Source organism: Pantherophis guttatus, chromosome 4 (genome assembly GCF_059756535.1).
Source record: "Pantherophis guttatus breed Tessera chromosome 4, ASM5975653v1, whole genome shotgun sequence".
Lineage (NCBI taxonomy): Eukaryota > Metazoa > Chordata > Lepidosauria > Squamata > Colubridae > Pantherophis > Pantherophis guttatus.
In genome coordinates this window covers 52297861-52541214 of record NC_142066.1, presented here as the reverse complement: position 1 = coordinate 52541214, position 243354 = coordinate 52297861, and the positions used below count along the sequence as shown (strand labels likewise).

The 243354-nt window shown below is 40.1% G+C and overlaps 6 protein-coding genes and 1 long non-coding RNA gene across 21 annotated transcripts in view; 4 read left to right on the top strand and 3 right to left on the bottom strand.

Annotated features, from left to right (window-relative positions):
• Nucleotides 1–4054: 4054 nt before the first annotated feature.
• Nucleotides 4055–16788, bottom strand: LOC117664663 (gasdermin-D-like). Its single transcript, XM_034415816.2, has 10 exons — nt 16518–16788; nt 15887–16061; nt 14456–14633; nt 13129–13232; nt 12982–13019; nt 11910–11942; nt 11542–11678; nt 9066–9243; nt 7668–7741; nt 4055–5752 (listed from the first exon to the last, which is right to left on the bottom strand). The coding sequence occupies exons 1-10, from the start codon at nt 16726–16728 to the stop codon at nt 5519–5521; spliced, it is 1362 nt and encodes a 453-aa protein (XP_034271707.1). The 5' UTR covers nt 16729–16788; the 3' UTR covers nt 4055–5518.
• A 10423-nt stretch (nt 16789–27211) lies between these two features.
• LRRC3C (leucine rich repeat containing 3C) lies at nt 27212–89208 on the bottom strand. 6 transcript variants are annotated; one of them, XM_087892183.1, is made up of 6 exons: nt 89112–89208; nt 87215–87297; nt 47330–47435; nt 41039–41089; nt 37396–39318; nt 27212–31796 (listed from the first exon to the last, which is right to left on the bottom strand). In XM_087892183.1, the coding sequence occupies exon 6, from the start codon at nt 31691–31693 to the stop codon at nt 30911–30913; it is 783 nt and encodes a 260-aa protein (XP_087748309.1). In that variant the 5' UTR covers nt 31694–31796; nt 37396–39318; nt 41039–41089; nt 47330–47435; nt 87215–87297; nt 89112–89208; the 3' UTR covers nt 27212–30910. The 6 variants fall into 6 exon arrangements, with proteins under 6 accessions (XP_087748309.1, XP_087748308.1, XP_087748310.1 ...); XM_087892182.1 differs by having other exon boundaries at nt 37396–37519; XM_087892184.1 differs by lacking the exon at nt 37396–39318.
• A 23-nt stretch (nt 89209–89231) lies between these two features.
• ORMDL3 (ORMDL sphingolipid biosynthesis regulator 3) lies at nt 89232–132950 on the top strand. Of its 6 annotated transcripts, none has more exons than XM_087892185.1 (7): nt 89232–89422; nt 104209–104270; nt 107378–107435; nt 111870–112061; nt 117264–117415; nt 119270–119375; nt 125142–132950. In XM_087892185.1, exons 4-7 carry the CDS (start codon nt 111888–111890, stop codon nt 125205–125207), a joined length of 498 nt encoding a protein of 165 aa, XP_087748311.1. In that variant the 5' UTR covers nt 89232–89422; nt 104209–104270; nt 107378–107435; nt 111870–111887; the 3' UTR covers nt 125208–132950. The 6 variants fall into 6 exon arrangements, with proteins under 6 accessions (XP_087748311.1, XP_087748314.1, XP_087748315.1 ...); XM_087892188.1 differs by having other exon boundaries at nt 119270–119379; nt 121557–132950; XM_034415808.3 differs by having other exon boundaries at nt 89242–89474.
• Nucleotides 132951–147164: 14214 nt separating this feature from the next.
• Nucleotides 147165–184933, top strand: GSDMA (gasdermin A). Of its 5 annotated transcripts, none has more exons than XM_060691658.2 (13): nt 147181–147480; nt 153411–153629; nt 160013–160193; nt 160760–160925; nt 161034–161127; nt 164414–164452; nt 166188–166214; nt 166561–166593; nt 174681–174734; nt 174916–175058; nt 177299–177449; nt 180148–180221; nt 181324–184933. In XM_060691658.2, the coding sequence occupies exons 2-13, from the start codon at nt 153413–153415 to the stop codon at nt 181564–181566; spliced, it is 1422 nt and encodes a 473-aa protein (XP_060547641.1). In that variant the 5' UTR covers nt 147181–147480; nt 153411–153412; the 3' UTR covers nt 181567–184933. The 5 variants fall into 5 exon arrangements, with proteins under 5 accessions (XP_087748307.1, XP_060547641.1, XP_060547640.1 ...); XM_060691657.2 differs by having other exon boundaries at nt 153393–153629; XM_087892181.1 differs by lacking the exon at nt 174681–174734 and having other exon boundaries at nt 147165–147480; nt 153393–153629.
• Nucleotides 184934–192847: 7914 nt separating this feature from the next.
• On the top strand, nt 192848–201717 carry PSMD3 (proteasome 26S subunit, non-ATPase 3). Its single transcript, XM_034415801.3, has 12 exons — nt 192848–193063; nt 193801–193991; nt 194455–194592; nt 195192–195328; nt 195434–195624; nt 197655–197758; nt 197857–197971; nt 198685–198804; nt 199169–199272; nt 199537–199692; nt 200393–200443; nt 201246–201717. The coding sequence occupies exons 1-12, from the start codon at nt 192883–192885 to the stop codon at nt 201321–201323; spliced, it is 1566 nt and encodes a 521-aa protein (XP_034271692.1). The 5' UTR covers nt 192848–192882; the 3' UTR covers nt 201324–201717.
• A 25605-nt stretch (nt 201718–227322) lies between these two features.
• CSF3 (colony stimulating factor 3) lies at nt 227323–236096 on the top strand. The gene is made up of 4 exons (XM_034416568.3): nt 227323–227453; nt 230469–230576; nt 232329–232475; nt 233765–236096. The coding sequence occupies exons 1-4, from the start codon at nt 227331–227333 to the stop codon at nt 233921–233923; spliced, it is 537 nt and encodes a 178-aa protein (XP_034272459.2). The 5' UTR covers nt 227323–227330; the 3' UTR covers nt 233924–236096.
• A 5851-nt stretch (nt 236097–241947) lies between these two features.
• The window catches only part of LOC148114097 (uncharacterized), a 4587-nt gene continuing 3180 nt past the window's right edge, over nt 241948–243354 (bottom strand). The window contains exon 2 of the long non-coding RNA XR_015733827.1: nt 241948–243354. This exon is cut by the window's right edge and continues 1376 nt beyond it. This is a non-coding gene — a long non-coding RNA (uncharacterized LOC148114097).

Genomic DNA, 243354 nt, shown 5'->3' with positions numbered 1-243354 from the left:
AAATCTGCTGAAAAAGATTGTGAGTTTTCCAGCCTATCAAACTTTGCAATCGGGGCTCTAATAATCAAGAATAATCTTTGAAAAAAGAAGGAACACTATTGAATTTTATGTGCAAAAGTGTTAACTAAGAACACGCATTTGGGTAATTTAAATTTTAAAACCCTTTATTTGGAAAATTTGTCAAAGAATGGAAGGACTTCAAATTTAAAGGCATCTTTATTATCAGTTATACAATGTGGTAAAAAAATGCATAGAAAGATGCATATGCAACATCTTCCATATGAGATGTTGCAACTAAAAGTAGATTTGTACACACAGAGGGGTGGGGGGAGGGAGAGTGAGAGAGCGAGAGATTGTTACATAGATTTTAAAAATTAGAAGAAACTGCTGGTCGAAAATATTGGCTCACATGGTGGGCAGCCTTGTGAATTTGTTTAATAAAATAATTGTGTTTGTCACTGCTGCACGGAAAAGGAAGGGTGATGAGTTTCAACTGAGGTTTTAAATTTTGGCTTTTTATTATTGTTTGCTGCCCAGAATCGTTTTGTGTGAGCTAAGTGGCAATATAAATTTGTTTAATAAATAAAAATATAAAAATGAGTGGGCTTTTCATTGATTTTTGACTAATGTTAAATCTGGATTTTGTAAAATAGTATGTAGGTAGCATGGGAAGCACAGAGGAAAACCGTTCTGAAAGGAAAGGTTAAGGTCCAATATTGGGTAGGAAAGACAGAACATACCTGAATAGTCAATTTGAAGGCCAAGTGTGATGCCATCTTTTTGTGATTTTTTAAAATTGTATCTTCAGGCAAAAGTATTGCCTCTAGCAATATTCAGGATAGATGTTTAAATCTTTTTCCATATTTTTGGAAAATTCACTTAGGTCAGTTGAATTAGAATTAATCTACCTGAAAAAAATTGATCGACTGTCAGATAGAAGCAAAGAATTGGAATTCTCTGTATCTCTTTGCTAACATCCAGTTGATATGCAGATTATTACAGCTCATATCTGGATGTCTTAATTATGATTAAGGTATAATGTTCTATTCCCAAAAATGAGAATTTGGAATCATATATCAGCTGGTTGTTACTCTGGAAAAATACTTTGTATCAGTAACATTAATTATCCTGTATTAAAGTCTACAGAGACCACAAAGAGTTAGGGCCATCTACACATATCCTCACACCCACAGAAGACCCCATTAATGTGCTTCCCACCTTCTTTAAAATGAAAGCAAAGTATGTTTCCTTGAAGGACTACTGTCCTTACAGCATTTGTATTATTATACATAAGAATGAGACTGGTAAAGTCACTGCATACACACAAGAGCTTACTCTGCAGCTCCCCTTCCAAAGAAATCTCCTTTTGACTATGTGAAAGTCTAGCCACACCAAGGCCATTTTCCAATAAATCAGCAGAGTCCTCCTGGTTGAGTGATCAGGCCAAGCAGTTAATAGGAATCACATTTTCTTCTGCTCATCAGAGCAGCAATCAGTATTTTTCTTCTTGCCTAAACTTTGTCTCTGACATTTGACTGCCATAATACTTCCCAGTTGGTCTTCCATGAGATCATTATTTAGATAACCATTTGTCTGAAGTGGTGTAGAGTTTCCTGCCTAAGCAGGGGGTTGGACTAGAAGACTTCCAAGGTCCTTTCCAACTCTGTTATTCTAAATTGAAGTTTTATTAGTCCTTCCTGCCACACTCCATTTGGGCTTCTCTAAAATAAAGATATGGGAAGACACCATAATGAAAATAAATTGGGCAGCTCATAAATTCTAGAGAACTGAAAACTGAATCTGATTACTGTTGACCATCTTACTTCAAGGAGAGGGAGGGGAAGTGACTAAAACTGACAAATACAGCAAAATGGCAAACAGCTACAAATACTCGGGTTAAAATTTCTTCTTATTGTCTGGACACTCAGTAATAGATAAAAATCACATTTGATGTACAGATCACCATTTCAGAATACCATCGACACAGAACTGCACAAATATGTCTCCTTTTCTTAATACCTAAAATAATGGATATCTGCTCATTTCACTGTCCTCTTAGCATCAAATTGGGCAAATATGCCTCCTTTTTTCTGCTCTAATAATAGAAAAAGTTATTTGTTCTCTTCTATATTGGAAATCTGGAAAGAAGATTTCAAAAAATGAAGTAGGGTGTACTAAAGCAATTCAAGAACCAGAACGAAATAAAAATGGAGCCTGGATAGCTCTGCAGACTAAAGCACTGTAATTTAACACCAGCTGTCTGCAATTAAAGTAAGTTCGAATCTTGCCAGGCTCAATGTTGACTCAGCCTTCCATCCTTTCTAAGGTAGGTAAATTGAGGACCCAATTTGTGGGGGCAATAAGCTGACTTTATATAAAATATACAAAAGTATGAAGGCTATTGCTTAACGCACTGTAAGCCGCCCTGAGTCTCCGGAGAAGGGCGGCATATAAATCAATTTTTTTAAAAAAAATGGAAAGGAGGGAGAGAAAAAGTTGTGACAGATATTGCTAGTGATTGGAGGGATAGGGCATGCCTTCACCACTGCAAAACCACTCCACTGATTGTGTCTACAAGTACTAACTTCATTTCCAAGTAATGGCTGACAAAGTGTTACAGAATATAACTCTGAATTTAGACCAGCTTAACAGGGAGAAATACTTTTATAGCAGTATATGAATAGTTATTTATCTCACAATCATGAGAGATCAGGGCATGAAGTCTTTATAGTAAACTGCAAGTAGGGACAGAACTTTCCAAACAAGTGTAAAAGATAGTGGCAATGCTGCTGAAGCATCTTCTCAATCTGGAATGTGCTATTTTTTGTTTCCAAGTTTCATGCTGAGTCTGGAAGTCAAACAGATTGTAGCATTTTACTCTCAGTTGAACCTGTACTCATTACATAGGTCACTTGTGAGGCAGCTGCTGATCATCATCCAAAAAGAAGATGGGTAAAGTGTTCACCGCTAGTTTCAGATATTCAGACATTTGTGAAATCAAATGAATGCCTTGGTGATGCCTCAAGGGAAGGTCCTAGAACAGGGGTGGGTTCTACTTATCTTTACTACTGGTTTGCACCGTGGCCGCGTGTGCATGTGCTCTTCTGCGCAAGTGCAGAAGCGTTTTGATGACGTCGGGGTCGATGGGCAGAGCCTCCCACCGGTTTTACTACTTGTTCTATAGAACCGGTGTGAACCGGGGACAATCCACTACTGCCCTAAAACCTGTATCTTAGAATTGTAAGATTTAGGAATTCCTTCACTTCACAAATAATTCTAAGCTAGTGGTGAGATACCAGAAAAACACTTCTCAATGAAAAAAAAAATCGTTTTGGAATCTATTAATACATTTAAAGTAATATATTTTATTTGAACAGAATTTTCAATTAATGTTGTAATAATAAATTTCATACAATGCAAATGGCAACTTCATGTTGAACTCCTGGCTGATTCTTACAGAACCCTTTGGTTCCAGGAAACAGAATTTGAATACCACATTCAAATCTTTTGATGTTCAGACTAACCCATTGTGATTTAAGAATTCTAGTTGATAGCTTAGTGCTTTGTGTTGAAGTCATTATGGCTCTTCAAAAGCTATGGTTTGCAACAAACCATGATATATAATAAGAGGATGATCAATGAACCTAATATCTGATTATGGTCTGGTACCCTTTGAAACTGAGCTTTTATTGGATTTTTAAAAATTTAATAGTGTGCTAATTAGAAAATATATTGCTCTATCCTTTTATCTGAGGTTCATTAATATAGTAGATGAAGTCAGAAATAAATCTGGTTAGTTTGTACACCAAACACATCTGCTTTGCTGGACAATGGCAACTCCCAGTTATAGGATTTGGATGTCAATACCATTTGAGAAGTAAAATAATTTTATTTACTTTTCTCATCACAATCACCTCCTCCTATGATATATGAGAATCTGCTGAGTGAATATCACAAGCTTGTATCACATAAAATGAATGAAATGCCCAATCACAAAAGTGAACATTAGTGAAATGATGAACATTAGTGAAACCAAATACAATAGATTGAAGGATTTGTTTGTTTGCTTGTTTGTTTATTTGTTTATTCAATTTAAATACCTATCCATCTCACAAGACAGCAGTTCTGGGCAGCATACAACATTGCTAAAAATAGCTAATAAATACATTAAAATATAAAAACCAAACTAAAACAAAGAATAATAGATGAAGGGATGTTAAAAATAATGGAACCATCTCACTGCTCCATCTACCACTAGTGTCCTGGCCTGCTGGCATAACCTGGTCTTGAGGAGCCTCCAGAAACTCCATAGAGACAAGGTAAACCTCACTTCAGTGCAAAGAAGACTCCACAGTAGAAAGAAGAAGTTGCCACCCAAGCCCCCCCCCCCAAATTACTCCCTAAGTAATAGAACCTGTAATATACCCTTGGATCTTGTTAGCATGGACAGATAAAATCAGGAAGAGGCAGTCCCTTAAATAACCCTGTCCCATAACATGAAGGCACCTTGAATTGGACCTGAAAACAAACTGGTAACCAATGCAACTTGCAAAGCAGAGGTATAACATATGTATCACTAGAAACACACATAAGTGCTCACACTGTGTGTTTTACACCAGCCCAAAGTTTGCAAATACTTTTCAATGGTAGCCCTGTGTAAAGTGCATTGCATTAGTGTAACTGCGAAATGACTAGAGCATGTGTGGCCATGAGTAGGTCTTCTTGATCTAGGAACTGGAACAAGTGCTCCACAGTTATGAAGTTGTGCAAAGGCCCTCCTCACCCCACTAGCACATTGACATAGGGGATGGGATGCCTTAACAATCATAACAATCATGTCTCAAAGGTGCTTTTTTGAGCTTCAGAGCTTCTTGGATTCTCATTGAAATGTCTCAACAAAACATCTTTAAAAAAAAACAAACCAGAAAGTCCAGTTGCCTCTTGAAAAAGCACCTTTGGGACAACTATGATCTAGATGACTGAGAATCTTCATAGACATAACAATCATGAATTCTGGTTATTTGTAAATCTCATGGTTCAAAGGAAAAACAGAATTCCTTGTTTAAGTAACAAAACAACTTTCAATTATAGCTCAATCAACACATGAATAAATATTAATGTTTCTGTGCACTTACAAAAAAGAAATACAGAAATACACAGAGTTGTTCCTCAGTTTTTTCCAAGACTCTTGCAATAACCAAAATATAATTAATTTAAAATCTAACTTCAAACCTGGTCAAGCCCCTTGGCCTTACGGATACAACTCACATAGATTCAGCATAATATAGGAAAATTACTGAGAATTGTAGGCAATCAGGTGGGAAACTCCTCAGCAGCTAATATCCACAATTTCTTACTTCTCATTATTCTCCCATAAGAAATGGGAAATTTCAGTCTATCTAAAACCAAAGAGATGTTTTGAAACACTTTTTTGAAATATTAGTTTTAGTTTACAGTCTGGCTGACCTTTTGCAGTCACAAAAACATCGTCTTTTTAGAATCTGTTTTAGTTCCTCCTTCATCCACTTAGGATCTGCAGGGCATACAAGCTGGAGTACAGAGCAGCCAGTTCTGAGCAGGCATCATTATTCCACTGGCAAGTGATGGAATTTTCCCCAATTTCTAAATCCAGCCCGCAGATTTGCAGCATATCGAGGTTGAGATCAACTTCCTCCTCCATCAGGGAATGGGAAGGGAGAGTGAAAGTGCCACCTTCTTCACCAGAAATAATCCTTTCCAAAGTGAATTCCACCTTTTGAAGTGAAGCAGGAGAACAAATGAGAGAGAAAAGAAAAAGAGGGGATGGGAGACAGAGAAAATGAAAAGACCAATTTACAAATGCGAGTAACTGGCAAGTCAGAGATAGAGTCAATAGAAACTACAGCAATACTCATGAGATCTGCTCCTAGTTCTAAATTTTGGATTTAGGCAGCTCATTATCACCCATGCCAGTCATGATTATAGTCCAGGATTTCAACTCAGAAATGCTGAGACTGATGGAGACTTCCTGTTTTGGATCTCTCACACAGCAGCTTTTTCCAAATAAATATTTTTGATTGCAACTGACAACATAATGATACTTTAAAACATAATTTAAAAACAAAGGAGGCATAATCTAATTACTGAATGGGATTGCACTGTCCCAGACAAACCCAATATATAATCTGAGGGTTCTCCTGGATTTATAACTCCTACTCAAAGAATAGCTGGCAGTCATGGCTAGGAGAGCTTTTGCTCAACTTCATGCTGGGCAGTTATGCCCTCTCCTAGATAGGGAAGCTCTTCAGTCAGTCACTCACACCCTTGTCATCTCCCATTTGGACTGTTGCAATGCAATCTATATGGGGCTATCCTTGAAAAGTATCCAGAAGCTTGAACTGGTATATATTGTGGCCACATGGGCAATTTTGAATGACCCAAGGATGGCACATGTAACATCTCTGCTGTGCAAGCTACATTGGATGCTGAGTTGCTTCAGGTCCAATTCAAAGTGTTAGTTATAACCATTACAGCCCTACATGGTATGGGGCCAAGAACTGTCTTTGCCCCATTAGATCAATCCATCCCCTTGGGTCAGGCAGGGAAAGTATGTTGTGAGCCCCAACAGTTAAAGAATTTTGGTCCAAGAAGGAAACTTTCTCTGCCATTGCCCCTGCCCTGTCTGTCCTCCAGACATGAGGCAGGCTCCCAAGCCTCCTGGCCTCAGAAATATCTGGAAATGTGGCTCTGATGTCCTGCTCCGAACTCACAGAGGTGCCTGCAGCCATGAAACTAGTTAACATCTCCCCCTGCCTTTTTAACTTTTCCTCCTAATATGATATTTATGCAGAGTTTTATGTTTTCATATTTTATATCTACACATGCAATTTCTAAATTCAATGAATGAGTGAATGAATAAACAAATGAGTGAGTGAGTGATTAACCTACATTTCATGCTTCCTTTGAACTTGAGCTCAAATAGTCCTTCTTTAGTCCTCTTTGTCCCTGGTAGCTTATTTCACATAGCTTTGCATCTAATTATATTGAAGGAAGATCAGCTTCTTTCTTCTCCTGGCCTTCAAAACTGTCTCCCAGCTAACAACCCCAAGCCACTGCACAGAAACTTCAAGTCTTCCAACTTTCACCATCCAATCAGTCCTAAGTATAATATTCAAAGTCATTCCAGACATGGAGAATAACCTATAACTTGATCAGAACCTGCTACTTGGAATTCCATGCAACGAATTGGAGAAATTGGGGAAACCAGCTTCTTTTGCCTGCCAGTTTTTGCTTCTCCACCACAGCTGAATAACTTCCAGCCACATCTTTGACTCATTGCTCTCTCAGCAGGAGCTGTGGTCCTTAGAAGCACAATAAATGAAAACAATGTTCTGAAAAGGGATTCCGCCATACGGCAGAACAGTTTCTAGTGACCACAAGGCCACTAGGATGCCTAGTTCACAAATAGAGCATTTCTCTTTTCACTGAGAATCAATTTCTTCCAAGGAATTGGCACATCTCTGTCTAAATGCACTCTTTTATAAAACCTCAATGGAATTCTGAGGAAAATCAGATTTAGCTACTTGCTTTTTTAGGCGTGCATGTTTGGTATGAGTTTGAAAAAGCATTGTATATTACAGCAGGTTAGAAAAAGATTACAGCAAAAAATTAAGACAGTAAGAGCTCACCATCTCCATTGGTTTGGCCAGTTGTTTCTTTTCCAACATTTTCTGTAAGAGGGGCATCATCTCATAGTCTAATTCTATTAATACAAAAACAGAGACAGGTATCATTCATACCACGATGTTGTCACATGTGAAACTTATCTACACTCATTTTTCTTCTTCCTGATATATTTTCCCCCTTCCCCTCACAGTTTTTTGTTGCCTCCAGAATATAATTTTTTTCTCAAGGCCTCTTTTATTACTTCTTTGCTACTGATTGTAGTTTCTGTGCCTGCCTGCCTGCCTGACTCTATCCATCCATCCATCCATCCATCCATCCATCCATCCATCCATCCATCCATTCATCCACAGCATTGTCTTGAGACCCAATACAAATAGATAAGTGCCCAGCTTAAAAATTGTTGCTCATTTTATAAATATATTTAGCTAATGGCAGTGATTAAAAATGTGGCAAAGAAACAACACAACTCTTTGAAGCAGGCTGAAAAGATTTTGTTGAAATTCAGGCTTGGCAGATGCAATTTGGGGGAAGAAGAAAGTATGGCTAATTGTGTTTCTTCCATTTTTAATTTAATAGTTAAAAATCCCTTTCTTCCAGCTTCTGGACTTCTCATTTAAAAAACACAAATTCTACTGAATTACAGATTCAAGTTTATATATATATATATGTCTTCTCAAGTTTTCACGGGTGTGTGTATGTAAAAAGTTAAAATCTCGAGTGTTTTCCCACGTCATTAAAAGTCTGTTAGTTGAAATGCTTAAAATCCTGGCTAAAATCCCAGTTTAAGATCCTCCAAAATCCCAACAAAACACTTTGTAAGGACTTTTGAAACTCTGGCTAAAATCCTACCAACACTTTAAAAGTTTTCTTTTTGGCAACGTTTCGACAAGCTCTCTAACTTGTCATCATCGAGCCCCTACTTTCAGTTTAGAAGTTTAGAAAGTAGGGGCCCGATGATGACAAGTTAGAGAGCTTGTCGAAACGTTGCCAAAAAGAAAACTTTTAAAGTGTTGGTTAGGATAAAACAAATTACTATAAATTGTGCCTGAAGTGCTACAGAAGTGATACAGCAGCAACATTCAAATGTCTCCTCAAAACATGATTTATTTTTTTATGGAAATCATGTTTTAGAACGTTGGCAACTAGAATGTTTGCCTGTGCCTGCTGTACCCGTACTTCTTTTTTGGCCTAACTCTTACCACTTTCCCCAGGGTTCTCAACTTTTTCCCCACTTCAGTCACAATCTCTTTCTACAATAAATTCTGCTCATTGTGGAAGTTTGGGAATGAACTGCTAAATTCTGACCCAGGAAGGGGTACATTGGAAAAGATACCTTCCAAGCTTGAGAAGGCATAGAGTCCTATATAAGTACAAATTTCCAAACGATAAGTTTCTTGTACCATCTATAGAAGAGCAAAGGAAGTGCATTGGTCCCCAGAGATCTTGGTTTTCTCCTCTTTTAGTGTCCTGGAAAATCCCTAAATAGGATAGCAGCATTTCTACTGGAACGCGGAATTCCTCATTCAACGACTCCAACATGGAGCGATCAACATTGTCACCTGCCATGGAAAGCTCCAGCTGGTGGAAAAAAATGTATAGCAGTCAGTCAGGAAGAGGTGAAATAGAGAGTTGCTATATAATAAACACAGTATAGTTGCCCCCAAGTGATGTAGTGATTCAGATCTGACCTCAGCCATAAATGTTAGGGTTAGTTGATTTGGGGCCAGTTACTATGTCTTAGTTCAGTCCTGCTCATGAGGATGTTGTAGGAAAAGAATTAGAGGGATGGAAGTATACAATGTATATTGAGCTCCAAGACAAAAAAAAGGATATAAATCTAATAAAGAAATGAGTAAATTCACAAATTTTGAAAATAATTATTTCCTGCTATGTAGCAGTCAAGGGTTCTTGGAATATGCTTCTACATCTGGGTAGAAGTAGGCTTGGAGTAAACAGGCAAAAGATATGCACCTAAACAGGAAGTTGGAGCAAAAGGGTAGTAGTGGTGATAGAGTCTTGGACTAAATATTCAAGCAGAAGTTAATATGGACAGGATTCCACACATAATAATCTACAAAAGCAGCAAAAGAACTTGAGAAGACCTGAGATAATGGAATGGACTGTGCCACTTCAAACGGCACGAAGAGGGGTCCTGTCCTTCCCTGTGTAAAAATGGTCCTGCAAATTTAAAAAAAAAAAAGAGTAAAGGGAGAGTTTTTATCTACATCCTTTCTCCCTGTTTCACGATTAGTATTGATTTGCAGGATTTATTTATGTACCTGATTTTCCAATTCATAATTATATTGATGGAGTTATTATTTATTTAATCTGTCTGTTTATCTATCTATCTATCTATCTATCTATCTATCTATCTATCTATCATCTATCTATCTCATGTCAATAACACCCTAATCAATCAACTGTGGGTAGTAAGCAATATATATATATATATATAACAACAGCAACGCAGCTCACCAGCTCAAATCCCCCTGCAACTCAGACTAACCCGAGCACAACCAAGCCCCCACCCAAACAGAACACACCCTCATCCAATGAGAGCACGGCCAACCCCCCATCCAATCAGAGCACAGCCAAGCCCCCAACCAATCAGAACACAGCCAAGCTCCCACCCAATCAGTTCACACCCCCACTGGCAGTTAAAAGGAAGAAACAGCTGCGATCACACATTGCTCCCAGAAGCACGAAGCCGAAAACACCAGCCTGAAAATGACGAATGAGACTTCGTCGAAACATCGCCAAGACACTTCCAATTTTACGCGGGAGAAAATCTGAATAACCAAAGACCTACATACAAACACCCACGAAAACCTCAGAAAATATATATATATTATATATATTATATATATATACACACAATCTATAAATGAAAACCCAATCTTTTCATAAGAGAATAATTAAACATTCTTCCTCAGTTACCATCAATTCACTTAAAAAGGAGTTTTTAGGGTATTCCGAAAGGCCAAAAACAAAGGGGCCAGACCTCGCTCTGGGGCAATACGATCCACAATCTGGGTGAAAGTGTACTTTCTGGCTTGTGTTTAGCTTACTTTACATTAGTAACTGCAACTAGCAATAGACATAGACTTAGAATAACTTTATTGTCACTTTGAATGTACACTAATTGGGATACATTAAAATGAAATTTTGTTGCATACAGCTCTCAAGGGGTCTAGAAATTCATGAAAAAAATCTACTATTTGTAGAAAACTCTTTCTGACCTTAGAGAGAGGCTGATTTGTGTCTACAGAAGGATGTATTTTCAAAAAATATGTCTCCTACTCATACCCAAAAACAGTACAGACCACATACTTGCTTCAGATATGACCACATCATTCTGCTGCATGTGCAGCTCTTGGGATATTGGCCTCCTTGGGCAACATCCCAAAATATGTTAAGTATTGTCAGAGTATCATCCAGCCATCCTTAGTTGATGTAAAGCTCCTTCTCATTATTGTTATTTTAACCCAATGGCTGGATGAATGGAAGATGCTCATGGAGAAATGACCTAAATAGTTTTCCAAATGTGCTGGAACTATATTTCGCAGACTACCTGAGAATTGTGACACCTCTTCTCCCAGCACATCTGGAAGATATGTGATTTGGAGCAATCTGCTTGCAATATTAGGAAAGGGGTGGGAGGGATGACTTACATAAGGCAAAGAGATGGAGAACAAAGGGATAAGGGTGGAAAAATAGGAGGAGGAAGGATTATTACAAATATTTACCTGGTTGAGTTATTTATAATAATGATAAAGGCAAGGCACAAGTCTAATAAATAAATCCATATTTGCACAGGATGCTACAGTACAAGTGAAGAGCTCTAAGCCATCAAACAGCCAAAAAAAGGGAACATACCATGGACCGTACAGTGGAAACATTTCTGTTCTGCAGGAAAATCTCAAAGGATTCCAAAAGGTTCTTCTTCAAAGGCTGGGTCTGGTACAACAGTGGCTCATACGCTTCCTTAACCGCATCTTGCACTTGCTGGACAGCTAAAGATTATTAGCTTGGTTAAGATCATGAGCAGCATCATTTCAATTGAGTTTTTAGTTTTTTTAAAAAAACAGAACACTTTGTACAACTGCTGTGACCCATATTGTTGGGTCTCTGTGTATTATCTAATTGTCATGTCTGATGGAGAGACATTACTGATCTTATCACAGAGATCTGCACTATTGGGGAGACCAAACCTAAGAGTAAATCAAAATTCAGTCATAACTTGCCTGTGAGTGAAGATCCCAGTTCACTCTGGAATGCTAAAATGAAAAGAGGAAAATAAATATTAGATTGAAATTAAGCAGAAGAAGAAACTGAAGTATTCCTTCTTTGGAAGAGGTGAAGGAAGAGGAACATTAGGACACATTGTTTACTCAATGTTTATTGACCAAGAAACAAAAGATTAAAAATCTCCAAGCTTCAACCCATGTATGGAGAAGGTTGTCTCCATATTGCACAACATTTGGAAATTCAACAGAGACATATAAAATACTACTAGTTATTCTGTACAAAGAGACACAAATTAGTTGGAGAACCTGTGATTTTCCAAATGCTGGTAAACACAACTCCCAGAAATTCCTTATAGCATGGTCAATAATGGGAAATGCTAGGAATTATAGTTCAGCAACATTTGGGGAGCCATTAATGTCTCAAGAGGAAAGAGATAAAAATAAAATATAATATTCTATATAAAGTTCATCTCTTACATATTTGTGATGACACAGGTACAAACCTTTTGACATTACTTAACAGTTTCATTCATTAGGCTAGCTATAGAAACCTACTGTATGTGGAAGACTATAGTTTTCCTATTCTTCAAATACTCTTGCACATTGTCTCTTTTTAATTGGGGACTGCTGGGTAATTATGAAGCTGTAGTGTAGTGCCTTTGTGTGACTAAACGGGGCATTTTGTTGATATGGAAACCCAGACACCTTTCTGTCTCTTTCCTCCATAGCCAGACTTCATATACATGTCAATCCAATTAATTTAGCTATGGTTCATAGAATTAACCCAGTTTTCTAGGTTCACACAGGTCACTGAATTATAAGCCAATGGTGTTGGATGACTTCACATCATATATTGAGCTGCAAACTAATCAACTACATTGTAGTCTAGGATTTTTTGCAAACTTAACCTTTTACTCACAGTTAAAACTCATCTTGTGTGATATTTGGTTGACAGCTCTATCTTGTTTGTTTGTTTGTTTGTTTATTTGCTTAGATTGTTCCACAAACAATCATGCTTTTTCTAATTTTCATACACACATTTTTTTGAAAGCATAGATATTAAACATACCATCATAAGTGAGTGAGTGATCCAACATTGTTTGAAACCTCTGGTTGAGATAAACTATAGAAAAACAAAAATGCAAAGAAATTAGAAAGAACCTAAAGATGCCTGACCCTTAGTATGGCAAACCAATCAGTGAAACAATTTTTTCACTCACCGGGGTCTTCTTCACAGATTTGGAGTTTCTCAACTCCATATGCCATCACTGTACCAAAAGGAATTAGCATGGACTTATTTTTCATTGTCTTGTGCTGACCCTGGAGATTTGAGCACAGGATGTTAAGAATGTCTCACCATAGACCAAGTCACAGATTGTGAAGGAAGCAAGCAAGCTAGCAATCCATAGGCATTCTCATCATCTCACAGAAAATAGGCAGGGATGATTCCACACTCTAGTGATCAGTCATAAGTTGTCTAACTAGAAACATGTATCCCTAAGGTTACCAAATGGAGACAAAAGGGTTCTGCCAAAGATCATGGGAATGCATCCCAACCCATCTTATTTACAGCTATACCCAGTCAGGAACCCCTTTCATCTAAACATAAGTAATGAACACTACTCCTCTTCCAGCAGACCTCATTATATTCACTTTGGAATACAGTAAATGAAATAAATGTTCATTACATTTTCTTTATTCAGTGCATCTGCTTATGATGACATGTACTTTTCCAAAATCTCTCTTTCCTGCAAGCCCACTCTGTGCACACACATGAAAAATAAAGCTAACAATATACTGTTACACAAGTGTAGTAAACTTTCTGCAGTGAATTTTTATGCTTTCCCTTTGCCTATTCCTTACATTTCAGTCTGCCATAGTATTGATTGTGTTTAAGTGGCACAATGCTGCATATAGTACCAGGAGCCATTTTTGGTCTTTCAGCAGCATGTCAAGACCATGCTCCTAAAAGCAGAAGAGCCAATATCAAGTCATATGCTATTTTCCATGCATTAAACATTTTTCTTAGAAAAAATTTGCTCACGTGAAGCTTAATATTGATCTATATAGGAATAGGTTTTATATTGTTTTGCTTTGGCCACTGTGTGGAAATGGTTTGCTATAGCCTTTCACTGGATTTTTTTTTTTTTTTACTTTTTTTAGAGTCCTGGAAATTCCTGCTGCTCTCCTGTCCAGCTACTAATCTAGGCTTAATCTTCCTTAGCTTTTCAAGGTCAACCCATTTTAACTGTTACTGCTTATATAAACCATTTCCCCCCTAATCTCACATTTAAAATTAAATGATCAAATAAATTGATGGCAGTTATAGAGGCTCTGGGGCCGAGCTCATGTTTTGGTCAGAGAGGTTTAGTTTGTGCTTATTCCTATGAAAAAGATAAAATACTTGATCAGCAACCCCACTACTGTTGGTCGGCAATCAACTCCTCCTTAAGGAATGATATTGTGATGCTTTTAGCCATTAACCTGTTCATTTAAAAAGCAAGAAACAGCAAAAAGATAAAAGCCAAAAATGATAACCATACCTGGATTTTAAGTATGTTCACGGCAGAAACTTCCCCCTTCCCACCTGCCTGGACAGTCTCATCAATGAGAAAGGGCTCCGTTATCACCAAAACTTCTGTCACAATGTACAAATTGTGCATTTGATTGTGGAGTTTAGGGTAGTTTTGCTGGACAACGCTGAGAGAGAGATCCCTCTTCCTACAAACAAAATGCAAGATGGTCACGGCTGCAGTTCTTACAATGAAGTTAGAGTTCTGGAACCTCTCATGAAATTCCTGGAAACTTTATTCTATACTGGGCGAACCATCCAAGGCTTCAGAATGAAATCCTTCCACCTCGGCTGGGACTGGCCTCAAGCGTTTTACTATCTGCAGTAATGCGTATAGTGGATAAGAAAGTTCTCCTTTCTACAACAAACTTTCACATTTTAGATGATTCCCTAAAAGAAACAGCTTAAGCTCAGCTCCATGTTTAACTACCCTGTCCTCAATTCCTTCCATTTCCCAATTCTTTTACCTAAGAGGAATTGGCATTATTGGCCAGCAGAAACAGTTTTCAGCAGATTGAGATCAGTACAGAAGTGCTTGAAATGCCAGAAAGAAGGTGACTGGTAACAAAGATGGGATTCACATAATTTACCTATCAGTTTGCCCAGCACCAAAAATGTGAGAGTGCATCTGAACCGGTCCAAAATGGCTGAATACCACCTCTGACTGGGAAAGATGAGAGGTGAGAACCCTTTGCCTTAAGCAGAGTCAGAATATTAAAAAGGGACTCAGCTGTAAATTAGGATCAAAGCAATTTCTCTACCATTCCCTACCCTAAAGATAAAGCCTTATTGCCCTACATAACAGAATCCTTGCCTCCCCTCTCCCCCCATTTTCAACAAGCTGCATTATTAAGTCCTGGAAACTAGGATCTTAAATCTGAGAGAACTGGCAAAACTTCCCATTTTCTTTTCTGAATCTTCCCATCACCTAAGTCCACAGAGATACTGTGGGAAACTGCCTTGACTGATCTTCAGTGAGTTTCCTCTGTACAGTGAGGACTTTGATGTGTTTTTTAGAGAGGCTATTCAAATGAAAATCCAGATGATGAAGCCCTTTCGCAAGTTAGCATGAATGTTATACACCAGTACTTTTGCTTGAATGAGTCTCAAGAGATTTATAAGAGTTCCACCAGAGCACCATAACTACCACTCGTTTCATTGTGATCCATAAAGTCTCCAAATGCACTGCAGCAGATAGGTCAAAGCCATTTATTTATCCCTCTCTTCAGCTTTTAATAATACCAAAATTCAATTGCCCCTTTGTGCTTCATGGTTGGATTATGAATGTTTTTGAGACATTTGTTCATGTACAATTCTCAGGAAAGCAACCTAGTTAGTAATTAGGTCCTATTCTTCCATTCTTGTCACACCCTTGGGAAATAATAAGCAAAGCCATATTCACCACAGCTCTCCTGGGTCCACATAGGTTTTTCGGAGATGTACTGGAGAGGCATTCAAGCAAGCTACGGCCAATCCACCAACATCTACTTCTGTAGACTGTATCTTAAAGTTTAGCCGTCCTCCAGATTTGTGACATGTGTTAGCAGAAAACAAAAGTGGCTCAGAATGCTTCAGCTCTAAAAAAAATCGAAAGCAAGCAAAAGACAATGCTCAAAATACAGTCTAATTGTTTACCATGGTCAAACCCTTACACATTTTTCCTCTCTTTTGTATGCTGGGATTCCTTTCAAATAAGAAATAACCCCAATTCACTGAATTCATAAATAACACTGGTTCTGGCTTAGCAAGTTGCATGAATCTTGCCACTGTGAATGGTAAATCCAGGTTTATGTCTTAGCACAATGTTTGCATGTAGGATTACATCTGAATCAGGGAAATTACTGCAAAGGATTCATCTTCAGATCAAAAGAGGAACCTACACAGGCTGTATAATATCTGTGAGCCTGATGCACAATTTGGGTGTGGTTTCTGAGAGACCTTTATGTTTCTCCTTTGGTCCTAGGGCTCCCAAAAAACTGTCCAGGCAGAGTTTATCCAGAATGATCTCTATGAATTAATTTGAACAAGAATACCTATTTCCATTATTGCTTCTTCTTGGAGTACGTCTGTCAGTTTGAAAGAGATTGGGGAATACTTTCTACTGTTCCAAGGCCATCTAGATGGCTTTTTAGTCACCAAAGAGAGAAGTTGAAAGCCATCATTTTGTGCCAGGCTGCTCACAGGAATCAATTTTCCATCTGAATCCAGTTCTTGGGTAAGCTGTTTGGCCAGTTTTTTAAACATTTTTTTCCCACCAATGGACAAATGGGACAGAAATAGTATTGGCAGGAGATCTCAAACAACCTAAAAGAAGGGACAAAAGAAATCATCATCATCCTGAATCAATCCATAGCAGGATGAAGTCATCTTCATTGAGTAGATCATAATCTACCACTCTCATCTAGTACAAATTGATATTTTTTTTAACTACCCATTGTAAGGTGAAATCAGAAGAGTTAGCCCAAAGTCACTCAACTTACTTCTGATACATGCATACACACCCACACCTACAGACTCTCTCTCTCTCTCTCTCTCTCTCTCTCTCACACACACACACACACACACACACACACAAGCTTTCAAACCTGTCATATTACTAGCATTTAGGAGTAGAGGATTGCTTGGCAATTAAAAGAATGCACAGATGTGCATCACAGAATAAAGCTGTGAACAAGTCAATTCTAAAGGGGGAAAAACACACCTCTCCCCTTGGCTGTGGACAGATAGTGAAAACTCTAGTTTTATCAGGACAAACATAGGACATTTCATTTCCCCCACAGCTGCAAGCACTCTCTTCTTCAAGAAACTACCCTGACATGATCTCTCTGGCCATGGCTTGCCCTAACTATTGCATTTCTTGTAATATATTTTTTTGTTTCAGACTTTTCTAGCTGAAATCGACAAGAATCTACTGCTGAGAAAATTAATGGCATTAATCATTGTTAATCTGTAACTTCCATTCATTAAAATAAAAATAAACAAATATGTCTTATGCATTGTTATACAATCCATGGTTAAAGGTATCACAAAATTGCAGATTTAAGTTAAGTGAACTTCAAATTTTTAAATTTCCCTTTCCCATGATGTCTGACTGAAGCTATCCCAAAAGTGCTTTTTTCAAAAAGCAACTGGACTTTTCCTTGAAGATGTCCAGTTGCCTTCTGAATTAAAAAAAAAAAAGACTTTTGAGACCATCATGATCTAGATCTAGAGAATCTAGAATCCAGAGCAGGGGTGTCAAACTCAAAGTCCGCGGGCCAGATCCAGTCAACGGGGTGCTTAGATCTGTCCCACAAGGCCACCCTGAAAACAGGAAAGGTCCAGCCCTCAGTGCCTCTGCAGCAAAAATGGAGCTTGTGAGGGCTACGCGCAGCATTCCCAGGCTTCATTTTCAGCCGCGACAGCGTCCTGCAGCCCTCTGCCAGTGAAAACAAAGTTCCGTTTTCGCTGGCAGAGGGCTACAGGAGGCTGTTGCAGCCGAAAACAGGGCCCAGGAGCCCATTTTCGCTGGCAGAGTGCTCAGGCCACCACAGGCCCTGACACGAGTGATGGTGATGAGAATCTCCATAAACATATAACTGAAGCTATTTCAAGGGATTATGGGAAATTTTAAATGATAAGCATTTTTTATTTTAATTTTAAATGATAAGTGAACCGCTCCAAACTCAATTGCAGAAAATATGACTTCAGCAACAGAGTGGTCAATGCCTGGAATACACTACCTGACTCTGTGGTTTCATCCCAAACCCCTCAAAATTTTAACCTAAGACTGTTGACCTCACCCCATTCCTAAGAAGTCCATAAGGGGTGTGCATAAGAGCACCAGCGTGCCTACTGTCCCTGTCCTAATGTTTGTTTGTTTGTTTATTATTTATTTATTTATTTAACACATATTTATATGCCGCCCTTCTCCCAAGGGACTCAGGGCGGCAAACACAAGCTAAAAACATACAATGATAAAAGAAGAATCTAATTAAAACCAATTAAAATCAAAATAATAAATAATAAAACCCCAGAATCAGAACTCAGCCCATTTGTTGACATAGCCAAGTCTTTAAGCCACAACGGAAGGAGCGGAGATCAGGCGCCATCCGGAGCTCGGTGGGGAACTCATTCCAGAGGGTAGGAACACCCACAGAGAACGCCCTACCCCTGGACGTCGCCAGCCGACATTGTCTGGCCGACGGTACCCTAAGGAGAGCAGCCCTATGTGAGCGAACAGGACAGTGGGAGGCGGGCAGGAGATGGTCTGCAAGTACCCTGGACCTAAGCAATGTAGGGCTTTATAGGTGAGTACCTTGAAGTGGATCCTCTATTTGAATCTATTTTACGTATTCAATTCATGCTTATATTTATAGCAGATGGCTTTTGTGTTGCTTCCCAGAAGCCTACCGCCAGTAGTAAAATTTGCTGATTTGTGCTAACTAATCTGGGGGCTCATCAGATAAGAGCTTGTTTCAAATATAAAGCTGCTCTGAATGTCACCTTTGAGAGTGAAGAATTTACACCATAGAATTAAACTCATAAACCATTATTCACAATGACTCAGAGTTATTATTGCAACATAGTTGAAAGGTTATAGTTATGTCTCTATAGAAAATTCTGAGTTTTGATAGGTGTCACCAAATACACTCCCTGGATTCTTTGGTGTAAGATACAGTATTATAGCAAAATGTATACAATGAAAGATATGTTGTTATCCATATACTCTGGAAACTGGGCTTTAAAATCTCCATATAGTGCTCTATCTATCTACTGTCTGTCCGTCTAGCTATCTACTTACCTAACATCTATCGAATTGTAAGCCACCATTACTGTGTTTTTGCCAAGCTCTTGGAGATAATTAACCTCAATATTACTCTTAGATCATTTTTTGAGATTGTTCCTGTAATAGACCCATATTCAATATTACTAGGCTTTAAAAAAAAAATATTTTCCCATTGACCGGGAAACAGCAAGGCTATCTATCAAAGATAAATATGTCTTAGCTTTCGATTCAATTTTGTATGTAATATTTATTAAATATTTTATTCAAGCTATTTTATCTAATACCAAATTCAGATATATGTATAACTTGCCTTTGGGCCTTTTGGCCATAAATGAAATTGATTTGTTCAGTTTTCTTGTTAGCTTTCTGATCATCTGATGTTGGTTGTTATTGGACTGGTATTGCACAGAGGAGTTTCTAGGCTTTTGAAAGTTTCCCCAAGCTAAGTTCATCCCATTAATTCTCTAAAAATGGTTAAATTTCCTATCTTTGAGAAATAGGCAGGATATTTGAGGAAATGATTTAAAAATATTTCTTAATCAAATGCATTTCTTATCAATGTTTTAAAGGCAAGATGAAAAGCAAAGGAGCATCATTAATAATTAATAATTATTCAAATGTAATTAATCAAATATCAGTTCTAGTTAATAACAATAATTATAACTCATGTGGGTTGGAACTGGAATTAACCATGTTTAGAAGGAGATCCTTGAAATTAGTTCTACTGAAGGTGGTCATGATATCAAGAGATTATGACTAATGGAACCAACTTTTTTGACATTTGGCTATTCAAGATATGTAGTACTTTGATATATATAGGTATGATTATTCTTTAGCTAAAAATTATTTCTTTCCCAATTAATTGGTGGCTTCTAAAATCCAACCATTGTCACAAAGACAATATTTATATTCTTTCAGCTATTGCTGGATGATGCTATGAAGATGCTTATAAGTAACAAATGGAGAGATAGCAACTCCCATTAGGAATTATTTGAATACTTGTGCCAGTTTGAACTGGAGACAAAAGGAATCTTCCCTATATTCAAAGAGTTAGTCTTCATAGGTGTGCACAGGATTGTAGCCTCTTCTATTATCCTAGTCAATTTCAAAACAAGTTTTCCATTCATTTTCTTGGTATCAAAAACTAAAACTGAATTATTGTTTCAAACATCATTTGTGAAGAATTTACACCTGGTGGTGAAAACAAAAGTTTATGCTGATGAAAATAGCACATAAACAACTTCACAAATGATTACCACTTAATTTGTTTGGTGCAGAAGAAGTGGTTGTTGGAGATTTTTAAATTTACTCATTTTATGGTTGAAACTAGTCTCTTGTTTCCTTTTTTATTAATGCTTTGATGCTATTTTGAACATGTTCATAGAATTCTCCTTAAAGAACACACAGTCAATGCAGTAATATGCCACTGTATTACCACTCTGATTCAGCTACAACACGGGTGTCAATTTACAGAATCACGTTGCTGCCCCATGACATTTTTCAATGTTTTTTTCCCTTTGCGGGGCTGGGGTGGGCATGGTCTGCAGATGACGCTTCTGGCCCATGGGCCGCCAGTTTGACACCACTGTGCTATAAGATCACCAGAGGCTATTAAGAAACACAATGAAGCTAATTCCAGAAATAGGCAATATGCCCTGTGCAGCTTCCCTCTTATTAATAAATTCAAACATTTTCTTTATTGGATATTTTCACCAACAAGGATCATGTTTGTACTGTTGCCCAATATGTTCCCCCAAATGCTCCATGCTCTGCCTTTGCTTGAAATATGTCAGAGGCATATGCATCAAGGTTTACTTTGTGCAAATTGAATCAATTGTAGTTTATGGAAGAAGCCATGATTAACCTAATCATGTCTTAGAGCAATGTATCTTCTCAGTCACTCTTTTCAGTCTTAGATCATAGAGCGCACAGAAGCAACCTTCTTTGATGGCCTTTAAAGAATAATTGTTGACTTACCCAAACTCTGATGCCTTTAGGTTTCTTCTTAGATTTACCAGTGCTCTTTGTTTAACAGGAATAAATCTGATGTTGAATTTAGCAGAATCTGTGCAGGGTCAATCTTTCAGGTGCAACCACAGATTGAAATGAATTATGAAATGAAATGGTGGCCTCTTATTTTATGGTAAGAGGAGGAAGTTAAAGCTTCCGACACCCATAGTCAGTTTCTTCCCCTTTTCCTATGACTCACACAAAAGGCTAGTATTAATCTGTGCAGGAGATTACAAGAGAGGATGAATGTGGTTTAGTTATCTTAGGGTGAGGGAGTTCAAAAGTGCCAAGGTCCAAGCTGACCTTGAAATCACTCTCCTTGACCTAAACCTGATTTTCCCCAACAATCATGCCAACCAAATGGGCAGAGGATGAATCCTGCTGTGGTGACATTAAAAACTGCATAGGCTCAAAAAACTGAAATCCCTGTCATGTTTCCATCCAGCCATTGGCTGGACCACAACTTTATATGATCAAAAACTGATTTGTTTAGCTTTTACCTGAGGAATGATTGATGTGGTAACATCAATGAGTAGAAGGTGCAAGCCCAGTATTCTTGGCCCTTCAGGGTCATATTAATTTGGGGGATTAAATAAAATGGTCATATTAAAAAAAAGAGAGATTTACTCATCTTTCATTTTCTGGCTTATTAGAGGGAGGGGATGAAAATTGGTTCCTTGTGTAAATTGATAGCTTGCTGCCTGAGCTTGGTGACATATTTTTAAAAGGATACAGGGACCAGGGAAAGGGCCAAAGAAGTTGTAGATTATTATAGATCAGGGGTGTCAAACTTGCGGCCGATGGGCCAGATGCATCACATGTTGGCCACACCCACCCTCTGTTTAGCGAAGGGGGGGAAGCTCTGATATGTCACGTGACAATGTGATGCCGTGAGTTTGACACCTCTGTTATAGATTGTCAAGCATTCCCATCTCCAGGATATTCCATTCCATTCCCAGTTTCTGGATTTTCTAGTCCTTCCTCCCAAAGTCCCAAATGATGCTGAATTGTGGGTTGGTGATCTAAATTATCCAGATTTGCAAGGTGGAAATGAGAAAGAATTCTCTTCTTATACAGCCTGCCTTTTTTTCAATGCAGCAATTTAGGAGCCCTGCCGTACAGTACAATGTTTTCCATTTCTCGGTAGCCTTAATATATCTAATGGTGGTCCTTTTTCATAGTATTATTTCATAGTTTTTTATTGTACATCACCCAGAGTCACATTTTGTGAGGTAGGCAGCTTCATATAACTATGAAGAAGAAATAAATAAAAATGAAATAAATATGGGTGTAGCTATAGAGTGCTAAACAAATGAATGAGCACAATCCCAGACAAGAATCCGGCCCTTTCCATCTCTCCTTTATGAATTCCTAAAAGTGTGTGTGTGGGGGGGGGAATCCCCCTGCCTCAGTATGAAAATAACCTGTTTGGTACCCTGTTTTTCTTCTCCTTGGTTGTCTGTATTGTTTTCTATTTTTGTTCAGTGTAGCCTCAATAACCCCAGCCAACTTTGTAAAAGGCTTTTCCAAATTGTCAAAGAAATTGTGCAAAGATTGAAGTCTGCAGTGATGATTTGACTGGGTCACCCTCCTACAGGAAGGAATCGTGTAATTAAAAACAGGCTTTCCTGTCCATGATGAAACACTGCTTGTTTTGCAACTCTCACAACTGGCTTCCTGGGTTACTAGTCACACTTGTCAAACCCCAGGATTCATTATTTTTGAGAATTCTAGAGCATCTAATTAATGTGGAGTGCATGTTTATAATTGATTAATGTGTATTATTCCTTTAGGCATTTTCACCCCTTACAAAATCCACTGGATTGTGGATGGGCTATAAATATTTTATATCATAATAAAGTTGACACTTTATTCTTCAGCTAAAAAGGCTCCTATAACCAGCTAAACTACAGATAAGAAAAGTAAGGCAGTTCCTGTCCCCAGGCTTGAAGTCTAAACAATGACACAAAAAGATAACAGGGAAGAGATGGAAGGAAGAAAATCAGCAAACTTGTTGTATTAACAAAAGTTGCATACTTGTTTTATAGTGACAGCCATCAGGGTCAGTATTTTATCCTTAGAGAAACAGAGAACCTTGATGAAATGGCTGATATTGTCAAGAGAATGTCATGAAGAGGTGATTTCTTCTGTCTGATTGCTCTCCAGATGTGTAGATTAACACTCAGAATTCTCAGAAGTGACCATAGTGATTGGGGGATTCTGGGAGGTGAAGTGCAAATACCTGAAAGTTGGGCAATGTTGAGATACAGCATGATCCGAGGCAGGAATTGTTATGATTGGTCCTCTACTGGGGAGCCATTTGTCAAATGCAGTGTTGTTATGATTTTCTAATTTTTTAAAAAACACCCTTCATTGAACTTTTATTGTATTAAATAGAACCTCTCTTCAAAGCATTGCTGCCTGTTTCTGGGGAGGGGGGGGAAACCATTTTTTTCTGAAGGTATCTGCTGTCAGCATATTGTGAAACAGATCTTCTAAATCAGCCACAAATGCAGCCAGTATCTGGAATATACTACAATCAATGTATTAAAGAATCCTGCAACAGTCATTATAGAATAATTATAAAATAGGATATAAATATATCCCAGTATCCCAGCCAGTATTATAATGCAAAGATATTCTGAAAACAAGATCTATACAATTTAGTGGTCTGCTTAAACATAATCCTAAACCATAATTATTAATTTTGTGCATTGTGAAAACCACGTAGCACGTTATACATTTGGTTCATCATTTCATCCTTAGTGATAAGGCAGACTCCAATGCTGATTCCTTTTATGTACAGTATATGTACAACCCAGTATATGTACAATCTCTTATGTTGGTCTTCCATCAGCTATTAGCTCTTCCTAATATCTGTATTTTTAAGGGCTATTTTGCTCCCCCCCCCATTTTCTTGGTTTTATATTCTTTTGTACTTACTGTTTCAGGATTCTTTAGCAGTATAGACACATTAATTACAAGATCAATAGTTGTCTAGGAATCTAGCTTGAGACAACCCATCCTAGTTGCCTCCAAATATTTGAGCTAAAATCCTTTTACCTGCAGCCAGTATCTTGAAGGGATAAAGCTGGAGAGGGCTATTTAATGCCAAAACACTCAATATGAGCCTGTTTGACAGAAGAGAATTCCAGGCAGTGTAATTTGGGGACCATTGTTCTTTCCTAAGAATGTATGTACAGCGAATCCAATTTTATTTCTATAATTACTCCTTATAGAAGCAGGGATCGTAATTTCTACCTTAAGAATGGTAGCCTTTAAAAAATACTGGCAATTAATTCATCAAATGTCTGTATATAAAATGCATTTACATTCATGGCAGTTCAGAAATTGTATCTTTCCTAATAAACATTTATATTCTTGACAAAAAAGCTGGAGTAATTGTTTCTTGACTTCAGTTCAGTTACCCAATTATCCTTCATTTATGAGGAAATTATTATAATAGCTATTTCCAGTGATAAGCGTGTTCTCCAAAATTTTAGTGCCCAAGGATTTAAACCTAATATCTTTCAAAGCAGACCAATAGATAGATAGATACCTGTGGTTCCAGTTGACCTTAAATAACCCTTAAAACAATGGGTTAAAATAGAGTTGAATTTGCTGTGAGTCTGCACGGTTCAAATGAAAGATCATTGTGTAACAATTTGGTGCACAAATTTCTCCTATTGCAAAAGCCCAGTTCTTATAGAGTGCCAACTGATGTTTCCCCTCCTGTATTAGTCACTCATTCTTCAAAGAAGGGCTAAAGTTGATTTTTTTAATATATATATATATATATATATATATATATATATATATATATATATACACAGTATAATAAGTAGATAGAAAGAATACTGATGTTTTTGAATTTGGTGTTGGAGATGACTCTTGAGAATACCATGGAGACCCAAGAAAACAACCAAACAAATCAACCCTGAGTTGTCTATTGGGTCAACTCATAAACTCTTGACACAAATAATCAAATGATCCTACTTCAGACACAATATGCTGTCTGGAAAAGGCTTTAATGTTAGGGAAAATGGAGGGAAAGAGAACAAGATGACCAGCAGAAGGCAGATGGATACACCCTCATAAGACGTGAACTTAGTGACAGATCATCATGGCGAAAACAATGCACACAATCAATTAATAAAACAGTCAGGCAGGTCTCCTTCAGCTTTCAAAATATCAGTTTGGTTCCAGCCTCTTGGTCCAGGGGATACTTGCCTTCACATGATCCAGAAGATACTTGAATAACATTCCAAGAAGAGTTAGAGAAAGGAAGCGCAAAGATCTCCCACTGCTATAGCTACAGTGGGTTTTTAAAGACAAACTAATCCTGGAAGACACACCTTTGTTATCTCAAAAATATAGAAAACAAGTTCCATTCCTTTCCATGTCAGTTTGTTCTGGAAAATAATTATTTTTCAAACCCCTAAGAAATAAAACTGGATTGTGCAACCAGCTCCTGCCAAAGTAATAATTAAAATAAAGGTTTTTTTCTAGATCTTTACACATTTGTCCCATTTATTGCATTGATAGCAATACATTAATCTGATAGCCAAGACATAATATTGCTTTCCTGGGCCTGTTGCTCTCCAAATACGTTGAAATTACAGTTCCCAGATTTTGCACCGTGTTCACTGGGAATTCTGCAGGCTCATGCCCAAGAAATGAGGAAGAAGATGGTAACCTTATCACAAAGGCTCTGATATGACCTTGTTCTCCAATTCACAAATCCCCAAAGGCTTCTTTTATTCATTCAAGGATAAGATAGTATTACATATTCTTCACTGAAAGTAGGGTAGTAATATCTTGTTTCTAAGCCTTGAACACTATAAAAAGGAAGTCGGGGAGGCATTTAGTAAGTCAGAAGAATAAAAGTATCTTTGCTGCCCCACCAAGTGTTGAAATTCGGCTATAGTGTATTTTAATCCAAAAAGGGCTCAATAAAATAGTTACTCTTGCCTGACTACTTCTAAAATTGAGGACCTAATCAGTTGTGCATTTTTGCTAAGGCCCAGCTAAATACAAGGTATGATTTAGGGATTATTTTACCCTGATTCTCATTCCTGTGGTGATTATGAGGGGTCAGGGCCAAAATTATTCAGTTACAACTAGTTAACTGAAACCACCCATCTCCTAAACTTCTCAGAAGGAGGAGCACAAGGAAACAAGCTCCATGAATGAGTCCTGAACATCTCCAGAAAGAAGCTGAATTAGCAGGCATGTTCTATCCCAATCTTAAGGCAGCAACTCCAGAAAGAGGCTGTTGAAGATCTTTATTTTTTGTAGCAAGAAATTTTCTTGTCCAATGATATTAGGGTAATATCAAGTAGAATCTGAGTCTCTGTGTGGGATATTAGCAAAGGCAGTAGTTTTCCAAAATGCAACTGGTATTTCATATACATATGAAAGTATGATGATATATGTAGTAATTGAGTACAGTACAAGGCATATAACTTGTAACCATAGGAGAAATAGGAAGTGCCAAGAAGGCTATATATTTTAAGCTTCAGGTGTTGCTGTCATCTTATGTTATAGAGTGTTCTTTCATTTTTGTTGTGGAAAGTGTGCAACTTTACACCATTTTTCTTTCATTACTTAGCATTTTTAAAAAATGAATCTTTTCCTGTCTACCAGTTGTTTAGTGGAAACAAAGATCAAGATCTCTTTCCTCTCACCTGCCTCATCCATCATGTATTTTAGTTAATTTTCTAAACTGATTTTTGGGGGACTACTAATTTGAACAATTCATATTAACTTAAATCAGTTTCATAATGCCAATGCAAAAGTAGTCAATTTTCCTATTTATCAAATTAGTATGTGCTTCTCTTTGCAGAATTTTTTGGAAGCAATCAGAAGATCCATACCTTTCCAACAGCATGTTAGGTTCTCTGATTCAAAACTGAGTTAATTTTGTAGCAAAAACAGGAGACATTTATATTAATATTTAGTAGTATTTTTATTTGGTATGTGGTTATATCTAAATAAGTGCACTACAAAATCTATATCTATCCATCCATCCATCCATCATCTAACAATCTATTTTGCCCACTGCAGGAACCCACATATCTTGGTCCATCCCATCAGTTCAGCTGTGTGAAAACAAGGACCTCTTTCCAGAGACACAAGAACATCATGGCACCATCCAATATATCCTGCTTAATTATTGTTTATTTATCTTTTTTCATGGGAAAAGAAAATTAAATAAATAACATTGTTGGGGAAGGGAAAACAGGAAATATTTTGATTATTACATAACTTCTTTGTTTTCTCCCTTTTGTGCATGTGTAAAGGTTTTTCAGTGAGCATTCTGATTTCTCAAGATTTTCTTTGTGCGCAGCTCTTTGTAAACTACCAGCATCCCATTAGAGGAGTCCAACTGCATACTGGGAATGTAGAGAAGAGGTACTAAGTTTGAAAAGCTCAAGGCATAAGGCTGCTGATCAACGGAGAAAGAGAGCGTGTACATTCTTCTCATCCTGTGTTTCCTCAATACTTGGTCACAGTAGCAGGTCAGCTCTCATCTGGATCCTCACACAAACATTTGGTGACCAGTGCCCCTTCTGTTTGATGGTACACAACAGCAGCACAATCTCTTTCTTCCAATGAAGGCGTTTTGGCTTTTATTGGTAAGGAAACAGAAGACGGAACCTCTTGAAAATCAAGGGAAGAATTTTGTTACAAAGTAGGTAGAACTTGCAAAAAAAACCTTGTCCACCCACAAAAAGCTCTGCCCTGAAAAACCAGACCGTAAAGCTCTTGAGGAGGCAACCTCTCAATAAAGGGCACTTGAGAGTATGGCAGGTCGATGCAATCTCTACCTCTTACCCTCATGGGCCAGAGCAGAGTGTAAGATGGTCTAATAACCTGGCAGGGCAGAATTCCCTCAAATACAAACCAGGTAGGCACATGAGGAATACAGGTGGACCTCCAGGTCATAATGGCAGTTTTGAATGATATGCCACACAGATGGTTTCATTGCCTACAGCTCCATCTCCAATATTAAGAACCTCAATATCCAGATTAAGTAAAAACAGTCTCCAAGCACACTTCCCTAAAGTTCTCCACATTTGCTTCTTCCAGTATTTAGGGAAATCTTGACAAAGCAACCCTTGAAAATGGCACATTGGTATATATAAAGGTGGTGCAAAGTTGGGTAGCAGGAGACATCAGATTTGTTTACATTTTCTACTGACATTATGTCTTAGTTGGAGCCATTGCCAAGTGTTACATCTGGATAATTTTGTTTCCCTTAAAAAGAACCTACTTATGTGAGTAGCACAATGTGGGGATCTCAACCATGTCAATTCCTGTCACATTTCTGATAACTGGAGATATGGAGGGTATCACAGCTGAGATGTGAGAATATCTGGCTTACATTCATGAAGATAGGTAGGAAGAATAGACAGGCATCAAGGACCAGCCATACTGCTAGTGGCCCTATTTTAACAATGCTGACCACAGAGGATGAATTGTATTAAGAGTTCCAGTATGAGCCACAGTCCTGACAGGCACCAAGTACGTAAGACTGCATTTCTTAATATCCCCAATCCTGCTACATATTGAGACTGCTGGGGGTTATATCTGACACATCCGGAAAATGCTGGCTTGAGGAAAGCTGTTATAAAAACATTTTTTATCATTGCTCAAGTGTTGGATTCTTATTCACACAAGCAGACCCATTTCTAGGAGGGAAGAAATAACAAAATGCAAGATGTGAATGGCTCCCTCCCTCCTTTCCTCCATTTCACAGGTTCATATTTCTGGTTCTGACAAATGGAAAGGAAGCCATGCTCTTTTGGAATCCAGTTAAGTTATTCTCATATTTGATTCTAGAACTGTTTTTGTTTTTTAAAAAGGTATTGAAGAACATAACCCTCATTATTCTATTCTATACCTTACATATATTGTAGATGTATCCTCCAGTTCATGTTTGACTACTTATCCAAATATTTATATAAGTGATCCATAAGTCCATATTCATGAGTAGAAGTGAAGCATTCCAGCAAAATGGATATCCAGCTATTGCTACAGATTATATTTAAAAATTGACCCATTTTAAAAACTACTGACATGTGTTTGAATTTCCACTTTTTTTAAGTCCAGAAAATTTAGCCAAAGAAAGTGTGCAGTGTTCCCCTTGAGAAGAAAAAAAAAATGACAACTGCTATACATTTCTTGGTCATGTGACATATGTTGCTTATAGGTGCCCAGCTAAATAATGTTGGCTATTGGTTGATGATTTCTGTGTAATTATTATTTTCTAAGTTATTTCATCAGAATGAACAAAGCTCTCAACTGTTAGGCTTTTTGAAGTCCTCTATCACTAGTGTCACGATGCAACCATTTTGTAACGAGAAAGAAAATGAGTGAAAAGAATAATCACACCTTGATCAAGTGAAGTCACAGCATGGCAGATTTCATTTTCTTAGAACACAGACCTGCAGACAAGGTTGCTTACTTAGGACACGACTTCACCAAGCCATGTACTGGGCAAAGACGTTTTGAAGCAGGTGAAATCACATGCTGCCTCTTCCCCTACACACAAAGTAGCTATGTACATAACTTCAAAGATAGCTGACCTGGTTGCAGAAGCAAATACCTTGTCTGCAGCTTCTGCTGTTCCTGTTGTTCTCTGAATCAAGGTGGTTATGTTTTTTTTTTGTGCCCTTTTCTGAATTTTTGCTGCATCACTTCAATTGGGATTTTCCATTTTTAAATAGGCCCCATAAAGAATCTTACAAAAGCAGTAAAACTGGCAAGAAAGGCTTAAAGTATTCTTTGACCCTTCTTTCTGTCCCTCCCTCTATACTTAATATACTAATAGATTCCTGCAAATAAGAAAAGTATTTATTTTTTAAAAAAACAAATTGATATGAAGCATTGGAGAGGAAACTCAACAGTGGTTATCAACTGTGCGTTCAAAGAAAAGGATCAGTATTTGAATTTGGAATTATTTGCACATGAATAACAGGCTGGCATGTCTTCTAGTACTTAATTATTACTATTATTATTATTATTATTATTATTATTATTCTGCCTTCCCAAGACTTAGAATACTACCACTGTGTAGGGCAACTCCTAAAAGCCCAATAAAATTAGTGGGAATCAGGTTGGGGAAATTTGCTCTTGACTCCAGTAAGTTAGGGCTGCAGCAAAATCCTTATGACAACAAGAGGAAACAACAGAATCATCTCACTCCCAATTCTTGGCATCTCTAGAACATTATATGATGGGAACTTCCTCCTTGGAATAGTAAAAGTTGAGAGCTGGGAGGTTTTGCAAAGTCTGGGTGTGACGGTGCCTCCATTGCAGGACTGAGAAATAACTGATACATAACATGGCACTATTCCATACATTGAATTGTGCCAGTGAATTCAACCATGGCTATGATTTATGATTATTTGTGTTTTTTCATTGCTCAGGAATGAAAGTAAGAGAGGCCTTTTATATAAGCAAGGCCTTACCTCCTTAAGTCTTTTAAAATTTTCATTCTTTGTTTAATAACAGTCTCTTCAGCCATTGTGCATTCAAGCATCTAGTAGACATGATCCACCCGAAGTAGATGTAAAACCTATCTACTCCAATGGACAATAGTTTCCTGGGGATTTGTGAGGGTGAAAGGATTATTAATTTTGGTCACACTACAGTGCTAATTGTAGATGACTCTTCTGACTTCTTCTGCTTGCTGGGCAAGGACTTGAGATACTCTAAGTGTCGTCGGGCATCCTCTTGATTCTGCCGGACATAGTAGATTAAATATGAGATCACCATGGCGAACCAGCCGAACATGGTGACCAACATGGCGATGTCTGTGGTCTTTTTATAGATGTTGCAGAAATCTATGTCTCCAATCAACTGCAGAAAAGGCTTGCCAATGTGCTCTTTCCGTGCAGAGGCATCACACACAATCCCATCAGAGGTACCAGCAACCAGTTCTACTCTCTCAACGAGCTGTTGGAGTGTGCAGTCACAGAGCCAAGGATTGTTGGATAAGTTGGCTTTGGCTTTTAATGCACTGAAGACATCTTTATTGATTGACACTAGCTTGTTAGAAGACAAGTCCAGTGAATGCAGATTCTCTGACAAGCCCCTAAAGACTCCAACTTCCATGCGACTTATGACATTGTGGGACAAGTCTAGTTCTACTAGAAGTGGCAAATGTTGGAAGGCGTCATTGGGCAGGAAAGAAATCTTATTATAATCCAAGTATAACTTGTTGGTATCATTGGGTATATCTTTTGGGATAACTGTAAGTTGAGCTTTACTGCAGCGGAAAGTTTTGAAGCCATCTTCAGTGGAGGGGTAACACCCCTTGGGAAAAGTGGTGGCTGAGTGGAAACAAAAGGCCATCAGAACAAAACTCTGGAGGAGCAGCCACATGGCAACTGAGTGGTAGAGGAACCAATCCAGAAAAGGCATATTGGGGCACCAGGTAACTGTATATCCACTCTGTCATCTGTTCCTTCCAGTACTTTCTCTGTTTCTTAGGAAGTCTTGGAGAATATGACTTAGGGAGTGCTATCTGTGGAAGACAGAACAGGCGGGGGAAAGCTAGGTATGAACCAACACTTTAGAATTTCCACTATCCAAACAAAAGTATGTGGTCTGGGTATATTTTCTATATTAACGCAGGATTGATTCACATTGGGCAAAACTGAGGTGCAAGAGTGTATCTCATCAACTGGAGTCTGTCTCATTACATTCACACAAAGGCTAAGTCACCTTCCATAATTAATTGGGTAGTGGGAGCTGTGATCATGCATACTCATCCCATTCCATATGGCCATCTAATCAAGGTTTACCCAAGATTGAACTTGTTATGTGAACCCAGGCTGCCATTTTCTATTAGCAGAAGTTTTAACTATAATTTCAAATATGGGTTCACATTCTAAATTCTGCTAACCAGGGAGAGTTCAAACTAGGCTGTTCCTAGTTTGAAAGACACAGGAAGTTTTAGGGCCTTGATGGGGAAGGACTAAGGTCCTGTGGGACAGGACTAAGATAGTAAAGAGCACTGTCCCATTCATTGAATAGGATGACTTAGTTTAATGTGCACTCAGTAGGTAAGATGAATAAAATACATCTGCAAGTGCATGGGAGGCAACTCCATGTACTCATACTAATTTGCAGACAATTTATCTGTCTGTTACACTTTTGCAGCAAAACACACCCAAAGCAACTATAGATGCAGATATTAGCTACTATATATATATATATATATATATATACCTAATGAACATTTTCCAACTTAACTTGAGAGCCCCATATATGTATTAAGAAGGCTTCGCTGGATGACTTTGGGCCCGACACTTTCTCTCAGCCCAACCTACCTCACAGGATTGCTGTTGTGAGAAACAACAAGGGAAAGAACACGATGCATGCCAACTCCTGTTCAAAAGATGGGAGATGATAGAGGGAGGGAGGGAAGTTGAGCAGATAAGTAGATGACAGATACACAGATAGATAGAGATGAGACTATAATTCTATTAACAATGCCATATTATAAAAAACAAGCTTCTGGCAAGATCACCGACTACTAAATTCCACACCAGAGTATTGAATTCCACCACCTAGCAGATGATAAACCCTGTCCTGCTTGCAGATGAAACCTATATCAGTTCAGGTGACTAAACCAGGAATTGAGAACATGACGCGAAACAGCCATCAACTCTTTGTTCAGGCTATAGAGATCTCAATTCTTTTTTTACAGAAGAATTAGCTGGCTCGAAGAGAGCATAGTGTAGGCAGCCTGTTAGAACAGCCAAAGATTAACACAATGTAACTGCAACATAAATCCATTATGGTAATGACCAGGATGTAAAGCATTTCACATTCACTATAGTACAAAGATTTTCTCTATGACATCCAGAACATATTTTCTTGAGAAGCTTCAGTTATCCACTCTACTCTCCAACTGGGTACAAGGGATTGTTATCAGCACCCCACTGGGCATACTCATAAGTATCATTCTGAGAGGAAGCAGAAGACGTTTAACAGGTTGGAGAGAAATTAACTTGGAATTCTGAGAGCATTTTGTGAGCAGTTTTTTTTCAAAGATCTGTCATGGGTACACTTCACAAACAGGTTGCCATGATGAATCACATCCGTCACGAAACAGGAGGTTATATTTTTCACCATCATCTACAGAATGTTTATCCCTACAATTTAGCACCACCTTTTTTTCTGAGTAGGTGGCAGTTACCTATCACTTTTATTTTCTAAAAAAATCCATTCTTGGAAATAAAATGAGGTTGGAAGCTGCCACTTTGCTTTGCAACATGTCAGATTTCCATTTAACTTCTATTTAAGTAAAATGATATTTTTTAAAAAATTAGTTGCATGGGAGCCTGGTGAGGAAGATGTCTATAAGCACTATTTCTGGAGTAGGCTTTGTATTTAAAATTGACAGATCTGCTGAAAAGACACATCCTTTATTTGGGGAGCTCACAGATGATACGTTATATAAGAAAATAATGATTGGACCATTGCTTCTCAATATCTTCCTTGTCCTATTCCAATATATTTTAAACAAAGAAATAAGGGATAAAGCTCCCTCCCTCCAAGTAACACAATTCAACTATGTCTCAACAAGAAAGACTGTAGTTTGGAGGCTGTAGTTTCTTGGGAAAAAAAACCTGTAAGAGAGGCACATATAGGCTTGAAAAGTTTAGATGATCCATACCAAAATAAATTCTAAAAGTTTAAAAAAACAATCAGATGAGGTTGGGGTTGGGGTTGGGAAGGTAACCATTAGCAGAAAAAAGAAATTTGTTAAGAAGTAGACTCAGTTCCATTGGCATCAAATAAAGTGTTTGTGAAATATACCCAAGTAGCAGTTTCAACCTTTGTCCTGCACAGAAATGTCACTGCCTATCAAGTATCCAAGAGCATCTCTCTTGTCTGGATTAAGCTTTAATGTGTTTATTGTCTTTTGAGCTATTTTAAACACCAAGTATCAGTTCAGACATTGGAACAACTTTATTCGATTTCAGTGGGAAAGAGAAAAATAACTGGGTGTGTCTTTACCATATGAATGGCTTGCAAACTCTGCAAGTGATTTCATCTATATGTTAAATTGCCTGGAGATAAGATAGAACAGCAGAACCAACAGAGACAGGTGTTTGCCTTCCAGTTCTGAATATGAATCATTCACTAATATGTCCAAAACAATCTCCGACACACAACTGTAAATCAGATTGAAACATCTGTCACGTCAGCATCATTCTGAATTTTTTTTTTTGCAATTAGCAAGTAAATAAAATAAGTATAATAAGTAAATAAGTATAAGTATAATAAACAGAAAAATCACCATATCCATTTCAGAAGTTGTTTCCTCCCCTATTTAAAAAAAAAAGGATGGAAAGTAATATCTACTGATCCAACTTCATCCCAAATTGCCATAAATTTTAGCCTTGGAAAGGGAAGATTTAAAAGGGGGAAACTTGTATATCTGATTGAATTCTCTAATACAGTGGTACCTCCAGGATCATCATTAATTGGTTCCAGGAGGTGCAATGAATACCAAAAACAATGAGTACCAAACAAAATTTTCCCATAAGGATTAATGTAGTGAGTCACATGGCAGCCAACATAGGCAAGTTCTAGCTTGTGCATTGAGTACCAAACAAACGATGAGTACCTCAACAAAATGTTTGCATCAAAATGCATTGAGTACCAAATTTGATGCATTTCAAAGCAGTTGAGTACCAAAGTACCACTGTCCTTGTTGCAAATACCATGCTAAGCCATGCTTTATTATATAGTTAGTTGAATATGCCACATATTTTGGTTTATATTTTTATATCATATAAAGTATGAAAGTATAATTTATCAACTAAAATACAGGCAGTCCTTGATTTATGATCACAATTGAGCCCAAAATTTTGTTGCTAATTTGTTAAATTTTGCCCCATATTACTCTCCTGCCACATTTGTTAAGTGAATCACTTCAGTTGTTAAATTAATAACATAGTTGTTAAATGAATCTGGTTTCCCCTTTGACTTTGCTTGTCAGGAAGTCGCAAAAAGGGATCACATGACCCTGGGACACTGCAAACGTCATAAATATGAGTCAGTTGCCAAGTGTCTGAATTTTGGTTACATTACTATGAGGAGTGCTGCAGTAGTCGTAAGTAAGAAAAACAGTTATAAGTCATTTTTTTCAGAGGCTTTGTAAATTCGAACGGTCACTAAACAAACTATTAAAAGTTGAGGACTACCTTTGTTTGTTTCCATATAATACACTACACCCAAACCAAATAAATTAGATTTAAGGGTTAATGTTGCATATTTTCTTGGTAATCAGGAATCAGTGGCTAAAGCTCACTCTCAATGCGCCTCACTGAATATTAGCTTCTGCTTATATATTTTTACCTCTAAGGATGCTGAGAATATTTGTAACTTTTCTTCTAAAAAAGGAAGGAAGGAAAGAAAGTGTGTACAACATAGTCAGGAAGCAAAATGTTAACGCACATACTGTACTTTTTAAATGAATACTATGCAATCAGTGGAACAGCCTAGTGGCTTTCCCAGATGTACTCAGTGGATCTTTGCCCAGTCCAGAAGCCAGAGAGGGAGAGGTCCTATAGACTTTCAAAAAAATTATCTTACAGCAGAACTATAAAAGGTTAAGAGTCTAGAATTCCATCAAAGGAGCCAAGCAAAGTTGTTTGGGTCTTTCCTCCCTTTCATGAAAATGGAATTTTTGCCAAAAAGGCAATCCCATTAAATGATGAAAGAGATTCAGTTTTAGTCCTTATAAATGATGGATTGTTGTGCTTAAAAGCACCCAGAATGATGAGGAAATCCCTGTCTATGATAGACTGGCCAATTAACCACTCTGATTACCAAGGAGACTTGGAGCAAGCCCCTTTGAAATTAATATACATTAAGGGGCTTTAGGTCTAGGAAATTACGGCTTTCACACATAAACTATATTGTACTTCCTTGTTTTCAAGACAGTAGCTAAAGAGACCTTAGCCAGTCAGGGCAACCATTTGCAGCAGAGCTCTGATATAATTCAGGAACTAAAGCTACTGACAGAGTAAGGAAGTAAGTTGAGGCACAGACTTGTATCAAGAAAAGAGCACAGGAGCTGGACTTGAGCAGGGAGCTAAAGTGGCTGCCATTGTCAAAGGAGAAACTGAGAGTATTCTGTGGATCAGTGTTTCTCAGCTTCAGCAATCTTCACATGTGTGGATTTCATCTCCCAGAATTCCCAAGTCAGCACACTGCCTGGAGAATTCTGGGAGCTGAAATCCACACATCTAAAAATTGCTCAGGTTAAGAAACACTTCTGTGAATTCTACTCATTTTGATGGAAGACTATTAGCCAAATGAAAAATCTTCATTAAAATAATTTTTCTTCAGTTTTTGAAAGCAACATTTCAGCTATAATAGAAAGGGAGTGTGTTAGCCTGGCCCTTTACTTTTGGCTTGCATAAATAGGAACAGGAGAAAAACTTCTAGTAATTAAGCCTACCAGATTTGAGCTACTAAACTCCTGATGACCAACCCCTTGGCTGCCCTTTCGGGATCATCTGAATTTTTGCAGCTTGTTTTTGGTAGCCTTTTTTCTGATCAGCAGTGATGAGTCAAAATGTCTTCCAAGCCATCAGGTAATACTACTTAAATGAGACAGGTCAGATCTGAATTTGGCTCATTTTTAAAAACTTTTCAGAGCCTGGTGTGCCACAAGCTTTGGGAAGGCAGAAAATCAGCAAATTGCTTATATGTACTTATTCAAAGGTGAGCAACAAATAAGTAACGGTGTAGCTGCCAGATTTTAGGTTTTAATTTACATTTTGTAGAATCAGGTGAAGAGACATTCAAGTAAAATAGGTTTATTTTTCTGGGATTCAGGACAAACATAAGTGACTCTGGTATTTTGTCTCTCAGCAGCTGATATTATCTCTTTGAAGCCACTATTAAATGTATACATCCTCTAGTAATTTAATTCTAAACATTTAACTAGATTTATTTATAATGTTTATTGTAACAAATGGTATGCCACTACATTTCCTTAGTGGCTTCCCATATCAAAAGAATAAGATTAAGAGCAAAATGCAATGAGTACAATTATAATCCAATGTGCCATCATATTGGGGGTAGCATGATCTTACTCATTTCCAAATGCCTTCCTGAAGAGTCATGTTTTTACAGGTAGGAGGGGGTGATCCAGATATGCAGGGGTAAGCTGTCCCAAAGGAGGAAGGTCATCACTGAGAAGGCGGGAGCCCAGAATCCCTGAAGATAGCAGCAGTAGAGTCAGAACATATACAAATCTAGCAAGCATCCTATTTAAGCAATACAAAACTATGAAGACAGAGCACTATGTATGAAAATGGAAGAGCAGTAGGTAAAAAGAAGGGCAGGACTGTTTAAATAGCTACTGATGTCCTACTTGATGCCATCATGTGGAGTGTCCTCAGTAACACCTCTGTCATCTATTATAGGTGATAATGTCAATGATACCATGCCTCACTCCACTCTCTTCTTGAGGACACAGGGGAAGAAGCTAGTACCTTACACCTACTAAAGGCAGTAGGCACTTCCTAGTAGTAGATATACAGTAATTCTTTACTTTTCATCATGGGAAACCTCACTGTGCAAGCTAGGTTTATGGAAGGAAAAATTTTATTGCTTCATTCCTTTCTCTCAGAATTCTGCTTAAATTTCCTTCCACTGAGAGGAATAGGGTGAAGGAATGAGGAAGATGAATGTCTGTATACTGAGACATATCAGGACTTACCCCTCTGGAATATCCTCCGCATTATACACTCAGAGATTGGCCCTTCTCAGTCTGGGCCTCTAGGAATGATGAGTGCACCATAACATTTTGAAGACACCAAATCAGAAGTCTAAAAATTATGGGCACGAGGTAGAATAATCATTGGAGCCAAATAATTTCAACTGCTCATGAGTCTAAATCACATGAGATGAGCAGGATCCTGATGTTTACAGGACCATTTTTTTCTCATGTGAATCTGCTCAAATAATATGAGGCCAGTTTTTTTTTTTCAAAACTATAGTAGGTCTGACAGGCAAGGTCCTTTAAAGCTGGAATTTATGTGTAATTCTTTCGCAAGAAAGCTTTGTCTCCTACATTAATGTCCTTTCACTGTCAAACCTTGTCTCTTTGAAGCTTTTTCTAGGATTCCATCTAAGATACATCTGAATTGATGATTTAACAAAGTGATGACAGCAAAAGCCAACTGCATTCAGAAATAAATCCCACTGTTTCCCAATCAACTGCCTTCGAAATGTTATATGACTACGATCCTAAAATTCCCTAGCCAACATGGCTGTGTTAGTTGGGATTGTGGGAGCTGTAGTCCCAACAGATCTAAAGGATGCCAAGGAGGAGCAGGTTGATGCGAAGCATTGAAACCTAATTACTTCATTTGTACTATCCGGTGCCAGCCCTGGTATCTTTATGACTGTTGCCTTGGGAACTTTTTGAACAAGAGAGAGGCAATTAAAATGTTTTAGATAGACTGCATTGAACATTTAGAATTTCCCTAAGTTCTTACTCTCTGACCAGCTGTTTAATAAGCCCCTGAGCAGCAACATGAGCTTTGCTTAATGTATATAATATGTAAAACCTTATTTCTGTGAGTGTTGTCAAGAAGCTGACCCAGTACAAGGATGCTCTTTTTACAAGAAGTAGCCATTGTTCACAGCTCCAGAAGAGCCAATATGGAGAGCATCCATATCTCCTGGAGTGTTTGTCCTATGACATTTCCAGACTTCTAAAGACTGCAGCATGCACACCTCTGCCAATTTCTTTTGCTTGATTTGGGGTTTTTTAAAGCCTAACTTCAGAAGATATTGAATTGCAGATTTTGGTATAGTAGAACAAAATCATCTCTTACACACCCCCTTTTCTTTTTCTTTCTTTCTTTCTTTCTTTCTTTCTTTCTTTCTTTCTTTCTTTCTTTCTTTCTTTTTTTTTTTTGATGCTGCTGCTGTTGTGATGTCATTTTTCTTGGTGGACCTAATCTGCAGAAAGGAAGTCCTCTGCAATAAAATAAGGTCGTCTTTTTCTAAAAAAAAAAAAATCTAGTATAATATTGCTCTTAAACAGGATAGATGTACGAGTATTAGAATGACCCATCTTCTGGGAGAGCATGCTAATGCTGTAATGTATGTGCATATGTAGGGAGAAAGTCTGGCACACATACATTGGGGAAAATTTGAATCAGGTTTGCGCCATGTGATTTACAAATGCATCATTTCTCTTCAACCTTGCATCATGCGTGGGACTATCACCTCTACCTCCAGCATTATGGTTTGCAGAATGTGGATGATGGGAGATGTGATGGCTCCACACATCTAGGAAGGGAAAAATCATTAGAGAAGGCTATGCTGAGAATCAAATTTGAAGGGAAGAATGTTATGTTGTTATGTTTCGGTTTTTAACAATGGTGTAGCATTTCAGTACTTTATTCTTGCTATTCCATTTAGTCTATTTATTTTACAGGATTGGTGTGTCTGTGTATGTGTCTGTGTGTCTATATGTTCACATGCTCCTGATACTTTGATGAAGAGCTAGGAGGAATGGCTACAACTGACCACTCTCTAGCATGCTCCTATGAAATAGCTCACAAAGTAGTATCATTTTCTTCTTTTTAAATATAAGCAAAACTTGCCAGAATGTGGAAAAGCTATGTTAAACAAAAAAAACAGAGGGTGATTGAAAACTCTTAACCCACTGTGAAAAATCACTAACTTAAATCATGTTGCGACAATGATTTCCATCAGACCAAGTGCGAATGAAGGTGAAAATCAGCTTTCTCACGATCAAAATCAAAATCTTGATTTCCTTCCCCTGCCCGCCCTTCTTCAAATTAAGGTTAAAAAGCCATAATCTTTTATTTATAAAAATAAAAGATTTTTATATGGAAGGTAGCCACAAGAGGGCACCCGAGCAGCTTTCTCCCCAATAGAGACCCCGCGAGACACACAGGCACACACTCGCCGCTAGCTCAGTGTAGGAGATTCCCCAGCTTTAGTTGACAATAGCACAATACGCTACGTCGTTCCTAGAAGTTCAGATAAGGAAAGCATAGGGAGCAGGAGAACGAAAGGCGGAAACATGAAGCCTGTTTGGATCGGGCTCAGGATTCCGTTCCGCAGCTGGTTGCCTTACCTGGGTCCTGAAGGACGGTCGAAAAATCACACACCCCTTTCCCGCCCCCTCCGGAAAATTCAGGCACCGTGGCCCTTCGAAAGTCCTCCCCCTCGGAGCTTCCCACTCCTTTCTAAAGATCGCCGAGGCTGCGATCCTGAGCTGGCTGCACCAGCCACAAGGCCCACGGGGGAGGTTCCGTCTGAGTAGCCAGAGCTGTCTCGGATTGCGGCGTAACTCCATTGCCCCGCGATTACTCCTCTGCAGGATTCCCAGCGATCAAAGATGTGCAGCCCCGGTCACTGCGATTTTCCACGCATTTCCTCGGAAGTAAGCGGCTCCCAGGGAATAGTGTCCAAGGGGCTGGCTTGCTTCTGAGTAAATACCAGTTCAGGTGCTCGTCTGTCTAGGTGGGGGCTGGGGGAATGGAGGGGGGGGGAAAAGAGTTTGTCCTCAGATGCAACTTTCACCGATGCGGGAAAGTTGCACCAGCTCGTTCATACTGCAGCCTAGCGCCTCCGCCGCCTTTCTGAAACTGTCTCGGGCTTTCGGGAGCGCAAGCCCCCGGAGAGCCCCGTTTGCTCGGCTCATTCGTCTGTTCCACACGCGCGGGGCGGATGGAAGGTGGGACTCACCTGCTGTCGCCTTTTGCCTCCAGCCACCGGTTTTCTCGGTCCTCCGGAGACCTGCAGCCCAAGGGGCGAAGAAACAAGGCGAATGGGTGGAAGGGGCGTCTTCAGAATCCGCCACGCTCCCCGTCCAAGCAACAGGCATTGCGGCTTTTCTCCCTTTCCTCCCCCCACCCCTCCCGCCTTTCTCTTTTTTGTTATCCCTTGAATCCGCAGGCTTTGGAGCCTCCCGGAACGCGAAATCGGTGACCCCAGCCTTCCGCAAGGAGCCCCATCACGCCCGGGCAAGACGCGGGAAATTTGCCAAGTGATCACCGCCACGCGTGTCAAGGTTGGACTCGTTGTGCGAATGCCTGCGGGAGGCGGACGCTACCGGGTCCCCTCGGTCAGAATTTGGGCAGCTCAGGAGACATCGCGGCGGAGGGAGTGAGAAAGTCGCGGTTCCCGAGGGGTGGAAGGTAGATGTGTGCTGCTCAGTGGAAGAACCAGCTTGTGTATGTGTGTGTGTTTGCGTATGTGTGTGTGTGTGTGTGTGTGTACGCGCGCGCGCGCGCGCGCCCGTCCTCCCGCCACTGGGCGTTTGAGCGAGGGTGGGTTTCCCCGTTTCTCCGAGAACAACCCTCTCCTTTGGGGATTGAAAACCCCGCCTGGCACCAGAACCAGAGAGAGAGAGAGAGAGAGAGAGAGAGAGCCCGCCCCTATACACATAGAAACACAAGCGCACACATCGCCGCCTGCAACTGGAATTTTGCCCTTAGCTGGGAGAAAGCGTGCCAGCTGAAGAAGGAAGGGATGGTAAGAACAGAATGGGTAACCCAAGGCATCCGAAAGGCATAATCCTCAATTCGCGCGCGTGTTCCGTACCCGAACCCAGAATTTTCTTGGGTGGCTAAAGCGCTAACATTCCGCGGGACAAATGAACCTTTAGGCATTTTAGAACGAATGACATGTAATCAACCCCCCCAAATAAAAGCATCAAGTCAGCAAGCTCTAAAGCTGATGAACATCATTGCCCAATGTTCAGGCTGAATGTGAACCTGGAAATCCCAGGCTGGAGAAGAAGATTACTGTATCCCTGACATGCATTTTACAGAGAGGCGAAATACATTCAGTGTGTGGCAAGATATGTAGAGACAAGGAATGGGTAATGAAATGGAGAAAGAGGGTTATGTGAAAACTTTCTCTCTTTCTTGAAAGGCATGAGAGAGGGAGGGAGGGGGGAGAGGGGGGAGAGGGGGAGAGAGAGAGAGAGATGAGTCAATTGATGGGAGGCAGAGAGAAAGCAGAGCTATTCTAAACCAGCTCTTGTTGACTAAGGAGGAGCTTCCATGTTTGTTGTTGTTTGCCTAATTGAACCCTGCTTGCAATTGGTCCAACATTTATACAGAGGAGGAGAATTTGAGTCCGAATAGTCTATTCTTCTGTTGAAGAGTGTATGTACATATAACTGATAGTTATTAAAGATGGCAGGGCATGCAGAACCCAGCTTCTTAAGTATCCTGCTGTATTGGTGTTCCTGGTTATAAGTTTCTGGTCCTCAAAGGTATATTTGAAAACGTGAGAAAATATGGAATCGGTATCAGTTACAAAAGCAAGCAGATGGGCTAAAATGGATGGCCTTCTTAAAGTTTGGTCTTCTTAAAAATAACTACACATATACCAAGAAACAGTATGAAGCACAAGAAAATCACATAGAGTTTTTGTATGTTGTAAGCCACCACCTGAGGTGGTGAGGATCTCTATTTGCCACCCCCTGAAGTGAGGTTATTTCCCAGCAAAAGGCATTAAAATCAAGACCAAGTTTATGTCTTTTTAAGGACCACCCAAAAGGACACAGAATAATACGCAAGCTTTCCAGTTCTCTAAAGATCATCAGCAGACAAAATGAAAAATGAAACAAAACCCAGGAAATATGAAGGAAATAAGAAACCTGAGACACTAGGCCAGGGGTCGGCAACCTTAAACACTCAAAGAGCCATTTGGACCCATTTCCCACAGAAAAGAAAACACCGGGAGCCACAAAACCTTTCCCGTGCCCGACTATTTTCTGAACAGCCACAGAACTAGCATATGTAGTTGAATTAAATGTTCTGTTTTCTTCTCAAACTTTTCTTGGATTTATCCATGGTTGGCCTCAACTATCTGACTGATTGTACTATATTGTATTATAATAAATTTCAATTAAAAAATTTTTTTAAAAAAGAAAGAAAGAGCCACATGCGGCTCCAGAGCCGCAGGTTGCTGACCCCTGCACTAGGCCTAGCCTATGAGCCATCTATAAGTCAAGGTCAGTCTCAAAATGGTGGTTCTGATCTTAATGCATATACCTAGATATCACCAAGCAATAGATTTTGTGCTGTCTCCCTCTTCTCACAGCCTAAAATGGTTATAACTGCTGGGATGGACGGAGACTTCATAGCAACTGATAAAATCCATTTCAATACAAAACTCTGCACCTTCCAACTCCTTATTTAATTTAATTTAATTAATCATATTTCTATGCCGCCCAACTCCCAAGGGACTCTGGGTGGCTTACAATAGAACATTTTTTATGCAGAAAATGTAATGAATGATCACATTTGTATAGTCGTCACCATTTTGCCTGATAGTTGCACTGAATTTCACAATACAGAATCAGTGGACACATAAGACATAAATATGAATTGCATTAAGTTCAAAAGGATCAGAGGTAGAAGACTGCATTAAGAAATGGGGCCAGGCACTCCCTTCTTTATCCTCGCTCTCCTGCCACCAGAAACGTCCTTAATTTGCAATTCACATAAATCCAGACGACTTTTCTGAGGGGCAGGCATGAAAGCAATAGGCAAGAAACTAGTGGTGGAATCTGAACCGGTTTACTACCGGTTCGCTGGCTGCACACGCGCAATGCACACCATGCACCAAATGTGAGATGTACACGCGCAGTGCACACCATGCACCAAATGTGAGATGCACGCGCGCAGTGCACGCCAAAAGAAGGCATGTGGTAAGTAGAACAGCGCATGAGTGGGGGGTGATCAGCTGTGGCGCGCAATCTTTTTTTTTACTTTTAAAAGCATTGTTTTTAAAAGTAAAAAAAAAAGCCTCTGACGATTGCGCTGCTTAGCTGGGATCGTCAGAGGCTTTTTTTTACCTTTTAAAAGCATTTTTTCTACAACCTCTTCAGCCAAAGAGGTTGTAAAAAAAATGCTTCTATAAGGCTCTGACGATCCCAGATGAGTTGCCTGATCATCAGAGGCCTTTTTTTTTCTTTTAAAAGCATTTTTTCTACAATCTCTTTGGCCGAAGAGATTGTCGAAAAAATGCTTTTAAAAGTAAAAAAGCCTCTGATGATCGCGTGGCTCAGCTCGGCATGTGGGGGGCAGGTATTTTTGCTACTGGTTCTCTATGCCATCACTACCGGATCTGGCAATCTGGTCCGAACTGGGAGCATTTCACCCCTGCAAGAAACTCTCTAGATTCAAATTCTGCAAAGCCACAGGGTGATTGGCTTAGTTTTGAGTTAGCATGATATATAAATCCAGCTATTAAAGGAGAATATTTGTAACTTAGGGTTGATATGAGAAGTCCTTGGTGCTCTGAGTTTTCTTGCAGACTTTTCATTATCCCAAACTAGGTAACATCATCCATTCTAGTGTTACCCTAACTCTAACTCTAAAGGCATTAAGAGTTCTTAACCTAATCTTGCATAGCTTCTTCTCTGGTAATATTGTATTACTACTAGAGCATACAAAACATTTGCTAGACCAATTCTCGAATACAGCTCATCTGTCTGGAACCCGCACTGCATATCGGACATTAACATAATTGAGAGAGTTCAGAGCTATTTCATGAGAAGAGTCCTCCACTCCCCCTCCTCGCAATAGAATACTTTATGCCACCAGACTTGAAATTTTGGGCTTAGACAATTTAGAACTACGTCACCTTCAATCTGACTTAAGCATAGTACATAAAATTATCTGCTACAATGTCCTACCAGTCAATGACTACTTCAGCTTCAACCACAACAATACACAAGCACACAATAGATACAAACTTAAGGTAAACCGCTCCAAACTTAATTGCAGAAAATATGACTTCAGCAACAGAGTGGTCAATGTCTGGAATGCACTACCCGACTCTGTGGTTTCTTTCCCATACCCCCAAAACTTTAACCTTAGACTGTCTACTGTTGACCTCCCCCCATTCCTAAGAGGTCTGTAAGGGGGGTGCATAACTGCACCTGCGTGCCTACCGTCCCTGTCTTAATGTCCCTTTTTATTCGTATCCATGTCATGTATTCATAATTCATGTTTATACTTTTATCTGTTATCTTATATATGCTTGACAAATAAATAAATAAAATAAACCCCAGTACTGATGATGTCATTTAATTTGAGGTAATGAAACATCTGCAAGAAAACAAGAAACTCAGAGCACCAAAGGACTTCTCAAATCCAGCTATGGCCATTTATAAATGATGACTTTTATTAATGCAGCTCATTATGATTATTCAATTACCTAATTAGCTATGCTTAAATTTAAATAGTCAGTCACTGAAATGTGGTTCCTCTGAAAAAATTTATAAAATCTTGCTCAAAGTATTTTTTTCCCCATCCAAAGTGGAGATACCTTTCATTTTAGCTTTTAGAAGGACACTGCTCTTTATACACTTCCTAAGCTTATTGATGGAGACCTGGACTCAAGATGACTTTTAATCACTCATTATATATTGCTCTGGATGAAAACTTTGGGAATGAACTTTGGGATTTCTACGAGACTAGAATAAAACCTCCAAGATCACCGCAGATGGGGACTGCAGCCAAGAAATTAAAAGATGCTTGCTCCTGGGGAGAAAAGCTATGGCAAATTTGGATAGCATACTAAAAAACAGAGACATCACCCTGCCAACAAAAGTGTGTGTAGTCAAGGCTATGGTGTTCCTAGTTGCAATGTATGGCTGTGAAAGTTAGACCATAAGAAAGGCTGAGTGCCAAAGAATTGAGGCCTTTGAACTATGGTGCTCGAGAAGACTCCTGCGAGCCCCTTGGACTGCAAGGCAAACAAACCGGTCAGTCCTAGAGGAGATCCACCCTGACTGCTCTTTAGAAGGCCAGATCCTGAAGATGAAACTCAAATACTTTGGCCACCTAATGAGAAGGAAGGACTCACTGGAGAAGAGCCTAATGCTGGGAAAGATTGAGGGCAAAAGAAGAAGAGGACAACAACAGAGAACGAGGTGGCTGGATGGAGTCACTGAAGCAGTAAGCATGAGCTTAAATGGAATTCAGAGGATGGTAGAGGACAGGAAGGCCTGGAGGAACGTTGTCCTCCATTGTCGCGAATATTGTCGCGATGGGTCGGACATGACTTCGCAACTAACAACAACAACAAAGAATAAAATCACTGGATGGTAATACTGGCTAAAGATATCAAAATTTATCTTTATCCCTTCTGCTTGAAATTCATATGTGGTACCAAAAGCAACCCTAGATTAATCCTGGGAAAGAGATAAGAGTTTTGAAATCAAGCCAATTCTTTATATTCTTCTTGCTACTGAAAGCTGTGCAGAGGTCCAGGACAACAGTGGGTTGGATCCCAATAAGCTTTATGGAAATCTCAACACATTCAGTGAGACTTTCCTCAGAGTAACATGGTAGAAAATAGAATTACTGTTATTGTTATTTATGAAGAAAGTAGAATTAGTGTTATTGTTAAGAAATGTAATAGGAAAATAGAAAATAAAAAGATGGAGTCTATGGAGTCAGATAGTTTATCCATTTAGTTCAGCGCTGCCTACATTGTCCTTCCCTAACCTAACATCATTTAGATCTTTGTTTCTATTATTCCTATCATCTTCAGTATAACCAATATTTCTAGAAAGCCTGTTCTTAGTGAGAATGGAGAATGTCTTAAGGAGAATGTATTGGGATAGGTAGTGGCCTCCCAGATACAGGAATCTATTATCAACTGTGATGACAGCTCTTTGTAAAATGAGATTAATTTACTAGTAAGTAAAATGAGATTAATTTACTAGTAAGACAATCCAAGTATTGGTACAGATTGCTTCACTCCTACAACATAAGGGGAGTACCAATCAGCACAAAGAATCATCTCATACAAAGCATATTCATCCCCACCCTATGCTACCAGTGCCAAAAACTTACAACAAAACTTAAACAAAAGTTAGTCACACAAAAATAAGATGTTTACGAGATGGTGCTGGAGTGAGCAGAAGAGATGAAATCAGAAATAAGACCATAAGAGAAAGAATTGTTAAATTACATACCAAAACAGCAAATAACGTAGTTTGCTCACCTGGAGAAGACATTGTTGGATTCCAGACCATTTGTAGGGGTGTCTATGACACCCATGGTGGCCCATGAGCCGGCTGCATCACATGCAGGCTACGCCCACCCCAGCTCTGCAAAGGCAAAAAACATCATGATATGTCATGTGACATCAACATGATGCAGTGAGTTTGACACCCATGGTATAAGGCATATACAAAAAAAGAAGCTCAAAGGACATAAGGCAGATCCAAAAGAAGATAGACAACATCACACTCTAACCATGATGGCGAACCTATGGCATGTGTGCTGGAAGTGGCACGCAGAGCCATCTCTCTGGGCATGCTAGCCGTCACACGTTGCTCTTTCTGGTTCCGGCGTGCTAGCCAGCTGGTCTTCACACGAACAGGAACACTGGAAACTAGAAGAGCAGCCGCCCGGTGCGCATGCGCATGCTGGGAAGATGATCTTCCAGTTTCCGGTGCGTGCATGTGCACCAGTCACCTGGTCTTCTAGTTTCTGGCGCACAAGTGTGTGCAAAGACCAGATGGCCAGTGCATGCGCGCACCAGAAACCGGAAGATCATCCTCCTGGCACATGCATGCACACCGGGCAGTTGCTCTTCCGGTTTCGCACACTCGTTCCCGTTTTGGCACTCAGTGCCGAAAAGGTTCACCAACACTGCACTATAACATCAATTAACAATGACAAACCCCAGCTTTTTGTACTTTTGCCTAAAATATCTGGTGCAAGTACATAAGTAACAGTTTATGTTGCAATACCACAATGCATGTTTCATCTCTTGCCCCCTGTGGGCATCTGTAATTCAGATCACATCTTCTGTTTCCTTGAAACTAACTTGAAGCTCAGTGAGCGGTACCTCTGAGAACCATCTCAAACTCATCTTCCAGCCTCTTGTGATGGAGAGGATTATGTCTTGGCAGCAACCTTAGAATCAGAAATATATCGATCATGGGAAATAGGTTTATAAGCCAGAAAAGTCACTTCTCAAATATTATTTGCTGTATCAGTTTTTGTCCTGTGTTAAGAGTTTTTTTAAAAAAAAGCAAGATACTTTCGTATGAAATGCCCTTAAACATAACTGAGGTGCAGCACTGTTATATAACGTTCCTATGTCAACCAGGGCTATAGGGCAAGCTATTTGGGAAAAAGAGGCCATCATCCCAAGCAAATGATGTCGCAACAAGGCACCCAAGAGAGAAAAAGAAAAGAGCCAAGACAACTCCAGTATTTCTTGGCTTTGGCTATATCATTAGCAGAGCCAGGCAGCTGCTTCATACAGAAGACTAGAGAGTGACAATGAAGCTTGGAAAAAATGGAATTAGGTGTATTCCTTATGGCCTGCTTATTTCTTTCAAGTGTGGCCAAGGAGTTGTCCCACCTGACCAGTTTTGAAGGAAGATTCCTTTAGTTTCCTGTCTGGTTAGCTTCTGTGTATGGAGTAGAAAAATGGCACATGCTTTAGGCAGGAATGAGTTTTCAGACACTTTTTTATCTTTAACCGTCCCCAATGGAGGCTGAATGAGAGAAAGAAAAGTCAGATTCTGAGTGGCTGCACAGGTTTACTTGATGGAAAAATACAAGATAGACATGAAAAGATTTTAATTAATTAATTTGTATCTTTTACCATTTTAGTTCTCCTGCTTTATCATACAGAAAAAAAGAGAGAAAAGATATATTGAAGTTTGAGCACATTGGCTAATCTTCCCATTGCATTCATAAAATGGCAGTTCATAAGCAGAGAATTATCAATATTGATCACATATCAATAATCCATGGCCAAAAATGTGGGATAGCATTATCTTTCCATATATGATTCACGCTGGATAGAATCCATGCTTGATAGATCCATAATCCTTAATATAATGATAAATTCCAACCTTTAATTTAAAATTACATTCACATTTTGAACTATTCCCCAGTCTAACAACTTACAGACATTAGAAAAGTCATGAGAAAGTAATAATTTTACATTTCGTCAAACTGAAGTTGACACCCAACTTCTTTAAAACATTTTCTGGGAAGTCAAAGACTATCTCTGAATTAATTTCATTTTGAAACCATGCAGGACTATTCTTTAAGCTTTTTAACTTCTTGCCTTAATAACACGTATGTGATTACTGTACTGTATGTGATTATGTCTAATCAATTTTAATGATGGGAAATGATGGAATTCCTACTAGAAGTCATCCATGTGGGCAGCTATGTAAATTTGTTTAATAAATAAACAAATACTAAGTATGTCGCTGGAAATCCATTTTGCTTCAAAAATGTAATTTACAGAATAGCAAAGCACTTTTCTCTTTTTTAGAGAGAAGTTAAAACAGTTGTTCCTTTTTTATCAGCATAGAACACTTATATATCTACTCTGTTTTCCCCAAAATAAGACATCCCCTGATAATAAGCCCAATCAGGCTTTTGAACGCATGGCAATAAGGCCAAGCACTTATTTCAGGGTTCAAAAAAATATAAGACAGGGTCTTTTTTTCGGGGAAACACGGTATCGGTAATCTAACATTATCAGATGCTTGGCATACTTTTATAAAATCAGATTGTACTGAGTGAATTACTGAAGTTAATACCTTCTGTAATCATCATGCCAAAGTGCCTGTTAAAAACTTGGCATCAATCTTTAACAAAATATTGGGCAAATGCTCACAGAATCCATAGGATTGTTTTCTAGTTTCAAAATGAACATGATTTTGAAGCATGATTTTGGTAGGGTCCATTTTTCAAAAGATTACTCATGTAACAAAACAGAAACCAAGCTTTGTTTAAATTTTTGATATCACTCTGTGGATTATATAAAAGTCCATTGGCCTTTCCAGATTTCTTTGTGGTAATAGCATCAAATTCTTCTTGCAGTATTAAACTCTTGACTTAAATAGGCATCTAAATTTTTGGGAAATTGTTTTTATTATTTAAAATCTTTCATATGTTCAATGTGTAGCCCAACAATTGCAAAATTTTGGCCTATATATAAAATACCATTAACTTGGAAGTAATTTCATTTTAATTAGTATGAATTGTCCTCAACATATCTTTAGTGTAGTTATTGTATTGATTTGTTGTAATCATTTCAAATAAGAAGCCAATAGTTTATCAGTTGTTTCTCCCTGTTCACAAAACAATTGTTTTGTTTTCAAAGCATATAACTGACTAACAATTTAACTGATCTAAAGTCATAACATGCTTCTAAAGTTTGATTTGTAGCATATATGTTTTCTTAATTTCTTTTTCATGCTATTGTGGCTCTCTCATTTTTCCTCCAGAACAAAAGGACATATATACATGCTTAAATGTATCTCATTTAACTATTATCACATTAATCAATAGTTATTTCTTTGAAAAAAATGTATCTGCTTTGTGTTAATCAACAAAATAAAGATCACCTAACAATCACAAATTCAAATATCACCTTCCTTGAACTATCAATTTTCCCGAACACAACTAATATTACAAACAGATGCATGATCAGAAATTATTATTGATCCAATATATCAGTTAAAGTTCCAGTAACAGACCCAACACAATCAAAACTCCGAGGCCAAGGTGCTCCAGGGTTGACAATATTATTTCTCTACTAAGTAAATCATTGATCCCAAAATAATCAAACAAAACATGTGGCTATGTGGAGTTGATTAAAAGGTATACTTCTGTTTAATTGAACTTTATTGTCTGCATATGTCCACTAAATTAAATCCATGAATGCATCCATGGAGAACTTTTCAATCTGGGAAATAGGTTTCTTTCTCATAACATCTTATTTCAACCTAAATGAAATTTCAAACCTTCAGTTACAGATGTGGCCCACTAGTAAACCAAAAAAGACTTGCCTGCTGTCCAGCCTGCATCATCTTAACTCCCATAATGATTTGATGATATGTTTTTGATTGCATTGCATGGCTCAAAAATATCATATTAATGCATTACCCATGAAAGGCAGGGTTTGCTTATATATGTTATCCATACTCCTATACCAGTGCTGGGTTGTTACCGGTTCACCCCAGATTGGGCGAACCGGTAGCGGTGGTGGCAGGAGGCTCCGCCCACCAGCACCGGACATCTCTGCACATGCACAGAAGTGTTGTGCGCGAGAGAGTGCCCATGTGCCCACGAGCAAACCAGTAGCGGCCAAAATTGAAACTCACTACTGTCCTACACCAAGGTTGAATCTCTTGGAAGAAATGTTTACATGCTAGCAACTACTAACAACCACTCAGTATGATGTATTGATCAAGGTGTTGGAGTGGCACTAGAAGACCATGATTCAAGTCTTTCTCAGACACAGATGCTCCCTGGATGGCTTGAGTCAATCATTCTCTCTTAGTCCACTTATGTCACAAGATTGTGGTTATTGTAGGAAGGAGGGAGCGCTATTTATACCAGTGGTGGGTTCCTCCCGGTTCCGCCGAGCCAGTAGTGGTGATGATATGATGTCACCAAACCGGTTCTGCTCCCCCGCCCCCCACTCGCGTTATTCTTATCTTTTATTTGGCCCCACCCCCAATCTATTGCTGTCTCCTGAGTCCCAGGTGATGTGTTAGAAGGAAAAAAACTGTTTAAACTCTTGCCGTGGGGCTTCAAAGGGCCGCCCTACAGCTGATCAGTGTTAAAAGGCAGTGTGGTGGTAGACCGGTGCCTCCCAAAACAAATGAGTAGACCGGTGCCTGCAAAAATAAATGGGTAGACCAGTGCCTGCAAAAATACATGAGTAAACCAGTGCCTGCAAAAATAAATGGGTAGACCAGTGCCTCCAAAAATACATGAGTAGATCAGTGCTTGCAAAAATAAATGGGTAGACCGGTACAGCTCTGCAAGCAGTTAAAAGCCTGGTAGACCAGTACCTTTGCTAAATCCTAAAGAATTGTCACATCACCATCAAGCCACATCCACAAAATAAGCACGCCCACAGAACTGGTAGTAAAAATTTTTAGAACCCATCCCTGATTTATACCATCTTGAGGTCCTCAATGAAGACAGGATATACATCTAACAACTAAAAAAAAGAAGTAGTCTGGCTGGTGACCATTACTTTAATACAGTGGAAAGATGTAAAACTATGTGAACTGTTTAGTTATAAACAGTTACCGTGATAAAAGAAAATGGCACAAGAATATGTAAAAACAGAGCATTAAGTACCTCCACAAAAATTATACCTACAATTGCAGAGAGAGACAGAAGAAAAAGAAATAAGAGTCTAATTCTTTCACTTCAATACCATTTGACTATTAATTCATGTATGCTAGATGTTTACAATAGGGAGAGGAAAACTAAAATGCAAGTGAAAAATTAACAGGCAATTCTGAGCACTATAATCCCTATGCTTTTAGATGGCACCAGGTTAGGCCTGATTATTTTTTTTCTCAGACACTCCAGTGAATTGGAGAAAATTAAAAGCAAGAATTATATCTATCTCAGAGAACGTGTCATTTGTAGAAATCCATACATAGTTTTAAGAATGCAATGAAAAACAAATCCGTTTATGAAGGCCATCAACGGCTTTCTAAAAAATGAATAAAGAGATGATATGTTCACTGGCAGCTATCAGTCACAAGAGCAAAATTCTCAAATTCCATTTTCAGAATTTGAATGTAATTTCAGATCAGCTTCCCTCAAACTTATGTTTTTACATATGGCCAATTTTAGATCCCCTCAGTCCAGTTTAGGGTGAGGGCATATAAGAACTACTTACTCTCTTGCCATGACAGTACACATGTAATACCATCTGTACCATCTTCTGTAATAATAAGAATTTCCTATCTGTTATTAGCTTATGGGGACACATTTCCTAAGGAAGGGAGAGACATGGAAATGAGTAGTTTACATAAATATGGATCTCAGCTGAGGAGCAAGCAGAAAATGGGTATCCATCACATCACTTCCCCAAAGAAAATGCATCATAGAGAAGATATATAATGCACAATCATGCAAATGCTAATGTAGGTGTGTGTGCATATTTTTTTTTCCTTTTACGATTCTGTAATTCCTTTTATCAGGATGGATCAGGACAATTGAATGGAGCTGAACATTTACTGGCCAGATGCCCTTCTTGACACCTATGTGGAGTTCACAGCAGATATTTCCTCTTTGTGCCCTGATAGAGAAACATCTGTCACTGCCTAGGAATAATTTCTGTCAGTCAGCATCCTCATGGGCATTACCTGATGAACATAACTTGGAAAAGATATTTCTTCAAGTATAGGACAACTTAAAATGTTGTCAGGTGGGACTTAACCATCCTAAGAAGCAGAAAATCAAAAATATACTGTGGATTTCAATCTGTGTTTCCCAGGCTATCTGTGAAAATGTCCAAAACTATGGGCTGGGTTCCATTTTATACTAAACCATAATGTAGTTTGTTTCATTGTGGCCTAGTGCAATGTATGAACACTGCATCTGTGGTTTTGTAAATAAGTTTTACGCAGGGGAATTGAGTTGTGGCTTTGAATCATATATGAACCCAGCCATTCTGAGTTATTCAGCAAACCATAGCTTAAAATTCTGAGGCATCTATGAGGTATTTGATCATAGCTAATCTCTTTTTTGTAAACATACAAAATTTTCTTGTAAAATACTTTATTTCACTTCATTATCCACCATGGATTTTATAAGTCTAACTTCAGCATGGTGGGATGAAATTATTTTTCAGGATGAAGGTAATCATTGCTTTTTAATTTATTATTTTAATCTTATCACATCACTTCACAATTCACAAATAATAGCCACAAATGGAGGTGCAAGGATAACTGTTGCCTTTCGCACAAGACCAGTTTTGGATACAACAGCCGTTTCTCTTTGCCGAAATGATTATACAAAGTTTGCTGCCTTGTCATTACACATTTCTTTTCCATCAGTCGCTAAAAATGTTGCAGCCTTTTGAGTAACTGGACATATTGCAAAATTCCACGATGTCTTTAAAAATCAGAGTATTGATAAAATGACATCAAATGTTCCAGCAATTCAATCCGGCTGATGGTAATGTCAAAAATGTCAATTCTCAAAATTAATCCTATAAGGCCGTGATGGTTAACCTATGGCATGTCTGCTAGAGCTGGCATGCAGAGCCCTCTCTGCTGGCACGCGCACCATCGCCCCAGGTCAGATCTCCATGGCTTCTTCATGAGCTTCTGTTTCCCTGCAAACAAAGCTAACAAAAGAAAAAGATCTTACCTCTTGCTGCGGTGCCAATGTTGGTATGCCCTGCCTCCCACCAGCCAGCTTGTCTTCGGGTCTCTGCTGCACATGTGCACATGTCTATGCATGGGTACATCTGTGCATGTGCACATTCACAAATATCAGCGCATGTGCACATGCATGTCCGTGCATGCGCGCATTCACACATGCACACCTTTCAGCTTGCACGCACATGCAGTTTGGGCACTCAGTGTCTAAAAGGTTCACTATCACTGCTATAAGGTATTGTTTGGAGGGGTCTGTGATCTTCTAAAAAAGAGTTGTTATAACTTATTTCAGAGCTTCAGCCATAGTTCAAGACTAGCAACCTAAAATTAGTGGTTATCATCACACAGTAAATCAAATAAAAATCTCATTTAACTGGTGCATACAAACTGGCATTTTACCCTGTCATATATGTCTGATTGTAACTAGATGCTGTTGCTTGCTATGTCGTCTGAACAGATGGTGGAACTTAAGACTGGAGATGTATGGCAAATCCCAAATAGTGACTATTTTGCAAGTGTAAATTATGCAGTAAGATTACAAATGGATTCCCTGACTCCCACCACCTGAACTTGGAGCTCCTTAGTAGATAGGCCACAATGAGCCCACACAAGATACCAACTGATTAAGCATCTTGTACAAGCACAGGCCTTAAAGCAACAAATCATAGTTTGGGATTGGCAATGTCTGGATTCACAAAGAATGCAGTACAAAACAAAATAGGGTTTCTCTCAGGTGCAGACAGGGTCATTTTGAATGTTGGGAATAATTGATGGGTGCACTGTAAAATGTCAGAAGGCAGGGTTCAGTCACGTGTCTTCCAGGCAAAACTAGTTTGGCAACCTGTGAATAAATAAGATGTTGGAAGCTATCCTGCGGTTTTCTTTCTTTTTTTTTTTCCCAGGCTTTTCTTATTTAAAAGTCAGGAAAGGCAAGGAACCTGGTGGATACTAAGAGAGAAGTTTGGGGACATGCTGATCGTTATGACTACCACCAATTTTAATGCAAACTGGGAACTAATCTTGTGAGATCACAGAAATGACTTACAGTCAAGAATTACCTTTTTTTCCCTCCTGCTTACATTCAGTTGTGTCCAGTTCTCAGAGGCTGCCTGGACAGCCCCATAAAGTTTCCTTGACAAGGTTTTTCAAAAGTGGTTTGCCATTGTCCCCTTCCTAGGGTTGAGAGAAAGTGACTAACTCAAGATCACCCAGCTGGCTTTGTGCCTAAGGCCTGGTAGCTTAAACAGGATACCAAACTGGATCTCAAGTTCACCTTTAGCATCAGGCTTATTCTGCCTGGTAACAATATCCAGGACCATTGATAATCTGATCCTAAGAGATGAAACAAGTTACTCACTTGCATTCATCTGTTAAGGGAACATGTTTTTTTATTAATGCTCCTGTGAATATATTGCAAAGACAGATGAGGGCTCTTACTAGCTGTGGCTTCTATTATAATGCAAAGCATGTCTTCATAAATTGTACTCCTATATTTGCATAGACAACAAGATCAACAGTTCTCTGCTGAACTAGCCTTATTAGCATACAGAGTATAGATGTAGGCCAATAGTTCTTCAGCAAGCTCACCATCATTAATGATAAACCTGAATTAGGGACTACTGGATACAATTCCCAAGTTGACTGAAAAGCAGGATATAATAATGCTCTATCATTAACTGATACAGATACACTGTATATGATAAAGCCATATTCCCTTTTTCTTTATAATGAAGTGCATCTCTCTCTAAGGCACACATTTAACAATTCCTACAATCTTCCATTGGATAATGTCAGCTCACAGCATGCAACAGCATGTAAATTAAATACTAGTGGGGCATTCTCAGTTCTGAAACCAAGTCAACAAAACAAAAATGGTGCATTCACATAACAAGTTATGCTCAAATAAATCAATTATATTAGAGCTTAACATGATAGCATGGTTCATACAACTTACCAAGACAACCGATGGGTTTGTCATCAACTAGCCATCCATTTTGAATTTGCTTAAAACATTGTGCAATCCTAGCTACCACACAAGTAATATATGAATGTTTTTATGGTTTTTCATTTCAGTTTGTTGGCAAACTGGTTTATCCTTCTGTCATCAGTTAGGCTTATTTTACCATGGTTTAGATTGATTTTATTCATTACATTTATTTGTTTAATCTCTTCCTTGCCTTTCAATACATTTCCAGAGAATCTTATTAAAATAAAATATCTTAGAATAGGGTACTTAAAAATTAAGATTAAAATGTGGACATGTCAAACTAAATGTGGCCTCCTTAAACTTGTATAAAGATGCAGAGGCCATGAAACTGAGACCATCCAAATTAAGTTATATCTTCTCACTCTCCATCATTTCAAAAATAGAAATTACTTCCTCTCAAGCTATTTTTCCCATTAGAAAAAAAAACATCCATGAATGCAGTAAAAACAAAAGAAAAGACTTTTCTCTCTAAGCCAAGAGGGCAGAGAAGGGGACAGAATTAACATCTCTCTATGACTTCGGAAGAGGTCAGCATATAATTTGGAAAAGCTTGTTAAGGAAGATCTTCTCAGACCTCAGCCAGTTTGGATAACATGAAAGGGTAGCAAATTGTTAGCTGTTTCATTTATAATTATTATGTGTTTTTAGTGCCAGGAAAAGGGAGAAGTGCTTACATATTATCTTCCTTGGGTGCCAAAACAGCTTGATCACCCTTGCATAGTACAGCATGCATCTTGATGTGGATTTTTTTTATTTTTTTACTGTTCTGCCTTAGAAAGTAACCTATCCAACATCAACCCTACTGTCAAGTCTAATTTATTTCTGAACAGATTCAGACTCAGCATCAAAAAGTGACATACCTGGGAAACGAGCAAAGTAATAACTAGCAGTCAGTATGGGTTTGTTAAAAACAGATCATGCCAAACCAATCTTATTTCATTCTTCAACATAGTGACTAAATTAGTAGATCAGCAAAGTACTGTGGACATAATATACTTAGACTTCAGCAAGGCATTCGACAAAGTAGACCACAACCTACTTCTTCGTAAGCTAGAAAAAAGTGGGATAGATAGCTTCACCACCAGATGGATTCGCAACTGGCTGACAAACCGTACTCAACAAGTAGTCCTTAATGGGTCTAAGTCTATATGGAGAGAAGTAAGCAGTGGGGTGCCACAAGGTTCCATCTTAGGCCCAGTACTCTTCAATATCTTCATAAATGACTTAGATGAGGGAATAGAAGAGGAATTCAACAAATTTGCAGACGATACTAAACTGGCAGGAATAGCTAACACCCTAGAAGATAGGCTCAAAATCCAGATGGCTCTTGACAGACTTGAACACTGGGACCTATCTAACAAAATGAAATTCAATGTAGAGAAAAGTAAAGTCTTACATTTAGGTAAGAAAAACCAAAAGCACATATATAAACTGGGGAAAACTAGGCTTAATAGCAGTGATTATGAGAGGGATCTTGGAGTCTTAGTAGACAATCAGCTAAATATGAGCCAGCAGTGTGCAGCAGCAGCTAACAAAGCCAACCCAATCCTAAATTGTATTAATAGAGGGATACAATCAAGATCAAGTGAGGTACTAATACCACTCTATAAAGCCCTAGTAAGACCTCATCTAAAGTACTGCATCCAGTTTTGGTCACCACACTATAAAAAAGATGTTGAGACTCTAGAAAAAGTGCAGAGGAGAGCAACCAGGATGATTAGGGGACTGGAGACTAAAACATATGAAGAATGGTTACATGAACTGGGCATGGCTAGTCTCATGAAGAGAAGGACTAAGGGAGACATGATAGCAGTGTTCTAATACTTGAGGGGCTGCCACAGAGAGGAGGGGGATCAAGCTGTTTTCCAAAGCACCTGAAAGCCAGACAAGGAATAATGGATGGAAACTGACCAAGGAGAGATTCAACCTAGAAATGAGGAGGAACTTTCTGACAGTGAGAACAATCAACCAATGGAATAGCTTGCCTTCGGAAGTTGTGGGAGCATCATCACTTGAGACTTTCAAGAAAAGATTGGACTGCTATTTGTCAGAAATGGTGTAGGGTCTCCTGCTTGAGCGTGGGGGTTGAACTAGATGACCTATAAGGTCCCTTCCAACTCTATTTATCTGTTAAATCTGGGTAGCTCCCTGGGCTCAAGATAAGCCCATCAATGTAGATTTTACCCTGGGTTTATCTGACAGGTGAGGTGATCATAGTGATCGTGATCTTTATGTTGCTCTTCCTTCCAGAGGAGCCCACAATGCACCTGAATGATGCATTCTGTCAGGTAGTCCAGTGCATTCAAGAAAGTAAAATAGCACCCAGGTATGTCTATTTCCACCTTAAACTCACAGTTAGGATTCTTGGGGGTGAGAGAGTTTGTGAAAGCATTCCTGAGAGCTTGAATGCAAGCTTAGCAATGTTTAGTGAAATGGGTTCTATAAACACAATGGAATATACACTGCTCAAAAAAAGAAAGGGAATACAAGCAGAAGACATCCGAGATCTGAATGCATGAAATAGCCTTATTAAATACTTTGTTCATTACATACAGTAGTTTTGTGTTCCCTTTAGTTGTTTGAGCTACTGTATGTAAACTACTATATGTAAAGAACAAAGTATTTAATAAGGCTATTTCATTCATTCAGATCTCGGATGTCTTCAGCTTGTGTTCTCTTTATTTTTTTGAGCAGTGTATTTTCAGTAAATACTTTATAGGGAAAAGCAAAGTCTAGCATCTACATTTTACCAGGAGGAACATTCTAGTGTACATGCTCTTTACATGTGTGACTGGGAAGATTTTGCTGGGGGCTTATCAATATGAGTAACCCGAGAGTAACATGTCATTGTGATCATGACCAGGAAAGAAAGGCAGAAGGAGGTGACTTCAGTTTGACCATCTCTTAGGCATCAAACAAGTAGAGAGATAAAGAGGAAACACAGAATCAATCCTTAACTATCTACACCCCAAGGTCTCTTTCAGTCAGTAAGTCATGAGTACAGAAGAGTCAGTGTCATTGGACTCCTACTTCCAACATGAAACACTGAGGAAGTGGTCCTCGAAGTATGAGCACAAAAATTTATGTTGCTAAGTGAACAGTTGTTAAGTGAGTTTTGCCCCATTTTACCGCATTTGTTAAGTGAATCACTGCAGTTGTTAAGTTAGTAACATGGTTGTTAAGTGAATCTGGCTTTTTCATTAACTTTGCTTGTCAAAATGTGGCAAAAGGTGATCATGTAAATAATAACTTTATTGTCATTGTACGTGTATACACAATATACCCATACAATGACATTTGGGTTAAAACCCAAAGGCCAGGTCCAACACACATAACAATCCCCAAACACACTCCCACCCACCGCAATTCTTCACCCCTAAACCGCCCTAACATCCACACAACAGACCAAGTAGTACTGTCTGACAGCTCACTGGTGGTGGCCCTTTAGTTCATTGTTGAGTGCAATTATAGCCCTGGGATAAAAACTATTCAGAAAATGTGTGGCCGAGTTTTAATTGTTCTGTATCTTCTACCAGAAGGCAACAGTCCAAAAAGATTGTACATAGGATGGGAAGAGTCTCTGAGAATGTTATGCAACTTTCTCAAACAGCGAGATTCGAAGATGTCGTCCAGGACTGGTAACTGGAGTCCAATGATATTCTGGGCAGTTTTAATGATTCTCTGTAGAGCTTTTTTGTCTGCTACAGAGCTGCTCCCATACCATGCAAGAATGTGATATGTCAGGACACTGACAATGGTGCTGCGATAGTAGGACAGAAGTAGATGCTGAGACAGATTTATCTTCCTGACCATTCTCAGGAAGTACAGCCTCTTCTGTGCCTTCTTCACAAGCATGTTAGCATTTATAGTCCATGAGAGGTCCTCCGAGATATAAATGCCCAGGAATTTAAAACTACCCACCCTCTCCACCTCCTCACCATTTATGTACAGTGGTAGATGTACATCACATGGCCCCGGGACATTGCAGCTATCATAAATATGAATCAGTTGCCAAGCATCTGAATTTTGATCACACAACCAAGGAGATGCTGCAATGGTTATAAGTGTGAAAAGGAGTCACTATTCACTTTTTTCAGTGCCATTGTAACTTTGAACGATCACTAAATGAACTGAAAGTCGAGAACTACCTGTTATTAGATAATTTTTTTACTAATCTGAAGTTGATCCAAAACTGACTTTCTAGCACTGTCTTTAGCATTTCACATATGATTCCATCAATATAAACCACTCCAATAGAAAAGTATCATCTTACCAAGTCTGGAATACTCACTTTTTGCTGTTCAAAGGCCTCCTACAATAAAATGTGCCAGGTGCCATCAAGCAAGCATTGTTACAATCGTTTACATAGGCAGGTATCAGAGGCAACCAAAAGGTTGCTACGACAGGTGGCAAGCAAGGAAAAATGGCTTTGCTGTTTATTTCAGCTTGAATTCTTTGGATGAAAGAACCAGAGCAGATTACAACAAGCAATGCAATTTAACAATCCCAACACTGAGTAAGGAAAAGAGACTCTTTGTAGAATTCAAGTAAAAGTTATCCACTGTTGCATTCAGGGTACAGCCTTCCATTGTAATGTTTTAAAGAGAGGAAGGAAGGCAATCAACCAACCTTCATCCCAAATTCAATGCCCACTTATTGAGCAATAGAAAGTGTGAAGGGAAAGTGTAGGGTCTATGAAAGACCTCCAGGGGTCAGCAAGATTCAAGCAGCAATTGTTTGCTAACCCCAAAAAACTATTTCCTCCCATTATTCTGCCATGAAAAGCCAAGCGTATACTTCTCCCTATTGAACCATTGGTGAATCAAGCAGGCTCAGTAAGATGTTCACAAAGCAAGAATAACAAATCCAAGATCACTGAATGAGAATATTCTAATTAGAAAACACTGACAATGGTCTTCCCTTTAACCTTTGGGAACTAAGAAATCAATGCTAGAAAATATGAATCAACTGATCCACCTGATTTGCAATAGACTGGCTTTTTGTTTTACATTTACATCTTTGCACTTAGTTCTTGTTTGCTAAACATTGCTAAATGTTTGGATTCTAGTAAAGATTCTCACAAAATAACTGCTGCCATGGACTAGGGTAGTATCAAACTGGTCATCCAGATTTTTGCAGCCCAGATCTGATAGTCCTAAATCCAGTATCTTCAATCCCACATTGGTTAAATAACAAAGAATCCATGGGAAAATGCTACTGGGGAATCCACATTCAATTCATTCAAGACCAGAGGTAGGTTTCTGCAGGTTCTGACCAGTTCTGGAGAACCAGTAGCGGAAATTTTGAGTAGTTCGGAGAACCAGTAGTAAAAATTCTGACTGCCCCACCCCCATCTATTCTCTGCCTCCCAAGTCCCAGCTGATTGGGAGGAAATGGGGATTTTGCAGTATCCTTCCTCTGGATAGGGGAGGGAATGGAGATTTTACAGTATCCTTCCCCTGCCACCCCCACCAAGTCATGCCCACCAAGCCATGCCACGCCCACAGAACCGGTAGTAAAAAAATTTGAAACCCATCAATGATGAAGATTCTGGGTTTTGTTGATTCTTATTCCGGAACCAATGATGCTTACAGGAAGGCCTTGTAGACAGGGAGATTACAATGGGTAAATTTGACTTTCCCTAAATTTTTAAATCTTTTTTAAAGATATCTGACTTAATGCCTCTTGCTACATTTTATAGGAAATGCCTACAAGTGGCAAATGCCACTCTTTCTAGATTAATTAAGACAGCCTTGATCCTCAAATTCTAAGAGAAAAGTAAGCTTCACAATAATAAGCTACCTTGGTTTCTCTGAACTTCACACCAGGAACTAATGCTACACAACCAGAGCACACTGGAACATACTAATTCAATTTCTTCCTTGTGTTTTTGAAACTGCAATGTAAGCCTGGCATATTTGTCTGCCCTTTGGCTGTATTGTGACAATAACCTATTTACTGGGCAGCTGGCTGGGATCATGCCTCAATTAAGAAGAACTGAACTTGACACCTAAATAAATAAATAATGGGAAATAAAAGAGAGAAGGTCAATTCTGCAGAAAGGCTCTGGTCAGCACCTGTTTTCCAAAACCTCTTGTTACCATCTTACAGAATTCTCTTTCAGGCTTACAGTTTAAAAGAGCCACTGGGGGGTTTATATTTCAACTGAGAAGGTGGCTTAAAACACCAAAATGTCAGGAGTTTTTCTGGCACGGAATTTTGAATCAAGGCAGCAGTAAAAACAGCCAAAATGCTTTTAAGGTAACCTCGCTGGAAATAAACACCTGGAAACAAACTAGCAGTGGCATGATTAAAAACAGAATTACGGTGTCATTGAATGAAAGCTTGGAGGAATATAATCATTTCTTGTACTCTAAAAATAAGATAGATAGCGGCAGCATGATTATTAGTAACCAGTATGAGGACACCTGAGAATAAGTGTGCCCAGTGTTTTTTGTGGCCAGGAATGACACTTACTTCTCCCTCCCTCTCTCTTTCTGCCTCCAAAGGCAGCAGTTATAGCACCAGGAAAGATAAGGCAGAAGCATTGAAGACGTGGGTGGGTTATTTTTTTTTTTTTTTGTTTGTTTGTTTGTTTGTTTTTGAGAGTATGTTAAGCTGCAAAATAGGTATGTCATGCCTCCAGATTTAAAAACATGAAAAATGACGGTTCCTTTAACTGGAGTTCAGGGTTGTATGCAGTCCACTAGGTAGATCTTGCTCACCTTGCCCTTATTTTTGAAGATGGGCACACTCGAACGGACATCCCAGATGAGCCATTTCACATGCAAGCAGATGGCTTGTTCAGAGATCAGTAATCCCAGGATTTTATAGCTCTAAACCTTGAAAAGGTAATGAAAATGGCTTATCTAGAATTACGGCCCATTATTCTTTGCCTACAACAGCACCGACTCTGTCTCAAAGGCTTCAGATTATATACTGCCAATGTATTTTTAGCTTCTACTACATTTGAAGCTATGGCAGCCCCAGGTATTTCCTTTCCGGAACCTCATTAGGATTTCCCTCCATTCAGGCACTGAACGCTTTCCCACCAGGAGCTATTTTTAGAACATGCTGCCCTTTCTGGTGCTGCTGGTGTGTGTGTGTGTGTGTGTGTGTATGTATGTATGTGCATATGTGCGCACGCGCATGCTTGCATGTGTACAAGTATACACAGGGAGAGGAGTGCTTGGGCTTGTGGAAGAAGCAAAATCATGAGAGAGCAGGATGAAAAGCTTAATTCATCTCTCTTGAAAAATCCCTGGTTACCAAGCAACAGGGAAACACATGGGGTTCCTGAGATGCTCAGATGTTTTTGCACAGAGCTGAGACTTGGGGGACAGAATTGGTGCAGCATGAAAGAGGCACAATATTAAAGAAAGGTTGCTTGCTTGGGAAAAAAAAGGAGCTGGGAAAGGGGGACAGCTCAGTTCAAACAAGAGAGGATAACAAATCATTGTCAGAATCTGTTTCGGTCTCTGATGATTGTGTGCTTGAAGGTTATTTATTTATTATTTATTTATTTTATTATTGCGATTTATATGCCGCCTTTCTCCCTAGAGACTCAAGGCGGCTTACAAAATGACAAATTCCAATACAAATCACAATGAAAAAAATTAAAATCAACAACCCTATTAAAACAGTTTAAAATTATAACAGTGTATCCCCAAACGGATCAGTTGAGTTGATGAGAGAGCCACGTCTTCAGCTTGCGACGGAAGGAAAGAAGGTCGGGGGCTATCCTGAGCTCGGTGGGCAATCCATTCCAGAGGGTCGGGGCTCCCACAGAGAACGCCTTCCTCCTGGGGGCCGTCAGCCGACATTGTTTGGCCGACGGCACTCTGAGGAGGCCGACTCTGTGAGAGCGCACAGGACGGTGGGAGAGCGGCTGGAGATGATCCTGCAAGTATCCCAGGCCTAAGCCATAAAGGGCTTTATAGGTGAGCACCAGCTCACCACCTTATATGTTCAAATGTGTTATTGTGAGCCCCATCAGGATTGCTTAAGGAGGGTGGCCGTACAAATCTTTTCAATAAATAAATATCCCCTCCCAAATTCCACTCTCCAGCAACCACGAGGGAACGTACAGCAATAGAAAGCCCAAAGGAAAGGAATGAAAGCCACAGAACAATCCAGTTCAGACAGAGATCTTCTCCTCTTTCCAACAGAACTCTCCCCAATACAAAGCCTCCCTTATGTAATGAGGGAGTCAGTTTTGCTTTGGGAAGGTGCAATCCTCATTTTGTATTGATACGCTTACCTATAAACTGAAGTTGAACCGGGAAACTGACTTCAGAAAAAGCAATCCTTTCCCTCTTCCCCCTGTGTTTATATGATATCGAAATGGAGCTTTCTGGTTCTTCAGCTTTCGAAAAGAAAAGTCTCATTAGCTTTACTTTCTGCTGGTCTATAGAGTGAATAGAGCCTCCAATGTGTTATGTCAGGGAATACTGCAGCAGGTGTCCAAACGAAGTCAGAGACTCTGACACAAACTTGGAGTTTTATATAAATAAATATATTTACAGCAAATAAGATAGCCAGGCAAACAGGAGCATCATCAGGTAAATTGCCCTGAGTCTCCGAAGAGGGGCGTCATATAAATTTAATAAATGAATAAATCAACACAGCAGGAGCATCATAAGGTAAATTAAAGAGAACACACACACACACACACACACACACACACACACACAGAGAGGATAAAAAGGTGGGGTGGAAAGGGAAACTGCCCTGCCACACCTACAGCAACCAATCACACTACAAATTGCCTCATGCAGGAGCAAGCAATCTACAACAATCAACCAGAACTATGTGTTCTGGCTCCCCGCACAACTCTACCAGTGGTGGGTTGCTACCGGTTCGCCCCGATTCAAGCAAACCAGTAGCAGCGGCAGCGGGAGGCTCCGCCCACCCAGCCAGACATCATCAAATACGATCTGCGCATGCGCAGAAGCTGCGTGCACGAGCCAATCGGTAGCAAAGATAAGTGAAACCCACCCCTGAACTCCACTGCTCCAACTGCTAAATTTAAGTATCTTAACACCTCTCCAATTTATAAATGGACAGCATTTAAACCAAGTTGTTTCACAAGATCCTTGTATTTTGTATATCAAATGGTTTTGTCAAGAAGTCAGCCAAATTACATTCCGATGAACGATAAATTAGGTCTATTACATTTTCTTTCACTGCTTCTCTGACATAACAAAAAAATTTAAATGAACATTTAATGTTATCTGTTATCTTATACATGCTTGACAAATAAATAAATAAAATAAAAATGTTTGCCTCTAGTTTTTTTACTCTCTTACCTGTTGCCATTTGTATACATGTTGTGTTATCTTCAAATACTGGTATAGCTCCTTTCACTTTAATATCCAAATCCTTAAAGGTGTTGGTGACCACCTTTAAAGCGCTCCATGGCTTAAGGCCGGGGTATCTACGAGACCGCTTTCTGCCGCCAATAGCCTTCCACCGGCCAGTTCGCTCGCACAAAGAGGGCCTCCTCAGGGTGCCGTCGGCCAGACAATGTCAGCTGGCGATCTCCAGGGGGAGAGCCTTCTCTGTGGCAGCACCTGCCCTCTGGAACGACCTACCCCCAGAGATACGCACGATATCAGACCTCGGGACTTTTCGTCAGGCCCTGAAAACACATCTATTTCATCTAGCCATGCTGGCTTGATCCCATCCTTGGGGTTTTAATTTGAAATTGATTTTAACTGGGTTGTTTTAAATTGATGGCCAAAATTATTTAATGTCTTTTAAACTGCTTTTAAATTTTATATGCTATGTTTTACTGTGGCTGTTCACCGCCCTGAGTCCTGTTGGAGAAGGGCGGTATACAAATTAAATAAATAAATACATAAATACATAAACACATAAATAAACAAACAATTGTATATTATCTTCTTTTTACTTAGAGCATACCTTCCTTCTTGTAGTTTCTTTATTTATATTCCTAAATAGTTCTTTATTTCTCCTAAATTATTTACATTACTTCTGTTCTGCCATAGGCAAATTCAATACTTCTTGGTAATTTTATAGAAACACCTTTGTTTACTCTTTTAGACCCCCTTGGAATAAACTGTTCCTATTTCACTGGAATCTCACTTTCTAAACATTTCTCTGCTCTACACTCAGATCCTAAGCTACTCTCAGATTCCTATTTAACGTGCCAGTTTAAAGCGCCAGTGTGAATGTTCATTCATTGGAGATTTTTGACTACCAGGCATTAAAATTTCAGTATTGGCATGTACCTTTTCTCAATTCTCATGTTCAGAAAAATTTGCAGAATAACATTTTTTGTGTCTATCTATAAATCTATACATTTTTTGAGCCTGTTTGATAACCTATAAATTTCAATTTCCTTGCCTTTGGCTGTCCTTTCCTCCTAATTGTTTTGGGAATGTGCACCCATGCACTACTGCCAAAGATTCTTAAATGTGCCAAAGATGGTTGTATTTTATACAACATGTAACATGGAGTTTGATTAATTGCTGAACTCCATAGACTATTGACCAAATAATTGGCAGTTAAAATGGCTTCATATCAATACAACTTACTCATTCCTGAATCTGCTAGTAATGCATCTTTCATAGTCTGTAACATACCATTTCTGTGTTCAACAATTCTATTCTCTGCTGGAATGTAGGGGTTCATCTTTTTATGTGTTATGCCCTTCTTTCTCAGCCATTGCTGAAAAATGTTAGACATGACTCTGTACTTCTGTCTATTTGTGGCTGACATATGCATTGACTATACCTTCTCTTAATGAACATTACTTAAATTGTTGAAACACTTGTTTTGCTTTTTAGTAACATATAACTTTTTCAGTTTCAAACCTTGTGCATGCACCCTATTATTTTTTTTGACCTTACATGTACCCTTTGCAAAAATTACCTCATACCCTTCATTGTCTAAGCAAGACACATTCAGCAAATTGTGATCTAAATCTGGCACACATAAAACCAATCAAACGATTTACCAATACATGGTACATATACTGTTCCTTGCCCCTATATAAAAGAATGATTACCATCTACCAGGCTTACATATTCCTTGGTATATGGAGTGGAAAAAAGTTTTGAGTTATTTACAATATGCCCACCTGGCTAACTGTCCAACAACCAAATATCTTTAGTGTCTTTCCTGATTGCTGTCATCACAGAAATCTGTGTGTCTTCCTTTTTCTGTCATTGTGCTTTCTCTCTCCTGCTTTGTATCTTTTAATCTTCTTACTGGGCAATTTCTCTGGATATCCTGAATTGATCCATATGCAAGGAGTGTTTTATTATATAGACTTTCTCTCCCATCTTGTTATCTTTCTGGAATGCAGTTCTTTTCTGACTGAGTTGCAAATTACTAGTATTTTTTCTCTTCTTCCAAAAATCCCCCAGTTACATAGCTCATAATTAAATCACAGTTGTCCATGGACTCAAGGCTTGTTACTAACATCAGGAGTGGGTTCTACTTACTTTTACTACTGGTTCGTAATGGGAGTGCGCACGCTTCTGCACATGCACAGATCATTCATTACAAAGTCCAGGCAGGTAGGCAGAACCTCATGCCGCTTTTACTATCAGTTCACAAGAACCAGACAGAACCAGGAGGAACCCACCACTGACTAACATGTCCCAAACATCATCAAGGGAACTAAGAACAACATACAAGTTGTGTGCTTCTGAAAATATCACATTTTGTTCTTCTAATTCAATGAAAGTTTTCCTCATGAACCACAGATGATCTGACACTCTTTTTCCAGACTGTAGTCTTGCCCTATAAAGTTTTCTGGTGAGAGTTACTTTCCTATTTGTAGTCTCTCTTATATAAATTCTACGTAAAGCCAGCCAGCATTCTCTAGCAGATGTAAGCCAATGCACATGTATTATCTGACTATCTTCTAAGCACAAAATTATGCTGACTAGTGCTTTTTCATTTTGTCTTTGCCCACTCCTTATTAGATCTGCTGGAGGATTGCTTACAACTTTCCACAAATCTTTAGGCTATCTTTAGGCTCCATGAAAGATGATTTGTCTTATTAAGATGAGCCACAGGAAATCCTCCTCCCATTCCTGTAACCTATAGCATCGTGCTGTCTATACAGACCAATAGAATCTACAACCAATCCACCACAACTATGTGTTCTGACTCACTGCATAACTCCACTGCTCCAGCTACTAAATTTCTGTACCTTAACATATTAACACCAATTAAACAAACTTATCTAATGATGGAGCAAGCAGAATAGTATTGATTTGAATTGATGATTGCACTTGCCATGATGGCAGGATCTACATTGTAATGCTAGTTATAAACTTCAGGCCAGTAAGTTCAGACCCCATTAATGAAAATCAGGACATCACCATTCTCCAGAACATCCCTAACTATAGCTTTCCCTTTATTTTTGAAAGGAAAAGCTATAAGAGGCATTTGTTGAAGAAACTTCTGACAGCAATGAAACCAAAGGTTTAGAACAACCTACAGTGACATTGACTGAACAGTTCCTTCTGCAGCAGGTTGTCCAACTGGCTTTGTGGCCAGTCTGCTGCTTGCTTATTCTTTTTTTGCTCTATGGCCTTTGAAGTGTTACATCAATGGCAAGCTATAATTGAACCAAGGTTTGGATTCAACCCCTAAGGCCATGAAGGCCTCCTAGATCAAGGGTCAGCAACCTGCGGCTCTGGAGCCACATGTGGCTCTTTGATCTCTCTGCTGCGGCTCCCTGTCGCCCCACAATTGATAGGGCTTTTGGTTAGGACAGGTAGAGGAAAAAGGACACTGCTCTAGGAGGAGACTCTATGGTAGGGAAACCAGACTTCCGGTTGGCTCCAGAATTGAATGGGGGGGCTTCTGGTTAGGACCTTTGTGGCTCTTTGAGTGTTTAAGGCAGTCGACCCCTGTCCTAGATACTTCAAGTTCTGATTTTCAGCAGTTTTATTTTTAACTTAAAATGTAAATTTCTAGGTGGGAAAGGGAGCTCTCCCTTAGAAAAAAAATGCAAGCTGAAGTTGCCCCACACAGTCCTGGCTACACACCATGCCAATTATAATGTGATGTGTTTGCTTTTGTCATAGTGTGGTATATGAATTCAGAGAATTGTGTTTCTAGACTATTTCTTATGTCCCACTGTGATCTGATCTGTTTTAACTGATATGATCTGATTACTCCATAATGTGGTTAGGTCTAATGTAATATTCCTATCCAGGCCATGTTTAGCTTAAACTGAGGTCAAGGCAAAGAACTTTCAATACAATGTGCCGTCATGATGTGTTCTATTGTTATTTATTCAGGTTATTGCTTCATGTTGCATCTTTCATCTCCACCATTCAGTTTGGTGTGGTGTTCAGATGCTTGATTAGAAACCATAAGACCATTGTTTCTAATCTTCCCTTAGGTATGAAAACTGGCTGGGGTGACTTTGGGCCAGTAATTCCAATCTACCTCATAGAGTAGTTGTAGAAAGATAGGAGATAACACAAGCTGTATAAAATAAAGCTGGGATAAAGGTCTAAAAACAAATCACTTGATTCCTGATGAGGCTGTCATGTGTGTTTGTTTTTAATTATTAAGGGATTCCTTTTTAATGGGCAGCCATTACAATGAATGACGGAATGGTAGCCAACCTAAAAAAGGCCACATTTGCTATTTCATCCACTATTCAACAGAAAGGTAGGAAGCTTACCAATGTTTATCACTAAACTAGATTTAGCTTGTTTGAAAACATTCTCTATGCCTCCTCATCCAATTATGACTAAGTATGGTACTGAAATTCAGCCATAATTTCTGCTATGCCAGGCAAAGAAGTAACACAGATGTCTGGACTCCAGCTCTAATCAGCCTTAGATAACAAGGCCAATGGCAAGATCTAGTGGGCATTGTGATTATATGTGGCTAATGGACTCCACTTGACTTGGTGAGTCATAGGTCAGATCTGAAAACTTTGTTTTCTCATGAAGATTAGGAAAAAGCAACTTCTCCCTTGACACCTTCTTGGAATGTCCTCGGTGTTTTCCTTTCATAGGGAGTCAGCCTGTTCTCATGAAATAGTTCTCCAAGAGGATTATGAATATGTCTGTTCCTCTCATGAAAATACAATGATCTTTCCATGCTGGGTACAGTTATGAAAAGGGCATGCTGGATCCGGAAATCACAAGAAAAGGTCTCTTCTAAACACTTTTGATCCAAAAGTAGAGTGCCAGAAAAGAGGAGGAGAAAATCTCATTATTCTTCTAAGCTGATACAAGTTTACATTTCCTCTTGATATTTGATATTTCCTCAATACTTATTAAAAAAAAATTTTTTTTTTTTAAATTCCTTTAAGCAACTGCTAGAGTGCAAAAAGATTAATGGGGGCCACAAAAGCAAAAGTACATGGCAATATTATACTCAGGTCTTAAGGAACTTTTAAAGAAATCATCATGCAGAGAGAGTTCAAGGCTGTTTTTTTCACCATTTTTGTTGCCTCATAGAGCTAGAAAAATGATAAGACTAAGCAAAATAACCATGCACAGGCAGAACTAGATGAGATCGCTAGGGCTCGCTGCCTTAGAAGAGTGAGGAAAATTCTCAGGGATGACTTTCACCCTGGTCATCTCTTCTTTACCCTCCTACCATCGGGAAGGATGGTATAGAATATAGAAATATAGCCAGCTGCACAATCAGGCTGAAGAACAGTTTTTATCCATGGGCTGTCAGACTCCTATAGGAGAAATAACATCATTAACTATGTAGTATGATGGCCTGCAGGGCCGGCGCAATGTGTAACATGTTCACACCGGTGCAATAGGACTGGGTGTTTTGTTAATATGATTTATTGGGTTAGGGATTTTCTGTCTTCACTGTGAGTTGTATTGTGTTGGGGGGGGGATGCACTGAGGGAGCTCAACCAATCTCATTGCACATATGTTGTCCACTGACAATAAAAATTTGAATTTGAACTATTATGAGTGCCTGCCTCAGACAACAGGCAAAATGGAATTCTCCCATTCAATCTCCCAAGCAAATTTCTTTAAATCTTGGAGACAAAGAGAACCCAGAACGTTACACTGGTTTGGGTAGTACTAATCAGACTTTATGATATATTTAGGGGTCTTTCAACAGAGAAGAATATGCTGGGGTTAGAGAGGATTGGATTTGCCATCTAATTCAATTCCATCAAGCCATATAATGGTAGATCCAGCCCTAATGGGGATTGATGAACATGTTAGTTAATCCGATATTATTCCCTATTATCTTAGAGCCTCTTTCTTTCTTCCTGCAAAAGCTCCACAATAGGATCAATATTCAAGGTGGGGCTTACTTAGAAAACAGAAAAGACCCAGATCTACAAAATTTTCAAGAAAGTCCCTTCAAGAGGCTCCTTCTTCTCAAGCTCTTCACTAGAGGACTAAGGGACTGAAACACAGAGCAAGGGACACACACTGCAATAGGTGAACAACCAAAAGGCTATTTAAAAAGCATCAGTACTTGAAACTTATCAAGATTTGATAATATCTAGCTTCCATGTCTTCCCTAAAGAATATGAGGAATATCATTTCCTGAGCATATTTTGATCTGGCTTTTCACACTATTATCTCCCAAAGCAGCTCGCATCAATAAAGGATAGATACAGAAAAAAAGAGAAGAGACTGGAGTTCGGTCCTTCAGAAATAAAACACATTGTCAACTCATAAATTGGCATTTAAATTTCTTCCTGATACTATTGTCTGAATTATTATTGATGGATTTTGGTAACTCGCCAGTGGATGAAGCCAGAGCGTGCTGCACTTCAGCTGTCCATTTCTCTGATTGGGTAGCCATGCCTTGCTTCTTTGGATAATTTCTTCTTTGCTATGAAGTTGTTTTAGGGAGACCTTCACTGGCTCTTGTGCAGTAGAAGGGGAGAGTTTCCACTAACACATGCCTAGGAACTGGCTGCTCCAAGGATGCAGACAGTACTTCAGGTCCTGGCCTAGGTTTTCAGGCCCAGATCAAAACTTATTTTCCAAACAAGTTCACGAAGACCTGTTGTAAGTCTAGCAGCTGAACTATTTTTATTTTAGCAACAAAATATGTCCATTATAACAGTGGGTTTCTCTTTCCAGCAGCCTTCTGATAAATCACAAGGACGCCACTCTCTTCCCAGCTTCTACTAATAATGAGAAAGTCTCTAGTTGAATGTTAGTTTAACAATCCCATGAATGACTGTCTAGTCTGAGAAACCATTCATACCAAGGTGAAATGCTCCTGGATTGGACCGGATCACCTGATCCAGTAGCGATTTTTCCCTGTGGTTCGGTGATCCGGTAGTGATCGCCGCCCAGGTGTCATTACTTCCTGGTTTTAACCAGGAAGTAATGTTTTTTTTTACCTTTTGCACAGAAGGTTTTGCACATGTGCAGGTGTGTGTGTGCACGGTGCATGCGCTTCCGAACTGGTAAGGACATTAAGTAGATTTCACTCCTGATTCATACACTTCCCAATTATAATTCCCATGATTTCCTAATTAAAAATATTGAGTTTATCAAGCTTCTATAATTGGTTTTACATTCAAGAACTACAGTAAGTGGTAACAAATATTTATAAACCCAGCTTCAAACAGAGGATTTACAGTATGGTGATAAATCATGTTTATGAGAAGAAGTTTCCTAATAAAGGTCATGACTTACAACTGTTTATTTAGTGACCATTCAAAATCACAATGGCAATGAAAAAAGTGTCTTACGACCATTTTGAATCTCTTACATCCATTGCAGCATCCCCAGGGTCATGTGATCAAAATTCGAATGCTTGGCAGTTGCAGTGTCCCAAGGTCATGTGATCAAGTGACAAGCAAAGTAAATGGGGAAGCCAGATTCACTTAACAACCATGATATTAATTTAAAAACTGCAGTGATTCACTTAACCATCATGGCAAGAAATGTCATAAAATGGGGCAAAATTCCCCTAACAAATGTTTCACTTAGCAACAGAAATGTTGGGCTCTATTGCGGTTGTAAGTCAAGGACTACCTGTATTTGTTTTACCCATGTTTCATCAAAAATAAGGCCGGGTCTTATTTTCTTTTCGGCTCCAAAATAAGTCCTAGGGCTTATTTTTTGGGGTGTCTTTTTTTCCCCAATGTACAGGAGGCCCACTTCTGTTTGCTCATGGCAGGGTAGGAGGCCGTGCAGGGCTTGTGAGACAGCTCCACCATTATTCCACCTCACCTTATGGCTGCAGCACTATGACCAATCAGATGGAATGGGCAGCCGGCCAGCTGCGCAGGCTCTTAAATAAGGCTTATTTTAGAGGTAGGGCTTATATTAGCCTCATGATAGAGCTTTTTTTTTTGATAGGTCTTATTTTCAAAGAAACAGGGGTATCAGAACACAATACCTTATAGCAGGGGTCCCCAACTCCCAGGAACCGGTCCATGGCCTGTTAGGAACCTGGCCACCCAGCTGGAGGAAAGCAGCAGGCAAGTTACCAAAATCAGAACCAATTTTGATTTTCTTGCCAAAATCAAAACCAATTTTGATTTTTCGACGGGACCATCCGTGGAAAAATTGTCTTCCATGAAACCAGTCCCCGGGGTAAAAAGATTGGGTACCACTGCCTTATAGTTCCTTGACATTTTGTAAAAGTTTCCAAGTAAGCATTGTTTGATGACCTGAATAATGGATCCTGATAATCTATACAAATTGCTTTTATAAGAGCCATGGTAGCACAGTGGTTAGAATGCAATATTGCAGGCTAATGCACTAATCATTCCAGGAGTTCAATCCTCGCTGGCTCAAGGTTGATTCAGCCTTCTATCCTTTCAAGGTTGGTAAAATGAGGACCCAGATTATTGGGTGCAATATGCTGACTCTGTAAATTACTTAGAGAGGACTGTAAAGCACTGTGAAGTGGTATATAAATCTAAGTGCTATTGCTATTGCTGTTCAGCTTTTGTCTGGGAACTTCTCCATTTGATACAATCGGGCTTCTGTGTGCTGCATTGGTGGTAATCTGTTTTTATCAAACTTGTATAAATTTGTAGTATAAATATAACATTTTGTATGTCCTTTGGCCAAGACTCAGTACTATCCATCTCCTAATTTTCCACTACATCTGCTAATACAATCCAGAATGCAAAATGTTACAGACTTTTATAACCAAGTAGGTCACATATTGTAGCTAACAAGCTGACTTGTAAACCTGATAAATTTGATAAATAATGCTGATTTACAAATCTGATAAAACTGGCTTATAAAACTGATAAATCTAGGGAACAGGTTTACCTTTCTGCTTTGTAATGGACAGTCTTCATCAAGAAAATGTCTACCAAATATTCTCATCCCCCAAATCCTGTTGTTAACAGTAATAGTAGGGTTTCCTGTCTGAGTAGGGGGTTGGACTAGAAGACCTCCAAGGTCCCTTCCAACTCTATTATTCTATTAGTACTAAATTGTCCAAACAGGTAGAGAGAAACTTCTATATTAGAGTCAAAGTATGACTGTAGAATAGGATCTATACCAGGGGTGTCAAACTCGATTTCATTGAGGGCCGCATCAGGGTTGAGACTGACCTTGAGGGGCTGGGATGGGCATGGCCAGGGTGGGTGTGGCCAGCTTGACATCACTTGTGTCAGGGGTGACTGTGGTGGCGCGAGTTCCCGAGCTCTGTTTTTGGCCATGACGGCCTCCTGAAATACTCTGCCAGTGGAAACTTGTGATCATTCCTCACGCTTACAACTCCCCACGTTCATATGATTACAGTTTAGGTGCTTTGGCAACTATCACAAATTTACAACAACTGCAGCATCTCATGTCTTATAATTGCCATTCACAGCCTTCTCATATGGCTTCCAGCAAGAAAGGTAATAAGAAAGACAGCAGAAAGTTGCAAGTCACAGTCGCCTAATGCCTCACTTAATGACTGTGATTCACTGAACAATCACAATCAGGACTGCTGGAACTGCTATCACTAAGTGAGCCAGTCACATGATGTTTCACTTGATGATTGCTTTAATAATCAACAGAGTTGCCAGTCCCAATTAGGATCACTGAGTGAGGATGACATGCAATGGCATACAATAGTCACTGTGTTTAAAATATGATTAAGAGGCCTATACTAATAACTGTGGCAAAATTAGGAGGTGCTAATTGTGTGTTTTTGTTGTGTTGGTTCTGATTGTCTTTACAGACTACAGTCTACTTTTCTACCTATAAATGTGCAGGTTTGAATAACCATTCCTCTTTTGCTGTGTACCTGAAGCAGATTTTAAAGGGGAAAGATCATTGATTTCTCCAGATGGAGATTTTCTTTCTGTGATTACCTCTGGATCTTATCTGGAAACACACTAGAATCAATTTCATAATCCCTTAGTTTCACATCAGAAAAGTTCCAGGTTTATTCTTCCTTCTTTAGTTTTCTCTTTCTTCCAGTAACACACGGAAACTATAGTTGTCCTAAAGGCCCATCATAAAAACAGCCTGGGAACGAATTTTTTAAAAGAAAAGTAGCAATAAGAAAATGGGTATCGGTATATATTGCATATTCCCAAAGGGAAGTAGTTGTCACATTGGTGGCATATAATAGCTATGTAAAACATCCCAATAGGTGATAACAAAGTTACAAAATATATAACAGTGAGCATTATCGAAATTGAATTTTTGTTCCCCATTTTTTATGTATTTTGTTAAATACACTCTCCAGCCTGGCATAGGGAGAACATGCTCTTGATGAAAAAGTCTCCATTTTCCCTGTGTTTTAGCTAAGGCCAAGCAGCTTTCTTTAAGCTGATATTCTCTGTATGTATTGATTTTTGGCTTCCAGAATTCCCAGCCAGCACCGACTTTGGACAGCGCCATGTGGAGAGTATCCAAAGCATTTTGCATTTGTGTCATTGCTGTAGCAGAGAATACTGTGGCTGCCTTGTCTTTCTTAGAACTTGCCATTGCTAAGCTAGTCTTCCCATGACTACTCTTTGGCTTTATCTTACCTTGATAGGAGCAATTTTTTTTAAAGTGTGACTGCAGGCTAAAAGTACAGTTCCAGATGAGGTTGCTAAGCAGTTAACCATGTCCCCTAGTGCTATCTTTTTTCATCACAGCTTCGCCACCATGGAAATAAATTGGAACCACAGTCCTAAGGAATCTTCAGCCAGCAAGGTCACTAAGAGTTTGGTCCCTGGTAGACACTAGAGTGGGAAAAATTGTTCTATTATTTTCTACTTGCTCACAGCTGGTGTCCCCTTAAATTCAGTGCATCATGCAACCCAGCCAGAAAGTTATTCAAAAGATTGTCCATTTGTGTGTGCATGCACCCAGCAATAGCTTCCATTTGTTGCTTACTCTTTCTTTTGACAACCTTAGATTTTCCTGCCAACATCATCTGCCTCTCCCCTGACCGCTTTTTCACACCACACAGCTTTATGTTGAGTCGCCTTTCTGCTCTCCATTAATTAGTTCATTCCACACGGTCCATTTTCCTCAACAGCCACCTTCATTACTGCATCTAGAAAGCCTGTTAGCAGTTGCCTGCAGATAAATCCGTCTCTCTCACCCCCCCCACAAGCCCCACCAACCAAGGCTGCAGTGCAGTACGGCTGTGCCGCACACCTCCTTCCTCGGCAGTCAGGAGCCCCCTCATTTTGCATTCAGACAGGGTGGGAGCTCAGGGGAGGTTGGCAGAGAGGTTTATAAATAGCCAATGTTGCTGAAGCAGCTCCTGCTAAATATAGAAACAGCGATTGACCCAGACTATGAAATGGCAGAAGCTGAGACAGCACTGACCTACAGGGTGGGGTGGGCTGCATAGTTTATACTGAGAGAAACCCTTTAGGCCTTGGGAAGGTGAGGAAGAGTGGAGAAATGGTCCAAAGTGGGAATAAATTGCATTGTCACAGCAAGGAATGGGATAGAGTGGCCAAGACAATTCCAAGGAGTTTCTTTTCATTGCAAATTTTGCCAGTCATTTTGACATAGCCCCAGGGCAAGTCTGTTTATCCTTCCCCTTTGTCCTCTCGGATGTGCTCTATAAAATAAATATGGACAGAGTCACCTGGAAATTGCTCTGCATTTACTGTATTTTGCTTTCATGTATAGTAAGGCTGCTTTAGTTGTGCGTTCATCATACAGTGCATGCCCTAAAAATGCTTCTATATGAAAACTAATTAAGGTATTTTCCTAATTGAAGACCATTTATTATTTTAAAAAATTCTGAAAAAAATAAGCATCTTGCTTTTCTTTTTGAAGCTTTTCTCTATACATGTGACATGTGACACATCATCTTAGGCAGCTTCTTTCATCCTCTATCTATCAGAAGAAGCCCAGGATTCTTCTAGGAAGATTTGGATTTGGAATATATTGCACTTATTCAATTTCTACGGATACTTTTATTAAAAAGTTGGCAGATTCTGAGCATTCCTTTCAAATTTATCAAGTGGATGGGCAAAACCAGAGCAAAGATCAACACGGGGAGATATTCTGTCAATCTGAATTCATATCAAGTGGAATAAAATTAAGGGGATTATATATCACCAGCCTATTTGTCATGTTAAAATTTAGGAATTCACACACTTTCAAAAGGATTCAAAGGTTGCAATTAAGGTTTTGTGAGCCCCCCTGCAAGGTTATTTTAATGCAGGTGTTAAGTTTCACTACGGAGCTTGCTTTGAATTAAAATATGCATAGTATCAGTTACTAGGACTGAAACATTTTGCATGCTTACTAGGGAGAATGCTCATTCAGCTCAGCAATGTACTTCTCAGAATAAAAGAATTCGGTTAAAATATTTACATTGTACAAGTGTCATCCACAGCTCTGGGTTGCAAAAAACAAAACAAAACATCACAGCTACTGTCTAATAGACATCAAATCCTCGGTGGAGGCAAATAACGGTCAGGTTCTGGACGAATGGGGGAACTGAACCCAGGTTTTAAAACCTTCACTTTCCTCGAAAGAATAGGGGAACTATCAGAACAAGGAGAATTTGCAGTCCTACGGAAAATGTTCGCAGAAACCTTGCGGTTCCCCAGCCTTGCCGGCTCCCTGGCACGCCGCTTGTTTCTCAATAAAGCAAAAAAAAAAAAAGAGCAACCCTGTTGGCTGCCTGAAGGAGATGAATATTTATGGCGACTGGAAAGAGCTCCGGCTTTCGGCTTCCCCCTCACGTGCTGAGCCAGCAGGGATCCTTACTAAATTGGATGTCAGCACAGCCAAGGGATTCTGCTCGTTCGGGCAGAAGAATGGATAAAAATAGACGTTGTGTGAGGGTTGTGTGGGTCTGTCTCCTGAGCGGAAAAACTCCTTGAGAAGCCCCGCAGCATTCGGGAGGGGAACATCTGCTGCGACCAGAGATGAAAGATGGGGTGTCCTGGCGCCTTTCCTGCCCTCTTCTCTAGCAGCCGCTGGAGTTCCTCAGTTCCGGGTTCTGTCGCCCTTTTTTTGAAAAATAGGAAGAATTTCTGCAGTGCAGAAGCAGCATCAATTCTCCGGAGGAGATGGGGAGGGGAGGGAGGGGGCTTGCTTTCACAGCATCTGGTCTTTCAGGTGGCCGCCTCGCCTCTCACTTCGGTCTGATGGTAGGAACAGCCCGGGAGATGCCAGCGGACAGCCTGCCCCTTCCTTTTGTGTGATCTTCCGCCATTGCTATGTTTAAAGGTTGGAGAAATGAACTGACAAAATGGTTTGGCAAAGACCTTCATACGCATACAAAGGCCATCTCTCCTAAAACAACCTCCCTCCCTCAGCAAGGAGGGGTCCCAAACTCCTGGCGTTCTGGAGACTTCTAAAAACCTAGCTTTCCCACAAAGTCACTGGCAACTGAATGCAATTATCTTTTTTTCTTACTGTATTGGATTCCTGTTTTGATTATAACCTACATCTGTACACAGGGTAGGATCTTTCCAGAGTGAGGCAATAGATACATCTATTCAAATTTGCTTGAAATGCTCTCTACTTTTGTTTCCACCCACCTTAGCAGAACATTTTTTAATGCTAGGAAAGATCTCTGCTAGGAACTCAAGAATTGGGTTTGAAATCCTCTGCCCCCCCCCCTCTGGGGTCAAACATAGAAAGATAGAGAGATTACAGTTGTTTCCCTAAACCTTCTGTGAGTAGACAAAAAACACGTCCAAAGAACATTGGGTGTTTGATGGATGATTCCCAGTTGGAACTTTACAGAATCTTGAAATAGAAATTACACAACCTGGCAGTTCCCTGGTTCTAATGTTGCCAACTGTAGCTGTGAGGAAACCTCTCCAAGAGGGACCCTCTTTCTCTGCACTGGAACAAAATGACGTAAACCTAGACTGTGTGTGAACCAAGCAATATTTCATAGCAGGTTCACAACTCCCTGCAAAACAAAAATGTAGGATGCAGTGCCACCTATTGACTAAGAGCAGGAATGATCTGGTGGATTATTTTGCTGGACTTTTTAGAGGACAAATTAACTACCTTTACAACAGCAGCAGAATTAGCTGCAAATTTATACCAATCTTGTTAGCATGGAACATGCATTGCCAAATCTGAAAAGGAGAATTGCATTGGATATGCAACAAGGGATCTACATCATCTTTTCACAGTTTCATAGCCACTGATGGAAAAACATGGCAAACATGACTGCCGGTTTTCAATGTAAATCAAATCTTCATTGAAATATTCTTTTATTTAATTTTTTTCTGTTCCCTTTCCACTCAGACTTTAGTCCACAAAGTAATGTTTCTTGCAATTTATTGGGAACTCTAAGTCTAGCCAAGTAGCCAAAAGACTTCTACAGACCTCAATGCTCAATGGTTGGGAAGAAGAGGGCCACCCTAAATGGTTAGATCAGAGATGCCAGAGATGGATCAAGTTAATTGATATTTTCCATTTTTAACCCTTTTTCTCTTCCCGCTAAATCTATTTTAAGACTTACTCTACAATTTGTTGATGTAGCCGAGAGGGTTCTGAAAGTAATAAAAAAGGAACCAGATTTATCAGTAAGTCTCTGAAATATTCTAAAACATACTTTCTGAGCCTCTGAATGACATCACCCTAAAATGTAGATGTTCAAAGGTCATACTTTTTCCCATTCTTTGAAACTATAGGTTATGCATAGCCAAGAAAATTCCACCAAAAACATGACTAGAAACTATGCAGGATTCAAATATTACATTTAAAACCACTTTTTTTTCCTTCAAAAAGTGTGTATTTAAAGTTATATATAAATACACAAAACTTCCAAAATAAAAATCTAAACATGGCATCGGGGACAGAGAGAACGGGGAAGGGGAGAATGTTATCATCCTTAGGGGCCAATATATCATAGGGATGAGGAAGAACAATTTAATTCTCTCCCCCACTCTCCTTTTCATAGAAATAATTTCTATAAAACTATAACTTCCATTTCAAATGATGGCTCCAATAGAAACCAATAAGTGTAGTGGATAATTGAAAGAATCCATTCACCACAAATTGAAAAGGAGAAAATTACTATTTCCAGCTTCAAGCAAGTGACATATGCAAAGACCTGGGAACAAAGCTATGGCAGTGAAAGGCAACCAACTAAATTTGGAAGTACCACACTATGTACATTTGTCTGAATATTTATTGGTTCTAGGATTACAGCTTCCCCATATCCAATACACTATAACAGTGATGGCTAACCTTTTTGCCATCGCGTGCCAGGAGAGGGGGGGGCGGGGGAGGGTCGCGCGCGCACGTGCCCACGCGCATGTGTGCGCAATCCCCTCCCCCCCCCGCTCCTGGCACATGATGGCCTGGTAGGCCCGTTTTTCTTTCTTACCTGGCTCCAGATCCTCTCTGTGTATCTGGGAACGGCGAAAACAGCCTTTCCCACTCCCTTGGAGGCCCTACGGAGGCTGAAAAAGCCCATTTCCCAACTCCCGGTGGGACAGGAAGTGACATTTTTTGCTGTCCCCAGCCTCCAGAACCTCTCTAGGAGTCTCTAGGAGCCTCTCTAGGAGTCTCTAGGAGCCTCTGGAGGCTGGGGACAGGAAAAAAAGTCACTTCCTGTCCCACCGGGAGTGGGGAAATGGGCCCTTTGAGCCTCCATAGGGCCTCCAAGGAAGTGGGAAAGGCTGTTTTCGCCGTTCCCAGATACACAGAGAGGATCTGGAGCCAGGTAAGGAAAAAAAACGGGCCTTCCCCACCCCCCTACCCAGGCCCTCCAGAGGCAGGAAACAGCCTGTTTCCCTACTTCTGGTGGGCCCAGAAGGCCCAAAAATCAGCTGGCCGGCGCGCACATGCGCCCCAGAGCTGAGCTGGCATGCTCACTAATATGGCTCCGCGTGCCACAGGTTCGCCATCACGGCACTATAACATCAACATAATAAAATATAACAAAAATCTAGCCATGTACTATCATAGATACATCTTTTTTTTCCAAATCTTTCAACAGAACAAGACTTCATAGCAGGGTTTCTCAACCTTAGCAATTTGTGTGGACTTCAACTCCCAGGAGGCTCCATGCTGGCTGGGGAATTCTGGGAGTTGAAGTCCATACATCTTAAAATAGCTAAAGATGAGAATTACTGCTTCAGAAGCATTCCAGGAAGATGTATCCTAAATTAATAGCAAAAGAAAATGTTTCTTCTTTCTTGAAAAACATTAGTCTTGTCTCTTGCCCATGGTGTCATAGTAGTTAGAATGCAGCATTGCAGGATGACTGTGCCCACTGCCAGTTCGATCCTAACCGGTTCAAGGTTGACTCAGCCTTCCATCCTTCTGAGGTTGGTAAAATGAGGACCCAGATTGTTGGGGACAATATCCTGACTCTATAAACCACTTAAAAGAGGGCTGTAAAGCTCTATAGGGCAGTATATAAATCTAAGTGATATTGCTATTGCTATTCATATTTGAGGATAATCCTGACTTGACATCCAAGATCAAAAGACATGACATCCAAGATTTAATGCAGGAAGAGTTTAGCCTATTGAGCCATTCAAGTATCCGTCCTCCCTGGGATCTTATTTTTTTCTGGTTCAAAGGAAACATGCCTGTGAGAAAGGATTATCAGGCAGGATTAAATATTACTTTCACCTAGTTCCTTGTTATACAAAATTGCCATCAATTTTTCAAAAACTGACCCAGTCAGTTTGTGAATCGGAAGAGAAACCAGGGTAAGAGGTCAAAATCAATGAGAAGAGGGATACAAAGTCACTTGATAGCAAGATAGGTGGTTTATAAATATAATAAATAAATAAATACAAAAGAGGATCAAAGGCTATTGATGATCACATGCAATGAGATGGATCTCTGCTTCCTGTTGCAACTGGAATCAGAGAGGACCCCGCCTTGTTTGCAATTACCTAGAGTTCTTTGATTTTCCACAAGACAAACTCCCAGCTGAGCAGGGCAAGCCTCAGGGAAAAATTCAGGAATCTTCCCTTGCCTGTCACTCCAGAAATTTAGAGACTGGAAAGAAATAACTGGGGCAAAGTGGGGCCAACAGACAGGGAATGTTCCCTTTAAGGTGCCCCTGGAGCTTCATTTATTTATTGGGTTATTAACCCATTTATTATTTATGTATTGCATTTTATACCCTTTTTTTTAAAGGTCAAAGTGGTACAAGGATTGGGGTGGGGGATGGGGATTATCATCACTATAACCAGATGAGGAAGGCTGAACCAAAGTCACTCACTTGGGTAAAGACTTAACATTGAATCTCCCTGGTCCACATCCAATCCTTTAATCACAATACTATTTTTTCTTCCTAGTGTTTTCCTGCAAACACAGAGTCTGCTTTTTTTTATTTAACTGAGTGTTGATCCATTGGTTGCAACTGGAATTGACTAACCACTTTGTTACTTGAGACTGATGTCTTTGTAGACTGAAAGAGAGTGACTGGCCCAAATTCATCGAACCAAGTTTCATAGCTAAAGTGGAACTGGGACTCATCATCTCCTGCTTTCTAGAAGATGCCTTAACCACTAATCTATACTATACTGGCTTTTTAAAAAGTAGCATCACTTGGCCTTTGGGGCATAATATATGCTAGGGTGTCAAACTCAAGTCATCATGGCAGCATCATGTGACTTATCAGGACTTTTCCCCCACTTCGCTAAACCGGGCGTGGGCATGGCCAGTGTGTGACACATCCAGCCCGCGGGCCAGGAGTTTGACAGCCCTAATATATGCCATCCTCACATCTTTTCAACCATAAAGCACAGAGGTTCCCTTAAAGAAGGGCTGCCACAGATTTTGAAAGTTGTCAGTGGAATCATTTCCAATGCCACCGCCTCCCCACCCCCCACCCCCACTTCCTGCATTCAGCGACCCAGGAAGCATATTGAAGGATGCAGGGTATACCAACAGCGCTGATTAGTATGCAAAGAGAAATGAAATGTCAGAGAGCAGCTGGAATGAGAGCAGGGAAAGGAGGCTCCTCTTGTTCCTGAGACCTCCCAGGGAATCCTAAACTGCTCCTTTCAGAAACGCAGTGTGTGGGGAGTTGTTCCCCTCCCAGCATTAATACCAAGAAATGAAAGCCAGAGTTCTTGGAGGCTGACCAGTGGACAAAAGCTGCAAACAGCTATGACTATATTCCATTCAGGATTGGAAGAGTGTTGAAGGAGGTCCATTAAATAGGCAAAGGCTTCAGAAAGGAAGGGGTCTTAACTAATAACCCCTGAAAATTGTCCTCAATGATTTGTTGGATTGCCTACACACCACTTCCTTGTAAAAGGATTTAAATGTGCTTGACACACCCTGAACCACAAATGAGCCAATGACATGCAACTTTAGCCAACGAAGCAAACCCATACATCAGGTAGTGAACCCTATGCAAAGAAAGATTTTTTTAAGATGAGACGAAGAGAAAGCTTATCAATGTGGTTTCTTGAAGCACTGCAGAGAAGATCCTGGAAGACACTAATAATAAACCCTTTGAAGTTGATTCGAGTACCCAATCTATGTGGAACATGTTGGTTCAAATACAGACAGTACAAGGTCAAAGCTACCCAGTTGCGGCGAGTGAGGTGACATGTACATGTTATAAATAATAAAATAAAAATATTAGCACAGTGAATTTAATTGGGAAATTTGTTGGCAATCTGTTCGAGTTGACCAGAATAGGTATCATATGCTTTTATTGGAAAACCCCCAGCAGAAATCTGGCCATCAAACAGTGAACTCAGTGCAATTTCTAAGTGTCTTGAAAAGACATCCCTCCTCATAGAACATATTACAATAATCTGATCTGGTTTAGATTGCATAGGTAATTATGACCAGGGAAAAGCACTGATGGTAAATCAGTCGCAGTTGTTAAGAAATCCTTCTTACCACATTACTGAGTGTGCAAAGACAGTCCTAGATCACAAGCTGTAGACCTACTCTTTCAAAGGAAAAATCAAGCACCTTTTTAAAAGAAGGTAAATCCCATCCTTCCATAAAGATGTCCCTCTACTACGAAATCTGCTATCCAATCTCAAGTCATGATAAATTGTTACAGCTCCACAATCTGAGGCAGGCACATTGTATGAGCCTAACAAACCTAATGATAGGATAGAAAATAAAGCTCAGTGCCATCCACATGTATGTGGTCCCCAGCTCCACACTCACCAACAATGATTCCCAAAAGCTTCACGGAGATTTTAAATAGCCTGGAGGATTGAAGTGGAGCTTGCAGGACTCTGCAGTTCAAAAGCTGCAGTGAAGAGCAGTAATTGTCCCAAACTACAATCTGGTGCTAGGGGCTATCATTAAGAATTTCCTCTCTATTTTAAGGTCTTTTAAATGCTTTAGGGAGGAGCTGTCTGGGAGAAACATCATAAAGATCCTGAGATTAGTTTAAATTTGGGCTGTCCCAATGGATGGGCATGGGAAACAGCAGAAATGGCTTCACGCTAGTCATAACGAAATTATCAGAATAGCATAGATCAGTGTTTCTCAGGATTTCAATTCCCAGAATTCCCCAGGCAGCATGCTATCTATAATAACCTAGAACTAAAGAGAAATTTCCTGACAGTTAGAACAACAATGGAAAACTTGCCTCCAGAAGTTGTGAATGCTTCAACACTGGAAGTTTTTAAGAAGAGATTGGACAACCATTTGTCTGGAATGATAATAGGGCTTCCTGCCTGAGCAGGGGGTTGGACTAGAAGACCTCCAAGGTCCCTTCCAACTCTTGTTGCTTTGTTATTATGTAATACATTGTGCCACGCTCCTATATATATGTTTTACATGGCCATTACCCTACCTCATCCCCAAAATCTCTATTTTTATACAGGAAACACCACATGATTCATCTTTATTGGAAATTGTCCAAGGTGGGTAACTCATCTGACAAGTCTAAGGAAGAATGAAACCGGTCACATTCCTGAAACTTCACGATGAGACAAAGTAATGCAATTGCCAGCAAAATGGCATAAGACACTAATGTAGAAGGATATAACTTATTGTAACTACCGTATCACAGTTAATTTTTTTTTTTTTTTTTTTTTTTTGCTACCTTTGGAACATCATACCTCCCTTTTAGCCTTCCAAGGCAGTCTAAAGACTTGGCTACACCAGGTGGGCTTCCTATGTTAACACTCAAAGGTGTTTTCAGGCATGTATCTATTCATATATCTATTCCATATTCTTAGTATGGCATGTCTAAAATATTTCTTAAAATCCACATTAACTCTGACATTGTCGTACAAGTAATCCTCAACTTACAACAGTTCATTTAGTGACCGTTCAAAGCACTGAAAAAAGTGAAATGACCATTTTTCACATTGCAGCATCTCTCTGGTCATGGGGACAAAATTCAGAGTCTTGGCATCTGACTCATATATATGACGGTTGCAGTATCCCGGGTCCTTGTGATCAGCTTTTGTGGGCTTTTGACAAGTAAAGTCAATGGGGAAGCCAGGTTCACTTAACAACAGTATCACTTACTTAACAACTGCAGTGGTTCATTTAACAACTGTAACAAGAAAGGTCATAAAATAGAGCAAAACTCACTAACAAATGTCTCACTTAACAGCAGAAATGTTGTGCTCAATTGTGGTCAAAAGTTGAGGACTACTTGCATTACAAATATCCATGCCACCCAAATCCTAAAAGGCCTTCTATTTCTCAGCAACACCCATTCTTTCATCCAAACCAAACAGGATGCTGCAAAATTCAATTTCTAACCAGACAGACCCAATTCTCCTTTTTCCCTTGCATCTTATAATACTTTATATCTAAATCAGGGTTGTCAAACTCAAGGCCCGGGGGTCGAATTCAGCCCGCAGGGTGCTTAGATTTTGTCCAGGGCCCACCCTGGAAACAGCAAAGGACTGGCCTGCGGTGCCTCTGCCAGCGAAAACAAAGCTTGGGAAAAACGTGTGGCTCTCCTGAGCTCCATTTTCACTGGCAGAAGGTTGCAGGAGGTTGTCACAGCCGAAAACAGAGCTTGGGAGCCTGTTTTCACTGGCAGAACACTCGGGCCACCACAGGCACCCCTGACACAAGTGATATTGGTCACGCCCACCCTGGCCACACCCACCCTGGCCCCCTGAGGTCAAACACAACCCTCATGCGGCCCTCTATGAAATCAAGCTTGACAACCCTGATCTAAATTACGCCTTCCCTCCCCCCCTTCCTCCGCACACTAATTTAGCTGTCTCTTTCTGCCACTGTTTAAATCAGATGTGTCTGATGTTTTGACTTGCCTGGGCCATATTGAGTGAAGAATTGTTTTGGGCTACATATGTAATATAATTAACTAAAATTTATATAAATTACAAACTTCCTTTATTTTTATTGTTTTATGTTTTTATTATGATCTTGAGAGGTTGCATTATTACCTGTCCAGGGCCACATGTAGTCCTTGGGTCATAAACTGGCATCTTGGCTTAAATGATGCATACATTGTCAAAACAAATATCATCTGAAATAAAAACGATCAATCCAGATAAGACTTTAATTTTTATCACAGAAATTTTCACCAGCAATGATAGTTGTAATTTCTTCCATCTTAACATATCTTTTTTAATTTAATTTCATTCCATTCCATAATATAGTAATTTGAAAAAACATATAGTTCATTTTTGTCATAGTGATTCCCAAATATTTTACCTTCTTCTCAATCATGACACATATCAGTAATGAATTGTGTTTAATCCCCTATTTTCATATTTTTGTTAATATCTTCTTGTTTATTAATCTTGAAATCTAATGCACCAAAATCTTTTAATTTGTCCATGGATATTTCAATTTCCGAAGATCTTCCAGAACCAGCTCTAAATCACCTGCAAAAGCTCTTAATTTTTAAAATTTTAAAAATCTTTACACCCAGAATCATATCGTCTTGTTCTTACATCTCTATTCAATATTTCAAATCCAAAATACTGTAAATAATAAGAGAAGAGACAGCAGGTGTTTCATCTTGTTCCTTTTTATATCTACTTAGATCTCCTTTAACAATTATTTAGTGCTTTCTATGAAGTGTAAATTGATCTTACTCACTTTGTAAAGTTCTCTCCATAGTTCATACCTTCCAAAACCTTGAACAACAAAGTCCAGTTCAACTCATCAAAGACTTTTCCTTCGTTTGAGAAAATCAATGTGGCTTGTTTGTCATTGGGTTCAGGGGTGGTATTCATTTACCTTTGCTACCGCTTTGCAAATGTGACCGCATGCGCCACCTCCGCACATGCACAGGACCTTCTGTGCTTGCGCAGAGCGTCAAAAACATGACGTGATGACGTCCGGGCGGGTGAGCGGAGTCTCCCACAGCCACAACTACCAGTTCACTCAAACCAAATAGAACTAGCTGAATACCATCGATTGTGTTACTCCAAATATTTCAAAATAGCCAACACATTTCTAACTGTCTTTTAAGTAAAATCCCACACTGATTCTCATGAATAAATTCTTGTGAAATTATTTTCAATCTATCAGCTAGAATTGTTATAGATCTGTTCATAATCTGCCTCAGCAAATATCAGTAATTTTGTTTCTTTAGATATGGGTAGTCATCTATTTTCTCTAGAGCAGGGGTCAGCAACCTGCGGCTCTGGAGCCACATGTGGCTCTTTCACCCCTCTGCTGCGGGCTCCATCACTCAAAATATGCGTCACAACAGCCAATGTGCAATACCCGCCAGCATTCAATTTGAGCTTTTCAACCCCCAGTAGGCCAATCATGGATAAATCCAAGGAAAGAAAAGTTTCAAAAGAAAACAGAACGTTTAACTCAACTACATATGCTAGGTTTGTGGCTGCTCAAGAAATAGTCAGGTATGGGAAGGGTTTTGTGGCTCCCGGTGTTTTCTTTTCTATGGGAAATGGGTCCAAATGGCTCTTTGAGTGTTTAAGGTTGCAGATCCCTGCTCTAGAGGAATGCCACCGCCTTTATAAGAAGTTGGAACAATATTGATGAAATGTTTTTTGCATGGCCACATTGTCCGTTAATATAGTATGTCCCTCTTATAATTTCAGTATTATTTTCTTCATGTAATTTATATGCTGGCCACTGCAATCTTGTATTTTTCCAATAGCATCTCTGTTTGCCTCAACTTTCTTCCCCAATATAGTCAGGGATGGCAGAGAACTGAGTTTTTTACTTGTTTGATAAATTGGAATAATATTTGACTTGCCAATTTCAAAATCCCCCCTGCATCAACAAAAACTAGCACGTCAGGAACAAAGTCTGTCATTAGTTCAGCACTGAACTACCACGGCGCTGGGTAAGGGAAATTACCTAAGCCAGAAGCCATCCGATTTCGCTCTCTGCAATTCGTCTTTGACAAAGCTGGACAAGCTCGAGGAGAGCGATTTCCACGTGCTCTCTTGCAAACTACATTTCCCAACATGCTCCGCCGTCCACTGGTAATGATGCGCTGAAGAGGAGGTACTACGAAAGCTCCTGCTCTGTTGTCAGCTCTTAAAAAGCGGAGATTGAGCTGCGGGGGGTCTCTCTCTCTCTGTGTGTCTCGGAAGGACCCCCCAGCTCTTCCTGGCGACCTACATCAGAGGGAAGCGAGGAGGCCTGCCTGCGGTGTGCACTGGAAAGTAAGGAAGGGAAGGGAGAACGGAGAACTGGATCTGCCTGCTCCAGCGAAAAGTAGGCAAAGGCACAACGCGGGGGGAGGGGTTGAGTGTTTGATAGTAAACAAAATTAGGAACGGGGAGGCGGACAAGAAAGCGTAATTTAAAAAGTGTGTCCCGGGAGTAGGCAGGTAGACACATAATGGTGGAAGAGAGTGTGCAAAGGCAAATAGGACAAAAAAAAACCACCCTATTTCTACTGGGAAAGAGATGCATACATTAAGAACAACTGTATGAGTTTTTTTTTCGAGTGTGGGGCGTGGGATGAGCGTGCTTGGAAGGACGAAGTAACGTGTGAATGTTCCAATTACCAGAAAAATAACCTTGTTCAGAAAACCTGGTGGGTGGATAAGAAAGGAGGACAGCAGAATTTGAGAAGTTAGCAATAAAAGTGCCTGCCGATTTTCAAAGGCTTACTTGCGAGAATAAAGTTTGCAATAAAGGCAATATGAAACAATACGCGAGGTACATGCATGCGCACTTTTTTCTGTGCTAGAGCACAACTAAATTTAGATCCTGGGAATTATGAGTCATTTTTGCTTAAAATTCCAGTATTACACATTTTGACCCTGAGTTTAAGTCTCTGCATGCCTGGAGAAGGGTCAAATATGGACTGATTAAGATTAAGACTGAACTGATGGTCTCAAAAAAGTGTGGGGGATTCGAATCGAAAAAGAATCTCTCCAAGTGCTGGAACTGAAACAAAGTTTCATTATTTAGTTACAGCTGTCAACAGACATAACCATATGTATTCTAGAGAGATTTTTTGCTTAAAAGATTATTAGAGGATCAATCAATGGATCAATGCATCAATCTGGAATATAGAACTGAGTATATTACACACTTCTTTGCTACCCCAGAATAGCACCAGAATTAGCAGGGTAATATTTTCAAGCAAGAAAAATCTCAAAAGAATGAGCAAGAGGTTTCCCAATGCAGCACATTGGCATGTAATATTTTGAAAAAATAGTTTTAGTATACTCGGAGCCCCCACCCCATCAACTATCATAAAGTCCAAAGTCTTAACATTACCTACTGTACTGCTCAATCCTTAATCCTCAATGCCCTTTGATTGCCTTTTCCAAATACTAATAGTTTGCTAAACTAGTTTGAGCTCCAACAACGGCACTCTATTATTTTTGCCTAACTTGCCCTGGTAAACTGTTGAATCTAGTCAATTTCAATTGTTCCCAAAAACACTAGATAAGAGCAAACTTGATTTAGAAACTTGGATGGAAGACCAACAAGATGGATGGAAGACCAACAAGAAATACCAGATCTGTGGTTTACACTGGGAAGTCAGAAAACGTCCCAGCAAAAGGGAATAGTAAACCTAAAGTAAACCATACTTTTGCTGAGAAAATTATATTAATGTGCCGATGAAGTCACCAGAAGTTGATCTTGATTCATAGGAGACTGCTTTTAACATTTGGCTTCACATTTATTGAACTAAAGGATCTGAAAAGACCAAAACCAGACTAACCTCCCTTAATTCATGATTTGCTGTGCTTTCTCATGACCCAACTAAGTATCATCCTCAGTGTTCTGATCAGTGTACTGATGATATTTTGGATAATGAAACATCTGCAAGCAAACAAACGGGCTCAGTGAGCATTAAAGACTCCCCAATTCAACTCTGACCTACATATTTTATTTTATTGATCTTGAATTTGACACTGAAGAAATCAAGATAAGGTTTGGGAGGAGTAAAAAGAGTATCCAAAACAAGATAGAATTAATTTACAACATAATATGGGAGATAAAAATGAAAGCTTACCTAGCAATTTATATGCCTGATTTTTAATTCAAATAAATTAATACTTTTTTTAAAAAACTAAAGAACTACATTAATGAAACTACAAGGAAGCTTCATTGCAAGCTAATGTCTGTTTAGTTGGATTTTTATTCAAAGCCAAGCAGAATAAAAATTGGCTAAATATGGTAGAAAGGTTATTTTGGATACTATATGCAGAAGTTTTAAAAAAAGAAAAAGTGGTCACAATAGTTCTCATCCTGGTGTAAGACTGAATGCCTAATCAGAAACCTCTTAGAGAGTTTTCAAAACATCCTGCAAGTAGAGATGATGATTGGATTGGAGAAGGACACACACATACACTCATTACATAACTCTGAAGTATTCTTTATTGGACTTCATCCCAAAGGAATAAAGTGGTAAGAGTTTAGAAATGGTAGAGAATTATTGCATCACATTGCAGGCGTGAGATTACCTGCTTACTGGTCTCTGCTGAGAAAAAGTAGAAAAGAAAACCTTTGAGATTAACCAGTTAGACCAGGGGTTTAAACCAAAAACCCCTTAAGCCAAAAGCTGGCTGAGGAATTCTGGAGTTGAAGTCCACAAGTCTTAAAGTTGCCAAGTTTGGAGACCCCTGAGTTAGACCCTTCCTTACAGCGTTCTATGCTAGATACTTCCTTGCAAAGGGGGGTGTTTTTCAGTATGGGAAACCATTCCAAAATCCCCACATGCAGCCAAAAGTGATGATTTATTGCCTGAAATATACCCTACAACAACATCATCTTTTGTGGTTTGCCCAGAATCTATAGATTAGCCCTGAAATGACTAAAATGGCCATCTATTTTTGCAGGTCATGTTGGTCTGGTTTGGTCATTACCTAATTATGATTGTTATTGGTTAATGGGCTAGTTGATAATTCTAATGGTTGACTTTTGAATAACCTAGTTCCACTTGATGATTAGCACATTCATTTTGCTATTGGGGCACAAATTAAGCTGCTTAGAAATTTAGCTTGGTTTTATTTCCAGCATTTGGCAATTTTTCAAATGTTCTCTCCTTACAAGTAATATAGAAAGCCCTCCCAGTATGTGTCCTGGATGTTGGATATATCCCTTACATATCTATTCAAAAACTCAACTTGCTTGAGGATACTCTTTTGAAAGCACTGTAGCCAATTTACCAGACATTTGCTGCATGGCAATCCAAGAAAAGGATGTTCTCAGTTCAGGTGCCTGATTATGGAATTTCCTTTCTGAAAATTTGTCATTACTGCCAAAGTGATGACAAAGTGATTAGCTTGAGGTGCCAACTAAAGAATGACCTTTTGGCTTTGGCTGAACTTATGATGAGGAAAGCTGCTCTTTCTAATTAAAATTGTATTTAAAACAGCTGCATTAAATCATGACAAAATATTCCACTCCACTTAAGGCAGTTGAACTGGTCCCTCAAACAATCAACAATCAAAGTGTGCAGGGGGTGGGCAGGTAGAGAGGAGAGGCCTTTCTTAAAAGCATTTGCTCAACAAATAAAGAAGAATGTCAAGAATCAAAAGTTTCAGTTTCTGGCTAAAGTAAGCTCTTGAATATTCAATCTGGATATTCTTGACTTTTGTGGCACTTAGTTGGAACTCAAGTTGTGCAACTTAACAAATGCAGGGCCAAAATATTTGGCCAAAATATTTCAGAGGGATGCAAGGAGACCAGATAAACAGAATGTTAAAAACACTTTTAAACAGTGATTTGCATTTATAGTATAAAGTTCACCTGCTCTGCTCTATTAGCAAGATGACTTGATAACTTCAGAAACAAACTGATAATAGGATCACTCTGGATATAAGCCCCCTTCCCGATCACTTTATGGAGGGAGGGAACTCCTTTTAGGATAGACCAGGAGTGAGAAAAAGGGTTGTAATTTGCTTGCTTACATCAGAATAAGAGAGTTATATAAGAGTATGAAATACAACATATTTCTTAGGATTACCACTTGCTCCTTTAAAATGTTTGTTTTCAATGACTATACATAGTTTTATTATTTGTGGACACAATGAAAAGCTTTGCATTGTCAATAATCTCTTAGTGGAAAATTTCCAAACAAAATTTAAATAGATAGAATTAGGACTTTTTTGGCAAAACTACTCCACAATACAGATTTACAATATGTTTCAACATTATACAATCTTTTAATACTATCCTTCATTTATCCCTTGCTAGATTTTAACAAATGGCATAAATTATTAAAATGTCCTGAGATGTTGGTTGTATTTTTGTTTGCAAGTTAAACATGAACATATCTAGCATTATACTGTACAATTATCTGCCTGAGGATGTTGCTTCCCTCTGAAAATTGTCTGCTTCTAACTTCCTGCACCATGAAATCTGAAATGGATGTTCCTTCATTTCTCCAGCTTTTCTTGTAATGTTGAAAAGGGGTAAATTCTTGGTGAAAGCTTAGGCCAACATTTTTAAAACTATGAACAGACACAGAATGTACCAGATTCCATAGTCTTGCATTTTTACTGGCTCTCTAACATTTCCCTTATATGAAGAAAATAAGGACTGGCCGGGGGAGCTCTCTGCCAGCACGGAGAGGGTTTTTTCTCCTCCGTGGCTGAGCAGAGCAGAGAGGACGGCGCGATGTCGGGAGCCGATGCCGGGCCGATCAGCTGGGCGTCGGCGGCGTTTTCCGAGGCCGGAGGCCGTCCAGGCGCCGGGGCGCCGCTACGCAGTGGGTTTTTAAGCCCGGGGGGGTTGCCCGAAGAGTTACAAGACGTGCCGGGCACCCCCGAAGATCCCTGGGATGCCGCCAGACTTTTTAGTCTGGCGACGATGACGCAGCGGCGATGGCGATGGCGGTGGAGGCAGCCGGCGGTCGGAGGGCGTTGGCGACCCCCCCCCTTGGAGCTGGAGTCGGAGTTTAGGAGTTGGGGGGGTAACGAACCAACGAGAATTAAATAAGACCGGGAGACCTGCAACCATGGCTGGGGCGAAAAGGACCTGGTCTGACTTTTTTTTCCCCAGGCCTTAGGCGGCCTCAAACTGTGGTTGTGCGGGGGGTTGGGGACTTGAAACAACTGCCCCACTTCCGCCTCATTTGTTTCTCCCCAGCGCTCCCTTTTAAGACCGGGCCCACTGGGACCAACTTTAGCCTGTGGGACTCACTTCCGCTATGTTCTCAGTACCAGCTGAACCCCCTGACTGTGGAGAGGGTTATGGAAAATTGGAGGTCGGTTCATAGCTGCATCCCTTCGGCTAAGGGGGCTGGGCACCAGCTGGCCACCGTGAGAGGGTGGCCTGGTGTTGGGGCCTCCTGAGGGCTGAATCGGGATGTATTCACACATAAGCACTTTACCAGCGGTGGGGACCCGACCATCGGACCAACTGCCGTGAGAGGGCGGTTTTTTTTGGACCTGATCCCTGGACACTGGATGTACTGACTCTATTGCTGCCACTTCACCACAAATGGGGGCGGACCAGCTGACCTAATCACCATGAGAGGGTGGTTGGATCGATTTTCCCCCTTGGATTGTGGTCGTTGTGGATTGTGACTGTGTCCTCTGTTGTGAGGGGACAGTGGACTTGGTCCTATGAATTATGTGTGAGATTCCCCACTTCCCTACCTTCTTCCCTGTCCTTTTAGGACCCTTAGGATATGGTCATGGCGAGCCACTATGACCAAACTGTACTCAGCAGCGGAGCTTCTTGGTCTGCAAGACTCCCCCCTCTCGCAGGCTTGGCCCTCCACTCTATCGAGGGCCTACCTCGATGACGGGCTTTGGAACCCCGAGAGGTGGCATGTCGCAAAGAGGGGGTTGCGGGGTTTTTTAAAATTGTCTATGTCTAACCTTTTAAGGGGTTTGGGGAGGGGGGAGGGGGGTGGTATTGGAATTAGGGGCGTGGGTTTGGGGGATAACCCACCAAGGGGAGGGTCGGGCCCAGCCACGACGCGCGGCAGGGCGGGTGGGGGACCCGGGGGCAATGGAGGGGGTCGAGCTTGTTCGGACTGTGTTTTTACCATCAGTACTGTGAGTGGGAGGGGTAGATATGGCGGGAGCAGGGGGCCATATGTTAAGGGAGCACGCACCCGCTGTCTCCAAGCGGTAGGGTGCTCCGGCCCCCAAGGCTCCACCCGTTTGCCAGGTTGCACAGATCCTCACGGCCCGGGCCTTCGTCTGATGTTGTGCAACGCCAGGTCCGTAGTAAATAAAGCCCCCCTCATCTGTGATCTTGTTCAGGAGGGGGGAGCGGACCTGGCGGGTATTACGGAGACCTGGTTGGGCCCGGAGGGAGGGGTCCCTCTGGTAGAAATGTGCCCACCAGGCTTCCGCGCATTCCATCAGCCGAGGTCACAAGGGAGGGGCGGGGGAGTAGCGGTTATTATTAGAGAAGGCCTTAGGCCCAGGGAGACCACTGTACCTCAGACAGCTGGTTGTGAGTCCCTCCTTGTGAAATGGGGCCATGGGGTTCAGATGGGTTTGCTGATCATGTACCTGGCTCCCTGCCGCGTGGCAGCAACCCTGCCTGAGCTACTCAACGTTATTGCTGCGGTGGCGGTTGATACCCCCAGACTTATGGTCATGGGGATTTCAACCTGCCGTCCGTGGGTGAGACGTCTGAGGTGGCTCGGGAGTTCATGGCTTCCATGACGGCCATGGATCTGACCCAACTAATTCATGGCCCTACGCACACTGGGGGAAACACACTGGACTTGCTTTTTGTCTCTGGACAGTGGTTGAGTGATCTTGAGATAGGGGATGTAGTCATCGAGCCCTTGTCATGGTCGGATCACTCTCTCCTTCACCTTGACCTTCGTACCGCGACACCCCGCTGCAGGGAGGCGGAACCGATAAGATGGTACCGCCCCAGGCGCCTGATGGAACCCGATAGGTTCCAGACGGAGCTTGGGCCAATTCCTGAGGTTCTGGCTCACGCCTCGACTGGAGACCTAGTGGCCGCCTGGGATAGGGCGGCCGCTGGGGCCCTGGATCGAGTCGTGCCTTTGCGGCCTCTGACCCGGCGCGGATCTCGCCTGGCTCCTTGGTTTACCGAGGAGCTGAGGGAGATGAAGCGCCGGAAAAGACGCCTAGAGAGTAGTTGGAGAGCTAGTCTTTCTGAATCGGACCGGACACTGGTTAGATCCCATATTAGGACTTACCTAGTGGCGATAAAAGCAGCAAAATGTATGCATTTTGCTGCTCTTATTGCGTCATCAGATAATCGCCCGGCCGCCCTGTTTAGGGTGACCCGCTCCCTGCTCCACCAGGAAGCGCGGGAGGACCCCTTGGAGGGAAGAGCCGAGGACTTTGTTCAGTATCTGTATGACAAAATCACTCAGATTCGGGAAGGTCTGGACTCTGACTGGGTAGATCCAGCGAGAGTGACAGAGGCAGGTCTTGAGACTGTTATCTGGGATGAGTTTGATCCTGTGACCCCAGATGACGTGGACAGGATTCTGGGTAGATTGAACGCGACCACATGTTTGTTGGACCCGTGTCCCTCCTGGTTAGTGCTGGCTTCCCGGGAGGTGACGCGAGGCTGGCTCCAGGGGATTATAAATGCTTCATTGGGTGAGGGTGTCTTCCCCGCCGCCCTTAAGGAGGCGGTGGTGAGGCCCCTCCTCAAGAAGCCTTCCCTGGACCCGGCAATATTGGCTAATTATCGTCCAGTCTCCAACCTTCGTTTTGTGGCGAAGGTTGTTGAGAGTGTGGTTGCGGGACAGCTTCCCCAGTACCTGGATGAAGCGTCGTATCTGGATCCGTTCCAGTCGGGTTTCAGGCCTGGATACAGCACGGAAACGGCATTGGTCGCGTTGGTTGATGATCTCTGGAGGGCTCGGGACAGGGGCTGCTCCTCTGTCCTGGTCCTGTTAGATCTCTCAGCGGCTTTTGATACCATCGACCATGGTATCATGCTGCACCGGTTGGAAGAGTTGGGGGTGGGAGGCACCGTACTAAGGTGGTTCTCCTCCTTTCTCTCCGACCGGTCGCAGTCTGTGTTGACAGGGGGGCAGAGGTCAACCCCGAGGCCCCTCATATGTGGGGTGCCGCAGGGATCGATCCTCTCGCCCCTTTTGTTCAACATTTATGTAAAGCCGCTGGGCGAGATCATCCGTGGTTTTGGGGTGAAGCACCATCAGTACGCGGATGACACCCAGCTGTACATCTCCACCCCGGACCACCCCAACGATGCCCTTGAAGTGATGTCCCAGTGCCTGGAGGCCGTACGGATCTGGATGGGGAGGAACAGGCTCAGGCTCAACCCATCCAAGACCGAGTGGCTGTGGTTTCCGACGTCCCGATATAGTCAGCTAATGCCATCGCTGACTATTGGGGGCGAATCATTGGCCCCCACGGATAGGGCTCGCAACTTGGGTGTCCTCCTGGATTCACGGCTGTCGTTAGAAGAGCATGTGACGGCCGTGTCCGGGAGGATTTTTCATCAGGTTCGCCTGATTCGCCAGTTGCGTCCCTATCTAGATCGGGACTCCCTACACACAGTCACTCATGCCCTCGTTACTTCTCGTCTGGATTACTGCAACGCTCTCTACATGGGGCTCCCCTTGAGGTGCACTCGGAGGCTCCAACTGGCGCAGAGTGCGGCCGCGCGGGTAGTGATGGGAGCGACATGGAGTTCCCATGTGACACCTCTCCTGCGCGAGCTGCACTGGCTCCCGGTGGTCTTCCGAGTGCGCTTCAAGGTTCTGGTTATCACCTTCAAAGCGCTCCATGGCTTAGGACCTGGTTATTTACGGGACCGCCTGCTACCACCAATAGCCTCCCACTGGCCAGTACGCTCCCATAGAGAGGGGCTCCTCCGGGTGCCGTCGGCCAAACAATGTCGGCTGTCGGCCCCTAGGGGGAGAGCCTTCTCTGTGGGGGCACCTACGATTTGGAACGAGCTCCCCCCGGAGATACGTAGGATCCCGGATCTGCGCACCTTCCGCCGCGCGCTTAAGACCTTTCTATTTTATCAAGCTGGCCTGGCCTAAATCTTCCCCCTTTTTAAATGTGGAAATTTTAAATTTTTAAATTTTAAATTCGTCTTTTTATAGGGGTATGGGTAAGGCATTTTAAATTGGGGAGCCATTTTAGATTTAATTCTGTTTTAAACGTATTTTTAATTGTTTATATTGTATGTTTTTAACTTTGGCTGTTCACCGCCCCGAGTCCTTCGGGAGAGGGGGCGGTATAAAAATCTAATAAATAAATAAAATAAAATAAATAAAGAGTGTATGAATGTACTACTTAAAAGCAGAAAGAATTATTTTTTACCATTTAGTTTGTTTCCAGCCTCCTTTGGCTGCTATTCACTGAAAATAAAGTAACTTTAAGCAAAGTTAAATACTGTAATTGGTATAGTTCTCATCCCATCCTTTTATGCAGTTGCATAAAATACAGCATTTATTTAACAAAACTGATTTTAAAACAATGTAGAACTGACAAAGCTTTTTTTTTTTTAAAAAAAAAAGAATCATAAACTAACATTAAAGTACTTAAAGTCTATAAGTATTGTGTATCATTCTCCTTGTAAGCCATGCATTTATAATGTATGCAGAATCAAAAGAACAAAAAGAATAGGTTGATTTGGCCACTCCAGGGATAGTTTGCTTCCAATCCAGAATATTAATTTCTAAAAAATTGCGGGACTTTCCCCAGATTAATGTGGGGATGGGAGCAGCAGGAAGGGGAAGAGAACATGTCAGTTTTCCAGTATATTGCATTATTGGAGAATATATATTGCATATACATTATCAAATCATCTGCCATTCTTCTTTCCTAAAAGAAGAACTATTAATTACTAGCACAGATGATACCTAGTTTAGAGTAATGAAATGTCTGCAAGAAAATAACCAAGCTCAGACACTATCAAGGACCCCTCAGAATACCTATTAATTCAGCAAAATTTCCCCTTCCTAAATCTGCCTACAGAAGCCAGACCATAGCATGCCAGAAGCAAAAAAAAAAAACCCCAAAAAACAACCATGGGAGAAAGTGGTTTAAAGGTACAATCACCTTAAAGAAAGTGACAATGCTGTGATATATTGTTTCTCCCATGAATACACCTTTTCTCCCCATTGTCATTTCTAATTAGCTACAGTAAAGTCTTAATAGAAGGAACACCTCCGCTTGAGGGCTAGACTAAAGGGTTGAATGACATCCCAAAAGAAAGAAGTGATAAACAACTTAGCACAAACATCTGCACAGGAAGTCATTAGGAGTCAATTTCAAACTCCATCTTTTCTCCAATAAATCCTGATAATACACGTTTTCCACAGGCAATGATGCTACGGTATCTTCATGTTATTTCCCCACCTGCTTTGAAAACCTTAATAACAATAAATATTTTCACGATGTTACAATATCATTTTCTTAATTGGTTGTGGCATCGTCCAGACAGCGTTCAGACATGGGTTCTTCAGTCGGATCTGCTGCTGGCTGAGTCATAGTTTTTTGACCATGCCCCTTGCTCCTCCCTTTCAGGCTCAGTTTCGACTCAGTCGGCCTGAGAGAAAGGTGCCACCTAGTGAGGTTCGCCTCCATCAGGATATTAATAAAATCATAGCTGCCACTCAATTCTCAGCTGATGCTACTTTAAATTCGGCCAAGTTTGCATCTAGGGCCCTAGATTCTACAGTATCAGCCCGCAGGATGCTCTGACTCTGCCAGTGGCTGACAGATCTTAGGGCCAAATGGCGTTTGGCTGCAGCTCCCTATTGAGCAGAGAAGCTGTTTGGTGAGTCGCTTGATCCTCTTCTTATTGAAACACATGACAAGCGAAAGGTTCTGCCTTCAACGTCTAAACGCCCTGACAGAAGGTCTTCTCCCTATTACAGGAGAGCATCCTTTCATCCCTATTCTCAAGGAAGCCCCTTCCATCAGGGTTACCTTCAAGGATCAAACCAGTCATCAATCCTTTCGGGATAGGAACAAACAATTCCCGCAGTCCAAACAGTCCTTTCGCGGCTCTGGCTACTGCCAGTCCCGCAGCTGTAAATGACTCACTGCCAAACCCTCCCATTGGAGGCCGCCTGGCCCTCTTTGCGGACAGGTGGGAAAGCTTAACCCCAGATCTCTGGGTCCTCTCAGTAGTGAAATTCGGCCTTCCCCTGGAATTCCTCTCCACACCTCTGACCAGTTTCATTCAATGTCCACTTTCCAACAGCGAGTCCAGACATCAAGTGATGGACCAAGCTGTTCAGCACCTCCTGCAAATACACGCCATAGAGGAGGTTCCCCACGGTCAGTGGAAACAGGGATATTACTCCATCCTGTTCATGGTTCCGAAGCGATCGGTGTGTGTGTGTGTGGAGAACGATTCTAGATTTAAAATCCCTCAACTCTTACATAGTTTATTGCAGATTCAAAATGTGTTCAATAACCTCTATTCTTCAGGGGATTCATCCCAACGACTTTCTAGTTTCTATAGACCTCATGGAGGCTTACCTTCACATTCCCATCCTGCCAAAGCATCGATAGTATCTCTGTTTCAGCTTTGCAGGAAATATCTGCAGTACCGAGCTCTTCCCTTCGGGCTGGCATGGCTCCAAGGGTCTTCACAAAGGTCCTGGCAGTCGTAGCAGCCCACCTAAGGCTAAAGCCAGTAAGGCTCCAGGCTTATCTAGATGATATTCTAATTCAGGCTCACTCTCGCGACCACGCCTTACATGACCTGGACCTCACAATTCAAACCTTGAACGATCACGGGTTCCTGGTCAACTACAAGAAGAGCTAGTTAGTGCCAGTTAACAGAATTGTCCATCTTGGCGCCATCATCAATGCATGTCAGGGAACAGTCTACCTATCCTTGGAATGATCCGACATAAGGACTTGGTGACTCATATTCACAGAAACCCGTCAGTTCCCTTGGCCACCTTGTCCAAACTCCTAGGCAAGATGGTCTCCTGGGTTCAGATCATTCCCTGGGCATGCCTCCATGCCCGCCACTTGCAGTGATTCCTGCTTCCTTTCCAGTGAAAGCATCAGGCTCACACCATGTCTACTGTCAGAGTTCCACTCTCAGTCAGGCGATCGCTACATTGGTGGACATCGCCTTCTCTAGACAAAGGATGTCTCTTCATGGATCAAAAGAGATTCATCCTCACCATAGACGCCAGCCTGTATGGCTGGGGGGCTCATCTCGACTCGCACGTAGCTCAGGGACGCTGGTCAGCATCAAACCTAACCAACCCTATCAATTGGCTAGAGCTGAAGGCCATTCACCTCGCCCTCACACAATTTTGACAGTTAGTACAAAACCGTCATGCCCTGGTATTGACAGACAACTGCAGACAGCTGCAAAGGCGCATGTCAATCGTCAAGGGGGGACTCGCTCGAGATGCCTCATGGAGGAATCTTTTTGTCTAGGCAAATGGGCCGAGCAAAATCTCCTCTTCATTCGAGTGGACCACATAGCGGGAACGGAAAACACCCAAGCAGATTTCCTCAGCAGGACCCAGGTGGACAATGCCGAGTGGCAGATCCCTCCAGACATATTCCACCAGATATGCAACAGGTTCGGGATTCCGTCCATAGATCTCTTTGCAACGAACCTGAACACTCAGCTTCCTTGCTTCTTCTGAAGGTTCCCGACATCGGGGGCGGAGGGGATCAACACTCTCCGACTCAAATGGCCACCTGGTCTTCAGTATGCCTTTCCGCCAGTACCTCTAATCCAGGCCCTGCTTCAGAAGGTCATCACCAACAGGGCAGAAATTATCCTCGTGGCTCCACACTGGCCACATTGCCCGTGGTGTGCAGACCTGGTCAATTTCTCCATATCTCATCCTTGGAAGATTCCATCAGACCAGATCATCCTGCGCCAAGGGGCCCTGATTCATCCAGAATCTCAGTGGCTCCAACTGACTGCCTGACACTTGAAAGGATCCTCCTAAGACGGGACATGTATTCGGATAGAGTGATCCATACTGTACAAGCCTGTAGACATAGGTCCACAGTTAGGCTCTACAATATCACCTGGTTAGCCTTTTATAGATGATGTAAGTCTCGCCAGGTCGACCTTCTTTCAGCCTCCCCTCCCCAGATCCTAGAATTCCTGCAGGATGGCTTGGACTGCGGTCTGGCCCAAGACATGTGGCGGCACTATCTACGGCCTTGTCCAGTTCTTCTGGACAGCCACTTACTCAACACCCTGTTATCAAAAAAGTTCCTAAGAGGAGCCAGGCTTTTACGGCCCTCCTCAATTCATAGATATCCCCCTTGGGATTTGTCCAAAGTCCTTAACGCATTAACTGAGGCTCCCTTTGAGCCCCTACGCACTGTCCACCTTCGTTTCCTTGCTCTTAAAGTAGCCTTTCTAGTGGCCATAACATCAGCTCGCCGCATATCTGAGCTGGCAGCCCTTTCTGTTAGAGAAGATCTCTGTATCTTCAGACCTGACATTTTTGTCTTGCACCTGGACCCCTCCTTTATCCCTAAAGTTCTTTCACAGGGCTCAGGAGGTTATTCTCCCTAACTTTTGCCCACGGCCTTCCCATAACTTGGAGCAAAGGTGGCACACCTTAGATGTGCGGAGTGCTCTACAAATTTACATTAAATAACTGTCCCTTTCAGAAAATCTGAGGCCTTACTTGTTTCCTTTTTACCAAATTCCCTAGCGCAGTGGTAGGCAAACTTGGCTCTTTCACACCTGTGGACTTCAACTCCCAGAATTCCTAAGACAGCTTGGCTGTCTTAGGAATTCTGGGAGTTGAAGTCCACAGGGTGTGAAAGAGCCAAGTTTGCCTACTACTGCCCTAGGGTATAAGGTCTCCTCTGCGACAATTGGTTGCTGGATCAGAGCTTGTATCGCCTCGGCATACCAGGCGATTCCTGTTCCCAGCCGCATTACTGCTCACTCCACACGGAGTGCTGCTACCTCGGCGGCCTGGGCAACTCAGGCTTCCCTTGAGGAGGTCTGCTGGGTGGCCACCTGGTCCACCCCCTCACCATTTATTTGCCATTACAAGTTAGATGTTTTTGCTTCTGCTGAAGCGTCATTTGGCAGGAAGGTTTTACAACAGGTGCACCAAGCAGGGGTCTCTCCAGGCCCTTCGGCATCCCGCCCTTAGGACTGCCAAAACTTTGGTATGTCCCATGTCTGGACAGTGTCACAACCAATTAAGGAAATTGGGCATTGGTCTTATCTTGAATACCGAATTTCTTAAGAGTTGTGGCATCGTCCTGCCCCTCCCTCTGTCTCAGGGCCTGTACAGTTTGTTTCTTAATGTTCAAGGAGTTTATTTTCCAGTTGTCCTGTTGGACCGGTTTCTATCTCTGATGGTGTTGGTTCCTGTTGGAGATCTTTCTTGTGGCCCTTCTTCGCCGAAACTGAGCCTGAAAGGGAGGAGCAAGGGGTGTGGTCAAAAAACTATGACTCAGCAAGCAGCAGATCCGACTGAAGCAACCCATGTCTGGACGATGTCTGGACAATGCCACAACTCTTAAGAAATTCGGCATTCAAGGTAAGACCAATGCCCATTCTCATTATTTCCCCATATGTTTTGAAAGGTAATTTTCAATTTCAGTTATTTGTATTAAAGGAAGCCAGTTAATGAATACTTTTACCATAGCAAAATCCAAATGATAATAATCTCCAATGGTTTTTTTTTGTCATTACATATGGTTGCCTGAGACTAACTATCATCTTTTTTTTTTAAAGAAAAGCATATTAAAACATGGACACAACTTCTCATCTGTCAACATCCATTCCCACTGAAGCAAAAGGGAAAAGTTGTAAAAGAGCAGCATTTTGGCATTGCAAATGTGATGTGCACTGAATTCTTTCTTATAGGCTTTTACGTTTAGCTAATAGAATATCAGTAGGCCTCCTAAGTGGGAAGGCATTTGCAAAGATTTGAATGAAATTAGCTTTAATGCTGTGCCTCCTGTCTTAAGTTATTTGGCCCAGTTGTTTCCATTGTTGCAATTCTGTAAACTGAATCAATATAAATATATGCTTACATTATATTGCCCAATTAACTCATCTTCTTATATTTCTTCAAGGTGCTCCAGATGGAAAAGGTCACATGAATCAATAGTTACGTGTACGTGTGCCTATTGACTCAGTAAGTGCCTTTTAAAACAAGTTATCATGGAATAATAAAGGGGACTGCTTGACCCTTGTTTAAGCTTAGTACCCACCTGGATAATCTGCAAGAGGTGAAGATATGTTTCTAAGTCATATCAGTTTTATTATTGTGTGTCCTTTGCAGGGACAGCTGATCAGTTGACAAAATCCTCCATGTTCATTGCATGCTTTCAAAATTCCAGATGGGTTGACTTGCCCCCCCAGAAATGGCTTAGCATTCACCAACTGGCAGTCATATTCCACAATCCCATATTAGAATATTTATAAGTCCTCCTTTTTTATATAAAACTAGTTGTGTTCTCCTAAATGGCTGTTCCCCCCCATCATCCTCTGAAGGTCAAAATGAGTAGCCAGAAATTTTTGTTAATTTCCAAGAATGAGTAGCTCAGATAATTTTTGATGTTTCTCACTATGCCCAGGTAATACCACTGTTCTGCAAACTGTACTGGCTCCCATAGGTTTCCAGATATAATTCAAGGTTCTGGCTATCATCTGTAGCCCTCGGTGGCCTAGGACCGAGCTAATTATGGGAGTGTCTTTCTCCCATTGTTTCTATCCAGCCTCCAGAAACAGCAGAGAGGGCATGCTCTGGGTCTCTTCCATCAAATAATATAATCTTGTTGGAACTCAGAGTTCTCAATGGCAGTACCTGCCTTATGGAATAACATCCTCCTGGTGATCTGGGTGGTCCCAACCCTATTAGCTTTTCATGTGGCATTGAAGACCTGCCTTGTTTTTCCAGGTATTTGGATCAAGATGTTAAGTGAGCTCTGCTGTTGTTGATACATTTGAGGGGAGTCATTGTTTTATATTGGGGGGGGAGCTTGTACACTGGGAGTTGTACACTGTGGTTTTCATACTATTAATACTTGCACACCACCCAAAGTCATCTATGTGACATGGGCAACCATATAAATCATATTTTAAAAGATACTTATATGCATTGTCTTTTATCATTTTCTCTCCAGTTGCTTGTTTTAACTAGAAAGAATGTCAGAACAAATAGAACAGTATAACTTATGAACATAATTTTTCAGGCAATCTTAGAATGGGGAGCACTTGTGGCCCCCTAGATGTTAAAATAGAATAACAGAGTTGGAAGGGACCTTGGAGGTCTTCTAGTCCAACCCCCTGCCCAGACAGGATACCCTACACTACCCCAGACAAATAGTTATCCAACATCTTCTTAAAAATTTCCAGTGTTAGAGCATCCACAACTTCTGGAGGCAAGTTGTTCCACTGATTAATTGTTCTAACTGTCAGGACATTCTCCTTAGTTCTAAGTTGCTTCTCTCCTTGATTAGTTTCCACCCATTGCTTCTCGTTCTACCCTCAGGTGCTTTGGAGAATAGCTTGACTCCCTCTTCTTTGTGGCAACCCCTGAGATATTGGAACACTGCTATCATGTCTCCCCTAGTCCTTCTTTTCATTAAACTAGACATATCCAGTTCCTGCAATCGTTCTTCATATGTTTTAGCCTCCAGTCCCCTAATCATCTTTCTAGAGTCTCCACATCTTTTTTACATCATGGCAACCAAAACTGAATGCAGTATTCCAAGTGTGGCCTTACCAAGGCATTATAAAGTGGTATTAACACTTCACGTGATCTTGATTTAACTCCTCTGTTTATGCAGCCTAGGACAGTGTTTTTTGGCAGCTTCTGCACACTGCTGGCTCATATTTAAATGGTTGTCCACTAGGACTTCAAGTTCCCTCTCACAGTTACTACTATTGAACGAGATACCACACATATGGTACCTGTGCATTTTGTCTTTCTTGCCTAAATGTAGAACCTTACTTTTTTTCACCATTGAATTTTATTTTGTTAGATAGCGCCGAATGTTCAAGTCTGTCAAGAACCTTCTGTATCTTGAGCCTATCTTCTGGAGTGTTGGCTATTCCTGCCAGTTTGGTGTCATCTGCAAATTTGATGAGTTCCCCATCTATCCCCTTGTCCAAGTCATTGATGAAGATGTTGAAGAGTACTGGGCCTAAAAGAGAGCCTTGGGGTACTCCACTGCATACTTCCCTCAATGTAGATGCAGTTCCATTGAGGACTCCACGTTGAGTGCGATTGGTCAACCAGTTACGAATCCATCTGGTGGTGGTGATGCCTAACTCACATTTTTCTATTTTATCTAGTAGTAGGTTATGGTCTACTTTATCAAATGCCTTACTGAAGTCCAAATAAATTATATTGACAGTATTCCTCTGGTCCACTAATTTTCTCACTTTGTCAAATGTTATTGGATTCCAACTCCTTGTCAATTCTGTTTATTATGATTCATGGTGAGAACATGGAGTTGTAGCTCAAATGCTAGAGGGCCACATATTTTCACTCTTGTACTAAACCATAGTTGGCCTTATGTAGACATTCCAGAAGAGGAAGAAGGAAACAGTCCAAGTGCAGGTTTATCACTTGCCTGATCATGCTAAGTTAGATATCCCATATGTGATTGATATCAGATCCCATCATTCCTTGCCAACATTGTTAATTGGGAGTGAACATCCCAAATTTCTCAAGGGCACTAAGTTGAAGAAGGGAATGCTAAACTTTGGCTCCAAATCAAGGTAATGGTAGGATATTTTCATCTGTGAGATAAAGAAGTAAATGTTCTTCCTTTTAAAGAAAAAAGTTTTAAGTGCATGGTATCCTTGCTTTACAATACTTTATTTTGACTACCTTAAAGCAATGTCACACGCACCTCTTCTGCTTTCTTTACAGTAATGAATTATGTAACTAACAAATGATTGCCCTTTTGGGTTAGTCAATGAGTTGTTTATACAATCTTCAGATGGAGCATTGTGTCACTTGGGTGAAATGGATTTAAAATAATTACCTCATTAAATATAAAGACAGAGACAAGCCCAATTTAAATAGCAAAATAAACCTGTGGATAAGGAATGCTGAATATTACTACTTGACATATTTTGTTTAGCAGATGTCATTTTTGTTATCTAAGCATAGCTGAGGAGAAAAACTATGCAGGGAGAAGATTTTTTTTTTTTAATTTCACAGTACATGCTCTATTCTCTGAGAAATAATTTTACTCCCTCCCTTACTCTCTTTTTTTGTTTAAACAGAATTGTTGCCATCACATCTAGTTCTTTCCAAATATATCAGTCCTGCCCTGCCAGAGAGGTAAGCAAAAATGAAAGTTCATGAATTTATGGATTAGTTAAATAATTTGCAGAAAACCTGAGTAAATTGGGATTGTGAAGCCAACAATCATAGCAAAAAAGTCATAAAATGGTCACTTAACCTTGCTTAGAAACAGTATTCTGGTTCCAACTGTGGTGGTAAGTCAAGGACTACCTATATCCAGAACAGATCAGTAACCTGAATTTTGTACCCTGTGGCAAATGGAAACACTTTAAGAGAAAAAGAAACTTTCTCTTAGCAGAGTCACTAAATGGCCCTGGAAACATAGAGTTTACATTTTTTCTTCTTCTTTGCATTGACCATTGCATATACATTACAGTGTTACAATCATCAGTAAAATAAAATTCCACCTGTATGCTTTTAAAGACTTTATAACACTCTTTCAAGAGGCTAATTTCTATAACTTGCTTTTTTCTTCACTGAGTCCTTTAAACAAATAACTCAGCCATCCCTGAAGTTTCAAAACTTCAGCATGGCAATATCTCCTAATGTAGTGGAGGTGAGTTCCTCGATAAATATATGCTTATTTAGTCATAATTCAAGTTAAAGAAAGAGAATTGACTCTGTATATTTCTGGAACTTTTGTCCTTTGGAAAAATCTATGCTTCTGGAACCCTGTTCCTGTCTTTTCACAGTTAAAAAAAATCAACAAAATTTCTGCTCACAGTCAAAAATCCATACATATTGTTATCAACTACTGATTTTTCATTTGGATAAAAATGGAGGGAAAAATCACTAGGCCAGCCTGAACTAGAAATAGGCCTGAAGAATTGTTAAATAATTAAACATAAAAGGTTCAGAGCCATTGTAGAAAGAAGCATTTTCACTTGTAACACCCTCCCACCCTCTCCTTTTGGTAAACTGCTAGAAAAAAGGAGAAAACAAAGTTGAAGACGCCTGAAACACACCAGGACCAAGCCTATATTTAAAATTGAGCATTTAAGAGCCATGGACCATGTGATGCATAAGGTCTGATTGCAATCCATTAGTCACAGAAGCAAATAGAAACTGCTTTTGAAAAAAAAAAGCTAGGAGAATCTCCCAGGGAGAACAGGAGAAGAATGTATGCAATGCACATGCCAAGAAAAAAAAATGTAACCTGCAGTTTTATTGCATATTAACTGAGATAAGTGCTAATCTCCGTTTATAGGGCTATTGTAGGGATTTCAAGGAGGCGGCTTTGAATAGTACAAAATAGCCCTGGCCCAGTGGTATAGCGTGTGCTTTGTACACAAAAGATATTTGGTTAAATTCCTGATATCCTAAGCATCTGTCTCTTGTTTTAGTAATGGACAGATATGATTGCAGACTGTTTACCTGTTGAGTATGTGACACGTAGCATATCAGCCACTATCCCTGCCTCTCAAAAGTTAAATCTCAGTGGGGCGATAGATGTGCTTTGACTCTAAAATTGCCAGTGTGTCAGGTTAAGTTCCTTTCATAACCATCTATCCAAAGAGCTCTTTTACACCAACTATGTGCCATCAAATCATTTTTGATTCCTAGCAAACACATTTTTTATTTTTATTTTTTATTTTTCTCCATAAACTTTTGCACCTATTTGGTGGTAAATACAAATCTCACTGTAAGATTATGCTTTATAAAATATTTTAGGGGGAAAAACAGTGTTCAGCTTAATGAAAGACAAACTTGATATGCTTGTAAATGTCTTGTCCTCTTTTTTTTTAGTCCTTATGTGTTTGCTTTGTCTTCTCCAAATAAATAGTTGGCACAGTCAGGTCCAAGTTGAAACAAAACTCTAATATGGGGACATGAAAGTCTTTGGTTTTAACAAGTTCTGCATTCTTCATGTTCATTCAGTTAGAGTGTTGAAGCAAATTGCAATGCCAAGGGGTAACAGTTTGCATCACAACAGATGCAATAAAGCATTAGAGCAAAGTGTTAAAAGTTTCCCTTCCACTTCAGAGTCTTATGTCAGAGTCATTATTGGCCCTGCCTGGTGTGAGATGTTAATAATTCAGCATTTACTTGAACCTCCAAGCAACCTGCTTCAGAAACCAATACAAAGCACAGTGTGCTAGTGTTGAACTAGTTAATACAGAATTAACAGGTGAAGTAACATATAGAATGCACATGTGAATTTGCTAAAGCATTTTTTTTTTTTTTTTACTGGGAGAAGCACAGGAGTTCCTGTCAAGTATTTGCAAGCCATTGGCACATGTGTCATATAGACACCAGTGGAGGCAGAGAGTGTCTCCAGCCCTATGTGGAAAGGAGGGGCTTACCCTGAGTATAAAACCCCCTCCAACCTTTTCCACCTCGCTCTCTCCATCTCTCTCTTTTCATGTTTGTTCCTCATGAGACTTGATCTCTGTTGTACATAGTTAATATGATTTATCATATGAATAAATACGTTTAAGACATTTATTTATGCATCTGCCTCTGAACTCTTCTATGCTCCTGGGTGTTTCTACCATCCCAATTCTACAGTTCCAAATACAGTGATTGCATCACACCTGGTTAATGATGACCCTCTTCTCTGCCACAGGCATATTTAAACCATTTTACTTCTATTCTTGTTGAATTGTGTCTAGCTTTGCTTAATCTTGATTTTTGCACTGGTCTCACTGCACAACTAGAAAACAGCCTTCACGATGTTAGTTTTCTTCTGTGTGTCAAAGCCACACAGGATCACTCAAGTCCTTTACCCTCTAGTTACTGGAAATCATACATAGGATCCCCTCAGATTACTTCCATGCCACACCAGTTCCATTCCCTTTGTTAGATGCTAACAAAGCGGTTTAAAGCCATCCTATATTCATAAAGCAATCCAAAAATTGTTTAGTGAGAGGGCAGTCCTACAATAGCATATAGAAATAAAAACATCACACATGATGCCCCATGAATCACTTTAAATCTGCAAGGAATACCATAAAGCAATCAGTGCTCTCCTCCAGGAGAACAAAAATGTTTTCTCCTCATCCACTGAACAATTTACACATTCTGGAGCCATGAAAATCTCTCAACTCCCACCACATAAAAAAAAAGGAAATAAATTCCTCTCCCCCTGGAGGTTTTATTTTATTTTATTATATTTTTTAAATTTGATTTATATGCCGCCCTTCTCCGGAGACTCAGGGCGGCTTACAATGCGTTAAGCAATAGTCTTCATACTTTTGTATATTCATACAATATTCATAAGCTGACTTATTGCCCCCATAAACTGGGTCCTCATTTCACCTACCTTAGAAAGGATGGAAGGCTGAGTCAACCTTGAGCCTGGTAAGATTCGAACCTGCAGTAATTGCAGGCAGCTGTGTTAATAACAGGGTGCTTTAGACCACTGTACTACCAAGGCCCTTGGTTTTAGTTCACCTTGTATGCATTTGTTTGGTTATTTGGAAAAAAAATAAGTTTTTCCTCTGCAAAATATGCCATTAAGCAATCAGTACTCTCTTCAAGCTGAGTAACAGGAGAACAAAAATGTTTTCCCATTGTTTTCTCAACCCTGAACCAATTACACATTCTGGAGCCATGAAAATTCATCACTCCCAAATTGTTAGCCACCTCACTCTTCTCCTTAGTTCACATTGTATGCATTTGTTTGGCTATTTGGGAAAAAATAAGTTTTTTCTCTGTAAAAATGCTTTTCAACTGCATTGTCATGTTTCCTCCTACATTTAAAAGACCTCTGCAAGCTATAATAATGAAATGATAATGTTAGCATACGCAATTGGGGTCCTTACCTCTAATTTTGGCTGATGCCCATACAGATGGTGAAGAGGGAGAGGCGTTATAACTAATGTTTCCAGACAGGCACCGGGAACTGGATCCTGAAGCTTGGAGCCAGGCTGAGGCAGGAAAATTAACTACTCAAAGGCTTTTCAAAAGAACTAGCAGCTTGACATCTGTTTCAAATCAATCATTGATTGGAATGGGGGAAGGAAAGAAATGCTGATGTTTACAGCTGATCCAGAATTGATGCTAGAGCCAAAGTGGAAGTACATACAGATTTCAAATGTTTTATGTTTCTTCTATGGATCAAGTTCCTAAGGGTTGTTGTTGTTTTAATGAAAATAATAGGTATCTCTAAGCATGGTATCCTCTCAGTGTGGAACCACAATTCCATGTCTAACTGAAAGTGATGAGATTTGTAGACCCAGTGCAATTAAACAACAAGGGCTGGGAAAGTATTCAATCCCATGCCTGTTTCCTTTCTCCCCTCTTCGGAGTGCAGATGCATAGAGCAGTGCTCACATGCTCATCACAGCTGTCAAAGTCTGTCTTGAAAAATATCAGGCATCTATGAGACCTGTGAGTCTGCATCTTGAGTTTGATGGTAGAACTATTGCCTAACTGATATAGAAGAAAGCAAATTGATGATATTCTTTGACACGACGAAGTTGCATATTGTCTTTTGACGCACCTTTGTTGCTCTGTGCTCCATTCCAGGGCTGCTGTGCCGGAAAGATGAATGTGGGCACAGCTCACAGCGAAGTGAACCCAAATACCCGAGTCATGAACAGCCGCGGCATCTGGCTCTCCTACATCTTGGGAATTGGCCTCCTGCATGTGATTTTGCTCAGCATTCCTTTCTTCAGTGTCCCTGTTGTCTGGACTCTAACCAACCTCATTCACAACATGGTATGAAGGTGCTCTTTGACTTCACAAACAGGTGCTTCTGCAACAGGCAGTGGAAGGAGCAAAAGTGATGGTCCCTCTCTAGGCTCTCTGAGCGAATGGGAAGGGGGGAACAGTTGCATCAATGGTCGCTGTAGTAAATCAGGTGCAATTGTTGCACGGCCCTGCAGCCAGTGGGTATCGTATTTTCCATCTGGAATCCATTTCCCAGACCTGAGTGCTTCCTTGAGGATCTCATCATCTTACATAGATTCCTGGCTCAACTTGGAAACTAGCCGTACATCTCAGCTAAAAAATTGTTGATTTGGGGCCCCATTTGATGTATCTGCTCCTATTTTCATTCAGTGTTCTTTATATGGCAATTTAGGATAATGTGATGACAAGGATCAATTATCTGATGAAAATGTCCATCACATCACCTAGGACAAGGGTAACAGTGGAATAAGATGAGGGAGGTATTTAAAGCAGAATATTCACATATAAAGATCTTAGTTTATTAAGTCAAAGCCCAGTAAAGTGTCAAAGTGGCATTCACACTGCTTCACACTGCTTCCTATCATGCTTAGCTTAAACTACCATTTCCCTTTCAGAGAAAAAAACCTGGTTTAGTTTTTATTAGTTTGCAAAATCAAGTTTGATATGTTGGCGAATAATCAAGATTAAGTCACATTTCCCAAGTTACCTACAGTAGGAGACAGTTATTTAAAGGAGAGTTGGAAAATTAGGAAGGTTGGAGATTTGCAGTCCTACTCTCTCTTGCCTTTGATTGCATTGGTTCAGAAGAATTATTGGTTTCCTATCCCTGTGTTGAGAAGTATAATCATAATGATAGATTCACTAAGTCCAGTGTAGAAAGGATGAATAGAGTTAGATTAATGCAATGCTCATTTGTTTTACAGTGAAATATGAAGCCATGAGTGTGTGTCTGATCTGACTGATATACACATGTTCACATTACTCTTCCTGGATTTATGAACATTTTAGGTTACAGGTAGTGCTTGCTTAACAACTACAGCTGGGATTGGCAATTCTATCACTAAGTGATGCAACTGTTAAGCAAGATATCACATTATTGTGACAGACTTATGACCTTACTTCTACCCCAGTTGTTAAGTGAATCATTCTGGATCATTGAACAAAACATTACGTGACCACAACTTGTCATTTTACTGCTCTTTTCTCTGTTGATTCCGCTTATCAGAAACCAGCTATGAAGTGTGCAAATCACATGACATTATGAGAGTTGTAAACTCTCGATGAATTGTGAAGTGACTGGAATGATCACATGACCATGGAGAAATTGTGATGGTCATTTGAGAACCAGTCATAAAATTGCTTTTTCAATGGTATTGTAACTTTGGTCTCTAAATGGGGCAATCATTAAGCAACGATTACCTGTATATATGAGGTAGAGGGAGAATCAACCCCCCAAAAAAACTCTGGTTATGAGAACAGGGAAAATTGCATAAGTAAACCAAAAATGGTATGCAAATGAACTGCATGGAGAACATAAGGCAAAATGTAATAGAAAGTAATACCTTAAAAGCTGTAACAATGGTGACCAGTTTCAGGAAAATGGGTTTTTTCCCATTTCAATGATATGATCAGCCAGTCATTTAAGCTGATTTGTATTTCAGAGTAATGTCCCCTCAGTTCATCTTTCCTGCAGTGCCAAGTAGCTACTTTAGCTGCAGACCGGGTGGCCAGCCTCGTGGAAATACATATTATGAGCCCGACCCAAACAGAGCTATCAGTTCTCCAGCTGGGGGCCTCAGCTACTTGCCTGGAGTTATTATTTCATTATAGCAATATAATGACTGAGAATGACCACAAGTCTACTAGGGTTCTTTCTCTCTGAATAGATTTCATGTTTGATTCCACAGTATGAAAGTCAACTCAAAAACTTTTTAATGACATAGGTTCATCCCTATGGAGATTCTCAGTCATCTAGGTCATGATTGTCTCAAAGGTGCTTTTTCAAGAGGCAGCTGGACTTTCTTGTTTTTTCTTTGAAGACGTTTCGCTTCTTGTCCAAAAAGCTTCTTCAGCTCTGACTGGATGGTGAGGGAATAGAAGGATTTATATTCCTTGCAGACAGTCGGTCATTTGCATCCTTTTAGAATATAAATCCTTCCATTCCCCACTTTATTGGGGGCAGGAATATTGAAAGAGTCTCTGGTTGTGGTTTGTATTACTTCACTTTTGTGGAATTGACTCTGTCACATAGTATTCTACCTGGCCATTCCTACTAGTCCAGTGATGGCTAACCTTTTTGCCATCGCGTGCCAGGAGGGGAGTGGGGGGGTGGGGGAGGCTCGCGCGCGCATATGCCCACATCCACATGCCCAGCCCTGCGCATGCACGCACAATCTTCCTTCCCCCCCCCCCCCGGGCTGTTGGCACGTGAGGCTCTCCAAAGGCTTGAAACGGCCCATTTCCCAACTCTCGGTGGGACAGGAAGTGCCATTTTTTGCTGTCCCCAGCCTCCAGAGCCTCTCTAAGAACCTCTCTAGGAGTCTTTCAGGCCTTTGGAGAGCCTCCGAGGGAGTGGGAAAGGCTGTTTTCGCCCTTCCCAGATAAATAGAAAGGGTCTGGAGCCAGGTAAGAAAGAAAAACGGGCCTTCCCCCCACCCCGCCGTCCGGAGGCAGGAAACAGCCTGTTTCCCTACTTCTGGTGGGCCCAGAAGGCCCGAAAATCAGTTGGCCAGCAGGCGCATGCCATGTCTGCCATGCCAGCAGAGCTGAGCTGGCATGCCCACTGATATGGCTACGCGTGCCATAGGTTCGCCATCATAGTACTAGTCTATCATTAGATGCTGAAATGGTTTTCAGAGCTATATAAGCGGTGGCCTTTGAGTGGAACGCCCAATTGCAGGCCAGAAAGATTGTGTAAAAACCCATTTTGTCATACAAGAATCTACTTGCCAACTGGGGCTTGCACGCCAGATGGTTGTTGTTAAAGGCGAAAAATTTAATTTAGGCTCTCCTGTTTCCCCACTGAGATGTAACATAATCTGCAGTAGTTTTATTTAGTGTTTTTACTCTTGAAATAGAGTAGGCTATAAGGGCTATAAGGCCATCTGTTATCTTGCAACCCAAAGATTATACCAAATTCTCCCACCGCAGCTTTATTGTCAGAAAATTTGCACCTGCTCAGGCATATGTGACTGCTTCACACAGAGAGAAAAATATATCACTACCTTTGCCCGGTGTTCACATTCCACACATCAACACTAGCCTAGAGGATATGAGATGTTGATCATTCCAGTGGCCACCATTCATTATATCATTTTCCAGCCTATTAAGTATCTCAGTCAGTTTATCCTCTCAAGCCTCTTGGAGACTAATTCTTGCTTCTCTCCTTGATCTGTGTCCATCCATTTGTATACCCCAGATCTGGCTGTCCATTTATGTTCTATCCTCTGTAGTTCAGCTCCCCAGCTGCCTCTGATGTATGATGCTGAAAAAGAATAGAATAGAGTAACAGAGTTTTAAGGGACCTTGGAGGTCTTCTAGTCCAACCCCCTGCTTAGGGAGGAAACCCTACACCACTTCAGACAAATGGTTATCAAATATATTCTTAAAAATTTCCAGTGTTGGAGCATTCACAACTTCTGGAGGCAAGTTGTTCCACTGATTAGTTGTTCTAACTCTCAGGAAATTCCTCCTTACTTCTAAGTTGCTTCTCTCCTTGATTAGTTTCCACCCATTGCTTCTTGTTCTACGCTCAATGCTTTGGAGAATAGTTTGACTTCCTTTTCTTTGTGGCAGCCCCTGAGATATTGGAACACTGCTCATGTCTCCCCTAGTCCTTCTTTTCATTAAATTAGACATACCCAGTTCCTGCAATTGTTCTTCATATGTTTTAGCCTCAAGTCCCTTAATCATCTTTGTTGCTCTTCTCTGCACTCTTTCTAGATCTCCACATCTTTTTTACACCGTGGCGACCAAATTGAATGCAGTATTCCAAGTGTGGCCTTATCAAGGCATTATAAAGTGATCTTTACGTGATCTTGATTCAACTCCTCTGTTTATACAGCCTAGGACTGTGTTGACTTTTTTGGCAGCTGCTGCACACTGCTGGCTCATATTTAAATGATTGTCCACTAGGACTCCAAGATCCCTCTCTCAGTTACTACTATTGAGCAAGGTACCACATATGTGGTACCTGTGCATTTTGTTTTTCTTGCCTAAATGTAGAATGTAGATGCTGCTGAAGAACTCTTTGGCACAGCTCTTCTCTTACGGCTGCAGACCAGTGAAATAAGTTAAAAAGAACTAGGGAGGATTATAGTATCAATCTTGCCAGTAGTCATTTCCATGGATGTGAAAAAATTTCAATCTGAGTGATTATTTGTTTGCTCTTGATACCTTCTTCCCCACTTAAGAAAACATGTCCACTCAAAGCTAATATTCTTGCTCTTTGGGGAGACGCCTCTCCTTAGGTTGGGAGTAAACATGTGGTTAATGTAACAGAACAGGAACAAGACATCTAGTTTCAGTCCTCCTTTACACCTTGGCCAAGTCTAATTAGATTATTTTAATTAGGTGTTGGTAAACAGAAAGCCCTTGTTGCATCATTGACTTACAACTGCAACAGATTTTCTATTGCGAAGCAAGGCAGTTGTTAAGCAGTTGATTTTACAAGCCTTTTTGCTATGGTTGTTAAGTGAATCAAATAGTCATTAAGTAAATCCAATTTGCCTAATTGACTTTTCTGGTCAAAAGCGGGGAAGGTCACAAATGGCAATAACATGACTCCAGGATGCTGCAACTCTTGTAAATATATGACAGTTACCAAGTGCCCAAATTTTGTTCATATGAGAGTGGAAAAGTTGCCGTGGTCATAAATGCAAGAAATTACTTACTTTTGAAGTGCAGTTGTAAATTCAAATAGTTGTTAAATGAATGGACTCTAGAATCACCCATAATGATAGTTTCACTCTAAGAAATAGCTGCAATTTTTAGCAGTGAAACAACCACTTAAAAAAATGCACTAATTCTTATTGAAATAATGATTTTGGACTTTACCCCAGCACTTTCCCTTATCATGTCACTTCCATTGCAAGGATATTGTACTGTACTGTAGTGTAGTGAACTGTAGGTCATTTTCACCTTTCTCATTGCTTAAACTGCTATCTGAAAGAAAGTGTGCAGCCAAGCAAAAGTCCTGCTAAACTACCAAACCTTTATGTTTTCTTACAGAGTATGTACATCTTCTTACACACTGTGAAAGGAACGCCGTTTGAGACTCCCGATCAGGGGAAGGCACGGCTGCTCACTCACTGGGAACAGATGGACTACGGAGTGCAGTTCACAGCTTCTCGCAAATTCTTGACTATCACACCAATTGTACTGTGAGTACCAAAGAGGCGGTGGTTGGAAATCTTCTTCTATTGTTATTTTTCAATTTCAGCATGCAGGGAATGCTCCAGTTTGCACTGAAACAGGGGGATTCAAGCGCTGTTTTATATGGAAGACCATTGAGAACAAGATGGGCTAAGTCATAGATACCTCATAGTTATGCCAGGTGGAGAACAGTCTGGAATTACATTTTTCAGTCTCCCTCTCTGTTGGCCTTGCTGATGAGACTTTTGCCAAGAGTTGTAGGTCAGCAGAGGGGGGAGGCGGGTATTACACATTCCTAACCACTGGCTCACAGCCTTAGTCTAAATCACATAACCTAAGAACATAAGAGTCCTGCTGGATTAGAGCAAGGCTTATCTATCCAGCATTGTTTCCTACATTGAGGCAATACACCTTGCTTCGGGGCAATATGTGTAGTGCATGTATGCTTAAATATGGTTTATTGAATGAACACCTAGTTTTCTGGTTTGCACAAGACACTAATGGGAAAAAAAAAACCACATGAAAGTGTAGTGAGATGTGGAAACCAATTATTGCTTTGTGTACTGCCCAGTCTGATGACAACTTGAAAACCAGTGGCAGGTCATGAGGACATTATCTCTTCCCTGAGTTCATCAACAGCTTTCATCAATTTCTCCTCCTCAGGGTTAACTCTTTTTAACCCCTATCTCAAGTAGGCATCTTCATCCCATCTTGCGGAAGCCAGTTTTGTACATGAGTTCTTTCCAAATGTTCAGAATCCCTATTTTCTTCTTGCCCCAATTCCTATCCTCAGATGACAATAGAAAATCGGTTTGCAAAACAGAAGGGATCAGTGAAGCCAGTACAAACCAAGTGCCAATTATTTTATTTTATTTTATTTTTTGCGCACTTTGCTTTACTGCCTTCCTTCAGTCCTCCTAGTGGAAAGGATTAGCCAAGGGCCACACAGAATCAATAATCATGTAGGATTGCTCTTTATTCTACCAACTCTTTAAAAAACGCAGGAGACAGGATAGATTTGTAATTGCGTATAACTCTGAGACGTAATCTTTACTTTTTATCAGAGCACTTTATAATATTGTGGCATTCCTGATATCTTGGTTGGGATTTACAAAAATCACTGGGTGGAATTGAAATACTGGTAATCTCCATTTAGTTACCACAATTGGGAATGGCAATTTGGTCACTAAAGTCTTACTTCAGCTTTCCTTTACAGACCTGCAGAGATCATCAGGATTGATGATCCTCCTGATCATCAATCCTGATCATCCTGATGATCATCCTGATCAAATGTCAGGATTGGTTCCAAAATTATTTTTTCACCACCATAACTACAAATGATCACTGTAGAACGCAGTCTTTAAACAAGAATTGCCTTTAATTAATAAATAGAGCAACATTTAGTAATTAATTAATTAATTTTTTTAATTTTTGATTTATATGCCGCCCTTCTCCGGAGACTCAGGGCGGCTTACAATGCATTAAGCAATAGCCTTCATCCTTTTGTATATTTATACAAAGTCAGCTTATTGCCCCCACAAACTGGGTCCTCATTTCACCTACCTTAGAAAGGATGGAAGGCTGAGTCAACCTTGAGCCTTGGCGAGATTCGAACCCTGCAGTAATTGTGAGCTGCAACTCATTGGATAAAAGCTCACCAAATCTTATACAATTTAATAAAACATGCTAGTTGGAAAAAATGGTCCCATAATCCTTTTTGTCGCCATCTATCAGATTGCAGGTACCATCCCTCCCCCCCCCCTTTGATGCCATCCAGCTGCATAGGACAAGAGACAAATATTTTAAAGTATTTTAAGCACTATTGCAAAACTGAAACTCCTTTCCTTTCCTTTCCTTTCCAGTTATTTTCTTACCAGTTTCTACACAAAATATGACCGGCTACATTTCATCATCAACACCATCTCTTTGATGAGCGTCTTGATCCCCAAGTTGCCTCAGCTGCATGGTGTCCGTATCTTTGGAATCAACAAGTACTGAGTTTGGGTGGGGGGGTCTTTTCTCTCCCTTCCCCCTTTTTCTGGTGAGCTGTGATATACCACAGTGAGAACCCCACTTTCTTTACTCTGGCTGCATCTTCAGGTTAGGATTGCAGCAGAGTTCTTTTTTCTCAATGGGTACATTGCACAGGATTGCAAAAACCAGCAAAATATAACCAGCTCTGGGCTTGCAAAGAGACAAGAGGAAGCTGAAACGTATGATAATTAATCTTGTTATTATTTCTTCTCAAGAATCTGAAAATAGATGCAGGCACACACTACTATATAAAAGGTACTCATCATTTGTTCTCTGGTAGGAAAGGATTTTGGTTCAGAAGGATAATAAAAGCATCATTCGAGGTGAGATTGACTTAAGATGATAGCAAACGCACTTTAACGTCAAACTGTCCCACTGGGGGAGTTTGACTTGCTCATTGAAAGGGCTATGTCAGAAATATTAAGCTGCAACCTATGAAAAGAATAGTCAGATTTCTCTCAATTGATTATAAATACCTTTAATGAAGTAGAGGCAGGATTAGGGTATTAGAAGAGAAGAAGGGAGCAGAGGAAATGCTTGCCACTGGTTTTGCAGTGGGTGCTGCAGTTTGAAACCCAGCTTCCCCACTGGCACTCCTGGCCAGAGAATTATTAGGTGAATGACCAGCCTCTTGGAGTACAAATGACTTACTGTGAAGTTACATGAGAGCAGAGGTAAAGAAGACAAGGAATGTGGCTAAACAAAAAAAAATCAGGGCCTCATTTCCAATATTTTTCTTTGTCAGAAATCCAACAGTAGTAGTTAGATTATTAAGATCTGTTGTTGATTACTACTTATTTATGACAGTGCTGAAACTCAGAAGCTAGTGTCTCTCATTACTCATTGTGATGTCTAGCAAAGGTGATGGTTTTGTTTTCTTTGTACCTACCATCTATATGGTGGAACAGATTTTGCATAAATATATCTTTATGTTAAAATAAAAATGATCTTATGTCTAGCAGCAATGGCGCATCTAGCATGATATAGTCTTTACTTTTAAGGACTGCTTGCTGTTAGCCTGTTTCTCATCAACAGTGCCAGTTACTGTAAGAAAGGAAAATGGGTTTTTATTTGGTTAACGTTATTAACCCATCATTTCTTCAAAAAGCTACAAAAGGAAAAGGTCCATTTAATAACACGTTTCCTCCAACTTCCTACTTTCCAGGTACATTTCATGTCAATTATGCTAGTTGGAGTGCTACATGAGTTGAATCTTCACATATTTAGAGGGCATAGTTTTGGGAAAAGACACTGCTACCTAGGTGTTTTCCTTCTGCAGGCATAAGGAGAAGAAAGAAAACAAACAACACTAGAAGCTTAATACATTAAGATATGAGACATCAACTTTATAAAAAAAAAAACCTCAGGCTGCACTTGGGCATTGAAAATATTTTGGGAAGGATGAATTTTGATTATCAATATCTTGGATATATGAAGTTGTTTCTTATTGTTAAGCATGCATCCTGTTAAGAGGAGTATAATTTAATGACCCCCTCCCCCCACTGCCCTGCAGATGTGTATATAGTTAGTTAGGAGAGGAGACTGCAGTGAAAATTAACATGGCTGGAATGATTTTTGGCATTATTTGTTCAAATTCCTAAAGATTGGAGCCCGACAACAGCTTCTATTGTTTTGCTAACTAGCATACAAATGGATGCTAGTGGAGCTAAATATAAAAATAAGCAGGAAATACGTTTTTCAACAGGGTAATTAAAATCTTTTAATACTTCTCAGGAAATAGCAGCATATCTGAAGCATTTCTTCTGCTTCCAGAGAATCTAAGTAAAATAGGTATTTCTTGTTAACAAATATTAATGTTAACATATTTTGTAATGAAACGTATTCCAGAACATAAAAGGATAGCTAAATGATAAAGAGGGAATTATATATACCATCATGTATGAAGCTTCAAAGATTATTCTACATGGAGCTAAAAGGGAGAAAACTATAAATTAAGAATGTGAAAAGACAGTGATCACTTTGGGGTTTTCATTTTCCTAGTTATAATGACAATATTTATATTAAAGTTGAAGCACTTAGTGCTTGCACCAATAAGCTAATCTAAAATTGAGCCATAACCCAATCTAACTGTATGTCCTTAAGCTTTCTCTCCAGATATTAGATCAATCATCAAATACTAAAAGGAACATAATTTCTTCTTGTTTGATTAAATGTAAAAAAAGTATATACACTACATGGAAAATTCCTAATTCTCAAACCTGATTACAATGATCTAGTCCTGGATAAAGCTGCTCAAAGCCAACCACAGGCTCTAGCAATTGCTTGTCTAGTTATTAGAGTAGGAATTGGCAACTTTCTCCAACCCTTGGGGCCATCATACAAGATGACATGACAGCTCAAATGCGCTTCCCAAGTCACATGAACTATAGCAGAATTTCAAGATTTTGTAAGGTTTTGAAGGTTTTGGGGAAGAGAGGAGGGACTCTCTTAGAATTTGACAGGTGCTTTATTACTGATTGTTAATAAAGTATAACAATATTACTACTGATACTGACAATTATAAAATGCAAGCACCTAATGTTATACATTATGGAATCAGCTTTAGAGTTAGACAGAACGTTTCAGTTGTGGCAAGTCCAGCTCAGGATTTATTATCTAAATGAGCCTTTTTTGAACCCTCATTTTGGCTAAGTGAGCTAAAGACTATCCAAATGCATTGATGAGGTTATTTCACTAGGGAAGGTTTACTGAAGCCCAGAGAGGAAGAATGGCTTTTCCTAGTGTAATTGTTCTCTGGGAGATGTGATATTCCCAATTCAGTACATCTAGCAAAATACAGGTAGTCCTCGACTTACAAAAGTTCATTTAGTGACCGTTTAAAGTAACAACGGCACTGAGAAAAAGTGACTTATGACTGTTTATTACAAGTACAACATTTGCAGCATCCCCATGATCATGTGATCAAAATTCAGATGCTTGGCAACTGGTTCATACATAGTTGCAGCATCCCAGGGTCATGTGATTACTTTCTGCAATCTTCTGACAAACGAAGTCAATGGGGAAGCCAGATTGTCTTAACAACCAGATTACTACTTCAGTGATTCACTTAACAACTGTGGCAAGAAATGTTGCAAAATGCTAACTCACTTAACAAATTCTTACTTAACAACATAAATTTTGGGCTCAATTGTGGTCGTAAATTGAGAACTACCTGTAGCAAATAACTCTGGAAGCTATTCACCTAAATCCTAGCATAGTTGGGATTCTTCACTGCTATTCATTTCAGTCTGTCCTATTTTTATGCCTGTATAAGACTTCCTTCACATCCTGGTGCCTCCAAATGGATTGAGCATCTCTAATTTCCATGATCTTCCTGCCAGCGTGTCCTTTGGATTGTAAATTAGAAAACATCTGGAGGAACTCGAATTGCGGAAAGCTTGACAAATGCATCTTCAAAGCAAAAGAGTTTTAAGTATCCGCAAAAAGAGAACATAAGAAGAATTTAGAAGCATTTGAAAAAAAGCAGAAAGATGAACTTGTATATATTTGTTCCACTTTTTTCCCCTTAAAAATTGTTTATTTAATGTTTTTCCGTGTGGTTGGGTTCTTTGCTTATGTTGGGGCTCTTCAAATGTACTTAGGTTTGCTTTCTTTTCTCTGTGCTAGTTTTCTTTCCCCTTCTCTCTCTGGAGGGAAAGTTACTGAGAATTCAAAACTCTACTGGAAAGCTGATTCTTTGCTCCTGCAAATAAGGGGTGGGTGGATGTTAATGCAGTTGAGTTGCAGTTGAGTATTGTATTTGCAGAGTAGTTAACTATATGCAAGTAAAAGCTAAGTTTCAGTAGCATCTTTAAAAAGAGTTTAGGCTTAGCATTTGCCTTAAGGAGAAATCAAATTAACTGGAAGAAAATGTGTTTCCACACACAGTTCTGAAAATAATAAATTGATGAATGCTACATTTGGTTAATAGATTGAATTACCTTAAGGGCTTTTATATTGTACTTTTATCTGCACTATTTAGATATTTAGGCCATTTTTTCCTGATATAGTGTCCTCTAGGTGATTGTTCCTTTTTATAATCTTTATTTCAAGAGCTCATCTAAAACACAATGTTGTAGCCAGTATCTCTCTTTCTGCAAAATGCTCCCAGCATTCCTATTTGTCTTAAAATGTGGAATTGCCAGTTTGCTCTTGTGGCAAACTTTTTAAAAGCAAAGTGTTAGTTCAGTGATTATGTCGCTACATGTTTTTTAAGCTGACCAGATGAAGTTCATGAGGTGTTGCTAAAAGTTGCTAAGGGATGCACAAGATAATGCTTGCAAAATTGCTTCATAATGTGCTAGAAAATACAGGAAAATATAGCATCCTCCATGTCACTTTGTGGAAGAGATGCTCATATATAATTTTGTACAAAAATGACAAATGGTCAAGTTGGCATCCAACCCATCCTTCTGTATATTTCCAGGTAAAAGTAGCTGCTTTGATCTCAGTGTGTCTTTCAGTTCATAAAATTCCTTGCACTTTTTACAACTCTATAGAACAGAAAGAATTTATTCACCAGTGTTGGATGTTCACTAGAAAAAAGGCAGCTTTTTCTATACCAGGTTTTTGGCCCTTCAGAAATACAATTATAATTCTATATTTATTACAGTAGATCTTTAAGCAATTTTCCCCAGCTATTGAGGGTACTGATGGGACTGATAAGGAGTCAACATCACCTACAAGATACTTTCCATAGTGGCTGAATTCTCAGAATACACTAACATATTCTCTTATCCATGTTAGCAGAAAGAGAGGCCGATCACACACAGAGCCATGCAGTTTCTATCTTTTGTGCTATTGTAGTTACCGCCAAAGAGTTAATAATTGCTCAGTGTAACTTAGTGTAGTCATTAGGTGGTCACAGTTCTTATCTTTTTACTTTTAATGAGTTTTAAATTTTATTCTATTTTATCTCTTTCCCTTGAAGACTGAATGACTGATTCAGGAATGTTGGTCTTGTGAACCTAATAAAATAAAATGATACAGTAGGACCAGATCCTCAGTCCTGTACCACACTGTTAACATTAAAAGCTTCAGGTTATGCTAATACTTCAGAGTTTTGCTATTATTAGGCATGTGATATATTGTGAATGCTGTTTTACACTAGAATAATGTAGGATTCCTCTTGCTATTTAGTAATAAGTTTCCCCAGTGCAGAAAGGGCAACTAACCCCGTCTGACTCGCCACTGGACAAGTTGAAGCAGCTAATTCGTTGTGGGACAATTTAATGCGGGATACTCAAGAGAGGGACAAGAAGAATTGCAAATCACCCCAACCTCAAGGACTTCTAGCTTGAGAAGGTTCAAAGCTGAATCAAGAAAAGGGCTGCTGCAATTCACTTGTCCCTCTCTTGAGTTATCCTGCGTTGAATTGTCCAGTAGTGAATTGGCCCTGTGATGAGTTGGCCAGGGTGAGTTGTCATGTGGTGAGTTGGCCGGAAAGAGGCAGCCACAGTGAGTCATCCTAGACCCTCCCCAGTGTGAGTACGTAATAGTCTCCTTGGTCATTAAAGAAAGTAAATAGGCATAACTCTGAACCAGCAAATTGGGGTGCAGAACAAAATGGGCATTGGTCTTACCTTAAATGCCAGATTTCTTGATTAGGGGTGACATTGTCCAGATGAGGGTTGTATCACTTGGATCTGACGCTGGCTGAGTCATAATTTTTGACCACTCCCCTTGCTCCTCCCCTTTCAGGCTCAGTTTCGACGAAGGAAGGCCACAAGAAGGATCTCCAACAGGAACCATCATTGTCAGGAATAAAAACCAGTCCAACGGGACAACTGGAAAAAAACTCCTTAAACAAGAACAATAAACTGTACAGGCACTGAGACAGAGGGAGGGGCTGGACAATGTCACCCCTAATCAAGAAATCTGGCATTTAAGGTAAGACCAATGCCCAATTTCCTTGATGAGGGTGTGACATTGTCCAGATGAGGGACATACCAAAGTTTTGGCAGTCTTAAGGGCGGGATGTCGAAGAGCCTGGAGAGACCCCTGCATGATGCACCTGCTGCAAAACCCTCCTGCCAAATGACGTTTCAGCAGAAGCAAAAACATCTATCTTGTAGTGACGTATGAATGGCGAGGGAGTAGACCAGGTGACCGCCCTACAGACCTCCTCAAGGGAGGCCTGGGTCGCCCAAGCTGCTGAAGTAGCAGCACTCCGAGTGGAGTGGGCAGTAATGCGACTGGGAACAGGGATCACCTGATATGCCGAGGCAATGCAAGCCCTGATCCAGCGACCAATCGTAGCAGAAGAGACCTTGTGCCCTTGGTAAAAGGAAACAAGGCCTCGGATTTTCTGAAAGGGGCAGTCCTTTTGATATAAATCTTTAGAGCCCTCCGCACATCTAAGGTATGCCACCTTCACTCCAAGGTATGAGAGGGCCGTGGACAGAAATTGAAGAGAATAACCTCCTGGGCCCTGTGAAAAAGGGAATTAACCTTAGGAATAAATGAGGGGTCCAATCTCAAAATAACTGTTTCCGGCTGGAAGACACAGAGATCCTCCCTAACCAAGAGGGCTGCCAGCTCCAAAATGCGACGGGCTGATGTTATGGCTATGAGGAAGGCTACTTTAAGGGTGAGGAAACGAAGGTGGATTGTGTGGAGGGACTCAAAGGGAGTCTCAGTTAATGCATTAAGGACCTTGGGCAAATCCCAAGTAAGATATCTATGAATTGAGGAGGGCCATAAGAGCCTGGCTCCTCACAGGAACTTTTTTATCACAGGGTGCTGAGTGAGTAGTTGTCCAGATGGACTGGACAAGGCCGTAGACAGAGCCGCCACATGTCTCCGAAGGGTGCTATGAGCCAGGCCACAGTCAAACCCATCTCGGAGGAACTCCAGGATCTGGGAAGGCGAGGGTGAAACAGGATCTATCTGTCGGGATTGACACCTATAAAAGGCGAGCCAGGTGATATTGTAGAGTCTGACTGTGGATCTACGTCTGCAGGCTTGAACAATGTGAATCACTCTATCCAAATAATTGTCCCGCTTTAGACAGGCCCCTTCAAGTGTCATGCAGTCAGTTGGAGCCACTGAGGGTCCGGATGAAGAAGGGTTCCCTGACGCAGCACAATCTTGTCTGGTGAAATCCTCCAAGGGTGAGATGTGGAGAGACCGACTAGGTCTGCGAACCACGGACGGCGTGGCCAGTGTGGAGCCACAAGGATAATTTCTGCCCTGTCGGTGATGACCTTCCGAATCAGAGGCAGCGGCAGGAAGGCGTAGTGAAGCCCTGGCAGCCAGGTGAGATGAACAGCGTTGACCCTTTCCGCTCCCGGCGTCGGGAACCTCGAGAAGAAGCGAGGAAGCTGGGTGTTCAGGTTCGTGGCAAAGAGATCTATGGCTGGAATGCCGAACCTGTTGCACATCTGTTGGAATATGTCGAGATGGATCTGCCATTCGCTGTTGTCCACCTTAGTCCTGCTTAGGAAATCTGCTTGTGTGTTTTCCGTCCCCACTATGTGGTCCGTTCTGATGGAGAGGAGATGTTGCTCTGCCCACTTGCCTAGGCGAAATGATTCCTCCATGAGACGCTTCGAGTGGGTACTCCCCTGACGGTTGACATGTGCCTTCGCTGCCATATTGTCTGTCAACACCAGAACATGGCGGTTTAGCACAAACCATTGAAATTGCGTGAAAGTGAGATGAATGGCCTTCAGCTCCAGCCAGTTGATAGGGTTGGTGAGATCGGAGGCAGACCAACAGTCCTGAGCTAAGTGCGATGCGAGATGAGCCCCCCATCCATGGAGGCTGGCATCTGTAGTGAGTACAAGTCGGTCGTGATTCATGAAGAGGCACCCCTTGTCTATAGAAGGCAATGTCCACCAATATAGTGATCGCCTGACTGAGAGTGGAACTTTGATTGACGACATGGTGTGACCCTGGCGTTTCCGTTGAAAGGGAAGCAGGAACCACTGCAAGTGGCGGGCGTGAAGGTGCTCCCATGGAACGATCTGAACACAGGAAACCATCTTGCCCAGGAGCTTGGATAAAGTGGCCAATGGAACTGATGGGCTTTTGCGAATATGAGTCACTAGGTCCCTGATGTCGGACCGCCGTTCCATGGTCAGGTAGACGGTCCCTTGACCTGCATCTATGATGGCGCCAAGATGGGTGATCCTGGTGACTGGCACTAACTGACTCTTTTTGTAGTTGACCAGGAACCCATGATCGTTCAAGGTTCAGATCGTGAGGTTCAAGTCGTGTAAGGCTTGTTCCTGAGAGTGAGCCTGAATTAGAATATCGTCCAGGTAAGCCTGGAGCCTTACCGGTTTTTGTCTCAGGTGAGGTGCCGCGACCGCCAGGACCTTTGTGAATACTCTTGGTGCAGATGCCAGCCTGAAGGAAAGAGCCCGGTATTGGAAATGCTTTCCTGCATAGCTGAATCGGAGATACTGTCGATGCTTTGGCAGGATGGGAATGTGAAGGTAAGCCTCCATGAGGTCTATGGAAACTAGAAAATCATTGGGACGAATCCCTTGAAGAATAGAGGTTAGTGAACATATTTTGAATCTGCGATACACTATGTGTGAGTTGAGATTTTTTAAATCCAGAATGGCTCTCCACCTCCCCAACCACTTCGGAACTACGAACAGGATGGAGTAATACCCCTGTTTCCATTGATCGTGGGGGACCTCCTTTATGGCGTGTATCTGCAGGAGGTGCTGAACAGCCTGGTTCATTAATTGACGTCTGGATTTGCTTTTGGAAGGTGGACATTGAAGAAAGCGGGTTGGAGGTTTGGAGAGGAATTCCAGGGGGAGACCAAATTTCACTACTGAAAGCACCCAGAGGTCTGATGTTGACCTTTCCCACCTGTCCGCAAAGAGGGACAGGCGACCCCCTATTGGAAGATTTGGCGGTGAGTCACGACCGTGGGACTGACGGTAGCCAGAGCCCCGAAAAGACCGCTTGGGCTGGAATTGCCTGTTCCTGTCCCGAAAATATTGACTGTCCGAAGACCTATAGGATCCCTGAAGATATTCCTGCCTGGAGAGACTTTCTTGGGAGTAGAAACGAAAGGAAGGTCTCCTGTAATATGGAGAGGACCTTCTTTCAGCCCGTTTGAATGATGAAGGCAAAATCTTTCGCTTTTTCTCGGGTCTCTACAAGAAGAGGATTAAGTGATTCACCAAATAATTTTTCTGCAGAATATGGAGCTGCAGCTAAGCGCCATTTGGCCTTAAGGTCAGCAGACCACTGGCGAAGCCAGAGCATCCTGCGGGCTGAAACTCTAGAGGCAAATTTGGCCAAATTCAAGGTTGCATCAGCTGAAAATTGAGTGGCAGCAATGATTTTATTGATATCCTGATGGAGGTGAACCTCACTGGGGGGTACCCTTGCCTGTAGCTATTGAAGCCAAAGGATGGTAGTTCTGTTAAAAAATTAGGCTGATGAAGCTGATTGAATTGCCCATGCTGAAGCCTGATGGTTCTTTTTAAAAAGAAATTCCAATTTTTTGTCTTCTGGCCTTAGACCTTCAGAGGTATCCCCTGCTACATATGAAAAAGAAGAGGAAAGGGCTGCTACAGGGCTGTCCACTGAGGGAACTTGTAAGAGTTGAGCAAACTTTGGAGCAACCGCATAATATTTCTTATCTGAACCATGTGCAAATGCCATGGTTGCAGGTCCAGCCCACTGTTTTTTTACTATGTCTATGAATAGTTGTGGAGTTGGCACATAACACAGATCGGGGGGGGCTCAGAAAAAAGCCCCCATAATCCACCCTGCTGGGCCTCCTGAATTTCTCTAAAATATTCATCTTCCTTTAAGGCGGCTGTTAAGCGAGTCTTATGCAATAAAACTTGAATTTATTAGGGGGAAATAAACCTGTAAAGGCAGGTTGATCTTGAATTATCCCCTCATCATCTGATAGGTCAGAATGTCACTCTTCCTCAAACACAAGGGCTTTACTAGCTCTGGAGGCTGCAGGAGAATGAAAACCAGTATGGTTGACTGCAGGGGAAATTCTAATATGGGCAGAACGCTCTGAAATAACAGAACCAGAGTGGTGATCATGAATGTTAGCTACCATTCGAGAAGCAACAGCCTGATCAATCAGAATCCTCAATCCTTCTGGTATATTTTTAAGAGGATCTTCAGGAGTTAGCACAGGCATAGGGGAATCTCTTGTAGAAGCAACTGCTGCCACATGCCCACCAAATTCAGGAATTGTAGGAGTTAATAATTGGCTTGCAAAAGGGTCTTGTAAGGTGCTTTGTTCTTGCTGAAGAACATTACCCTCTCCCTTCGATGACCAAGCCTGGCTAACAGTTGAAATGGGAGGAGGGGGGGTAGATGGGGGAGGAGAAACCTCCTTACCAGGCACAGTTGCAGGAACCTCGCTAATTTGCTTCTCTGAGGATTTATGCCTCTTTGCTAAATCCTTTTCCCCTGCTTTGGAAGGGTGCTTGCGTTTGGAAGTTGATTTCTTCCCAGTGGACATAGTATTTCCCTCCCCTTGGGAAGAACGATCCGCCATCTTTAGTATACTCACTGCGACCAAGATGTCGACTGGAGAAAGATTTAGTTTCACTTTCGGCGCATTGGTTGAAAACAAGATGGCGACGACTCTGGCATTAAACGCGATGGTTGCCAGGTCACACTGAGCAGGATCAACTCTGCTCCAGAGGTAACTGTCTAGGAAAGCCTAGAAACAGACCTCTTCAGTGCCTCTACAGCCACAATAAAATTGCTGGCTGGAAATGCCACAGGGAGAGGCAAGGCTAAAAACTCTCCTGCCACTCTCCTCAAACTCCATTGGTGGTAAAAGGGAAAGAAATTGTGATTTCAAACCTCTACAGACTCGTTGATGGCAAAGCGGCAAAAAAACACTTCAAAGGAGCCACGGCGCTTCAAATAACCGCCCTACAGCTGATCGGCGGTTTCGGGATAGCTGCGGCATGGGCGGCGGCCGGATTTAGCGGTCCTGATTCAGAAACCAGGAAATAGCTCTTCTTGTTGGTGGTATTGTGGTCTAAGCCCCCTTAGACAATCGTTGGTGGGACAGAGCAGAAAAAACCCCACCAAAACAAGGAGGGAATAAGGAAAAAAGTTCCCTTTTAAAATGGGGCTTCCAAAATTATTATTATTATTATTATTATTATTATTATTATTATTATTATTATTATTATTTATTGTATTTCTATACCGCCCTTCTCCCGAAGGACTCAGGGCGGTGAACAGAATAAGATTTCATATACATATAATATTTTTATATATATATAAACAGTAAATAATAAATTGAGTCAACTTAGTGTATCTGCTAAGATCTTGGCATAGAATTTAGATGTTTATGACCACCGCAGGAGTGAAGCAAAGCCTGGAAACCCAGGTTGCTCCAGCAAAGCAAGACCGGCAGGCTACAAGAGGGGAGGAAAAAAAATAATAAGTGGTCAAAAAGACTTACAAATACTGTGATATTGAACAGACCTGAGCTGTAGAGCCAGATCTGTAGGAGATGTTTCTCTCAGGCCGACTGAGTCTAAACTGAGCCTGAAAGGAGAGGAGCAAGGAGAGTGGTCAAAAATTATGACTCAGCCAGCGTCAGATCCGACTGATACAACCCTCATCTGGACAATGTCACACCCTCATCAAGGAAATTTGTGTTGGCTCTCTCAGAGGGATTAAGGATCAATTTTTCATCAATTTTACTCACATGTCTGTATGAAGAATTATTCTGTATAATTTGTACTTAACACCCTCAGACAGAGAGTTATAGAATAATTCAACCAGACCCTAAGGAACACATTAAAGAAATATACAGCAGAAGATCCTAAATATTAGGACATATAATTGCCTTATCTATTATTTGCATATAGGGAAATTCCTCAGGCTTCCCCTGGTTTCAGTCCCTTTGAGCTTTTTATGTGTTGGATGACCCAGTGGAATCTTAGATACATAAGAGAAAGCTGGACAAAAAGAGTGGAAGGTTCTAAGAATATTGTGTCATATAGTTTGACCCACAATAAGGAGAAGTTGGCAAAGGCTCTGGATGAGACTACAGAGTTCCCATCCCTGATTAAAGAAATTTCAACCAGTGCATTCAGGCTCATTGGCTGCTGACTGAGCGCCAAATATTTCCCAGTGACCATTGCCATACTATGTGTATACTACTACTGCTTCCCTGCTTTAGATTGCCCACCTAAAGCTATTGTTTGTTGGGGTGGGCCAAAAATATTTTGCCACCTAAGATAAATGACAAGACTGCCTCCATCCAAATTCCATGTAGCAACAGGATTGGCATTTGAATCCTATGTGACAATGAGAATGAGGTCATCCTGATGTCCTGGCAAATTACGGTACTTCATGATGGGCTTCAGGACAGTTCAGGACACACATAGCTAAGTTTTCCAACTGCATAAGGAAAATAGAAGGGATGGAGCTTAGAAGAATTTCCACTGATACCAAACAAAACTTGACTGATTGACTTGGGCAGTCCTGCTATGCATTATTGCATACAAAAAAGTTCAAAGAACCATGTAGCACTTCTGGAGATCTAGAAATAGGAGGGTGGGGGGGACTCAGCTGGATGCTTTCTCCAATTTACTTAATACACTTGCAATAGTACAGTACTTTGTTCTCTAGGGGCTAACAGTCTGATATCTACTCGATGTGATGGAATATAGGCTTCCTTTTAGATTTAGACTATACTTCACAAGAATATAATATAAAACAATAGAAAAAAATATTTTTAAAGTATGATAAGCATTTTAGGAAGGCAAAGGTAGCTGAGGCTATCACAAACTGAAATTTATGAGATGTGTATGGATTGTTCTTTAATTATAGTGAAATAATGTTTTGCATTGATTTGCCATTATCTCTGAAATTCAATTTTTAGAATGAGCGTGTGAATGTTATTTTAAATTAGTTTTATTCAGTTTCACACTGAACATCTTTGCAATGAATGTAGATTTATACATACAGCTATATTGTTTCCCTTCCTTCCCTTCATCTATCCTGTCCTATCCTATTCCAGCTTACCCTACCCTACCCTACCCTACCCTACCCTACCCTACCCTATCCTATCCTATCCTATCCGGATTTGACCTTAATTTGTTGTGTAGTGAAGAAATCTTTCATCTGGAAAACTTTCTAAAACAAAGTGTGAATATTATTTTTATGAGTCCTTTCTACAGTATTCTAAGACCAACTAATAAAACAAAAATCAGTATTCATGTAATATCCTGTCTGTGTTACTGTAATTTATGGTTATATATGAATGTAGCAATAATATTGTTTCAGCCAATATGTCTTTGCAAATTTCCAAGAATATGGGAAACTTCAGAAATTCAAATCCAAACAGAATAATAATAATCTGAAAATGGAAACTTAAAATGGCAAATATGTTGGCCAAATTCACGTTAATGAATTTGTCAGATCAGAATTTAGCGCTTCCTAGCCAACCTTGGCTGATTTTAAAAAATTAAGCGAGGTCAGATTTGGTTAGTAAATATCTGTATGGGAGACATTCATTAAATATCAGGTTTGTAAAATAGATTGGATTTTTTTTTAAAGTCCTAATTTAGAAACTTTATTGTCACTTTGACTAATTGGCATACGTTAAAATGAAATTTCGTTGCATACAGCTCTCAAAGGGTCATAACCTCCAATATACACTACATAAACATGACAAAATAAATAAATGCAAAATTATGCACATACCCACATATATTATATGACAAAGAGAAACAATACAGTCTAGTTCAGATGTATACCTAGAAGAGAGAAAAACTTGGTTCTATAAAGCAGTGATACTACGCTTGATCTCAGCCAAACGACTAAGAATACCTTTCAATATAGCAAAATATCGTAACTACGGGCCTGACACAGGGCCAAAGAATAACTCTGACCAGAGCAGGATTTAGGCAAGAATTTAAACAAGCTTCAGTTCTGTGGCAATTTCATCAGGTACCTTACCTAGAGAGGATGTATTATAAACAGCATGTGACAAACAGAATATCACTCATCTCCTGTGTAATTGTCAACCATATACCTTAGCCAGAGCCTGGCTTTTTGAAGTCACTAAATTGATAGGATATCTCATTGGGACCCCATTAATAAGCTATCTTACTTCCTGCAAGGTACAAACACATGGACAGAAAGAGAGACTAACAAGTTTATGTCTAAAACCATTCCTCTTAGAGTTTCCTGTCTAGATCAGATTGGACTCAGTTGCCAAAGAATGATCTTAACTGAGTATTTCATTAATATTTTTAATATTGCAATATGCTGCATTATTTTATGTCATACGATCTTTAGATAATCTTTCAACACTAAACTAAACCATAAAATAATGAAGAAAATTCCACGGATACTTCAATGTATTTATAAGGAGTCAAACTTTATTTTAAAAGCCACTACTTATCTTCTATGGAAATTACAGCTTTTTGTGGATTTTCAAGCAGCCAAGAGAGAAATCACAAGAAGTTAGTATTGTAAATCCAGTAACAGCTATATATCAACAATACTTCTGATTTAATATTTTTCTAAAATGCAGCTCAAATACAACTTAATTAAAATGGTACTATGAGAAGTTTGTACCTTATTAGAATTATATAAGCTGCAGAAGAATAATGGGCCATGAGTCCAATAGGACTCCAGTATTGTGTACCAGCTCAGTCTGGGAAAGTGTCATCATGTCCAGAGTCAAAGATGAAAAATCATATGGGCTTGGACGACCAAAATCCCATAGCCACTCCACCTTGCCATCTAGACCCTTACAGCGAGCGTCCAGGTACACGGCTATCACTGCCACCATATCACTTGTCTGGCTTGGGGTATAATGGCATACTTTCGCCAGTGATCTGAAATTCTAAACTGATCAGTTGCAGAGGGCTAGTCTTACAACTTCAGCCCCACAATAAATGTGGACTAGGGATGTAGATCATTGTTTCTCAATCCAAGCCATTGTAAGATGCGTACACATCAACTCTTAGAATTTCCCAGCCAGCATAAAAGATGATATTTCCTCCACTCTACAGTTTGGATAACTAATTGCTATAGACAGGTTCTCACTTACAAGCTGTGTTGATAATTACCGGTATGTACATGAAATAAATTAATATTTTTGAGGCTGAAATAGCAAAAAGTGTTTGAAGGCCTGATCTTCTTTTGAAGATGTAGAGAGAAACTATAAATCAGTTTTCTGCAACCTTCTATACTCTCTGTGTGTTAGATTATGGGAATTAGGCTGGATTTCTACACTGCTTTAAACCAGAGTTTGTTTCAAACAAACATTGACCTTGTTCAAAGTAACTTATGACCTAGTTCTCATAGAACACTAATCCATAAACCATGGTTCAAATATTGCATTCAGTTAAAACCAGACTAAAACCAAGTTTGTTAACACATTGAAGTTTGAAACTAGGAATGTTGGGTATAGTGGTTTTTCTGCGCTCTGTTTATTCTGCCCTGTCCCGGTGATATGACCATTTCATTCTCAGCCCATGAGTGAATCAGATTTTTTTATTTTTTTATTTGATTTATATGCCGCCCTTCTCCGGAGACTCAGGGCGGCTTACACTGTGCTAAGCAACAGCCTTCATCCTTTTGTATATTTATACAAAGTCAGCTTATTGCCCCCACAACTGGGTCCTCAATTTACCAACCTTAGAAAGGATGGAAGGCTGAGTCAACCTTGAGCCTGGTGTAATTGCAGGCAGCTGTCTTAATAACAGGGTGCTTTAGACCACTGTACTACCAAGGCTCTTTAGGAACTTTCCCCTAGGAACTTTCCCACTTACATTTTTGTCCAGATATAGCCAACAGTCTAGTCCCATCAGATGTAGATTCATCTTGGTCAGGCTACACTGAGGATTTCTCTTTTTATTTCCTGTCAATTTATCTAGGAAGACTGGGGGAAATGGAAGACTCTAGTTTAACAAACCTGGCTACACAATTTCATCACCAAAAAGCTAGAATGGAATCTAGAGAGATCCCAGAAAGCTTGAAGACCTGGCTTTTTCCCCAAGCACCGGGATCAGGCTGTTAATGGAGCCCAATATGAATGAGATTTGGATTGTGAAATGGATTGTGGAGATTTAAACTAGTCTCTGGAAGTTTCTTGCATTGTGGCCCAAACCTGGCTCACTGAGAGCAGCTAAATCTCTTTGAAGATACAACATAATTTTATTTGGCATACACCGGACTCCTAGGAAAACATTGGCAGGTTGCTGATCTTGGGTCTCTGAATCATTTTTTGTGTATGCCCTCAGCACATCCATTCAGAATAATTTTCTCCCAGATCACTTTTATTAAAAATGTGTTTCCCCAAAATACATCCTCTTTCATTATTACCAAAACATAACATCATCATATTATGAATTTCTTGCATGAATTGCATGCAAGGCCACAACTGTCCAGATGATATTTATTATTTTGACATACATTTTAGCTTTATCATTCATAATTAAATCTATAAATTCACTCCCAAGCCATTAATTAGCCCTGAGCAAAAACAGAACCACAGCTTATGTAACTTTGGCCTGTGCATATCAAAAATAAGGTAAAGAAAAGGGCAGATACAGTGTAAAGTACAGGATGACTGGCTGAAATGTTTTACCCAAACCCATCTGGGTGGCTGTTTCATTAAGTATGCCTTTGATTCAATTTGCCATGAATGTTTTCTTACAAGGGAACTTTAAACAGTTTACATGTGTGGGGAGGCATATCATAGACTTGGTAATGGAATGCAGCTCATGGGTGAATGGAGGAGTACTTATTATTATTATTATTATTATTATTATTATTATTATTATTATTATTTCTATACCGCCCTTCTCCAGAAGGACTCAGGGCGGTGTACAGCCTGATTAAAAGCACAAAGACAGACAAAATTTAAAAATAATTTAAAATTATTAAATAATTGGCTCAATTATAAAACCCCCAAATTTAAAATCCCATATTTAAAACCGATTAAAATTTTTATCACCACACCGGGCAACATTTTCAAAGGTTGATTCCTTCTTGTAGGGCAGAGAGTCACTGGGAGTGGCCTAATATTATCCAGATGGCTTCATGCTTAAAGCAGGACTAGAACTCATAATCTCTAACCTGTGCCTTAACCATTACACCAATCTGGCTGAAGTTGCTTTACACTGTGTTATCAGACCTGATATTTAACCATCTCCAGAAGAGGCACAATATTTCTTAGAGCTCTATTGCTTTATATCAAAAAATATTTTCTTAATTTTTGGTTTTACAATTATGTAAAAATGCTTTACATGTTATGTCTTTTTGTCTCACGTAATTGGTCACTGACCACAATATTATATACACTTTCTCCCATCCTAATTTTTTGCAGGAATCATTTTTGTACTTGTTTCTGTTGCTTCTTCTATTCTCATCATTCCATGAAACATCCTTTTTTATATTTCATAATCATAATCATAAGTTTATTTGTCAAACATATATAAGATAACAGGTAAAAGTATAAACATAATTTGAATACATGAAAAGAGTAAGTAAAAAGGAATATTAGGACAGGGACGGTAAGCACGCTGATGCACTTATGTACACCCCTTACAGACTTATTAGGAATGGGGTGAGGTCAATAGTAGACAGTTTAAGGTTAAAGTTTTGGGGGTTGGGGAAGAAACTACAGAGTCAGGTAGTGCATTCCAGGCATTGACCACTCTGTTACTGAAGTCATATTTTCTGCAATCAAGTTTGGAGCAGTTTACCTTGAGTTTGTATCTATTATTTGCTCTTGTAGTGCTTCCCCTTAGCATTGCTCCACACACTTTGTATCCATTCTTTTCACTCTGTACTAAGCAGCTTTTAAACAATTATTTCTTATTTTTTATTTATTCTGTTAGGAGATGAATCTGTGTTCTAATAGTTTTTTTTTTCCTACGGAACTACATACTTTCTCTCTACAGTTGGTAAAATCGATTTACAGTTGTAGTAAAATGGACTATCCCACATTCCAAAATTAACCAATTTTCCTTATGTTTCATAACAAACAAACTTATCATGATTTTACATTAATTTATTTGCCACAGGTAAGCCGACTTACAATAAACAGTAATATGACAAGCAGCCTTACAAGCAACCTTAAGTTTAAATACTGTAAAGTATCCAAACTACTTCTAAACAGATAATCCTTCACTCTTGAATTTCTGATTGATCTGCCCAATCACTTTTGTGTACTCTCATCTTATACCCATCAGCCATTCAGAATAATTTTCACCTGGATCACTTTTATTTAAAATGTTTTTCCCCAAAATACATCCTAAGTTTTTTAATTATTACCAAGCATAACATTCTCATGGTATGAATTTCTAATTTCATGCCATGGATTTCTAATTTCAGGCAAATTCACAACTATACCAATTTATACTTTTGACACTCATTTTAGCCCTGTCATTCATAATTAAACCTAAAATTCACTTTCTTGCCATTAACTTAGAATTCTTTTACCGCAATCCTATTACATTACATCCTATTACATCCTATTATATTATATTTTCTTATTTTTTGTTATTTTTGTAAATCAGTCTTCTGCACAGATATTAAATGACATTTGGTCTATAGTATGAGCGCCTTCTAAGAATGGCACTTAAACTTAGTCAATAAATGTTAAATAGAAATGCAAACACTGTCATATTGCATTGAAGCATATCATCTATAGCGACCTGCTTGGTTGAATTTTCTTTTATAATATCATCAATATTAATTATCACTTCATGCCATGGACTTGCAAATAATACTTAGTATTATATTAGCGAAGGAGGAATATGACAATAAATCTGGCATTTATTTACCAAGGGTTACTGCCTAGCAGTGAAAATATTTTATTGTTTCCTTAAAGATGATAACAATCCCTTTTAAATAAGTAATTTAGTAACAAGAGCAACCAAAAGTCACATTCGCATGCCATGAATTGGTTAGAAAAATAAACAATTATCCTTACCATTTTTTGTGAACTTCATTTTTTCAGTCACTCCAAAGAAGTATTTAATGCTGTCAGAATTGTAACCCCAAAACCTAAGGAACATGTGACTATGCTTGCAGAAGTAGAAAAAACATTGTGGATGGGAGTTGAAAACTAATCTAATGAAAGCAGTTCATTTTCATAAGTTTTCATTAGTGGAATCCTATTCCAAATAACTTTCTGTAGGAAATAAAAAATATGACATCATTATATTTGCAGGCATTTGTATATTCAGCATTTTCATAGTCTTACATTCACATTTTTATATCCAATATGATATGGTATGGGTTTTTCTCCATCCTTCCTCCTTTTTAAATTATGCTTTGTTTTCCTAGGCACCCAAAGACAGAGAGCTAATGTGAAAATACCCATAAATGAAGTGTGATAATTGTTTCAATAAACATGGTATAAAACTCATTGTTTAATATTTTGAATATACATTCTTTGAGTCTACACATTTATAACTGAAGAACTGATTTCTGAAAACAAAATATGGAACTATTTGCTTCCTATTGCATAACATGAGTATATTTATGAAAATGCAATTGCAAAATATTTTTTATGGTGCTGCAATATTGTGTTTTTTAGTTGTGTTGTGTTAGCTAATAACAAGCTGATTGTAACATTGTAGCAGCTTTTTTTTTCTTCCTCTGTATTGGAGATATTTGAAGATGTGCATAGCAAGCAAAAAAGTATTTGCAGACTACCAGCCAATTTCTCAAAGCTTGAGGCTTACAGTGAACTCTGAAATTCCTTTACATCTGCAATGCATGCCCGTTGCCCCATTTTCCTTGCACATTTTATCCTCACCACCTGCAGATTGAAGGCACATTCAACATGGAGATCCTGGAGCTGTCAATGCACCTTCATCCATTGCTCAATTTAAAGCAGCCAATAACTGAGCACTGAGTAGCCAGTCAGCACTCATCCTCTCTACTTTAGGCTCATCAATTACAGTACTGAATTCAGCATAAATTTGTCTATATGGACTTGTATTTGCAGGTGGTCTTTCTCAGATTACCATGGCAATTGGGTCCAGAATTTCTTTCACTAACTGATGCAGTTATAAAGCGTGATGCTACATGACTGCATAGTTTAGCAATGGCAATCCAAGCACTCCCTATTGCCATTGTTAAGTAACAACCCACAACTTCCTGTCAGCTTCCAACAAGCAAAGTCAGTGGGGAAATTGCAAATCTTATGCAGCTCACAAACAGGCTGGCGGGCAGGTGGGGGGAGTGTGTGCTAGGGTGCAGGGACAGCCATCGAGGTGGGTGGCTGCTGTGAGTAGAGGTTATAACTAGGCCCCTCAGGAGAAAAAGCTACTGGACTGTAAGTGACCTACCAGAATGACTTGCAATGATCCCTGCCAGCTTCCTCATTGACTTTGCTTGTGAGAAGTCAGGGGAAAGGTTGCAAATGATGAGCATGTGACAAAGGATACTGCAACCGTCTTAAGTGCTAGCCAATTGCCAAACACTTGGATCACAATCATGTAATTTCAGGGATGCTGGGACTTCCAGAACTTCAAGGACCAGTCTTAAATACCAGTTGTTCAACGCTGTCGTAATTACAAATGGTCACTGACTAAGTGGTTGTTAATCAAGGACTACCTATATTAGTCTGGAGGTCTGCAGAAGCATTTCTCCTGTTAGATTGCTATGATATGAGTTGAAAGGGAAGGTTGACTTTAAAACTGTTCCCACATGTAAAGGCACCTCAAAACTCTTTCTTTAACCTTGGTGACATGTCAGTACACTGAGGATATTGTTGAAATTCTGAATATTGTTATTGAACTTGCAAGCAATCTAGAGTTTTTTCCTAGGCTGAGAATGAGATGTGAATTAGGGCACGCCAATAGAAAAATGCCCATTAGCTCAGGGAAAATGTGCTGAAATGGGGATTTCCTTCAAAAAAGAAAGAGAGAAGTGCTGGTTTCCAAAGAACAATAGATAAGAGCTTTTTACTACAAAATACTGGGTTTTGATCAATGCAGTTGCAATTGGTGTTGTATAATAAGCAAGAGTACGTAAAGCAGCGTGGGCTTAGTAAATGTGGTAAAGCACTTTTGCTGGCAGAAGAAGCCAAGTGGGAGCAATTTAACTTTGTACAGACATTATTGATTGATTCTCAGTAAACAAGCTGTTCAAAATGCTGGTTTACTGTGATGTCCTGTCTGTTTCTTTTTATACAAATCAAATTTCCCAAACTGTGTTTAAAGGCATTTTTGCATAGACTATATTTACAAAACACATTTACCTTTGCCTTATTTAAATAATTCAATTGGGTTAATTAACTGGTTAATTCTGGGTCCCTATGTTGCTCTGAATCACAAAATAAATACACTAGCAAAAATAGTACTGCCCAGTTTGTAGTTTGGTATTTTAATGTAGCAAAAATAGGATTGGGAGCATTATCTGTGTATTTTCAAGACATCTATAACTGAGGCCTGTTTTGGATTTTAAATGAAGTTGCAGCATGACTCTTTCCATAAATTAGGGGTAAGCACCAAATGGATGCCTAAATATTGCTGAGCTGTTGGTCGTAATGGTCCAGCCATCATAACCAAAGAAGGGGACTTTGGCATTCAGAATCTTCTGTACTGCTATTCAAATTTTGGAATTCATGTGAAGCAATAATTTTCTTTTGTAAAAGGCAAGATTTATATGATCTGAAGAGAAACCAGAGTATGAGGCTCTATTTGGGAAAGTCTTACTGATGGAAAAGTGCGTTTAAGCAAGTTCTCCAGGCAAAGGGTTGACCAACACTTCCTTTTTTCTTTTCATAATAATGTTATTAAATTTTGCAAAACAAACACAAAATAATAACCTAACATAAACTAACAATCAGGAATACAGATAAAGAGGAAAGAGAGAGAGATAGAAATAGAGGTGCAGAAAGATATAAAGAAAAAGAGAAGAAACAAAAATAAATACAAAGTATGGCTTTCAACTTCATCTTCCACGGTTGTAAAATGCTCCAACTCTTAGTTTAATACTAGTGCCGGCTTCTGTATCTAGTACACATGAATGCAATTACATTTTTCCTACCAAAGTAGTATGTATTTACAGGGGTGGACTTCAAAAATTTTAGCAAGGCATTCTCTGCCCGGTTGCTGGGTGACCATGGTGGGTGTGGCCTAGTCGGCCTCCAGCACCACAGGGGGGTGTTTTTGCCCTCCCGAGGCTCCAGAGGCTTTTTTTGAGCCTCCAGGAGGGCAAAAACGGCCTCCCCAGGCTCCGGAGGCCCTCTGGAAGCCAGAAATGGACCCGTTTCCGGCCTTCCCAAACTTCCGGTAGGCCCGTTTTTCACCTTCCCCAAGCCTCCGCACACGCCCTGCACTTAACCTGCATCCAAAATGGGCTGTGTGGCAGGGGTGGATTCTACTTACCTTTACTATTGGTTTGCAATGCTTCGCTCATGCACGCGCCTTGCTTCTGCACATGCGCAGATTACTTTTAATGATGTCAGGGTCAGTGGGTGGAGCCTCCCACCGGTTTTACTACCTGAACTGGGGGCAACCCACCACTGCTATGTGGGTATACTTTGGAAGGGAGGGGCACGGTGGGTGGGGCCAACCAGGAATGAGATTTAGGGGTTCTCCAAACTGCACAAAATCTTAACTAGAGGTTCTCCCAAACCCCTGCAAACCCCCAGCAGCCCACCCCTGTCTATTTATCTACTCACAATATTGAACGCCTGACGGACAGGAGCTAAGGATCAAGATCATGCTGTTTCATAGAGCCAGGCTCAACCACCAGAATGCAAATAATTTGTGGCTGGCAGTTCCAGCTTCATTAAACTACTGAGACACTGCATCCACTGCATCCCTGCTGAAACTTGCTAATCATGGTAGAATGTAAATTTTAAAAATGATTATCAGTTGGAATTACATTTAATTATAACCATGAATATGGCTAGCAAAGGGAAGATTTTTTTTCTTAAAATTTCCTCTTATTCAGGGCCATTTTTCTCACTATGATTTAGTGTTATGAAGACATCTTAATGAGGAATCACATTGTCCATTCCAAAAATTAGGGCTTCATTTCTGAGACTTCAGAAAGTTGGACTAAATTAGATTTAAGTCAGTGATACTATTATGAAAATATTTATTAGTTTAACCTATTTAAATACTGATGGAATTCCATCAGTACGCTGACTATACTCAGCTGTACATCTCCACCCCAGGCCATCCCAACGATGCCCTTGAAGTGATGTCCCGGTGCTTGGAGGACGTGCGGATCTGGATGGGGAGTAACAGGCTTCGACTCAACACTTCCAAGACCGAGTGGCTGTGGTTTCCGGCGTCCTAATATAGCCAGCTGGCGCCATCGCTGGCTATTGGGGGCGAGTTATTGGCCCCCACGGAGAGGGCTCGCAACTTGGGTGTCCTCCTGGATGCACGGCTGTCTTTAGAAGAACATATGATGGCCGTGGCCAGGGGGGCTTTTCATCAGGTTCGCCTGATTCGCCAGTTGCGTCCCTTTCTGGATCGGGACTCCTTACGCACACTCAGGCACTCGTCATTTCCCGCCTGGACTACTGCAATGCTCTCTACATGGGGCTCCCCTTGAGGTGCACCCGGAGGCTCCAGCTGGTGCAGAATGCGGCTGCGCAGGGGATTATGGGAGCGAGAGGGCGCTCCCATGTGACACCTCTCCTGCGCGAGCTGCATTGGCTCCCGGTGGACTTCCGGGTGCGCTTCAGGGTACTGGTTACCACCTTTAAAGCGCTCCATGGCATCAGACCTGGGTATTTGCGGGACCACCTTCTGCCGCCAATAGTCTCCCACCGGCCAGTACGCTCCCACAGAGAGGGACTCCTCAGGGTGCCGTCAGCTAGGCAGTGTCGGCTAGCGACCCCCAGGGGGAGGGCCTTCTCTGTGGCAGCACCTGCCCTCTGGAACGATTTGCCCCCAGAGATATGGAGGATATCAGATCTCCGGGCTTTTCGCCGTGCCCTAAAAACTTTTTTCTTCCATCAAGCAGGGCTGGCGTGAAACCCCCTCCCCCCCCCGTTTTTGAGATATTAGATTTTTTTAATTGTTTAATGGGTTTTAGTTGTAAGATTCTTAATGTTTGGCCAAAGGGTATAATTCTTTAAAATTTTTAAATTTTGTATTGGATGTTTTTTTACTTGGCTGTGCACCGCCCTGAGTCCACTAGGAGAAGGGCGGTATACAAATTTAAATAAAATAAATAAATTTTAGAGGGTTATAGAAAGAAATCACCAAAAATATGGTGTTGACTTTGGCTAGGTTCAACTTCATAATGGAGGAATTGCACTCAGCTGCTATAAATGTGTTCTCACTCATTTTCCAAATGCAAAATTTTCTTGAAACTTAAGGAAAAGCAATTTCTTGAACATTTCAATAAAAATCTTATACTCTTAAGAGAGAGAGAAACAGAGAGAGGGAGAAAAGGAGAGGAAGGGAGTGAGAGAGAGATTTATCATCATCTCAAAGCATGCCTAGAAGCATCCCTGTCAAAATTTGGATAAGACAATGGGAAGTAAAGGAACTATGAAATCCCTACAATTATTGTTTATTCTGTGTAAATCCAACACTAAAATATTTGTATGCAAGAATCTTCCTCTGATCCCTTCGCAGTAATGAAGTCAAGAAAGCTATGCCCATGCACATGAGTATAGTTTTTGATTACATACTCTTTTTTTTAAGTGCAATTTTTTTGGTTCAAGTCCTATTCTACAAATCTTTGACTTACAGCTGTGGCACAGCTATTATTGTCTCTGACATACACTTTTAAAAAAAAAATTGTGATTCTTCTGCTCAAATATTTCTCACAGTTGAGAGATGGGACACATAAAGAATCTCTAAAATTTCCCCAGAAACGGGGGAAAAGAAACTTCTTACCTCAACCATCACAATCTTTCCACTATCAGGAAATAAGTTTGGCTCCATCTATACAAAGAATGTTTGTTCCTGTTGTAAATAATATGCCTCATAAAGTGATTTTTCTCATGAACCAAAATGGAATAGTTGCTTCTAAGTGTCAAACAAATTCCATTACCTTTACTAGAATAGCTTTTGGTGCATAAATGAGTCCCAAAATGTGACTTCCTGATCTGTATTCAAAGCAGAAAAAGTCTTAATATGCCATTTATGTCCTGATAAAGAAAAAAAATCTTTAGTATAGCAAAATTTTTTTCACAATGTAAATTTGGACTGAACATAGCTATTATAGTAAAAGCATGTCTGCAACTGGAGTTGTGCTAAAAATAACCACGATTGTTCTAAGTAAGAAACTGTTTCATGTCCTGCAGATTGTCTGCTAAAAATTATGATGTAGTAATAATATAAAGAAAAATCCAGGCTCCATATCAGTAACTGACATCCCAAGTGAAATATTAAGCTGTAAACCAAGGGTTAGCACCTTTGCCTGCCAAGCCAATCTGATATACAAAAAAACAGAAAGACAACTTGAGTCATGGAATCAATCATTAACCAATCTATTACCCTCCACCTAGAGACAAACAACCTACTTTCGAACAAACAATTTGGTTTCAGAAAAAAAATATCCTGTAATCTACAACTAGTACATTGCAAAAACATATGGACTACACAGCTCGATCAGGGCAAAGCAATAGACACAATTTACCTAGACTTCTGTAAAGCTTTTATTTAAGTGGTACATGACAAATTACTTCTAAAACTAAAATCCTATGGCATTTCTGGACTCCTACATAAATGGATAGCTGCCTTCCTGTCAAACAGAAAAGTGGTCAAAATAGGAAGCGCTCTATCAAATCCTGTACATGTTAATAGTGGTGTTCCCCAAGGCAGTGTTTTAGGTCCAATACTCTTCATACTTTACATAAATGACCTTTGCGATCATATTAAAAGTAACTGTGTTCTTGTCTAACAAGTGGCAACTTCAAATCTCAACCAACAAATGCTCTGTCTTGCACATTGGCAAAAAAAAAAAAATCAAAACATAAAATACAAATTAGATGGACATCACCTTGTAGATGACCCTCACTCTGTCAAGGACATTGGAGTACTCATTTCTAAAGATCTAAGTGCCAGAGCCACTGTAACAACATTGCCAAAGAGGCATTAAGAGTTGTTAACCTAATCTTGCGTAGCTTCTTCTCTGGTAATATTGTACTACTAACTAGAGCATACAAAACATTTGCTAGACTAATTCTTGAATACAGCTCATCTGTCTGGAACCCGCACTGCATATCAGACATAAATACAATTGAGAGAGTCCAGAGATATTTTACGAGAAGAGTCCTCCATTCATCTACCCGCAATAAAATATCTTATGCCACCAGACTCCAAATTTTGGGCTTAGACAACTTAGAACTACACCAACTTCAGTCTGACCTAAGCATAGTACATAAAATTATCTGCCACAATGTCCTACCTGTCAATGACTACTTCAGCTTCAAACCACAACAATACACAAGCAAATAATAGATACAAACTCAAGGTAAACCGCTCCAAACTCGATTGCAGAAAATATGGCTTCAGTAACAGAGTGGTCAATGGCTGGAATGCACTACCTGACTCTAGTTTTTTCCCCAAACCCCCAAAACTTTAACCTTAAACTGTCTACTATTGACCTCACCCCATTCCTAAGAGGTCTGTAAGGGCGTGCATAAGTGCATCAGCATGCCTACCATCCCTGTCCTAATATTCCTTTTTACTTACTCTTTTCATATATTCATTTATACTTTTATCTGTTATCTTATATATGCTTGACAAAATAAATAAATAAAATATATATATATAAATAAATAAATAAATTTCTAACTGCTATAGCTGCTATTCCCTCAAGTTTGCAATAGTTGTATTTAATCACAACACAAATATGCCCAGCAAACTTTTATCTGCTGTCTATTCATGAAATTATATTTTCTAATCTCAACCTTGTTGGGGTTTTTTTTCTTGACTGTACACTGCCCAGTATTTTTCAACTGGAGCAACTTGCAAAGGCTATAAATAAATACATAAAACGAAAGACAAAGAGGTTTCTTTTACTTGCAAAGTACTCTTGAAAATGTGGTGTTTTTCCATAATATCAACATTTAGACATGAGTTCATATCATTTTATCAGGAAAAAAACTTGCCAAAAACTTACTGAAAGTTTGGTGCTTGAGATAATGCACAAAAATGAGAGCCACCCCGACTGAAACCACCCAGTAAATTTAAGGCTTCAGATAAAAAGGGTCCTGTGATGAGAGCAAAACGGTGGTATGTAAGAAATATTCACCTTCTATGCAAAGTTGTTCTTTTCATTCTGTTATTTTAAATCCGTGTTTTACAATCTTAACGGATGTGTAGACTTCCAACTCCCAGAACTTTCGAGCATTTGAACATTTCTCTCTAAATGTGTTCCTTTGGATCTTTTGAACATCCTTTGTATCATCCCAGGGCGGGATGGGGGATTTGGAAATCACTTTCTGTCCTATGATTTACTGCTCTTCCTGCCACAATATTGAAACAAAAAAACAGAAAATAGTGCTGGGGGATTTGGAAATCGCTTTCTGTCCTATGATTTACTGCTCTTCCTGCCACAATATTGAAACAAAAAACAGAAAATAGTGCCTATCTCCTGCAGCTGACTCAGCATGACAGTAAAGAGTAAATACTATATTTAGGGAAAGCCCCGTCGATCATTGCAATATTTTCGACTCTCCACACATGGAATTTCTCAATTTAAGAAACAATATTACCGATGGAAGGAACAACCCCTTCTCTAGTAATTCCCGCCCTTCCTGTGCAATTCTGTCCTATAACCAGCCGCCCCGGTCTTTTGATCAGACAGTGCACAAGCAGCTACTGAAAAATAAGCTTGTTAATTTCAGCGGACTTTACTTCCACGGAAGCGTAAAATAGAACACCGCAATATTTTCTAAGAACAGAAAAAAACATAAGATTTAATTATCAGCTTCTTTAAAAAAAGAAAATAAAAGCAAAATAAAGCCATTCTAACGCAAGCAGAATTTAGAGGACACTCCCTAATTCCTATATATATTTAGCTTCTCATCCTTACAAGTCAAAAATTGCATTTCGCTAGAGATCTTTTACAGCTGTACGGAGTGCCGTTTAAAGCATAGGCAAAGGTAAGAAAAATTAAGCTTTTTTTTTTTTTACTTAAAGATTGCTCGGCGGCGGACTGTTGAATATTATTCTTTCAGTTAAGCAAACTTCCCAGGGACTGGAATGAAGCGGGGGTTCTTTTACTGCAGAAATTGTAAATACAATGTTATGTATCGTTCCTAGTTTTTAGACCAACTCAACCCGAAAATGATGACGTGAAATAAAATGTAGAACTAAAGATAGTAACCGATGTTTGTAAGGGGGACATTATCTTCGTGTATGCCAGAGGTCTTCAAACTTGGCAGCTTTAAGACTTGTGGACTTCAACTCCCAGAAGAGTTCTAGGAGTTAAAGTCTTAAAGCTGCCAAGTTTGAGGACGCTTGGTGTATGCATTGTTTCCGAAATCTGGGTAAATTGCTCCAAATCAGGCAAAAATGATTTTCCTTTGGGTAAGGACACACAAACCCATTACCCAATCACAACAGGGACATTTTACGAAGCGATTTTGGGCAATGAAGGAAAAAGTTTGGGAAACACTGGTGTGTACAATATTAGATGCTTCATCTTTTCTTTAAAAAAAAAACTTGCTTCTTTTTTAAAGTATCAGCTATGACTAGGGATGTAAAACATTCAGACTTCATGTTGCAAATGTGGTGGATGATGGTGTTTTGACACAAAAATCCACTTTCCCCAGCCAGGAAGCCTAGAATTAAACACATGTTGCTGTTGTTTTGATCTAATCCCTAAAGTCGCTGGAGGTTCTGATATTTCCAATTTAGGTCAAAGCAATCATTTATGAAATCTGAAGCAATAATCCATTTATTTTCTTCATCTGCACCTTAACATACTTTTTATAATTGGTAACACAGCTTAAACTTCATAGCATATAAACTTTAAGATGGGTCAGATGGAGTGGCTGAATATTGGCAGTGGAATTCTGAGTTGAAGTCCACCCATCTCAAAGCTGCCATGGTTGAGAAACGTGCTTTATAGCATGATTCAATGAGGAAAATCAAAGAGGATAATGACGCAGACTTGCCTGACTACATATTTATTTGAGTAAAGGGACTTTTTTTCCCACAGGGAATTCCAGAAACTTTCAAGTAGGGTATTCATTTTTAAAGACATTTTATTCAACTGCTATTGCGAACATTCTCATTTTAGTTTAGAGATATTTAGAGGAAGGAACTAGGAGTGTGCCCACCCTATGAGAACTGATAGGATGGATAGGTCTCTGAGATAGCCAGGTTTTGTGTCATATCAGGTTTTAAAGGTGATCACCAGCATCTTGAATTGCACTTGAGGAAAAAAAGGAAGCCAATGCAGTTTGCACAATAGAGGTGTTACATGGACAAACATCCCCCCCACCCCCCCACCCCCCCACCCATTACTGCATTCTGCATCAGTGGAAGTTTCTGAGTAGTCTTCAAGGGTAGCTCTATGTAAAGCAATACAGATGGGAGGTGGCGAAGGCATGTGTGACTTTAAGCAAGATCTCAATGAGGCTGGCTATTGTAGTCAGAGTTCTTTTGCTATGACAGTCATAAAGCATGTCACCACATGTCAAGACATGGATTTATTTTTTCACTGTGGTTGTAAAGCAAATACCATGATCGTTAAGTGAATCCATTGGTCACAGGAAAGGGGTTGCCAGAAACTGAAAGTAAATACTGATTTCTGGCAGAAATATCATAAATTGTGGTTACGTGACCATGGGGCGCGGCAAATGGCAGTAAATACAGGCCAGTTGCCAAGTATCTGAAATTCAGTCACATTTTGTGAGAAGAAGACTGACATCAGAAACTGAGTTATCCCTTTTCCAGGATGTCTCATAACACTGAATGGTTGTTAAGTGACTGGTGTTAAATAGAGAACTACCTGTACTTCCATATCCTTAGTTTGTCTTTTTAATTGAATCTCTGATTAATTTATGATGTTGGGATAGTGAGATACAGATTGCAGGCTGGAAGTCCTGGACTTGTTAATATCAGGCTGTAACATTTTACAAGTTGTAGAACTACACTATTCAACAAGATGCAGCAAGATGCAATTCAGTGGTGAGAAAAATAAGGTCCTGCACTTAGGCAGGAAAAATCAAATCCAAAGGTATAAAATTAGTGGTACCTGACTAAGAAAATTAATATCTTTGGCATGGGCCAAAAATATAGGGCACAATATAAATTTAGATGAATGGGAGTTTATTTGGAATAAAAACTATAAATTAACAAAATCGGCAGCATACAAGGAAAATCAATATAAAATGCTATATTGGTGGCATTTAGCGCCTGCAAGATTGGCGAAAATATATCCAAACTTAATCCTAAATGTAATCACCACCAAGGTACCTTCTTTCATGTGTGGTGACTATGTCCCGAAGTGAAGAGCAAAATACAACATTGGTTACATGAATTAATTAACAGTAAAATCAAATTAATCCCGGAAACATTTCTTCTGGGTGTAATAAAAACTAAATACGATAAAAAAATAAGATACTTGATTTTACATATACTTACAGCAGAGAGAATAGCTTATGCGCAATATTGGAAAGGAAATAATGTATCACCAGAGGGATTAATTATTAAAAAAATATTTAAATGTACCAAAATGAACAAATTAACTTTAGAATTAAAAAAAAGAGAGGATTCAGAATACTATGCGGTGTGGGATAAATGGTATAGATGGATTGATAACTGAAATAAAAATAGATAATGTTTAGAAGAATGTTGAAGATGTGTGTGTGTGTGTGTGTGTGTTTGTATGAAATATATATTTGAAAAAAAAATGACACTGTTCAATTGTGTATTGGAATTTTGAAAAAGAAAATTATAATAAATATATATTTTAAAGAGAGAGAGAGAGAAGGACTAAAGGTAAACAGTTGTCTTCAGCACTTGAGGGGCTACACAGAGAAGAGTGGGTCGACTTATTGCTGAAAGTACCTGAGGACAGGATAAGAAGCAATGGGTGCAAGCTGGTTAAAGAGTCCACCTAGAATTTAGGAGAAATTTACTGGAAAAATAATTAGCTTGCCTCCTGCAGCTGTGTGTGCCCCATTGCTGGAATTTTCGAGAAAATATTGGGCAGCCATTTGCCCTGGGCTAGAAGACCTCCAATATTCCTTCTAGCCCTATGATTCTATGAAAACTTTCTAGCATTTCCAAATAGCATAGACCAGTGGTTCTCAACCTTCCTAATGCCACGACCCTTTAATACAGTTCCTAATGTTGTGGTGACCCCCAACCAGGGATGGGTTCTAAATTTTTTTTACTACCGGTTCTGTGGGCGTGGCTTATTTTGTGGCGTGGTTTGGAGATCATGTGACTGGGTGGGCGTGGCTAGCTGGTAATGTGACCGGATGGCCATGGCTATGTGTATAGGGACTACTCAGAGGGCTGAAAAAAGTCATTTCTGACAGGTCCTCGCACTTTTGACTGGTCTTCACACTTATGACCATCCTCACATTTATGCCTGTGCAGCATTCTTAACAACCATGTCACTCATTTCACAACTGCTTCTCTTCAACATGGTATAAGATAGGGCAAAAAACGTAAAATGTGAGGACAGTCGTAAATTCGAGGACTGGTCAAAAGTGCAAGGACCAGTCAAAAATAACTTTTTCAGCCCTCTGAGTAGTCCCTGTGCACAAAAGGACTACCCAGAGGGCTGAAAAATGTGATTTCTGACAGGTCCTCACACTTTTGACCGGTCTTCGCAGTTATGACTGGTCATCATTTATGCCCATTGTACCATTCTTAACAACTGTGTCACTCATTTCACAACTGCTTCTCTTCACCATGGTGACAAGATAGGGCATGGTGACAAGATTGTGAGGACAGTCGTAAGTTCAAGGACTGGTCAAAAGTGCGAGGACCAGTCAAAAATAACTTTTTCAGCCCTCTGAGTAGTCCATATGCATAAAAGGATACAGCAATAGAGAGGGATGAAGGAAGGGAAGGGAGTGAAGGTAAGAAGGAGGAAGAGAGGAGGAGAAGGAGAAAGAGGAAGTAGGGAGAAGAAGAAGAGGGGGGGAAGAGAAAGTAAGTAAGAAAGAAAAGACAGAGGTGGTAGGTTTGAGGAGAAAGATTGCTGTACAATAAAAAAGATGAAAGGGAAGAAAGCCAACCCCAAACAAATATTAAGATATTAAGATAAAGAATGAATTGTTAAATTTTAAAGAATAAAAGAGAACAAATAGCAATAAATAGCAATAATTAGAAACACACATACAAACATACAACGTATTTTCTTTGAACAGAGTATTTGGCCGGTTCACAAATTTAAACAGTTGTAGGAGGTTAGCACCCACCCCTTTCCTAGAAGAATGAAATATTTTGGGAAATATTAAAAAGGCAGAATATTATATTTCCCTGGATGAGAAATGGAGAAGCATATTTTACAGACAAAGCAGCTCCCACCTTCCTGCCCCCCACCCTTTGTTAATGGGCCAGAGGCAGAAAGTCAATCCTTTGTCAAAGGACATTTGCAACACAATAGCAACAGAAACTAACACAATGGGCCCCATCAAGCCATGTGATCCTGTCCACCATTAAACCATCTTTCCAAGCAGTCTCCATGTTTCCAGTGTCTTTTTCCCCACTTGGAGCAGAACCCAGAAGGATATTTCTTCCAACACAGTATTTAGTCATTTCAATTAAATTTACAATTTCTATATTTCCTTTTTACCATATTTATTCCTCATCTATTTTTTTAAAAAAACAATATTACCCTTCATCCTCATCTCTAATCTTAATCAAATTCAATTTTTCCCTTCTATTCTATATTATACCCCTTCGCATTGTCATCTATTTTTATATCCATCCTCACATTGGTTAATTATGTAATACAGTTGTTTAATACAAATTCAACATTTTAATATAAATCAATTAGTTATATAACTATCTTTTTTGTATATTAATCAATATGAACATGAATATTCCCATTATTTACATGCAATCCAATTTCTTACAAATCAATTAATTATATTTACCAATAATAATAAACCAAATAATTTCCCCCATATATTCCTCCAAACCACAACCATTTCTGCTTTCAGCACAATATACAATTAATAGTATCTCAATTATTACAATTCCCTAGTTAAATAGAGCTTTTTTTCTTTTGTGTTTTAAAATCTTGAACCTCCTCTTGCCCTAAATTTCCCATTGTTTGCAGTTTTGCACTTACCTTTTTTGGTGAGGAAAAAGAAAAAGAAATCTCTCTGCCTCATTTTGTCACGTTGCAACAAAGACCCTTCTTTAGTTTCAATTTCACTTTTCAGCATAGCTAGGGGGAAAAAAATTTGCTCCAGGAAGCCCCGCGGCAAGAATTTAAAGTTTTTTTCCCTCTAGCCATCAGCTGGGACTCCGGAGGCAGCAATAGATTGGGAGTGGGCGGGGAAAGCGAACGGCGACCAGGCGATCCAACAGAGGCAGAGGGTGAGGGTGAGTGAAGGCGTGGGGGGGGTGAGAGAGAGCTTTGGCGACCCCTGTGAAATGGCCGTTTGACCCCCAAAGGGGTCGCGACCCCCAGGTTGAGAACCACTGGCATAGACAGTGGTGAGTTGCACTGGTGGTTGCTATCCAGTAGCAACCACCAGTGCAATCTGAAGTCCTATATGTTCTCTAAATAACATCGCACTACCCACATTTGGGAAAAGCTACTGTAATATTGTATCAGATTACTTCAAAGCCTTACAAAATATGCAAATAGCAATATATGTTTTAAGCCTAGGAAGTGACAAGGTAATGTGAGAAAAGATTTCTCTAAATTGTAACTCATCGAATGGATTCAATATTAACTAAATCATAATGCGTTTGGGTTAGGTTGGGTTGTTGAGAACCCAGACAGTTGTAATATTTCCATTGTTAAACCAGGGTTTAGCAAGATGTGTGGACTCAGTTATGATTTTGTTTCTTTCCTCATTCCTTCTCTTAGACAAAATTTCTTCTTCAGATATGTCATTTTATAATGCAACCAAATCTTTGGCAAAAATGATAGACTCACAAGGAGATTGGTTTCCGGTACCCAGCTTGATAGACCATGACAACTTTAGGCCCTTTTGCCTGCTACAAAAGAAAAGGAAGACATCATGGTGGCAAAGCTGTCCTTTTCACAAAACTGAATACCAGTTTTATCATCTGCTGTTATCAGGAAATAACACTTCAAGACTAGGTAATATTCAAGAGCCTATCTCATACATATATTTTTATTTATGAGATTATCTGTCTGTTACATTTTGAGAAAAGTACAAAAAAAAATTAAGAGTACAACATTTTTAACACTAACTTTTGTATCGTCTGTATGTATGTACTCAAAATGTGTGAACAAAGTTTTCTGTGATTTCCAGAGGTGGAAGAATAAAAAAATGAATATTCAGTGACTGATGGTAAGCTTTCAGGATCTTTGATCTCATGTTTATGAAAAGTGGAATAAATAGCAAAATTGAAAAACAGATTATCCAAAATCCATTTATGCTGTCTAAAACAAGACTCAGCAAGCATTTTTATAGGATTTATTTTCTACCGAAGCTCTGTAAGGCAAGTGAGATGATATCACAGGTGTTGTTGAGGTTGCAGGTTTTGGATTTATTTTTTCCCCACTGAGGGTTATTTAAGGACCAAAACTGATGCTTTCAGTCTTGGAGAGAGTAGCCAACAGCTAATTTTTCCACATAGAAATACCGCATATCAATTAAAGTTGATCAAAGGCACTCTTCATAAGTAACACTTGATTTTCTAGATCAGCAATAGCGAAACATTTAGGCTTGAAGTTTCAAAAATTCTGAAAATGATTAATTTGACTCTGCTAGCATATCACACACACACACATAAAAAAACCCTCTCATTTCTCTATTTCCCACTCATACACTAGACCATTCTAGTGTGCACTCAATGGCACACAGACAGCAGTGCTAGGCCTGAAGTGGAGGCCTGGTCTCGACTTTAGTCCTAGTGTTACCTCTGCCATTCAAAAGGGCTGCCTCATACTGTTTCTCAAGGTGCAAGAGCCTTAGGGAATAGCATGATTGCCCCTGCAACCCAGTGGTCTGCAGGATCTGCCCCATGTACAAAACTTCAGGTGGTGCTCTCTTTCTGTTAACAGCCACCTGCCAACTACTCTAGGCTGCTATGGTCACACCAGGCCTTCATTCTTGAAATAGCTTTGGAGAATGCTCTTCTGCAGTCTCTGCAACCTCTGAAAACTATGTGAAAGCATGTCCCATTCTCACACAATTTCCAGAAGTTCTGGATGAAAGAGCATGGCCTTCTGACGTGATTTATGGAGGGCCTGGAGGCTACACAAGGTTGTGTTCTGCCCCAGCTATGGATCCCAAAGAATGTAGCACACACAAACTCAGAACAAAACTCAGTTTACTTCAAAATGCAGTCTTTTGCAAATGCAGGCTGTCAATAAAACGTTCTTAACAACCTGCCTGAAATTCCACATATAAGATAGAGTTTTACAAGAGTTGGCAGATAGCCCAGAAGCCAGGTTTGCAAAGAAAATTCAAACTCAATGATCTGCAAACGAACGCACGAACATGCGTTGTTTCCTGCAGCTTTTTACAAGCTGTGTGCAAACTTAAATTGGCTAAGGGAGTGGCCAATTAGCCCCAAGCCTTACTCTTGAGGAGACCTCCTCCTGCCTTTTGGCAGCTCTGCGTGCTTGTGCATTGAGAAGAGGCTCCTCCACTTCATCCTCTTCACTGTGTGGCCGTAAATTGCAGGCCATTGTCTGATACGAGGACATCAGGCAACCCATGAGTTGCGAATATTTTGCGGAGGACTTTTATTACTGCGTCCGCTGTGGTGGTGGCTATTAGGATTATTTCCATCCATTTAGAATAGGCATCCACGATTGCTAAAAATGTTTGGCCATGGAAGGGCTTAGAAAAATCGATGTGGATCCTCGACCAGGGGGCTCTTGGTCGGTCCCACTCTTGGATGGGTTCTTTAGGGGGAGCAAGTCGTGATTCTTGGCAGGGTTGGCATTTGGCTACCCACTCTTGTATCTCTTGGTCCATATTGGGCCAGCACACAAAACTTCGAGCCAGGGCTTTCATCCAGACAATCCCCGGATGACTCTCATGCAGTGCATTCAGTACAGAATACCTTAAACTGGGTGGTATAATTACCTGGTCCCCCCACATTGAACAACCGCTTTGTGCGGAGATCTTGTGTTGCTGTATTGCAAATGGCTTAAATTCTGTGCCGAATGGGCCCTTTGGCCATGCCCTCCAAACCCAGTTCAAAAGTTGTTTGAATGTTGCATTTTTAGCCGAGTCCTTTGCCACAGCGGCAGAAGTTACGAGGCCAGAGGCCTGGCAGTCAATGAGGAGAACAGGAATGTCCAGGGTCGAGTCATCCAATAAGTCAGGCAGAAGGCATCTGCTGAGAGCATCGCCGTGTCCCAAGGTCCTTCTGAGCCAGTGAATCAGTTTGTAGCAGTATGCTGACAGGAATATGGCCCATTTCATAAAATGGCGTGACAATGCCGCCGGTATGGCGCGATCCCCCATCAAGAGACCCAAAAGGGGTTTGTGGTCTGTCACCAATTCAAAATCCTTCCCAAACTGCTTGACCCCGGCCACCACAGCCAGTGCTTCCCTGTCCAGCTGGCTATAGTTCCTCTCCGCACTGAAAAGTGTCCTGGAGAAATAGGCGACCGGGGCCTTGGTCCCATTAGGGAGACGGTGGCTAAGCACAGCCCCCACACCAAAGGGAGAGGTGTCACAAACTAGCACCAAAGGTAGGGTGTCATTATACTGAATTAAAAAACTCTCAGCAGAAAGGAGGTGTTTTACCACAGCAAAAGTGGCAGCTTCCTTATGTCCCCAGACTCAGAGGCTCTTCTTTGCCAATAGTTTGTGGAGCGGTTCAGCAATGGTGGCGTTATTCTTTAAAAATACACTATAGAAGTTGAGCAAGCCCAGGAAAACCTGTAATTCCATCTGATTTCGTGGAGCTGGGACTTCTTGAATTGCCCTGATCTTGCTTCGGGTAGGATGAATGCCTTCTCCATTTATCCTGTACTCAACTTTGGGAACCCCAATTTGGCATTTGCTGCCCTTTACTTGGAGCCATGTGGCCCTAAATTTTGACAGCTCCTCCTTCAGACGGAGCAGAGTTGCTGTTCATCACCGGCAGTAACTAAGACATCGTCAAAGTAAGGCACTACCCCGGGAATTTTCTGCAATAGTCTTTCCATCACACTCTGGAAAAGACCCGGGCAACGCTAACGCCAAATTGTAAACTGTGACATTTGAACACCCCTCTATGCATTACAATGGTTTGGGCCTCAGCAGTAGCACCATTTACAGGCAGCTGCTGATATGCCTGCGCAAGGTCCAACTTTGCGAAAATCCTTCCGGGGCCCAGGGAATGCAAAACGTGCTGAACTATGGGCACTGGGTATGCACTCTGCTAGAGAGCCTTGTTCAACGTGCACTTATAATCAGCACATATGTGCACAGAGCCATCACTCTTGACCGGGGTGACAATAGGGGTCTCACACTTAGCGTGGTCAACTGGCTCAAGAATGCCCTGCTGGATCAGTTTATCTAATTTTCTGTCTATCCTGGGTTTTAGGGCAAATGGAACTCTCCGGGGTTTCAACCTAATTGGTGCCACTTTGTGGTCCAGACTGAATAATATTGGGGTGCCCACATACTTGCCAAGTTCCAGATTAAACACATCTTGGAATTCCCAGATCAGGTCATCAGCCCATGAGCTGGCGATGGCGTTGATGCCGGTCACACCCAGTCTGAGGGACTTGAACCAGTCCAACCCGAGCAGGTTTGGAAGGTTTCCACTGATGACTGTTAATGTCAGATCACCCCGGAATTTGTTGAACTGGACCTTGAAGGTTCCGCAGCCGATGACAGGATCCGATTCCCTTAGTAATCACTGAGCTGCAAGTGTTGGCTCTGTAGTTGGTGTTTTTGAAGTCTTGGAACAACAGCCTTCAATGCTTGCCAGGAGATAATCGTTACTGACGAGCCGGTGTCAATTTCCATGTCGCAGGGCGACCCTTCTATCTGCACAGTGATGTGTAATTTCTTCCTGCAGGGGGTGATCGCCTGCTCTATTCTAGTCTGGCAGTTTGTTTCTGGCGTTTTTGTGTTAGCAGCTTCGCGCCTAGGCTTCCAGGTTTCCCACCTAAAAGGTCTTGAGGCCTCTACTTTTGGAATGTCTGCATCTGCACAATAACTAGCAGGCAGGTTCGCTCAGCAGACTCTTGCCAAATGTCCCTTTTTATTGCATTGGTGACATATGGCATCCTTGTAACAGCAGGATGCCCTAAGGTACTGCCCCCCAAACTGGCACATGGTTGCCTTCTACTCTATTGCTCTTTGTGTTTCTTCCTTTCCGTGTGATAGACCTCATCAGATTCCTCATCTTGGTGACGGCTCTTATGTATAGTGGCAGTTTGTTTCATTGTAGCCGGAGCTGTAGCAAGCTTCTGAAGGGACTCGGCTGCCCTGTTTGATGACTCGGTTGCCCTTGCCTCATCCAACGCGACCTGCAACGTTAGATTGGTCTTTGTCAAGAGTCTTCTCTGCAGCCGGAGGTCTTTTACACCCTAAATTATTTGGTCAATTAAAATATCATTCAAGTCTCTAAACTCACAGTGGGCAGTGGCTTTTCGTAAAGCAGCAACAAATTGATTGATAGATTCTCCGTATTGCTGCATTCGGTGCCAGAATTCGTAACGCTTCACTGTCTTTGATTGAGCAGGAGCATAATGTGTTTTTAGTGCGTTTTGTAGCATTTGCCATGGTACGGATTGTACCGTAGTTGGTTCAGACAGGGCTTCAGCGGTGTTGAATACATCGTGCCCGCAGTGGCTCAGGAACAGCGGTCTTTTCTGGTTGTCCGACAGTCCGAGAAAATCATTTGCTTCTATGAAGCACTCAAACATCGTCATGTAAGTGCCCCATTTCTTCTTCGCTGGGTTGAATGGAGCCAGTGGGTGGAACACAGACATGCTTTCCGCAATACTGAGCATTTGAATTTGGCGCAAAAGATGGCCGCTGTTTGCGTTTGCCCCCGGGCTGGATTATTTCATTGTCAGCTCTTTTTGGTCTCAGTGTTTCCTTCAGGATCCTTAAGGTAGTACTCATACCTTAAGCATGAGAAAAGTCACAGAATTACAGTCAAACTAAATCCACTTGATGACCCTAGAGAGAAAAGAGAGAGATAACTAGAACCAGGCTGTTGTCTCATCTTTGAGGTAAAGGGGCATAAGAAATGCCATTATTTACAGTACATGGTGTTAATCTCTGAATGCATTAGAGTCCAGTTAGTAGAAAAAAATACATAAGTGCCTAGAAACCCATAGTAAGCTTATTCCATAGTATTATCAATGTTACATTCCAGTTACAAAGGTCACAGTTGGATTGCCTTCCTTATTCTTCTAATGGAAGAGTTCTTGGAGTATATAATATAGTTCTGGAGTGCAAGATTCAGGAATGGTAACCACAGGTTGCACAAAAAGAAGAAATGTCTATGGAGGAATATACTGTATTTTTTTACTGTAGAAGTAAATTCTATAAGTGGCCATCCATGTAGTCCTTGACTTACAACTGTAATTGATCCCATAATTACAGTTGTAAGTCACGACAATCATAAAATGGTCCATCACATGATCTTTTTTGCAGTGTCGTTAAGTGAACCCTACAGTCATTAAATGAACCCATTGTTCACTATGGGGTGTTTTTTTCTAGAAACTAGAAGTAAATGCTAGTTTCAGGCGGGAAATGTAAATGTTGTAAATCATGTGACCAGTGCAAATGGTCATAAATACAGGTTGGTTACTGAGTGCATAAATTGCAGTCTCATGACTGAAGGAAGGGTGTATTCTAAATACTAGTTTACATCCAAAATTTTATTGGTTTATTAAAAGTAAAAATCTAAGATCACATAGTTGATTAAATCTCTAATATTAAAAAATGGTCTAGAAAAATAATGCAGTCCAAGTAATACACTCATAGAATAGAATTTCATTGTTCCAAAGAAAATGGTAGGGGATGGAGTAAACTAGCAGTCATTCTAGAAATAGTCTTGACTTGGTGACAAGCATTATAAGATGAAACATAGCCCTTGATATCTGCCATCAGAAGTTGCAAAACACTCCATTTGTCCCAACAGTTCTTTGTCAAGGTAGAGTTGCAATATTTTTTCTCTTAAGTGTAGGGAAACATGTTACTGTTTCCCTATGGTAACTGTTGTGAAACAACTATCTATTATTCACAGACAAAGATGAAACAAGTTCTAGAGCAGACCCTCACCTTTCAAAGGCACTTTTCAAGAGAAACTGAAAATATACCAACTTGCAAGTATAAGTATTTCCCATTTTCTGGAACTCTTAGTATAAACTGTAATTAATTAGATAATGCTGATTTAGATTAGAAACAGTTTGATTCAATATCAACAGAATCCTTTGCTGCCAGGATTGCCTTTCTCTCAATAAAATAGCTGTCTGCTGCTCCATTTCTAAGTATTTCTGTAGTACTTCTTCTAACATTCTGATTTTTGTCAATATTTGTTCTCTAGTTCTCAACAATTCAGAGTTATTCACCTTTGAAGTCACTGTAGATGGAACACTGAAGGGGGATATTAGTGGAATTACTGACACTGAAATAACTAGTGCTGTCAGCATTTCTTATGAAAGGTCTGTAAAGATGAAAAAGATAGATGTTCCAATCCAAGACCTTGAATCTTTGATGAAAAAAGAGTAAGTATAACATAAACAAGCAAATGAAAAAAGACTCCAGCCACATTTAACAGTGTCCTCAAGTTCTCCATTCTTCTAAAACAGTACTTTACATAAAATCTCTGATTAATTGACCTCAATTAGTTTCAATTTCAGCAGTTGCATAGCTTTTCTACAAGAGAATCTGTACCCAACCTAATCTTTCAGGTCTTCCAGTGGTGCATCTATCACTACTACACTTGAGTTTATCTACCTTATTGTTGCTGGTCCCCTTCTTCTTTCCTTCCACCCTTCCTAGCATTACAGATTTATTCACAGAACTATGTAATTGGGTCCAAAATATAATTTAAAGCCTTTAGACAGTTGTAAATCTTCAATTGCAACAAGATTTAATTCTTTCTAAGCATTAACCAAATATGGTAAAGAACGTAGCTCAGAAATGTACACAGGAAATGGAAAGGAAATCAACTGAATAGGATTACTTATTGCAACAGAACCTATATTCATTGGATTGGGGGTTTTGTTCCCAAAAGTTATAAATTGAATTGCAGTCTATTTTATTGAGGTATACATGTATTCTTTTTTAGAAAAATCAACAATGAGCATCCATTTATTAAACAATCAAAGAAGCTTCAGAGGAACTTATATGTGATCACTGCATCAGCAGAAGCTGTGGAAATGACAAAGTTTGGAGAAACTAACAAAGTGGAAAGCAGCATCTTTCATAAAGCCTACATCAAACTGAATCTGAAGGTCTAATCTGAATAGTGAATTATGAAATTGAAGGAAAGAAAATGCATTTCCTCTCACCAGGTTACTTTATCTCATACAGCTGATCCAAGATTTTATTTTGTCTTTTAGGGTTCCAGAGATAGGAAGAAAATAATCACTATCCCAAAGGGATGCATTTTGGCATTCAAAGTTAAGAAATTATTTATAGAAGAAGAAACTGTAGGTAAGGGGCTCTTTTTATCTGTGGCTTGTGCCAATGATCAGTTTCCTGAAAATGTTACTGTTCCAGCCAAGCTGAAAGTTTCAAAGACCTAGCAGTTGGCTGATGACAGGTAGAAGTGAGCTGGATAGATATTTGATCTAATAAAGTGCAGTTCTCATGTTCATCCATTTTCTCAAGAAAGGCAAATATTGGTATATTTGAATTCAACCTTCTATTCAATGCAGCACAAATAATTTCCCTTTTCAAACACAGAAGACTCGGAAGCTATTTATTTTATAAAGTTTTTTGAGTTCCACTAGTGTACATGTCTTCTCATTTTCTTGCTCTCAATTGTTAAACCATCCACTCCTTTATGTCCATGAAGACTCAATCATCCAGGCCAAAGGGTCTACAGGTTGAATCATTGACCAAACTTTGTTAACCTGAGACATTTCATTGATCATCCAAGCAACTTCATCAGTCAGAACAAAATTAGAGTCAGAGGGTCATTAGAATGTACCAACTCTTGCCACACCAATTTCAGGGGTTTCTCCCCAAATTGCATTGTAATAGGTCAGTAAAGATTCAATTATCAATATCAATTATTGAGCCATGATGGCACAGTGCTTAGAATGCAGTATTGCAGACTACTTCTACTGATTACCAGCTGCCATCAGTTCAGCAGATCAAGTCCCACCAGCTCAAAGTTTATATTCCAACGATTCTTCACCTAACTAATTTTATTTTATTTTATTTTATTTTATTTTATTTTATTATTTTATTTTATTTTATTTTATTTTATTTTATTTTATTTTATTTTATTTTATTTTATTTATTTTATTTTATTTTATTTATTTTATTTTATTTTATTTTATTTTATTTTATTTTATTTTATTTTATTATTTTATTTTATTTTATTTTATTTTATTTTATTTTATTGAATTTCTATACCGCCCTACTCCCGAAAGACTCAGGGCGGTGAACAGCCATGAAATAAAACACATACATATACAAAATTTAAAATCGAATAAAATGAATTAAATAAATTTGGCTGAATTGATACCCATAATTTAAAATACCCATATTTTAAAATACAGTAAAAATTTAAAATTTACACTTAAAAGGGAGAAGATTTAGGCGAGGCCAGCTTGATGAAATAAAAGAGTCTTCAGCTCGCGGCGGAAGGTGCGCAGATCCGGAATCCTCCGTATCTCTGGGGGGAGCTCATTCCAGATCATCGGTGCCCCCACAGAGAAGGCTCTCCCCCTAGGGGCCAACAGCCGACATTGTTTGGCCGACGGCACCTGGAGGAGCCCCTCTCTGTGGGAGCGTACTGGTCGGTGGGAGGCTATTGATGGTAGTAGGCGGTCCCATAAGTAACCAGGTCCTAAGCCATGGAGCGCTTTAAAGGTGGTAACCAGAACCTTGAAGCGCACCCGGAAGACCACCGGGAGCCAGTGCAGCTCGCGCAGGAGAGGTGTTACATGGGAGCTCCACGCCGCTCCCATAACCACCTGCGCGGCCGCACTCTGCACCAGTTGGAGCCGCCGGGTGCACCTCAAGGGGAGCCCCATGTAGAGAGCATTACAATAGTCCAGACGAGAGATGACGAGGGCATGAGTGACTGTGCATAACGAGTCCCGATCTAGAAAGGGACGCAACTGGCGAATCAGGCGAACCTGATGAAAAATCCTCCCAGTCACGGCCGTCAAGTGCTCTTCTAAAGACAGCCGTGAATCCAGGAGGACGCCCAAGTTACGAGCCCTTTCCGTGGGGGCCAATGATTCGCCCCCAATAGCCAGCGATGGCGCCAGCTGACTATATCGGGACGTCGGAAACCACAGCCATTCGGTCTTGGATGGGTTGAGCCTGAGCCCGTTTCTCCCCATCCAGATCCGTACGGCCTCCAGGCACTGGTACATCACTTCAAGGGCATCCTTGGGGTGGTCCAGGGTGGAGATGTACAGCTGAGTGTCGTCAGCATACAGATGGTACTTCACCCCGAAACCACGGATGATCTCGCCCAGCGGCTTTACATAAATGTTGAACAAAAGGGGCGAGAGAACCAATCCCTGCGGCACCCCACATATAAGGGGCCTCGGGGTCGATCTCTGCCCCCCTGTCAATTTTGCTCTTACTGATGGAATTGCTTAGATGAGCAATGAAACATGTCAGATTACAAAGTTTGGTCCAGTTGTCTTCATTCTTCTCTCTGCATCTACAATATACTCTGCGAACTATTGGGAAGGCTGTCTTTGCCCTCTTTCTCTCACATGTGGTAGGCTGAATTGCCTCTTATCCCTCTGGAATGCACCCCCTCCCTCCTGGGGATCCACCTCCTCAGTACATTACAGAGGTGGGTTCCAGCAGGTTCTGACCAGTTCTGGAGAACCGGTAGTGGAAATTTTGAGTAGTTTGGAGAACGGGTAGTAAAAATTCTGCTGGCATCTATTCTCTGCCTCCCAAGTCTCAGCTGATCGGGAGGAAATGGGGATTTTACAGTAACCTTCCCCTAGATTGGGGACGGAATGGAGATTTTACAGTATCCTTCCCCTGCCACGCCCACCAAGCCATGCCATGCCCACAAAGCCACACCCACGAGCCAGTAATGAAAATTTTTGAAACCCACCACTGGTACATTCCATTATATTGTCCTTGCAATTAAAGTCAATTCCATCATTTTGCTATATTTTGCCTCTGATATAAGTCTCTGGGGTTTTTTTTGGTTTTTTTTAAATTTGATTTATATGCCGCCCTTCTCCGGAGACTCAGGGCGGCTTACAATGCGCTAAGCAATAGCCTTCATCCTTTTGTATATTTATACAAAGTCAGCTTATTGCCCCCACAACTGGGTCCTAAATTTACCTACCTTAGAAAGGATGGAAGGCTGAGTCAACCTTGAGCCTGGCGAGATTTGAACCTGCAGTAATTGCAGGTTTGCTTTAGATTAGACAAATGGGATGATTTTCTTGCTTTGATGACCTTGCTTGGAAGTATATATTTTGACATACATACCATCTTAGCATTCTTTTTCATCCCTGCCAGGAGCCCCCCTCACCAGGCTACAATGAGACTGCATAGCAGGATTTGGAGGCACAAAAAAGGATCCTGGGGATAATTCATCCTTCTTTTCAAAAAATGTGTTTGGCAGAGAGATTTGAATGTAGAATTAAGGTGTTTATTTTTCTCAGTATAGGTTTTTTTGAAACCTTAAAAATTACTGATAAGTTCTTTTTCCAGAAATTTGCATACAGTATTGTTAGCTAGCATAATGTAAACAATTGAGTTTTCCTAATTTTTACTTTAGGTATTTCTTATTACTCAAATGATAAAACAGGAACTTTTGGTAAGTGTACTTCAGCCATTTTATTTTACTATTGTAATGAAAATATCATGATATACCTGAATTCTTTATTCAGTTACTGCTTCTAGAGTAGACATCATTATCTAGATCAGGGATGTCAAACTCACAGCCCATGGGCCGCGTGCGTTATGTGCTGGCCACGCCCACCCTTGTTTTAGCGAAGGGGAGGAGTGGCAATACGTCATGTGACAACAATGTGATGCCACGAGTTTGACACCCCTGATCTAGATGAAGGATCCAAAAGCCCAGAGCAGCACACCTCTTCCAAAATTATTGTCAAAGCAGCAGTCCTCTTTAGTAGGCAAGACTGAGAAATGGCTGGCTGAACATCATCAAATGAACTTGCATGGTTGAACATTAAACATTAAAACAAGAATTTATCAATTTGGTACTGATAACAATCAAAATAGGAAGTCAGAGGTTTAAAATAATACTACCTATTTACTTTCACAAGAAAAAAGTAGGCTGTTATACATCCATGCCCAGCTGCAAAACTACAGCACAAATTTTCATTGGGAGAGAAAAGGAAACTTGGTATCGTATATTAAACCTAGGCATCATATTATATGTCTTTTTTAAAAAAAAAATCAAAATAAGTCTAATCTTACCTTTACTAAGGCATATTGACCTCCAAGAAATATGTGGACAAATTACGCACTGTAAAGATCGCTTGGAGGTGGGAGATACTTCCAACATAATCTACTGGATCCCTGCATGGATTGCCTGTGACTATGTAGGACAAATGGGGCAGAAGCTAACTACCAAATTGCAAGAACACAAGTAAGCAATCAGATGAGGAGACCCAAACTCATTGTTGCCTCACATCACAATAATCAAGTACATGCATTCAATTTTGCAGCTACTAAGATTGTTGAACAAGCAGGCACAAAAACAGCCAGGGAAGTTACTGAAGCCTAGGAAATAAGGCCCCTCGTCAATCATCAGGAGCGCTGATTTGCCTCCAGTTTATCAAGTTCCTTGGAGGTGATACTTGGCAGCACAAGGAAAACTACAGCCAACAGCTTAAAAGCCAGCCATCAATTCCCCAATCTACATCTAAAAAGCTAACAGGCAACATATAAATACCACACACCCAATAGCCCAAAGCACACAAAGAAATCCCTGAGGATGGGCTCCAGCATGAGTCCAAAAGCTCAGAAGACAAAACTTCTGGCCCCAGTGACCAACTCAGACTGGATCCTGCAACATTATCCTAGGACGTGTGTATTTGTCTTAATTTGGGAAAGACATATTCCAGGTCTCTGGCTTTAGGACAAATGAGTGAAATATTGTAAATTTGTAAGATGGTATATGAACTTTTTGAAAAGCTGTGGTTGGCACATCATTGCTCTAAATCTAAAATATGGGATGACAACAGGAGTTCTTTATATGCAAAAGTACAGTAGGTAAGAAAGAAAGTACAGATTTTTTCAAAATTTTTATTGTGCTGGATGCAGTGGTGGGTTGCTACCGGTTCACCCCAGATCAGGCGAACTGGTAGCAGTGGCAGCGGGAGGCTCCACCCACCTGCCCAGACGCTTCTGCACATATGCAGATGCCTTTCGCGAGTGTGCACCGAGTGAACCGGTAGCGATGGGTTTTGAAACCCACCCTTGACTGGATGGGAAGGCCAACTAAACAGACAGGTCTGAGATTGATGTTCTTATCATATCATTCTATTTCTTCATCCCATTGATGTAATTATTTTGCATTTCAGGTACACGGCTTGTTTGTAAATGTGCAGGTAAAAGTTTTTTGTTCTCTTTCTTTTATTTCTCATATATATATATATATATATATATATATATATATATATATATATATATATATATATTTCATTTCAGAGTTCTTTGCCCTTATGCAAGTATGTTTAAGATCCAAGCCTAATTAAGCAATCACAGAAAATCTAAAGAGTTTGCTAAATTCAGAATAAAAAGCCTGCAATAGATGCTTCTAAATTTTAGCAACTACTTATACAAGTTACCTAGGGAAGTACTATGAATATTACCCATTTAAAATATTTCTAGCTAATATGAAATGTTTCTATTGATTACTAGTAAATATTTGTTTTCTTTTATATTTTTTCAAAGTTGCGGACATTACGAAACCTGAGGCTATAAAAGGTACACCAATTTCTTCATTTATATTTAATTTTGTGAAAAACATATAGTGGGATTTTTTAAAAATGTATCGTTAAAAAAAATTACATTACTAGAAGTTATCAGTTTCCTGGAAATTCAACTTCACAGCAGAAATCATGACACATTTTGGTCAATGCACATGTGTAAAAATGGGGACAGTCAATATTAATATTTCAAAAGGACCCAGTCACAAATGCAAGCACCAGAGGAATTAAGAGCCTTGGGATTTTTCTCCTAAAAATTTTGTGTTTAACATGAACCAACCTGCTGCCCACTCATAGCCATATTGGCTAGGAATTAAGGAAGCTGAATATGCCAGTCAGAAGCTGAACGAAAGCTTTCTTAACTCCAGTTCTACATTCCCCCCCAAAATATTTTCATTGGCTCTCTGAAGTCAGAAATATGCTTATGATGTTCACGGGAGGAAAAAGTGCTTCCATAGTATACCAGTGTAATTAGTGGTGAAATCTAAATTTTTTTGCTACCAGTTGTATGGGCGTGGCTTGGTGGGCGTGGCTTGGTGGTCATGTGACCGGTTGGGCATGGCCAACTTGACATCACTCACGTCACTCACTGTTAGAGCCAGGAGCTGCACATTCTGAAGCACATTCTGCCCTTCTAAAGCCCCCAACGCTTTGAGTTCAGCAGCTCAATGCCCTGCGCGCAGCATCGCCCAGCCACCGGTGGGGACGGAGCAGCCGGCTCAGGGGCAGGAATGATTCCCATGGACCCCGCCACTGCTTGAGTAGGGAGAATGAGGACTCGGAGGAGAAAAACCGTGAGGTTTTGCGCCATGCGGCTAGCCCTACAGTGGCGGCTTGAATGGCCCAACTAAAGTTGTGCTTGCCAGTGAATATTGGCGCGGGGGCCTTGGCTGCAACACTGCTCCAGTCATCCAGCCCAAGCCCAAGATGGGCTGGCTGCTCCGTCCCCACCAGCGGCTAGGAGATGGTGCATGCAGGGCATTGAGTGGCTGTTGGCCGCATCGTTCTTTGCTGGTGGCCAGCCCGGTGCGGAAGTGCACAGCCTTGGCTCTGTGCTCGGGGAAGTGACATAACAGCGGCTTCCCTGCTGAGACGCTCAATGCCCCGCGCGCAGCATCGCCCAGCCGCTGGTGGGGATGGAGCAGGGCTGGCCCCACCACTGCAGGGCCAGCTGCCTGGCGCAAAAACTTAGTTTTTCTCCTATGAGTCCTCAGCATCATCCTCCCTACTCAAGCAGCGGTGGGTCTGCGGGAATCATTCCTGCCCCTGGGCTGGCTGCTCCATCTTCACCAGCGGCTGGGCAATGCTGCACGCAGGGCATTGAGTAGCTGTTGGCTGCGTGGCTCTTTACCAGTGGCCAGCCCAGTGAGGAAGTGTGGTGTTTTGTTCGCCATGGTGGTGCTTCAGGAGGGCAGGTGGACATCTGCAGCTAACAACTATAATCAATATGTCCACCTGCCCTCCCGAAGCACCACCGCAGCTGTTCGCTTTCGTTTCATGGCAGGAGAAAGAAGAAAGCAAATGGCGGCAGCGCAGCAGTGCTCCAGGAGGGCAGGCGGACGTCTGCAGCCAGGCAGGGAGAGAGGGTGGTGAGAGCAGCGGCGGCAAGAGCGGCGGCGGTGGCCCCTTCCAAGCACAGTGCATGGAGGCGGTAGGCAAGGAGGCCCCAGTGTGCCTGTTGAAAGGGTGACTGGGTGGGCAGGGCCACCAGAGATGATTGCTGTCGGTTTGGTGAACCAATGGCAATCATCTCTACTGGTTCAGCCGAACCGGTCTGAACTGGCAACATTTCACCCAAGTGTGATTAAAATTAAGTATTTTGCATTTTTCCCCTTATTAGAATCGGAAAAGAAGATTCTTTCCCCCAATATCTAGAGCTTGATTGAAAGTCTATAACTTCATTTGAAGTGGGGATAAAGTCTTTTAACAATAGCTTAGGCCAGTGATGGCTAACCTTTTTGCCATCGCATGCCAGGAGGGGGGGGCGGGGGAGGTTTGCACGCGCACGTGCCTACTCGCATGCGTGCGCAACCCCCTCCCCCCTTCCCTCCCCTGCTCCTGGCACATGATGGCCTGGTAGGCCCGTTTTTCTTTCTTACCTGGTTCCAGATCCTCTCTGTGTATGTGGGAAGGGCGAAAACAGCCTTTCCCACTCCCTTGGAGGCCCTACGGAGGCTGAAAGGGCCCATTTCCCCACTCCCGGTGGGACAGGAAGTGATGTTTTTTCCTGTCCCCAGCCTCCAGAACCTCTCTAGGAGTCTCTAGGAGTCTGTAGGAGCCTCTCTAGGAGTCTCTGGAGGCTGGGGACAGGAAAAAACGTCACTTCCTGTCCCAGCTGGAGTGGGGAAATGGGCCCTTTCAGCCTCCGTAGGGCCTCTAAGGGAGTGGGAAAGGCTGTTTTCGCCCTTCCCACATACACAGAGAGGATCTGGAGCCAGGTAAGAAAAAAAAACGGGCCTTCCCCACCCCGCCCCCAGGCCCTCCAGAGGCAGGAAACAGCCTGTTTCCCTACTTCTGGTGGGCCCAGAAGGTCCGAAAATCAGCTGGCCGGCGTGCGCATGCGCCCCAGAGCTGAGCTGGCATGCCCACTAATATGGCTCCACGTGCCACCTGTGGCATGCGTGCCATAGGTTCGCCATCACGGGCTTAGGCCTATCTGTTTTGTTTATTATGGGCCTCACAAGATTATTCAATGTATAGAATAAAATAGTCAAAAAAATGTATATCCATTTTCCCCTATGGAGTCTTCGGTTCCTCAATAGAGATGTTGCCTGTTTGGAGGATGAGCAGAAATCAAGAAAGAGTCATACTACATGAGCAGAAATCGTATAATGTTGAACGAATCGTATAATGTTCACCATAATTAAGGAGATATTTTGGATAATATTGTCATAGGTTCTTGTAAGAATATCCAATTTGGTGGGCTCAAGACCCAAAAGATCCAACAACACAGGTCCCTAGACAAAACACACAACCGCTTGCATTCTCATGTACTATTATTCACTACTCACTCTTCTGCACAGTTACTGCTACTCTATTATTGCTACTCCAAGTCTCCAACTACTACTCCTTGTAAGTACTGCTAGAGAAAAATGTTCCTTTTTAGGCTGCTTTATTTCTATACACAAACATACACCTCCTTCTCTCTTCTCTCTCTCAGACATATCTTCAGCTGTTTCATATTACAGCCTTCAGCCTTGCCATCCTGATGCTGGGGAGGGGGTTTAAAGAAAAGGGAAGAAAGCTTCACAGATGCTGGTAATTTTCTGGGAAGCCTGCAATAATAATGATAATAATAATAGTAGGAATAGTAATAACAATAGTTGTTGTTGCGGGAGGCTGCAATTTCTTGGTGTGTTTTTCTTTTTTTTTTAATTGAAAAGTTTTTTAAAAATTTTACACATATTTTCCCCTCCCTCCTCCCCCCTCCTCCCCCCTCCTGCCCCAACCCCCCCCCCGACTTCCCAGAACCAAAACAAGGTATAGCATTTAACAAACATAAAAAAAACATAGGCTAACTAACTATAAATTTATCTCCCTCTTGCACTTTAACTCCCCTTGTTCAAATGTAACTAATTAAACCAATTATTGCTTGAAAGTAATCAATCCATCTTCGTTCTTGTCCGTTCTTCAATAAGTAAGTCTTCTTTCTTCCAGTATTACATATCAGCCCAATTACAATTAACCATCACATCTCCAACCCTTACATATATTAACACATTAACAAAATATTTTAACCAATCTCAAATAAAATATATTGTAAAAATCTTATTTTTACTTTTTACCCCATAAACTTATATTAATTCTTCCTGGAAACATTCCTTACTTAATAGCTTTGCATAAACTTATTCATCTTATTCTCTATAAATCCACTATATATAATCAAATACTATCTTCACTATTTAATATCTATAAAAAATATTGTAAAAACCTTCCCTCAACCCTTGCACCACTTATATTTTCCTTATAACTCACAAGTTTATATTTATTCTTCAACAAAACATTCTTCATATAACATTAATGTAATTTAAAACAAAATATAAAAGTTTAAATAATATCCTTCTTCTAACCCATAAACTTATATTAAGTGATCTACACTGTCCATAACTTTTACATCCACAATATTTTTCTTTTAACCCATCAGCTTATATAAATTCTTCAACAAAGCATTCCTTGAAATATACTTCAAGACAAAAGTGAAAGTTTGGTCAGTAGCCTATAACAATTCAAACATAACATTACTTAATATACCTTAATATAACTTTTCAGAACAAATCATGTTGCTGTGTTTCTTGATGTTGTTGTTATCTCTTTTATTCATTGAACATGGGGCTCAGTCGACTGAGCATTTGGAGGTGTGTCGTAGGTACCGTTGACTGGTATTGATGGTTGACCTAGGATGCTGGCAGGAACTCATATCAACCATTGGCACTGGTCGGTGGTATTTGTGACACATTTCTGAGTGCTCAGTTGACTGAGTTTCATGTTTGATGAATAGAAGAGGTAATAATAATAATTATAATAATAATAACAACAATGGCGGCAACAACAAAAAATGACAGCAATGTCGCGGGATGCATCGAGGGGTTGCACCATCCTGCAATAACACCAGCGGAACTGCAAAAAACTGTGCTACTTGGAACACCGTACATCTTAAGAAGGTACTTGGTTGATACCTAGGACTCTGGCAGCAATCCGTATCAATCATTAGCACCAGTCAATGGTATTTGTGATGCATTTTAAAATGTTCAGTTGACTGAGTTTCATGTTTAATGAATAAATAATAATAATAATAATAATAATAATAATAATAATAATAATAATAATAATAAATGAACTGTGGATACGAACTTGCAAAGAAAGGACTGAAAATCTCACACTTGATGTACATGGATGATTTGAAGCTGTTTGGTAAAACAAAAGCTGAACTGAATTTATTAATTGAAAACACAAAAGAATTCAGCCAAGACATTGGTATGCAGTTTGGAATTGACAAATGTGCAACAATAGCAACCAAAGCAGGCAAGATCATAGAAGAGGATGGAATAGAACTAGAGAATGAAGAAATGATAAAGGCAGTAAAATCAGAAGAAGGCTACAAGTACTTGGGGATTTTAGAAGCCTCTGACTTAATGCATAATAAAGTCAAGGAATTAACTTCAGCCAAGTACATTCGACGGATTCGTAAGATATTAATGTCCAAATTAAGTGGAGGAAACATCATAAAAGCCATAAATACCTGGGCTATACCTGTGATTAGATACTCTGCAGGAATAATTGACTGGACCCAGATGGAGTTAGACAATTTGGACAGAAAAACAAGGAAGCTTATGACAATGAATCATGCCTTGCACCCTAAAAGTGATGTTGACCGATTATATTTACCAAGAGCAGAGGGTGGTCGAGGACTCCTACAAGTAAAGCAGACTGTGGAAGAAGAAAAATGCAGCTTGAATGGTTACATCCAGAAAAGTGAAGAACCAATGATTAAGGAAGTAAATAAAGGAGGCCTTTTAAAGACAACTAAAACAAAAGCAGAATATAAGAAAGAAGTAATTGAGCAGCGAGCTGAAAATTGGAAACACAAAGCTCTGCATGGCCAATACTTGAAAAGTATTGAAGGCAAAGCTGACCAGAAACTAACTTGGAACTGGTTAAGATCAGGAGTACTGAAAAAAGAAACAGAAAGCTTTATTTTGGCAGCTCAAGAGCAAGCCCTAGCCACAAACTGTATGAAGGCAAAAATTCAACATGTTACCACCAACAGCAAATGCCGCCTCTGCAATGAAAAAGAGGAGACAGTTGACCACCTGATCAGTGGGTGCAGCAAAATTTCACAAACTGACTACCTACAACGCCATGACCGTGTTGCTAAAATCATTCACTGGAAATTGTGCCAGAAGTTTGGATTTGAGTACAGCAAAAACCACTGGGAACATCAGGTTGAGAAAGTTTTAGAGAATGAGAAACTCAAGATCTTGTGGGACTTTAGGATTCAGACTGACAGGCACTTGGTCCACAACACACCTGACATAACAATAGTTGAAAAGAAAAAAGTATGGTTCATTGACATTGCAATACCTGGTGATGCACGAATTGAAGATAAGCAGCAAGAAAAAATCACAAAGTACCGGGACTTACAAATTGAAGTTGAGCGACTGTGGAAAAAGAAATCGTGTGTTGTCCCGATTGTAATTGGAGCCCTCGGAGCAATACCTAAAGGGCTACCCCGCTATTTAGAAATTCTAAATTTGCCGGACTTGAACATTTTGACTCTACAAAAAACCACCTTACTCGGAACAGCTTACATCCTCCGACGATACCTTAACAGTTCCTAGGTCCTTGGTTAGGACTCGAGCTGCTGAGCTATTAACCAGCCTCAAAGCTGTGAATCTCACTAAAGATTAACCAATAAATAAATATTATAATAAGTTGACTGAGTTTTATGTTTAATGAATGAGATAATAATAATAATAATAATAATAATAATAATAATAATAATAATAATACACTCAACATGATTCATTCAGAGACCAAATTGTAAAAAATATAGAACTTAAAAGGCTCTGCAATGATACTATATGCTGGCAATATTTATTACTGTGCTCAGTTAAAATACTGTATTTTCCGGCGTATAAGACGACTTTTTAACACATGAAAATCTTCTCAAAAGTCGGGGGTCGTCTTATACACCGGGTGTCGTTCTCCTGTAACCAGGCAGACCAGCCCGAAAGGCTCTGACGAGCCTTAAATGGCTCTGGCGATCCCAGCTCTGACGATCCCAGCTCTGACGATCCCAGCTGAGTTCCCTGCAACTCAGCTGGGATCTCCAGAAACCATGTAAAAGGCAAAAAGTTTTTTCCCTTTTACTCTGACGATCCCAGCTGAGTTCCCTGCAACTCAGCTGGGATCGCCAGAAACCATGTAAAAGGAAAAAAGTTTTTTCCCTTTTAATCTGACGATCCCAGCTCTGACAATCCCAGCTGAGTTCCCTGCAACTCAGCTGGGATCGCCAGAACCATGGCTCTGACGGTCCCAGCTCTGACGGTCGATCCCAGCTCTGACGATCCCAGCTGAGTTCCCTGCAACTCAGCTGGGATCGCCAGAAACCATGTAAAAGGAAAAAAGTTTTCCCCCTCCAGCTTGCTTACCTCAGCTGCTAGTCGCAACGCTTGCCTTGCTTCCTTGCCTGAATCTATTCCATCAGCAAGCAACTTCCTGCTTGTAATCGAGCAAGCAGGGAGTTGTGGACTTCAACTCCCAGAATTCCTCAGCCAGCAAAGCAAAGCTGGCTGAGGAATTCTGGGAGTTGAAGTCTACAAGTCTTAAAGTTGCCAAGTTTGAAGATCTCTGTTCTATTGGGTAAGTTTTTTCCCCCTTTGGGAGCTTTAAAAAAAATAGTCAATTGGGGTTATAATTGGGGGGTTTTTTAGTTGTTCTTTTTTAGACCTAGCCATTTAAAGTTTAGGAAGTTTTAAATTTAGCTTTCATATAAAAATAAAATAAAATAAAATAATATTTGTGCAGCTTTCTGAGATTTAGTGTGTTTTTGTAGTGTTTCACTCTAACTACACAAATACACAAAATCTCACAAAGCTGTATGTGGAATTTTGTGTGTGTAAAGTGTGAAAGTTGGTTTTTTGGACTTTTTGTGGCTGTGTGAGGTTCCTGCTTGTTGCAGGGGCCATTTTGGGTCTAGCACAGCTGCTTTTACATTGTGGGTGAGCCAGTTGTGTTGTGTTGTGTTGTGTTGTGTGTGTGCAAAGTGTGAAAGTTGGTTTTTTGGGCTTTTTGTGGCTATGTGAGGTTCCTGCTTGTTGCAGGGGCCATTTTGGGTCTAGCACAGCTGCTTTTACATTGTGGGTGAGCCAGTTGTGTTGTGTATGTGTAGAGTGTGAAAGTTTTTTGGGGGGCTTTTTGTGGCTGTGTGAGGTTCCTGCTTGTTGCAGAGGCCATTTTGGGACTAGCACAGCTGCTTTTACATTGTAGGTGAGCCAATTGATGTTTTTTAATTTTTATTTGGTGTACATTGGAAGAGGGGTAGTCTTACATGGCGACTATAGCCCAAACCCTATATTTTAACAGGAAAAGTTGGGGGTCGTCTTATACGCCCAGCCGTCTTATACGCCGGAAAATACGGTAATATCCAAATTTTTATTTTTTAGATATTTTTTTTATCCTATCTTTTCATATACAACTTAAGGCAATGAATATATCAATTCTCCCTTTCCGTTCTTTACCCACATTTTTCTCTTCTGGGTATTAGCCAGGATAAGAACAGCAAATGCTGATTTTAACACTTTTGTCTCTGTTTGGGAAGACAATAGGAAAAACCTTCGAAGGGAAGTTGAGAAAGAATATGAACCATTTTCTTTAATGTCTTCAAATCTGCGTGGCAAATTTCTAGCTAGTTTTGTGGTACTAATGAACAAAAGTGACCTTTTGGGAGAACTGGAGCTCCAGGTAAAGAACTTTCTGTTGTTAATACTGTGGTTAATTTCCTTTGCTTCTCATAATTCTACATAACTGTAGCAGCTGTATATGAGCTGCTGACCTCTTCAAAGATTTCTCACTGAAGAAGTCAATAGCTGAACTCTCTCATTAGGCTTCCCTATTTGTCTTCCAATCAGCAACTATGTTATAATAACTGAGGTCCAAGATTTCTTTGCTGCCATTACCAAATTTATTTATTTATTTACTTACTTGCTTACAGAATTTATATGTCTTGTATAATGATCCCAGGCAGCTGACAACAACCAGTAAAAACAAGAATGAAAACAAAACCATCCTGCCTTCCATGTAACAGACCAAATAATCTATTAGCCAGACCCAGCATGAATGCTAGTCCAATGCTTGGGGGAAATCAAATTTCAGGCATCTGTGATAGGAGCCTATTCCAAAGAGTATGGTGACTAGAGAAGACATGCCTCCAAGATCCCATGAGATGACAGTATTTAAGGAAGGGGACTTGGCGCTCCCAGCCTATCTCTTTCTGGGATAGACAAATAATACCTGGGGAAAAACAGTCCTGGGTGCAATCTGGTCCTGAGCCATGTTAGCCTTTAAAAGTAATAACCAGCATCTTGAATTGTACCCAGGAATAAGAGTTACTAAAGCTCATGCAGTAGTGGTGTAAGTTTGGTGAATCATAGGACACCTAGAACTGTGTGTGGCATTGCATTCTGGAACAGTTCTATTTCTAGATGGCCTTCAAGGGCACCCCCATGTGGAATGAATTGCAGTAATGCAATTTGGAGGTGACTAAGGCATAAGAAATAATGCAAGTAGAAAATTAGGGACCACTTTGGTGGGAAGGTAGCAGTGCTCTTTGCACCTTTGGCATGGAGTCATGCCAGCCAGCGGTGATGTCTTTGGACAGTGCTGGCTCTTCGGCTTAGAAACGAAGATGAGCACTGCCCCTAGAGCCGGAAAACAACTAGCACACATGAGCGAGGGAACCTTTACCTTTAAGCCATAAGTGACCAAGGCCTCCCAGTCCAGAATTGGCTCACAAGATGAATTTTTCAAAGGCCCTATGATGAGCAAAAAAAAATAATCTTGAGGAACAGGAAGAAGAACCACAACCAAGACAACCATTAAATCAAAGATATCTGAGCCTAGTGCATAATTGTAACCTGAGTAAGCATCTCAGACAAGAGTTTTGAGTTCTCATGAAGATAAAAGGAGGGGAAGCACACTGATATATGCAAGATTAATGTCAATTCTTCAAGGTAGACTAGACCACACTAGAAAACCAAAGTCATGAATTATAGTATTATTTCTGTTACTATAATTTTATAATAAGTAGCATTCATGCATTCCTAGCCTGGTTACCTTAATTTTTTGGATTATTGGATTCTGAGACCTAAACATCTACCAGGTTTTCCAACTCTCAAATATCAGCTATACACATTACTGTTTCTCTCAAAAGAGCATTTGGGGGATGCTCAAGAGGATCTGGCAGACAGGGAGGAGGAAGTTACACTGTGGGGCTGTTGTTTCAATGAAGAAAGACACGTAGGCAGGATGATGGTTCACGGGAAGACCCCTCGGGTGGAAGGCACCTTGATCAAGGCACCTCGGTGTGAGGTACCTTGGGGAAGGCACTCTGACTCCATCCAGAAGGCTTCCTTTTATTGTCATTTTACAACTATCATGGCAAAACATTAATCAACGTTTACTGATCCTGATTGGCTACAGAAAGCTCATCAAGTCCACATGGATCCCTCGTGTTTCCCTCATGTTATTTCCTGTGACAAACAATGCTACGTGTTGGGCCCCCATGCCTTGTATATCTTGATATAGGGTCTCTGCCAGACATCCTGTTTCTACATTCCTGATAAGATTAGGATTCTGTGGTAACGTTGTTTACCCAGTGCGGTTTGCCGACAACTGAGGTCACACCATCCCCCCATGGGGCTGCCAGTTGTCAGTTACCAAAAGTCACAATATCCTTTTCGCCTAACACTAGAAAATATTTTGGAAAGAATGACTTATGTTTCCTCTGTCACAAATTTTAAAAAGTATTTTTCCCTATGGTTCTTAAGCTTTACTTTATATTTTAAAAATTCGTTTAAATTTTTTGGACAGTAGTATTCGGATTCAATTCTCACATTACAGTAACCCATCCATATACAAGTGTACCACCAAATCCATCTGTAAAATATTATTTTCCTGTCTGTTTCTCCAACTCAAACCTCTAGCTGGAACAGGTTCTTGAGGATCCTGAACAATTCAAAGTAAATATGGACAAACCAGAGTTTAAGGATCTGATGGACAACTTGCAAGATGTCAAAGGAGCAATTGTCATTGAACTTGCTGAGGCTACCCTCTATTTTCTTCAGGCTCTTGATGGTAAAAATAGTCTCTTTCAAATTACAATGGTCATTAATAATTCACTAACTTTCAGCCTAACAGCTTAAAATTGGAAGACAAACACATCTTTACAAAATTCTCTGTTTCCCTTTCTGAGGAAGACATTAAGAAGTTAGAAATACAAAATATAATTAAATAAAAGTATTTTTGTACAAATATCTGTTGTTTAAGTGACTACAAATAAGAGTTATTAACTGATCAGAGATGAGATAATCAATTATTTATTTGGCTATCACTTCCTGGACCAGTACATTAGCTAACTTTGCACGGAGGCTGACAAGCTACTACTATTATTTTCAACCAGGGGTGAAATGCTCCCGGTTCAGACCAGATTGCCCAATCCGGTAGCGATGGCAGCAGGTGGTTCGGAGAACTGGTAGCAAAAATCCCTGCGCCCCCTCCCCCCATGCCCAGCTGAGCCCCCGATCATCAGAGGCTGTTTTTTTACTTTTAAAAGTATTTTTTCTACAACCTCTTCAGCCGAAAAAATGCTTTTAAAAGTTAAAAAAAAAGCCTCTGATGATCGTGCGACTCAGCTGGGATCGTCAGAGGCTTTTCAAAGCATTTTTTTCTGCAACCTCTTCAGCCGAAGAGGTTGTAGGAAATAAAATGCCTTTAAAAGCCTCTTGTGATCCCATCTGACTTGCCTGATTGTCAGAAGCTTCTAAAAGCATTTTTTTCCTGCAACCTCTTAAGGTTGTAGAAAAAATGCTTTTAAAAGTTTAAAAAAAAAAAGTTGGCCACGACCGCCCAGTCACATTAACCTCCAAGCCACACCCACAGAACCGGTAGTAACAAATTTTAGTTTTCACCCCTGTTTTCAACCAAAACAGAAGAAAGACCTTAAAAAACAATTGCACCATGACCCAATCAGAGTTAGAGCCACCATGCAGGAATGTGGATGGGGGAGAGGGGGGAAGAGATTTCCAATATCATTGACCTTGTTTTAAATAAATCCTACATATAATCAGGGTGTTACATCCCAAACAGATTGAACATCTTCATCTGGAAATGCATAGGTATGCCAAAATCTGCTGAAGTCTATTGAAGCAACAAGGGGGTCATTGTTTAGTGACCCTAATTGGGACTTCAATTCACTAGTTAAGTGAAGCAGCTGCCAGTGAAAATCTCTACCATGCTTATAGTCTTACTTCAACTTCCTTTTGCTTTATAGACCTGCACATTGTAAATGTGAAGATTAATCAAAAAGTTACTTTTTTTATCACCATTGTAGTTGCAAATGGTTGCTAAATGAGGCATGTGCTAAACAAAGACTATCTGTACATTTCCGTAGGCCCATCATTGGATGGCCAGACACTGCTCATACATGGCATAAAGAAATCTGAAAACTTGTCCCCAAAAGGTTTCTTAATAAGTAACCTTTATTATAAATGTTAGTTGTATCTAGGATTAAATTGAACAACAAAAAATTCAAAGGATATCAGGGAATACAACTTTACACATGGGTGGAGTCCACCCATAGTGCTAATTCATAATGGCTTTACATACTATATGAACACAGGTATGGCTTATTTAATAAGCCATGATTAAAATAAACCATGGTTAAGGGCCAATAAACTTCGTTGATAACTTGATCAAAATTTATTAAATGGTTTTTCACTTTGTGAATTCACAATGGCTGAATTCTTACACAATAGTAAGCTAGAAACTGACTTAATATGATACTGATGAAACTGACCACTGAAAAGTAAATTGCAAGGAATCATAACTGTTGTGTGATTTAGTATGGTTAATCCAGTTTCATTTATTTATACTGGCTACGCATTCCAGTTTAGAATTTGCTGTAGATAATGTAAGGGTTATTAATTTCAAATTAATCTAATTTTTCAATTGGAATTAATCTCTTCCAATTGAGAATAAACAATTACTGTATTTTTCGCACTATAAGACACAACTTCCCCACCCCCAAATAAAGTGGGTGGAAATGTCTGTGCATCTTATAGAGCAAATATTGCAGCAGGGGGAGGGGGGTTGGTGTGATGGTGGCATTTGCCACCGGCGCCTGTCATTGCTGCCACCACCTGTCACCACTGCCACTGTTCGCTGTCAGGAAACGCTGGAGCCTTCACTGCCGAGCAGCTGATTGGCTGTTGGATCGGCCTTCCAGAATATCGACGATCTAGGCAGCAGGGATTGCTGCCGTTGCTGCCACTGTTCATCACTGTTGCTGCCAATTGCCACCACCACCAATCACCACCAAATAGCGGTGATGGTGAATGGTGAAACCCGCCACCTGGAATAGCTGATCAGCAGTATTCCAGAAGGCCAATCCAACCGCCATTCAGCTGCTCCGCAGCAAAGGCTCCAGTGCTCCCTGGTGGCGGCAGCAACTCAGCTCAGTTGACCGGTGGTTGGCGTAACAGAACAGAGCCCTGACAAGCCACGTGCTAGGACTGCTATAACGTGCTGAAGCTGACCAGGCTGTTTGCCATTTGCTGCAAGGACACTAGCCAGATGAATTCCGGATGGATACTTGGAGGCAGAGGCACTTTGTTTTTCTTGTTTTCCTCCTCTAAAGCTAATGTACGTCTTAGGGTCCAGTGCGTCTTAAAGTGTGAAAAATATGGTACTGCTACAGAAAGTTTGGGCAGTTATTTTTGATGTAACATTTTCTAGAACAGACCTATTTTCTCAATTTGTTTTCTATAAAATCCAGAACTGACAGAGTTCCAGATAATGCTATTGGTAAAATCTATGGAAAAAAAGATTGTATCCCAGCAACTGAACCTGGTAAGAGAACTTCTAAAGCAAAAATAATTTGCTTTAGTTAACATTCATTCTTCTCTGAGGCATTAAGATATTACACGTGTTTCCTCTAGCTCACGGGTGTCAAACTCGATTGCATCACATGATGTCACGTGATGTATCGCAAGGTTTTGTGCCTTTGCAGAACCCAGGTCTGTGTGATGTGTGGTTGGACCATGGGCCGCCAGGTTGACACCCCTGCTCTAGCTGAACTAAGAGACTATATGTACAAGGCTATATCTTCTGCTTATTTATTGTAGACTAACAGCAATGCTAAGTGAACTTTGGGTTTCTATTGTATTTCTATGCTAATAAAACATTGAGGCATACAGAACAGGTAGTCCTCAGCTTATGGCTGTAATTGGTACCAGAGTTTCTGTTATTATGTAGGGCAGTTGATAGTGGCCATAATATTGGTGAGTCACACTCAATATTATGGCCACTATTTATGATCAATTTTGTGACCCAATTTTATGACTGATTTTATCCCCACTTTTGCCATGGATGTTAAGTAAATCACTGCAGTAGTTAAGTGAATCCAGCTTCCCCCATTGACTTAGCTTCTTGGACGCAAGCAGAGAAAATGGCAAATTATGACAACATGACTCCAGAGCACTGCAAACATTGTTAAATACATGCCAGGTGTCAAGCACCTGATCTATGACTGTGGCAATGCTGGAATGTTACAAGTACAAGGACCAGTCCTAAGTCATTTTTTCCCAGTACTGTTGTAACCTTAAAGGATTGCTAAACCAATGGTTGTAAATGGACTACCTGTATATACTTCGGCTACAATAGATACAATTTATTGGTATGCAGACTGTTTCAAATCCAAACATTTTGAGATTGAAATAGATCATTTTACTGTTACCATACTGGTGTTTCATGCTTAGAATATTTTCAGGATCCTCAAAGCAGAATTGCATCGCTACCAACAAGACTGGGGCAATTACAAGGTTATAGCATTGCAAATTTGAAATTTACACATATACACTGCATTTTATATTGGCCTCAATTGATTTTCAACATGTGTATGTTACTGATCAAGTACTGAAAATTCTATTTTATATGTTTCTTGTTTCCAAAGGTTGGAAGAATCATAGAAGAATATTTCTGGAATGAAAAACAGAATTTTACTGTAGAAGTCCAGCAGTTACCTGAAGAGGAATGGGATATAACTGAAGCATTAATTGAAGAAATAAGTGGAATATCCATTCAACAAAGGGGATGCACTGTTACTAAATCTGTAAACTCTGATGCTTCTTCAGCCCTCTCTGCTCTATATGTGGCTCTATTTGCAATCGATCTTCTATCTAAGACAGGTTTTTAAGCCATACTTGTAAATCACAGTATGTTTGCAGATAGAAAAGAATCATGCACAAACGCAGCAGTCTAATATATTCAAAATGAAAGTTGTAATCTGATAGCCATATTTGAAAGGAAGTTTACCTGAGAATATCAATTTATATTAGGTATTTACTACTTGCATTCAATTTTCCATAACTGCATTCACACAAAACTCTAAATCATTTGTAGTTTGGCTTAGTGGACTGTTCAAACTTAGATGTCAGAAACCATTACAGTTATTAAAATAATCACTAAATATAAGGAGAAAAAGAAAAATTAAGGAAAATTAGATTTGCAGGTAGTCTCTGACATAATGACCATTTATTTAACAACCATTTGAAATTGAGAACTGCTGAAAAAAGTGACTTATGACCAATCCTTGCACATACATTCAGACTGGATTTGCTTAATGATCTTGTGATTCATTTAATGACTGCAGCAAAAAGATCATAAAATTGGGCAAACATATTTAACAACTACATTGCTTAGCAAATAGCCAGTTCCAATTATGGTTGGAAGTGGTGGACTACCTGTATATTATTTCAATATAAAATTAAATGTCCTTAAACTTATTATTAAATCTAAACCAAAAACATACAGCCCCATCTTCTCATTTTAGAATATAAGACATTTCAGAAATGGATAAAGAATTGCATTTTAAATCTAGTTATTACATTAGTGTAATTAGCTGTATGTTACTTCTGTCACAATCTCACAATCTATCTTTCAGGCACCTTCTCCTCAACTTATGTTTGGAAGAGAGGACTTGCACAACTGTTACTGGCAAATATAAAAGAACTATGATAAAATTAAAATAAACTGTAAAACAGCACCTATAGTATGAACCACATGACTACAGAAATCATTTCTCCCCATATTTAAACATTCCTTTAGACCCAGATCAGTATCACAGCCATTAACTAAAATTATTTTTTCTTTTAATGTTAAATTAAATAATGTTTCATTTTAAATAGTCATGTGAAAAACATTTTTCACTCTAGCATTTGTCAATAGGTCATGGAAGCATAACTATCAAGCAGCTACATTTTTATAAAAAAGCAATTCCATGGGGTGGCTGCATAACTAGATGGCTTGGAGTAGGAGATTGAAGACCCTCCAGGGTCAGCCCTGCTTTCACTGTTTCTTATTCCTTTTGTTTCATAATCCTATTATATTTAATATACTGTGGAAGAGAAACAAAATTTCATTTAAAATTATCAAACTATTTCAGACAAGCTCAAGGAAGCAGGAGACAGAACCTACACAAATAACCTACACTTGCCTTCATTACATTTTCACTTCACAGGAGCTAGGGGGAGGAGCAACTGCCTGTGAGGGGGGAGTCTGAGAGTGAGTACAGAGGAGAAAGGTAGCGCCCTGTGTGCCTAATGGCACGCGAATCATATAAACCAAAAATAGCAATAATATATTCAGGGTTAGTGCACTTGAGATTGTGATTTTATTCTATTTTAAAATGACCAGCTTAGTTCAGTGTAATACTTGTTTTGCAGCTGTCTTTCACAATACTCTTTTCAAATTTGGGTACTGTCCTCTTTGTAAACAAATTAGTAGTCTACGTGGACAGATTACCGATCTAGAATCACTAATCTGTGCTCTCCAAGCAGAAATTAGGTGCCCAATTCAGCCATTCCACTATATTGAGCTGCCACACCATCAATCCCCTCACAAAGATCCTGCAGGAGAAGGGCAGTATGGACAACCGTGGGATCTGGCAGGGTGAGAGCTGTGAACCATAAACACAAAGCTTTTGCTGTGTCCCAGCGTAACAGATATAGTGCCCTTGCTGACCTTAATAGAGACACTAAAGTGACAGGTCAAGCTAGCTGTGATACTAATAACTCAAATAAGCAGGGGATTGTGAATTTACTTCGGAAAGGGGAAAGTGTGAACCAGGTATAACACATCGGTCAACAAGAAGAGCATGGAATCCAAAAAGAGAAGTCACCTTCTGGTTGGTGATTCAGTTGTAAGGGATGTAAATTTAGGAAAAGATATGAAGGTTTTGAAAGAGGTCAGGTATCTGCCAGGTGCTACTGCCAGCAGAGACAAGAGGCATATTCTTAAGATAGTCAAGAATGCCAGTAAGGACTGTGATGTTGATGCTATCATACATCTTGGCACAAATGATCTGTCCCAAAAGGATGTACTTTCTGTGCATAATGATTTCCAGAGCTTGGGGTATAAACTTAGTAGTATAGGTTGTAGGCTTATCTTTTCAGAGGTTTTACCGTATATAAGGAACAAAAAGGGAAAGGCCAGAGTGTAGCAGAGTTTAATGTGTGGCTAAAGGAGCGGTGTAGAAGGGAAGGCTTTGGTTTTATTAGTCATGATGTCTAGAACTGGTCCAATGAAGAACTGTACAAAAGAGATGGACTGCATCCATCAAAGAAAGGGACTGGGTTACTTAGCAATAAATTCATAGATTTTCTGGATAAACATTTAAACTGAACAGTGTGGGCAGAGAATTAATTGATACAGAACATTTCTGTCCCCAGCAATCCAAAATTAATAGGGCTATCAGTGCATGTAACATAGATGTCTGTGCGAATAAGATTATCACCCCTGCTGTCAACCAAAACCAAGCATTTAATAGTGAGTGCCATACCATGTGCATTAATCAAACAGATGGCAAGAAAGTAGGGGCAGTCAGGCACAACACAAGTTATGTAGACAATAAACATAGGGTCAATCAAAATTGACTCAAATGTCTATACACCAATGTACAGATTATGAGGAATAAACAGGGTGAATTAGAAATTCAAGTAAATGAGGGCAGATATGATATTGTTGCCATTACGGAAACTTGGTGGGATGAAACCCACAAATGGAACATACAACTAGAGGGATATAAATTATTTAAAAGAAATAGACCACATAAAAGAGGAGGTGAAGTTGCACTATATATAAGAAATAACCACATTCCTACAGAAATAGAGCACAACAATGATGAAAATTATCTTGAATACATTTGGGTCAATATTAAAGGGGGGGGGGATGACATTGCCATAGGTCTATACTATAGGCCATGTCAGAATATTGCCTGCTTATGATGCACCAGAGACTAGAAGGGGTTAAGTCTTTACAGATATCACATGTGACTATATCAGCCAATGAACTCTTTTATTGGACTCTTACCCAGAAACCACTTGGACATCTTCCCTGTTTTTTCTCTCTCTCTCATCTATCTCTCAGCAACACAGCACGTGAACTTATCTCTCCTCTCAACATCTGAGTCATACAGTTAGGGTAAAAGGTGGAACAGGACACCCTGTTCATTATTGTATGCATGTATATATTTTGTAAATAATAAAACAACTTTTGAACCTGAAGCTGTATTGACCAAATAACTTCCTCATAGAACCAAATGAGCACGACCATCAATATATATCTGACAGGCCACCCAACCAAACAGAGGAAGTAGATGAACTTTTTGCTAGTCAGCTAACTAAGATATGTAGGAAGCACATCACAATAGTAATGGGGGATTTTAACTACCCTGACATCAACTGGGAGACAAACTCTGCACCAAGTGGAAGATCCAACAGGTTCCTAACAAACCTAGCAGACAACTTTATTTTCCAAAAAGTAGAGAAGGGAACAAGGGGATCAGCCATACTGGACTTAATTCTCACTAACAGAGATAAAATGATAGAAGGTGTTGAAGCTACAGGAACCAAGTGATCACGCAATATTGGAATTCAACATTATGCAAACACAAGTAGTAGAACAAAGTCAAACTAGAGTCTTGGATTTTAAGAGAGCTAATTTCAATAAATTTAGAGAGAGCTTGAGAAGGATTCCATGGATGAGAATCCTCAAGAGGAAAACAACTCAAGAAGCTTGGGAAATTTTGAAAAGTAGATTATAAAAGCCCAGTCTAGCACAATACCAATGAAGAAGAAAAATAATAGATTTCAAAAGAAACCAGCATGGCTACATTTCTCTGACAAATTGAAAGACAAAAAGACAAGTATAAAAAGTGGAAAGAGCGGCAAATAACTAAGGCAGAATATCAACAAATAGCATGAGCCTGTGAAGATGGAGTGAGGAAAGCTAAGGCTCACGATGAACAAAGGCTTGCGACAAAAGTAAAAAATAACAAAAAAAGCTTCTTCCAACATATTAAAAATAAGAAAAAAGTCAAAGAAACAATTGGCCCATTGCTGGGAGAAAGTGACAAGAAGGTGACAAGGAACAGGGAGAAAGCAGATTCATTCATTTTTTGCATCTGTCTTCATCCAAAAGGAAAAAACAGTCCAACCTATCAAAAACAGCACTACAAAAAACAGATAATTAAAAAAACAGCTTTCCTATATAATCTTTCAGTGCAATAACGTATTGTACTATTTATACTGTGATTTGAGTTTCTTGTTTGATCCACAAGTTGAATTAAACTAAATTTATTTAATCAAGGATTACTGAATAAACTCAATTGGTTGAATTGTATTTTGACTTATGATTCAAGAATCAGTTTATATATTACAATCTGCATGTAAAATTGAATTATGCATGCAGTTTCTTGCCAGAAGTTAAAATTATAAATCTTGTCAAATTCTTACAGAATTAGCTTAAGAATCAGCACTAATTTGTAAACAAAAGAAAACCAGGTCCAAATCTATGTTCCCTTTCAGGTGTGTGTGTGTTCACATATGCATGCATATGCTTACTATTCATCACCTCACCCATTAAAAAGTCTTCACAAAAAATATGTTACTCAAAATAATAATAATAAATTTAAGCTCCATAAAACTTCAATTCACAAAGAGTCCTGCACAAGCTCAGGTTCAGGTTCAGGTTCAGTGCAACAGCCAGTTGATGGAAGACCTTTCCACTGAGATAGCTAGCAGGCAATCCTTTCCAAGCTGATCTGTTCCAGAACAGCTGAGTGAGGGACATGGCAAGATGTGCACAAGAGTGCTTCCCTCCTCATGCCATAAAAGTTGAATTCATTTTCCTCCTACCCTCCAAAACAGGTTTACAATAATTAATATCTGATATGCTTTGGGCAACAGAACATCCATTAACTTCATAAAACGTTTCAATTTTAAATTGAATAATAACATTTAAATAAGTTCAGAATACATCTAGAGAAGAAAGAATGGGGGAGAGGAATGAAAGCGAGGAAACTATTTGAATGATTTTTAGTTTTTTTCTTCCTTTTTATTTTTTTTTAAATTTCCAATATCAAATTTTTAAAAAGTTTAAATGCTTACAGAATACTGTTTGCAATTATTAATTAACAGTGACTAACGAAAGAATACGCAGTGCTATAAAACTTTTGAAAGATCAATTTCAAATGCTTATGGCGGAACAAGTTACAACAAACTTACAATATGCGAAGCATAACACATTTTGTAACGCTAATAAACCGGGCAGATGGTTGGCTTACACATTGAGGAAAAAACAAAGTATACGGACTATTGATAGTATTGATATTGGAGGGAAAGAAATCTTTCAACAAAAATTAATTAAAGAAGCTTTTGTGGACTATTATACCAAACTATATGCCAAAGAGGAGGTGCAGAATGGACTTATAGAAAAATATTTAAACGATAAAAGAGTTACAAAAATTACTGATCAACAAAAGGAAAGAATGAATTATCCTATAACAGAGGAGGAGATAATAGTAGCAATTAAACAGTTAAAAATAGCCAAAGCTCCTGGCACGGATGGTTTGACCGCAGTGTATTATAAAACTTTGCAAGCTGAAATGGTGGGACAACTCAGAGATTTATTTTGCAATATTCAACAAGGGGGTAAAATACCCCCATCATGGACAACTGCTTATATATCTTTGATACCAAAAGAACAAGTCAGTCCTAAAAAACCAGAGAATTATAGACCAATATCTCTTTTGAATACAGATTATAAAATCTATGCGAAAGTATTAGCCAACAGGTTAATGCCAGTAATCCAAAAGGTGATTCATGATGATCAAGCGGGATTTATCGAGGGCAGACACATGAAGGATAATGTAAGGCAAGTAATAGATTTATTGGAATATCTTGAGAAGAATAAACAGATTCCTGCAGTGCTGGTCTTTCTGGATGCAGAGAAGGCCTTTGATAGAGTGGATTGGAATTTTCTATTAAAGACTTTAAAAAAGATGGATTTTGGGGATCAATTTATACAGGCGATTTCAGCAATTTACCAAGAGCAAAAGGCACAGATCATTATTAATGGAAGTTTGACAACAGAGTTTAAAATTGAAAAAGGAACAAGACAGGGATGTCCGTTGTCCCCACTTTTATTTATTCTAACACTAGAAGTCTTGCTAAATACAATACGGGACTCTAATATCTTGAAAGGTATAATGATTAGGCAAGAGGATTACAGAATAAAGGCATTTGCAGATGATCTGGTTGTTACCCTATCACAACCAATGGAATCAATAATCCTGATGAAGGACATTATACAAGACTATGGTAAAGTTTCAGGTTTTAGACTGAATCCAAAAAAGACTAAAATGATAGCTAAAAACATGACACAAGATCGTAAACATGAGCTTGAAAGAAGGGCAGGTTTTGAGACTGTACCTAAGGTAAAATATCTAGGAGTTCAGGTTGCAGAATCAAACATGAAATTGTTTCAAAATAACTATGAGGTGTTGTGGCGAGAGGTGCAGAAAGACATGGAGACTTGGAAAAAGCTGCAGCTGTCTCTACTTGGAAGAATAGCGGCAGTTAAGATGAACATTTTGCCAAGATTTCTTTTTTTGTTTCAAATGATTCCGGTGCTTAAAAGTGATAAACAATTGAAAGTCTGGCAAACTGGACTCAATAAGTTTGTTTGGAACGAGAAAAAGCCGAGAGTGAAATTGAAAATTATGCAAGATGTTCCAGAAAGAGGAGGTCTTAAACTTCCAAACCTACAGTTATATTATGATGCAGCAGCTTTAACTTTTAACAAGTGATTGGTTTGGAAGTAAAAAGGCTGGAATATTGAATGCAGAAAGTTTTGATCTTGAATTTGGATGGCATGCTTACTTATTTTATGATGACAAAGTAGATAAAGTATTTAAAAGTCATATACTTAGAGATTCTTTGATGAGAGTTTGGAAGAAGCACCGACTCAAATGGGATTATAAAATACCGCTATGGCTGGATCTTGGTCATACTTTGTGGAATACAAATATAATGTCACTCGGGGGGTTTTTATACAAAGAGGTTCTTTTTACAGATGCGGGCAGATGGCAGCTGAAGACATTGCAGACACTGTTGGACGAAGGGATTAATTTAACTTGGTTACAATATAATCAATTACAATTGAGATGGAAAGAGGACCAAAAAACTGGTATTATGTTGCACGAGGAAGAATTGGTTAGACATATAAGAGAGAAAGGTCCAATGCATATCAAAAGGCTTTATAATGTTTTGCTAGAAAGGGACTCAGAAACTGAATTAGTTAAAGACTGTATGATTAAGTGGGCACAAAATTTTGAAGAACCAGTGATGTTGGAAACATGGGAAAAAATTTGGGTTCAGAATGTTAAATTTACACAGTCGCAGAACCTGAGGGAAAATTTCTATAAAATATTTTATAGATGGCATTTAGATCCCAAAAAGTTGTCATGTATGTACCCTAATGTTCAGCCAAAATGTTGGAGATGTGAATGTTTGGATGCTACGTATTATCATGTTTGGTGGACCTGTAGGAAAGTTAAGGCTTTTTGGATAAAAATTTGGTGGGTCATGCAGAATGTTTTGAAGAAAAAAATTCAATTTTATCCACAACTGTTTTTATTGGGTATAGTTAAGGGTTTTACATTGGGTGAAACAAAATTGATATTGTATATGATAACAGCAGCAAGATTGTTGATAGGTAAATACTGGAAGAATGAAGCTTTGCCCACTATTGAGGAATGGACTTTGAAGATGGCCAGTTTTGCAGAGATGGCGAAGATTTCAGCATACTTAAAAGATTGTTCACAAGAGACTTATGAATGGGAATGGAAAAGGTGGATAGAATATGTTCAGAACAAATATCAAACTAGAAAGTATCAAATAGCTTTTATTTGAAAATAATGTATTAGAAATATTTTAATGTAATGAGGTAAAGAGAAAAATTATACAGGGGAGGGAGGGGTTCAAGTTTACATATAAGTGTCATATTAAGGGTTGTTTTTTTTTTGTTGTTGTTTTCTTTTTACCAGTTATGAGTATAGTATAGGGAAGTCTGGGGGGAGGGGAGGGTTAGGGAGGTTGGGAAGTTTGGGGGGGCAGATGGGGGGGGGAAAGGGGTGAAAATGTAATTGTAAAACTTTTGCAATAAAAACAAAAAAAAAACAAACAGTGACTAACAAATTTAAATTATAATCTGCAAGCATATGCATTCGGTTCCAGTTTGATGTAGAGGTTAAGAGACCAGGCTAGAAATCAGGAGACTGTGAATTTTAGTCTCACTTTAGGCATGAAATGAGCTGGTGACTTTGGGGCAGTCACTTTCTCTCAGCTCTAACAAGAAGGCCCATCAGCAGGTCATAAGAAAGTGAGGGAGCAGCAGCATAGATCAGAAGAACACTGGGTGAATGGCACAGGCCAGGAACACTGCAAGGGGGTACCTTCCTTCTTTCCCCTTCCAGCAGGTAGATGAGTGACGGTTGCTGGGTGGGGTAGGGAGCAATGAATTGCAGACTAGCTGGAAAACACTGAAAATGAAGATTATGCAACTGCAGCAGCAGCTCAGCAAAAGCCAATACACTAAACCAACTACAACTTTCATACCCTCAAGAACCATAAATCCCAGATTTTCGACACTTTCCCATTTGAGATACCTTGGTTCAAAAACTGTTGCACTATAATGCATTGTTTCACCCAGTTGAAGGTCACAGCAACAAGATGAGGGGGAAACTAACACATAAGAATTAAGGGATATGCACACCCCCAAAATTTATGATTAGTTTTGCAGAGACTACAGGTCACAAAGAAAAACTGTATAGTATGCAGGATTGAAGAAGACTGAAGAAACAAAGTTAATGGGCTATATCTCAAACATTACAACAAATCTTTGGCATAAAATTCTTTGCTTTTTGGAAAAGTGAATCTATAAATCCCTTAATTTACTAAATTTATTTTAAGAATTCTAGAATTATATATTTAAAACCAGCTAGTATAGTCATAACAATTCAAAAAAGTAGTGGTCCATAGAATCGCCAAAACTCGAACACAACTAAATGAAGAATAGCATAATCATTTAATGAATCATTTAATGAAAATAAGGACATGATAGCAGTGTTCGGATATCTCAGGGGCTGCCATAAAGAAGAGTTAAGCTATTCTCCAAAGCACCTGAAGGCAGGACAAGAAATAATGGATGAGGACAGAAGCAACCTAGAACTAAGGAGACATTTCCTGACAGAACAATTAATCAGTAACTTGCCTCTAGAAATTGTGAATGCTCCAACACTGGAAGTTTTTAAGAAGAGATTGGACAACCATTTGTCTGAAATGGTGTAGGGCTATGATGGCAAACCTATGGCACAGGTGCCACAGGTGGCACGCAGCGCCCTCTCTGTGGGCATGCAAGCCTTCACCCCAATTCAGCTCTGCCATGCATGCGTGTGCCCCTCCCACCAGGCAGCTGGTCATTGGGTCTCTGCCGCCTATGCTTGGAGGGGGCGTGTACAGGGCCACGCACGCGCATGTGCAGGGGGTTCGCATGCAGGCGCAGGGACAGGGCGCATGCACAGGGATGTGTGCATGCATGGGAACCGGGGCACATGCACGGCGGGCGCACATGTATTGCATATGCACACGCACGCTTTGGGCACTCAGTCTAGAAAAGGTTAGCCATCACTGGTGTAGGGTTTTTCAGCTGGGTTTCCTGAGCAAGGGGTTGGGACTACTAAACCACTAGAAGACCTCTAAAATCCCTTCTAACTGTTATTCTGAAGAACTATACAAGAAAGATGTTAATCACTGTAGTCATTTCTTCATTTGTAATGTTAGTAATTTAAAATATAAAATGTTAAAAATAATAAAATAAAATAAAATAAAATAAAATAAAGAATAAAGCTTCAATCCTACACAGTTACTTAGATTAGAATGCACTCCCCCCCACCCAAAACACGGATAAAATGCATCTTATCTTGACACAAAAATGACAGCATCCTCAAAAGCGTTTAAAAGATTGCAATACGCCCAAAGCCCCTTAGATGCGATGGATTTCAATCCCCTGCCAGCAATTCCTTTTTATATCCCGTTAGAAAATACAGATGTCAGGGGGTGAGCAACGGCAACGTTGCATTGGGGGCTTTTAAGAATTCTCCATAAGGGAATGTGTTCCCCAAATCCGCAACTTTTAAGTTGTGTGGATTTCAACACCAAAGTCCATAGGTCTTAGGTCTAGGGCAGGGGTCAGCAACCTGCGGCTCTGGAGCCGCATGTGGCTCTTTCACCCCTCTGCTGCGGCTCCGTCACTCAAAATATGCGTCACAACCGCCAATGTTTGACACCCACCAGCATGAGATTTATTGAGCTTTTCAAACCCCCTCCCCCCAGGCCAACCATGAATAAATCCAAAAGAAGAAAAAAGTTTCAGAAGAAAACAGAATGTTTAATTGAACTACATAGGCTAGTTTTTGTGGCTGCCCAAGAAATAGTCAGGCACTGGAAGGGTTTTGCGGCTCCCAGTGTTTTCTTTTCTGTGGGAAATGTCCAAATGGCTCTTTGAGTGTTTAAGGTTGCAGACCCCTGGTCTAGGGGACTAAGGCCCAGGCTAGAAACAGGGAGACTGTGCCTCAGGTTTGGGTGGACTTTAAGCCACATTTCCCCCCCCAAGATCTCTCAGCCTGTGACTTCTTTCTCACCTCACAAGGTTATCGTTGTGAGGAAAAGAGGAGGGAAGAATACTAAAAATGCCGAGCTACTTATAAAGGCACGATAAAAAAAAAAAAAAATTAAAATTGTCAAGTTGCCAAGATTGCTAATAGATTGCCAAGCACGGCTAATAAGGAGATCTCGCAAGGACAAAGATCTATTGATCTACTTATTTAAAGCGCTAACACCGCTGCCCTCCCTCCCTCCTCGCCTCAGGGCGAACACCCCACCCGCTTCGCCAAGAGAGCGAAAGTGGGCGGAAAGAGTTGCCTCCTTTCCTTTTTTTTTTTTTAAACAACGGATCTCCTTCCACGAGGATGCTGGGAAGGCAAATCCATCCGCGTTCTTTTCCCTCGACCCGCCCCTCGGCGATCGGCTGGTCGAACTTGCTTCTGCTTTCCCGGCGTGCCCCGCGATTGTTGCTCTGTCACGGTCGCCGCCTGTGCGTGGAAGACGGAGCCATGAAGCAAGAAGGCGGGTCGAGACGCCGCGCCGGATCCGAAAAGGCCAAGCTGCCCCCCGCCGAGCCCCCACAACCGCCCCCTCCGGCAGCCGATGTGGAGATGCCGGAGGAGGCGCCTCCGGCCGAACCTGCTTCGGCCGAGAAATCGCAGCGCGAGCTCGACGCCGTCACGCTCGAAGGTGGGGGAGGGGGGGCAGAGTAGCATCGTACGCGAATGAGGTGGAGCGTCAACGGCCAGAGAAGTGGAAAGAGGGCGGGGCCTGGAGTGTCCCTCCTTCCCCCCCACCATTCCCATCGGGGGTAGGGTGGGGGGGGGTGTTGCAGGGGCTCCAGTTGGTCGGGTTTTGGGGGGTGGAATTACGGTTTGGAAAATGGGGTTGATTAATAGAGTGGGATTGTTTCTTGGGGGGAGGGGAAGCAAAAAAGTAAATTACAGAAGTCTTTAAAAGCTACAGAAGCGTCAGGGAGGATGTGAGGTACTGATAATATAAGCCAGAGGCCTTCAAACATGGCAGCTTTAAGACTTGTGGACTTCAATTCCCAGAATTCTCCAGCCAGCTCATTCTCTCAATTGTCTCATTCTGGACTGCCAGAAAGAGAGTGAGAAACACCGGTTTAAAAGATACTGAAATCTGCATTATGACCTAGAAACCAGTATCCATCATGGCGTAATTCATAGTCGCTGCAAACATTTTTCCACATTATAAACAGTTTTGATAGGAATTTGAGTAAGTTTGTTATTAGTTTAAAATAGCACCAGAATTATAAAACAGTAGAACATTGTTATATTTTAGTGACTTTGTGTAAGTTTTTGTTGTATGAATATTAACTTGCTGTAATCAGTGGTGGGTTATGCCACATAGCCACATGTTAAGTCATCTTTATTGAGCTTACTTTGTTTATTATCCAATTGCAGACATCAAAGAACATGTGAAGCAACTTGAGAAAGCCGTATTAGGGAAAGAACCCCGTTATGTCCTACGTGCCCTCAGAGCTTTGCCCTCCACTTCCCGTCGCCTCAACCCCAATGTGCTCCAGAAAGCCATCACTGGTTTTTTCACATCTAACAGTGCTGTGCGGGACTTCCTCATCAGCTTCCTGGAGGAGGCAAGTTCAGAGGAGGTTGAGGTGGGAGATAGGCTGGGTATTTCCACTGAATTGGCATGTATTATCTCTGATTGTCAGGCCCAAAGAACCAAGAACAACATTTCAAGTTACTTTTGAAAGTTCCTTTACTGTTGTTCACCAACAAACAAAATCTTGCCAGACTTAAACAGCTACCTGTAATAATTAATACTTTCTGAAATCCAAGGGAGGATCCCATCTTGTTCTCCTCCTGTCCATCAGATATTTCAAGCTCCTTAGTATCTTTGTCATTTGGAAAAGAGCAGCCTCTCCCTCCTGCTACAGATTACATTCCACCACCCTGAAACTTTTAAGGATGTTGAATTATGGAAGTGGGAAAAATGATCTTAAGCCATAGGCTTTTATGAGAAAGGGAGTAAAATGTCTATTTTTCTTTCTTTCCCTCCCCTTTTCTCTCTTTTTCTTTTTTCTTATCACTCTAAAGCCTATGGACACAGAAGTGGACCTACAGTTCAGACCCCGTACAGGGAAGGCAGCTTCCACTCCTCTTTTGCCGGAAGTAGAAACATATCTCCAATTACTCCTGGTCATCTATTTGATGAATAGCAAACGCTATGAAGAGGTACTGGACTGACATTCTATATGCGTTGTTTCCTAATTGAAAGCAAAGATTTGCCAGAGATAAGATAGACTAAGAGGATGAAAGAAAGCAGGGAATTAAAACAGGAAAATTAGGTGTTATCTAATACTTTCCACACATAACCCAGCTATATACAGGACAGTAAATGTATTAGCAAGGGAGAAATGTAGAAATGTATTCATTAAGAGGGATATTGCATCTTTTGAAGATTTTAATCCATAAAATTGGATCAGGTTTATAATCAAATAACTAGTGATAATTTTGCACAATTGTCTTTGATACTGGTCCCATCCCCTCTTCTTATTTGTTGGGTTTTGCCACACTTCTTCATTCAACATGCAAATTGTTTTTCCCCAAAGCTTATGTGAGTGAATTTTGTTTGCATATGTGCATAGGATCCTCATGTCCAAATGAATACATTATTGATTTTTTTTACTAAAATGATTTATGAAAGGTTTTAAGAATAATCTTGTGCTTTTGCATACCTGATAAGAAGTGTATAAGTTGATCCATACTTAATGATATTATGTAAAACTTCCTTTGGAGCCTTACATGCTTTTCACATTATTTTCTTTCTTCAGGCCCAGAAAGTTTCAGATGATTTGATGCAAAAAATAAGTCCTCAAAATCGCCGTGCCCTTGATCTAGTGGTGGCCAAGTGTTACTATTACCATGCTCGTATCTATGAGTTCTTGAATAAATTGGATGTGGTCAGGAGGTAAAATTGGAAGTATCTGGATGTTACCATCATCTCTCCCGCCCCCGCCCCCCCACTCCTTTGCACTTTCTTGGTGACATAACCTCTCTCCTTTTCCTTTTAAAGTTTCCTTCATGCTCGTTTAAGGACAGCAACACTTCGTCATGATGCAGATGGGCAGGCTACTTTGCTAAATTTGCTGCTCAGAAACTACCTTCATTATGACCTTTATGATCAGGCAGAAAAGCTGGTCTCCAAATCAGTGTTCCCTGAGCAGGCAAACAATAACGAATGGGCCAGGTACCTTTACTATACTGGTAAGAGGAAACAGCTGATCTTTTTTTATATAAAATACCATACTCTGTGCTTGATTATAATTATCAGGGGTGTGCTTATTTATTGTTTTTGACCATGAAAGCAAAACAGAATGACTTAGGTGTATTAATTTATTCTTAGTAAAAGCAAAATAAATTATGTAAACTAAGATTTTCTGTACTCTTCTCCTTGAAGAATAGAATGCCCTCCTTTATTGTCCATATATGCTCGCTCTTATTTCTTTAACTGTGAGAATTAGAAACATTTAAAAAGCTATAATTCTTATGATGTTTCTGCTATTGACAGAGATATCCATATTACTTTTGGATTTCTTTCAAGCAATATTGGGCTTAAGAGTGCAATAACTGGGAAGGGAACAATAATTTTGGAGTGTTTACTTTCCAATTTCTTTAACTTCTCTGAAACCTAAGAATTTATATTTGCCCAGTAATTTCTCTGGACTAATTACTATAATGGTGTCTTGTAAATTAATTTATTTTAATTAAAACATTCAATTATAAGAAACTCTTTTCCAAGGAGGTAATTTGTCTTGTATTTAATAATAAAAATAAAAATCAACAAAGAAAAATTAAAAAGTCTAATGTAAATATTTATGCTATGTAGGGCTACACAGAGGCAGTTGTCTATTCTTTTGGAAAAAACAGTTCATTTGTTGGATTGAAATCTTCTGATTTCCAGTGAACACATAAGAGTATTAAACAAGAACATGAGAAAATAAATGCCAAACATCTCTCTGGCGCAGAAATAGGAAGCTTTTGACATGTTATCAAAATAAGGTGGTCTTGATTATGTGATGCCATTAAAGCAACACAGTAGCTAAAAAACTGGTGGCATGATTCCTTACCATTTTATGATATAAAATACAGATAAATTATAGTATATATCCTAAAACAAAATATCAATTTACCTACCATGGTCTCAGTCACTAAAGCATTAAAAGCAACTACAGGTAGTCCTCGAGTTATGAATGTAATGGAGCCTGCCAATTGCATTCATAACCCAAGGATTCGTTGGAGTGAATCATGTAAAATGAACATGAAAATTCCCTGCTTTTGCCCATTCATTTGTTAATCGAATTCGTGGGTCGTTAAGTACACATGAGATATCTCAGAGTGGGGAAGGCCAACAAGGGCCTAGTGATGGAACAGGCCACCTGCTTAAGATCACCCATGGCCTCCACCGACCCGCTGAGATACCTCATGCTCTCCACAATTGCTTCTCCCCACCACAGGGGCTCTCCACAGCCATTGGGCCTGTGGAGACTCACCTAGCCAGCTGTCTCCTCTGCCACGGTTTCTTTGCCTGCTTCCAGTGCTCAAAAGCAGAGCGGTGAGAGCAGGAGAGAGTGGGACGAGCGTGTCCTGCTTGGCTTCTGTGATTCACCGAAGCTGCCCACCACTTCAGAAGTGGCAGGCAGCCTCAGTCAGTCTCCCAAACGCTTCCAGTCTTGGCACAGAAAAGCATTTGCATGCTGAGGCTTTGAGGCAGTGAAATTGTATTGCTTCAAGCCTCCCATCCACTTGCAAATACTTTTCGTGTGAAGATTGGAAGCTTCTGGGCACCATCATCACACAACTTCAGGCACCCATTCTCTGCAAAAGCAGATGATCACGGCTCCCAACAGCTTCCAGTCTCGGTGCAGAAAAGTATTTGCAAGCTGATGGGACGCTTTGAGGCAGCATGATTTCGCTGTGATCTCACATGAAATTTCAGAGGTACAGCTATTGAAATGTATAATAATCATAGTGCCTGTTCATTTGCCTCAAGCTATACTGGGAATAGATAATAGCAGGATTTCTTGTGTTAAAATTTTCCCTAGAATTATTACAACAAAGCCCCCATTCGATTGAATATTTTTCCTTGAGAAAATATTCTTGATTTCTATTTCTAGCTTAGTGATACAGTACAAATTCACATCACAAAGGGAAGGGGGGAAATCTAACATTTCAAGGTAGCCTTATTGTGAACATTTGCCCTAATCTTTCTTAGCACTAGTTTTTTTCCTTTCCAGGTCGTATCAAAGCCATCCAATTGGAATATTCTGAAGCTCGGAGAACTATGACAAATGCACTGCGGAAAGCACCCCAGCATACAGCTGTTGGCTTCAAACAGACAGTGAGAGTTTATTCCTCCAGAGGTGCTGTGGCCTGGGGATGCATGCATTATGTGGCTACTAACTGAACAACTGCTGTATTATTGTATCCCTGATTTAGGTTCATAAGTTGCTGATTGTGGTGGAATTGCTACTCGGTGAGATTCCAGATAGACTGCAGTTTCGGCAGCCGTCTCTGAAAAGATCTCTCATGCCCTACTTCCTTTTGACACAGGGTAAATATTATTATTATTGAGGATCATACCTAACAGTTCTTAGAAAAGATGTAGGGCTATTGGCTTTTAGTTTTAAAAAATTGGAGTGCAAGCAAAAAAATATAAAACTCTTTGAGTCCCTGGTGGAGGAGTTCACAGCAAGTTTAAGTAAACTTGTTCAGATGCCTTGGGAACCATGGAAATTCATGCTAAATGGCCAGTAGTCACAATTGTTATTAGTAGTACATTTGCCTAGACTAATGTATTGATAGTACCAATTTCTGGAGTTTAAGATTACTTGTTTCTCATTGTTACTGGCAATGGGAAACCAGCAGACTGCTATAGAGTCCAAAAGAGAGGAAGCCTTGTTCTAGCTGCTGTGATTCTACAGACATTATATGGAAAAATGATGAAGTATATGAGGTGTTGATTGTATATATACTTCCCTTTACTCTGATAGTGGGTAAAAGTTGCCCAGGTATGCCAAAGAAACCGCAGTTTTTAAAACAATGTCATGATTATGTCTGCTACAATCAAATGTATGTGATTATTCCCTCAAAGTTTCTCATAGTTATAACTATTCATTGCTTATATGCAGTGTGTGAACTTGAGATAAAAGGTCAGGTATTAAATCACAGACTTTAAAAGAACCTCAAGAACAAGTATACACACATCCAGGTGCCTAAATCCTTCACAGCTCTTCAATTTAATCCTCTCTTGTATCCCTTTGACAGCTGTTCGGACAGGAAATCTAGCCAAGTTCAACCAGGTTCTCGATCAGTTTGGTGATAAATTCCAAACCGATGGAACATACACCCTCATAATCCGGCTAAGACACAATGTGATTAAAACAGGTAAGAGACAATTAATTCCTTGTCATTTTCCTTCTGGTGGTAACATGGACTTTAAAATTCTATCTAGGAAATCCATCTGTTAGTGACATGTTCTCCTTTTTCTTTCTATCTTTCCGAAGATAGAACTAATTCCTGCTTTTTTGAATGTTCCCTTTGAATAGAAAGAAAAATCACTATTACTTGTCTTCGCTCTTCTTTTTTGACCTTTGTGCTCCCTCATACCTCTCTCTCTCTCTCTCTCTCTCTCTCTATATATATATATATATATATATAGAGAGAGAGAGAGAGAGAGAGAGAGAGAGAGAGAGAGAGAGAGAGAGAGAGAGAGAGATGGACATTGGTTTTATTTTACCTCTTAATGCAGGTGTTCGCATGATCAGCCTTTCGTATTCACGCATCTCCTTAGCTGATATAGCTCAGAAGTTGCAATTAGATAGCCCAGAGGATGCTGAATTCATTGTTGCCAAGGTAAGGGACTGTACAGTTTACACTCTTCCAAACATAGTGTTCAAAATCCACTGCTGATTACTTTAGTTTTTAATACCTGGCATCACATTATGTTTTTGGCATTAATATCATAGAATTGAATAATATTCCTTCCTTTCCATTAGCAGACCACATAAATCTTATTTTCCCAAACAAGCGGTGAAAAGCTTTCTCTGATACTTCTTTGCCTTGCTCATCTAAGTTGCCATTGGAGGGCCACCTAACTTGTTGTGCCTTGATTCCCAGGCTATTCGGGATGGTGTGATTGAAGCTAGCATTAACCATGAGAAAGGATATGTGCAGTCAAAGGAGATGACTGACATTTATTCCACCCGGGAGCCTCAACTTGCCTTCCACCAACGTATTTCCTTCTGCCTCGACATTCACAATATGTCTGTCAAGGTAAGGCAAGGATTGTCAGTGTTTAAGGACACACTTCAGCCTCCTAGTCATCCAATGATGACATCACCTAAAGGAGAAGTATAAATTTTTCTCACACTTTGGGGGTGGACTTTTGGAGTGTAAGGGATGGCAGTCTCTGCCCCCACGCTTCAAAGAAATAAAAAACCACAAAGCTTAGAATTTGGTCGTTTTGCTGTAGTTTAGGGTGTCAAGGAACTTCCTGCAAGCCGTATGAGATAAAAGATGAAATGTGCATCAGAATTCCACAAGGGGGCTTCTGAGTGTGTAATAATGTCTGAACAAGGTTGAAAAGAAGGGAGCTTTGATTCTCCAGTTAATATCATCAGTAGTTTGTCAAACATCAATGCTTAAAGCGGTTTAAGATCTCTAAAGGCCTATGTACTGTAAGTATTAGGGGATTTTTTTCAGATGTGGGGAAGGCAGGGAACTCTCCAATTCTGGGAAGAAATTATGGCAGACAATTTGGTTCCTGTCACTAAAGACAAAGTAAGGAGATATATGTAGGATTTGACCACCAGTTTCAAGTGGAAGAGCTAGAACATTTCCCCTTTGAATTGTTCTTTTGTACCTTTGCCTCTGCTATTGAAGAGGAATATGTGGAATCTTCCTGTGAGCTTTCTTTTTGAAATTTACCTTTAATTTATTGGTGTTTGCTCTTTTCATTTTCTCCCATTTCTAGGCTATGAGATTCCCCCCAAAATCTTACAACAAGGATTTGGAGTCTGCAGAGGTAGGTTTCCTGTTAATCATACAGAAAGCTCCTTAGTTGGGGCGTTGTTTTGCATAAGTTTGGGACTGGCAGTCTTACTGAACTAGGTCCCATTACCCACTAGGTAATGGCATTAGAATACTGAACACGAAATTGTGTAAGATTTAAATACAGAATGGTTTGTTGTAATATCTTAAACTTGAGTTGTGAGATTTCAAACTTTTAAAAAATTAATGTTTAATTTTGATATCATCTAGAGCCGTGATGGTGAACCTATGGTATGCGTGCCAGAGGTGGTATCCAGAGCCCTCTCTGGACACAGACGCCATTGCCAGCTGCTCCTTCCGGGTTCCGGCATGCATGTGCACAACAGAACACAGAAGAGCAGCTGGCCACTGCGCGCATGCACACTCCATTTTCAGCACTCGGTGCTGAAAAGATTAACCATCACTGGTCTAGAGCAATGTTACTCATCCTTGATCATTTTAAGATGTGTGGACCAACTCCCAGAATTTTCCAGCCTGCATGGGAGTTGAAGACCACACATCTTCAGTTGGCCAAGATTGAGAAACAGTTATCTAGAAGTGTGTGTGTGTGTGTGTCAATTCAGATCAAATATCTCAGAAATATTTGAAATGCAATTCTCTTGCAGTTCTCTCTCTGCAGTATGTGAGCCATATGGGCAACTTTACAAGAGGTGAAATAATAGCATCTTTTAATGGACCTTGTTAAAAGCTTATATATATATAATTTGCAGTGAAATTCAGTTTTGCTGTGTAGCAAATAAATGACACTAAATCATACTGTGACCTTTGTTTCACAGGAGCGCCGGGAGCGTGAGCAGCAGGATCTAGAATTTGCCAAGGAAATGGCAGAGGATGATGATGACGGTTTCCCTTAATGCTCTGTAGGGATGACATATTTGTTTGCAACAGTTTTTGTTTGTTTTGTTTTGTTTTGTTTTGTTTTATTTTCCAATGCAAAACTTTATCTATTGTCTGAAAACCAGAACTTGCCTTCTTTCCATATTCTGCATGTTGGGGGCGGTACACAAAAAATATATATCCTCTAGCTGCTGCCGGAAGAAGACCCAGGACCCCAGATTAAAGGGTTAGTCCTTGCTCCTGAACTAAAGATCACTGTGGTTTTCAGTCATAAATGTTCCCTATAACAGACCAGACTAATCCAGTGTTGTCTTTACTGGAGTTCTCCTCCAGCTGGCAAAGTAATTTCAGTGACAGATATTTGTCAAGTTTTGTTTAGGACTTTTAAATAAAAGTTTGAGGAAAATAAAATGCTTCTTAAATTGAATTCAAATTTACTCAGATCTAACAATGGAGTCACTGGCAATATAGGAATTCAAACTCTTATTTTTTTCTCTTATTGATATTGGTATGCCTAAAAATATCCTATTTGATAATAAAATTTTAACTGTTACAGGCAGAGGAATACAGTCTGAGCACCAATTATCAAAATTCATTTGTTCATTCATTCAAAATACATTACTCCAAATAAATCCTGTTAAATGGCACCAATTCCAATATCAAAGAATATATTACAAGGATAGCAAAAAATTGTCAATCCATTTATCTGGAATGGGAAAAGACCTAGAGTTAATTTTTTAAAAAATACAAGGTTCAAAACATAGAGGTCTTGATCGTCCAAATTTAAAATTTTATCATACAGTTACCTCATTATTAACAGTGTGGGGAAAAATCATCAAATAATGGAACAACAGTATGCGAAGGGTTGATCTAGCCAATGGATTCCATAGATATTTATTGTATAGACTCATGGAAGAGGACAAAGTGATAAAAGCATGAGAATTTCAGAAAGAAAGTAATAAGCCCATCATTAGCCTCTCTGAAGCGCTTTCATGCTTTCCCTATTGGAGATAATCTTGTAATGAAAATACAATTATATATGCAGATAGGGCTTATTCAAACTATGAATAGATTAAATTCTTACACAGCAAGAATTACTCAATGAAAATTGGAATATATTATGAAAGATTTACCCAGATTTTGCTGAAAGGATAAAATCTGATTTTTAGAATGGGGAAAAGGGATTAAAAATGACAGTATTTGAAATGTTTATACAAAGTCACCAGCATCATTAGAGCATATATAAATTCCTACTCCAATATGGCAATCAATAAAAAATGGATAAAATGGATGTAAAATTTAAAGAAACTACACATCAGTGGGGGAAACTACATGAAAGCTTTAAAATTCACTCCCAATTTACAATCTGAAAGAAAATTTATAATATTTTATGAATTATATGCAATTTAATTTCCAAGATAGATAAATTATTCAGTAACAAATAAGTGTAAATGCTGTGAAGGAACATTTTACCATGTTGTATGTTGTTTATGTTTATTTGATTTATATACCGCCCTACTCCCAAAGGACTCAGGGCGGTGAACAGCCACAGGATAAAAACACATAAATACAAAATTTAAAACTGAATAAAACGAATTAAACAATTCGGCCGAAGACAGATTTAAAACACCCAAATAAATTAAGAACAAATTAAAATTTGCGTTTTAAAAAGGGGAAAATTAGGCCAGGCCAGCCTGATGGAATAAAAAGGTCTTGAGAGCACGGTGGAAGATGCGTAGATCCGGGATCCTCCGTATATCCGGGGGGAGCTCATTTCAGATAGTAGGTGCCCCCACAGAGAAGGCCCCCTGGGGGCCGCCAGTCGACATTGTTTGGCCAACGGCACCCGGAGGAGCCCCTCCCTATGAGAGCGTACCGGCCGGTGGGAGGCTACTGGTACCAGCAGGCGATCCCGTAGATAACCAGGTCCTAAGCCATGGAGCGCTCTAAAGGTGGTAACCAAGACTTTGAAGCACACACGGAAGACCACTGGGAGCCAGTGCAGTTCGCGTAGGAGAGGTTACATGGGAACGCCATGTCACTCCCATAACCACCCGCGCGGCCGCACTCTGCGCCAGTTGGAGCCTCCGGGTGCTCCTCAAGGGGAGCCCCATGTAGAGAGCGTTGCAGTAGTCCAGGCGGGAAGTGACAAGGGCATGAGTGACCATGCGTAAGGAGTCCTGATCCAGAAAGGGACGCAACTGGTGAATCAGGCGAACCTGATGAAAAATCCTCCCGGTCACGGCCGTAACATGCTCTTCTAAAGGCAGCCGTGAATCCAGGAGGACGCCCAAGTTGTGAGCCCTCTCCGTGGGGGCCAGCGATTCGCCCCCAATAGTCAGTGATGGCACCAACTGACTATATCGGGACATCGGAAACCACAGCCACTTGGTCTTGGATGGGTTGAGCCTGAGCCTGTTTCTCCCCATCCAGATCAGCACAGCCTCCAGGCACCGGGACATCACTTCAAGGGCATCATTGGGGTGGTCCGGGGTGGAGATGTACAGCTGAGTATCATCAGCGTACTGATGGTACTTATTTATTTATTTATTATTTATTTATTAAATTTATATACCGCCCTATTCCTAAGGGACTCAGGGCGGTGAACAGCGAACGATAAAAATACATTTAATACAAACGTTAATAAAAAACCAATTAAAATATACTAAACACTCTGGTCCTAGATAATTCAAGACATCCCAGTTTAAAATAAAATCAAAAAGCAATATAAAGGGAAAGTTAGGCCAGCCCAGCCTGCTGAAACAGGAATGTTTTGAGGGCACGGCGGAAAGTGCGCAGATCCGGAATCTTCTGTATCTCTGGGGGGAGCTCGTTCCAGATGGTGGGTGCCCTCACAGAAAAGGCTCTCTCCCTGGGGGCCGCCAGTTGACATTGTTTGGCTGACGGCACCCTGAGAAGCCCCTCTATGGGAGCGTACTGGGCAGTGAGAGGCTATTGGTGGCAGAAGGCGGTCTCGTAAGTACCCCGGTCCTAAGCCATGGAGCGCTCTAAAGGTGGTAACTAAGACCTTGAAGCGCACCCGGAAGACCACAGGGAGCCAGTGCAGCTCGTGTAGGAGGGGAGCCACATGGGAGCGCCATGCTGCTCCCATAACTACCCACGCGGCTGCATTCTGGACCAGCTGGAGCCTCCGGGTGCTCCTCAAGGGGAGCCCCATGTAGAGAGCATTACAGTAGTCAAGGCGTGAAGTGACGAGGGCATGAGTGATCGTATTTAACGAGTCCCGATCCAGAAAGGGACGCAACTGGCGAATCAGGCGAACCTGATAAAAAGACCTCCCGGCCACTTCACCCCGAAACCACAGATGATCTCGCTCAGTGGCTTTACATAAATGTTGAACAGAAGGGACAAGAGGACCGAGCCTTGTGGCACCCCACATATGAGGCGCCTCGGGGTCGACCTCTGCCCCCCTGCCCACACAGACTGCGACCGGTCAGAGAGGAAGGAGGAGAACCACTGCAACACAGTGCCCCCCCACCCCTAACTCTTCCAACTGGTGCAGCTTGATATCACAGTCGATGGTATCAAAAGCTGCTGAGAGATCTAATAGGACCAGGACCGAGGAGCAACCTCTGTCCCGAGCCCTCCAGAGATCATCAACCAACGCGACCAATGCCGTTTCCGTGCTGTACCCAGGCCTGAAGCCCGACTGGAACGGATCCAGATATGTCGTTAAATCCAGGTGCTGGGGGAGCTGTCGTGCAACCACACTCTCAACAACCTTCGCCACAAAGTAAAGGTTGAAGACCGGACGATAATTAGACAACACTGCCGGGTCCAGGGAAGGCTTCTTAAGGAGAGGCCTCGCCACCGCCTCTTTCAAGGCGGCGGGGAAGTCACCCTCAATGAAGCATTTATAATCCCCTGGAGACAGCCTCACGTCACCTCCCGAGAAGCCAGCAGTAACCAGGAGGGACACGGGTCCAACAAACGTGGTCGCGTTCAGTCTACCCAGAATCCTGTCCACGTCAGGAGTCACAGGATCAAACTCATCCCAGATAACATTCTCAAGACCTGCCTCAGTCATCCCCCCTGAAACCACACAGTCGGAGTCCAGACCTTCCCAAATCAGAGTGATTTTGTCATGCAGATACTGTACAAAGTCCTCAGCTCTACCCTCCAAGGGGTCCTCCCGCACTCCCTGGTGGAGCAAGGAGCGGGTCACCCTAAACAGGGTAGCCAGGCGGTTCTCTGATGACCAGTAAAATAAGAGCAAAATAATTACACTTTGCTGTTTTTATCGCCACTAGGTAATTCTTAATATGAGATCTTACCAGTGTTCGGTCGGATTCAGAAAGACTGGCCCTCCAACTGCTCTTCAGGTGTCTTTTTCAGCACTTCATCTCCCTCAGCTCCTCAGTAAACCAAGGGGCCAAGTGAGACCGGCGCCAGGTCAGAGGCCGCAAAGGCACGACCTGATCCAAAGCTCCAGCGGTCGCCCTGTCCCAGGCAGCCACTAGGTCTCCAATCGAGGCGTGAGCCAGAGCCTCAGGCAATGGTCCAAGCTCCATCTGGAACCTGTCAGGCTCCATCAGGCGCCTGGGGCGGAACCATCTTACTGGCTCCGCCTCCCTGCGGCGAGGTGCAGCGATTCGAAGGTCAAGGTGAAGGAGAAAGTGATCCGACCATGACAAGGACTCGGTGACTATATCCCCTATCTTGAGATCACTCAACCACTGTCCAGAGACAAAAACCAAGTCCAGCGTGTTTCCCCCGTGTGGGTAGGGCCATGAATTAGTTGGGTCAGGTCCATAGCCGTGATAGAAACCATGAACTCCTGAGCCATCTCAGACATCTCACCCATGGATGGCAAGTTAAAATCCCCCATGACCATAAGCCTGGGGGTGTCAACTGCCACCGCGGCAATAACGTTGAGTAGCTCGGGCAGGGCTGCTGCCACGTGACAGTGAGCCAGGGACTCGCATCCGGCAGTCTGAGGAACAGTGGCCTCCCTTAGCCTAAGACCTCCTTTATGACAACCACCACCACCCCGCCCCTCCCTTGTGACCTCAGCTGTTGGAAGGCACGTAAACCTGGTGGCACATTTCAACGAGGGGGACCCCCCCCAGCCCAACCAGGTCTCCGTAATACCCGCCAGGTCCGCTCCCCCCTCCTGAACAAGATCACAGATGAGGGGAGCTTTATTTACAACAGACCTGTCGTTGCACAACATCAGCCGAAGGCCTGGGCCCTGAGGATCTGTGCAATCCGGGGAATGAGTAGAGCATTGCGGGCCGGAGCGCACCACCACTCGAAGACACCAAGTGCGCGCTCCCACAACACGATATGGACCCCTGCTCCCGCCATGCCTGCCCCTCCCACCCACAGTACTGATGACAAAAACATCATCTGGATAAGCTCTAACCCCCTCCTCGACCCCGTAACCCCAACCCCCTGGTTGCCGGGCCTCGCAACCAGACCTGGCCCTCTCCTAGGTGGGTTATCCCCCACACCCACAATCCTAATTCTAATCTGGCCCTCCCCCTCCCTGGAGCCCCTTAAAAGTTTAGCTAAAATTTTATGTAAAAAAATCCTCAACCCCCTCTTCGCTGCATGCCACCTCTCTGGGCTCCAAAGCCCGTCATCAAGGTAGGCCCTCGATAACGTGGAAGGCCAGCCTGCGAGAGGGGGGAGTCTCGCAGCGCAAGAAGTTTGGCGGCCAAGTGCATCCAAAAGACCGGAAAAGGTAGAAATGTCATCTGGCCAGGGTTCCATAGAGTAGTCTAAGATGTTCTGGAAACGGAGAGGCAGTAGTGGGTAAAACTGGACTCCACTGTTCTCTCACGACAGTGGGAGAAGTCTCGTGCCATTTCGACAAAACTCAGAGGGTGCCCCTCCAGGCCATCCTCTCACGATGGCTAGCCAAGATGGAGTTGGCTATGGAGAGATTCAATAGTCTGTCCTCTGGTAGAGAAATGGTAGTCGAAAACCGGACTCCCTCAGAGCCCACATCATATCTGTCCATCCTCCGCACAATCAAGGGCACAGGTGGAATAGAGCCAGTCCAGAAGGCAGAATAGCAAACCCGGGGGAGTGGATAATACACGGAAGGAGACGGAAGGAGATGGCTTGCAAGGCAGAAGGTGGCTGGGGTGGTGACCATGATAAGCCCTACACAGGCCAACAAAGGGGGGGAGGGGGGAATGGCCTGAGGCATCCCTAAGACCAACCCTTGGCCGTCCTCCAACCTCTCCCACTCCCTGGGTCTTCCAGCATTTGGTCATTTCATATCCCCAGTCTGCAGCCCCAGTCTTAAACGGGGCCTCCGGATTCCTGCAGGAAAATGGGCCAGCAGAAAATGAGCCACCCCTAACCGATCCAGGCTATTCCAGAATAGAAGCCAGCAGCCTCTCACCATGCCGTCATCCTCGGTAGCAGCCGGCTGCCACCCCCTCACCTCCACCATCATCCAACGGCAACCGACACCCCTGCGGCCATTGCTGACGCCGACGCCGCTTCCACCAGGGCTCCCACCATACTCCAGAGTCCCCAGGAGCCTTAAAAAGCCCCAGAGAAGCCAGGGATCCAGGGGAGCCGCTGTATCACCGTCGCCGCTGCCGTCACCGCAGAGTCGCCGCCACCGGCCCATGCCGGAGGGAGAGAAAGCACCGCCAGTCAAGCCGCTACCACCATCGCCCCGCAGCGCCTTCAAACGGCCATTTCTTCCTCACCCCAATGTCCTGAAGGGCGAAAAACCCCTCAATAGGCCGGGAAAAAGACCCCTTTGTTAGGACTGGGGGCCAGGGTGGACATCTTGTCCCCAGGAACCTCCGAAAATCGCCAGGATCACACCATCCTCCGGGAGCGTCTCAGGCAAGATCCGCCATCTTGGGCATGCGCAGGAGGGGTTAGATGTGTGGTAGATATAGATAGTCTCAATGACCAATTGCTTAGCAACTCCTCAGAGCTACTTACAATTCAGTTCCAGAGTTCCAGTTGCTGCACACATGCACCCCCATAGTGATCACATTTTGGACATTTTAGCAACAGATGTGCACAAAAGCCCATTTGCAGTGTGTATACACACACACACATAGAGAGAATGTACAGTAACATTCAGAGAATTTTAGAAATTAAACTTTAAATCATATTTTAACTAGGTATAATTCCAGAATACATGTATAAGAAATATTATAATTTACTCAGATACATGCTCACAGATACAAAAATAAACATTGCCCAACATTGGTACAAAGTGAACAAGATCTGATTAGAATCTTAATTTGAAAAATATGCAACAATCGTAGAACTAATAGTATATAACCACAACAGAAGTTTTAACAAAATTCAAGCAAAAATGGTTTCCATCTAATCAATGCATCACACAGCAAGGCAAATACAAATACTTACAATAAGGGTTCTAAATATTGCAAATTTGCCAGAATATACTGTAAACAGATATAAATCACATATCTGCTTTTCCAAGCAGTTCATTTTTTTCTTTTTTCTATCCTCTTAATATGAATAATCTATAACAATACAGGGAAGACCTTAGTATTAAGCATGAAACTCAAAAATCGTATATATTATAAAATAATTGAATGTCTTTTGCTGTTGTCTATCAATGCCATCCTTAGCTCTTATTTGTGCAATTCAAGTAACTACAGATGTGGCCAAAGTACTAATCCATAGAGTAGACTTCTGTTGTATGACTCTTATAAGTAACAAAACAAATTGAAATGGCATGAACAAAATAATTTGCAACCCTAACCTAATATTTTGTAGCATGCCCTTTTGAGCCAATCAATCACTTTCTGTAGCTTTGAAAAAGACTTCTCCTGTTTGTTTGTTTGTTTGTTTGTTTGTTTGTTTTTGTTTTGTATGTCTTCCTGGGTCCTTTCAGTGGGGTAACAATATATGATGTAACTAGATATTGTTGCATCTTGATCTTGAAGTTCAGCCCGAGTTTTGTTCTCTCTCTTTCTCCACCTTCAATTCTCCTTTTGTTCAATTTGAGATCAATTTTCCTTTTGAAACCACATTTAGGGAGGTTAATTACAATCCCATGGATCTGAAACTTCTTGATTGTTAGCAGTTATGGTCACAGGGACATGAAACTCTTTGGAGATGTAGTTTTTATCTTTAATATGCTTGATCATTAACATCTTCCTTTTGTCTGTAGGCAACTTTTTTTCTTGTTCATATTCATGGTCCTGTACACAATGACACAAATTGCTAAGTACTTTTCTCACTCAGATAGGTTGAGAGATTGATTATGAGATTGAAATTGGTTGTCCCAGCCTCCACTTTCCCAAGGTGGGCAGGGACTTGATTTTGGCCTAGGTGTAGAAAGAGAGTGCAGGGGAAATCTTACTGGTAATTGAGGAAAGTGTTGCCGGTAGATATCCAGAAGAGTCTAGAGATGTACTCCGAGCTGGTGCCTCCTGAATAATGCCAGATAAAACACCAACTTAGTAAATATAATAGAGGCATTGTAAAGAATAGAGCGCCAATGACCTTAAGGCTGAGGCTTGGAAAAACTGGAGTCTCCAAAACCCACATACAGACACATTCATGAACTTGGGAACTTTTATCTGCATTCAAGCTGGCAAGCTGAAGCCATTGTCTAAATGACTATGGGAGTGAATCTTGACTCCTCCTTTTTGTCATTAACATTTTTATTGAGTTATAAAGTATTATAAAATACAAAGTAAATAGAAAAGCAGGATGGGAGGATGGGAAAGACAAGTGAAGAAAGATAAGAAAGAAAAAGAATTTACTTCCGTCTCTCTCTGTTACAATAAAATAAGGCATTAACATCAAATCACAGCTTTTTGCTTTTTCATAATAATATGAACAAGCCATTTCTATAAAGTTCTATCAGTCTAATTGGTAAAACCCAAAATCAAGAGTTTCATTCTTCTCCACATCGAGCACGAAGTTTAGAAGCGGTCTCCATGTGGAAACAAAAGTACTTATGTTCTTTAATCAAAATTGATCAGTTTTGCCATTTCAGCCAACTCCATCAACTTCTGCAACCATTCATCCATAGTAGGAATGGAAGTGTCCTTCCATTTTTGTGTGTACAATATTGTAAAAAATATTTACAGACCCCTCACATCCTGGACATAAACTGTTTCATCTCCTACCCTCAAAATGACACTAGAGCACTGCACACCAGAACAACTAGACACAAGAACAGTTTTTCCCCGAACACCATCATTCTGCTAAACAAATAATTCCCTCAATACTGTCAAACTAGTTAGTAAGTCTGCATTACTATTAATCTTCTCATTGTTCCTATCACCCATCTCCTCCCACTTATGACTGTATGACTGTAACTTTGTTGCTTGTATCCTTATGATTTATAATGACTGTTTCCTAATATGATTTGATTGCTTATTTGTTCCCTATGACCATCATTAAGTGTTGTACCTTATTATTCTTGACGAATGTATCTTTTCTTTTATGTACACTGAGAGCATATGCACCAAGACAAGTTCCTTGTGTGTCGAATCACACTTGGCCAATAAAATTCTATTCTAGTCTTGCTGCTGTCAACATATATAATAACACAGTTCCAAATTTTTATCTAGTTCTTTTTCAATTAAGCCCAAAAGGAAAAGTTCTGGTTTCATTTTTATCTCCATTTTCAAAATTTTCTGTATTAAAATCAATAATACTAAAAAAAAAAATTGCTTTATCACATGTCCACCATAGATGATAAAAAGTCCCCTTTGCTTTTGCAGTTCCTACTGCATTTGACATACCTTTATACATCTTAGATAACTTATCTGGTGTTAAACTCCAACGATACATCATCTTATAAAAAATTTCTTTTAGATTATTATTTAATGTGAATTTTAAACCCTTCATCCACATATTTCTCATTGTTCAAGCATCACATCATATCCAAAGTTCCTTGCCCATTCAATCATACAATATTTTACATGTTCATTTTCCAAATTCATTTTCAATAACATTTTATAGATCTTAGCAATAATATGTCCATTGTTGCCACATAATGAAATTTCCAATTCATTTTATCAAATCCATAACATTTTTAATCCAGTTGAAACCTTTCTTTCAATTGTTGATAGATAAACCAATGGCAAACATAACCTTCTGATTCAAGTTCTTCCCTTGGCTTTAATATTGGGTGACCAGAGTTGAAAGATAAAATTTTACCACATTTTATTGACTCCTATGAAGATGTGATAGCCCAGATTAACCCAATAGCTAAACTACCAATCACTCCTGGGCTTGGGTAGAAGTACTTCTTCTTCAGCATGCTGTGCTGAACCGTGACAGCTGCTGAGTAGGGAGAGGGGCAAGCAGGGATAGTGACAGGGCAACATGCTCCAGAGAGCCATTGCTGCAAGGCTCTTCCCATTGAAGCATCCAGCCCAGAACAACTTCTGCTTAAGATGCCTTTCACAGAGGGAGGTGCTGGACAGTGAGGCGAAGAAGTGTGTGCTGGCAGGAACTTTCACTTCCCTTATGGAGCTTTGGAAACCAGAGTGAAAGGGCCCAGGTCTGGTTTAGTTACACAGACACCAGTGCAACCATGGCCAGTTTTTGTTTTTGTTTTTGCTTTAATTTATATGCCGCCCTTCTCTGGAGACTCAGAGCGGCTTACAATGAGCTAAGCAATAGCCTTCATACTTTTGTATATTTTATACAAAGTCAGCTTATTGCCCCCACAATCTGGGTCCTCAATTTACCTACCTTTGAAAGGATGGAAGGCTGAGTCAACCTTGAGCCTGGTGAGATTTGAACTTACAGTAATTGCAAGCAGCAGATGTTAATAACAGTGCTTTAGTCCACCTGTACTATCAGGCTCTGTGCACTGTATATCAGTTGCAGCCAGTGTAGCCAACTCCAGTTCTCCTGGTTTTTGCCTAAGCAGTTTTCCCAAGTGGCATGACCAGGGTCATGCGCTAATGATTTTAATAAAACCATGAAAGAAGGAAGAGGTGAATGGTTGCCCTAATAATATTAAGAAAGGAATGGGTCTAGGGCAGAGTTATCTCTTGAGTTGTCGAATTACCCTACAGCAAGTTTTCCCATGGTAAATTGGCTTCTTCAAGCTGTCCTGGATCCCATTTGGAATTCTTCATCTGATCACCATAATGCAAAAAAGATGCTGAGATGCTAGAAATAATGCAGAGAAGAGCAATAAAGGCGATAAGGGGTCTGGAGGCTAAACTCTACAATGAACAGTTGTGGGAACTAGGCACATTTAATGAAGACAAGGACTAGGGGTGACATGATAGCATTCTTCCAGTATCTGAGGGGCTGTCACAGAGAAGAGGGGATCAACCTATTCTCCAAAGCACCCGAGGGTAGGACAAGACTTAACAGGGGGAAGGTTATTAAAGAGATCCAGAATTAAGGAAGAATTTCCTGATGGGGAAAAACAATCAGTGGTCTGGCTTTGCCTCCAGAAGTTGTAGGTGCTTCACCAGTGGTGGAATTCAAAATTTTTTCCTACTGGTTCTGTGGGCGTGGCTTGGTGGGCATGGCAGGGGAAGGTTCCTGCAAAATCCCCATTCCCTCCCCACTCCAGGGGAAGGTTCCTGCAAAATCCCCATTTCTTCCCGATCAGCTGGGACTTGGGAGGCAGAGAATATATGTGAGCAGGACCACCGGTACCGGTTCTCCAAACTACCCAAAATTTCTACCAGTTCTCCAGAACTGGTCAGAACCTGCTGAATACTACCTGTGCTTCACCCCTTGTTTTTGAGACAAGGTTGCACAACCATTTGCCTGGAATGGATAAGATCATTTGCTCAGGCAAGGAGGTTGGACCAGAAGACCTCTGAGGTTCTTTCCAACTCTGTTATTCTATGTTCTAAGTTAGAATTCTTTAGAAAAAAGTAGAGATACCAATACTTTTGGCCAAACCTGTATGTTTATCATTTTAGAAATATTTAACATTGATAATAAACTTTTTTTTCTTTTTAGGATATAACTATAATATATAAATTCTGTGATGAAAACTTAGAATCTTTACTTATCAACTGTAAAACATTTTATTGTCCATGCGAGTTCTCCTCATTTCTACTAATTGCTCTTTATGTCCCCCCACAAGCCTGTTTAAACATGGCATTACGAACTCTAGCTGACCAGATTATGGAGGCTGAAGCCAAATATCCCAATTCACTGGCCATTATTATTGGAGACCTAAACAAAGCAAACTTAAGGAAAGAGCCACCAAAATACTTTCAGCATGTCAATTGTCCCACTAGAGGCAAGAATACTTTAAACCATTGCTACACAACACTAAAAGATGCTTACAGGTCCTTACCACGAGCAGCTGTGGGATACTCTGATGATCATTGCATGATTCACCTTGTACCTGCTTACAGGCAAAGGCTTAAACTTAAAACCACAAAACCAACAATTAAATCAGTGAAGACCTGGACTGAGGAGGCAAAGTTAAAGCTACAGGCCTGCCTTGACTGCACTGATTGGAATGTTTTTGAAAGTACCTCTGCAGACTTAGATGAACTCAAAGATACTGTAACATCATATGTCAGCTTCTGTGAAGACCTATGTGTACCCACCAGGAACTTGCGAATATACAGTAACAACAACCTTGGTTCACAGCTAAACTTAAGCAGATACGTTATTCCAAAGAGGAAACCTACAGAAAAAGTGATAAAATGTTGTACAATCAGGCCAGAAATGTATTAACAAGAGAGATCAGAGCAGGAAAAAGAAGCTACTCTGAAAAGCTAAAGAATCAATTCTCAACAAATGAACTGTTAGAACCCCTGCAATTTGCATACCGAGCAAATAGATCAACAGATGATGCTGTTAATATGGCTCTGCACTACATCCTACAACATCTTGAATCTCCAAAGACCTACGCAAGGGTCCTCTTTAGTTCAGCATTCAACACCATCATTCCAGACATTCTTCCAACTAAGCTAAACCAGCTAGCGATACCTGAACACACTTGTAAATGAATCATAAGCTTCTTAACAAACAAGAAGCAGCAGGTGAAGCTAAGCAGAATCACATCAGATACCTGTACAATTAGCACAGGGGCCCCCCAAGGCTGTGTGCTATCTCCACTTCTCTCTATATACCAATGACTGCATCTCAAATGATCCATCTGTTAAACTACTGAAGTTCACAGATGACACAACAGTGATCGGTCTCATTCGAGACAATGATGAATCCGCATACAGACGGGACATTGAACAACTAGCCTCGTGGTGCGACCAGAACAATCTGGAACTGAACACACTCAAAAACTGTAGAAATGATGGTGGACTTTAGGAGAAACCCTCCCATACTACCACTTCTTAAAATACTAGACTACACAGTATCAACAGTAGAGACCTTCAAGTTTCTAGGTTCTACCCTATCTCAAGACCTAAAATGGACACCAAACATCAAAAACGTCAAAAAAACACAACAAAGAATGTTCTTTCTGTGCCAACTCAACAACTGGCTTTTCCGGGCCGTTGATCTCGCTGTTGTGATCTGGAGAGATCCGGCCATGAATGGTGTGAATAGGTTTTAATTGTTTTTAATGTTTTAATTTTTAATGTTTTTATATATGGTTTTTAAATGCATTGTAAGCCGCCTTGAGTCTTCGGAGAAAGGTGGCATACAAGTTGAATAAATAATAATAATAATAATAATAATAATAATAATAATAATAATAATAATAATAATAAATAAATAAAAATAAAAATAAAAATAAAAAAATAACAAAAGAATTCAGCCAAGACATCAGTATGCAATTTGGAATTGACAAATGTGCAACAATAGCAACCAAAGCAGGCAAGATCATAGAAGAGGATGGAATAGAACTAGAGAATGAAGAAATGATAAAGGCAGTAGAAGTAGAAGAAGGCTACAAGTACTTGGGGATTTTAGATGCCTCTGACTTAATGCATAATAAAATCAAGGAATTAACTTCAGCCAAGTACATTTGGCGAATTCGTAAGATATTAATGTCCAAATTGAGTGGAGGAAACATCATAAAAGCCATAAATACCTGGGCTATACCTGTGATTAGATACTCTGCAGGAATAATTGACTGGACACAGATGGAGTTAGACAATTTGGACAGAAAAACAAGGAAGTTTATGACCATGAATCATGCCTCGCACCCTAAAAGTGAGTTGACCGATTATATTTACCAAGAGCAGAGGGTGGTCAAGGACACCTACAAGTAAAGCAGGCTGTGGAAGAAGAAAAACGCAGCTTGAATGATTACATCCAGAAAAGTGAAGAACCAATGATTAAGGAAGTAAATAAAGGAAGCCTTTTAAAGAGAACTAAAACAAAAGCAGAATATAAAAAAGGTAATTGAGGTAATATAAGGTAATTGAGCAGCGAGCTAAAAATTGGAAAAGCAAAGCTCTGCATGGCCAATACTTGAAAAGTATTGAAGGCAAAGCTGACCAGAAACTAACCTGGAACTGGTTAAGATCAGGAGTACTGAAAAAAGAAACAGAAAGCTTTATTTTGGCAGCTCAAGAACAAGCCCTAGCCACAAACTGCATGAAGGCAAAAATTCAACATGTTACCACCAACAGCAAATGCCGCCTCTGCAATGAGAAAGATGAGACAGTCGACCACCTGCTCAGTGGGTGCAGCAAAATTTCACAAACTGACTACCTACAAAGCCATGACCATGTTGCTAAGATCATTAACTGGAAATTGTGCCAGAAGTTTGGATTTGAGTACAGCAAAAATCACTGGGAACATCAGGTTGAAAAAGTTTTAGAGAATGAGAAACTCAAGATCTTGGAGGACTTTAGGATTCAGACTGACAGGCACTTGGTCCACAACACACATGACATAACAATAGTTGAAAAGAAAAAAGTATGGTTCATTGACATTGCAATACCTGGTGATGCACGGATTGAAGATAAGCAGCAAGAAAAAAATCACAAAGTACCGGGACTTGCAAATTGAAGTTGAGCGACTGTGGAAAAAGAAATTGTGTGTTGTCCCAGTTGTAATTGGAGCCCTTGGAGCAATACCCAAAGGGCTACCCCGCTATTTAGAAATTCTAAATTTGCCAGACTTGAACATTTTGACTCTACAAAAAACTACCTTACTCGGAACAGCTTACATCCTCCGACGATACCTTAACAGTTCCTAGGTCCTTGGTTAGGACTCGAGCTGCTGAGCTATTAACCAGCCTCAAAGGCTGTGAATCTCACTAAATAATAATAATAATAATAATAATAATAATAATAATAATAATAATAATAATAATAAAAACTCAGAAAGCTCAAACTGCCCAAGGAGCTGCTGATACAGTTCTACAGAGAAATTATTGAGTCTGTCATCTGCACCTCTATAACTGTCTGGTTTGGTTCTGCAACCCAATAACACAGACACAGACTTCAGAGGATAATTAGAACTGCAGAAAAAACAATTACTAACAACCCGCCTTCCAATGAGGATCTGTATATTGCACAAGTCAAAAAGAGGGCTGTGAAAATATTTACAATATCAACCCTCAAAATGACGCTATAGAGCACTGTACACCAGAACTAGACATAAGAACAGTTTTCTCCTGAACGCCATCACTGTGCTAAACAAATAATTCCCTCAACACTGTCAAACTAGTTAGTAAGTCTGCATTACTATTAACCTTCTCATTGTTCCTATCACCCATCTCCTCCCACTTATGACTGTATGATTGTAACCTTGTTGTTGGTATTCTTAAGATTTATATTGACTGTTCCCTATGACTATCATTAAGTGTTGTATCTTATGATTCTTGACGAATATATGTTTGTATGTTTTCTTTTATGTATACCGAGAGCATATGCACCAAGACAAATTCCTTGTGTGTCCAATCACACTTGGCCAATAAAGAATTCTATTCTATTCTATTCTATTCTATTCTATTCTATTCTATTCTATTCACCTTTAGAAGTTTAACTTATATGAATCATCATGGCATTAACAATTTCCAGTTTATATTGCATAAAAACCATTTTACTAAGCTAATATGTATTTTATAATGCATTATTCATATCTTACACAAATAGTCCTCAACTATTTGCCTTCTGTTGTTTTTAATTCTACAAAAAATAATGTATCCTATTTCATTATAATCATATTTATTGTGGAGCATTTAATACAGGTTTTTCAAAAAGCATTTGGAAAGTTAATATTCTTCATCATGCATAGATATCTGTTAAGCTTTTCTAAACATGTGCAAATTATAGTTTAAAAACAAAGCTTAACTATGCTGGCAACTCCTAAGCAGTAGTAGATGAAGATAGCAGATAAGGTAACTAGATGGTATCTAAAATGTTCTTGGAATGTTCTTAGAAATGCTAATGGATTATTACCAGACACAGGACATCACTTCAAGCATTGTGTTTATCTACCCAGTTACTAGGGGTTGAGAGCAACTCAGTTAACTAACCATCATGCTGATTTCTGTTTTGTAAAAGTAGTTTGCATTTATTTATTTAGTACATTTATATGGCTGCCCAACACAAATTACATGTCTCTTGCAGCATATAAAACCATTAAAATACAAACAAAAACTAGACATATTACTATTGAAGCAAACTAAAATGACTAAAAAACAGTCAGGACTAAAATACAACTCACTAACAGGGAACTCTACTTATCCTAGTCCACACGCCTAGGAAAAGAGCCAGGTCTTATCTGCCTTTCTAAAGGCCTGCAGGGTCAGGCCAACCGTACATTGAAGAGGTTAGGAGCATGTTTCTTGGGTCCCACAATAATGCTTCAGAAAAAAAGACCTGGAGTATGGTTTCTCTGTTGGAGCTTGTGGAATGGGATGGTACTCTTGGGAGGAGGTGATATCACAGATACCCCTATCCTATCATAGGTGATAACCAGCATCTTGAATTGTATCTGAAAATCTACAGGAAGTCAGTGCAGATCCAGAATGCAGGTGTCAGATGGGCATAATGAGGAACATCCATAACTACCTGCTCAGCTGCATTCTGAAATAATTGAAGCTTCTGAATGATCTTCAAGCCCTGTTGAACAGTGTCTTGCAAAAATCCCACTGGGAAATGGCTAAGGAGTAGTAATCATGAATAAGGCTGCCCAATTCAAAAATAGGCACAAATGGTTCACAGGATGAAGTTGTGTAAAGTTTCCCTTTACAATTGCAGGAACTACGAATTCAGGAAGATCCCCATACGGTGTGCTGAATCTGAGTGGCATAGTGCAACTTTCTCCAAGATAGAATTTCTCCAGTTCCAAGACCCAAGAGGCACAAAACTCACAGCTGGTCATGATAGGATTTTGCTGAAGCCTTAGTTGTATGCTTATCTGAGGTCGATATCATATATTATTTAGATACATAAATCAATAATGCTGGCAAAGCAGAAATAATGACATCACAACTATTTTGTGATTTTGGAAGTTACACTAATTTGCTAAGTAAAAATCTGGAAGTATAATTCTCCAAAATAGAATTCTCTGAAGTAAGCTCATATCTGTATTTTATCGATATTTTCTATTGGCTCCTGGCTTTAACCAGTAGAGATCCTGCTTAAAGTTAAGTTAGTGTTCCTCATTAGTTCTGAATTAGGAATTATGTTTAGATGGTATTTAATTAATATAATAACAAACCAGGATCAATATTGATTTATTATTGTTAAACCTTAATTAAAAATTAATGGGAACTATTTAGTTGTGAATGAAATATGAATGTGGCCAATTTGCATACATTGTATTTTGGCTATACATACTTATTGCGTAAAAGGCTATTGCTTGACAACATAGTGGCAGTTCCCATCCTCCTAAAGTTTATCCAACATTCCCAAGTTTTGCTAATTCTGTACATTAGAAGGTTCCCTGTGACTTCACACACATCAATTTGTTACTTCCTTTCCCCTACATCCTGGCCAGGAGGGAAATTTGAGATTGTCCTGGATTTCCCAATCTGGACTGATTAGTTCAGGGAATCAGCTTTTGTCTCAGTCATCCAAAAGGCTTTTCCTGATGACACTTCTGTGTAACAAATACCGTTGCTGATACTAGACGTTTCATAACTGCCCTCAAGGTGGCGCTTCATTTCAAAAAATATTTAAATAGGGAAGAAGAGGTTGGTTTCTCTCATGTAATATTGCACAATATGAAAAACATTGTTCAACGTGTAATTTAGGCATATTCCATATAAAACCATATATATTATATATGGTTTCATATGGAATATATATGTTGAAGTATGAATATAAGAAGGTGCCTTGTACTGAATCAGTAATCAGCCAACTCTACATTTTCTATACCTTTGGGGAGGTGGGTGGGCACTTAGTTTTTATTTCAGTTGCTGCAGATTTTACAGTCAGAGCCATTTCATTCTCTGCTCCTTGCCGGAATTGAGGCATTTCTGCCAAAAATATAAACACAACCATGAGATAAATCTTCCTGTTACAACCCTTTCCTGTATAAACTGTATAAAGAGTGTAAAACAAATTCATATCAATGGAATTTATTCAATAACAGCATTGCCTGGAAGAAGAAGAAGAAAAAACCCTATTTCCAGGGGCATCTGACCTCATCAGTTAAAGTACAATATTAAATATTCTAATAAATAGTTTTAAACATACTCATCACCTAACAAATGCTAATTATTTCTTCAAGAGCTTGCCTTGAAGATAATAGGTTTATTATAGTTAAAAAATAGGTGAAAGCATAAATTGGTTCCTGAACAGCAAGAGTTTTAAAAGCTGTGATACCAACTATTGAATGAGAGTGACATTTGAATTCTGCTTCAGGCAGCCAAGAATTTTTGAAACTGCATTTTGTTTTAATGTAGAAGAGGAAACCAAAGGTGAAAGCATTTTCCTTAAAAGCCACCCCATTCTGGCATCTTTCATATTATTGCAACGTTGAAAATAGACCCCCAACCACATTGATCTGGGGTCTCTCTATCCAGAAAGTCCTCTGCATAGTTCCGGTCCTATTGTGCTACCTGCCATTTAAGCATGCCATTTTAAGGGGAAAAAATTCTTGAAATACCAAGTGCAAGAAGCTAAGCCAGTCCTTTCTGCTGTCAATGGGGAAAGTAATAATCCCTGGTGATAGCACAGCAGTTCTTTCCAAAGAAACATGGCACAAGGAGAGAATTGGTACTTTTATACTTTTATTGTCACAAGCCAGTGGGAGTTGACAGCAAAGAAGCAACACTGGGAAGGAGACCTCCCAAAAGATCTTGCTCAGGGACCTCTCAGCTTTCTAAACCTAGAGAGGACCTAAAGCCAAAATCTTTGGTTTTCTTCTAAGGAAATAGTTTTGAATGGCTAGTTAATTTTCTTTTCTGAATTTTCTGCTTAAAGGAAAATTCCATTCTAGGAAAGGAAACCTGATTCATTTATCCTTAACTACTAACACTGCCAATTCTTTAGAAGTACAGTATTGCTTTAAGATGACTAACTCTAACCTACACAAACATTTGCTAAATGGGGCTGGGGGGAGAAACCCAGATGTCAAATATTTTCACCTCTACAAATTTCATCATCTTGGCAATTCCTTCAAACTTAATTTCAAAATTTTGTTTAAAACACAAAACTGCAATGCTGTCTCCCATGGGGCCATAATATCATTGGATTCTCCTCATTGAGGTTAGAGGAATATCCACTTGGATTCCAGGTCCCATCTTTGAGACAAATATTGATCAAAGAATCTTAAACTATCTCCCTCCCTAGTTCATTACATCTCCCAAAAATGTAAATCACACTGCAATAAGTAGGATGGAAATACTTATTTTTACAAACAAACGAACAAACCCAAGACACAAATGTTAGTAGGCCAATTGGCTATGCTAATGCTTTAATTAGCATTGGCACTTCTGTGGCCAAAAAACGCTTGGAACAATTTTGGATAAGAACATATTGACTGCATTCACTTACCTCGTTATGCAGTAAATTTGGCTTAATAAATATACTGTACAATAAAATTGTATACAATACAGTGCAGTACAATACAATAAATAAAATCTGATGTCAAAGAAACCATATGATGGTTTAATATAATAATCTGATCTGGTTCACACAACATATTAAGGCAATAACCGTTTCTCAAGCCAATTTGTTCTAGTTGTTAAGGCGCCAGGCTAGAAAGTGGGAATTCAAGTCCTGCCTTAGCCATGAAAGTCAGTTGAATGACCCTGGGCCAGTCATTCTCTTTCAGCCTAACCCACCTCACAGGGCTGTTGTTATGGAGAAAATAGGAGGAGGAAGGTGTGTTCGATAAAGAGGAGGAAGATGTATTTGATATGTTTACTGCCTTGAGTTATTTATCAAAATAATAAAGGTGAGATACAAATAAATAAAAGTCACCTAACCCTATTTTAACTAGACTAGCAAGCTACAGGTAGTTCTCAACTTACAACAATTTATTTAGCAACTATTCAAAGTTATAACAGCACTGAAAAAAGTGACCTAGAACTGGTTCTCACACTTCCAAATGTTGCAGCATCCCCACAGTCATGTGATCAAAATTTGAGCGCTTGGCAATAGGCTTGTATATATCCTAGTTATAGCATCCTATGGTCATGTGATGACCACTTGCAATCTTTCCAGTCAGCTTATGACAAGCAAAGTCAGTAAGGAAAGACAGATTCATTTAACTATTGTGTGATTCACTTAAGAACTGTAATGATTTCCTTAACAACTGTGGCAAAAAAGGTCATTTAAAAAAAAGTGTCTTGCTTAACAAGCACCTTGCTTAGCAATGCAAATTCTGAAGCCTATTGTAGTCATAAGTTGCTGACTATCTGTATATGTCCCCAATAAATGAAATTAGAAAAGAAAGGGTTAGGGTTGTTGTTTTTTAATTAAAGAGGCAAAGTTCATTATTTGTTAAATCATAAACATTCAAATATGTCTTAAAGCTAGGCTGACATACAGTCAAGATCTAGCCCAGGAGTCGGCAACCCTAAACACTCAAAGAGCCACAAAGATCCTAACCAGAAGCCCCCATTCAATTCTGGAGCCGACCAGAAGTCCAGTTTCTCCATCATAGTCTCCTCCTAGGGTGGCGTTCTTCTTCCTCTGCTGACCAGAAGTCCCATTCTCCTACCATAGAGACTCCTCCTAGCACGGCGTCCTTTTTCCTCTACCTGTCCTAACCAAAAACTCTATCAATTGTGGAGCCGACCAACAACAGGGAGCCATAGCAGAGGGATAAAAGAGCCACATGTGGCTCCAGAGCTGCAAGTTGCTGACCCCTGAACTAGCCTAAAGCTTCCTATACATATTGGACAATAGAATAGAATAGAATAGAATAGAATAGAATAGAATAGAATAGAATAGAATAGAATAGAATAGAATAGAATTTTTTATTGGCCAAATGTGATTGGACACACAATACAATACGAAGTGGTAGAGTAGGAACACTTTAGCCAAATATATAGAAAAGAATAAAGAATTGCTGTTCTGCAAACCATATTTAGCTTTAATCCACCATTAAGAAGAACCATCCTTTAATCCATTCTTTAAGAAGAACCTTCATCAGTTGGAATTAGTCCATGTTGCCTGCTAAAATGATCCAGTGCTGGCTGGGGATATTATTCTGTTTTGTTACATTTTTAATCTATTCTAGAAGAAAAATTCTCTGGGAAGATTACAAAGTTATATGGCTATCTATTAGAAGAATACTACAGGAGAGAAAAAAACACACCATTAATTTATGTCCAGCTTAACCCATACATTTGCAGGTCCATCCAGTCGAGAAGGCACATGGATGGATGGATCAAAACCATTTTGATGGTTTTGGGAAATTCTGGAGATGAAGTCTACACATTTTAAGAATTGCCAAGGTTGAGAAACATGGGTATAAGCAACATTAAAAATTCAGTCTCTAAATAGAATGTCTGAATACGACCATCATGATAGCAGAAGAAACCAAGATTAATTTAAAGATTTTGTAAGATTAAACATTGAATAGGAAGCTATTACATTAGAAAGCAAATGAGCAGACCTACCTCTATTTACAGGAATCTCTCTGCCCAAATAGGCATTCTCAGGAAAGAAAACAATAAATGACAGCAATTCCTGAAAAATATTGGAGAACTTTTATAAAAACTTTTATAAAAGACTGCGGTGAAAAAAAAAAATTAAAACTAAGCTTTATGATATCCAAAATATCTACCACACAGAATAGTTGTTGTTTATTTAGTGATTGTTATAAAGGGACTGAGAAAAATGACTTGGGGTCGTTTTTTATATTCATGATCATTGCAGCATCCCCATGGTCATGTCATCAGACTTCAGACGATTGGCAACTGAGCGATATTTATGATGGTTGTAGTGTCATAGGGTCATGTGATCACCTTTTGTGAACTTCTGACAAGCAAAGTCAATGGGGAAGCCAGATTCACTTAACAACCACGTTACAAACTTAACAACTGCAGTGATTTATTTGACAATTGGCAAAAAATATCATAAAATAGGGTAAAATTCACTTAACAACTTCGCAACAGAAATTTTGGGCTCAATTGTCATTGTAAATTGAGGACTATCTGTACTTTCAGTTCAACTCTTTATCAGAGGGTAAACTAAGTTTGGAGAAGTAATAATGATGATGTGTGAATCTGCATAGAATCATGGAGTTGAAAAGAATATTGGAGGTCTAGTCCAAACCTTTGTTCAGTGCAGAATTCACCAGAGCACCTCTGACACATAAATATCTGGTCTATGAACATCTTTAAAGGAGAAAACCTCACTTCAAGTAGCAGCCTGCTCTACTGCCTCACAATTTGTATATTCAGGAAGTTCTTCCTGCTTTCTAGCCTGAATCTACTTCCTTGTAGTTTTAATCCACTATTTCTTATTCTTTTCTCTGAAGCAATTGAGAATTAATCCAATTCTTCTTCTGCTGATAGTTCTCGATTTATGACCATAATGGAGCCAGTTGTAAATCATAATGATTATGAAGCAGGTCATACTGTATCCAACACAATTTTATAACCTTTACAACAGTTGTTAATCAGTGCTATGGGCATTAAGTCAGAGGTGGGTTTCAGCAGGTTCTGACCAATTCTGGAGAACCGGTAGTGGAAATTTTGAGTAGTTCGGAGAACTAATAAATACCACCTCTGACTGGTCCCACCCACATCTATTCTCTGCCTCCCAGCTGATCGGGAGGAAATGGGATTTTGCAGTAACCTTCCCCTGGAGTCCGGAGGGAATGGAGATTTTACAGTATCCTTCCCCTGCCACGCCCATCAAGCCACACCCACAGAACCGGTAGTAAAAAATTTTTGAAACCCACCACTGCATTAAATGAACTCATTCACTATGGGACATTTTTGCTAAAAACTGAAAGTAAACATTTGGTTTTTGGCAAAAATGATATAACTTGCATTCATATGCCTGCAGTATGCTGTAGACCATGGGTGTCAAACTCGCCGTATTACATTGCCATCATGTGATGCTTTGCAACGTTTTTTGCCTTTGCGGAGCTGGGGTGGGCATGTGACTCATCCAACTCACGGCCTACCAGTTTGACACCCATGTTGTACATGATCACAAATGTGGGCTGGTTGCCAAGCACCTGAAATATGATCATGTGATCATAGGGGAGGACAGCTGTCAGAACTTTGGAATGGCTTGTAAGTATCTTTTGGGGGATCCATTGTGACTGATAGTTGAGCAACTGATTGTAAATTAAGGACTACCTATATATGCTAACTCTTCAGATATTTGTAAACTACTATCTAACCTCCCCACAAATCATCTCTTTTGTGGGTCAAACACATCCAGATCTTTTAGCTATTCCTGATGGGATTTAGATACCAGATTCTTCACAAATCTAATAGCCTTCCTTTGAACTGGCTGAATTTGTCCATCTTTTTTTAAAACTGACACCCAGAACAGAACGCTATATTCCAAATGAAGACTGAGTAGGGCCCAGTAGAATGAAACAATTATTTTTCATGATATGGACTCAATGCTACCCCATGGTAACATTTACCATTTTAAGTAGCTGTTATCAGTCTAGATGCTCTTATCAACTCTGGGGTTGATCAGACAAAAGATCTGTTTCACATGTACTACTGTATCAAGCCTCCCCATCTTACTCATGCCTTTTATGTTTACTAGGGTGATTCAGAATCTCATTTCTTCCTGTTAAATACCATCTTTTCATTTTAAGTCAGTGCTTGAGCCTGACCAGATCTAGATTTTGCCATACATTGGGTAGGGCTATTAAGATTAATGAGTTTGTTTGTCAAGCCCTATTCCGATAAGTCTGCTGTAACTCTGGAACCTCTCCATGGCTCTAGAGTAAATAAATAATGGAAGGCATAAATGAATATATGAGGAAAGATGGCCCCAAGATCTGGGAAATAAAATGCCTCTAGAAGGTTGTGAAAATACATGATCTTTTAGTTATAAACTTTCTTTAAATTAAATCATGAGAGAAATCTTTTTTTAAAAATAGAGTAGTATTTTGTTACTGCGTTTATTTTCCATAAAATAATACTTTATCTTCAAACATGAAATTTAAACTCCTTATTGACCTTTTAAAAAAAAAAAAGAACAAAGTCTTCAATAATTCCAATAAAATTTTAAAAGATCACAAAAGGTTGTTCCAATGTTGGAGCCATCTGTGAATTCTTTAAGGCTTTAATTAAACAATCCCAGAATTACCTGTGAAACTATTTCACAGGTGGGAAATAGGCTCCTATTGCAGATCCTCATTTCCCACCCTTTGACCCTGATCAAGGACATTCAGTGGATTTTGAATTTACCGTAATTAGTGCATAAACGAAAAAAATGTGAGAGTCATAGCCTAACACCACTCCTCTCAATTACCCTCCAGTGCCCCTCCCTCTTCACAGTCCGGAGGAAGTTCCTGAATATTCTCTCTATAAATACCCCCAATGGAGAACAGTTTGATTCACAGCAACCCAGGCATCCGCTCGCCAGTGACCTCCCGCATCAGAAGCGCGTCGTTTTCGAAGAAAAGGGCGGAGAAAGTGGGCGAGACCAAAGTTTTCCCTACAGAAGGATGAGTTCAACACGGAGTAAGTAGCATTTGGGGCAGGTCCTTCCTCGTTGCGGCCGGGCGGGGCACGAGACGAGAGGGTAAGTTTCCTCGTGGTGGCGCCTCGCTTGGGAAGGGCAGCTATTTTGGCGCCCCTCGGGGCGAGGGCTCCCCAGAGCGCTTCTGGCCGCCTTTGGGACTATTGCCCACCCTTGCGGTTGAGGGAAGGAAAATAAGGACGAGTCCCGGCTTACCTTCCCGACCGCTCGCTCCTCCTTAGCACAGCCTTCAGGAATGTTTGACAAGCTTTGAAATGCCCAGATTGGAGACCCGTCCTCTCCGGGTTTGATTGTAGGAGAATAAACCTCGAGCTGCTTAAATTATTTTATTTTCAGAGGTTAGGACTGGCCTTTGTACGTTTAAGAGGGAAGGAAAAGGGAATTCTGGTTATGTGCCTCCAAGTTCTCCCAAAAGTTCAGAGAAAGAAAGACGCGGCTTCGTTTTCCAGCCTACTGACATTTTCCACCTTTTTCAAACGAGCTTGGGCAACTGAGTTTCGAAAAACCCGCCGTAGCTCTTGCGGGGACTCGCGTCAGGCGAAGCCAAAGATTGAAAGGTTGCCACGTGATAGAGACGCCCCTGACTTGGAAAGGTTGGGAAACGAAAGCGGCAGACCCGCATTTTAGGCTGAGTCTCGCTGAATTTGTTGCACGTGCTAGAATGATAGCCTAATTCTGACGGAATCAATTTCCCACCCGCTTGCGCTCAGCTGCTTTATAGTTTCGTCTTGGATCGAGCTATGAGGAGTTGAGCGGCGTCTCAACTCAATATACATATATATATATATTGAGTTTTAACAGAAAAGCGGCAGAAAGGACGTCGTAGGTGAAGACGGTGGGCTGGAGCTGATAAAAGATAATTAATCATATAACTGTCTAATAGTTTCAATCTTTTAGACATTAGTATCAGCTAGATATTTAGTGCAGTTCATAGAAGTGGTCCATTTTGTTTTTTAAACGAACAGTTTAAAAATTGTATATTCTTTTATTTTCCCAGGTTGTCTTCTTCTTGTTAGTATTGCACTTTCTTGGTTAATGTGCTTAGCTGCACCTCATGCAGAATTTTCTGGAGATCCTGGTTTACATCAGTTCGCTTCAAAAAATAAGGAGTTTGCCATCAGGATAAAGGCTGATCTCCTTGCACTGAATGGGCTTGTGGTAAGTATATGCTGGGTAAAGAGATCTAACAAAGAGATGACATATAGTTTGTCAAACAAGTTTCTCAAAGTTATTTTAAAGGAGTTGAGGCTCTGTTATCAGCATTTATGAACTGGCTTTTGAGTCAATCATGTATAAATTGCTGTGTACCAAGTTTCTTTCCAACAAAAAGTAAAGTAAAAGGGAGAGCAAAACAAGTAATCTATAGATTTGTTAGGATACGTTGATGAAAATGTTTGCCAGCTATATTGAGTAAATCCTCCACTGCAATGATGCCAATAAAGTAGATACATAGCTGCAATCTTGGTCATTTTAGTTTCTTCTTCCAATATTAAGTTTTAACTCAATATTTTTAATCTGGAGATTTGCATTTGGGACTAGATTTCCAAACCAGTATGGTTATTGACCATGAAAGCCTAGACATTTATGAATTTGAGGTGTAATATAGCTAGATGAAATCCTATTTTTAAATTAATCTAAAATTTATAAACTATCCCTATTATATTGAAATGATACAGCAGAATTTCAGACTAATGGAAAATGCTGAATAGTGGAAGGGGAACAAAATTGTCAGATTAAATGTATTGAATGTATTGAATACAAAGTAATACAAAGTTGATTTTCTTCCACTGTTTGTTAAGCTTCCACTGAAACATTATTTCATAGAATCCCAAAGCTAAAAAGACCCTTTAAATCACTACTTAAATCAATGCATAATTTTAAATAACAAGGGAGGATTTGGGGAAGAATCTGAGTAATATAAAAGACTGTGATAAAGTAGCACAGATGTGGCTTTAAACCATTACTACTTTTGATGGTGTGCTTTCAGTCTACACTTAGATGTACTAGTGTACTGCTTCACTACTGATGCCTTCTATAGAAATTCTTCTTGCATTCTTGAACAAAGGAATTGAAATATTAATCAGTAGACCAGTTAGGATACCTGGTTATAACTATGACCATGCTACAGTAGAGAGTTTGGAGTTGATATCTTTTTTAGAAGATGCTTCATGTTATAAAACCACGTGGGCCTCCAATGCAATTGTTGAATTTGGTCAACAATCTACAAAACCCACCCAAACCCTTGTGTGAATGGAAAACTAGTAGTCTTGCATTTGTTGAATTTCAACTTTTAGCAGCTGTAATGAAGAAAACCAGCAGTTAAAGTCCAGCAACATGAGTTTAAATTTAGGAGTACGGAAAACTTGGCATGAAGAGTGTTACTTAGAGATACCTTGATGCCCATTGTGCCAAAATACCTGCTCCTACTATAGTGACATAATTGAGAAAAGTGATAGATTAAAATAATTAGAGCATTAAACATACAGAAAAATTCAAAATTCATAGTGCGCTGAAATTTTCACATAAAATACTTGAAACATCATTCAGATATAGTTTCCTTTTCTAGTACTTCCCATAAATTACAGCTCAGTCTTCTAAAGAGACTTAATCTCATGCATTTCCTAGCACTGTGAGTAGAGCCCCTCCCTACTAAAATTTCACAAATGTTTCTGTCTCCTGCTTCCGGAATACATGTAAGATTGTGCCAATTCAGATTGTCAAAGCTCAAGGGAGAAAATTGTTTGCAAACAAGCCAGCGAAGTTTGACATTCTTGATGCCTTCCTCTTTGGGTGTTAGAAGGGAATATTTTGATTGAATCTGTCAAACAAATATGAAATATATTATAATTAAGCTTACTAAATACAAAGGGAGAAAATCCAAGGGAAGGGAATTACCTGCTTGGTACTCCTTTGCAATTCTTTAAATAGTTTTTTAGCTTGGATTGTGTGGATAGTGATTCACATAAGAGTAGCTTATGGTGAACAAGGTTCTAAATTCAGAGGTAAAATTTAGCCTTTATTTTAAGAATAATCTAAAGCCTGTCCTCATTGTAAATTGTGCCAAGTTGTACTCAGTTTTAAAGGGTTGAATCCAGGTTTCACTCTACTATACTTAAGGGGAGCCTCAGAGAATGCAGTAGGATTTTTTGATAATTTCTCCACTAACTTCTGGTATCTTCATAAAATCACTCATGTTATTGAAGTGATATTAAAAGTTTTCATTACTGTTGTTTTGGTCCAATAATGGCTGGATAACTCCAAAGGTGCTGTAAGCTATTAATGAAGAAATTATCTTAGTCACAGGCAACTTCGATTGGTTTTCAGTGTTTATCTCTGTGTGGCTGATATGCATTCAATTCCCTATTTTTAGTAGAGCATAATTTGTTAATCATGAGGAAGATGAAAAGAGCAGTCAAAATCTCCTAATTGCTGGAAGTCATATCCAACAGTCCTCATTAGCTGCTGAGATTTCCATGGACATTACTCATGTACTTTAAAGCATCCTGCTTAAAGATTTAGAAACTTGGTGGGAAATTTTGATTACTGAGTCTCAAGATAAGTATTTGCTGTGTCAGAATGCAGCATTATTAAGCCCTTTTCTATACTGCTATTTGGATATCAGCCACACAGAGCTAAACAATGAAAACCAATCGAACTTAAAGTTAGCTGTAACTAAGGTAATTTCTTCATTAATAGCTTACAGCTACTTTGGAGTTATCCAGCTATTGCTGGACCAAAACAACAGTAATGAGAACTTTAATATCGCTTCAATAACATGAGTGATTTTATGAAGACACCAGAAGTTAGTGGAGAAATTATCAAAAAATCCTACGGGATTCATTGAGGCTTGGATTCAACCCTTTAAAACTGAGTGCAGTTTGGCCCAATTTACAATGAGGACAGTATTTAGGTTTATTAAAATAATCTTTATATTCATATAAGTAAGTTAATATGCATTTTTTTAATAAGTACCTATCAGTATTAAACCTTATTCAGATTCTCTGAGCTTCATTGGATGTTGAAATATAGTAAAAATAGGATTGTGGGAGGGGGAAGGGTTTTATAAAATACTGATTTTAGGGAGCAAGGATATAAAAGCACTCACATATGTTAGCTCTTTTTTTGGAATCCCAGAAATACCTTTTCAGACAATCTTTTCTTTTTTTCCTCCAGCGTAAAGCATTCAGCTTTGGCAGCAACAGAGAACTGATAACGATAGAGAAACTCTTGGGCATTCAACAAGTTAATATCTCTCATTGCCAGCAGGATCCTTGTGACATGGTAAATAGCAACACCCATCTGATTGTAACTTAAAAGCATTCTTCCCCTTAATGGAAGAAATACTAGGGTAAAGGTAAAGGTTCCCCTCGCACATATGTGCTAGTCATTCCCGACTCTAGGGGGCAGTGCTCATCTCTGTTTCAAAGCCGAAGAGCCAGCGCTGTCCGAAGATGTCTCTATGGTCATGGGGCCAGCATGACTAAATGCCAAAGGCGCACAGAACACTGTTACCTTCCCACCAAAGGTGGTCCCTATTTTTCTACCTGCATTTTTTACATGCTTTCAAACTGCTAGGTTGGCAGAAGCTGGGACAAGTAACAAGAGCTCATCCCGTTACACAGCACTAGGGACTCGAACCGCTGAATTGCCAACCTTTTGATCGACAAGCTTAGCGTCTTAGCGACCATGACCCCATTACTAGTACCCAGTACTAAGGTAGCAGCACATAATTTTGTAAAAAATCATGGCAATATTTGGGATTTTAAGAGCACCTGTGAATGTTCTCACAAACTAGAGAATCTTAATTACTCTATTTCAAGTTTTTTACACATTTCCCATAATAAGAATATGCACCCTTTGTTGTAGTTCCATGTAATATCAGTGATCATCTAAATCAATAGCTTGATTTCACTGGAGATGAAATAATCGTATTTATTGTCATTGGCCAATCTTTTTTCTAATCTTAATAATCTTAAGGTTTTTAATGGGGCTTCCACTAACAATACACATGCATTAAGTGTAATATTTGAATGTAATATTTATAAAATGTATAAGTACACTTAACTCCTTGATGGGTGCCTACTTTAAATTTGGCCATTAATACTGCTGGTGTCAAATTCAACTTTGAAATATTTGTTAATCCTTAAAAGGTGAACAGGCAAACCCTAAACAGTAATGAAATAAAACAGCAATGCACTTATTCTAATATTAATTTGCTTCTGCCATGCTCATGTTCTAGTTCTAAGAATGTGAATTGGGCTTGAGGCTAGATGGATGTTTTTAAAAGCAGATCTTAGTTTCAGAGTGTTCATATTTTACATATCTATCCAATATAATAATTTTGGGCTAGCCAACATCTCCAGAAAATAATATTACAAAATAGGTAAATATCACTGATAACAGCATTAAGAGGAAATTCCCTGTCTGTTTTCTCAGTAAACATTTCTTAAGAGCTATAAATTCAAGTGTAGTGCATAGATTATTTACATCTATGTTATTGTTTAATTAAAATATATGTTTATTCAAAATACGTTTTTCTGGCTGCCACTTTTTATAACATTGTCAATTTTTCCACTGTTAATCTATTAATTCCTAGTATATACTGGCTCGTCATTGCTTAAAATGGTAGAGAAATGGAGTCACTGTTTATGCTTCAGTTTACCCTTCATTGCTTAATTTAAAACAGTAGAAATTGTTCCTATTTATCTGTATTAAGCCAATTCTAACATTTCATCCTGGATAGTGTCACTGTTTCCTTAGCCTTAATCTCAGTTGTAATTAATATAGCTTTTAATTGTGGTGCAGCAGAATTGGGTTTGTTTTCAGATTATGTGTACATTTTATTGTGGAAATCACTTTTTTCATAATTTCAATAACCTTGTCCACTTTCTGGAGAACAGAGCTTGACTTGTCTCTCAACACAGAAGTTGTACAACACATTTGTAATCAAAGAAATATTTTACTGAAATTTGTGAAGAAAGGAATGCATAATAATTTTTTGTAATAATTCCCTATTACATTTATTTCATTTAGGAAAGATGCTTCAATCAGGTACAGGCAGGCCTCCAAACCTACTTCGGTTACCTCTCACATATTCGCCAAATCTTAACAACTTTCGCTGACCAAGTACTCAGTATTCAACTGGATATTTCCAACTTGTCCCACAACATTCAACAGCAGGTGAGGAGTTGCATAAATAGTCTTTAAGTTGGGAAAGGATCAGAGCCAGCTAGTGAGGGGAAACCACCCAGTTCTAAGGGGAATATAAGAAATGTGATATGTTAATCTGCTGTAATAATTTAGCAGGTCACCTACCTGGACATTAGCAATGTTCTCTTGGGGAATGTTGATGAACCTTGAAGGTGTAAGTTTCTAAAAATTGCAGATATGGAGAGTACTTTAGATTCAGTTTCCAAAGGATACATGGAGCATGAATATAGCATCTGTTCCAACACTTGAAGGCTGTATCTTTTTCTGGGATCACACAATAGGAGTGAAAGGAAAAGCCATTGGGATTTTCCTGCTATTGAACACAGGGGTTATTTTTATATTCCAGAGCACTTTTTTCAGTATCAGATCCAAAGTGCTCTATGGCCCTAGTATTTGCAAGATGCACACTACTCAGTCCTCATAGAGAAGCCATGTCCCTGTGGTAGGTGGATGCTTTTATATGGGATCTAAGAAGCTGACTGCTTCGGGACTCAAATACAGCCCAAAGTGCTGTGTTTGCAGGAAGATTTTTTAAATTACTGCCCCACTTCATCTTCTGGAATAACCTCTGTTGCTATTACTTGTCGAACAATTGTATATCCGGTCTTATAAAAGGAAGAAGCTTTGCCTTAGTCATTTTGTAAGCATAAATTTCAAAGTAATAAATACTTAGATTTTTGCTCTTCACATTCTGAATAATCCTAAAGCCTGGGTTTTGCACACCTTTCTACTATACTGAACTTTATTTTATATGACAGGAGCATTTTTCCTGTTCATGCATTAATCCTAACATATACAAACTGCTGCACCCTGTGAGCTGAGGCAATCCTTCAAGCATGCATTATAAAATTGTTGCTGCAACTATGGTAGAGCAGAGAGTAGGGATGTGCGTATGCATGGGGAAGTAAATATATCTGAGTGCATTATTTTGCTTACACTAGCTCAGATACTTATTTATGAGCAAATCCCTTGAGCCACTGCTCCTGGTGAAGCAAAAACACTTCTCTCTACTTTTATGAAGGCTGGGACCATGTTTTTCGCTGCTGGGTTGCATCCCATTGTCTCTTGCCATGACACACACACATTACTTATTCATTAAAACAAGGTCGTTGAAGAGGATTTGGGGGTATGATGGTGACAACATTGGCTACAAGAGGATTGATCCAAGAGCATGCAAGGCTAATTTAGATACTGTTGGAGTTAATATGCAAATATTAATTATTAATCTGAGATTCCTCAATTTCTAATCTTTGTTTCAGATGGAAGAAAGCAGTCTGACTAGTGTTGTCTATCCACAGGCAGAAAATGAGCCTAAATTTGTGGAAGTTCAAAGAGAAATTGGAAGCTACCTGGTTCTCTGCAAACTCCAGATATTTATGGACATGATTTTCCGGGCCTTGAGGCACTGTAGCACATAAAGGGAATCTATGGAGAATTCTCACTAAAGACTTTGAAGCTGATATAGTTCTGTGCACAAAAGGAAGCGCTAAGACTTGCTTTTGCCTGACAGGACTGCTTTGACGGGTAGAATTCCAGCTTCTCTGTCTTTGTTTTTAATTTATTTTAAATTTTTATATACCATTTTAATACACTGAAAGTAGGAGACAATAAAATAATCCAGATAAATTTAGCTCTAAGAGAAATAAAAATATTAGCTGAGTTTGTACAACATGTTAGATTAGACTAAAGTGGAGCTGGGTTGCTTAAGATTCAGCATGTTGTGAAAAGCAAACCATTGCCTTATATTATGAACACTCCATTCTCTTAAGTCAGTTTCTCAACCTCAGCAATTCTGGCTTTGTGGAAAGCTGAAGTCTTAAGAATTGCTAAAGTTGAGAAACATTGGGTTAAGTTGTAATTTGTTTTAAAACTGACTATTTAAATTTTTATAATTAGCATTCAAATAATTATTGGTACAGTATTGAGAGAAGAGCATCTCACACATGTACGTGGAAATGGGAAAATTGCCTTCAGAATATTTCAGAGATCTTTTACCACTTGAGAGGCTACTACAGTTAAAACTTCAGTTGTTTAAGACTGATAATGATTAACTTGTAAGAAAAATGGATTCCCTCCCCCAAATATCAAATATTTTGCAATGAAATGTATTCTTATGAGGGCAAGGTCCCAGTTCACTCAAGCTCTCCTTTCCCTGATGTAATATCACTGTGATAAGTTTTTAAAAGTTTGTTACGAGTTTTAATTTATTAGCATATTTAATATTTATAGTGTCAGAATTGTTGAATCTTGAATTTGGACTTCAGTACTAGATATTTATTTATTATTTATACCAATGCTGTCAGATTAACGGAAAACAGTTGTTTAGATTTCAGCCATTCTTGAGTGCACAGTTCACAGTGCTATAGCTATGTGTGGCATGTATGTTGAGTACAAACAACATTAAACTACTGTTTAATATTTAAACATAAGAGTACTAGCTGGTGGTAGCTAGACAAAACTATAGGATGAAACATAAGGGAAGTTTGCAATTCCTGTCTTTATTAGTGTTTGGGGCATACAGTATAGTCTGTGTCCTTACCATTTCTTACCGATGTGAAATAGACTGCAGGCATTCATAGTCTATTTTTAGAAGAGGTTCAGTTCATAACTTCCATCATCCTCTATCATTTGCCATACTATTGTGTAGAAAATAACTGTAGCGTAAAAAGGTCAACAACTTCCAGACTGCTTAACCTAGCTTTATGTACAGTAATCCTGATCCAAAATAAATTCCTGATTTAAGCAAACTAATAAACAGCGCTCCCTCTGCCATTATGTCCTCTGCCATTTGCTAGACAGTTTCTGATATCACCAAGCCACCTATGTTATGTCACCAGGCATTAACATCTTTCTTTTAAGAGTCTGGTGATAGAGGCAGACCAACCCATTCTAACAAGGCCAAGTGGTTAAGTTGATACCATTTCAAGCTTTAAGAATTCATAAGTATAAAGTATGTGTTCATTTGCTGTAGAATTTTATGTAGAGGTATTATTTAATAATTATCTATGTATCTTATTTATGTTACAGTGGAATTAAGTTATCATTTAAATGATTTTAACACAAAGGTAAACAGCCATTGGAGTTGCACTCAGTTCCTAACTACTTGAATACTATGTTTCTTTGTTTAAATGCAGTCCTTCGCCAAAATCGATGCTGATTTCTATGGAATCCCATTGGATTCATTTTGGGAGAATGTTATAGTAAATGTGTGCGTGTGTTTAAAGTTTACACAGAATTCTTGTCATTCAATTTCTCCAGCTGCTAGTGTCTACTATAACTGAATAAATTTGAAATGATATTGCTTGAACATTGTATAGTGTCAGTATCCTGAATCTTGTTCAAAGGAGCAATTTCATTAAAACTTTTGACAACTTTTATTTTCTAAATGCTGTTTTATTTTTGTTTAGTTGTGGTATAGCCATCACATTCCATTTGAGGTAAAAATGTCAGTATTCCTATCTGTCAGTTCTTTGAAGAGGTGAGAAATAAATTGTAAACAGGTACTCTAAGTTGTAACTACTTGTATGATCATGACACTAAGTATAATGTTACATTTTTATCTGTTTTTAAATAAATTTTCTATCATATCAATCTCTAGTGCATTATTCTCATTTTTCTAAGCTCTTTTTGAAAATGAATGTAGAACATATAAAGCTACAGTTGTAATTTTCAAAAAGATTAATGTAATGGCTCCTGCCTCCTGCCCTTTGGAATATCTTGCCCGCTTCTGGATGAGATCTGCTCTCACCCTCCTGATCTTCTATAAGGCCCTTAAAGCCTGGCTCTGCCAGGTGCTTGAGGCCCCAACTGGTAGGGGAGCAGTTTTCACACGAGGTGGTTGATGGATCAATAGCAGATTCCACCTCCCCCTTACTCCCTCCCCACCTCTTTTTACCATAATTTTAATAGTTTATAGTTTTATTGCTACAAGATATATATATATATAAAACCCAAGAGGCAGGGTAAGACCAGGATAGCCTAATGTTTTTACTGAGATCAGTTCCTAACAAATAAACAAATAATGCAAGATCACCTGGGCTTGGAGTAGTACAAGCCCCAAGAATGGACACACCCAGTGCAAGTTAAATGCTTCAAAATACAAATACATCCATGTGTTCTATTCTAATTTAAATAATTTTTTACTGAAATACAATGAAAACAAACCTCAAATCACTACTGAAAACCATGTAATAAGTCTCTATTGTTTGCCAACCAGCAAGTAGATTGTGAGATAATTTATCATATATGAATGATGTATCGGAGCTCAAGAGTTCTCATGGAAAGTGCTAAAGACCAGATAATAGCCAAGAAATATCCTTCCAACATTGCCCCACATCCTGTCACTAATCCTTTCATTGCCCCCACCATCCTGCCAGAACAGATGAAGCTGCTTGAATGAGAAGCGAAAAAGGAAAAAACAGTCCAGTTGCCTTTTGAAAAAGCACCTTTGAGACAACTATGACCTGGATGATTGAGAATTTCCACAGACTTGCTGCCCCAACACTTTCTCCAGTCATATAATTTAAAAGCTACAATTATGTGATATCTTAGCATCAAATTTAAAAGATCTGTCTGTAGGGCATAAACAGGATTAAAGGGTCTTCTTTATCCAACAGAAAACAAAAGCTATTAGGAAGAAAAAATAAATAACCAAGTAAAAAATAACAAAATAACAGCTGCTAGTAAAATTGAATTTTACTATTTTAAGAGTACACTTATCTAAAACTTATCTGGAGTAATACAAAACAATATTTACAATATATGTATAGCAAGTTGCTTCCTACATGATTAATCATGTGACAAGAGTTATTTTGGAGCTAAGCCAGAAATGAAAGTGGGGAAAGGAATCCAAGTGGGGACTGCACCCTGTCAGGAGGACTATCTCACTTGCAGGGAAAACATGACCCAACTTGTCCATTTGAGTTTACTTGGGTCAACTCTCTGGCAGAGCTTCCTAGGAATCCGTTTCCATGTGCTCCCGAGCCTAGTGCAACTCAAAGTTATGATACTATTGATTTTTTTCTTATTTTTTTATGGGGGAACTGCTTGAGAAAGTTATTATGTACTATTATATAAACCAGAAAAATCAAACCAGATACAGTATATCAGAATTATCAAACTAATTCTAAAATTGGCTAGATCATTTTAGATATGAAATTTAGTAGAAAATGGCACAGTAGAAAGAAGAAATTAAAGAGGGTGCCACTTGGTACAAGAGATTGATGGGTACATTGGGGTTTTTAAACAAAATTAAATGCTGATTGAAAACTTTGATAAAAGCAGATAAAATTTTGGAATATAAAACAAAAAATATCATATTAACAGCTTTTTGTCTTTTCCAACAACTCTTGCATCTCCCAGAGATGTGTAGGGCGTGAATGGAAATGGTAGATATGGGGCCTGCTTCAAAAACTTCCACACACTTAACGGTCAAAATACAAAGAGCAAGAGTGTATCAAAGACACACAAAAGGCAATTTGAAGGTCCTCAGGATCTAATTGGATCCAAAAATGATTGATAGTTTTGAAAATAATGCAAGTTATCGTTGAGCAAAAAATCCAGGTGCCACCTCTATCACCCACCCTTCTCTTAACCATTCAACTCCACTCTCAAGAATTAGGCTTCGCCTGGCCCACTAAGAACTGGCAGACAATCAATAGCATTTCTGCTTATATTGAAACTAACAAAGCATGTATCCCATTAAGAAATCTGCAAACTCCCACTAACTTAAACATAACTAAAATAAGTCTCCTCAAAACATGGAAATCTTTTTACCACACAAAGACAATACCCAATGTCACCCAATACCCCTCACCCAAAATCTAAAATTCCAATACAAAAAGATTAAGGATTAATATACCCTGCAGGATGAAAAAATGCATTTCTTCCAACCAGCAACACCTCTGTAAGCACATCCACAAAATCCATAAAGAACAAGTTTTTATATAAATATTGCTGTCTCTGCCATTCAACCTGTGACCACCTACAAGAGCTGTATTCTCTGTTACGCTGTTGAATGAAAAGCATCCTCTGGCTCAAGCATGTTCCCCAGTGTGTTTCTTTGCAACTGGCTTGAAAACAGACCAAAGAATTTTCTTCCAACAGTATAAATAAGTCCAATGAATCAAGAGAAAGAATAGAGAAAAAAATTGGTATAATCTCTGTTGTCTTTGACTTTTTTGATTCTTAATAATTTTAATAGGGACGCAGTGGCTCAGTGGCTAAGATGCTGAGCTTGTCAATCAAAAGGTTGGCAGTTCAGCAGTTCAAATCCCTATTGCCAGGTGAGCTCCCATTACTTGTCCCAGCTTCTGCCAACCTAGCAGTTCGAAAGCACATAAAAAATGCAGGTAGAAAAATAGGGACCACCTTTGGTGGGAAGGTAACAATGTTCTGTGCACCTTTGGCATTTAGTCATGCCAGCCACATGACCATGGAGACGTCTTCAGATAGTGCTGGCTCTTCGGCTTTGAAACAGAGATGAGCACAGCCCCTTAGAGTCGGGAACGACTAGCACATATGTGTGAGGGGAACCTTTACCTTAATAGTTTTAATAGTCTATTCATAAACAAAATATAATCTTCATACTAGTTCACGCTCAATAAACATTCAGCTAAGATCAGCCAAAGGTTACGATTAGGGCTTATACTAGGTTTATTTTTTAAAAAGGCCTGCCTCCAGTCCTGGATTTCGGCCAGCCTTGGAAAGACATTCTTTATCAAATTTGACATAACATAACTGCATTAGGCAACTCCATGAATCATATAACTATGAAGAAGAAATCCTGCACAAATTCTGCCCCTAACCATTTATTCAGCTCCTTGTCATGCTGGAAAGACTGTTTCCCCAAAAATAAGACCTATCCCAAAAATAAGTCCTAGCATGTTTTATGTGTGCACCTAAGCCTGCCTCCCCCCAAAATAAGACCTACTTAAGAGCCTGGGCAGCCGGCCATCCACCCATTTGGTCTGTTTGCTCACAGTGCTGTAACCACAAGGCAAAGCGGGGGGTGGAGCTGTCCCACACTCAGCACTGGCTTACCTGCGCCCTGGCTTACTCCCACAGTCAGCCCATCCACACCCTGGAACCTGCCTCGTGGCGGCAGCACCACCACCCATGTGCAGCAGGAGCCCACATGGCCATGGGCCACTTCTGTTTGCTCATGGCAGGGCAGAAGGCTGTGCAGTGTGCCAGTGCCATTGGTGCGAGGTGGGGTAGTAAAGCTGCCCCACATGCCCTGCACTGGCTTACATCAGGGCCCCCACAGCCAGACCATCCAAGCCCTGACATCTTCCTTATAGTGGCAGTACCAGCACAAGCATCCATGTGCAGCAGGAGCCCACGTGGCTGGCAGCCCATGTGGTCACAGCTGCAAAGGAGCAGAAGGCTGAGTCGCATGCTGGTGTTGTGGCCACAAGATGAGGCAGTTGTTGGGGTATGGATGGCCTGAATGGAGGGCCCTGATGTAAGCCAGTGTGAGGCACATAGGGTAGTCCCACCACAACCACCCGCCTCGCTTTGTTGCCGCAGCACTAGCATGTCGCTCGGCCTCTTGCTCCATTGTGGCCACAAGTAAGCAGAGGTTGGCTGGCAGCCACGAAAGGTCCTGCTGGATGGGCCTGCTAGAGCCGCCATCATGAGGCAAGGCAAATGTTGGGGCATGGGTGACCTGGCTGCAAGGGTCCTGAGGATAAGCCAGTGCAGGGCTTGTGTGGTAGGTCCCCCCCCTAGTGGTCTCCTGCACTACCTCAAACAAACAGAAGAAGTGAACCTCCTGTACATGGGAATAAAAGACACCCTCTGAAAATAAGCCCTAGTGCTTATTTTGGGGCCCAAAAGAAAATAAGATTTAGTCTTATTTTTGGGAAACATGGGATTTAGACAAACATATATACAGGTACTTCTCTACTTACAACCATAGCTGAACCTGGAATTATGGTCTTAAGTCATAGTGGTTTAGTGGGGTCACTGTCAGGGTTCCAACCAATGCCCTAATTAAATCATGAGCCTCAAGCCAAGCTTCAAAAGAAATCCAGTTATTTATTAGGAACTTCATGTCTGCACGGATCAAGTGAAGCCAACCCTGACCTCACTTAATTTGCGCCTTGGCTCTGACCCTGTTTCCCCCTCTCCCCAAGGTGTGTCATCAGTCACATTCCCCAACAAAGCAATTTTGCAGGTTGTAGAAGTCACTCCTTCTGGCCACTGTGTGTCTCCATGAAGATGACCTTGACATTGCTGGCTGGAATGTGCTTTGTTTTCACTGAAATGCAAGTTCCTCGATGCAGCTGTGAGGGTCAGTTCCCTATCCCTCTGCCTATGGCAACTCGAGAGCAGGTCAGGAATGCTTTGTGAGTTGACAGTCACCACACGACCACATCCAATTTTACAATTTTTTTCAGCAGTTGTTAAGTGAATTTTTTTTTACTCAATGACTGTTTTTCACTGGAAACCCAAAAGTAAATATCAGGGAAACCCCCCCCCCAAAAAAATTGTGGTCACATGACATGGGATGATGCAAACTGCCTTAAAGCTGAACACTCAAAATGTGATTATGGGACCATAGGCAGATCATAACTTCAAAATTAGATCCCAATAAACTTTTTGGGGAGTCTGTCATAACTAAGCAACTGGTCATAAGTCAAAGATTACCTGTATAGCAACTCAGGCCTATTTTGGAGAAGTGGGAAGGTAAACAATGTGTCTACTACTTTCGGAAGCAGACATATTCACATACCCCTATGAAGAAAGAGGTTGAGAATAATTCCACCTTCCCCCTATGGAATGGGTGAAGATCAGAGGTGGGTTTCAGCAGGTTCTGACCAGTTCTGGAGAACCGGTAGCAGGAATTTTGAGTAGTTCGGAGAACCAGTAGTAAAAATTCTGACTGGCCCCGCCCCCATCTATTCTCTGCCTCCCAAGTCCTAGCTGATTGGGAGGAAATGGGGATTTTGCAGTAACCGTCCCCTGGAGTGAGGTGGGAATGGAGATTTCACAGTATCCTTCCTCTGTCATGCCCACCAAGCCACAACCACAGAACTGGTAGTAAAAACTTTTGAAACCCACCACTGGTGAAGATAGCAAGTTATGGTAAAGCAGGACTTTTTAAAGTCTTCCACAACAGTCTTTTTTAGAATAATTGCTGAAGATCGATCAGTTGCTCACTATTCTGAAATTATAAATACACAAAAGTGATTAAGATTAAAAATTGGCATTAATTTATACCAAAATGGAGTAGAAAGTGAAACTGACATAATTAACATGTTGTTAAAGGATCCTTCAAATCAAGAAATAGTCAGGCTGGATTAGCCAAATCAGCTGCACAAAATCAGGGCTTTGTTGAGGCCTGTTGATTCATATTTATGGGACCAGGTTTCCAGGTATCTTGCCATGACGTAGGAAGAAAACTTTCTTCACAAGTAAACTTTCCCAAATTGCTACATTTCTTCGGAAAAACTTAATGTTTATTTTCTTGTAAGGTTGCAAGACCAAAGATGTAAGCCAAAAAGCTGTATTACATTTCATTGCAAGAGCTTCGTGTTTGTTTTGTTGCAGATTTACCAGAACAATAATGTAAACAAAAGGAGAGGTTTCTTTCATAAAAAAGCTGCCCTTGGGAAAAGATTAGCCTAGGAATAAGTAGAGCAAGAGAACAAGTAAAATGCAAAAAAGGGATTGGAAAAAGATATCCTTTTCTAACCTGTTTTCTTTAAAAATGCAACAGTAATGAGTAATACTGGAAAAAATGCAAGGCGAATTGCTTAATATTTCAGTGTTAAGTAACTGTGCTCACCAGTTAATAACATATCCATCAAATAAATATACTGTATATATATTGTAGGAATAAAAATCCGATCCAATTCCAAGCCAAGAAAAAGGCGCTGGAAATAAAATGGAGGCTGCATGGAAAGAAGGTCTTTGTTTACTTGGATGCCAGAAACTTCAGGGACAGAAGCATGTTTCTGGGCTGGCTGAGCCCTTGGCTTAGGAACAGATGGATTTTGATAGGGTTCTGAGATGTTCTAGGCTAGGGGGTTGTGCAGTGTAGTGAGCTTTGTGTCTTTTGCTATTTCAGTGGTGGTGGGTTAATCCTACTATGTCCTTAAAGTCATGTCCTGTCCTTCTTAAACCCATCAGCTGGAGCTGAAGGTGTTTTGTTTATGAATGGATTGGTCCAGTCTTTCTTAATGGGCACAAAATATCCATCTCTGAAGATTTGAGGATTGTGACTGTTAAGAAAGACTGGGGCTGCTTTTAAGAACATGTTTTCTCTATTTTTCCTTTGGGGAAATATTCTATCCTGCCTCTTTTAATATTAAGAATAAAGAATATTTTAATCTGGAGGGTGTTTCCTACAATGCACTCTTTGCGCCAGATAACTGTGGGTGACACACATACTTTTATTGGCACAAGATTGAGAATTGATCTAATCAGGTTTGATGGGTGCCTTTAAGAGGGAGGGGGTTTAATGCAAAGGGGAAGGCATTGATAGAGGCAGCAGAAAAAGATCTCTGCAGTGGTTCCCAAAAGGAAAGCTTTCAATCCATGAAGATCGAACAGCCAGAGCAAAAGTTCTGTTAAGAGAGAAGAAATTTGTAGTATTCAATTTTCTGTGCCAATTCTTTTAGATGTTTGATGTCACTTTCTGTGAGCTTTCAGTCAGGTTTAAGCAAGCACATGTCCCAAAATTCTTTGCAGCCATGATTGTGCCTTAATGGCTGCCCATTTCCAAGGGTTGCTTCCTGAATCTAGCTCTTAGTTTAGTGCATGGGTATCAAATTCAATTTAATTGAGGGCTGCATCAGGGTTGTGTTTGACCTTGGGGAACCATGATGGGCTTGAACCATGG

Bases quoted from the DNA above. Each gene is read 5' to 3' on its own strand.
- LOC117664663 (XM_034415816.2), bottom strand. From the start codon at position 16,728: ATGTTTAAAAAACTGGCCAAACAGCTTACCCAAGAACTGGATTCAGAT. The intron at 9,244-11,541 runs GTATGTTCCCTT...TTTTTCCACCAG, and splicing joins TTTCCACTGTACGGTCCATG to CTGGAGCTTTCCATGGCAGG. The intron at 7,742-9,065 runs GTACAAGAAACT...TTGTATTAATAG, and splicing joins CCTTTGCTCTTCTATAGATG to AATTAGACTATGAGATGATG.
- LRRC3C (XM_087892183.1), bottom strand. From the start codon at position 31,693: ATGCCTTTTCTGGATTGGTTCCTCTACCACTCAGTTGCCATGTGGCTG.
- ORMDL3 (XM_087892185.1), top strand. From the start codon at position 111,888: ATGAATGTGGGCACAGCTCACAGCGAAGTGAACCCAAATACCCGAGTC. The intron at 117,416-119,269 runs GTGAGTACCAAA...TTTCCTTTCCAG, and splicing joins ACTATCACACCAATTGTACT to TTATTTTCTTACCAGTTTCT. The intron at 119,376-125,141 runs GTCCGTATCTTT...CTCCCCTTTCAG, and splicing joins AGTTGCCTCAGCTGCATGGT to GCTCAGTTTCGACGAAGGAA.
- GSDMA (XM_087892179.1), top strand. From the start codon at position 153,359: ATGATTTTGTTTCTTTCCTCATTCCTTCTCTTAGACAAAATTTCTTCT. The intron at 160,926-161,033 runs GTCTAATCTGAA...TTTGTCTTTTAG, and splicing joins ACATCAAACTGAATCTGAAG to GGTTCCAGAGATAGGAAGAA. The intron at 166,215-166,560 runs GTAAAAGTTTTT...ATTTTTTCAAAG, and splicing joins GCTTGTTTGTAAATGTGCAG to TTGCGGACATTACGAAACCT.
- PSMD3 (XM_034415801.3), top strand. From the start codon at position 192,883: ATGAAGCAAGAAGGCGGGTCGAGACGCCGCGCCGGATCCGAAAAGGCC. The intron at 193,992-194,454 runs GCAAGTTCAGAG...ATCACTCTAAAG, and splicing joins TCATCAGCTTCCTGGAGGAG to CCTATGGACACAGAAGTGGA. The intron at 195,329-195,433 runs GTAAAATTGGAA...TTCCTTTTAAAG, and splicing joins AAATTGGATGTGGTCAGGAG to TTTCCTTCATGCTCGTTTAA.
- CSF3 (XM_034416568.3), top strand. From the start codon at position 227,331: ATGTGCTTAGCTGCACCTCATGCAGAATTTTCTGGAGATCCTGGTTTA. The intron at 227,454-230,468 runs GTAAGTATATGC...TTTTTCCTCCAG, and splicing joins TTGCACTGAATGGGCTTGTG to CGTAAAGCATTCAGCTTTGG. The intron at 230,577-232,328 runs GTAAATAGCAAC...TATTTCATTTAG, and splicing joins AGCAGGATCCTTGTGACATG to GAAAGATGCTTCAATCAGGT.